At 37.5% G+C, this 288,358-nt stretch overlaps 1 protein-coding gene across 2 annotated transcripts; it reads right to left on the bottom strand.

Moving 5' to 3' along the window:
• Positions 1 to 45,341: 45,341 nt before the first annotated feature.
• Positions 45,342 to 276,990, bottom strand: GLRA2 (glycine receptor alpha 2). Of its 2 annotated transcripts, XM_053579984.1 has the most exons (10): positions 276,763 to 276,990; positions 276,151 to 276,328; positions 273,873 to 274,006; positions 222,128 to 222,195; positions 213,697 to 213,920; positions 194,880 to 194,962; positions 191,023 to 191,160; positions 188,892 to 189,106; positions 87,529 to 87,678; positions 45,342 to 46,909 (listed from the first exon to the last, which is right to left on the bottom strand). In XM_053579984.1, exons 2-10 carry the CDS (start codon positions 276,216 to 276,218, stop codon positions 46,628 to 46,630), a joined length of 1,362 nt encoding a protein of 453 aa, XP_053435959.1. In that variant the 5' UTR covers positions 276,219 to 276,328; positions 276,763 to 276,990; the 3' UTR covers positions 45,342 to 46,627. The 2 variants fall into 2 exon arrangements, with proteins under 2 accessions (XP_053435959.1, XP_053435958.1); XM_053579983.1 differs by having other exon boundaries at positions 276,151 to 276,767.
• Between the last annotated feature and the right edge of the window lie 11,368 nt (positions 276,991 to 288,358).

Raw genomic sequence — 288,358 nt, 5'->3', positions numbered from 1 at the left:
TTTTTTTTTTGTCAAAGCCTAGTACATTAACACACAATTTTCTGTCATTCAGTTGTTTGTTTTCTTTGGATTGTGGCATCAGAAAATGAACATTAATTTTTTTTTTTAATTTGACCCCTTTTGATCAATGAAGAATAGCAGTGTAACAAATCTTTACTGGTCAGCTTATGTTATAAGCCTTTTTCTCTGACTGGTGGGATGTGTTTTTTTTTTTTTTTCTTTAATTTTTTTTTTGAGACAGAGTCTCACTCTGTCACCCTGGGTAGAGTGCTATGTTTTCATCATAGCTCACAGCAACCTCAAACTCTTGGGCTGAAGTCATCCTCCTCTTACCCTTCTGAGTAGCTGGTAGTATAGGTGCCTGCCACTATGCATGGCTAATTTTTCTATATTTAGTAGAGACAGGGTCTCACTGTTACTCAGGTTGGTCTCAAACTCATGCGCTCAAGCAGTCTACCTGCCTCTACTTCTCAGAGTACCAGGATTACAGGCGTAAGCCACTATGCCTGGTCTACTGGTGTGATATTTTGTTTTCAGATTCTTTCAGAGAAAGTTAAGTGTTCATACTCCACTTTTTGAGAGGCTTTTGTTCTTTTTCCTCATTTCTTTCATTAATAGTATATTCTTTCTTTCTTGATAAAAGATGTTATCCCTGGTTTTTAGCTGCTGTGGTGGTAGATTGGACGAATGGCCACAAATCATTCTACTCCTTCTGTGATCTATGGCAGTGCTCTCCCATACTGACTCTGGGCTGGCCTTGTTATTTCCTTTGGCCAACAGGACATTAACAACCATGATGTAAGCAAAGGCTTGGAAAATGTCTGTTCATTAGTACTTTCTCTCTTGGTATACTTTGGAACTTTGTGATCACCACTATGTGAATGAGCCCAGGTTAGCCCGCTGGATAAGGAGAGATACATGGCTAAGTCATCCTTATCATCTCAGTTGACATGTGGATGAGGTCATTCTAGACCATCCAGTCCCATCCAATTTAGCTTGACCAGAAGAATCATATATAGCTGACTCACTGGATAGTGAGAAATGAGAAATTTTTGTTGTAATACATTTTTGTTTCAAGCCACTAACTTTCAGGATGCTTTACAAGTATGACATAACAAAAGGTAACAGATACAATCTAAATAAATAAAATTCTATTACAATAAATGGCTTTTATTTTTCCAACATATCTATGTCATGAAAGAAAAGAAGAACCAAGGAACTGGTCTGTATTGGAGGAGAGTAAAGAGAAATGAAAACCAAATGTTAAGTGTCATACTGGATTGGATCCTGGACTGGGTTGGGAAAATGCTCTAAAAGACATTGTTGGAATAATTGACAAAATTGGAACATGGACTATACATATAATAGATAAATTATTATTACTAAGTTCTGTCATAATATTAATTTTCTTAAATTTGATAATTTATATGGTTATATAAGAAAATATCTTGTTCTTAGGAGATACATGCTAAAGTATTATGAAGTAAAAATGCATAATTTGTGTAACCTATCTTAAATAATTGATAAAAACTAATAATGTATATGTGTATGTGTATGTGAGAAAGATAGGCAGGCAGAGAGAAAGAGAGGTACAGTAGAAGGAAGGAGTGAGGGAGAGAAAATTATAAAGCAACTGGAAAAATGTTTAAAATTGATCAGTCTGAGTAAAGTTATACTGGGGTTCTTTTTACTATTTTTTTTATGTTTAAAAACATTTTTAAAAAAGTAAAAAGAAAAAAACATGACAACTGAAGAAATAAATCAATTGATACAACTTCCTCCAGAAATCACCTAACAATACTATCTCAAAACATTTGTTTTAGGCAAAAGCCAAGATACTGATTTATATTGGCACCATACCTGGGGGATTATGATTGAAATGTGACATGGAAAATGCTGGATTCACATTCATTTCATGCCAACTATACGCAAAGAGAAACAGAAGCTCTCTAACGGTATAAAGGTAGGAAAAGGATGCTGGGTAGGAAAAAGAAAATCTGGATTTTTCTCTTGTTTTGGTCACAACTATCTTTATGTCTTAAAGCAAGTTATTCAACTGTCTTTGCCTTAAGTTTCTTCCTAGATTAAATAAGAAGGTAATCTCTTAACATTCCTACTGATACTAACATTTATAAAACCACTTGTAAAATTAAGCCAAATTTGTTGATCAGTGACCACTGGTGCTGTAATGATACTGACTTTTTGTTACGTCATAACTCCACATGATATTTATTTATGGATACCTCATTCAGTATGTAGAAATAGTGAAAAGGCTTGAGTTATATTATGTAATTGTCCATGTAGAAACCAGGCTATCTGGGGATGATATTAGTCGGGAATGGTTTTTGCATTATCGTGATACTAAAATATTGAAAGTCTCCTTGGTGTTCAGAGTAAGTGATATAAATTGCAAGGATTGGGGTTGGTAAGGATCCCCACCCAAGACACACACACACGCGCACACGCACACACACACACACATTCCACCAGTATACCAAAATGGCAAAGGAAGGAAGAATCACAACGACAGAAATGACAGAGTGACATATGGAACAGAAAGACACATTAGAATCTAAAAGACATATAATGGATTGCCCATAGGGAATACTTGTATTTTTAGCAGCACTAAAACTTATTCCAAATAAATATGCCAGAGTCACTGTGAAGAAGTATCCTGGACCTTTTTGTAATTACCAGGGATTTGGGGCATATAACAAATGCCATGATTTAGAAAAGCGGTAGATATCTCTGGTTTTGGTCCCCTTCATCCTTATTCTGCCTCCTCACCATGGCTTACATTTCTCTTCATGGCTTACTTTCATGGTTTTACCCTCCTGTTCCTGTACCCTTTTCCCTTCTCCAAAGCCTGGTAGCACTTGCAAGTAATATTTAGGCCCTTTGGGGTGACTCAGGGGGAAGGATACTATTTTTAAAAAACTTTTTACTGATGTAAATGTGTAGCATAATGAATTTCCACAAACTGAATGTGTCCTGTAACTAGCATACCATTTAATAGCTTCCAGGGGTAATGATCATTCTGACTTCTAACAGCACAGGTTAATCTTGTGTGTTTGGAACTTTGTATAAATGGAATCACATAGTAGGTATTCTGTTGTATCTTTTGCTCAATATGTGTTTGTAAGATCTATCTACATTGGTTTATGTAGCTGCAGTTTGTTCATTTTCATTGCTGTATCGTATTAGGTATAAGATATACCATAATCTATTTATCCATTCTGCTCTTGGTGGGCATGGGTAAAGTTTCTGCTTTTTAGCTATTATGAACAGTGCTGCTCCAGACATTCTGGTAGGTAACTTTTGGCAAATATATGCATCTGTTGGCTGTAGACCTGGGAGTGGAGTTACTGGGCCATAGGAGATAAATGTGCTCAACTTCAGTAGATGCTGTGAGGGCATTATTTTGCGAATGCATTTTATGAGACAAGCACTTGCTATTTCTAATCAGTGATCTTATTATTGAGCTTATGCTGCTGATGAAGACACTTTGGCTTAGAAGGGTTAAATAAATTACGTAGAACCTTACATAATTTTTTGGGTTGGAGCAGGGATTAAAACCTACCCTGGCTAGACTTCAAAGTTTTTTGTTTTTTTTAATGATGTCCTCCCATTAGCTTCTAATCTCTGATTTAGAGCCATGAAGGACTGTTTTCCTCTGATTTAAGGATAAATGTCAGTGGCTTTCCAAGAAATGCTGTCTGTTTTATTGATAACATTTGTAGCTATACAAATCTTTGATGTGTATATTGCCTGGAAATGTTGGCAGAAGGAAAGGATACAAAACGGAAGAGATTTCTGTTCTCTCTTTTCCCAGGTAAGGCAGAGATGGCTGCCTCTGTTCCCCAGAGAGGCGGGCTTCCCTTTCTTAGTGTTGAACTGTTGCTGGCAAACCACGAAAAACATGTTCTATCCCCTTGTCTGTAGTGGTATATGTAACAAGTCCTCACTTCATGAATGTGAGTAGAAGTGATATGTGTCATTTCTAGGCATAAGTAGTTGAAAGCGGGTGTTCTTTCTTCTCTTCCTCTTTTCCTGTACACCAGATAGATTTAGGAGTAGCCTTTGAGCCCTTGGTGATGATGGAACATTGAGGGAGTCTGGATCTCAAATCACCTCTTAGGAGAGAGAAAAGATATACAACACAGTGTTTTGAGTGAATGGCAAACTTCTATTGTGTTAAGCCTTTGAGTTTGGGGACTTAATCTGTTATAGCAGGTAGAGTTACCTTAGCTAATACACTGGTGAAATCTCCATGTTCATCCTACCATTTCTCCCTGCCTTCATCATTTGGATTCTGGAATTTCCTCCGTGCCTAAAACTTTGAATACTTAACATCCTTGCCCCTCTTCACTGGCCAGGATCATAGAAATTAAATGCTCGGCTTCACAGGGCCTTAATCTGATTATCATTGTGAATCATCTTCAGTGGCATTATTTATTGCGTGTGCTGTGACTATGTGAGGCAATTTTATGTAATTTGGCCTTTGCACCTCTTTGTTTGTTATAAAGGAAGCTATTATAGAGTGAAAAAAGGGGGCCTTTTCATGACTGTAATGGAAAACTTCTCTTTTTTCTATGTAGCCAAGCATTTGTATAGGCCTTTTACTTTTTTCAAATTTCAACTTTCATGGAAACTTTGTAACATGGGACAGGCAGCCGTTATTATGTCCTTTGGACAGTTGAAAAAAATGAAGTGTAGAGAGGTTGTGTCACACTGGACTGGAATTCAGACTTGTGGCTCTAGTCCACTGTCCTTTTGGCTCTTCACTGATAAACCAGTGTCTGTGTCAGGAGTCAAATAATTACCACAGACTCTATTAGATAATTATGACAGGCTGGGATTCTCCAATCTGGGTTTACAGAATCAGTAATTTAAAAAAAACAATAATTTATCAATAGTTTCTTTAAAATTGGCTTTTTGTGGGCTAATTTTACATAAAATTTTCCAAAGCCTTTATCAGCTTATTGCAGGACTGCAATGTACAATTGTGTAGATTAAATACTACATAACCATACATAGGAGCCAATATGGTCATATAATGAAGGATCCAGTTGCCATAAAATCCAGGTGAGGGTTTTAGCACATTCTAAGCACAGATTTGAGCCCTACATATACAAGTATGAGCCTTCTTTACTTTTTCTCCAAGCCTATAAGACTGTGAAACTAGAAAGTTTCCCAAATTCTGATGCCCACCCTTTTTTCCTGCCCACTCATTTATCTTGTGTTCAGATTCACTAGGGATGCCTTCCATAAAGTCTCATAAAAAAATGTTTCTTTCTTAGTTTTTTTTTTTTTTAATCTATCAAGATTTGTCCTCCTTCCTCTGCTGACTTTTCTTCCTTGTAGGTACCATTTCTTTCCAAGTCCTCCCCATTTTTGCCTTTCATACGAGCTTCAAGATAACTGACCAAATCATGGAGATTTTGATTTTCATTACCCCTCACATGAGACATAGTCCTATCACTGTACTTTCTTTTATGTAGAGCCCTTATATGGAATGCCTTCCTAATCCTACCCACAATTCCAAGCCATGCTTAACCATTACTTTCTACATTCAGGTTCCTTCCATTATTCTGATCTTCCTGTCCTCTAAACATTGCTATGGAATGTTGTTGAAGAGCCTAGAGTAGGAATCAGGAACTCTGGGTTCTAAAATGACACTGCCATGGACCCCATGGCCCAGGGAAAATCACTTAGCTCTTCTGAGCCTCAGTTTCCGTTTCTATAATATGGCCATTTGGGTTAATGATTTCAAAATTTATTTCCAGATAGTGATTCTATAAATTTAGTCTTGACTTAAACTGATGGGATATGAACAAGTTCTTGGCAAGTTCCATATTTAGTTTTCCACAATACCAGAACACATTTAGAAATTCCTGATTTATTTCTTAGAAGTAAATACCTAAGGGTGCAAATCTTATGAGCTCTTTGGAAAAATATTTAAGCTATGCACTTATTTTTTTATCAGCACACATTTATTGAGTATATTAATTATCTACTACTGCATAAAAATTGCCTCAGAACTTAGCAGCTTAATGCAACAAACATTTCTGTGGGTCAGGAATGTGTGTATGGCTTGGTTAGGTCCCATGGCTCAAAGTCTTTCACAAGGCTGCAATCAAAGTGTTGGCCAGGACTGTAGTCAACTCAAGGATCACTGGTGGAGAATATGGTTGTTGGCAGGATTCAGTTTTTTTACAAGCTATTGGACTGAGGGCCTCACTTGCTTGATGTATGTAGGCCAGAGTCCTCCCTCAGTCCATGCCGTGTAGGTCTCTCCATAGGGCAGTTTGCTACATAGCAGCTTGCTTCTTCACAATAAGCAAGCAGTAAGGGCTAGGGATAGAGAACAAAACAGATGTCATAGTCTTTTTTTTTTTTTTTGAGACAAAGTCTCAAGCTGTTGCCCTGGGTAGAGTGCTGTGGCATCACAGCTCACAGCAACCTCCAACTCTTGGGCTTAAGCGATTCTCTTGTCTCAGTCTTCCAAGTAGCTGGGACTACAGGTGCTCACCACAACACCTGGCTATTTTTTTTGGCTGCAGTTGTCATTGTTGTTTGGCAGGCCCAGGCTAGATTCAAACCCACCAAGTCTGGTGTATGTGGCTGGCACCCTAACCACTTGCCCTATAGGCACTGAGCCCAGATGTCATAGTCTTTTGTAACCCGATCTTGGAAGTGACATCTTGTCACTCTTGCCATATTTTATTTATTAGTGGTTGCCAAACAGCCATTTGCTTTTCCATTGAGTTGTGAACCAATTGAAAAATTGGGCAAACAGGTAAGGCAGATATCTCTTGCTTATCATTGGTTTTGTGTTAATGAAATCCATTGTTCTATGTGAAAATGTTAAAGGAGCCAGTTTCAATTATTTTAAATGAAGAAAAATATGCTTTACAAATCAATCCAAAACCCTCAAGTGACTAAAACACTTTAAAATGACCACATGTAAGGACAAAACTGTCATATCATAAGTGCTTAAACCATTATTTCCTTGACACCAAGCAAGTAATATGGTTTTAAAAAGCACTTGCTTTATCTGAAGTGATATCTTTCTTAGCACTAGCGATATCCTAGCAAAATATCCCCCTTTTATTGACACTGGAGCACTTTAAAATATCTATGTGTTTTTCTGATCCCTCTGAACTTAATTCATTCTTAATGTCAATTGTATTTGGAGTAAAACTTCAGATGTTTTCCACATACTCTTTTGTTCAATATTGTGCTATTTTTAAAAAAGTTAAATGTCATTAGATACAACCCTCATTCCACTGAAAAGTACTTAGGTGAAGTTTAGATATTAAAAACTAAGAAGAAACATTCTCCTGAGGAAGACATTTACTGAGGACAAATTCTGTGTAGTATACCTATGTCACTTTTATTGTAAATAGTGGTGATATTAGAAAATATGATTTATATCTGTGGGCAAGTATGTTCTAAAATTCTGTGCTTAAAAATTAGCCAGGCTTACTTTTGAGTCATAGATCATGCTGGATAATTGTAAGCTTTCCCTGAAAAGAAATGTTGAAAACATTTTCTCCATAGAAAAACATTCCCATTATGTTAAAAACATAAGCAATACCAGAGCATAACATACAACTTTGTAGGGTAGGCATCTCCCAATAAAGAGAAAGGAGGAAGTTAGAAAACACCTGAAAACTCCCTAGTCTGATTCAGTCACTCTTTCTTTATATCTATATATATATATCTATACACACACACACACGCACATACATATACATATATATGTATTTTTATTAAGTCATTTGTACATAGATCATAAATACATTTATGCCATTATGGGATTCGATGTGTTGATTATTTGTACAAATTGGAGTGCTTACATCCTACTAATCAACATAGCTTTCACCTCATTTACTCAATTACAGCATTAAGACATTTGTGTTTTACACCTGATAGATCTAACTTGTACTTGCAATGTGCTCCATAGGTGTGGTCCCCCTACGAACTCTCCCTCTATCAACCCACCTCCTCCCTTCCCCTCTCCCTCCCCTACTCTCTTTCATCCTAGGCTATAGTTGTGTTTCATTTTTCATATGCAAGTGTGAGTGATTATAAATTGGTTTCACAGTAGTACTGAGTACATTGGATTTTTTTTTCCATTCCTGAGATACTTTACTCAGAAGAATATTTTCCAGCTCCATCCATATAAACATAAAAGAGGTAAAGTCTCTATTTTTTACTGCTGCATAGTATTGCATGGTATACATATACCACAATTTATTCATCCATTCATGGGTCGATGGGCACTTGGGCTTCTTCCATGACTTGGCAATTATGAATTGAGCTGCAATGAACAATCTGGTACAAATATCTTTGTTGCCAAATGATTTTTGGTCTTTTGGATATACACCTAGAAGAGGAATTTCAGGATCAAACAACCAGTCTACATTTAGATCCCTGAGTATTCTCCAAACTTCCTTCCAAAAGGAACGTACTAGCTTGCATTCCCACAAGCAGTGCAGAAGTGTTTCCCTTTCTCCACATCCACGCCAACATCTGTAGTTTTGGGATTTTGTGATGTGGGGTACTCTTACTGGAGTTAGGTGGTATCTCAGAGTAGTTTTGGTTTGCATTTCTCTGATGATTAAAGATGATGAGCATTTTTTCTTGTGTCTGTAGGCCATGTGCCTGTCTTCTTCAGAGAAGCTTCTGCTCATTCTCTTGCCCACAATGAAATGGGATCACTTTCTGCAGAGGGGCTGAGAGAGGTCCAGAAGAATGCCCTAGTAAGCTCCCTTCACATGTAAAGAAGCCACCTAATTGGGGAATTATGATCCCCACCACAAACCCTGCAATGTTCCAACACTTTAAACACATGAATCTCACAGTGGCTTTGCAAACTGAGTACTACTATCATCGTTACCATTACAGATGGGAGAATTTGAGAGATTAGGCTACACATTAAAGGAACAGGAATAGGAAGGAATAGAAAATGACATATTTGAGACTGGAACAGATCTAAGTCTGTCTGGTGTTCTTAACCATGGAGCTACACTACCTTATCTCTTAACTGTAAATGGAAGTGGAGTGGTGCTGAATTTTTAACTGGTAACATGTTGGATTTGGCAGATTTTAACTGCTAAAAATGTTTGTCCAAGTTTCTAGAGTCTGTTTTGTTTCTTGCTTTGTCCAAGTTGGAATTTCTTCTCCTTTGCTAAAATGATGTTCATTAGTAGATGGATTTTTGTCAGGTTTCAACAAGAATATTTAATTTCAAAACTTTAAGGTTGATCATGGTGGTTCACACCTGTAATCCTAGCACTCTGGAAGGCTGAATGGGGAGGATCCCTTGAGCTCAAGAATTAGAGACCAGCCTGAGCAAGAGAGTGACCCCCCTTCTCTACTAAAAATAGAAAAAAATAGCCAGGGGTGCCTGTAGACTCACCTATTTGGGAGGCTGAGGCAGGAAGGTTGCTTGAGCCCAGGAGTTTGGGGTTGCTAAGGGATAGCCATGGCATGTCAGCCTGGGGCAGCAGAATGAGACTCTGTCTCAAAGAAAATTTCAAAACTTTAGAGATCAACCCTCTTTCATCTTTTAATCCCACTCTGTTCTCCTCTATACTCTTTAACCAAAATTATGTGCTAAAGTATAAAATCAATATTAAAATCATGTAATGGCATTCCATTGCTTACAAGATAAATCCCAAGATCCTTAACCAGGCATGCAACTTTATATTTTCATTCTCTTTTTTCTCTCTAGCCTTATTTCTTAGTCTCCCTTCAGAATGACAGGATCCTATTGCTTGAAACACATCTTCATCTTGTTCCCCCATGCACCTGGAATAGGTTCTAATATATTCTTGATGAGTCATTAAGGGTGTTTCTTAAAAATGGAGAGACCCCAGTTATGAGCCATAACACCTTCTTAGTAAAATATTGGGTTGTACATTTGCCCAACCAAGTGGGAAAGATGCCAGTTGCAGGATTATGAACTGATTGGAAGGGAAAGAAGCTGAGGATTGTTACAGTAATTAATTGAGAGGCCATTACATTGAGGTGGCCTTAGAACCTGGGCAAACCAAAACCAAACTCAGTAAATGGTCACATCCTAGGAAATAAAACTTAAGCTTAACCACTAAGAAACCCCCAACTAACATCTAACTAGGGACTCTAAGACTACTGTTCCACTTTAACCAGTCAAATGTTTTCTTTGTCTTACTTCCAGAAACACTTTATAAAAGTTTTATCCTTGTGCCCCTTTGGTGAAGCCCATACCACTTGTAGTTCTATGCTGCTTGATTCATGAATTGCTATCTGCTCCAATAACTCTTTAATGTGTGAATAAGTTTATCTTTTTTTCTTTTTGAGATAGAGTCCCACTATGTCGCCCTTGGTAAGGTGCTGTGGCATCACAGCTCACAGCAACCTCCAACTCTTGGGCTTAAGTGATTCTCTTGCCTCAGCCTCCCGAGTAGCTGGGACTATAGGTTCCCGCCACAATGCCCAGCCATTTTTCTTGTTGTGGTTGTCATTATTGTTTAGTTGGCCCGGGCTGGGTTCAAACCCGCCAGCTTCTGTGTATGTGGCTGGCGCTGTAACCACTGTGCTATGGACACTGAGTCGGATAAATTTATCTTTGAACAGGAAGAATAGCTTGTATTTAAAAAAGTCATCTCCTGATATAATGTCAGCTCTAATTAATTTTAATTCTGAGTTTTGAGGTCCTGTCCATGTAGCTACTTCACAGCATAGATAGAACTAGGACACAGTATTTTTGGCTGATTTTCAACCTAGAGTTGCCTTACCACTTCACTAACAGCTTGTTGAATAAGTTACCAAAACCATTGAGAAATTTGCCTTATATGAGAGAACCATGATGGCACACATTAAATGTTACCTTGAGAGATTCTTCCCAGAACCCATGGATGGGCCCGTTTTGCCTGCCTTGATATACTTTGCAGTCTGCAGACCTGACATGTGAGCCCATTTTAATGACACCAGAAACCACAAAAGAAAAATAAAAGTTACATCCATCCAAAGCTTTCCTAAGATAAATACCATAATTACATTTTAGACCCTCCAGGTATTAATCTTCTACTTTCAGAAAAGCAATTCCATTTCCCTGGCATGGTCTTTTAGGAATAATACTGCTTCTTCATGGCACTTTTTTTATTTTCTCCCCCAAGGGGGAAGGGAAGGCAAGCCTTTTCCTTTTCACCTCCTTTGCTTCTAATAGCTTTTCTCTCTTTTAAATTGCAGTAACTTGATGCTCTAAAAAAACTGCACAGAGAAAGGGCTGATGTGGAATTATTTTATAATATTAACAGATTGAATATAGGCTGTTTTTAGTGCTTTCTGGTACTCCTCGCTTTCATTATGTTATTTAACAAATATTGTGTTTATTGTCTAATAATAATGCTAACAATCTTTGCTGAACACTTGTTATGGGCTAGTTACTGTTCTAAGCACTTGCCTTGAATTGACTAATTTAAATCTCATTATAACCCTGTGAAATAGGTACTATTTTATACATTAAGACTCTGAGACACAGAGCACTTGAGACTATTCCCCAAAGGCTCACAGCTGGTAAAGGCAGAGTGAATATTTGATCACAGGCAAATGTACTCCAGCGCTTGCATGCTCAAGCACTAAGCTATATCTGTATGCATCTTACTCTGGACTAGGTGCCAGAGTAATACAAAATTATATACAATTGGTGTCTATACTGGGTTAAATAGCATTCCCCTAAAATCCACGTTCACCCAGAACCTCAGAATGTGACTTAATTTGAAAATAGGACATTTGCAGATATAATTAGTTAAGGTAAAATGAGGTCATATGGTATTAAGGTCACCCTTTAAGGTGTTTTTATAAAGAGAGGTAAATTTGGAGACAGACACCCAGAGAGAAGGTGGCCATGTAAAGACAGAGGCAGAAGTTGGAGTGACACAAGTACAAGCCAAGGAATGCAAAATACTACCAGAATCACCAGAAGCTTCTAGCTTCCAGAACTGTGAGGAAATGAATTTCTGTTGTTTTAATCCACCTAGTTTGTGGTGATTTATTACAGCAACCATAGGAAACTGATATAGTGCCCTTGAAATCTCCATAGGCTGGTAGGGAAAATAGATAAGGCAATGAATAATTATGATAAGATCTACAAAGAAGAAATATACAAAATGTTACAAGGTCTTAAATGAGAGTATAACTGTTGGAGAAGAGATGGTAATAGCATTTTATTTCATTGTGATAATTTCTTACATTAAGGAAGCGATATAATGTGGTAACTAAGAGTATGGATTCTGCATGAAAGACTGCCTGAGTTTGAATATTGGCTGGGACATTTATGAGGTGTGTGCCTTTGGCAAGTTTCCTTACCTTCCTGTGCCCCAATTTCCTCCTCCACGGAATAGTTTTCAGATACCTTCGACATTCATGTTGCCATTTAATTCTCACAGTGGCCTTGAAAGGTGGGGCAAATATCATCATTTCTATTTTGCAAACATTGCCTAGAGTCACACATCTAGTACTTGATGGCGGAACTCACCACTATAACAGTGGACCCATCCCTTAACTTTGCTTTTTCAGTTTCCTTATCCGTAAGACAATCGTGATGGTGGTGGTAGTGGTTGTGGTTGTGGTGGTGGTGATACTCCTGATGGTGATGATGATGATGATTATCAAGTACTGAAGGCCTACTCCATCCTAAACTCTGATGGGAAACCATTATACTTCTCCATTTTACCCAGAACAAGAGAATAAACAGAGGCTTTGAGAAAAATTGTTCTAAGGCCAACATCCCCATGCTCACAGGATGCTTTGGTAGAATTTATGTGAAAACAATTTGTAAACTGTATTGGTGTTACATCAATATTCATTATGTATAGCAAAAGTCCTCCTAACAATTTCCCCCTGCTGGCTCTGCTTATGCCAATTAAAGCTTTTTAAAAATTTCAATTATGAAATTTTTTTACTTTCTATATTATATCAAAGTGAAACAATAAAATACTTGTCACCTCTTGCCAAAGGAGTTTGTTCAGATTGTCTTAAGATATTATCTTTTTGTTTCAACCAGACTTTTTGGTGTTTACACAATGATTTAAAATTATAGTACTTATAGTAGACCACACAAGAACAGACTCCACTTATATTTTTTTGAGTATTTTTAAATTTTTTTTTCAAATTCATATGAGGGTATAATTTTTAGGTTACATTGTTCTCACTTTCAGGGTAAAGTTACATTTATAGAAGAGCCCCTCACCAGGCAGTGTGTTATACACCCTCACAATGTGCACAGTAGGTGAGATCCTGCCTCATGCTCTTCCTCCTTCTGCCAAACATCCTCCCCTCTCTCCCTCCTGCTTTCTTCTACCCTCAACCTGGACTATATTAGTGTTTTATTGTTCTTATGTGCATGTAATTATTTATATATTGATTTCATGGATATTTATGGAGGACATTGGAGGACATTGGATATTTATTTTTCCATTCTTGTGATACTTTACTAAGAAGAATGTATTTCAACTCCATCCAGGTAAATGTAAAAGATGTAAAGTCTCCATCTTTTTAAATGGCTGAATAATATTCCATGGTATACATATACCACAGTCTGTTGATCCATTCATGGGTTCATGGGCACTTAGGTTGCTTCCACAACTTGGCAATTATGAATTGAGCAACAATAAACATTCTAGTCCACAAGTCTTTGTGGTAAAATGATTTTTTTTTCTTCTGGGTAGATATCTAGTAATGGGATAGCAGGATCAAAGAAAGGTCTACTTTTAAATCTTTGAGGATTCTCCATACTTATCTCCTAAAAGGCTATATCAGTTTGCAATCTCACCAGCAGTGTAGAAGGGTTCCTTTCTCTCCACATTCACACCAGCATCTGGTGTTTTGTAACTTTGTGATGTGAACTAATCTTGTTGGAGTTAGGTCATATCTTAGAGTGGTTTTGATTTGCATTTCTCTGATGATTAAAGACAATGAGCATTTTTTCATCAGACTCCACTTATAGGTGATAGTTTCTGAATGGCATCATTATTGAAGTAACATATTAATTAAAGGTGGATGGGAAGGGAAAGGGGAGAACTTATATTTATTCAGTATCCATTAAGTGCAGGTAGTAATCAATTTTATCCTCACCTACAGTTATATAAGATAGATATTATTATCTTTTACATTATTTTCAGTTTCAGGGCACTAAAGCTTTGCCAGGGATATTCTTTAAAAAAAAAGACACAGGGGAGGGGAGAGACAAGATGGCGGCCTGAAGCCAGCTTTCCACAGAGGCTCCCGTCCAGAAGAGAGTTAAGGGACAAAAATTTAGTAAGTATCCTGGTGGATTTGAGCTACACCAAGAGAGAAGGTTGAAGAACGCACACCAACACTGCTGAGGCAAGCTGTGATCACAAGGACACAAACAAAAGCAAAACGGCTCACTTCTGGATATTCTGAAGCCACACCCCCTGTCTCCCTGGGCAACCAGAGGAGGCCACCAGTGAGCAAAGGATTTGCCTGAGGCTGCTCACAAACCCGGGAAGCTTCCAGGGCAGGGCCAACTCAGAGAGGTAATCGGACACAAACCTCCAGCAGCAAAGTCATTTGAACTCAGAACAGCCTATCTTCTGCAGGCGATTTTAGCAGAAACAGAGACAGAATCCCGCAAAGTTGTCTGTTCTGTTCTGTTCTGTTAGCAACATCAATCAGGGACGGGGCTAAGCCTGAGTGAACACCTCCCCCCCCACCTGCATCAAGCACTCAAAGATGTCAGGCCCCACCTCCTCCTGCTAGATAGCAGCAGACTGCAAGGGCCTGGCAGATTTCCTTGCAATTCAGGCAGGTGCAAACCCCTGGAGTAGCTGTTCACATAGGCAACTGGGTTAGCCATCTGCAGAGATACCAGTGACTGGGTCCGATGGAGGGGCAAAGTGGGGAAGGAGACATCAACCTTCCCAGACTGATCTATTTGCTAGGTGGCTCTTCCTGACTCCATGCAGCACTGGAGTAAGCCATATCAGAGTAGTCACCAGACCCCTGTGATCCAGTTCCCAGAGACCTCTTGAACTCTCCCACCCGAGACACGTGCTGATTGAGAATCGATTTGGACCTTTTGAACTGAACTAATAGACTGAGGACTTTTCAGGCGGTGCCCTGGGTATGCAGTTGTAGGAAGGTTGATTTTCCTTTCCCAAACTGGTGCCAGATGTGGGTGGTCGGGGTGACTTAATTGCTGGTTTTTCCACACAGCTGAGACTTCAAGCCAGAGTAAATGTTACAATAGGATCGAATAGAAACCAGCTAAAAACAAGGCAGAACCACTTTGTCCCACCACACAAGACAGGGCCCCAGTTTCTCAGGCCACAACACTGTACTATGGGCCCTCGATAAAGCCCCAGGGGAAAAATCAAAGGGAGTAAAATAACCATGGGGCGGAATCAGTGGAAAAACTCTGGTAACATGAATAACCAGAATAGATCAACCCCCCAAGAAAAGATACAGCAGATGTAATTGAAGATTCCATTCATAAACAACTGTCTCAGATGTCAGAAATCGAATTCAGAATTTGGATTGCAGACAAGATTAATAAAATGGAATTAGGAATTCAAGGAGAAATTCAAAAGTTGTCTCAAGAATTTAATGAATTTAAAGACAAAACAACCAAAGACTTAGACACACTGAAGCAAGAATTTACAGCCCTCAAAGATATGAAAAATACAGTAGAATCCCTCAGCAACAGAATGGAGTAAGCAGGAGAGAGGATTGCTGACATTGAAGATAAAGTCTTCGAACGCTCCCAATCTCTCAAAGAGGAAGAGAAATGGAGAGCAAAAACGGATTATTCACTCAGAGAACTCTGGGATAATTCAAAGAAAAGCAATATATGAATAATTGGGATTTCTGAGAATGATGAAGTGGCCTCGATGGGCACAGAGGCCCTTCTGCATGAAATTATGAAAGAAAATTTTCCAGACATGCCTAGAGAATCTGAAATTCAGATAGCAGACAGCTTCAGAACCCCAGCACGATTCAACCTCAATAAGTCATCCCCCAGGCATATCATAATTAGCTTCACTAAAGTTAATATGAAAGAGAAGATTCTCAAAGCAGCCCGGCAAAAGAAAACCATTATGTACAAAGGAAAGAATATTAGAATCACTGCAGATCTCTCTGCTGAAACTTTTCAAGCCAGAAGAGGGTGGTCATCGAATTTTAACCTCCTAAAGCAAAATAACTTTCAACCCAGGATCTTGTATCCAGCTAAACTGAGTTTCATTTATGATGGAGAAATTAAATACTTCAATAACATTCATATGTTGAAAAAAATTGCCATAAGTAAACCAGCTCTTCAGGATATTCTCAGACCTATCCTCCACAATGACCAATCCAATCCCATACCACAAAAGTAAACTCACTCAGAAACTTCGGATCAAACTCCAATTTCCACACTGTCAAAAGGATTAAAAATGTCCACTGGACCTTTGAAAAACTCGATACCCAAAATTCCACCAGACTTATCAATACTCTCCATTAATGTGAACGGCTTAAACTGCCCTCTAAAGAGGCATAGGTTAGCTGACTGGATACAAAAACTCAAGCCAGATATTTGTTGCATACAAGAGTCACATCTTAACTTAAAAGACAAATACAGACTCAGGGTGAAAGGATGGTCATCCATATTTCAGGCAAATGGTAATCAGAAAAAAGCAGGTGTTGCAATTTTATTTGTAGATACAGTAGGCTTTAAACCAACAAAAGTAAGGAAGGACAAGAATGGTCACTTCATATTTGTTAAGGGTAATACTCAATATGATGAGATCTCAATTATTAATATCTATGCACCCAACCACAATGCACCTCAATTTATAAGAGAAACTCTAACAGACATGAGCAACTTGATTTCCTCCAGCTCCATAATCATCGGAGATTTCAACACTCTTTTGGCAGTGTTGGATGGATCCTCCAGCAAGAAGCTGAGAAAAGAAATCTTAGATTTAAACCTAACCATCCAATATTTAGATTTAGCAGACATCTACAGAACATTTCATCCCAACTAAACTGAATTCACATACTTCTCATCAGCCCATGGAACTTACTCCAAAATTGACCACATTTTTACAAGTCTAACCTCAGTAAATTTAAAGGAATAGAAATTATTCCTTGCATCTTCTCAGACCATCATGGAATAAAACTTGAACTGAGTAACAACAGGAATCTGCATACTCATACAAAAACATGGAAGTTAAATAACCTTATGCTGAATGATAGCTGGGTCAGAGATCAGATTAAGACAGAAATCGCCAATTTTTTGGAACATAACGACAATGAAGACACAAACTATCAGAACCTCTGGGACACCGCAAAGGCAGTTCTAAGAGGGAAATTTATAGCACTGCAAGCCTTCCTCTAGAGAACGGAAAGAGAGGAAGTTAACAACTTAATGGGACATCGCAAGCAACTGGAAAAGGAAGAACATTCCAACCCCAAACCCAGTAGAAGAAAAGAAATAACCAAAATTAGAGCAGAATTAAATGAAATTGAAAACAAAAGAATAATACAATAGATCAATAAATCAAAAAGCTGGTTTTTTCAAAAGGTCAATAAAATAGATAAACCTCTGGCCAACCTAATCAGAAAAAAAAAGAGTAAAATCTCTACTATCATCAATCAGAAACAACAAAGATGAAATAACAACAGACTCGTCAGAAATCCAAAAAATCCTTAGTAAATATTACAAGAAACTTTATTCTCAGAAATATGAAAATCTGAAGGAAATTGACCGATACTTGGAAGCACGCCACCTTCCAAGACTTAGCCAGAATCAAGTGGAAATACTGAACAGGCCCATATCAAGTTCAGAAATAGCATCAACTATACAAAACCTCCCTAAAAAGAAAAGCCCGGGACCAGATGGTTTCACGTCAGAATTCTACCAAACCTTTAAAGAGGAATTAGTACCTGTATTACTCAACCTGTTCCAAAATGTAGAAAAAGAAGGAAGACTACCCAACACGTTCTATGAAGCAAACATCACCCTGATCCCCAAACAAGGAAAACACCCAACAAGAAAAGAAAATTATACACCGATATCACTAATGAATATACATGCAAAAATATTCAACAAGATCCTAACAAACAGAATCCAGCAACACATCAAACAAATTATACACCATGACCAAGTCGGTTTTATAACAGGGTCTCAAGGCTGGTTCAATATATGTAAATCTATAAATGTAATTCAGCACATAAACAAATTAAAAAACAAAGACCATGTGATTCTCTCAATCGATGCAGAAAAAGCCTTCGATAATATCCAGCATCCCTTCATGATCAGAAGACTCAAGAAAATTGGTCTAGAAGGGACTTTTCTTAAACTGATAGAGGCCATCTACAGCAAACCCACAGCCAATATCATATTGAATGTAGTTAAATTGGAATCATTTCCACTCAGATCAGGAAGCAGACAAGGCTGCCCATTGTCTCCATTGCTTTTTAACATTGTAATGGAAGTTTTAGCCACCGCAATTAGGGAAGAAAAGGCGATCAAGGGTATCCATATAGGGTCAGAAGAGATCAAACTTTCACTCTTCGCAGATGATGTGATTGTGTATCTGGAAAACACTAGGGACTCTACTAAAAAACTCCTAGAAGTGATCAAGGAATACAGCAGCGTCTCAGGTTACAAAATCAACATCCATAAATTGGTAGCCTTTATATACACCCACAATAGTCAAGTTGAAAAAGCAGTTAAGGACTCTATCCAATTCACAGTAGTGCCAAAGAAGATGAAATATTTGGGAATTTACCTAACAAAAGACGTGAAAGATCTCTATAAAGAGAACTATGAAACTCTAAGAAAAGAAATAGCTGAAAATGTTAACAAATGGAAAAACATACCATGCTCATGGCTGGGAAGAATCAACATTATTAAAATGTCCATACTACCCAAAGCAATATATAATTTCAATGCACTCCCTATTAAAGCTCCGCTGTCATACTTTAAAGATCTTGAAAAAACAATACTTCGTTTTATATGGAATCAGAAAAAACCTTCAATAGCTAAGACATTACTCAGAAATAAAAACAAAGCAGGAGGAATTACACTACCAGACCTCAGACTTTACTACAAATCGATAGTGATCAAACAAGCATGGTATTGGCACAAAAACAGAGAAGTAGATATCTGGAACAGAATAGAGAACCAAGAGATGAATCCAACTACTTACCGTTATTTGATCTTTGACAAGCCAAATAAAAACATTAAGTGGGGGAAAGATTCCCTATTTAACAAATGGTGCTGGGTGAACTGGCTGGCAACCTGTAGAAGACTGGGATTGGACCCACACCTTTCACCATTAACTAAGATAGACTCTCATTGGATTAAAGATTTAAACTTAAGAAATGAAACTATAAAAATACTAGAGGACAGTGCAGGGAAAACCCTTGAAGAAATTGGTCTGGGTGAGTATTTTATGAGGAGGACCCCCCGGGCAATTGAAGCAGCTTCAAAAATACACTACTGGGACCTGATCAAACTAAAAAGCTTCTGCACAGCCAAGAACACAGTAAGTCAAGCAAGCAAACAGCCCTCAGAATGGGAGAAGATATTTGCAGGTTATATCTCTGACAAAGGTTTAATAACCAGAATCCACAGAGAACTCAAATGCATCAGCAAGAAAAAAGCAAGGGATCCCATCGCAGGCTGGGCAAGGGATTTGAAGAGAAACTTCTCTGAAGAAGACAGGTGCATGGCCTTCAGACATATAAAAAAATACTCATCATCGTTAATCATCAGAGAAATGCAAATCAAAACTACTTTGAAATATCATCTAACTCCACTGAGACTAGCCTATATCACAAAATCTCAAGACCAGAGATGTTGGCGTGGATGTGGAGAAAAGGGAACACTTCTGCACTGCTGGTGGGAATGCAAATTAATACATTCCTTTTGGAAAGATATATGGAGAACACTCAGAGATCTAAAAATAGATCTGCCATTCAATCCTGTAATCCCTCTGCTGGGCATATACCCAGAAGACCAAAAATCACAACATAACAAAGATATTTGTACCAGAATGTTTATTGCAGCCCAATTCATAATTGCTAAGTCATGGAAAAAGCCCAAGTGCCCATCGATCCACGAATGGATTAATAAATTGTGGTATATGTACACCATGGAATATTATGCAGCCTTAAAGAAAGATGGAGACTTTACCTCTTTCATGTTTACATGGATGGGGCTGGAGCATATTCTTCCAGTAAAGTATCTCAAGAATGGAAGAAAAAGTACCCAATGTACTCAGCCCTACAATAAAACTAATTTGGGGCTTTCACATGAAAGCTATAACCCAGCTACAACCTAACCATAGGGGGAAAGTGGGAAAGGGAGGGAAGGGAGGGGGGTGGTGGGTAGAGGGAGGAGGATTGGTGGAATTATACCTGTGGTGCATCTTACAGGGGTATTTGTGAAACTTGTTAAATGTAGAATGTAAATGTCTTAGCACAGTAACTGAGATAATGCCAGGAAGGCTATGTTAACCATTGTGATGAAAATGTGTCAAATGGTCTATGAATCAAGTGTATGATGCCCCATGATCATATCAATGTACACAGCTATGATTTAATAAAAAAGAAAAAAAAGAGATTTGCAAACGTCCAAAACACCACCACTCTGTTCACTGGTTTCTTTTGGTTTTTTAAAAAAAATGTAGCTGTTTTTCATAAAAACACATTATGTGAAAAAAAAAAAAAAGAGGGGGCGACACCTGCAGCTTAAAGGGATAGGGCGCCGGCCCCAAATGCTGGAGGTGGTGGGTTCAAACCCAGCCCTGGCCAAAAACTTCAAAAAAAAAAAAAAAAAGAAAGAAAAGACAGAGGAATAAATTGAATATGGAAGTGACTTCACAAACTATGCCTTTATAGCTATGATACCTATCTTCCAGAAGAATGGTAAAAGAAAAAAAAAATCATGTGGATATAGAATAATTTACAAATTGCCCTTTCTAATTCTTTCTACCTGGGATATATGAGAAAACCTTGTGGGAGTAATTAGAAAGGTACTAGGATAGAATTCAGGGGACTTGTTTCTGAGCTCAGAGGTACATTAACATGCTATGTAATATAAGGCATGTCGTTTTAACTCTCTGGGTTTTGGTCCTGTTAATGTATGATATTGATAGTCAGATGATAGTTAAGCATTACATTTGAATTGTACTTGTCTATCAGAAAAATGATGTGAAATTTGGAATTAGGCAAAAATGTTTACAGGTGCTCTTTCAGTATAATGCTTGGCTTAACATTGTATTGTCTGTGGTATTTTACTGCTCTATAGAGACATAAGTGAAATTGTAGAATTTTGCTCAGTAGAAACACAAATAATGTCTGCCCAAAGAACAGATAATTACAAGGTTACTATTTATGACTCTGCTGGACATAAGCCAGTTTTGTATCCAACCCAGGAAATTTATCCTGACATTGCTTATAAATACCTAGCTTCTCAAATGGTCTTTGGTTTTAACACTTTACTGTTTTTTTCATCTATTAATAAGCTAAATACAGTTTTTGCATGAGAGTCATGGTTGTATGCTTTTGAAAACTGTGCTTTAAGATTATTTAGATAGAAAACCTTAAGCCTATAACCTTTTCTGGAATCTCTCCTTCTTCCTTCGGGTGATATGACAGTGATTTCATTGAGGAATTGAGACTGCTCCTCCTGCTTAGAGTGCCAATTGGGTTACTATACTATCTGGGGTGATTGATCTTGATTATTTAGGGGAATTTGAGTTGCTACTATATAGCAGGGGTATGGAGAAATATGTCCAAAATTCAGGAGATCCCTAGCGTACTTCTTAGAGTTCCCACATCTTAGAAATGCTTATTATATCTTTGGATAAATGTCAATGAAACTACAGTAACTCAATTCAGGCAGGGCCAAAACTGCTAATGTCTCAGACACTTAAGATTCTATAGAAGTAGTGTTTTCCAGAAGACACTTTGGAAAATGTTACCTAATACAATTCGTTCGCTGTTAGAGTCTCAAAGCCTACTGTATTTTGCCATGTAAAGTGTGCTCCTGTGTGTGTACCTATGTTTTTGGCCCAAACTTTCAGGAAAAGGCCCTTCAAGAAAGTAGCTGGATCTCAGCTGGAAGAGACTTATCTGGGAAGGGCTAACACTGCCTCTCTCCCGAGAGTCCTTCCCTCCCTGCTACATCAGGAGCCACAGCTTAAATGGCAACTTTCATGGCTGGTGGGGCAGGAACTTCTGAGGCCAGTTGACCTGTGGGTAGCCAGGTGGGTCCCTAGAGCCTGTGTGGGGCTCCTTTTCCCCTCTGCACAACTGAGCCTTGGGCCTTGACCTTTATCCTATATGGCTAAAGCCCACCTTGCCAGCCCCATGCTTACCCCCTTCCCTAATCATGGTGTTTGGCAGAGGCCAGTTGGGCCCACTTCCACTGGATCCCAGATCCTCCTGTATTGGAAGCCCATGTGCCTGGCGGGCCCAGGTGGAAGGGTGCAGTAGCCCCAGGAGGCCTGCTGGGCTCCCCAGCTCCCAAGGCATACCACCCGTATATAATGAACATCCTTGTTTTTCCCTCAAAAATTTGGGCAAAAAAGTTTACATTATACATGGAAAGATGTGGTAATTAAGTTTTGACAGTGATTTTTTATCTAATATTAGGCTCCTTAGTTCTATTTCTAAGCTTCTCATTCAAACATTCGATTAACTCTCCAATAAATAATAACTATTGAGTTACTCATTGAAGAAATACTATATTGATTAAATACCTACAAAGTACCAGGTGCAGATCTAGACCCTGAGAATATAACAATGAACCAGTTCCTACTTTCTCATCTGGAGCTCTGTTTGTGTGTGTGTGTGTGTGTGTGAGAGAGAGAGACAGAGACAGAGGGAGAGACAGAGATTGCAAGTGTGTGAGCATCAGTTGTCAGAAAGTGACAAATGCTATGAAAAATAAGGCAGAGAGCAAGGAGACAAGATGGCTAACTGAAGCCAGCTTTCCACAGAAGCTCCCATCCAGAAGGAGAGTTAAAGGACAGAAATTTAGCAAGTAACCTGGTGGATTAGAGCTGCATCAAGAGAGAAGGTTGAAGAATGCACATCAACCCCGCTAAGGCAAGCTATGACCCCAAGGATACAAACAAAAGGTACAAAATCCATCACCAAGTGGACGGGAGTACCCTCCACCATGAGAACAGCTCGGAGTGCCCCACAAACAAACGAGCAGAGTTCAAAGGTCCTTCCACTACACTCCACGGGAGAGACCCTCTAAAAACTGGACGTACCTCCCCTACTAGGGTGCCATGGCGTTCTCCTGCCAGGCATAAAACTGCATAAAACTGTATATATTCTCTACCAGCAATTCTGAGCTCCTAGCACTCCCCTCCACTCTCACTCTGAGGTCTGGAGGCCTGTCCCCCAGGAGTTCAATTCTTGGGTGATTTCCAAGGAGTGTGGACAGGGCCTAGACTGCAGCTGGTCAGTGCTGATTCTGTGGCACGGGAGTGAGGAGAGGATGGTTGGCTGAGAGGGAACCACACCAGAGTGGTGGTGCCTCGAGGAGCAGAGCAGCAGCCGTTTTTGGCAACAATAGGGCTCACTCCTGGATAATATTCTGAAGCCACACCCCCTGTCTCCCTGGGCAACTAGAGGAGGCCAGGCATCTTCTCAGGTGGCAACCACCACAAAACAGCATAAAAATTTTAGATTTGGATTTAGCAGACATCTACAGAACATTTAATCCCAACAAAACTGAATACACATACTTCTCATCAGCCCACGGAACATACTCCAAAATCCATCACATCTTAGGTCACAAGTCTAACCTCAGTAAATTTAAAGGAATAGAAATTATTCCTTTCATCTTCTCAGACCACCATGGAATAAAAGTTGAACTCAGTAACAACAGGAATCTGAATACTCATACAAAAACATGGAAGTTAAATAACCTTATGCTGAATGATAGCTGGGTCAGAGATGAGATTAAGAAGGAAATTGCCAAATTTTTGGAACAAAATGACAATGAAGCCACAAATTATCAGAACCTCTGGGATACCGCAAAGGCAGTCCTAAGAGGGAAGTTTATAGCACTGCAAGCCTTTCTCAAGAGAACAGAAAGAGAAGAAGTTAACAACTTAATGGGACATATCAAGCAACTGGAAAAGGAAGAACATTCCAACCCCAAACCCAGTAGAAGAAAAGAAATAACCAAAATTAGAGCAGAATTAAATGAAATTGAAAACAAAAGAATTATACAACAGATCAATAAATCAAAAAGTTGGTTTTTTGAAAAGGTCAATAAAATAGGTAAACCATGGCTAACCTAACCTGGAAAAAAAGAGTAAAATCTCTAATCTCATCAATGAGAAATGACAAAGACGAAATAACAACAGACTCAAAAAATCCTTAATGAATATTACAGAAATTTTATTCTCAGAAATATGAAAATCTGAAGGAAATTGACCAATACTTGGAAGCACGTCAACGTCCAAGACTTACCCAGAATAAAGTAGAAATATTGAATAGGCCAATATCATGTTTTGAAATAGCATCAACCATACGAAATCTCCCTAAAAAGAAAAGCCCGGGACCAGATGGCTTCACGTCAGAACTCTACCAAACCTTTAAAGAGGAACTAGTACCTATATTACTCAACCTATTCCAAAATGTAGAAAAAGAAGGAAGACTACCCAACACGTTCTATGAAGCAAACATCACCCTGATCCCCAAACCAGGAAAAGACCCAACGAGAGAAGAAAATTATAGACCAATATCACTATTGAATATAGCTGCAAAAATATTCAACAAGATCCTAACAGACAAAATCGAGCAACACATCAAATTCTACATCATGACCAAGTCGGTTTTATCCCATGGTCTCAAGGCTGGTTCAATATACGTAAATCTATAAGTATAACTCAGCACATAAACAAATTAAAAACCAAAGACCATGTGATTCTCTCAATTGATGCAGAAAAAGCTTTTGATAATATCCAGCATCCCCTCATGATCAGAACACTTAAGAAAATTGGTATAGAAGGGACATTCCTTTTTTTTTTTTTTTTTTTGTAGAGACAGAGTCTCACTTTACTGCCCTTGGTAGAGTGCCGTGGCGTCACAAGGCTCACAGCAACCTCCAGCTCCTGGGCTCATGTGATTCTCCTGCCTTAGCCTCCCAAGCAGCTGGGACTACAGGCGCCTGCCACAATGCCCGGCTATTTTTTGGTTGCAGTTTGGCCGGGGGTGGGTCTGAACCCACCACCCTCAGCATATGGGGCCGGCGCCCCACTCACTGAGCCACAGGTGCTGCCCAGAAGGGACATTTCTTAAACTGATAGAGGCCATCTACAGCAAACCCACAGCCAATATCATATTGAATGGAGTTAAATTGAAATCATTTCCACTCAGATCAGGAAACAGACAAGGCTGCCCATTGTCTCTACTATTCTTTTACAGTGTAAAGGAAGTTTAGCCATCGCAATTAAGGAAGAAAAGGCGATCAAGGGTATCCATATAGGGTCAGAAGAGATCAAACTTTCACTCTTCGTAGATGGTATGATTGTATATCTGGAAAACACCAGGGATTCTACTACAAAACTCTTAGAAGTGATCAAGGAATACAGCAGCGTCTCAGGTTACAAAATCAACATTCATAAATCGGTAGCTTTTATATATACCAACAACAGTCAAGCTGAAAAAACAGTTAAGGACTCTATTCCATTCACAGTAGTGCCAAAGAAGATGAAATATTTGGGAGTTTATCTAACAAAGGACATGAAAGATCTCTATAAAGAGAACTATGAAACTCTAAGAAAAGTAATAGCTGAAAATGTTAACAAATGGAAAAACATACCATGTTCATAGCTGTGAAAAATCAACATTGTTAAAAAGTCCATACTACCCAAAGCAATATACAATTTTAATGCAATCCCTATTAAAGCTCCACTGTCATACTTTAAAGATCTTGAAAAAATAATACTTCCTTTTGTATGGAATCAGAAAAAACCTCGAATAGCCAAGACATTACTCAGAAATAAAAGCAAAGCATGAGGAATCACACTACCAGACCTGAGACTGTACTACAAATCGATAGTGATCAAAACAGCATGGTATTGGCACAAAAACAGAGAAGTAGATATCTGGAACAGAATAGAGAACCAAGAGATGAATCCAGCTACTTACCGTTATTTGATCTTTGACAAGCCAATTAAAAACATTAAGTGGGAAAAGATTCCCTATTTAACAAATGGTGCTGGGTGAACTGGCTAGCAACCTGTAGAAGACTGAAACTGGACCCACATCTTTCACCATTAACTAAGATAGACTCTCACTGTATTAAAGATTTAAACTGAACACATGAAAGTATAAAAATGCTAGAAGTGAGTGCAGAGAAAACCCTTGAAGAAATCCGTTTGGGCGAGTATTTTATGAGGAGGACCCCCCGTGCAATTGAAGCAGCTTCAAAAATACACTACTGGGACCTGATCAAACTAAAAAGCTTCTGCAGAGTCGAGAACACAGTAAGTAAAGCAAGCAAACAGTCCTCAGAATGGGAGAAGATATTTGCAGGTTATGTCTCCGACAAAGGTTTAATAACCAGAATCCACAGAGAACTCAAACGTATAAGCAAGAAAAGAACAAGTGATCCCCTCACAGGCTGGGCAAGGGATTTGAAGAGAAACTTCTCTGAAGACGACAGGTGCACGGCCTACAGACCTGAAAAAATGCTCATCATCAGAGAAATGCAAATCAAAACTACACTGAGGTATCATCTAACTCCAGTAAGATTAGCCTATATCACAAAATCCCAAGACCAGACATGTTGGCCTGGATGTAGAGAAAAGGGAACACTTCTACACTGCTGGTAGGAATGCAAATTAATACATTCCTTTTGGAAAGATGTTTGGAGAACACTTAGAGATCTAAAAATAGATCTTCCATTCAATCTTATAATTCCTCTACTAGGTATATACCCAGAAGATTAAAAATCACATTATAACAAAGATATTTATACCAGAATGTTTATTGCAGCCCAATTCATAATTGCTAAGTCATGGAGAAAGTCCAAGTCCCATCAATCCACGAATGGATTAATAAATTGTGGTATATGTACACCATGGAATATTATGCAGCCTTAAAGAAAGATGGAGACTTTACCTCTTTCATGTTTACAGGGATGGGGCTGGAACATATTCTTCTTAGTAAAGTATCGCAAGAATGGAAGAAAAAGTATCCAATGTACTCAGCCCTACTATGAAACTAATTTTTGGCTTTCACATGAAAGCTATAACCCAGTTATAACCTAAGAATAGGGGGAAGGAGGAGAGGGAGGTGAGGGAGGGGGGAGGTAGGCGGAGGGAGGGTGATTGGTGGGATTACCCCTGCGGTGCATCTTACAGGGGTATATGTGAAACTTAGTAAATGTAGAATGTAAATATCTTAACATAATAACTAAGAAAATGCCAGGAAGGCTATGTTAAGCCGTGTGATGAAAATGTGTCAAACTGTCTATAAAACCAGTGTATGGTGCCCCATGATTGCATTAATGTACACTGCTATGATTTAATAATAATAAAAAAAGAAAGATGGAGACTTTACCTCTTTCATGTTTACATGGATGAACTGGAACTTATTCTTCTTAGTAAAGTATCCCAAGAATGGAAGAAAAAGTATCCAATGTACTCAGCCCTACTGTGAAACTAATTTATGGCTTTCACATGAAAGCTATAACCCCAGTTATAACGTAACAATAGGGGGAATGGGTAAAGAGAGGGAAGGGAGGGGAGAGGTGGGCGGAGGGAGGGTAATTGCTGGGATTTCACCTGCGGTGCATCTTACAAGGGTATATGTGAAACTTAGTAAATGTAGAATGTAAGTGTCTTAACACAATAACTAAGAAAATGCCAGGAAGGCTATGTTAACCAGTGTGATGAAAATGTGTCAAACTGTCTATAAAACCAGTGTATTGTGCTCCATGATGGCATTAATGTACACAGCTATGATTTAATAATAAAAAAAAGAAAAATAAGGCAGAAATAAGAGCACAATAATTCAGAGGTACTAGTTTATATAAGGTGATCAGGTACTAGTTTATACAAGCTGATCAGAGAAGACTTCTCTGATAAGAAGGCATTTGAGCAGAGGCTTTGAATTAAGTAACTGAATAAGCCCTGTATGTATCTAGAGCAAGGATTGTCAACATATTGCCTGTAGGCCAAATCTGGTCTGCCACCTGCTTTTCTAGATAAAGTTTTATTTGAGCACAGACATACCTATTTGTTTATATATTGTCTGTGACTGCTTTTGTAATGTAGTAGTAGAGTAGGTGCAGCAGAAACCATTATGACCTACAAAACCTAAACCATTTACTACTTATAGAAAAAGTTTGCCAGCCCCTGGTTTAGGGAAAGAGGGTGTCAGGCAGAGGAAACAGCAAGTGCAAAGGACCTGTGGAAGAACTGTGCTTGGCATGTTTAAGGCACGATAAGGTGGCTACTATGCCTGGAGGGAGAAGATATGGGAGAACATGGTGGAAGGGCAGATTAGATCATACAGCCCTGGTGAAGACTCTGGCTTGCTCTCTGAGTAAGATGGGATCCATTGGAGGTTAAAACAGAGTGACATGATCTGATTTATGTCTTAAAACTAACTTTCTGGCTGTTGTCTTCTCTTTATCTCTTCTCCCTTCCTCACTATCCTACTCTCTTTAAGAGGCAGGGGTAATTTAAGGAATGATTATTCTTTAGAGTTGATGAACTCTTGGTTAGTCCTGATGCTTTCACATGAAGGTTCTCCTCATCCTTGCTTCCAGAATTTTTGAGGACTTAGGGCCTCTGGTGTGGTTCATTGTGCATGTGGACTGACCAAGCTGTTCATTCCATGAGTAGCCCTGGGTTCTGTTCTTAGAAGGCCAGTGTGACACGTACTTCACAAAAGAACACTCGAGAGTTTTGCTTGCCTCTTTGAAGACACATACACCTGTTTATGAATAATTATGCTGAAGTGATAATGTCCTTTATAAGTGCTGGATCATGGTCTAATAACATTTATTTTATTTTATTAAATCATAGCTGTGTACATTGATATGATCATGGGGCATCATTCACTAGCTTCACAGACCGTTTACCAAGTTTCAAATATACCCTTGTAAGATGCACCACTGGTGCAATCCCACCAATCCCCTTCTCTATACCCCCCTCCCCCCCACCCCTCCCTTTCCCCCTTCCCCCTATTCTTAGGTTGTAACTGGGTTATAGCTTTCATGTGAAAATCCTAAATTAGTTTCATAGTAGGGCTGAGTACATTGGGTACTTTTTCTTCCATTCTTGAGATACTTTACTAAGAAGAATATGTTCCAGCTCCATCCATGTAAACATGAAAGAGGTAAAGTCTCCATCTTTCTTTAAGGCTGCATAATATTCTATGGTGTACATATACCACAATTTATTGATCCATTCGTGGATTGATGGGCACTTGGGCTTCTTCCATGACTTAGCAATTATGAATTGGGTTGCAATAAACATTCTGGTACAAATATCTTCGTTATGATGTGATTTTTGGTCTTCTAGGTATATGCCCAGCAGAGGGATTACAGGATTGAATGGGAGATCTATTTTTAGATCTCTAAGTGTTCTCCATATCTCTTTCCAAAAGGAATGTATTAATTTGCATTCCCACCAGCAGTGCAGAAGTGTTCCCTTTTCTCCACATCCACGCCAACATCTCTGGTCTTGAGATTTTGTGATATTGGCTAGTCTCACTGAAGTTAGATGGTATTTCAAAGTAGTTTTGATTTGCATTTCTCTGATGATTAAAGATGATGAGCATTTTTCCATATATCTGAAGGCCACGTGCCTGTCTTCTTCAGAGAAGTTTCTCTTCAAATCCCTTGCCCAGAATGTGATGGGATCTCTTGTTCTATTCTTGCTAATGCGTTTGAGTTCTCTGTGGATTCTGGTTATTAAACCTTTGTCGGAGACATAACCTGCAAATATCTTCTCCCATTCTGAGGGCTGTTTGCTTGCTTGACTTACTGTGTTCTTGGCTGTGCAGAAGCTTTTTAGTTTGATCAGGTCCCAGTAGTGTATTTTTGAAGCTGCTTCAATTGCCCGGGGGGTCCTCCTCATAAAATACTTGCCCAGACCAATTTCTTCAAGGGTTTTCCCTGCACTCTCCTCTAGTATTTTTATAGTTTCATGTCTTAAGTTTAAATCTTTGATCCAGTGAGAGTCTATCTTAGTTAATGGTGAAAGATGTGGGTCCAGTTTCAGTCTTCTACAGGTTGCTAGCCAGTTCACCCAGCACCATTTGTTAAATAGGGAATCTTTTCACCACTGAATGTTTTTAATTGGCTTGTCAAAGATTAAATAACGGTAAGTAGCTGGATTCATCTCTTGGTTCTCTATTCTGTTCCAGACATCTACTTCTCTGTTTTTGTGCCAGTACCATGCTGTTTTGATCACTATCGATTTGTAGTATAGTCTGAGGTCTGGTAGTGTAATTCCTCCTGCTTTGTTTTTATTTCTGAGTAATGTCTTGGCTATTCTAGGTTTTTTCTGATTCCATATAAAATGAAGTATTGTTTTTTCAAGATCTTTAAAGTATGACAGCGGAGCTTTAATAGGGATTGAATTAAAATTATATATTGCTTTGGGTAGTATAGACATTTTAACAATGTTGATTCTTCCCAGCCATGAGCATGGTATGTTTTTTCATTTGTTAATATTTTCAGCTATTTCCTTTCTTAGAGTTTCATAGTTCTCTTTAAAGAGATCTTTCAGGTCCTTTGTTAGATAAATTCCCAAATATTTCATCTTCTTTGTCACTACTGTGAATGGGATAGAGTCCTTAACTGTTTTTTCAACTTGACTGTTGTTGGTATACATAAAGGCTTCCGATTTATGAATGTTGATTTTGTAACCTGAGACGCTGCTGTATTCCTTGATCACTTCTAAGAGTTTTGTAGTAGAGTCTCTAGTGTTTTCCATATATACTATCATATCATCTGCGAAGAGCAAAAGTTTGATCTCTTCTGACCCTATATGGATACCCTTGATCGCCTTTTCTTCCCTAATTGCGGTGGCTAAAACTTCCATTACAATGTTAAAAAGCAATGGAGACAATGGGCAGCCTTGTGTGATTCCTGATCTGAGTGGAAATGATTCCAATTTAACTCCATTCAATATGATATTGGCTGTGGGTTTGCTGTAGATGGTCTCTATCAGTTTAAGAAATGTCCCTTCTATACTGATTTTCTTAAGTGTTCTGATCATGAAGGGATGCTGGATATTATCGAAGGCTTTTTCTGCATCGATTGAGAGAATCACATGGTCTTTGTTTTTTAATTTGTTTATGTGCTGAATTACATTTATAGATTTACGTATATTGAACCAGCCTTGAGACCCTGTTATAAAACCGACTTGGTCATGGTGTATAATTTGTTTGATGTGTTGCTGGATTCTGTTTGTTAGGATCTTGTTGAATATTTTTGCATGTATATTCATTAGTGATATCGGTGTATAATTTTCTTTTCTTGTTGGGTGTTTTCCTTGTTTGGGGATCAGGGTGATGTTTGCTTCATAGAACGTGTTGGGTAGTCTTCCTTCTTTTTCTACATTTTGCAACAGGTTGAGTAATGTAGGTACTAGTTCCTCTTTAAAGGTTTGGTAGAATTCTGACATGAAACCATCTGGTCCCGAACTTTTCTTTTTAGGGAGGTTTTGTATGGTTGATGCTATTTCCGAACTTGATATGGTCCTGTTCAACATTTTCACTTGATCCTGGCTAAGTCTTGGAAGGTGACATGCTTCCAAGTATCAGTCAATTTCCTTCAGATTTTCATATTTCTGAGAATACTATTTCTTGTAATATTCATTAAGGATTTTTTGGATTTCTGAGGAGTGTGTTGTTATTTCGTTTTTGTTGTTTCTGATTGATGAGATTAGAGATTTTACTCTTTTTTTCCTGATTAGCTTAGCCAAAGGTTTATCTATTTTATTGACCTTTTCGAAAAACCAGCTTTTTGATTTATTGATCTGTTGTATTATTCTTTTGTTTTCAATTTCATTTAATTCTGCTCTAATTTTGGTTATTTCTTTTCTTCTACTGGGTTTGGGGTTGGAATGTTCTTCCTTTTCCAGTTGCTTGAGATGTCCTATTAAGTTGTTAACTTCCTCTCTTTCCGTTCTCTTGAGGAAGGCTTGCAGTGGTATAAATTTCCCTCTTAGAACTGCCTTTGCGGTGTCCCAGAGGTTCTGATAGTTCATGTCTTTGTTGTTGTTTTGTTCCAAAAAACTGGTGATTTCTTTCTGAATCTGATCTCTGACCCAGCTATCATTCAGCATAAGGTTATGTAACTTCCATGTTTTGTTTATGAGTATGCAGATTCCTGTTGTTACTCAGCTCAAATTTTATTCCATGGTGGTCCGAGAAGATGCATGGAATAATTTCTATTCCTTTAAATTTACTGAGGTTAGACCTGTGACCTAAGATGTGATCGATTTTGGAGTATGTTCCGTGGGCTGATGAGAAGAATGTGTATTCAGTTATGTTGGGATGAAATGTTCTGTAGATGTCTGCTAAATCCAAATGTTGGATGGTTAGGTTTACATCTAAGATTTCTTTGCTCAGCTTCTTGCTGGAGGATCGATCCAACACTGCCAAAGGAGTGTTGAAATCTCTGACTATTATGGAGCTAGAGGAAATCAAGTTGCTCATGTCTGTTAGAGTTTCTCTTATAAATTGAGGTGCATTCTAGTTGGGTGCATAGATATTAATAATTGAGATCTCATCATATTGAGTATTACCCTTAAGAAATATGAAGTGACCATCCTTTTTTTTTTTTTTATTGTTGGGGATTCATTGAGGGTACAATAAGCCAGGTTACACTGATTGCAATTGTTAGGTAAAGTCCCTCTTGCAATCATGTCTTCCTTCCTTACTTTTGTTGATTTAAAGCCTACTGTATCTGCAAATAAAATTGCAACACCTGCTTTTTTCTGATTACCATTTGCCTGAAATATGGATGACCATCCTTTCACCCTGAGCCTATGTTTGTCTTTTAAGTTAAGATGTGACTCTTGTATGCAACAAATATCTGGCCTGAGTTTTTGTATCCAGTCAGCTAACTTATGCGTCTTTAGAGACGGTTTAAGCCATTCACATTAATGGAGAATATTGATAAGTCTGGTGAAGTTTTGGGTATCAAGTTTTTCAAAAGTTCAGTGGGCATTTTTAATCCTTTCACCAGTGTGGAAATTGGAGTTTGATCTGAAGTTTCTGAGTGAGTTTACTTTTGTGGTATAGGATTGGGTTGGTCATTATGGAGGATAGGTCTGAGAATATCCTGAAGAGCTGGTTTGGTTATGGTAAATTTCTTCAACATATGAATGTCATTAAAGCTTTTAATTTCTCCATCATAAATGAAACTCAGTTTAGCTGGATACAAGATGCGGGGTTGAAAGTTATGTGGCTTTAGGAGATTAAAAGTCGGTAACCACCCTCTTCTGGCTTGAAAAGTTTCAGCAGAGAGATCTGCAGTGATTCTAATATTCTTCTCTTTGAAGGTAATGGTTTTCTTTCTCCTGGCAGCTTTGAGAATTTTCTCTTTCATATTAACTTTAGTAAAGTTAATTATGATATGCCTGGGGGATGTCTTATTGGGGTTGAGTCGTGCTGGTGTTCTGAAGATGTCTGATATCTGAATTTCAGAATCTCTAGGCATGTCTGGAAAATTTTCTTTCATAATTTCATGCAGAAGTGCCTCTGTGCCCAGCAAGGCCACTTCTTCTGTTTCTGGAACTCCAGTGATTCGGATATTCACCTTTTTCGAATTATCCCAGAGCTCTCGGAGAGGATGATCTGTTTTTGCTCTCCATTTCTCTTCCTCTTTGAGAGTTTGGGAGTGTTCAAAGGCTTTATCTTCGATGTCAGAAATCCTTTCTGACATCCATTCTGTTGCTGAGGGATTCTACTGTATTTTTTTTATATCTTTGAGGGCTGTAAATTCTTGCTTCAGTGTGTCTAAGTCTTTGGTGATTTTGTCTTTAAATTCGTTAAATTCATGAGACAACTTTTTAATTTCTCCTCGAATTCCTAATTCCACTTTGTTAATCTTGTCTGCAATCCAAATTCTGAATTCGATTTCTGACATCTCAGCCAGTTGTTTATGAATGGGATCTTCAATTACATCTGCCGTATCTTTCCTTGGGAGGGGGGTTTGATCTATTGTGGTTACTCATGTTACCAGAGTTTTTCCACTGATTCTGTCCCATGGTTGTTTTACTCCCTTTGATTTTTTCCCCTGGGGCTTTGTCGAGCGCCTGTACAGTGTTGTGGCCTGAGAAACTGGGGCCCTGTCTGGTGTGGTGGGGCTAAGTGGTTCTGCCTTGTTTTCAGCTGGTTTCTGTTCCACTCTAGTGAAACAGATACTCTGGATTGAAGTCTCAGCTGTGGAGAAATATCAGCAATTAAGTCACCCCGCCCCCCACTGGCAAACAATTGGAAAAGAAAAATCAAACCTTCCAACCCCCGTGCACCCAGGGCACCACCTGATTTCTCCTCAGGCAATTGGTTCAGTTCAAAATGTCCAAATCAATTGTCTCAGTCTGCACCTGTCTTGTGTGAGAGAGTTTAAGAGGTCTCTGGGAACTGGATTACAGGGGTCTGGTGACTACTCTGGTGTGGATTGCTCCAGTGCTGCATAGAGTCCGGAGGAGCCATCCAGCCAATAGATCAGTCTGGGAAGTTTGCTGCCTCCTTCCCCACCTTGCACCACTGTCATACCTGGTCACTGATAGCCCTGCAGTTGGCTGACCCAGTTGCGTGTAGTGAATCTGTACTCCAGGAGCTTGCACCTGCCTGAATCACAAGGAAGTCTGCCAGGCCGCTGCGCTCTGCCTCTCTCTAGCAGGAGGAGGTGAGGCCTGATAATCTCGGGTGCTTGATAAAGGTTGGGGGGTTTTCACTCAGGTCCAGTCTTGCCCCTGATTAATGTTACTGACAGAACAGAACAGAACAACTTTGCGGTTCCCCTGCAGAAGAGAAGCTGAATTGAGTTCCAAATAAGCTTGTCTTTGCTCTTGCATTGTCTATAGGTTGACGATCCCCTGAGGGCCAGGTGCGTCTTAGGTTCAGTAAAGCGGACCTCTGGGTCAGCCCGGCCCTGGGAGTTTCCCCGGTTTGCAAGTTGGAGTTGCCTCAGGCAAATCCTATACTCAGAGTCTCTGGTTGCCCATGGAGACGGGGGTGTGGCTTCAGAATATTTGGTAGTGAGCCGTATTGCTAGCAAAAGAGGGCTGCTGTTTTATGCCTCAGGCAACCGCTGCTCTGGTGCAGCTCCCTTCTGGCCAACCATCCTCTCTCTGCTCCCGTACCCCACAGTCTGCACCGACCGGCTGCAGCCCAGCACTTTCTACACTCCTTGAGCAATCGCCCAAGAGTCTGGACTCCTGGGGGACAGGCCTCCAGACCTTGGAGCAAGAGCAGAGGGGAGCATGGGAAGTGCTGGGAGCCTGGGGTTGCTGGCAGAGAACACACACAGTTTTACACAGTTTTATGCCTGGCTATATTGTCACCAAAAGACGGCTGTCACAGTGTGCCTCAGGGAACTGCCACTCCAGTGCGGTCCCCTGTCCGCCGACCGTCCTCTCGTCACTCCCGTGACCCAGAGCTTGCACCGACCAGCTTCAGTCGAGGCCCCGTCCACACCCCTCTAGAAATCACCCAAGACTCTGAACTCCTGGGGGACTGGCCTCCAGACCTCAGTGTGAGTGAAGGGGAGCACTGGGAGCTCAGAATTCCAGGTAGAGACTATATACAGTTTATACAGTTTTATGCCTGACAGGAGGACGCCGTGGCACCCTAGTAGGGGAGGTAGGTCCAGTTTTTAGAGGGTCTCTCTCGTGGAGTGTGGTGGGAGGACCTTTGAACTCTGCCCGATTGTTTGTGGGGCACTCTGAGCTGTTCTCATGGGGGAGGGGACTCCCGGCACTTGGTGATGGATTTTGTACCTTTTGTTTGTATCCTTGTGGTCGCAGCTCACCTCAGCAGGGTTGACGTGCGTTCTTCAACCTTCTCTCTTGGTGCAGCTCAAATCCACCAGGTTACTTGCTGGATTTTTGTCCTTTAAGTCTCCTTCTGGACGGGAGCCTCTGTGGAAAGATGGCTTCAGTCAGCCATCTTGTCTCCTCCCCCAGGCCAGATTTAATGAAAGGAACTGGACCTGCCTGGGCAAAGACGGCAGCTGCTCTAATAACATTTAATATGCACTGTCCTAAGCTGTGGGAGCCTATATTCCTTGTTATTTAAAAACTGCTTTTAGACCAGAGTAGGAATACTGCCTTGTTTCTTACCTGTGAGCATGTGTAACAAAGTGAAGGTCATTTTCACTCCTTCAAAAAATAGAAATAAACATCTTTGAAATTAAAATTCATTGGTCTTTTTCTTCAGGATCAATTATCTTTTGAACCATTCAATTACATGAGGTAACAACTCTCTGAAGATTTTCTCAATTCTGTAAGTATAATTTGGAGCTATTTCTCTTAGGCATTTTCAGTATTCTTTTTTATTTATTTATTTATTTATTTTTTTTATTGTTGGGGATTCATTGAGGGTACAATAAGCCAGTTACACTGATTACAATTGTTAGGTAAAGTCCCTCTTGCAATCATGTCTTGCCCCCATAAAGTGTAACACACACTAAGGCCCCAACCCCCTCCCTCCATCCCTCTTTCTGCTTCCCCCCCATATCCTTAATTGTCATTAATTGTCCTCATATTAAAATTGAGTACATAGGATTCATGCTTCTCCATTCTTGTGATGCTTTACTAAGAATAATGTCTTCCACTTCCATCCAGGTTAATACGAAGGATGTAAAGTCTCCATTTTTTTAATGGCTAGTATTCCATGGTATACATATACCACAGCTTGTTAATCCATTCCTGGGTTGGTGGGCATTTAGGCTCTTTCCACATTTTGGCGATTGTAAATTCAGCTGCAATAAACAGTCTAGTACAAGTGTCCTTATGATAAAAGGATTTTTTTCCTTCTGGGTAGATGCCCAGTAATGGGATTGCAGGATCGAATGGGAGGTCTAGGTTGAGTACTTTGAGGTTTCTCCATACTTCCTTCCAGAAAGGTTGTACTAGTTTGCAGTCCCACCAGCAGTGTAAAAGTGTTCCCTTCTCTCCACATCCACGCCAGCATCTGCAGTTTTGAGATTTTGTGATGTGGGCCATTCTCACTGGGGTTAGATGATATCTCAGGGATGTTTTGATTTGCATTTCTCTAATATATAGAGATGATGAACATTTTTTCATGTGTTTGTTAGCCATTCGTCTGTCGTCTTTAGAGAAAGTTCTATTCATGTCTCTTGCCCATTGATATAAGGGATTGTTGGCTTTTTTCATGTGGATTAATTTGAGTTCTCTATAGATCCTGGTTATCAAGCTTTTGTCTGATTGAAAATATGCAAATATCCTTTCCCATTGTGTAGGTTGTCTCTTTGCTTTGGTTATTGTCTCCTTAGCTGTACAGAAGCTTTTCAGTTTAATGAAGTCCCATTTGTTTATTTTTGTTGTTGTTGCAATTGCCATGGCAGTCTTCTTCATGAAGTCTTCCCCCAGGCCAATATCTTCCAGTGTTTTTCCTATGCTTTCTTTGAGCATTTTTATTGTTTCGTGCCTTAAATTTAAGTCCTTTATCCATTTTGAGTCAATTTTTGTGAGTGGGGAAAGGTGTGGGTCCAGTTTCAGTCTTTTACATGTAGACAACCAGTTCTCCCAACACCATTTATTGAATAGGGAGTCTTTCCCCCAAGGTAAGTTCTTGTTTGGTTTATCGAAGATTAGGTGGTTGTAAGATGTTAGTTTCATTTCTTGGTGTTCAATTCAATTCCAAGTGTCTATGTCTCTGTTTTTGTGCCAGTACCATGCTGTCTTGAGCACTATGGCTTTGTAGTACAGTCTAAAATCTGGTATGCTGATGCCCCCAGCTTTATTTTTGTTACTCAGAACTGCCTTAGCTATATGGGGTTTTTTCCGGTTCCATACAAAACGCAGGATCATTTTTTCCAAATCTTGAAAGTATGATGTAGGTACTTTGATAGGAATGGCATTGAATAGGTAGATTGCTTTGGGAAATATAGACATTTTAACAATGTTGATTCTTCCCATCCATGAGCATGGTATGTTCTTCCATTTGTTAATATCCTCTGCTATTTCCATTCTGAGGAGTTCATAGTTTTCTTTATAGAGGTCCTTCACCTCCTTCGTTAGGTATATTCCTAGGTATTTCATTTTCTTTGAAACTATGGTGAAGGGAGTTGTGTCCTTAATTAGCTTCTCATCTTGACTGTTATTGGTGTATACAAAGGCTACTGACTTGTGGACATTGATTTTATATCCTGAAACATTACTGTATTTTTTGATGACTTCTAGGAGTCTTGTGGTTGAGTCTTTGGGGTTCTCTAAGTATAAGATCATGTCATCAGCAAAGAGGGAGAGTTTGACCTCCTCTGCTGCCATTTGGATTCCCTTTATTTCCTTGTCTTGCCTAATTGTATTGGCTAGAACTTCCAGCACTATGTTGAATGGTAAAGGTGACAGAGGACAACCTTGTCTGGTTCCAGTTCTAAGAGGAAAAGCTTTGAGTTTTACTCCATTCAGTAAAATATTGGCTGTGGGTTTGTCATAGATAGCTTCAATCAGTTTTAGAAATGTGTCACCTATGCCTATACTCTTCAGTGTTCTAATTAGAAAAGGATGCTGGATTTTATCAAATGCTTTTTCTGCATCTATTGAGAGGATCATGTGATCTTTATTTTTGCCTCTGTTAATATGGTGGATAACGTTTATGGACTTGCGTATGTTAAACCAGCCTTGCATCCCTGGGATGAAGCCTACTTGATCATGATGAATGACTTTTTTGATGATAAGCTGTAATCTGTTGGCTAGGATTTTGTTGAGAATTTTTCCATCTATATTCATGAGTGAGATTGGTCTGAAATTCTCCTTTTTGTTTGGGTCTTTTCCTGGTTTTGGTATCAGGGTGATGTTTGCTTCATAGAATGTGTTGGTGAAGATTCCTTCTTCCTCAGTTTTTTGGAATAATTTCTGCAGTACAGGAATAAGCTCTTCCTTGAAGGTTTGATAGAATTCTGGAGTGAAGCCATCTGGACCAGGGCATTTTTTAGTTGGAAGCTTTTTTATTGTTTCTTTGATCTCAGTGCTTGAAATTGGTCTGTTCAGGAGCTCTATTTCTTCCTGGCTAAGTTTAGGGAGAGGGTGTGATTCCAAATATTGATCCATTTCCTTCACATTGTCAAATTTCTGGGCATAGAGTTTCTGGTAGTATTCAGAGATGATCTCTTGTATCTCTGTGGGATCAGTTGTTATTTCCCCTTTATCGTTTCTGATTGAGGTTACTAGAGATTTTACTTTTCTAATTCTAGTTAGTCTGGCCAATGGTTTATCTATTTTATTTATTTTTTCAAAAAACCAACTCCTCGTTTCATTAATTTTCTGAATGATTCTTTTGTTTTCAATTTCATTGATCTCTGATTTGATTTTGGATATTTCTTTTCTTCTACTGAGTTTAGGCTTAGATTGTTCTTCTTTTTCCAATTCCATAAGATCTCTTGTGAGATTGTTGATGTGCTCTCTTTCTGTTTTTCGAATGTAGGCATCTAAAGCGATGAATTTTCCTCTCAAAACTGCTTTTGCAGTATCCCACAGGTTTTGGTAGCTTGTGTCTTCATTGTTGTTATGCTCAAGGAAGTTAATGATTTCCTGTTTTATTTCTTCCTGCACCCGTCTGTTATTCAACAGAAGATTGTTTAATTTCCATGCCTTTGGGTGGGGTCGAGCATTTTTGTTAGAGTTGAGTTCCACCTTTAGTGCCTTATGGTCTGAAAAGATACAAGGTAAAATTTCAATTCTTTTGATTCTGTTGATATTTGTTTTGTGTCCCAGGATATGATCAATTTTGGAGAATGTTCCATGGGGTGATGAGAAGAATGTATATTCTTTGTCTTTGGGGTGGAGTGTTCTATATGCGTCTATCAAGCATAGTTGGTCTAAGGTCTCATTTCAATCTCTTCTATCTTTGTTTAATTTCTGTTTAGAGGATCTGTCCAGCTCTGTAAGAGGTGTGTTAAAGTCCCCTGTTATGATGGTATTATCAGATATCATATTGCTCAGACTGAGTAAGGTTTGCTTCAAGAATCTGGGAGCATTTAAATTGGGTGCATAGATATCTAGAATTGAAATGTCTTCTTGTTGTATTTTTCCCTTGACCAATATAAAGTGACCATCTTTGTCTTTTTTGACTTTAGTTGCTTTAAATCCACATGTATCTGAAAGTAAGATTGCAACTCCTCTTTTCTTCTGAATTCCATTTGCCTGAAAACTTGTCTTCCAACCCTTGACTCGGAGCTTTAATTTGTCTTTTGAAGCCAGGTGTGTTTCTTGCAGACAGCAAATGGATGGCTTGTGTTTTTTAATCCAGTCAGCCAATCTATGTCTCTTCAGTGGGGAATTCAAGCCATTAACATTTATTGAGATAATTGATAAGTGTGGTAGTATTCTATTCGTCTTATTAGGTGAGAGTCCATTGCTTAATTTTATCTTTTGCATCAGTGTGGAGGTTAGGTTCTGTCCTTTGATTTCTGAGTTCTTACTTTGCTGCTGATCCATTGTGGTGGTCAGTGTGCAGAACAGGTTGAAGTATTTCCTGTAGAGCTGGTTTTGTTGTGGCGAATTTCCTCAATGTTTGTATATCCATAAATGATTTGATTTCTGCGTCAATTTTGAAGCTTAGCTTAGCAGGGTACAGAATTCTGGGCTGAAAATTGTTCTGTTTAAGTAGATTAAAGGTAGATGACCATTGTCTTCTTTCTTGGAAAGTTTCATTAGAGAAGTCTGCGGTCACTCTGATGGATTTGCCCCTGAAGGTCAACTGGCGCTTACCCCTGGCAGCTTGCAGAATCTTTTCTTTTGTCTTGACTTTGGACAGGTTCATCACAATGTGTCTTGGAGAAGCTCGGTTAGAGTTGAGGCGACCTGGGGTCTGATAGCCCTCTGAAAGCAGTGTGTCAGAATCTTTGGTGATGTTTGGGAAATTTTCTTTTATAATATTCTCTAGTATGGCTTCCATTCCTCTGGGGCATTCTTCTTCCCCTTCTGGAATTCCTATAACTCGTATGTTGGAACGCTTCATAAAGTCCCATAATTCTGACAGTGAACGTTCTGCTTTCTCTCTCTTCTTTTCTGCCTCTTTTACTATCTGAGTTATCTCAAAAACTTTGTCTTCTACCTCTGAAATTCTTTCTTCTGCATGGTCTAACCTGTTGCTGATACTTTCCATTGCATCTTTAAGTTCCCTGATTGACTGTTTCATTTCCTTCAGCTCTGCTATATCCTTTTTATATTCTTCATATCGTTCATCTCTGATTTGATTCTGTTTTTGGATTTCCTTTTGGTTATTTTCCACTTTATTAGCAGTTTCCTTCATTGTTTCCATCATTTCTTTCATTGTTTTCAACATGTGTATTCTAAATTCCCTTTCTGTCATTCCTAACATTTCTGTATAGGTGGAATCCTCTGCAGTAGCTACCTCATGGTCCCTTGGCGGGGTTGTTCTGGACTGGTTCTTCATGTTGCCTGGAGTTTTCTGCTGATTCTTCCTCATGAGTGATTTCTTTTATCTGTTTCCTTGCCCTAATTTTCCTTTCACTTCCTCTTGCTCTTTAAGTTCTTGTGCCTGTGGAAGTTGTGGGCGGGTTTAGACGGATTGAAGACACGCGACCACTTGCCGGTTTTCCACTGTTTTAGTCCTCCTCTTGGGGTCCAGAAGTCTCTCGCTAACTCCCTGTATCCTCATAGGAGTGGTGATAGGCAGTTCCCACCAGCCAGATATGCCTGGAATCCTATCTCCCCAGACTCACGGTGCCCAGATGCAAGGAAGCTGTTACTCGGCTGCCATCTTGCTCCGCCTCCCCATTTTCAGTATTCTATGGTATACCTTCTTTTGCCAATTTATTTTGTCATACATGAGCATGGATTCTTGGTACCATGATAGGCGCTGCTGATTTTCCAGGATTTTCTTTTCTTAGACAGTGTGGACTTAGTGAAATGATAGAGGAGTTAAGAAATGAATTATGGGCTTGGCGCCCATAGATCAGTGAGTAGGCTGCTGGCTACGTACACCAAGGTTGGCAGGTTTGAGCCAGGCCCCAGTCTGCTAAACAGCAATGACAACTGCAACCAAAAATAGCTGGGTGTTGAGACAGGCACTGGTAGTCCTAGCTACTTGGGAGGCTGAGGCAAGAGAATCGCTTAAGCCCAAGCGTTGGAGGTTGTGTCAGCTGTGACACCATGGCACTCTCCCGAGGGTGACATAGTGAGACCCTGTGTCAAAAAATAAATAAAATAAATAAATAAATAAATAAATAAAAAGAAATGAATTATGGAGAATATTCAACTTCTAATATGATAGATGATTTGGAGTGAGACATTCATGTGTCTTCTATTTATCTATTGATCAAAGGGTAGGTATTGACCCTTTATGATCTGGCCACCTTAGACCATTGTTAGAATGAAATGCTGTTATGGACATTAAACATGTTGATATTTTGAAAGCTGTATATCAATATAAGATTGTGGTGTCATCTTTAGTTTTTCTACTTTGTGACCTGTGAAGAATATGTATTGCTTGAGTCATTCAAATTATACTTTAAGAAAAACTCAAATTGCTGAAAATAAGAAAAAGTCTGAAGCAGAGGTTGAAAGATTAAAAAAGGCTTAGCACCTGTAGCACAGTAATTACAGATGCACCGAGGCTGGTGGGTTTGAGCCCAACCCAGGCCAGCTAAACAACAATGACAACTGCAACAAGAAAATAGCCAGACATTATGGTGGGCACCTATAGTCCCAGCTACTTGGGAGGCTGAGGCAAGAGAATCTGTTAAGCCCAAGGGTTTGAGGTTACTGTGAGCTGTGATGCCATTTCACTCTCCTGAGGGTGACATAGTGAGACTCTGTCTCAAAAAAAGAAAAAAGAGAAAGATTTAAAAAGAACTTCTGGAAGATATATGCCTTAGATTTATCCTACAAATTGCCTTGAGGTTTAAAGTAGGAAATGTATAAATCCTACAAAAATTCTGAATAATTTTTTTTCTTTTTCAAAACTGTGGATCATGTGATATGGAATTTTGTGCTATGTTTTGGTTAGAACCTTCTTATTTGGTATTAATGCAGTAAGTGAAATGTAGAATGATACTCATTTAATCTTCATTGGAAATTTTACTTTCAGAATTTGGCAGTTCTCTTCAGTGGCATAGATGAGGAGCTTAATGCTAATACTACTTGGAAGGATTGTAAAAAATCTACAGTATGCTTTGTAACATCTATTTAAGTACAAGTCCTCAAACTGCGGCCTGTGGGCCACATGAGGCGGTGTGATTGTATTTGTTCTCATTTTGTTTTTTTACTTCAAAATAAGATATGTGCAGTGTGCATAGGAATTTGTTTATAGTTTTTTTTTTTTAAACTATAGTCCAGCCCTCCAATGGTCTGAGGGACAGTGAATTTGCCCCCTGTTTAAAAAGTTTGAGGACACCTGGTTTAGAGAGCCAAGGTATTAGATACTGCCATAAAGAGTCTCAAGCCTTAAGTCATCCTAATGTGTTCTTAAAACAAAATGGTAGAAATTGAAAAATGTTTGAAGGACAAATCCTGCAATAATTCATTATCTGAAAAAATGGTAGCTGTGGTTGGTTACCTTGTGTGATTTCTGAATTGGGGAAAACTTTTATAACTTTGTCAATAGGTATAGCCCCAACATTTTTCTACTGATGTAATGATATCCACTGGGCATTCCAGCTTTGGCAGGCATTGTGGAGAATCCATGAAAACACAGACATTTTCTTCTAGAAGTTTCCAATCTAATGAAAACTGGTAGTAAGGTCTGTTCTTCAGAGTCATAATTTTACTCTTGAACTATTTCCCTTCAAATATTATTGCAAAAGAAATATGTTCTAAATAAAATCTCTAACACCATTATAGGGAGAATATCTGTTTCACTAGAGTATGTGGCATCCAAAATATTGTCTCTGAGATTTTATCTTATATATATAACCCAAATTAGTACATTTAATAGTTCTTTCCAATGGATGTGGACTAGCACCAGAGAAAATCCAAGAAGCTCTCTGGTCAGCCAAGATGCCTACTTGAGTGCTGGCAGATATGTTTAGAAATGAATATCTTTTGGATTTTCTAATGGAGTGATTGTTCCTCCAACAAAATTGTATGGTACATGCATTTATTAAATATAACCAGTTAACTTAGGACTTTTTTCCCTAAATTGCCTGCCCACCCTGCCATATATAGCATCCAGGGTTTTGCCTAGAACACTTGTAGGGTCAGGCCCATCTTTAAGAGGCATCTTAGCTTCAATTTTACTATTTTTCAGAGGAGGAGAAAGAATTGAGAATAAACACTTCTCTTTCTTTGTTTGGAAAGGAATGAGCAGTAAAAATAATGGTTTAGGAAAGCATGGCACTGAACTTGTCAAGGCTAGACATTATGAAGTTTCTTGTCCATAAAATAATTGATAATTATTTTATTATCAATTAATTATTCAGAATTTGCTACATTCTAGACACCATGCCAATGGATTTATCTGTATTTTTTCAGTCAGTTCTCTTGATACTCTTTGAAATAGGAGCTATTCAGAAAGTTTAGGTAACTTATTTATGATTACACTTTGATAGGTAGCTGAAATAGTCTCATTATCTCCAAAATTCACACTTTTAGCCAGTATGCAATAATCTTCTTTTACAGAAGTGAGTAAATTTAAAAGGCCATAGACATCGACTTACAAATCCATGTCTTCCTATCATGATAAGTATCTTTGGTTAAGGAAAGCCTACAAGGGTCAAGATGAGTTTTCTCTACTTCACCAGGGCTCTCAGAATTTTTCTTCCATATTGAAACTTCATTCCTGACAAAATCAGGATAGGTAGCTGGATGGATTTGTCTCTTAGGTTTTTTTTTAGCCTTAAGATTTTATGATTCCTCAGTGCTCTTAGAACTTTTCCATGTCTCATATGAAGTACTCAGTATTGTATTTTGCTCACAATGGTACTAATACTCCTATTTCCCTATTTCTACAATGAGAATAATGCATTTTTTTTCTTTCTTCATGGAGATACTGTAAGCATCAGTAATATACTAGGTGCATTAATATGTCAAGCTTATAAGGAAGACCAGATACAAAATCTAAGTTATTATTGTCATCTAAATCATTTTAATTCAAAAATGAAAGCTTCTAGAGAAGTTTGTGGCACACTTAGCTTTATTGAAATTAAACAAATGCTTTTTATAATAACCCCTTTTACAGCACATGTAAAATTTAAGTATTTCCTTATATTTTTACAGGTTGTCTTTTATCTGAGTAAGCAAAAATACGTCTTTTTTTTTTTTTCTTACTTAAAACATGTAGCCAGGATTCAAACCACGTAGCTCTGGTACCAAAAAGGCAACGGGTTATGAAAATCACAGTACAATTTCAAAATTCTTTAAGTTAATCAAGGATATTGAAAACGATATTCACTTGGTTTGACAGTAGAAATCATGGGTCAGTAGACATTAGGACTAGTACACTATGACACTACAATGAGAGCAGAAATGGAAAGTTTAAGCTAATCTGAGCTACACTGGTCAGGACACACCATCTCCGTAAATACTGTGGCTGAGTGGTTGCAATGGCTAAGTCACACTTGGGCACTTAAACTTGCTCATAGTATAGCCAAAGCAGAAAAAAAAAATGTGTGTGTGTGTGTATATATATATATATATATATATAGTGCACTAACTTGGATCTAAAATAAAATGAGCACTTAGAGGTTATACTATCAAATCAATTACACAATACATGATACATAATTTAAACTCCAAAATTACATCCAGGAAAGAAAAATAATATTAAAATGAACACCTATACAGACAGTAAAGTAGAAATTTGTTCTTTGTCATTGATGTTTATTTGTTACTGTTTTCTGGATAAGTAGAAATAATTTACAACCCACAAAAGGATTTTTCAGGTGAAACACTAATTACAGACATTGTAAAGAATGTAGCTTAGGAGGCTTATTTTAAAAATGAGGCAGCATTTTCCTGAAAAAGTTTGGTCCTCAACTCACTATAGGCTAGTCACTATGGTCAGATGGTATAAGCATTTTCAAAGTGTGTGTGTATGTGTGTTTTAAGCTAACTTGTCAATACCAGACAGAATTGGTCAAAGCCAAACCAAACCAAAAAGTAAATAGTGTTCTAGAACTTGACCCTGCATATCACGTCTGATGGATATGTCATTTGAAAGAACAATGCTAAATACTATGGAAGGGAATTATGCTATTGTGATTCTGAAACACCTTAATTTTGTGCAGTTTTCTTCATTGCCTGCATGAGTTTTCTTTTTTCATATAGGTGCCAGGTAACCCACCCGCATGACTCTCCCTCCCTCCTCCCTTAATCTCCTCCTCTGTCAAAGTGATATAAAGACAATTTCACTGTGTATTTACAAGCACAACACTGAGGCAAGAAAGTCCCAGGTCTATAGGGCACATCTATTTCTTGTGGACATCTTCATGCCGAATGATCTTGTATGTGATCCAGTAAAAGATGTTGAAAATGAGGAAGGCTAGTGGGAAGGCAGCTCGAGATATCGTGTCAATCCTTTTTGCCCGGTCCACAAACTTCTTCTTGATGGCATCTGCATCTTTTGGGGGTTGTGGGAGTGGGTTGACTGCAGGTGTGGCCTTGACAGCTGTTCCGTCTTTCACTTGGAGGCAGTGACCCATCCCATAACCACTGAAATTAAACCGACTTTCACGAGTAGCATCTTCTTCCTAGGAGGATAAAGACAGAGGAAGCACAGACTGGTTGTCATTCAAGTTAGATGGAAGATGCTTAAGATTCTTCATAAGTAAAAGGATAAATCACAGTTAACTATTAGTGTGGGAGGCTTTTGGAATAGGGAGTTCTCTTTCAAGTTCAACTCATTTATTCATGGAACAGATACAGTTCATTAACTTTTCAGGCTGAGAAATTAAGGGTAAGAATAATGACTTTGTGGTCATTTTAATTAACAAACAAAACTACCTACATTATATTCAATACTGACTTTCCCAAAATCTAGTTTATTAATCCATAAATTCAGACTATTTTAAAGCCAGTTCTTTAAATTCCAGTGTTACACTGCAAATATATGAAGAGGACTCTTTGTTCATTCATTCATTCATTCAGAAAACATTTACTGAGCTCCTGCTGTGTGCCTGGTCCTGAGTTAGGAAATTCTAGTATTGCCTGTTCACAGCTCAGTTCCCACATTAACACTAACTTTAATGTTAATGTTAGATCTAAGATGAAACCCTTAAATGTACACCTGTTTTCCCCCAAGCCCTCTAATTTACCTCAGTTATATAGCAGAGATTAAATATTCATTATTTGGTATGAATATTTCCACTATGGCTAATTTTTTTCCTGTTTCTATTTTTAATATTGATATTTGGCTAGTGAATCATCTCTGCCATATTTAAATGTGTGTCATTTTAGCTGATGTTTTGTGTTGATTACTTGTAACATGAGTAAGATAAAAGAATGAAAAATTATATTTATTCCTCAGCATAAAAGGCAGATAGCTTTAGAGACAAATGTATGGGATATGGATGTGTGGTTAGGTCAAAGAGGGAGCCCAATGGTGGGGTTGTAAAGGTGGGATTGAAATGCCCTGCTTCATAGCAATTTAGCTGTAAGTAACCATCAATTGAGTCATCTTCTGTAACTAGATTATTACCTTCCACAATACTGTGCACTTTGAGTCACCATATGCACTAAACTCTTTATCTTTCCAGATAATAACAATGGTTATATTTCCCAAAAGATAAGAAAACTTGGTATTAATTTTATTTAATCATTGTTTACTGCATGTCAGTAGTGCCTTACTAAATGAAGGACTTACATACAATATGAATGACAACTCAACTGTAACTCAAATGGTATGTCAAGGACAAATTTTATTTCGTGTACTGGGATGAGTTTTGTAAGTTCAGTAGCAGATCCCTAGAGAGGTGAAAAAGGTGAGAACAGCTATTTAAGTTAATTGCACTTCATCATGCCCAAAATAGGGAGTAAGAGAGGATGCAGTTTAAATAGAAGTACAAAGACTTCAGAATGGGTAGACTGGATAAGGTATATGTAATCGGATGAGCGACTGCAGAATCTGGAAGGGAGGACAGATTGGCTTCCATGTGGCTCACGTAGCTAGATTAGTACTCAGGTGCCACTTCCCACATGGAGCCTGAAAATGAAGAGCAGAATTTATCAGAGTCCTTAGAGCCTTTGGTTTCTGGAGATTGCCTATTGTGGGACAGTACCTCTAGTGATGCCAGCCCTAACCATGGCTGAATATTGTACTGTAACCTGGTAATGACCTGGAATTTGAGCTGGAGAGATAGCAAGTATGAATAGTGAATAATTGCCAAACACTTGTGTTATGCTTCACCATGTAGATCTGATTTCTAGAACAATGAGGCTAGAAAACAGAAGGCTAATTTACTTGATACATTGATAAATCTTATTAATAAATGTACCTAGTATTATCAATAAAAACATTAATTGTAACCTTTAATCAGCATGTACATTACAAAAATCAGGCCAAAGCTCTTGTAAAAAGTAACTGTAAAACTACTATTTTATAAAGCCATCTCTTTAATACTTTTCTTTATATGGGATTGTCCTACACAAATTGGTTCAAGGAACTCTGTTTAATTTCTTAAGAAAATGTAATAAAGGATTATTTTGTTCAGCCATTAATTGTTGACTCTATTGTGCAACAACTATCATCAACTGTCTCCCAGCATTGTACTAGGTGCTGGGAGACAGTTGATGAAGTTGGACAAGGGCTCTACCTACATGGAGCTTTCAGAAGATAGTGGAAGAAGCTGACCTAAAGGTAATATCATCTAAGGAAGCTAACTAAGAAAATTCATCCTGACATCTGAGTATTTCCATATTTTCAGCTATGTAGACTCATTATTGAAGACTTTAATTGGACTCAGATTCAAATATTAAATCTGTTTTCTTTGCCTTAAGATATGAATGATATATTTTATGGGTACAAAAGTTTTAAATAAGTCTTTCATGAAGAGGGCAGGGCGAACCGGAAGAAGTGGCAGCATCTATTGTGTTTATCATCTGGACAACGATGAAGTTCAGAATAGTGACGTGTTAGTTGGACTGGCGGGAGCTGTGGCTGGATGATGCCATTTGATGGCTGTTGTTCTCCATGATCCTGTTTATCATCATAATTCTCTGGCAACCATCTGCAAACAACCAGAGGTTTGCCTTTTCACCATCATCTGAGGAAGAGGAGGATGATGAACAGGAGGAACCTATGTTGAAGGAAATCTTTGAAGGAAGGAAAATGAGAAGTGCCAAACAAGAACCCAATGGAAATAGTAAAGTAAACAAAGCACAGGAAGATGATTTGAAATGGGTAGAAGAGAATGTTCCTTCTTCAGTGACAGATGTAGCACTCCCAGCCCTTCTGGATTCAGATGAGGAACGAATGATCACACACTTTGAAAGGTCCAAGAATGGAGTAAAGAATGGGAAGATTTGCAGTTGAAGATGGCTAGTATCAGGGAAGAAATAAGCTTCTGTGTCAGTCCTCTACACTGCTCCATAGGACTAAAGGAAGCAGTGACATCCTGATCTGTTCTTTGAACTTTGGGCATTGGAACTGGTGAGAGGCGTCAGAATGAGGAGAACATCTTACTGAAAACAAATTCATAGGATGAAAAAAATCTACAAGCTTCGTATTTACAACATTGATGCCCCTTTTCCCTTCCAAACCCTGACATGGATGTTTATGCAACTTATGTGTGTTGTTCCTGAAATTTCTATAATGTTTCAGTTGTTTAATCTGTCAAACTAAAATGTTTAACGTCTTCTAAAGGACTGTGTCATCAACACCATAATACGTAATCTCCAGGAGCAACTGCCTGTAATTCTTATTTATTTAGGGAGTTACATAGGTGATGGGGGAAATTGTAAATTATCTTTCATTTTCCTGGGAAGTTAAGGTTATATCTTGCAGAGGTAGTTTTGAGGAAAAAGGGCTCTTCCGAGTTAAGGAGCCATGGTTCTATTAATAATTAAAAGAAAAAAAGAGAAACTGTTACAGTGTGATGTAAACCATTTAAAAAAGTGAAATCAAGTGCAATTTTGTTTACAAATGGTGTATATTAAAGATTTTTCTATTTCAGATGTACTTTAAAGAGTAATATTAGCTTAACTCTTTTGACATCTGCTATTGTGACACATCCCATTGCTGGCAATGTGGTGCACTTTTAACTACTGTTTTTGTAAGCCTCCAAGGGTGGCATTGGGAGTCCTAGGCAATGTTTTGTTTGCCTGCATGCCATTCACTGAGTGTGGCACTACATGCAGAGATTGCTCTACTGTGATTGAGCACCCTGCTAGAGGGTCTGTAATGCTTCAGAAGAAGGAGTTTCTACAAAGGAAACCAGTGCTGCTGGCTTAATTTAAACAGTTACTCTTAAGTAGTATGGAGGCCCTGGACTGCTGCTCTTTCTTTAGGATTGACTGTTCTAATATCTGGTGTTGGTGTAAAGACTGTTTATAAGGAACATCACAAGGTGATGGGATTCATTTGATATTTCTGTTTTACTGATTTTACTCAATTTTGCCTTCCCTAAGATTTTTGTTGTATAAAAAGTTCATGCCACTTTTTAATATAAAGAAATTTTAACAAAAAAAAAGAAAAAAATAAGTCTTTCATAATAATTGTAGTACCATAGTAACTATCTGAATACTTATTCAGTGCTTAGCAAGAAAAGAAAGCATGTAGGAAGAGGGGACTTGCTTGTCACATGGATTATAGTCAGTCTTGGCCTTTCCAACTACTACTAATTGGTAATTAGATTTTACCCAGTACATGAGTGAAGTAAAAATGGTGCCAATTGGTTTAACAAAAAGAGATCTAGTCTGGGAATTTGGATACTTTGATTCTAGGCCTGGCTCCAAGGCTTATAAGCTGTGTTGACATTAGGTAAGCTACTTATTCTAACAAGGCCTCAGGTACCTCATGCCAAAAATGTCAATCTGTACTAGATCTGGGGGTTTCATCTTTGGCTTCTGGGCAATGTTTACAAATGTTTATATACCTGCCTCCCTTCCCCTCCTTTCTAGACCACTCAATTGTTATCTGCGGAGATGAGAATTTAGCATTTATATTTTAAAAAATCCAGTAAATCTAATGTAAAATATTGGAAACTAGTGGCCTAAATGAGTTCAATTCCCATCTCTAAAATGTACAACCTAACATTATTATGTCTAAAACTACTTTTTGAATGGAAACAACCATTAAAATACATTTCCCCTTATCTGCCTAAATTTACTTTGCCATTTTTTCTTTCCATATCTATAAAATCTTTCCATATCTATAAAAATTGCAGTTCTCACCTCTATAAACATTTAGAAACTCATGATTAAGTGTATAGTTCATTGCCTGAGTGAGATAAGATTCTTTGAATTCCTAAGCCTAAGGAAACAGAAAGGGTAGTTAGGTAGTAAACTGTGTTTAGCACACAAAACAAAAGGGAGCTCAAATATACATGTTCTGTTGCCTTTCAGACTGACTCATTCATTTAATTTCTATAGTCTTTCCCTACAGACTGCGAATGGACAGTTGAAGAGATTAATTAATGTATTCATTCATTCAGTTAACTACCAGAGCTAGAACAGGACACCAGGTTAGAATCTCATTATGTTGTACACTGCCATGCAAACTGTGGGTGCTTAATAAACATTTGTTGAATAATGAACAAAACGGAATTTTGAGAGTGTTTTCCAAAATATTTCCCTCATTCATTCAACAGCATTTCAGATTATGCCTCTGAGCATAGTTACAGCTAATTAAATCAATTCTGTAAAATTCTCTGCCACAAAAATAAATCTGTTGTAGGTAGAAATTATCCATATAATTTTTCACATGCAAGAGGTATGAATACTAGTTTAAGGGTCTTTTTGTTTACCATTATGACTCACTCAATGCCTTTTAAATATAGAACCTTAAATTATAAACATCAAAGGGTATTGTTTTGATTCAGAAAACATAACTGAAACCAACTTGAAATTTTTGTGATATAATAAATGACTTTCTAGCGGGTTCAGAATAAAATGTTATGCTAATATGGTAAAACTCCTACATAAGGGCAAAATGAAGAAGAGCTTGAGTCATGGATAAATTGAAACTAAAATAAAGAACAATCTGTAGGCATTGCTCAGATGAGCATATTCATAGAGAGAGTCAGGTCCTCCAGTAAGGAAAGAATTTTAAGCATATAATCTCCATTTTTTCTAATTAGGCAGGAATCAAATTAGTTAATTATCCATTTTCCACTATCTTCAGTAACTGAGCAGTAAATACTTCTAGCTGACCCTGTTTTTTTTGTTATTCAATGACTAGTCAAATACCCACATAAAACAAATCATCTGGTCAAAGTTATTTTTATTATGTAATTTTATTTAATGTATCCCACATTGATAATATTTCCTTAAAATCCTGTCTGCTGTATGAAGCACTGCCATGGCACTATGCAATTTGTTTCAGATTTATTACCTCATTTTAATTATTATTATTATTATTTTTGATACAGAGTCTCATTATGTCGCCCTTGGTAGAGTGCCGTGGCATCACAGCTCACAGCAACCTCAAACTCTTGGGCTTAAGCAATTTTCTTGCCTCAGCCTTCCACGTAGCTGGGACTACAGGCGCCCACCACAACACCCAGCTATTTTTTTGTTGTCGTTGTCATTGTTTTGTAGCAGGCCCTGGCCGGGTTCGAACCTGCCAGCCCCAGTGTATGTGGCTGGCGCCCTAGCCACTGAGCTACAGGCGCTGAGCCCTAATTTTAATTATTTTATACATCAGTTTTACTTACTATAAAACTTACTCATTCTTGTGTTTGATATATTTCTGGTCTAGTTGTGAAATTGAACCTAAAGCTCACCAGAATTGCATTGTAGTAAATTGTCATAACCAAAATATTTCAATATAATTAAAGAAATGGTACTTATGAAATAAAATAGTTTAGAAGCATCCATACTTCTGATTTTTATTTTATGCCCTAGAGAGGAGAAAATAAGAGGATCCTAAAAACTAGGATAGGGGAAAATTCCTTCCATTGCGTTTCTCACTCAGATTCTTTGATTGGATTCAGTCTCCCTTCTGTTGGAACGGGAAACATCTCAGTTGCAACTGAAGGGCATAATAGACTCTCCAGCCCTCCTTAGAAAACAGTGTGAGTCCAAATATGGTGGGGTTTTGCTGAAAAAGTCCCCAGAACAAATGATGGCTGGATGATGCTTAATCACCAACCTGGCAAACGTCCATTACCTAGATGTAAAAAGAATGGCCGTGAGAAATTCTCTTCAATTCTAGGGCCTCAATTCCCTCCTGTCAAGGGGACTTGGAAATAGATATGGATAATAAATAGATAACATTTATTGATTATGACCATGTATCATGAACTTAAAACTATAGTCCATCCTATCACCAAACTGACTACAAGTGATATGTTTCCTGTGAAAGCTGAAGTCAAGAGAATTTATGTGGCTTCCCACAGTTACATTGCTAATAAATGTTGCAGCTGAGATTCAAATGTAGGTCTGTTTAATTCCCAAATCGTCTGATTCCAAAGACTCCAGAAGTATTTGATTTGTGTGAATTTTTGCCCCTATCAACCCCCAAATGCTTTTCATTCAAGATTATGGATGAAGTGTCTGATTGAGATTTGCAGATCAACAAAGTGAAAATAAAGTAAACCAAATATATCCCCTTGTTGCTTAATGGCATGTGATGAAATGAATAAAACTGTCAAAATGTCATTTTGGGCAGATTGTGAAAAGCAATTCTTCTACTAGAAAAGCATATTAATGTATAATTTATTTTGTAATGCAGTATATTTTTGTCATTGTTTTTTTTTTTTTTTTCAGCTGTGAAAATAGATTTTTCTTTTCTTTTTTTTTTTTTTTTATTGTTGGGGATTCATTGAGGGTACAATAAGCCAGTTACACTGATTGCAATTGTTAGGTAAAGTCCCTCTTGCAATCATGTCTTGCCCCCATAAAGTGTGACACACACCAAGGCCCCACCCCCCTCCCTCCGTCCCTCTTTCTGCTTCCCCCCACCCATAACCTTAATTGTCATTAATTGTCCTCATATCAAGATTGAGTACATAGGATTCATGCTTCTCCATTTTTGTGATGCTTTACTAAGAATAATGTCTTCCACTTCCATCCAGGTTAATACGAAGGATGTAAAGTCTCCATTTTTTTTAATGGCTGAATAGTATTCCATGGTATACATATACCACAGCTTGTTAATCCATTCCTGGGTTGGTGGGCATTTAGGCTGTTTCCACATTTTGGCAATGGTAAATTGAGCTGCAATAAACAGTCTAGTACAAGTGTCCTTATGATAAAAGGATTTTTTTTTTTAAAGAAGGAACTTCTTGGATTTACTTCTCAAGCACTTACCATTCACTTTCATGTTTTTAATAAATATTTACTAGACACCTATTATGGGCCACTTATAGTGGAGATCCAGAAATGAACAAGAAGATGAAAGTCTCTGATTTTTTGGCCTTTACATTCTAGAGGGGAAAGACAGTAGCAAGTGAACAAATTATATATACACAAACATATATATATCCATATGCACATATATACATGCATATATACATATATGGGCTATATACATACAGGAGACACACACAGAGATAATAATGGGTGTTTTAAATAAAAACAACTGAGGTAAGAGACTTAAGAGAGGTAAGTGGCAGAGAAGTGGATATTTTAGATTGAGTGGTCAGAAAAGGCCTGCAGTGGTGCCAGGCGCTGTACCATGTGCTGAGAATCCAGGATAGAGCAAAATAGATTCAGTTCTTACCTTCAAGGAGTTCACAATCTTGAAAGGAAGGCAAATATTAGTAAAATAACCATGGGAAAGCATAATTACCATGTAAGGGCTCTGGAGAAAAATTATAGGATGCTATGAGAGCTTATTAAAGGGGGTCCTGGTCTAATATGACAGATAAGAGAAGATTTTCCCTGAGGAAGTAATATTTCATTAGAGATCTGAAAAATGTGAAGCATTATAGAGGTAAAGACAGGTTTAGAAGATGTCTGAAATAAGAGATTTTACTACAGTTGAAGGATGCAGTTGAGGCCTAGAATACAGGGCGAAAGTGGGGTGAGATCAGTTTTCAGAAATAACTCAGGGACTAAATTCTATAGGGCCTTGTACAGCACTGTATATGGAGCTGTAAGAACGAAGTGGAGACAGTACAGGTTTGTAGTGGAGATTGTGTGAGATAATCAGATTAGTGTATTAAAATAAATTGCTTTGGTTGCAACCTGGATGACTCTGTGGAGGAAGGCAAGGTGAGCCTTCTAACTAAGAAAACTAGTTAGAAAGCTATACAAATAGTCAAGACGAGAGAGGATAAAGATTTTCACTAGGGGTAGTGGTGTAGGTATAAAGCTATGTGCCAGTTTGAGTCATGGAGGGACAATCAATTCTTAGAGATGGACTGGAAGCTGTCAAGGTTAACCTCTAACTTAAAGCATTAGATGGATAATAATGCCATTTATTGTGAAAGAAAATACTAAAAGAGCACCTATTAGGTTGGGGAAAGATAATGTGATTGAGGTACCCTTTAGACATTCAAATGGAGACACGTGCTAGGTGATTACATGGACATTCTGTAAAAGAGGAGATCTCACCTGGAGATATACACTTGGTTATACGATAATGCATGACCAGCAATCTTTTCTATCCAAAACTGTTGCAAGGCATAAAAATACTGAAGGTGACTTATGCTAAAATCAATCATTAGCCAAGACACTTAAAATTCTCTTTTAAATACTCATCTACTTTTTCTCAGATATTGCAACACTTGAAAATAATTTTGTATTCACGATAAATCCTTGTTTTAATGCTGAGGATAGAATGAAATTATAAGTACCATTCTGCAGATCAGCTGAATATCCCAAAGCAAACTTGATGGAGTAGTCATGGTTTGGGACATCTGATGGGATCCCCTATACTCATCCTACTGGGCCCTTCCAAACTGGCCTATGGATGGCATAGTAGCATATTGGCAAGCAAAGAGAATAGAAGCAGTTCCCACTTCTTTCTCCTCTGCATGCTTCCATCTGTCATATAGAAGTCACAGCCTGTATTACATCGTGTTTGCCAAAGATGGCCACAACAATCCCATGTGCTTTTCCTACAATATATAATATCATTGACACTCTTTTCATCAAGACATGGGGTGTTATTTCCCTTCCCCTTGAGACTGAATTGGTTTGTGACTTGTTCCTTATCAATAGAATATGGTAGAATGACACTAAGTAACTTCTGAGTTTAGGTCATAAAAAGTGAAGAGGTTTAATGTGGTTTGTGGCAACTTGTACTTGGAACCATGAGCTACCATGTCAGTTGTCTGGCTGCTCTGAAAACACCATGCTGTAGAAAGCCCAAATTAGCCTGTGTGGAATGATAAAATGAAGAATCCCTGAGACTACATGAAGAGAGAAAGGCCTGGTCATCTCTCAGCTTTTGTAGCTCCAGCTATTGTCTGACTCTACCTAAAGAAGAGACCCAGAGCCAGAACTGCCCAGCTGAGATCTTCCCAAATTCTTGACATACCCAAAGTGTGGAGACAGGAACTGCTTGTTGTTGTTTTAGGCTACTAAGATGTTAGATGATTTATTATGCAGTAATAGATACATGAATAATTGATGCTAAGCCTAAACACTGTGGCAGGTTTTGGGGACCAGGCAGGAGGCAAAAGCTGGAAGGGCCTCAAGAAGATTGTTGGAAAACTGGGAGGAGAGGAAAGCAGTTATTATTGAAAGCTGGAGGATGGTGAGAAGTTTATTAACACTATTTCCTGTAGTAATGTGGAAAATAGAAAACATACATGATAAACCTGATGATCTAGTTAAGGAGATCTCCAGGTACAGAACTGAGGACACTACTTGGCTTTTTGCTGATACCAAACAAGTATGAGAGAAGACAAAGAAGAACTGAAGAATAAGCTACTAAGTGTCCAAGTAGAAGCTGGAAGAAATGTAAAGGATCTGAAACAAGTCTTTTCAGCCTGTAAAGAGTCCTCTAAAGAATGGGCCTTGGGGAAGGAACATATCCAGAATGAGACTGTAAGTTTCTTTGTTAAAACATGAAAAATAAGTAAAGCAATGCCTCATAAGCTCTTTCAGACAGATAATAGCCCTGATAAGGATAAGAACATGGCTTGGAGATTCTCTTCTTTAAACAATAAGCTTCTAAGAACATTAATGGTGTTGAGCCATAACAACCTTCTCAGGACCTTCAAGTAACAAGGGCTTATCTTTTTTCAAATTGACAAATAATAATCATATATATTTATGAAATACAATGTGATATTTTGATATACTTCATTGCAGAATGATTATATCAAGCTAATTAACATATCCATCACTTTACATACTTAACATTTCTTGTGATGAGAACATTTAAAATCTACTCTTTCAGAATTTGAAATATACAGTACATTATTTTTAACTGTAGTCAACTTGCCATTCAATAGATTTCTAAAACTTATTCCTCCTAACTGAAACTGGGCTTATCTTGGAGAGATTTGTGGGTATAGCTTTTGTCTAACAAAAGGAATTATAAATTGACACACAATAAAGCCCCCAAAGATTTTTTGTTATTGTTGTTTCAGACTAATATGAGGGTACAAACCATTAGGTTACAATGTTCGCATTTATTAGGTAAGGTCCCTGTTGTAGTTGTGCCCTTCACCCAGGAAGTGTGCCATATACTCTTACGTTGTGCCCATAGGTGAGAGCACACCAATCCCCCTCCTCTCTCCCCCACTTGAATTAAATTGAGTTATTATTTTGTGTGGGCATGTATTAGTTCATCTACTGGCTTCCTATTAGCATTGAGTACATTGGATAGTTGCTTTTCCATTCTAGTGATATTTTACTAAAGAGAATGTTCTCCAACTCCATCCAGGTAAATACAGAAGATGTAAAATCTCCTCATCTTCTTATGGCTGAATAGTATTTCATGGTATACATCTACTACAGTTTATTAATCTGATCATAACCCCCAAAAGCTTTTAAGGAATTGTATTTGTTTTGGATTGAAAATAACAAAGATGTGGGACTGCAAACTAATACAACCTTTTTGGAAGGAAGTATGGAGAACCCTCAAAGAACTTGAGCTAGACCTCCCATTTGATCCTATAATCCCATTACTGGGCATCTACCCAGAAGGAAAAAAAATCCTTTTACCATAAGGACACTCGCACTAGACTGTTTATTGCAACTCAGTTTACAATTGCCAAATGTGGAAACAGCCTAAATGCCCACCAACCCAGGAATAGATTAACAAGCTGTGATATACGTATACCATGGAATATTATTCAGCCATTAAAAAAGATGGAGATGTTACATCCTTTGTATTAACCTGGATGGAAGTGGAACACATTCTTCTTAGTAAAGTATCACAAGAATGGAGAAGCAAGAATCCTATGTACTCAATTTTGATATGAGGACAATTAATGACCTAGTACATGGTGTGGGTTGGGGGAAGGGAAGAGCAGAGAGAGGGAAGGACGGAGTGGGGTGGAGGTCTTGGTGTGTGACACACCTTTTGGGGGCAGGACACAATTATAAGAGGGACTTTACCTAACAAATGCAATCAGTGTAACCTGGTTTCTTGTACCCTCAATGAATCCCCAACAGTAAAAAAAAAAAAAAAAAAAAAGAAAGAAAGGAAGAAAATAACAAAGACGGTATAAAATGAAAGGACAGCTTTAAACTCCTGATCTTTTATGGACATGAAATAGACTAAAAGGATTATTGTGGCAAACAAGAGCCATTTCTTATGGAAAAAAAAAAAATAGCAGACTAAGAGTCCAGAGAGCAGAGCCAAAAACCAGGAAGGACAACTCCAAGGGACATATCCCTCAATCAAGGATCTGCCAACGTGGACCTTTTCAGATTTCAGACTTCCTATTAAACAGGGGTTGTTATGTATCTATCCTTGCCCTTGGGAGTCTATAGCAGTTATCCTATGCATATTCCTATATTAGCTCCTGAATAAATGTCAAAGATAACCTTGTCTCTTTTGTTCACAGGTTTATTTATTTATTTATTATTATTATTATTATTTTTGCAGTTTTTGGCAGGGGCTGGCTTTGAACCCACCACCTCCGGCATATGGGGCTGGCACCCTACTCCTTGAGCCACAGGCGCCGTCCTATTTATTTTTTTTGAGACAGAGTCTCACTACATCACTCGCGGTGCCCGCCACAACGCCTGGCTATTTTTTGGTTGTAGCTGTAGTTGTTTGGCAGGCCCGGGCCGGGTTCTAACCTGTCAGCCTCTGTGTACGTGGCTGGCACCCTAGCCGCCGAGCGACAGGCGCTGGGCCTATTTTGTTTTATTTTTTATTTATTTTTTATTCTTTTGCTTTAAGAACAGATAACTTTATTTGAAATAATGGTAAAACAGAAAGGAAAAACTTAAATGAATGCTCTGAAAGGGCCCCAGGGAAAGACCCATGGCTGTGGGGACAGTCCCAGTTCAGTTCTCGTTGTTGCTGCCACCCAGGGTGAGCTTGTTGAAGATGTACTCGGCCAGGCTGGCTTCTGGAGCCCCCAGCTTGCGCAGATTGGTGAGGTAGCCACCCAGCTCCTTCAGTATCTTGACCTGATCATGCAGATAGTTGGTCTCCAGGAAGCTGCAGAGCTTTGGGTCGCCCTTGTAGCTGGCCAACTGGTGCAGGTCCAGGAGGCTTTGGTTGACGTTTTTCTGGAGGTGGAGGGCGCACTCCATGGCCTGCAGGCCATTCTCCCAGTCGTCGATGTCTGGCTTCAAGATGTCATGAAGGCGGATGCGGCCTCCACGCTCGTTCTGCAGCTCCATCAGCACCACAGCACGCTCTTTATGCTCACCAGACTGGTGCAGGAAGTAGCCAGCAAAGTGCTTCAGGGCCACGTTGTCCCGGTCGAAATAGGCAGCCATCGAGATGTAAATGTAGGAGGCGTACAGCTCCAGGTTGATGTGGCGGTCGATGCCGGCTTCGCAGTCGGGGTGGTAGTTCTGACGCAGCTGGGAAGGTGCGGCGGCCATGGCGGATGGTGCTGGATTAGGCCGTGGAAGCGGTGAAGGCGACAGGAACCTCGAGGCAAATGGCGCAGGTCTGCTGATAAGCTAGCGGAAGTGAGCCTGAAAGCCGTTGGAGGCCGGAAGTGGTAGTGGGGGCCGGAAGTGGTAGTGGGGGTGGGGCACAGGCATCCAGGGGCTGGAACTCAAGAGTCTGACATGCAAAGAGGGAGACGTGGCACTGTCTGGGCTCTGCTGAATTTTTAATTTTTCAATAACATTTTTAGTGTGCAAAGATTTTCTCTTGTCCTCTTATTCTTCTCTGTAGCAGCCTGTTCTCATTTTGTAAATCTAGTGTCTTCCTTAAAATTCTAAGAAGATGAATTTTTATCTTTTGGTGTTTCCTATGTTTTATCTTCCAGCCACCCCCTGCCCCCTCTGGAGTAATTTCTCTTTGTTCCTCATGACTTCCTCTTCAGTTTCCTCAAATATCTGGTAAACCTTTGTCTATTTGTGGTTTGAAATCAAGGACACCTCTGGTAACTGGGTAATTAGCATGGATCTGATCTATAGTTGTGATGTCCTTTCACTAACAGGCTTCTCCCTTGAATGGGAATGGGGAGTGTGTCAATTAGGGAGTGATCTTCTCCTTTGGGGATAATGGTTTGCGTTTTGCAGGTATGATAGAAACTATCCCAAATGCCAAAAGCATGACATTTCTCTGGCCTTGGAAGCCTTTAGTACAGCTGTGTTGTAGGTAGATGTATGCTTTCATGTTATTTCCCTTCTGCTGTACAGTTCTGTAGTTATCTCAAACCCTTCTCTAATTTGTGTGCTTTCCTGGTCAATTAATTTACTGTATTTCCAGTACAGATTGGGGGGACAGAAGAGAGTCAAATGCTGGTGATGCTTATGCCCATTGTGAGTACGGCGGAAGATGGAGGTGGAGGATGGAGGGCCAGTAAGGACAGAGGCAGGCTGGGCAGATTTGCTCTCAGAGTTGACTGAAGTCCTTCTGCAGTGCTTCAATTTTGTTGACTCTGTTCTTAAAATTTCCTGGATGAACTTTGATTTTCTGTTGTAGTTTTTCCAATTTTTCAGAGTTAAGAAATCTGTTAATACCTGTTTTTCTTATCTTCCAAGAACTCTTCACAGTTTCTGGTTTGGTAATGGTAACCTGTTGTGTGTTTAGCCACTACCATGATTCAATTATCATTTAAAATTATTCCTAAAAGTTCGAAGAATTTTCTCAATAGGTAATATGTTTACATGGTTCTAAAGCTACATAGTTCTCCTCTCTGAAGGCAATCAGTGATTACTTAGATTTTTCATTATTTTCAAAAGCTTCTCTTGCTTCTTCAAATGTGCATATTTCTTTGCACTTATGTTCTATGTTGCCCTGTCTTCAAAAAGTCTGTTAGCTTTTTGATAACATTTCAATATAGAATGGGCTTTTTCTCCTGTGAGAAAAACCCTCCCCATCTTTTCTTGTAGTCTCTTGCAGGTCCCTGGATAATGATTACAGTATATCTGGCTCTGCTACTCTGTACTCTTCCAGTTCAGTTCACAGGTTTTCATATTGAAATTTACCCAAAGTGCTTAACTGGAGGTGCCTCATCTGACTCAGATGATGACAACCTGGATTTTGAGCTGCATTAAATTTTTTTTTTATTTCAGATTGATATGAGGGTACAAATGTTGATGTTATATTGTTTTCATTTCTAAGGTAAAGTTTAAGTTGTAGTTGAGCCCTTCACCCGAGGGATGTGCTGGACACCCTCGCATTGTGCATATTAGGTAAGATCCTACAATCACCCTTCCTCCCCCACTCCTCTCATCCTTCTCTCCTCTCCTCCTCAATAGACTGTACTTGTGTTTTTCTTTCCCGTGGGCATGTAGTTGTTTATATAATAATTGACACATAATTGTATATATTTATGGGTACTGTATGATATTTCAATACATGTATACAATGGGCAATGATCAAATTAGGATAATTAGTATATCCATAATCTCAAACTTTTTCTTTATGTTGATGATATTCAAATTCCTCCCTTCTGGCTATTTGGAAAAAATATAATAAATTATTTTTTACTACAGTGCTATAGAACACTAGAATGTTTTCCTCCTATCTAGCTGTAACTTTTTATCCATTAAACAACATTTCTCTATCTGTCCATCTCCCCTACTCTTCCCAATCTGTGGTAACCACTATTCTACTCTCTACTGTGAGATCAAATTTTTTTTAGCTCCTACAAATGAGTGAGAACATACGGTATTCCTCTTTTGTGCCTGACTTATTTTACTCATCCATGTTGCCACAAATGACAGGATTTTGTTCTGTTTTAAGGCTGAATAGGATTTCATTCTGTATATATACCACATTTTCTTTATTTATTTATCCATTTATGGACATGTAGGTTGATTCTATATCTTGCCTATTATAAATAGTGCTGCTGGGTGACGCCTGTGGCTCAAAGGGGTGGGGCACCAGCCCCATGTGCTGGAGGTGGCGGGTTCAAGCCCAGCACCAGCCAATAACTGCAATAAATAAATAAATAAATGAATAGTGCTGCAAAAATTATGAGAGTGCAGCTATCTTTTCAAAATACTGATTTCTTTTCATTTGGATATATACTCAGTAGTGGGATTGTAGGATCATATGATAGTGAGGAACCTCTATGATGTTTTCTGTAATGGCTGTACTCATTTACATTTACACCAACAGTGTATCTGAGTTCCCTTTTTTCTGCATTCTTACTAGAATTTGTTATTTTCTTTCTAATAACAGCCATTTTAACTGTGGTGAGATGATATCTCATTATAGTTTTGATTTGCATTTTCCTGATGGTTAGTGTTGTTGACCATTTTTTCATATACTTGTTGGCTATTTGTTTATGTCTTATTTTGAGAAATGTATATTCACATCCTTTGGATGTTTTTAAATCGGATTATTTATTTTTCTTCCTGTTGAGTTGTTCAAGTTCCTTGTATATTCTGGATATTGATCCCTTATTGGATGAATAGTTTGCAAATACTTTTCCCCATTCTTCAGGTTGAGCTGGGTTTTAGTTCAATGCCTGCAATCAGTGTTTTAGCCAGGAAAGCCTTTTATAAGTCATTAATTATTTACCCTTATCCAGAAAAGAAAATAAAACACCAGTAACAAAAAAAAAAAAAATAGAAAAAATCCAGCTCTCTATTTTACTATTTTTGTAGGTATGCATTTAATATTGTAGGTCTTAGTAAAGGGGATAAATATGTTTTGCAAGTATTGGAAGGATGTGAATTGTTGTGGAAAGAGGGGAGACTGTGGCAAAATATATTTGTCAAATATGAATAATAACGATATCTCCTATCCATGTGGTTTCTTCAATGTGACTTTGAGGGATCTCGTACTGGAATTTGGCGGTCTGTATGGGTTTATGTCCTCTCCCTTTGAATCTAAGTAGGCTGTGCCTTGTTTGTAACTAATTGACCATAATGAAAGTTACACTGTATGGTTTCCAATGCTAATTCATAAAAGGAGACACAGCTTCTACCCTATTCACTGGCACACTTGTCCTTGGAGTCCTGGGCCACCATACAAAAGGTCCAACCACCCTGAGGCTGCCATGCTGTCAGGAAGTCAAGCCAAATGGAAAGGCCCTGTGTAAGCACTCTGATTAGCAGTCCTAGTTATCCAGCCTAGGTGCCAGACATGTGAGGGAACAAGTATGGCTATTGGCCTTCCCTGCAATGAGCTGCCTTTATCTTCTCTTAGCCTCCTGAGATATATCATCACTGCCTAAGGCTGCAGCATCTACCCTGTCTTAGGAATCATGTCATCAGAGATCTGGCAGCACTGTAGTGTAATAACATGTTGACAGGGTATGCAACTCCTGTTTGAAAAATCAACATCTTAACTTCATCTCAGTAATGATGTAACAGCAGGAGACTAATGTCATACCTGATGACATTCTCAGGGGCATGATTTCAGAGAATCACATTTATTCATCTGCCAGTCTCTTCTCTGTTATAAAACCAAACACACATGTGCTTCCTTTCATAATAAGTATCTGAACAATACAAGAGGGATAAATTAGTGGGTGATCTCTTTGGAACTGGATTCGGAAATGAATACCTAATATATGCTCAATAAATCCTTAATAAATTCTTGTTTATTGCTTAGTGGACTTTTTTCACTTTATAGAAGTATATTCCAGTAGCTAGTAAACCCAAGCTCACTTGAATCATAATTTGGTCAAAATAAAATGATTTATACTTAACTTTTTCTATGATATCTGCATTTCATAGAGTCAGATGAGTTTATAATTATATACAATTTTAGGAAAAATTAATCTAAACTAAAAAAAGAAAAAATGATCTCCACAAATAAATATTATATCAGGTTTATAGAGGGAGGGTAAATGGTGGGACCACACCTATGGAGCATATTGCAAGGGTACATGTCAAATCTAAGTGTAGAATATAAATGTCTTAACACAATAATTAAGTAAATGAGGTGAAACCCTATATTAACTGATTTGATCTAAGTATTCCAAATTGTATATAAAATCAGCACATTGTGCCCCATAAATGCATTAATGTATATATGACTTAATAATAATAAAAATAAAAAAACATTCCTGGTCAGAAAAGAGAATCGCTGTTCTATGAGGTAGTTTAGTTATTTCAATTTAAAATGATCAGTGAGGGGTAAAACCCTATATGGCATTGTCTATAAGAATTAACCCCAGGTAGAGGACTTGACATCTATGTTTTGATTACTTTCTTAAGTGAAGAAATTGGCAGAGGGATAAAGAATGAATGGGAGAAGTATCTCTTAGATATACCTGATCCTGATTCTCTTGCTTTGATGAATTAAAAACTTTTTTTTTTTTGAGACAGACCTCAAGCTGTCTTTCTGGGTAGAGGGCTGTGGCATTGCAGCTCACAAAAACCTCCAATTCCTGGGCATAAGCGATTCTCCTGCCTCCACCTCCCAAGTATCTGGGACTACAGGCACCCGCCACAATGCCTGGCTATTTTTTTTTGTTTTCAGCCATCATTGTTGTTTGGTGGGCCAGGGCTGGATTCGAGCCCACCAGCTCAGATGTATGTGGCTGGTGCCTTAGCCGCTTGAGCCACAGGCGCCGAGCCAAATTAAAAACTTTTTTATAGCCAGGCCCTCCACCTGGAGGTTTATGCCAAATCTATTGATCTATTATTTATCAACCATCAGCAATAATGTTGAATGTAAAAGCTCCTATTATAGGGAAGCACTGGACTTGGCTCTAGAAGCACATTGATGAGTAATATCTAGTCTTAAACTTTGTACACTGTAGGTATTTTTTTTTTGAGGGGGCAGGCATAGAGAACTAGAGTATAATATGAGATATTGTTGAGATATGTACAAAGATTTATGGAGGTTCAGGTGATCCTGAAATCTTCAGAGTTGGTGAGGGTATCTATAATAATATTGCTGAGGCATACAAAGCAATGTGTAAGTCATCTGTGATTCCCCTAATCTGGAAAACACTCTGTAGCTACCCACTTGTTTTCAGTATTTTCTTTCCTTCTTTCTATTATGATTTTATTCAATTTTTATTTCCATTAATATTAGAATAGAATAGGTGGTCAAAGATTCTGGATTTTGATAGCTGATTTCTATTATTTTCACTCAACAGAGAGTAAGGTCCTGGTTGCCTGTTATCTCTGTAGCCCTATTTCCTAGTACATTGCCTGGGCTGTAGTAATTTTGTTTGGAAATGATCCTGCTGATTCTGAGTGAGGGCTCAGAAAAGTAGTGCTTGCTGGGAGATGAGAGGGACAGCTATTGCTTCCTAGCAGATATCCCTATCTTTTTTTTTTTTTTTTTGCATGAGTGTGTGCTATAGTAGGGTTATTTATTTTATTTTATTTATTTATTTTGAGACCAGGTCTCACTTTGTCACCCCAGGTAGAGTACAGTGGTGTCATCATAGCTCACAGCAACTTCAAACTTCTGGGCTTAAGCAACCCTCCTGCCTCAGCCTCCCAAGTAGCTGGGACTATAGGTGCACACCACACCCAGCTAAATTTTTTTTTTATTGTTAAATCATAGCTGTGTACATTAGTGCAATCAAGGGGTACAATGTGCTGGTTTCATATATCCCTATATTTGCTAATGCAGTCCTTTATGCAGTCTCTGGATCAACCTTCCCCCGTAAAAGAACTTCCATCCCATCCCTCTCACTTCAGATTCCATAACCTGGATGTCATGGAGGAACAAAGGAAATTACTGGGCTAGAAAATGGAAGGCTTTAATTGAATTCACATCTTTACCACTTCCAAAATTTATGAGTTTGGGACAGTATCTCAGTATTTTTGCTCTTCTATCTCCTCATCTTTAAAATGAAGAGATGGGACATTTGGCCATTTTCTGAGTTTGTGAATAGAGGACTGTAATACTGGCTGGTATGTTTCCTTGAGACTAATATCTAGGTGGTTAATATGTTTAAGACTTTTCTTCCCAACCAGGGAGTAGATAGTATGCAAATAAAGGTCTTAATGTCTTCCTCCTACACCTGCCCTAATACCTTCTGCCAGGTTCAGCTTTGTGGGTATACATACTATGTAGTCACACAGGGGCCAATGCTTAAAAGGATCCTATGCATGGTTTAATGCTCTATAATAGCCATATTGGAATTCATAATAATTTTTGAACACAGGGCCTACATTTTTTCATTTTGTACGGGCCCCACAAATTATGAGATCATTCTCTGTCTTTTGCTGTAGCAGAATCCGTATCATTAGTCCCCTGTTTCAGTTCCCAGGCTTAATAACTTTTCAACAATTTCTCATCTGCTAATAACTATGCCATCGACCCCCATTTCTTGTCTTATACTTACTTCTCTCATGGGATTTAATGACCTTTGACTGTGTTCAACTGCTTCCTTTTGTTTAGAATACCCATCATCTCTTTTTGCCTGGCAAGCTCTTTCATGTCCTTCAAGATTCCACTCTGCCATTGTCCCATTCAGGATGTCTTTGCTTGACCTCTGAACTTGAGCCATAGGTTTCTCTTAAGCTCCTGTACCAGCTGGTACATGCTCCACAATGGAACCTCTGTATCATATTATACTCAGCTATTTACTTGTCTGCCTCTTTCATGTAACTTTCAAGTGCAGGGACCCAGTCTCACGTATCTTGATATCCCCAGGATCTAGGGCAATACTTGGCTGAATCTTCCTGTATTGAATACTTATACAGTAAATACTTAAATGAATGGTAGAAAAGAGTCTTTTGTAATATGAAAAATCATCTCCTTGCTTATTTTTTATTTGGCTTATTTTTGCATATTGGATTTACATAAAATTAGAACAAAGTTAAAGTCAACAGTGTCACTCAAAAACTGAGGTATTTATGATCTATATTTGAAACTTCCCATTTTTTTTGCCTAGTGTTAAGCTGGTGAGCAGTCAGTGTGAAAATCGGATTCATCCTTTGAAGAAAATGCATACTTCTTTGCAAAGAAAATAAATAGAATAGAAAGACACTCTAAAATACAATATTTTTAATTTATGCATCTTTTGTAATTCAAAATAATACGCTAGGTAAATGAAAAGTCAGGATATATTAGAGATATTCAAATATTTCACCAAGTAAATTAGACCTGATCAGGTATTACCCATAGCAAAAGACTAAGGAATACTTGCATAACATCAGAGTATTTGAACTCATATGCCATTCATTTGGATTTGGCAAAGAAAGTAAAATCCCCATAAATCAATGGTTATCACCAAACATCAATTTTAAGTCTTTAAATTCTAATTAATAGAACATTCTCTTCACAAATCTCTTAAATTAATGCCTGCACTGTGATGCGGTGTGCCAGTTAGCTATCACTACACAAAATCTCCTTCATTGGCTTGCCTCTACATAAAAATAAAATGGCAACAGGACCTCTCATTCATAATAAACTTCACCCCTTGTAACAGGAAAAAAATGAGTGGGCAAGGGAGAACGAACAGAACTCGGTTGTGATATGAGCAGAAATCCTGAACTAATGTTTCCATAGCTATATATGGCTGAGGTGACAGCATAGGGAGTCGATCTGGGCTGTGACTCTTAGTTATCCCTTGAAACCCATATTTTAGTTTTTCTCTCAATGTTGGACCTTCCTTTAGTTCAGAGTTAAGTTAAGCACTGCAGGACATTGACATTGGAGCCAGATAATTATTTGCTTTTGGAAACTGAGCTTTGCATTTGAGGATGTTTAGCAGCATCCCTGGGCTCTACCCACTGATGCCAATAGCAACAGTCCCCTGACTTGTGACACAAAAGTGTCTCCAGACATTGCCAATGTCTCCTTGAGGAAAAAAATTTACCCTTAGTTGAGAATCTCTGTTTTAGCTGGTCACATGTATATACATGGAGACACTGCATTTTCTAGTGTTCCTTGCACCTATGTAGGGTTATACAACATACTATCATCAGGACATTGAATTAGCTCAAGCTTCAAACTAGAATCTATTCATTTATTACCATCTCCAACTCTACATCCTTGTCTGAGCCACCCCTTAGTGGCTCATCAGAATCACATTCTCATCAGAATTATTGCAATAGTCTCCTACATGGTCCCCTGGCTTCTAGACCCTCCCTCCCAGCAATAACAGCATTCTCAACATAGTAACTAGGAGCATCCTGTTAAATTGCAAGTCCAGATATGTCTTCTTTGGCTCAAAACTCTTCAGTGGCTCTCACTTCACAAGTCCTCATAATCCTTTACTTCTTAGATCACAGCTCTTGCTGTTCTCCCTTGAACCTAGGGGTAGGCACACGTATTTTCTAAAGGACCAGGTAGAAAATTTTCTAAACTTCATGGGACATGCAATCTCTGAAGTCTATATCTTTTTAACGTGTTAAATATATATTAATTCTAATTTTCTATACCGAAACATAGACTTCACTCTATTCTGGACTGCATCTCACCTACATTACCATATTTTTAAGGGACTAGAAGTAATTCTTTAAAAATGATCATTTGGTTTTCTACTCAAAATCTATAAAGCAGAAATGTTTTCATTTAATGTCAGCTGTCTTCTTACAGGGCAGTTTAGAAATCAGTAACTTGGTTATGATATTTCAATTCCTCAAGGAGGAAGCAATGCCTTGCATATGGAAATTCTTTCCTAGCAGTTTCTGTCAATTCTGCTCTAGTTAGAGTGCTCAAAAGACACACTAAATTCTAAGAAGCATGAAGGTGAACATCTTCCATCTGGAATATGAGCTGTTCGATTATTAACATCATTTTCCATCTGTTCAAAGTACAAAGTGAATGTTGAGACTAGAGGGGACGGGTGATTGGAGGATGAACTCAGTGCTAAACTCAAGACAATAACAATACCATCAATGACAAAACACACTAAACATTTGCTTGCTTTCTAACTTGGGTAATCCTGACTGCCAAAGTCTCAGGCCATTATCATGCTTCAGTCTCTCTCTGTATACACACTTACACATTGGTGTCGAGGTGGTTATTGTGTGTAGGATTATCTGTTGTTTACCTGACACCACCACTCCTGTAGAAGCCCCGGCCTAAGGCTGGGAAGAACATTTCCCAGCATTCTTTTCTTAATTGGTTCCTGGTTAGGGTTTGCCAGTGAGAGAAACTTAAAAGATCTGGAAGGTGGAAGGGAGGCAGTATGGGGGAATTGGTGGGGGCCAGATGAGGCTGCTTCATGAAACACAGTGTTATTCCAGGTCTTGCTGTGGACTCTCACTTTATGATCTTGCTTTAGTGGCTAGATACTGTGGCTTCTCAGATTTTTTTTGAACACCTGCTTTTCCATCAAGAGCTTCATGTTAAAGTCCCATCTTTTAGCTTTTTAAACCTTCATTCCCCTGGTTACTCCTCCTCCATTCATATAAACCTTAATTTCTAATTTCTGTATTAAACTATTTGGTAATACTTTTAGTGTCTCTGTTTTCCTGATGAAACTCAGATGGATACAGATATACTGGTATTCCAGGTTTTTAGCTACAAAACACCATTTTAATGCAAGTTAATATAGTTTTCTTCAATTAAGAGTGATTATTATAATATCAAGCATTGGGAAGTAACAAGGGTAAAGGAGACAGAGGCCTGCACTTGTACTCAGTGTGGGATTAGGGGAGGGGGTCTAGAACATGTAGAAAGAACAATGGTTCTCAACTGGGGTCAGTTTTGCTCCCCAGGGGACATTTGACAATGTCTGGAGACATTTTTGGTTGTCACAATTAGGGAGAAGGTGTTTTATTGGCATCTAGTGGGTAGAGGCCAGGATACTGCTAAACATCTTGCAATGCACAGGACAGTCCCCACCACAAAGCATGAATTATCTAGCCTCAAATGTCAACATTGCTGAGGTTGAGAAACTCTAATATAGAAAAATGACTTTAATATAATGTGGTATCTGCCATGGTAAAGGAACACACAGGTCACCAGGTATTAGGAAAGAGGTAATGTTATGCTAGTGCAATGAAAGGAAATTTAGATGACATTCTTTCTGTAACAACATCACAAGATGCACTGCCTCTGTCAAGGTGGTATCTTTCAATCATCTTGTATCTAAATCATGGAAAATTTGTTACAAAAGACAGAAACCCACTCATGCAACTTAAACAAATGGAAAATGTCTTTACAAAATTACTATAAGAAAATTATTGTAAGGTAATGTCATGAGTTTTCAAGGAGGCCCACAGACAATGTTTATGGAGGCCTGTTTATTATATCCAGTTTTGATAGTCCTAGGTTCTAGAAGCTCCAAGCAATAATATCAACCTTTCAAATAGCCACTTGTTTCTTTCCTCTCTTACCTCCCACTGCTCAATTTCTGCTGGAAGGAGCTCAGAGGGAGGAGAGTCGATGCTGTTTGCAGTCAAAGTTTTGTGAGTTGTTTGTTTCTGCAGGGGGCTTAATAAGCCTGAGAACTGAGATTAACTTAATCAATAGATCAGCTCTCTGTTTGGTCTGGCCCTTGCTGCCTTCCTACAAAGTTTGAAGAGACAGGTTAGGTTCATGATGAAATCACCCAGGTGTGACTTGGAGAAGTGTTAGGAGGTTTTGAGCAGAAGGTGAGTGAGGCATGTCCTGAGGAAAAAGACCTCTGAGAGCCATCACATCATTGCTTTGCACAGCTGCAGAAGAAAATTATTTCTCCAGATGAAAAAACTATAAACCTGCTTTCTCTGGCCAATGTTTTTTCCTTCTGAATTTGAATGATCTTGGTAAGCTAGCTCTTCTTTAATGAATATGGACTGTAGGTTCTGTTTTAAAATTAGCAGTAACTGAAGCAGGTGAACACTGTAAACCATCAGGAGGCACTTTCCTATTGCTTTTCCCAAGGACATTCAAAGCAGCAGAATGAACAAGAAAAAGAGTTTATACTCCATTTTTCTGGCTGATTATTCAGTTTTATAGATCATCTGTGCCCTAGCTCTCTTCTACTTTCACTGCAACCAGTTGTTTGCTCATTAGCACGTCAGCTACAGCTTCATGTAAGTAACTCTTGCAAAAATAAAAAGTAGAGAAGGAAAATGGAGAATAACAGATGAGACTTTGTTTTTGGTTTTGGTGGAGTTATCTGTCATGCATTTCTAAGAGCTCTCCTTCTCTTTGCTTCATTACTATGGTTACCATATTTAAGATTTCAGACAGAAAATTTGTCAGTAGGCCCGGGGGAAGATTGATTGCAATAAACACCGAAGACAGAGATTGGTCACAATTGGAAAGTAATGCCAGTATCTGTTGATATAATTGGTGACCAACTGAGTTCCTGGTTAAGAAAGTGTGTGTGAAGGTATGTAACACAGTACTTGGCACATAGGAAGGAGTCAGCTCCCATTTCCTTTTGAAACTTATCAATGTAACAGTTGTAATCAGCGGCAAAGAGAACATCTTATGTTGTTCTAAGACAGTGTTTCTCAACCTTCCTAATGCCGCGGCCCTTTAATACAGTCCTGTTCTAAGAGGAAACCACTGTTCTAAGAGGAGATATTTTCACAGAAAATGGACTTAACTTCTGAGTTTGTTTCACTTTCTTTCCCCTCAGCTGTGTGCTTTGTAATAAGACAGATGTTGTGTGCAGCTGAGAATGACACAGGTTCAAGTATGAAAACATACGTCACTGACTGATGAGACCCCTGGCTCATAGGTGTCATAGTCCTCAAGTGGGGTGTGAGTGTGGGTAGGTAAAACAAAGGCGAGGGGCTTAGTGAGTTTAAGGGAGGTGCAATAGTTAAAGATACACCTCCTGTCCCTGTCATCACAGAAATCAAATAAAGACCCCTGCCACCAGATCTGTGACTGCCTCCTTAGAGTATCTGAGAAGGTTTAAGCCTGAAATGCTTCATCCCCAAAGCACTGGCTTCCAAAATATTTTTTCTTTTTTTCTTTTAAGAGACAGAGTCTCACTTTATTGCCTTCGGTAGAGTGCCGTGGCGTCACACAGCTCACAGCAACCTCCAACTCCTGGGCTTAGGTGATTCTCTTGCCTCAGCCTCCTGAGTAGCTGGGACTACAGGTGCCCACCACAATGCCTGGCTATTTTTTGTTCGCAGTTTGACTGGGTGGGTTCAAACCCTCTACCTTCAGTATATGGGGCCGGCGTCCTACCCACTGAGCCACAGGCACCACCCAGCTTTCAAAATATTTTTTTCTGGGAAATATCATATGATCTCACTTATATGTGGAATATAAAATAATCAAAGTCAGAGAAGCAGATAGTAGAATGGTTTCCAGGAGCTGGGGGGGGGAAGGGAAGATGTTGGTCCAGGGGTCAGTCAAGTTGGTATGCAGTTATGCAAGGTGAATAAATTCTATATAGCCAATAATGTCAGCCGTGTGACAATAACTGTGTGGTATACTTGAAATTTTCTAAGAGGGCACATTAAATGTTCTCAGGAAAGAAAGAAAAAGGAAGGAAGAGAATGAAAGAACAAGGAAGGGAGGTAGGGAGGGAGGGGTCCTGGGCTCTAAACCAGATGCTCCATCTCCCTGACATGGGCAGGTCAGGCTGGGAGGGAGGGAGGAAAGAAGAGAGAGAAAGAAAGAAAAACACTCACTGTGTGAGGTGATGGATATATTAATTAGTTTGTGGTGATTATTTCATGATATAATATGATATTATACATATCAAATAATCAAGTTTTACATATTAAATATGTATAATTTCTAATTGTCAATTATATCTCAATAAAACTGAAAAAAGAGAAAGCAATTCAAGGTGCATACATAACACACACATGCACATACACACAAACATTTTTGCTGTGACCTGAAGTAGGAAACATATTTTCCGTTATAACCAGGACAGATACACTCTTATGCACATTAATCTATCTAATGGAAACAAAACCATGACAGAGTAATATTTTTCCAAAGCAGGATGCACTCTGATATTTTCTGTTGTTTGTCCTAATTTTTAGTTTTTTTTCCAAAAATTCTGGTGGCGAGCCACTGAACTGACTGATCCTTGCATCAGTCTCACCCCACAGTTTGAAAAGTATTGCTCAAATGGCCTTGTTTTCTTTGCTGTCACTATTCATTCATCAAATATTTACTGAGCATCTACCAGATGATAGAAATGTGCTAGTCATGGTGAAATCTAAAGGAGGGGCTTCCACTTGCCTGGAAGAGTCCTGGTGAAGAGTGAAGATTCGCATGTTCTGTTTAAACTCACTGCAGGCATAACTATCATGTTTGAGAAAGTGTTGAGATTTCACAAGGAATCTAGAAGATCATATACCATGTGCCATGCAGTGTGCTAGGCCCTGGGATTTTCTATAGAGTCTTAGACTCTACACACAGCTTTCGATTGATTTTAGTAAGAAGCTAGTAGTAAATGCTTCCATGTCCTCAAGGATTTCTCAGGAAACAGAACTCTCTAAGAAATAAAATCCAGTATTCAGGGTTTCTGAATTTACTTTTCTGCTTATCCATTTACTGCCTCTAAGATAGAATTTTGCCCTGTATTGCTTGCCTCCAGGATAAAAATGCAGAGCAAATTACAAGGTCTTTTATAATCAGACCCTAATGGATTGTTCCAGTGTCATTTTCTATCACTTTGCATTACATATCCTATGCATTAGCCACTCTCTGTTCCCTCAATGGCCCAAAACCTTTTCATGTCTTCATGCCTTTCCATGTGCCATTCTTCCTGTTCAGTGATTATTTTTGACTTTTGCCTTCCTGCTGAATTACAATTCACCCTTCCATCCTCAGCTCAAATTATAGCTCCCTTCAGGAGGTTCCTTTTCCTCCAGATTTCTGCCACTTCTATTAAGCTTCAGCCACAACTTTTTTTCTGTTCTTTTAATGCTTGTATTTACTATGTTGGATTTTAATGGTGTTGTTGTGAGGCTCCTATGCACTAAACAGCAAGTAATTAAATTAATCAAACTATTATATAAGATAGTTTAAAGAGTCAGATGACATTTTACATGAAGAGCTCAATGATATGATTTCAAGTAGCGAGCAGTCCATTCCTTTTCCCACAGATTTTTGCATTGGGGTAGAAATCAGATGCCAATGGGCTGGATTTTTAAACAGTCCTAGCTATCCATATTTAAAGTATCCCATATAAGAAATGGCATGGTTTCTGATGACTTAGTTCTGGGTGGTTTTCCACTTTCAGACCCCTGAACTGTGGGCCCTGACAAGAAACCAGAAATTTATGTAGCAGACATTTCTCAAATACCAAGTATGTACCAGACACCGTGACAGGCTTTTCATATTGAAAGATGAATAACAGCGTCTGCTGTTTAGAAAAATTCTGATGATATTTTCCAGAGGGTTTAAAAAAAAAACAGGTTGAAGAAAGAGAAAGAAAATATTTAATGAGTATTGGCTGTGTGCAAGGTGTTATTTTTCGCATGCATAATCTTGTTTGCTCCTAATACCAACCCATGAGAAAGGGCTTTATCAGACCCTTTCTGCAGATGAAGAAACTAAGACTCATAGAGTGGCTCCAAATTGCCCAGCAAAGACAGCACCAGCCTGGACTTGGATTCAGCCAGCTGGACTCTTGGCCTTATGGTGACATAACCTTATGTCACCATGCTATGTTTCTCTTTCATATTCTTATTTACATTTTTTTTTGAAGAGAAAAGGTGTATATTTTTAAGAGGATGAGAATTCAATAGCAGAGTTATTCCGGAAAAGAGTGCTATAATGAAACATGTTCACAGTGTACTTGGCTGGGATGAAGAAGGCTGGCTTTATGACAAAGATTTTTGTAAGTTTTTTTTTTTTTTTAATCAATCTGTCTTAAAAGACAGGAAGTGTGAAAGAGCATTGATGATTCTATGCTGAATTCAAGCATTTGAGGTCTGGCAGCCAGGAACTGGCTATATAACATTCAGCAAACCTTATAAATTCCCTGTGGAGATATCACTGCCAAACTACTGTATTTGAAAGCATTTTGTGCTTTCCAGAATAAAGTTGTATGGCTATTTAGAATGATTGTTTTACTAAAACACATGCATGCACAGTTCATTCCTGTTAACTAAGGTGAAGCTCCTTATTCTAGCATGGAGTCTGTTGCATGACATTTCAGATTGTTTTCTTCTTGTGTGTGTGAACACAGTGCTAAAAGGGAACCTTCTTAGAGTTACAGGAAAACATGTTTCATCTGGTTCCCATTTGGTTCCCAGCAACAGCATGCTAATCTTAGACTACTGAACTAGAGGTACAGCTTACTCTTCTTAAGAGAAACCAAACAATCAGCAAAATAGAATTATATGATTGAAATCTTTCACAAATGAAAAATAAGTCAAATTTAGTGAAAAACATAAGCAGCCATACTAATAAACTTAATATTTCTTGCTGAATAAAAAAAATTTTTATTTAAGATCTTGGGCTGGGTGTGGTGGCTCACACCTGTAATTCTAGCATTCTGGGAGACTGAAGTAGGTGGATTGCTAGAGCAAAGAGTTCAAGGCTAGCCTGAGCAAGAGAGAAAGAGAGAGAGACTGACCCCCTTCTCTATTAAAAATAGACAAACTAGCCAGGCATTGTGGCAGGTGCCTGTAGTCCCAGCTACTTGGGAGGCTGAGGCAAGAGGATTGCTTGAGCCCAAGAGTTTAAGGTTGCTGTGAGCTGTGGTAACACTACAGTACTCTACCCAGAATAACAGGGTAAGACTTTGTTTCAAAAAATAAAAATAAAAAATAAAACCTTGGAGCATTTTTCCATACTCCTCAAGCTTTAATGTGCTGTGAACCTCCTGGAAAACCTGTTATAATGCACATTCTGATTCTGCAGGGTGGAGGTGGGGCCTGAGAAGCTGCATTTCTAACAATTTCCAGGTGATGCTGATGACAAGCTTGGCTGCACTTTGGAATCACCTGGGAAACTTTAACAACCCAAGGTGTTTGGGCTCTGCATCCAAAGATTCTCATTTTATGGTCTGTGGTGAGGTCTGGGCATTTGAATTTTAAAATGTTCCCAAGTGTCTCTAATGTGTAGTCAGGACTGAGAGCTCTGCTCCTAGTGGATTACTTTGTTTCTAGAAAATACCAGAGCTCATTTCTGGTGTGACTCCTGTTGGTCTTGGACAAACCCAGAAGCAGCAGACATGGTGAAATGAAGTGAGAACATTCAATACTTTAACCTCCTAATATTTATACCCATGTCAACTTTTTGAAAAGCAATTAAATCATACACCCAACAAAACTCATGTCTCTGTTCATTACCAGTGCAAATAATCATATTTTGGATCCCTTATTTGCTATCTGGTATAAATAAAAGATCTTTATATAGTATAAAAGAGCTCACTTACACAAAAGGAAATTCGTAATTGAAAGTCTTTTCTGGCTATATTGTCTTTTGAGTTGTGCGAGCTCTAATTAATTACTCCTGACAGGAGTAGTATCTTTGTTAATAAGCACGTTTTTTTCAAAAACCTCACCCCTCTTCATGCATAGCATTTCTCTGTCCCATAGCATTTTTCAGACTTGGCACTATTGACTTTGGGTCAGATGATTCTCTGTTGCAGGCACCGCCCTGTGGCCTGCAGGATATTTAGTAGCATCCCTGGCCTCTACCCACTAGAGGCCCACAGCACAGTCTCCGACCCCAAGTTGTGAGAACTAAAAGCCCCTTCAAACATTGCCAAATGTCCCCTGGGACAGGGAAAAAATAGACCCTGGTTGAAAATTACTGCCTTAGATCAAAGGAAGCTTCCATTTCACAGACTTTCACTTTCATCTTGAATGTCTCCCTGTGGGAGGCTCTGTGGTTCTCACCTTTCCTAATGCCTTGGCCCTTTAATACAGTTCCTGTGGCTTGTCAGCCACAGGTTGAGAACCGCTGCTCTACAGGTTCATCTGATGTAAATCAGCAAGGTAGGATGAGGCTATTTTCATGGGCATAGAATGCTACCTTAGAGTGTAGTTTTTATTACCTATTATTTAAGCTCTATTTTATTTACTCATAATAACAAGAGTTTAGAATAATTTATAGTTAACATTCCAAGACAAAACAGACTTTACAAATGCTGCTTCCTTCTGGAGACTCTCCCCTCTAGGAGAGTTGGAAGTGCTCTGATTCTAATTCTCTTATGATTATGAACATTTTCTACTCCATGTTAGAACATTTTTGTACTTTTTTCTCCTATTGACCTGTAAAATTGCATGAAAACAAGTTACAAGCAGTTTTTCACTACCCCTTATCTAATGCAAAGTTCTGTACAAAGCACACATTCCAAAAATATTTGTTGAAGAAATGAATTGTAGGGTTGTACAATGTGAAAGCTAGGAAGACAGAGGCCATTTCCTTATACCTACTCCTGTACAGAGCTGGGATCATTTATTTTCTAAACGGTTACACTTGATGCTACTTCATAAGTCAGGTGGGAAATAATTTCAGCTTCACTTAAGCGTTTTGTCCCCAAATGAGTTTGTTACAAACAAGTATCACATTGATAGAAGACAAATTAGTAATGTGATTAGACAAACCCATATGTCTCTGATGTAAGGTCAAAGAAGCATTAGACTTCTCTGTCATTCACTTTCATCTTTTTTGAGTCCAGTTATGTTGAAGTAACTACAGCTTGAATCATTATTCAGGGGTGGGGAGCCTGCAGCTTTAAGGAAACTTGGGGCCTTCCTGGTCCTTGAGTGGGGCCTATTGACTGAATCCAAATTTTACATCACAAATCCTTTCTTTAAAAGGGGTGCAGCAGAGAAAGATGAAGCTTTTTCTGCCTCCTTTGGTGCTTAAAAAAATGATCTTGAAATGAAAAGGCCACAGATCCCTCATCCCTGTGGGATGGGAGCTGAAAGCAAAGGCTTGATTTTAGGAACATAAAGCAATAGAATTGTATTAGGAAACCTGTTGTTTGGGAAACCCAATAGCACAGAAATATTTTATCAATTTCCAACTGTAAAGTACAATACATAGAATGTACTTGCTTATTTGTCATTTGGAGAAACCATTGTTCTTCCCTCAAGAATGCCACTTATTGTTCCTAGATTCTTAGCTCTGTTTCCACACTTTGGGCACAAAAGGTACTCCAGGATCTGTTTGATATTTGGTAAGGATGACGATGATGATGGGGTTCAATGGACTGTGATTGTCATTAGGCTCCTGGCCCAAGAGGCAGTTCACATTGGTTTGCTTTTGATCTCCCCAAAGCAATCCTGAGACAAGGAATTACATGCAAGAAGTTTATTTTGGAGGCAATATGGGAAGTGTGGTGAGGATGTAGAGAAGTGGGATAGGAAAGGAGAAACACCAATAAAGGGTGTGTAAATGATCAATGATGACCACTCTTGGCAAATGGGGCTCAAACCTCTGAAAGAGTCAGATTTGGGTAGGTGAGAAAGCTGGGTATTTGGCACTAACCTCTAGCTCTCATTGGTTGAAGGTGACTCCTAGAACATTCACCTCCTGGCACTTCTGGCCTGCCCCAAATGTGCATGGAAAAATGAAGAAATCAGATTCTCCCCTAGAGCGTTGTTATATAAATGAGCTAAAGATGGCCTCTGTGGATCGGCCCCTAGGTTGTTTATATCTTTACTACAGGTTGAGACCTGTTAACTCAAAAGCCTGCCAGCACCAAACTCAAATTTTTACACAATTGATCATTTTAAAAATAGCCTAAACAAGCAGAATTTTAGATATCTAGAGCCTGACTGCTTTGCATATCCCATGAAAGTATACTTAGCATCTGCTGACCATCAGTAAGTGAGAGCCTTCTGGGTATAGGACTCCAGGCCAATGCTGCCTTTTGGCACCCTCTCTTAGGATAGTGGCTCCCAAGCCTCTGGATCATCTCATACTGTAAGGGGCCTCCCCCTCATGAGGCTCAGTCTAAAAACTAACCTATAAAGTCTGTTGTGCGTTACTGCCCCCATGGTCATACCTTTTCCTTTGATGAGCCCCTTAATCCCTTGAACCCCATAACAACCCTTCAGAACCAATGCAGCCCTGTGAACACCTTGATTTTAGCTTAGTATGATCTGTGTTGGACTTCTGACCTCAAAAATTATAGAAAATAAGTTTGTTTTATTCTTAGTCATTAACGGTGATTTGTTCTAGCAACAATAAGAAAGCATTTGTTACTGCAAATAATTCAAACCACAAAGCCATTTTTGTATTTACACTTGTTTAAGATAAGCTTGACTAAGGTCATAATATGTGTCCCAGACTTGGAAAGCTAATTCCAGCACAATTACAAAAAGGCAAATTAACATATATTTATAATAATTTATGTCTCTAGGGAAGGGCTTTTGGGTAAGTATAGACAAATTACACAATTAAGAGTGTTTAAGGAAAATTCTGAAGCAACTATTTCCTCAGTTTTGTGCCTTATCCAACCTGACCCTTTCTATACAGAATGATATTTTTACAATTACAATCTGATTGTAGCATCACATCATCTTGAGAACCTTTTGGAAGCTCCTACTTCATCAGTAATTGAAATCTTCCTTCTTCTCAGGCCCTGTGTTCCCAGCACTTTGTGAGACCCAACTTTTTATGATGTAGTAAAAGCCCTGTGTTGTTTCTTGCAACTGAGCCTTTGCATAACTGTTCCCTCAGCCTGAATATCCTCCTCACTCCCTTTTCACCTCACAAATTCCTACTCCTGTGTCAAAATCTAGATGAAGGGTCAACTTCTTGGCACTACTAAGTGGAGAAGATGCTCTGTCCTTGAATATGCACTGAAACCTTTTGCATAGCACATAACATTCCAATATTGAAATCATTTGTCTTGGAGCCTGCCTGCCCAAGCAGAGGAAACACAAGCAAACAATACAAAAAGGAGACAAGTTGATAGAAATTTTCCTTCTCATTTAAAACTTGAACTCCCTTCAAAAATGTTGCATAGCAAAATTCCCTTAAGAAGTTCTATGTGCAAAACTAGAACTTCAACTCAATTTGGTAAGTGTAAAAATATAAAGAATCATTGAAAAGCCTTAGGTAAATGTTTTATTGCAAATAAATGTGGTAACTGCTGTATTTTATTGCTCACATTTATTTCACTTATGTGTATAATGTTCTTTCGTTCTCATCTTTACATTATTTCCATTTCTTTATACCTCCCTCCCACCCCACTTGGAATAGCACATGAGCCAAACTTTTGTCTTGTCTATTCATCCATCCTGTCTGGCAAAACCTTCACCTTGGATTGAGGGTTGGCTTCACGGGCATGCAATTTGTGCAGATATACAAAGTCTCATGCTCAGAGGGATCCCAGGATTCATTTAATGCTCTGCTCTTGCCATATTGAAATTCTTGATAATGTTTGAACCAGAGATCCCACATTTTCATTTCAGTTGCTCTTGCCTGGATTAATTCTAGAACCCACCTCCATTTCTCCACTGAACCTCTTGTTGAGGTTACCAGTGTCCTCTGAGTTTATAAAATCCATGGCTGCTTCTGATCTTTTGCCTTATTTGAACTCTGCATCTTTAGACTCTATGGACTTTCTTCCTGAATAACTTTCTTTTTCTGGCCTCTGAGTGATTATACCCTCCTGGTTTTCTTCTGACCTCTTTGCTTTTCTCTGCCACGCTGGTACTCACAGGAATTTACCTCAGCCCTCTTCTCTTCCCCTCCCTTCCCTACCCCTTCCTGTCTCTTCGTAACCCTTTCCTTCTTCTATTCTCTGTATACTCCTCCTGGGTAATCTCACCCACCTCCATAGCTTTAACCTCCATTTATGTCCTAATGACTCCCAACCTGTCTGTCCAACCTACTCATCTCTCCTGATTGGTAGACTGTCTCATGCACATCTCCACCTTCATGTTGCAAATTTTAGTTTATCCCAGACTGAACTTAATACTTTCCTCTCCCCCTGCCACCAAACCAATCTTCATCCTATAACACTACGATCCCCTTCTTGAAAAAGCCATACTCCTGGAAGTCATCTTAGACTTCTGCCTTTTTGCATTTCATATATTTAATTAGTACATGCCATATTGATTTTTATTTTTTATTTTTCTAAAAATCAGTTAATTTCTTGCTACTTTTCAAGTCCTCATTATCTATGGTTTTGATTACGAGAACTTTCCTTTATTCTCCTGCCTCCAGTTCTGCTCTATCTGAAACATTCTCCAGAATACTTCTCCATAGTGCTAGATTGATCTTTCTGTAGTGCAAATCTGACCATGCCATTCCCATATTTAAAGTCTTCCATCACTTTCAGGAGAATGTCCAACCTTTTTAGCACAGTGTAGGGTCTTTCCTTGCCTGGCCCTGCTCAGCTCTTCAGCCTCCTGTTTTGTTACTCATATCTTGAAGCATGTCTTAGTTGGCTTTTTCTAGAAGACCCTGAGACAGGGATATGAATGCAAGTAGTTTATTTGGGAGGTGATCTCAAGAATCACCAGTAGTGGAAATGAAAAGTGAGGCAAGGAAAACAAAGATGTCAGTTCAGTGTGATTTGATAAGCAGGTTCACTGTGAGAAACTGGAGCACAATCCCACTGGGAATCACTGGGAACTAGTACAAAACATGCCTCAGAGGGGCAAGGAAACTAGGATATTTATCTCCAGGTCACTGCTATTATCGGTAGAGGTGTTCCTGGAATGTTAAATCCTCAGTGTTTCTAGCTTGCTTCACAAAATCTGACCATGTTTCTGGGACCTTCAAGAAGACACTCTCCCTCTCCCCGCGTCAAGGCAGAGTGGAGCTTTATTAATAGTAGGAAGCCCATCAGAGTATGTGGAAACATTGAGTGCCATGGGGATATGGGTGGGACATTGACAGTGTCCACCACATGGCCCCTCCAGTGTGGTTCCATAGCCTTCCTGCAGCCTCTATCATGTACACATGTACACATGTCATGTGTACACAGAAAATGTGTCTTCTTATTCTTCTGTCTTTTCATGGACTACGAGCATCTCAAGGGTGGAGTCCATTGGACTTTGTGGGTGGCTCATAGTAGATTTGCAATACATTTATCTTGAATATATGAATGAATGGATGAATGAATAAAGTGAGATAGTCTGAAGAGATGCAATTGAAGGTAAGGAAAAGAGAAAATTATGAAGAGTATAAAATCAGAGAGGAAGAAAGTTATGATCCATTAGGAAAAGAAAGTAGTAAATAAAATGAAGATAATGGGAAATGGCCTGAGATGAAAGTAAGAATTAGGGAGACATTAAAAAGGGATTTCATTGGTAAGGTTACTTCTGCAAATTGCTTTGCATTTTGCCAAAGAGAATTCCATATTGCAAGCCCTACGATAACAGTTTGTCCTAGTAAAATGGAACAAGCTTAGAAGAAAATACTTTAAAAATACTTTAGGCCTCCATGTCCCTGAGAAGTACTAGCTCTATACCCTGGTGATATGAGGAATTACAAAGTACCATGACCTTTATTTATTCTTGATGGCTTTCACAATTAAATTTAAATTCCTAATTCATGAAGGTCTGTTAAAGGCTCATCTAAACTCCTCAACTTTAAATTAAAAAACAAACATGCTTTCTGCCTCCCTGGGGAAGCAGTTATAACCTCTTCAACATTATGCTTGCTAAGGAAGCAGTTGTTGCCTTAATTAATGATCTATGAAATCTTCCTTAAACACCTTGTGCAAACATGTGGTAGAATATGGGGAAACAGCAAATGATAAAAGAGAACACATTTTCACTATATTCTTCTTGAAAGGAAAAGAAAATAAGAGCTATGATTATGAAGTTTCCTTTTCAAGGACAAGGAAAAAGGAGATTTGCATGGATTTTAAATCTAAACGTTTTTTTTTTTTTTTTTAAATAAAGTACTTTATTCTCTGTGAATCTAATTTCCTGGCATGGAATCAATCACTGAGGTTAATGTCTTTAATATGACTGTGGACACATCAGTAGCAAAGGTAGGAAGTATGAATATAGTGTTGCTATTACTGAAAGATATTTTAGTTCACTGGATCATCACCTGTCACCTGGCACTTGTTAGAAAAGTAAAAGCATGAGCTCTGTCTTGACCTACTGAATCAGAATCTCTCTAGGCCTCCAGGTGATTTTCATGTGTACCATAGTTTAAGAGGCACTGGCTTCAAGCAGGATGGTCGAAGTATGATCTATACAGCAGTGCCAGTCTGTGAATTGTTTGTTGTGGTCTGCAACTGTACAAGTGTGCTTATTATGAGTTATTTTCAATTCCTGTGCTTATTATTGTTTTGAGTAGTGAGGTTTCTTATATGCATTCTCCTGGATTTAGTAACAAACCAGTTTAAAAGGTCCCACTGGATTTCTTCTAGAATGGATGGAGCCTCTATTCGTGTTTAATGCTGTCTCATTGCCTTCCTTTTCTCTTTTACACTAAATATCATTGTGTATACCTGTTGAAATTTGTTCTATCCTACCTGTCTTCTCTTGAAAGCTAAATTCTCCAGTAATCTATACTCGCTTTCACCACAACCTTACCTACTATTTAATCCTTAAACTACTATATTCTGGTTTCTTCCCAAACCCTGAACTGAAAATATTTGTGACAAGGTAATCAGTAAACACAATTGACTATTCTTCCATTTTATTAATTTTTGCTTTTTGACTATTTTATAATTTTCCCCCTTCTACACTCATTGGGTTCAATTTATTATTCTTCATTCCATCTTCATGAGACATATGCTTAGATAATTGATTATCAGCCTTATATCTTTCTAAGATATGCATTTGAAGTATGCATTTTTTACTAACCATGCTTTAGCTTACTTCATATATTTAGATATGCATAATTTATCTTTCAATTCAAATGTTTTGTAACTTCCATTGTAAATTCTTTTTTGACTCCTGAATTATTTTAGAAGTGTGTTATTTTCTAAATTATGGAGGTTTTTCTAGTTACTTTTTTTAATGTTGATTTTGAGCCTAATTCAATTTAATCAGGTAACATACTCTATGATTTCAGTTATTTGATACTTGTTGTGACTTTCTTTATGCTCCAACTCATGGTAAACTTATCGAAATGTTTATTCTCCATCTGAAAATGTGTGTTTACTACACTTGTGGGTGCAATGAGTTTGTTAATTATGTTGTTAAATGTTATATATCCTGATTATTGTCCATTTTTTTTATCAGTTACTAAGAGAGGTGTGTTAAAATATCTCACTATGACTATGGATTCATCTCTTCTTTATATTCTCAATTTAAACTTTTTGTATTCTGAGGCCATGTTATTAGTTGCATACATATCCATATCTAGAATTACGATATTCCCCTATTGGAGCAATCCTTTTCATTATGAAATAGCTCTATTTATAGTAATAGTTTTTGTCTTAAAGTCTACTTTCTTTAATATTAATAGAGATAAACTGGTTTTATTTGCATCGTATATAATTATCCACAATTAATTTCAATCTTTCTGTATCCTTATAGGTATGTCTATTGCAGTCAGGGTGTGTTGAGTGTCATTTGATTTTTTAATTTCATTTGACAATATTTTTTAATAGAAATATTTGGTCTAATTTCCTTTATTGTATTTACTGATATGTTTGGGTTTAATCTACTGCTTTTCAATTTACTTTTTCTTTATCTATCTTGTTCCATATGCCCCCTTTATTAGATTGATTTTTTTTATATTTCATGTTTCCTTTCTCTGTTCACTGATTAGTTATACTTTTTTTACACTAATCTTTAATATATATTATTCTGTAATGCCAGAACTTGATAATCAGTCACAAAATTCATTCCCACATAGCCCAGATAATAGCCTAAGAATCCTTCACACAGCATTCCAAAAAGTCTTACCAATTATTTAAGATTGGAAAGCAAAATGAAACTCATTTCCTTCTCTGATCTAAGAGAGTATGCAATCAGTAAGCCAGAATAGTGTTTCTTAAGTGTATCTCATCATTAAAAAATCATCCAGAGTACTTATTAAGAGTACAGATTCTTGTGCTCCACCCCAAACCTTATGAATCAGTGTCTGCATGGGAGTCCTCTGAGAATGAGTATGTTGTGTAAGAGTCCAGGTGAGTCTTATGATACAGTAAGTTTGGGGAAGCCTGGGGCAGAATTACAGCATCTGAAATGGGTTGTTGAGTGACTTCAACCACTGACTAATTAGTTGCAGTATCAACTCTGTATATCATCACAATCTAATATTTCCTAGGTGGCGCAAGTGACCCTGAAGTTGTGCCACTGTGTGCTGAACTTCCGTGGATGAGGTTTGAAAGAAATGGTTAGAACCCAGCAGGGAGGCAGGAAGGACAAAATTGAGAAAGACTGAATATTAAAAGGTAATGTATAGCAAAGAAGATATTTGTTTTCCTTAGGCTGTGGCAGAACAAAATGTTCCTGAGAGGTAGCAAAGAATAAGAGACAGGGCAGCTTGCAGGTTATTTCTCTTTCACAACTCAGAGTGTATGCAGGAACCTTCTGATAGATGCATCAGGATACAGTGACCTCAGACATATACAAACTCCTCAAAGTAAGCAATGTCTAACTCAGTAAACATTTAGCTTTATATCTAGATATTTGGAAGCATGAATATTGACAGTAAGCATTTTTATTTTCATTCCAACATAGTAGCATATAACTATGACTTCACCAGCACATTTAATTTCTCAATTTTTGGCGGACCATAATTTGAAAAATTTCTCTACTGTAGATAAATTTTAACTTCATTTCTGTAGCAATATTATTACAGGTGGTAACATTCTCTACATCAAAAAGCGTATTTCTCTTCCAGAGTTTGAAAAGGAAAACAGGTGCAAGCCGTCTGGTATTTTATAAGAGATTGAATTATAAATTAGAGCAGTGCTTTCCAAACACGTCTACACATTGGAATTGCCTGGGCACAGCAGAAATAGCCATGCCTGTGCTTCATCCCAAGATTGAGATTTAATTGGTGTGGGGTATGGCCAAGACCTAGGAGTTTTGAAAAATTCCCAGATGATTTTAATGTGTAGGCAAGTTTGGGAACCACAGAACTTGAGTTCTTGAGCTATGTATTTCAAATCTCAAGTCTCTGGAAAATGTAAAACTTAGGTTTATGCATTAAAGTTTAAGCCAAGAAAATGAGATCAGTCCAATTAGATTAATCAAGTTGCAGTCTATTTTGGTAGGGCATTATTTACATAAAGCCAGAGCAATAAATGGAAAAAACAGTTAAATCAGTTATGTGCACACTCAGAGTCACACACACACAAATTATCAACATTCAAAACAACCAAGATTTTCAAGTAACTTTGTCAAATTGAGTATATATTTCCAATTAGGATTGCCAGGTAAAGTACAGGAAATACAATTAAATTTGAATTTCGGATAAATGCAAATAATTTTTACTATAAATATGTCCTAATATTTGTAGTAAAATTAAAATTCTACTAAGGGAAAATTTAAATTTAAAATTTTAGTAAACTTACTAAATGCAGAATACAAATGCCTACATACAGTAACTAAGAAAATGTCATGAAGGCTACGTGGAACAGTTTGGTGAGAATATTTCAGATTGTATATGAAACCAGCACATTGTACCCCTTGATTGCACTAATGTACACAGCTATGATTTAACAATAAAAATAAATAAATTAATAAAAAAAATTTAGTATAAATATGTCCCAATACATGCTTACACCAACAATTATTTGTTGTTTATCTGAAATTCAAATTTAACTACATGTCCTGTCCTTTTATTTGCTAAATCTGACAAGTCTGTGTCAATTTTAAAGGACTATCCTACCCGCTAACTCAGCATACTTGGACAAAAATTCATCTTAGCTTCTTGCTCATGGTGTGTTCTCCAGTTTTCTGACGTACATTGCCTGGGTAACCACCTCAAGCCCCATGAGACTTTTTCTGCACTGAAGGCCAACTGTACCTTATTCTGCCTCTTCTGTCTTCTCCGGAGGCGCAGGAACTCCTTGTGTTGCCTGGAGACAAAGTTCACTGCTGCATATTCCAGCAAGGCAGCAAACACGAACAGAAGGCACACCGCCATCCAGATGTCAATCGCTTTTACATAGGAGACCTGAGAGAGACAGAGAGAGAGGGAGAGAGAGAGAGAGAGAGACCATGAAATCTTGCTGGGACACCAGATTCTTAATGGTGTGAGCAGCAAAATATCCTCATTTCCTTGCTCAAGGATTTTCTAGCCCTTGCTTAAGGATTTTCTAACCCTTGCTTAAAAAGAGTGCTTAAGCAATGCATGGATTTTACTTTGAGGATTTGGGGCAGAGTAGTGAAAGTCACACATCCTGCCCCCTGCACTGGGCCCTCATTCCATCTCAGTATAGCCCACTTGCTCAAGCAGCTTTATCCCTGAGACCTGCTCCAAAGATGACTTCAACAATTCCCTTAGTAAGAGTAAATTTTAAGTATTCTTACCACACACAAAAGGAAGTGTGTGAGATAATACATATGTTAAATAGCTTGATTTAGCTATTCTGCAATGTATACACATATCAAGACACGTTGGGCATCATAAATATATGCAATTTTTACTTAATTTAAAAAAGTCTAAAATATCCCTTAATGAATAAAACAAAACTTTCAGGTAAAATAGATTGGATACTATTATTAAAACTGCTCACTCCGTTCTTTTCTTTCCTATCATTTAAAAATCTATGATTAAGATAATTTCAAAACTTGAATGAGAAATAACCTACGTATAATAGCCTTAGGCCCTTCAAAAGCCAATTTATAATTTCCTCCAGCTTACTGATATAAACTGACATGTAAGCACAGTTCTAAATAGTTTTACAACCAGGGGTGTCCAACCTTTTTTTTTTCCTCTGCCACATGTTAGAAGAACAAGAGTTGTATTGGGCCACACGGTAAATACACAAACACTAACAGACACTTTTTAACAACAACAAAAAAAAGTTCTGTGCATACTTTTCATGATATCCAACACCACAGAGAAGTAAAAAAGTCCTTACAAAATCAGGCCACAGGCTGGACACTGCTGTTTACACCCTCACAATTTAAGAGCATTGAACTGAAGTAAAATATTAGGACACTAGTCTTGAGAAGGTATCTGGTTAAAAAGGATACTTCTTTAACACTTCAGTGTTTGGTTGAGTGTTTAATAAAGCTTATAATTTGACAAAGCAGATTGTGAAAGCAAATATTTTTTACTTACAATGGAAAATGCTCTTTATTTCTGCTTATTAAATAATTATTTTTTTAAAGAATAAAGGGAAAAAATAACTGGACAAAGTTGGAAAACTAGATCCCATGCTACAGAGGACACTTATCAAACTGCTATCTGAATGTATACTATCCAGGTCTCACTTTTAAATAGAATTTCCTACATTTTTTTTATTAAATCATAGCTGTGTACATTGATATAATCATGGGGTACATTTTTGATAGCTGTTACTAAGTGCATGCCAGCCAGTATTTTAAGCATTTAATATGTATTATTTTTAATCTGTATAACAATTATATTGTACCCATTTTTCTAATGAGAAAACTGGGTACAGAGGGGTTAAATAAGGTCACAAAAGTTACAAGTGACAGTCCAGGCACAGTGGCTCATGCCTGTAATCCTAGCATTTTGGGAGGTTGAGGCGGGAAGATTGCTTAAGGCCAAGAGTTCAAGACCAGCCTTTGCAATGACAAGACCTCATCTCTACCAACAGAAAAAGAAAAGTAGTAAGTGACAGAGTCAAGACTGGAATTAGAATGCAGTCTGAATAGTAAATTATTTTTTGAACACACAAATACACTACTAGAATCATACAGTTTATATCTTGCATTTCCTTTTGAATTTTATTTAACTTGCTTGTAGAGTGTAATTTCCAATGCTTCCATGTTATTTAACTTGCTTCTAGATCATAATTTCCAATGCTTGCATAATGGTCTGTACCATGATTTATCATTTCACATTACAAGAACATTTAGGTTGGGTGAGATTAAAGATGGTGGCCGAGTAACAGCTTCCCTGCAACTGGGAACAGCGACTCTGGGTTGACAAGACTCCAGGCATCTCTGGCCGATGGGATCTGCCTATAATCATCCCTTTGAGGATACAGGGAGCCAGCAAGGGACTTCTGGACCCCAAGAGGAGGACAAAAACAGTGGAAAACTGGCAAGTGGTTGCGTGTGTTCGATCGACCTAATCACGCCGGCAACCATAAGTACAAGCAGCAGTCAGACTGCAAACCGGAAAGGCCTTACCTGTGAACTGTTTCGGTGTTCTTGGACTTGGCACTCAGTTGAATTGCCTTGGGGAGAGCTTGAGCAGGAGTGTGGAGAACTTTGGGCATTGTCTGGGGCCCCAGACTGAGCCACTGAGCTGGGCGCAGGAAGCCATTGTGAAAGAACTGCCCCGGCAAGCTCTGCCCTCAGGGTCTCAGAGCAAGGATTGGGCGGGTCAAAGTAACCTACTGACTGAACAGACTAAAGGCGGGCACTGAGCTGCCTTACAGCCTTAATCCTCCAGAGTAAGACGGTTTTGGCACACTGGAGCCTTGGGCTGTTGCCCTGGGTAGAGTGCCATGATGTCACAGCTCATAGGAACCTCAAACTCCTGGGCTTGGCGCCGCCCAGACCTCCATAAGAGCTGTGCAGCAACCCCCAACCGGTGACCCGCACCCACCGGGCCTCCACATTCCCTGACCAGAAACTGCGGGAGCCACCCAACCCTGTGTCCTCCCTCCTGTGTCCTCCCAGTTCCACACTAGCCCATTCATCTGGACAGGGACTCTGGTAGCTGCGTGTCCTTTGGAGCTCTCCCTGCCTCTGAGCAGAGCTCCTCTCCTGGCCAGAGACTGCTGGAGCCTTGGGCTCACTGTGCCAAAGTCACTGGGCGCCTGGAACTCCCAGAACCGTGCGCACCACCCCCATCCCTGTTGCTGGATCTGGGTGTGTCACAAACTGGAGCTGCTTCCACAACCAGAACTCCCTAGCTAGAGCAGCCCCAGAGGAACTACACAGGGTCACTCCCTACAAAGATCCAGCAACAGTAGAGTGATCCCCCTGGGGTCTAATCTTGGAGAGACACCTCCCCAACTCTGAGGACAGCCAGAGGCAATGGTGAAAAACAATCATGAGGCGAAATCAACAGAAAAACTCTGGCAATATGAATAATCAGAGTAGATCAACTCCCCCAAGGATCAATGGGGCAGAAACAGCACAAGACCCCATGCACAAACAAATAGCTGAGATGTCAGAAATTGAATTCAGGATCTGGATAGCAAATAAGATCAAATTAGAATTCCAAAAGTTATCTCAAGAATTCAGTGGATTCAAAGACCAAATGACCAAAGATTTTGACACATTGAGACAAGAAGGTGGATCCCTCAAATATCTGAGGAACACAGTAGAATCCCTCAGTAACAGAATGGAGCAAGCAGAAGAAAGGATTTCTGACATTGAAGACAAAGCTTTTGAATGCTCCCAAACCCTCAAAGAAGAAGTGAAATGGAGAGCAAAAACAGACCACTGTCTCAGAGAGCTCTCGGATAATTTGAAGAAAACCAATATTCGTCTTATAGGGATCCCCGAAAATGACGAAGTGTCTTCACAAGGCACGGAGTCTCTTCTCCATGAGATTATGAAGGAGAACTTTCCAGACATGCCAAGAGATTCCGAAATTCAGATAGCAGACAGTTTCAGAACTCCAGTACGACTCAACCCAAATAAGACATCCCCCAGACACATCATAATCAATTTCACTAAAGTTAATATGAAGGAGAAAATTCTGAAAGCTGACAGACGAAAGAAAACCATTACCTACAAGGGGAAGAATATCAGAATAACTGCAGATCTCTCTGCTGAAACCTTTCAAGCTACAAGAGGATGGTCATTGACTTTTAATCTCCTAAAACAAAATAACTTTCAACCCAGGATCCTGTACCCAGCTAAACTGAGCTTCATTTATGACGGAGAAATTAAATACTTCAACGACATTCACATGTTGAAGAAATTTGCCACAACTAAACCAGCTCTCCAGGACATTCTTAGACCTATCTTCCATAAAGACCAGCGTAATTCTCCACCACAAAAGTAAACCCACACAAAAAATTTTTGATCAAATTCCAACTTCCACAGTCACGAAAGGATTAAAAATGTCCACGGGTCTCTCGAAAGGCTTATCAATACTCTCAATTAAATGGTTTTAATTGTGAATGGTTTAAATTGTTCTCTAAAGAGGCATAGGTTGGCAGACTGGATACAAAAACTCAAGCCAGATATCTGCTGCATCCAAGAATCGCATCTTACATTAAAAGACAGATATAGACTCAAGGTAGAGGGAAGGTCATCTATATTCCAGGAAAATGGAAAGCAGAAAAAGCAGGCATTGCAATCCTGTTCGCAGATGCAATAGGCTTTAAACCAACCAAAATAATTAACGATAAGGATGGACACTTCATATTTGTTAAAGGTAATAATACGATGAGATCTCAATTATTAATATTTATGCACCCAACCACAACGCACCTCAATTTATAAGAGAAACTCTAACAGACATGAGCAACTCGATCTCCTCCACTTCCATAGTAGTTGGAGATTTTAACACCCCTTTAGCAGTCCTGGATAGATCCTCCAAAAAGAAGCTAAGCAAAGAAATTTTAGATTTAAACTCAACCATTCAACATCTGGACTTAACAGACATCTGCAGAGCATTTCATCCAAAAAAACTGAATACACATTCTTCTCATCAGCCCACGGAACACACTCCAAAATTGACCACATCCTAGGCCACAAATCTAACCTCAGCAAATTAAAAAAAATAGAAATTATTCCTTGCATCTTCTCAGACCATCATGGAATAAAAGTTGAACTAAATAACAACAGGAACCTGCATACCCATACAAAAACATGGAAGCTGAACAACCTTATGCTGAAGAATACATGGGTTATAGGCGAGATTAAGAAGGAAATCGCCATATTTTTGGAACAAAACAACAATCAAGACACGAATTACCAGAACCTCTGGGATACTACAAAGGCAGTCCTAAGAGGGAAATTTGTAGCACTGCAAGCCTTCCTCAAGAAAACGGAAAGAGAGGAAGTCAATAACTTAATGGAACATCTCAAGCAACTGGAGAAAGAAGAACACTTCAACCCCAAACGCAGCAGAAGAAAAGAAATAACCAAAATCAGAGCAGAATTAAATAAAATTGAAAACAAAAGAATTATACAACAGATCAATAAATCCAAAAGCTGGTTTTTTGAAAAGATCAATAAAATAGATAAAACCTTTGGCCAACCTAACCAGGAAAAAAAGAGTAAAATCTCTAATTTCATCAATCAGAAATGGTAATGATGAAATAACAGACCCCTCAGAAATTCAAAAAATCCTTAACGAATACTACAAGAAACTCTACTCCCACAAATATGAAAATCTGAAAGAAATCGACCAATACCTGGAAGTACGCCACCTACCAAGACTTAGCCAGAACGAAGTGGAAATGTTGAACAGGCCTATATCAAGTTCTGAAATAGCATCAACTATACAAAATCTCCCTAAAAAGAAAAGCCCAGGACCAGATGGCTTTATGTCAGAATTCTACCAAACATTTAAAGAAGAACTTGTACCTATACTACTAAACCTCTTCCAAAATATAGAAAAAGAAGGAATATTACCCAGCACATTCTACGAAGTAAACATCACCTTGATCCTCAAACCAGGGAAAGACCCAACAAGAAAAGAAAATTATAGACCAATATCACTAATGAATATACATGCTAAAGTACTCCATAAGATCCTAACAAACAGAATCCAACACCACATCAAAAAAATTATACACCATGACCAAGTCGGATTTATCCCAGGGTCTCAAGGCTGGTTCAATATACGTAAATTTATAAATGTAATTCAACACATAAACAAACTTAAAAATAAAGACCATATGATTCTTTCAATTGATGCAGAAAAAGCTTTTGATAATATCCAGCATCCCTTCATGATCAGAGCACTTAAGAAAATTGGTATAGAAGGGTCATTTCTTAAACTAATAGAAGCCATCTACAGCAAACCCACAGCCAATATCGTATTGAATGGAGTTAAATTGAAATCATTTCCACTCAGATCAGGAACCAGGCAAGGTTGCCCATTGTCTCCATTGCTTTTTAACATTGTAATGGAAGTTTTAGCCATTGCAATTAGGGAAGAAAAGGTGATCAAGGGTATCCACATAGGGTCAGAAGAGATCAAACTTTCACTCTTCGCAGATGATATGATCATATATCTGGAAAACACTAGGGATTCTACTAAAAAACTTTTAGAAGTGATCAAGGAATATAGCAATATCTCAGGCTACAAAATCAACACCCATAAATCTGTAGCCTTTATATATACCAACAATAACCAAGCCAAACAAACAGTCAAGGACTCTATTCCTTTCACAGTAGTGCCAAAGAAGATGAAATATTTGGGAGTATACCTAACAAAGGACGTGAAGGATCTCTACAAAGAGAACTATGAAACTCTAAGAAAAGAAATAGCCAAAGATGTTAACAGATGGAAAAACATACCATGCTCATGGCTGGGAAGAATCAACATTGTTAAAATGTCCATACTGCCCAAAGCAATATATAATTTTACTGCAATTCCTATTAAAGCTCCATTGTCATACTTTAAAGATCTTGAAAAAATAATGCTTCGTTTTATATGGAATCAGAAAAAAACCTCGAATAGCCAAAACATTACTGAGCAATAAAAACAAAGCAGGAGGAATCACGCTACCAGACCTGAGACTGTACTATAAATCCATAGTGATCAAAACAGCATGGTACTGGCACAAAAGCAGAGAAGTAGATGTCTGGAACAGAATAGAGAACCAAGAGATGGATCCAGCTACTTACCGTTATTTGATCTTTGACAAGCCAATTAAAAACATTCAGTGGGGAAAAGATTCCCTATTTATCAAGTGGTGCTGGGTAAACTGGCTGACAACCTGTAGAAGATTGAAACTGGACCCACACCTTTCACCATTAACTAAGATAGACTCTCACTGGATAAAAGATTTAAACTTAAGACATGAAACTATAAAAATACTTGAAGAAGGTGCAGGGAAAACTCTTGAAGGAATCGGCCTGGGTGAATATTTTATGAGGAGGACTCCCCAGGCAATTGAAGCAGTATCAAAAATACACTACTGGGACCTGATCAAACTAAAAAGCTTCTGCACAGCCAAGAACATAGTGAGTAAAGCAAGCAGACAGCCCTCAGAATGGGAGAAAATATTTGCAGGTTATACCTCCGATAAAGGTCTAATAACCAGAATCCACAGAGAGCTCAAATGTATTAACAAGAAAAGAACATGTGACCCCATCTCAGGGTGGGCAAGGGACTTGAAGAGAAACTTCTCTAAAGAAGACCGACGCAAGATCTACAAACACATGAATAAAAGCTCATCATCCTTAATCATCAGAGAAATGCAAATCAAAACTACTCTGAGATATCACCTACCCCAGTAAGAGTAGCCCACATAACAAAATCCCAAAACCAGAAATGTTGGCGTGGATGTGGAGGAAAGGGCACACTTCTACACTGCTGGTGGGAATGCCCACTAATACGTTCCTTCTGGAAGGATGTTTGGAGAACACTTAGAGACCTAAAAATAGACCTGCCATTCGATCCTATAATTCCTTTACTAGGTTTATACCCAGAAGACCAAAAGTCACAATATAACAAAGACATCTGTAACAGAATGTTTATTGCAGCCCAATTCATAATTGCTAAGTCATGGAAGAAGCCCAAGTGCCCATTGACCCACGAATGGCTAGCAAATTGTGGTACATGTATGCCATGGAATACTATGCAGCCTTAAAGAAAGATGGAGATTTTACCTCTTTCATGTTTACATGGATGAAGCTGGAACATATTCTTCTTAGCAAAGTATCTCAGGAATGCAAGAAAAAGTATCCAATGTACTCAGCCCTACTATGAAGCTAAATTATAGCTTTCACATGAAGACTGTAACCCAACTATAGCACAAGACTATGGGGAAAGGGCCAAGGAAGGGGAAGGGAAGGGGGAGGTTTTGGTGGAGGGAGGGTAATGGGTGGGGCCACATCTATGGTACATCTTAGAATGGGTACAGGCGATTGCACTAATGTACACAGCTATGATTTAACAATAAAAAAAGGAAAAAAAAACAAGAACATTTAGGTTATTTTGTATCTTATTTTTTGTGACAATAAATTTTGTTATAAACATTCTATTTCCCAACATTTGACTATATTACTGTTTATTTATTAGATCAATTTTTGGATGAGTAAATGATATGAAAATAGGCTCTTCACTTAGAAAACTGGCAGCAGCACAGAGGACATTCAAGCAGACTCTGAAACGAGATGCCCAAGTAAGAAATGCTGCTCTACTACTGACTAACTCTACAACTTTATTAAGTTCTTTAACCTGTCTATGCCTCCATTCCTTATCTGTAAAATAGAATAATAATAGCACCTGATTCATGGAATCATTATGTGGATAAAATCACTCAATATGTGTCAGGAACTTAGAATAGTGTCAAACACAGAATAAGCACTATATAAATGTTTATAATTATTTGGCCATTTAAGGGTGTGATTTTGTTAATGTTGAAATTTTGGAAGAGACAAAAATTAACAAGGAAAATAAAAACCATCCACAATCCTTGTATATTCCAGTTATTATTTTTAAGATCACTACCTGCTTTATAGTATTTGTCTAAGACAGTGGTTCTCAACCTTCCTAATGCCGCAGTGTATTTTCCTTGTTAAAAAAGAGGTCGCCACCCACAGGTTGAGAACCGCTGGTCTAAGACAATCTGCACTATTTGTGTTAGTTCCACATAGGTTGTGGCAAAATGGTCCAGCACTTTGTAATCTCCAGTCCATCGAATATATCACTCTTCCTACTTAGGATGCTCATTCCCATTCTTTCTGATTAAGGAATTCCTCAGAATCCTTCAGGATTTGGCTCAGATATCAATTTTCCTGGGAAGTCTCCCATTTGTCCTGGGAAATCTCTTCTACCTTTCTCCCATCTGGGTTAGGGGCCACTTTTCTTTGTTCCCTTACCATCCTCTTTTGAACCTGTCTCTTCCTTTCTAGCCCACCAACTCCTCTTACCCTACCCTTAGACTGTAAGCTTGGGTTTTTGTTGGACTTTTGTTTTTTGTTTGTTTGTTTTGAAGATAGGCCCTGTGCAGTATTGCTTTTTGTTACACCAGTACAGGACCTGGAAAATTGTGGCTAGGTACTAGTTATGTGGGATAGATAGATGGTGGATGGATAAATGGATGATGGATAGATGAATAATGGATAGATGGGTCAATGGTTGAATTAATTAAAATTGAAGGAAGAAAGGGAGGCGGGAGGAAGGAAATATATAGCTATCTTTGCATTTTTGTGCTTTGATTTTAACAATTCTAAACTAGATACTATTACCCCCAATTGCATATATTTGATACTTCTAAGAGAAGACAATTAGTGAGATTTTATTTTTTTAGCATATTTAACATTCCTGGAATGTCTCTTTCTTTAATAAACAATGATCTGAATTGCATTTGTTCTTCTGGAGCAATACTGTTCTCCTGTAATACCAATCACAGCATTTCCAGTTATATATTATTCAGATGGCCTATAAATGTTTTAAGACCCAGTGGTACGTAGTGAGAGGAATTGGTCAATGCCTGACATATGTCCATACCAAGAGTTAAGTCCAATAGGGCTGACCATCATTCATCTTCTTTATGGTGTTCACAGTGTCCAGGAATAATATACTCCAATTATTATTTGTAAGATTACTACCTGCCTTATCCTATTTGTCTAAGACAATCTGAACTGCTTGTGTTAGTTCCACATATGTTGTGGCAAAATGGTCCAGTAACTTGTATACCTTTTTCCATTTCCTTCTGGCCATCAGCAGGCCAATAATGTATTTGACTTCTTTTACAGCTGCTCATAAGTGAATCCTTTTGGTCACTTAATCATTTTGGTTGGTCTCTGAGTTTCCTCCAAATCATGAACATCTTTCCAGCATTGAAGTGCTAGCATTAAATGCATTAGTCACTCGGATTTACAGGGTGTTGTGAGATGTCTATTACATGTGATGTGAAGTCCCTTGGTGTTGGTCTCTTAGGATTAAGATTTTTGTTGCTTTTACCCAACTCTGATGTCAGATTCTCTCCCTTTGGCTGCTAATCCTTAGATGTGTTTAGCTCACATCTTTCCCTGTCACATTCTTTTTATGATTCTTGGGCTTATGTGATCCCTTCCTGAACTACTTTACTACAAACTTAGAAGATAGTTTTCAGAGGTAATTGAGCTCTCAAAATACTGTTATGATTCACTGAGTTGGTATCTTTTCAGTCATACTTAATTAAGAAAAACAAAAACAAACACATTTGCTAGAAAAGTAGAGCCAGTCAAGTGGTTCAGGTTTTCATTGTGCTAGATAAGCACCTATCTGATGTTTAAACAGTTTAGATGGTGGAATTTGGTTAATTGCTCAATTGTTTTGGCATCATGTTGACATCCTTTAGAGCTATTTCCCATTAATGTCTTCACAATATTGCCTTGGCATTTTTTAAAAAACTTTGGCAAGTTTTCTTGAGTTGATTTTTTTATTAATTATATCCTCAGTTTAGTTTTGAAATGGAAAATTAATTAATTTGTTTAGCCCCACAACTTTTTTTGGTCTGTGTTCAAATTCTATACTGTTTCCTGTGTCATGAAGCCAGTTGTTCATGAGTTGGGCAATTTTCTACCTGATATTTATCCCCAGGACAGAAGAATGAGTCATTGTAGAAGCATTACCTGAATATTCTTAAAGCTTGGATGCCTTCTCCAATCCTCATGGGCAAAGAACTATCATATGACAATGTGCCAACTAAAGTATATTCACATTTCCAGTCCCTAGGTTGACCCCAGAGAGCTATGACATTACTCCAGAAGATTGCTAATGAAAATATACATAGAGAAATTCACTATAGTGGAGAAAAATCACAAATGACTATTATCAAGTATTGTTTTCTAATGAAAAAGAGACAAAATGGAATCCACAGAGCAATCTCAAATATTTATATATTTTTCTTTCTTTCAGTGGAATGATCTCTCGTACTTACCTGCTTGAGTCAGTGTTTAATTATCCTCAAACTATGCCTGTAAACCATCACTAATGCAGAAGAGCAGCTTTTCTCCTCTGTACGGTACAATTTCATCTTATCTAACTGAGAAGTGGAAAATTTTTAATTAACCTTGATTAATGCAGTTGCTGAAATGATGGATACCTGTTGGACACAGTAGCCTTAGACGTGTTTCCATTATATGAAATAGAGGGCTTTGGTAGCTCCAATCAACTTATCTTTCAATGAGTCTTATGAAGAATACCACCACTCTCCCCAGCTCCATTTTTTTTTGGGGAAAATAAGTTTATTAAATATGCATCTAAATCTTACAGAGCTAGTAGTCAAAAAAGGTGCAAACAAGAATTCTGTCTTTGCTTTTTTATTTTTTCTCTTACCTACACTTATTCACTATATCATGAGAAAAAATATAGTCAAATTAATCCTAGTGCCAAAGATTCATGGTGTTGTGTAATTTCACATTTATAGTTTCACTGCCAAGTTGCCATTTTTATTGCCTAATTAAAGAGCTCACACCTGCTGTTTAATGATGGGAAAATCAGATTTCCTTTGGCAGAGATGGATGGTGGCAGCACTGACTACTTGGCTCATCCCAGTGTCACCACCCCCACCCCGTTTTTTCTCCATGTCTGATATTCTTGTTGGGTTCTGGACAGAGTAGTTGAGTGACTACAACTCTTGTCAAGTTGCTGTTTGCAGAAATAGCCATTGGGTGGCAGTGCCTCCAAGCCTGGTATCTGCAGGAACCAATGAGTTATAAATGAACCTGATCAACCTTTGAAGAGCAATTAGTTTGCTAGGTGTTCAGTGGTACACAGGCCTAGATAACTGGTATTGTTTATAAAAATGAATAGGCTTATTTCCACTGTGATGGTCAGAAAACTACTCAAAGTAGCTTGCCAAAGCTCACTATCTATGTGAGTTTTATGGGTGGAGTGGTAGGAGCAGAATAGAGGTGCCAGCCCCAGTATACACAAAGAACACTAGGTGATATCCATTGTTAGAGGCACCATAGGGACATGTGCAGAAAGGAATCCCAAGTGTCAGCCTCTTGCAAATGCAGGCATCTGAGGGAGTTGAGGTGGGAGGTGGTGGCATCTGGAAGAAGGGGGAGAATCAAGACAAGAGGGCATATTCTTCCCTGTGCTTGTGTCTACGACATTTCATTACATTTCAGTGGATGGATAGGAATACCAGTTCCTGCCATGGTTTAATTCCTGTAACTGGGCCTTCAATAACAAAACAAGTGATATACATTTTTTTTCTCTAATGAGGACAGGGATGAGGAAGGAGTAGGGGTCAGGAGCAAATTGCCCACTAATGGAAAAACTACCACAATGAAGAAAAAAAAGACAATTATAATATTTGAAAGGCAACCATGGGTTTGGGGGAGGTAATGAGATATGTTCTACTTAATGTTTGTGTAGTCAGTGTATGGGAGGGAGGGAGGGAGGAAGGGAAAAGGTGGGGGGAAGAGAGAGAGAGAAGGAAGGAGGGAGGGAGGGAAAGAGGAAGAGGAGGGGAGAGGGAGAGACTGGAGATATTATTAAGATGGGGAATAAAGGAAGAAAATGAACAAACAAACACCTTTGAAGCCAGGCCAACTTGGATTTGGATCTTAGTAATCTTATTTTCTTCATATCAGGTAGGATTCTAAGGATTAGTCTTGAGGGGTCATCGAAAGATTGAATAAGACACTTTATGTAAATCTTAACACTCATTTGGCAGATTGTAGATTCTTAGTCACATTGGTTTGCAGGGGATGAGCTGCTGAAGACATTGCATAATTCAAAACTTGCATAATTTAAGGCAATTTTCCCCAGGGGAATAAATGGAAAGTAGAATCTGTTGTATTTCATGTTCTGTGCATGCATTAAGACTATTAGTATTGGGCGGCACCTGTAGCTCAGTGAGTAGGGCGCCGGCCCCATGTGCTGAGGGTGGCGGGTTCAAACCCAGCCCCGGCCAAACTGCAACAACAACCAAAAAAATAGCTGGGCGTTGTGGCGGGCGCCTGTAGTCCCAGCTGCTCGGGAGGCTGAGGCAAGAGAATCGCGTAAGCCCAAGAGTTAGAGGTTGCTGTGAGTCGTGTGACGCCACGGCACTCTACCCAAGGGCGGTACAGTGAGACTCTGTCGATTTAAAAAAAGACTATTAGTATTTTTATATTGCCCTATTTTAAATTCACATAATCTAAGTTCACATAGCCTCATTGTAGTGAGCAGTCCCATATGTCACAGGGGCTGAGATATGCTGTTACAAAAACAAAACAGAACAAAACCAACAGCAAAAACAAAAAGCTTGCTTGTAACAAAACAGCTCTATGAGTTGTCTCTACTATAAGGGTAAGAAAACTGAGTTTCCTCCTTAGCTTTACCAAGATCACACAGCAAAAAAAAAAAAAATGGTTGAAGTGTAATTCACATTTGATCTGGCTTGTCTCCAAACTCTGCTTGTGGAGCTCACTGACCCCTGTGGGAACCTACCTCTCTGGGGTTGTGAATCAGAATTACTCATAGACTGTGGTTTCACCAAATGACAACATTATATGTGGAAGAGAGGTGAGAAAGTGCATGCAATAGGATAGACAAGTAAGAAACAGCAGCATTTCACACCTGCAGGCATGGAGATACTATGAAAATAAATGTTCAAAGATGGCAGATAACCACAATCTTCTTCAGTTTCTTTCCCAGGCATCAGTTAGTGATTCACCTCCTTCTATGCTCTTTCCATTTCTTTACTTACTCCCAACCTCAACCCCAGGTTCAAATTTCTTACTTGTGAGCAAGGCAGAAGAGAGAAGTTTAATGAAAATAGTCCAGTTTTGTTCTTTGGATTAGGCTGAGTCAAAGATCTTGGAATGGTGGATAGGGTTTATAGTCATAGGTGGAGGAGCATAGAAGAGCTGAGGTGGGCTTGTTGGCTTATGATTTCCAAGTTGGCTATGCCCCCTAGAGTGAAATGAATAAGCCATATTAGGAAGGTGGCATTGGCCAAACATTTAATCTTTGATTGTTTTTGAATTCAGAACCTTATCAGAGTGAGTGGGCGGGCCCATCTTAAGTGAGTGTGTATAGATTCTTTGTCATCCAACAGCAATCATAGATGGTAGACTCCTGATGCAAGCCAACTTATGACTAGTAGGTAAGGTATTTAGGGAGTGGGTGAACCTGGGCTAAGAAATAGAGGTAGTTTTAGAAGCCTTGTTCAACCTGCTGTGATGGAAAAGCCATTTCCCTATAACACATAGAAACTTGGGATAGTTCCAGAGTATAAAGAAGCTTCTTTTTCTGGTGCTGAGCTTTCCCACAATGTATCTGAATTCTTTGACCACTGGGATACTACATCATGGGATTCTTTTGATGGAGAGCTGAAGAATATTTCACAGATGAGAGTATGGCATAAAATATTTATTTTAATTGAATGGCAGAGTCAGTGATAGAGTGATAGCTGAGAAGCTTTCCTATCCATCCTCTGCCCTGTGGCCTGGTTTTGCGTTAGATCTGTACTTTAATATGAGCTCCCAGTGGAGAATACAGCCCCATGAGGATATCTCCATGGGAATCTACCTGATAGAAACTTTACTTTCTTGGCATTAGATTCTGTACACTCAAGCCTAGAGTGTTCTAACCTGAAGTTTTTTTAAGCTAATTGTCTACCAACTGTTTTATATCATCCAAATTGAAACTGAAATAGGAAAATCCCAGGTGCCTACCATGCTCCAGGTTCCATGTGGGGAGGAGAAAACAAAAAAAGGAGTTACAGGTCAGTCAGGGGTTGGGAATTAATGTGGTACAAAAGACTCTGGTGGGGCTATTGATCTCACTTTCTGAAGTATAAATTATCAAAGATCATGTCTCTACTGTGTCAATTTCCCGTAGCTGAGCAGCATTTTGATATAATTCACTTCCCATTCTTTTCTCCTTACCACAAAGACCAGAAGCAGAAATCACCCACTAATAATTAGATACTTATTTGCAATAGATACTAGTTTGCAGGAATCTGTTAGTAATTAAAAAGAAATCCTATAGCTTCTTGAATAAAATGACTTAAATAGATGTGTAAGCTCTTTGTAGAAATAAAGAAAAGCCATGTCATCAGGCAGCATTATTATTTTCCAATATGGGAGTATACCAAATGCTTAAAAAATAAATTGTGAGTGAGAAAAGATTTTGGTTGAGCTCACTGAGCATATTAGTTGCTGATATACCAGTTGCCTATATCTACTTTAGAGAGTTTAGATCAATCTCAATCTCTTAGTGGAAATCAATCCTATAGTACTGTATCAACTAAAAGGAGGTAGAAGGGATGTGAAGGAGATAGCCGTGAGAAGATGCCAGGGATGTGGGTCTTGGCTTTGCCACTGGCTGACTTTGTAAACTTGGCCACATCATTTCACCTTTCTGGGCCTCAGGTTTCTCTTTGGGAATATAAAAAGGTTGGAATGATCATTCCAACAGATAAAGTTCCTGGTTCTTCTATTTAAAGATTCTGTGACTTAAGGAAAAGAAAAAGTGATGAGAGAGGAAACCAAATAAATAGAAGTATAGGGTCCCAGTTTCGGGGAGAGCTGTAAGTCCCAGAAGCTACCTTCACACCCTCTACTCTACCTTTTTACCACTTTCAATGTCATCTGATAGTGTATATTCATTGAGTGAATATGCACTAGGATAGTGTATATTCATTGAGTGCCCATCACTTAGCTTCCAATTATTAGTGAGAACATGAGGTATTTGTTTTTCCATTCCTGAGATAATTCACTTAGGGTAATTGTCTCCATTTCTATCTAAATTACTGCAAAAAACATTGAATGCCAGGCAAGACTGGTCTAAAATATTGAATTTCTTGATTAAGAACAGAGAGTACTGGTGAAAAAAAAAACAAAACAATAATGTGTAATACCACGTATGCAGCAGCTACACTGAGTTTACCTGCACATTCAATGGGCACTTCTCACATAAACTGTCAAGAACTCATCTCAAACCCCTGAGCCTCTGTTGTTCTGCCTAAGAGATTTCTCCGACACTTAAGTAACTTTCTCAATATGCATGCAAGGAAGCCTAGAACAATCCCAAATGGCAGCCTTTAGCCACAGAGGACTAGCAGTTCATGGATAAATACCCCTGACTTCCCGTTACTTGGTGGGGGTAAGTCTGAAGAGAATTATACACAGTTTTTACAGGATGCTCATCAGGATTGAATACTAGTTGTCCTTCACAGCAGCCATCTCAACAATACGCTTATGTTTGGCATTTCTCTCACCCTCGTTTACACTCCACATTCTCGTCCTTCCTGTGACCATCTCTCAAATAAACTACCTGCACCGAAATACTTGTAATAAGGTCTGCTGTTTCCTGAAATATATAATTCAAACCTCAGGTTAGATCAGGAAAGCCTGACACAGAAATGATGGCTGCCACATTATGTGCCATTTAGAACCAGGATAGCAAAGAAACCACACATCCTGTTGAAAATTCTTTTCTTATTGACAAAAGCCCTACATCTGGCAGGTTTGCATATCACCAATAAAAATGGAGTATTGTCTTGGTTCAAAAACCAGTTAAAGAAGGAACTACCCAAACAATTTGAGATCTATATAACTTAATGCTCATCTCTTCCCTTTTTGCTCTGCACAGCTAGTTTTGAATTTATGAAATTAGAATTGTGCATCTGTAACAGAAACTATTATTTCCTATCTAATGGTATGTAAGAATTATTCGGTGTATACCAACTCTCCTGAGGTCAGGGAACTAATGAGAGGAACTTATTTGCAGAAATATTATATAAGTAACCTGTCCCATGCTCCTTAGGATATATTTTGAATCTATAAGGCTGTATATCTTATGAAAGCATCAATTATTCCTGTTGATAAGCCATCAATTAAAGATTTTAACAGCATTACACTAAAAAACCAATACAGAATTAGTTTCAATAGTGTGTGGAAGGCAGCTTTCTAAATGGGACCCAAAGATCTCTGCCTCCTAGTATTCATGTCCATGGATAATCCACTCCCCTTCACCAAGTGCTGGGCCTAGTGACTTGCTTCCAGCAAAAACAATATTGTAAAATTGACAACCTGTCACTTCATGATTAGTTTATAAAAGACTTTCATCTTGGTTGCACTTTCTTTCTTGTTGGCATTCTCTTGCTGGTTCTTCTTATGAGTTTGCCTTAGTGGAGAGGGCTACCTGGCAAGCAATAAGAGTGGCGTTCAGTCAAAAGCAAATGAGGAATTTGGAGCTTAGTCCACAGCTCAGGAAAAACTAAATTCTGCCAACAACCACATGAGTAAGCTTTGAACATGGATCCTTCTCTAGTTGAGCCTTCATGTGAGACTGTGGTCCCAGCTAATACCTTGATTTCAGCCTTGTGAGAGAGATCCTGAAACAGAGTTCCCAGATGAATTGTGCCTGGACTCACAGGAACTGTGAAATAAAAATGTTGTTTTAATGACTAAATTTGGCTGATAATTTGTTATGCTGCAATAGATAATGGATATATGGTATCTTTAACTATTTGTGGGAGAGGCGAAAGACACAGAAAGAGAAAGAAAGAGGAGAGGGAGAGGGGTAACTTGTTTACATTAGACTTTATGAATCCAAAATTTGATAAGATTTGATGTTTTATTTTTGTAGTTTTTTTATTTAAAAATATTAAGGGAGTACAAATGTTTTTGTTACATGAATATCTTATATAAGACTTAAGTCAGGGTTTAACTTACCTATAACCAGAATAGTGTTCATTATACCCAATAGGTAAGTTTTTACCCCTCACCCTCTTCTGCCTTATTTTCAATGTCCTGTGTATCTCTTTGTTTCCATGTGTACCCATTACTTAGCTCTCAATTATTACCAAGAACATGTAGTGTTTGCTTTTTCCATTCCCCAGATACTTCACTTAGGATAAGGGTTTCCATTTCTACCTAAGTTGCTGCAAAAGACATTATTTCATTCCTTTTTATAGCTGAGTAGTACTCCATGGTGTGTGTATATATGTGTATGTATGTGCATGCTCAGGCAGAGCAGAACGTCTCACTTCTTTTTCCTTCACTTTGGGTGCTTCCTGTCACCTCCCTTTTGATTCACTATTCTCTCCCTTAGGTGATCAATCTGAAGGTGGATATCCATTCACCACCTTCAATTCTCTCCCTGAGACAAGCATGTACAGGCTGCTTCCAGTCTGCCTTCTTGGCCCCTAACCTCTATTTTTGCATTTTTAAAAAGGAAAGTTTAGTTAAAAGTAGTAACAATCTCATGCCTATAATCCTAGCTCTCTGGGAGACCAAGGCAGGAGGATCACTTGAGGTAGGAGTTCGAGACAAGCCTGAGCAAGAGCAAGACCCTGTCTCTACTAAATTACAAAAATTGTATCTGGGTGTGGTGGCCCACACCTGTAGTCCCAGCTACTTGGGAGGCCAACGCAGGAGGATCCCTTGAGTCAAGGAGGTTGAGATTGCAGTGAGCTATAATGACACCACTGCACTTTAGTTCTGGTGACAGAGTGAGAGTGTCTCAAAAAAAAAAAAAGTGACAAAAGTATCTGGGAGGATAACTAATTATTATAACAGAATAAGAAGCATACAATATTCATTTTTAATTTATTCATTCAAGTAGGCTCCCTACTTGAACATCTCTTACATAGCTACTTAAAATCAATTTACCTATGCTCAAGTCCAGATGTTGGCAAACTATTTCCCCTTGGTTAAATTTGTCCTGCCCCTCTTTCATAAATAAAGTTTAATTAGAACACAGCCATACCCATTCATTTATATATTCTCTATAGCTTTTTTGGTCTCTATTTACAATGGTAGAGTTGAATAGTTGCAACAGAGAACTTAAAGCCCAGAAAGACTAAAATATTTATTATTTATCTTTTATAGAAAAAAAGTTAATGAACTCCTGCTATATTCATATATTATAATTTAAACTAACCCCTACCTAATATAGTCTGAATAAATAAATTTTCTCTATATTTTGAACCACATAAAAAGTAAAACTGGATAATTCATACTTAAAATATGCCATTGTACTGGTTTATCATGGAATCACTTAAATAAATATATTCTCATCTGAATTTCTTGTTGCTATTTTATACACAGACATAGGGCCCCAAAAAGAATTGCATATTTTCAGTAGTCAACAAATCTTTATAGACTGTTTCAAGTGTGTGAGATTCTGAGGGGTACACAAAAGTACTTAATAATTGGTTCCTGCCCTTCAGTAACCAATTTCACAGAGGTGAAGACGGACAAAAGTGATAGCCATGTGCTCTATGAGTACTGGGCTGGAGTGGTGGTAAAAGCTATAAGTACCAGTGTTGGACTATGGTGGTCTAAATCCTGCCTTGTCTGTTCTTAGCTATAGAGTTTGGACCTTATGAGTCTGTGCTTTAGATTTATCAGCTGAACAATGGTAATAAATATGGAGCTCACCTCATAGGTTTGCTGTAAGTACAAATGAAATGAGATACACATGAAATAAAAAGAAGGTAGTGCTCAAATATGTTAATTCTTATCATCATGGTGGATTTGACTTTTTATAGTTCTCTTAGAGTTTATGCCTCGAGTACTGCAGATTAGTTAATTAATAGTTTCTCCCAATTTAGGATTTTCATTAAAATTAAATGTGGGAGTCAGTATTGTGTGACTTTTTCTTGGACAAAAACACTTAAGAAGAGAGCTGAGCTGTCCTTAGACACAGCTGGAAACCAGAAGGGAACCTAGTAGAAGAAAGACAGGGTCATGGCTGAATACTTTAAAGAAGCAAGTATATTTTCTATCTGTCTGGACTATGTTGATAATCTCTAGCACTCAAAATATGAATACCTCCCCTTCCTCTGATTCATGTACTCACTGCAGAAGGAGCGCCATAGGGAGAGTTGGCTGTGTCCCCTCTGCCCTGAGGTCTCTCAGAAGAGTAACATAAGGCCCACTGCCCAGCTGTGGGAGCTGGAGTCCAAGGTCAAGGTCCTAGAAAACCAGCTGAGAGATGTGCTACAGATTAACCCCAGAATGAAGTCCCAAGTGGATATGACCTTGGATGTGGACACAATTCAACAATCATCTCATTTCTGACAACCTAAGGAAGGTTCACTGTGGGAGTTCCCAGCAGAGTAGATGTAGCAGATGTTATTTAAGGCTCCTTGAGTAACACTCCTCCTTGTGAGGAATCCAGGAATCACTTATCCTCCAGATCCTCTTGGGCAAGGGCATAACCTGTGAGTTCAGGGTCATATCTACAGGAATCCCCTTGTGCTCATGATCAGAGACAAGGACTGTTCTGCTTAGTGTGAAGATATAGTAAAGCAACTGATCACTTAGTAATTATATTGTTTAGGGAAAATGACATTTCAGTTATGCTGTATTGTTATTCTTTTCATTGGACTTTTTATATTTTTTCAATAATTTTTTTTATTGTTTGGGATTCATTGAGGGCACAAAGGATTAGGTTACACTGATTGTGGTTGTTAGGTAAAGTCCCTCTTGTAATTGTGTCCCATCCCCAAGAGTCCCATACACCATGACCTCCCATCGCCTCCCTCCTCCCCTCTCCCCACTTGCTCATTCCCCTACCCTCCCTTGTATTAGCTCATCTGCTGCCTTCATGTTAGAATTGACTACATTGGATTCTTGCTTCTCCATTCTTGTGATGCTTTACTAAGAAGAATGTGTTCCACCTCCATCCAGGTTAATGTAAAAGATGTAAAGTCTCCATCTGTTTTAATGCCTGAATAGCATTCCATGGTATACATATGCCACAGCTTGTTAATCCATTCCTAGGTTGGTGGGCATTTAGGTTGTTTCCATATTTTGTCAATTGTAAATTGCACTGTGATAAACAGTCTAGTGCAAATGTCCTTATGATAAAAGGATTTTTTTTTTCTTCTGGGGAGATGCCTAGTAATGGGATTGCAGGATCAAATGGGATGTCTAATTTGAGTTCTTTGAGGGTTCTCCATACTTCCTTCCAAAAAGGTTGTATTATTTTGTAGTCGCACCAGCAGTGTAAAAGTGTTCCCTTTTCTCCATGTCCATACCAACATCTGCAGCTTTGAGATGCTGGGAAGTGGGCTATTCTCACTGGGGTTAGGTGATACCTCAGGGTAGTTTTGATTTGCATTTCTCTGATGATCAAGGATGATGAATATTTTTTCAAATGTTTGTTAGCCATTTGTCTGTCTTCGTCAGAGAAATTTCTGTTTATATCTCTTGCCCAATTTATTAATCCATTCATGGGTCGATGGGCACTTGGGCTTCTTCCATGACTTAGCAATTAGGAATTGGTCTGCAATAAACATTCTGGTACAAATATCTTTGTTATAATGTGACTTTTGGTCTTCTGGATATATACCTAGTAGAGGAATTGTAGGATCGAATGGCTGGTCTATTTTTAGATCCTATATCTCTTGCCCAGAGGTAGATGGGATTGTTTACTATTTTTTTGTTGATTAATTTGAGTTATCTGTATATTCTAGTTATCAACCATTTGTCAGATTGATATCTTGCAAATATCTTTCCCCATTCTGAAGGTTGTCTTTTTGCTTCATTTGTTGTGTCCTTAGGTTTGAAGAAGCTTTTCAGCTTAATTAAGTCCCATTTGTTCATTTTTGTTGTGGTGGTGACCAGTACTTCATTTGTATGGAACCAGAAAAAATTCTGTATAGCTAAGGCTATTCTTAGTAATAAGAACAAAGTCAGAGGCATCACCCTACCAGACTTCAGGCTATATTACAAGTCCATAGTAATCAAAACAGCATGGTATTGACACAAAAATAGAGACATAGACATATGGAACAGAATAGAATACCAGTTTCTACTTGCCTTCTGATCTTTGATAAACCAAACAAAAGCATGCAGTGGGGGAAAGCATCCCTATTCAACAAATGGTGCTGGGAGAACTGGATAACCACATGTAAAAGACTGAAACTCAACCGACACCTATCACCCCTTACAAAAATTGACTCAAGATGGATAAGAGACTCAAATTTAAGACACAAACTGATAAAATTCTTAGAAGGAAGTGTGGGGGAAACTCTTGATGATGTTGGACTGGGGAAAGATTTTATGACAAAGACTTTAGAGGCCATCCAATAAATATTTTCAACTTAAAAAAACACTTAAGAAATTTGGGCAAACTGCTATATTTTGAAATCAATGATATCAGAGAAGGGCTGACTTTCCTCCAGTGATTCATGTTTTAAAATTTACCCTTTGGTTGGAAACAGCTCAGTTTTACTTGCAAATTATCAAAAAAACTAAGCAAAATTATTCCTATGGAATTTTGGACAAACTGGATATCAGCTATATATTCTCTCACATGCCATTTAGAGATTCATTTATGCTTTAATCATTGATAATTGTATTGTCTTAGCCATAAATTCTGTTGTACTTTATCCAATATTGTGACTCATAGTGGTAATTTTTTTTTTTTTTATTGTTGGGGATTCATTGAGGGTACAATAAGCCAGGTTACACTGATTGCAATTGTTAGGTAAAGTCCCTCTTGCAATCATGTCTTGCCCCCATAAAGTGTGACACACACCAAGGCCCCACCCACCTCCCTCCTTCCCTCTTTCTGTTTCCCCCCCATAACCATAATTGTCATTAATTGTCCTCATATCAAAATTGAATACATAGGATTCATGCTTCTCCGTTCTTGTGATGCTTTACAAAGAATAATGTCTTCCACGTCCATCCAGGTTAATACGAAGGATGTAAAGTCTCCATTTTTTTTAATGGCCGAATAGTATTCCATGGTATACATATACCACAGCTTGTTAATCCATTCCTGGGTCGGTGGGCATTTAGGCTGTTTCCACATTTTGGCGATTGTAAATTGAGCTGCAATAAACAGTCTAGTACAAGTGTCCTTATGATAAAAGGATTTCTTTCCTTCTGGGTAGATGCCCAGTAATGGGATTGCAGGATCAAATGGGGGGTCTAGCTTGAGTGCTTTGAGGTTTCTCCACACTTCCTTCCAGAAAGGTTGTACTAGTTTGCAGTCCCACCAGCAGTGTAAAAGTGTTCCCTTCTCCCCACATCCACCCCAGCATCTGCAGTTGTGAGATTTTGTGATGTGGGCCATTCTCACTGGGGTTAGATGATATCTCAGGGTTGTTTTGATTTGCATTTCTCTAATATATAGAGATGATGAACATTTTTTCATGTGTTTGTTAGCCATTCGTCTGTCGTCTTTAGAGAAGGTTCTACTCATGTCTCTTGCCCATTGATATATGGGATTGTTGGCTTTTTTCATGTGGATTAATTTGAGTTCTCTATAGATCCTCGTTATCAAGCTTTTGTCTGATTGAAAATATGCAAAAATCCTTTCCCATTGTGTAGGTTGTCTCTTTGCTTTGGTTATTGTCTCCTTAGCTGTACAGAAGCTTTTGAGTTTAATGAAGTCCCATTTGTTTATTTTTGTTGTTGTTGCAATTGCCATGGCAGTCTTCTTCATGAAGTCTTTCCCCAGGCCAATATCTTCCAGTGTTTTTCCTATGCTTTCTTTGAGGATTTTTATTGTTTCATGCCTTAAATTTAAGTCCTTTATCCATCTTGAATCAATTTTTGTGAGTGGGGAAAGGTGTGGGTCCAGTTTCAGTCTTTTACATGTAGACATCCAGTTCTCCCAACACCATTTATGAATAGGGAGTCTTTCCCCCAAGGTAAGTTCTTGTTTGGTTTATCGAAGATTACGTGGTTGTAAGATGTTAGTTTCATTTCTTGGTGTTCAATTCGATTCCAAGTGTCTATGTCTCTGTTTTTGTGCCAGTACCATGCTGTCTTGAGCACTATGGCTTTGTAGTACAGACTAAAATCTGGTATGCTGATGCCCCCAGCTTTATTTTTGTTACTAAGAACTGCGTTAGCTATACGGGGTTTTTTCCGGTTCCATACAAAACGCAGAATCATTTTTTCCAAATCTTGAAAGTACAATGTAGGTACTTTGATAGGAATGGCGTTGAATAGGTAGATTGCTTTGGGAAGTATAGACATTTTAACAATGTTGATTCTTCCCATCCATGAGCATGGTATGTTCTTCCATTTGTTAATATCCTCTGCTATTTCCTTTCTGAGGATTTCATAGTTTTCTTTATAGAGGTCCTTCACCTCCTTCGTTAGGTATATTCCTAGGTATTTCATTTTCTTTGAAACTATGGTGAAGGGAGTTGTGTCCTTAATTAGCTTCTCATCTTGACTGTTATTGGTGTACACAAAGGCTACTGACTTGTGGACATTGATTTTATATCCTGAAACATTACTGTATTTTTTGATGACTTCTAGGAGTCTTGTGGTTGAGTCTTTGGGGTTCTCTAAGTATAAGATCATGTCATCAGCAAAGAGGGAGAGTTTGACCTCTTCTACTCCCATTTGGATTCCCTTTATTTCCTTGTCTTGCCTAATTGTATTGGCTAGAACGTCCAGCACTATGTTGAATAGTAGAGGTGACAGAGGACAACCTTGTCTGGTTCCAGTTCTAAGAGGAAAAGCTTTGAGTTTTACTCCATTCAGTAAAATATTGGCTGTGGGTTTGTCATAGATAGCTTCAATCAGTTTTAGAAATGTGCCACCTATGCCTATACTCTTCAGTGTTCTAATTAGAAAAGGATGCTGGATTTTATCAAATGCTTTTTCTGCATCTATTGAGAGGATCATGTGATCTTTATTTTTGCCTCTGTTAATATGGTGGATAACATTTATGGACTTGCGTATGTTAAACCAGCCTTGCATCCCTGGGATGAAGCCTACTTGATCATGATGAATGACTTTTTTGATGATAAGCTGTAATCTATTGGCTAGGATTTTGTTGAGAATTTTTCCATCTATATTCATGAGTGAGATTGGTCTGAAATTCTCCTTTTTGTTTTGGTCTTTTTCTGGTTTTGGTATCAGGGTGATGTTTGCTTCATAGAATGTGTTGGGGAAGATTTCTTCTTCCTCAATTTTTTGGAATAATTTCTGCAGTACAGGAATAAGCTCTTCCTTGAAGGTTTGATAGAATTCTGGTGTGAAGCCATCTGGACCAGGGCATTTTTTAGTTGGAAGCTTTTTTATTGTTTCTTTGATCTCAGTGCTTGAAATTGGTCTGTTCAGGAGCTCTATTTCTTCCTGGCTAAGTCTAGGGAGAGGGTGTGATTCCAAATATTGATCCATTTCCTTCACATTGTCAAATTTCTGGGCATAGAGTTTCTGGTAGTATTCAGAGATGATCTCTTGTATCTCTGTGGGATCAGTTGTTATTTCCCCTTTATCGTTTCTGATTGAGGTTACTAGAGATTTTACTTTTCTATTTCTAGTTAGTCTGGCGAATGGTTTATCTATTTTATTTATTTTTTCAAAAAACCAACTCCTTGTTTCATTAATTTTCTGAATGATTCTTTTGTTTTCAATTTCATTGATCTCTTATTTGATTTTGGGTATTTCTTTTCTTCTACTGAGTTTAGGCTTAGATTGTTCTTCTTTTTCCAATTCCATAAGATCTCTTGTGAGATTGTTGATATGCTCTCTTTCTGTTTTTCGAATGTAGGCATCTAAAGCGATGAATTTTCCTCTCAAAACTGCTTTTGCAGTATCCCACAGGTTTTGGTAGCTTGTGTCTTCATTGTTGTTATGCTCAAGGAAGTTAATGATTTCCTGTTTTATTTCTTCCTGCACCCATCTGTTATTCAACAGAAGATTCTTTAATTTCCATGCCTTTGGGTGGGGTCGAGCATTTTTGTTGGAGTTGAGTTCCACCTTTAGTGCCTTATGGTCTGAAAAGATACAAAGTAAAATTTCAATTCTTTTGATTCTGTTGATATTTGTTTTGTGTCCCAGGATATGATCAATTTTAGAGAATGTTCCATGGGGTGATGAGAAGAATGTATATTCTTTATCTTTGGGATGGAGTGTTCTATATGCGTCTATCAAGCATAGTTGTTCTAGGGTCTCATTTAAATCTCTTACATCTTTGTTTAATTTCTGTTTAGAGGATCTGTCCAGCTCTGTAAGAGGAGTGTTAAAGTCCCCTGTTATTATGGTATTATCAGATATCATATTGCTCAGACTGAGTAAGGTCTGCTTCAAGAATCTGGGAGCATTTCAATTGGGTGCATAAATATTTGGAATTGAAATGTCTTCTTGTTGTATTTTTCCCTTGACCAATATAAAGTGACCAACTTTGTCTTTTTTGACTTTAGTTGCTTTAAATCCACATGTATCTGAAAATAAGATTGCAACTCCTCTTTTCTTCTGAATTCTATTTGCCTGAAAAATTGTTTTCCAACCCTTGACTCGGAGCTTTAATTTGTCTTTTGAAGCCAGGTGTGTTTCTTGCAGACAGCAAATGGATGGCTTGTGTTTTTTAATCCAGTCAACCAATCTATGTCTCTTCAGTGGGGAATTCAAGCCATTAACATTCATTGAGATAATTGATAAGTGTGTTAGTATTCTATTCATCTTATTTGGTGAGAGTCTTTTGCTTAGTTTTATCTTTTGCATCAGTGTGGAGGTTAGGTTCTGTCCTTTGATTTCTGAGTTCTTACTTTGCTGCTGATCCATTGTGGTGGTCAGTGTGCAGAACAGGTTGAAGTATTTCCTGTAGAGCTGGTCTTGTTGTGGCGAATTTCCTCAATGTTTGTATATCCGTAAATGATTTGATTTCTCCGTCAATTTTTAAGCTTAGCCTAGCAGGGTACAGAATTCTGGGCTGAAAATTGTTCTGTTTAAGTAGATTAAAGGTAGATGACCATTGTCTTCTTGCTTGGAAAGTTTCATTAGAGAAGTCTGCGGTCACTCTGATGGATTTGCCCCTGTAGGTCAACTGGCGCTTACTCCTGGCAGCTTGCAGAATCTTTTCTTTTGTCTTGACTTTGGACAGGTTCATCACAATGTGTCTTGGAGAAGCTCGGTTAGAGTTGAGGCGACCTGGGGTCCGATATCCCTCTGAAAGCAGTGTGTCAGAATCTTTGGTGATGTGTGGGAAATTTTCTTTTATAATATTCTCTAGTATGGCTTCCATTCCTCTGGGGCATTCTTCTTCCCCTTCTGGAATTCCTATAACTCGTATGTTGGAATGCTTCATAAAGTCCCATAATTCTGACAGTGAACATTCTGCTTTCTCTCTCTTCTTTTCTGCCTCTTTTACTGTGTGCGTTATCTCAAGAACTTTGTCTTCTACCTCTGAAATTCTTTCTTCTGCATGGTCTAACCTGTTGCTGATACTTTCCATTGCATCCTTAAGTTCCCTAATTGACTGTTTCAGTTCCTTCAGCTCTGCTATATCCTTTTTATATTCTTCATATCGTTCATCTCTTATTTGATTCTGTTTTTGGATTTCCTTTTGGTTATTTTCCACTTTATTAGCAGTTTCCTTCATTGTTTCCATCATTTCTTTCATTGTTTTCAACATGTGTATTCTAAATTCCCTTTCTGTCATTCCTAACATTTCTTTACAGGTGGAATCCTCTGCAGTAGCTACCTCATGGTCCCTTGGTGGGGTTGTTCTAGACTGGTTCTTCATGTTGCCTGGAGTTTTCTGCTGGTTCTTCCTCATGAGTGACTTCTTTTATCTGTTTCCTTGCCCTAATTTTCCTTTCACTTCCTCTTGCTCTTTAAGTTCTTGTGCCTGTGGACTAAGGGTTACAGGACCAGAAGGGTGAGAAGGTTGAAGAGCAAAAAAGGGATGAAAGAAAGGAGGACCGAGTGATAAGAAAAAAAGAGAAAGATAGAGAAAGGAGAGGTGGTGGGTATAAGGAATATTGACAAAAAGAAGAGAGGCACAGAAAGAGGGAGATAGGGCAATATAGGTGTACAGTAGGGTACTTTGACACAACCTTAAAAAACCCCACCTTCTGGGGGTGCCCAGTTGGGTGGTTCCGTTGAGGTCAGCAGCTCTTTGCTAACCTGATCAGACACAGTACCCCACCTCCACCAAGTAGAGAGGAAAGACAAAAATGCTATAAATCAAACCAAAACAAGCAAACAGAAAACTTTACAGGGATAAAATGGGGTGAAAAACCAAATGATAGCGGTAGAAACACTAGCAAAAATGAAGTTCTAGTTATTAAAAAAGGCAGCAATGGGAAATTATAATTAAACTAGAAAAATTGAGAAAGAAAAAGGGATCTGTATGGAAAAGATTGAAATTAAAAAGAAAAGAACATCAACAACGTCAAAATAAACAAAAAAAAAGTACCAAACAAAGAAAAAGAAAAAAATACACAACCAAAAACAAAGCAGTTTGTATATGTTATTGAATATTGTCTGGGCAACACGTGGTCTTCTGGGGTATGAGATTTTAATCACAGTTCTGATACGACTGGAGGCTGCTGATTTCTCAAACCCCAGCAGGTAGACACCCTAAATCTCTCTTCAGCCCACTTAAAAGGCACTTTGAACTTGTAAACTTGCTGAGCAGAAGCTTTCCCAACTTTCTTGCTGGAATCACTGCTGAAGTGGCTATCCACTTACCCAGTGTGCCAAAACCGGTCTCACTCTGCCCCTGAGGGTTAGGGCTGCAAGGCGGCTCAGACCCCACCCTTAGGCTACTTGGTTGCTGGGTTAACAGCTCCCACCCGTTTCTAGCTCTGTGACCCTGAGGGCAGAGCTTGCCGTGGCAGATCACTGACAATGGTTCCGTGTGACCTACCGCCAAACACTATTAGCTCCGTCTGGCTCAGCGGCTCAGACTGGGGCCCTAGACAGTGGCCAAAGTTCTCCGCACTCCTGCTCAGGCCTTCCCCAAGGTGGTTCAACTAGTGCCAAGTCCAAGGACATCAAACAGTTCACAGGTAAGGCCTTTCTGGTTTGCAGTCTCGCTGCTACTGAACTTACAGTTGTGGGCGGGTTTAGACGGATTGAACACATGCGACCACTTGCCGGTTTTGCACTGTTTTAGTCCTCCTCTTGGGGTCCAGAAGTCTCTCGCTGACTCCCTGTGTCCTCATAGGAGTGATGATAGGCAGATCCCACCAGCCAGAGATGCCTGGAGTCCTATCTCCCCAGACTCACGGTGCCCAGATGCAAGGAATCTGTTACTCGGCCACCATCTTGCTCCGCCTCCCCATAGTGGTAATTTTTAAGGTATTTTGTTAATGAGTAACATTATGAAAATACTAAGTTTGTATAATTTCATCAAATTCTCTCCAACATTATAAAGCACATTGTCACCACAAACAATTAGTATTATGCATGTTGTGTAGGATACATTAAACTTTCAAAAATTTTAATGTTAATATATAACTATTCTATTTGTATGTATTATTGTGCAGATACTGAGGTCAGAGAGCTTCAGCTCTAGGTCAAAGAACTAGAGCAAAGCAAGTACTGAAACTAGATTCTTGGTCTAGCCTTATTTCCACTGTGACATTATGTATTCATTCTAGTTTTACCTCTTGGGATAGTTTTTACTGTACTCTAATTCTTTTAGCACTAGTTTTTGAAGTGTCCTGGATCTAACAAGTAATTGGAATATTTGATTAACTGGAATGTTTCTTACAATATTTCTCTCTAGAGGATTCATGCCTATGGAAAGAATTTGGACCAAATGATCTCTTAAGCCCTTCCTCATTTTTGTCATCGATCTTTGATAACATTTTTTGTGTTATTCAGTATGAAAATTATTTGTGCTTGATCAAGATAAAAAGCTTTTGCACAGCTAAGGGTACCACAAACAAAGCAAGCAGACAGCCTTCATCAGAATGGGAGAAGATTTTTGCATGTTATGAATCTGACAAAGGCCTGATAACTAGAATCTATAGAGAACTCAAATTAAACAATAAGAAAAGTGCAAACAAATCCCTCTATAAGTGGGCAAGAGATTTTAACAGAAATGTCTCTGAGGATGACAGACAAATGGCCAAAAAACACATGAAAAAATGCTCATTGTCTTTAATCATCAGAGAAATGGAAATCAAAACCACTCTAAGATATCACCTAACCCCAGCAAAATTAGCTCACATCACAAAGTCACAACACACCAAATCCTGGTGTGGATGTGGAGACTGCTGGTGAGATTGCAAACTAATACAGCCTTTTTGGAGAGAAGTATGAAGAATCCTCAAAGATCTAAAAGTAGATCTTCTGTTTGATCCTGCAGTCTACCCAGAAGATCAAAAATCATTTTACCACAAAGACATGTGAATATTTATTACAGCTCAATTCATAGTTGCCAAATTGTGGAAGCAACCTAAATGCCCATCAACCCATTTACCTGGATGGAATTGAAATATATTCTTCTTAGTAAAGTATCACAAGAATGGAAGAATAAATATCCGATATACTCCATACTAATATGAAACCAATATTTAAATAATTACATGCTCATATGAACAATAAAACACAAATATAGTTTAGTATGGGAGTAGAGGGAGGTGGGAGGGACAGGATGATTGGTAGAAGAAGGGAGGGCATGAGGCGGGATCTCACCTAATGTGCACATTGTGAGGGTGTGTAACTCGCCCCCTGGGTGAGGGGCTCTTTTACAAATGGAACTTTATCCTGCTAGTGAGAACAATGTAACCTAAAAATTTGTACCCTCATATTAATTTGAATAAAAAAAAATTAGCATTGCTGTCATAATTAATTACTTATAAACTTTTGTCAGTTTCTTATTATGCATATTCAAGTAAAGATTTCCTAATCTCCAAAAATAAAATAAAATAAAATAATTTGTGTTGTGCCACAGTCTATGGATGGCCAAAGTCTGACTATATGTTCCCCCTCCTGATCTCTTGCCATTTGAGGATTTATTATGCATTCAATATTTGCCTTGTTTGTCTTCATTACTAATGAATGGTGATTAGAGTTAAGATAGTGATCATAGACCTTCAGAACTGAGGTAATTCTATATCAGCTAATGAAATTCCATAATTTTCAGGTGAGGAAAGGAAAGGGCAAGGACAAGATTATACAATAAAACTTTCATAGTTGACCACATCCCTACAACCATTTCCTTCACTTGACCTAATTTTCAGAGACTGGAAATGTACCACATGTATGTATCAGTATAATAGCCCTAGTTCCTTATGTTGACTACCTCTGTATGTTGACCTGTTTGTTACAGTCTCTTGAGGGGTCAATTTACTGAGGTTCTACTATATATGACTGTTTGCTATAAATTACACTGATTCCATGCACTTCCAAACCATCATTAGGCATGAAGGTGGAGTAGCTATTCAGAAGGTTTATTTAGATTAGCAGACTGCCATTTGGGAATGAACGTATGTCCTGATAAAGTCAGTCACAACTCATTGCAAATTACGTTGACAAAACCAATACTCAATTGAGACTGGCCTAATTGACAGGAATTGTCATTGCAAAAGGGAAAAAAAGGACTGAGGAAATTTCTTAACATTGAAGCTAGAGTAGGTAATAACAGATTAGTGGTACTTTCAGAGGCGGAATATAGAATTAGGGAAATAGGAAATGCTGGTGATAGATACTGACCACTTTGCCATTTTTCCTGTTGCATTTGATTTGACAGTGTGCTACTGACCCACATCTGAGTACCACCATGGTAGGCTGCCAGTGTCTGGCTGAGAATTATAGGACTTGTTTGGAAGATTGCTCACTTGCTAGACCCTGCATTCTTTTTTTTTTTTATTAAATCATAACTGTATAAATTGATATGATCATGGGGCATCATACACTTGCTTCATAGACCATTTGACACATTTTTATCACAATGGTTAACATAGCCTTTCTGGCGTTATCTCAGTTACTGTGCCAAAACATTTACATTCTACATTTACCAAGTTTCGCAAATACCCCTGTAAGATGCACCACAGGTGTGATCCCACCGATCCCCCTCCCTCTACCCACCACCCCCCCTCCCTTTCCCACTTCCCCCTATTGTTAGGTTGTAACTGGGTTATAGCTTTCATGTGAGAGCCCCAAATTAGTTTCATAGTAGGGCTGAGTACATTGGGTACTTTTTCTTCCATTCTTGAGATACTTTACTAAGAAGAATATGTTCCAGCTCCATCCATGTAAACATGAAAGAGGTAAAGTCTCCATCTTTCTTTAAGGCTGCATAGTATTCCATGGTGTACATATATCACAATTTATTAATCCATTCGTGGATCGATGGGCACTTGGGCTTTTTCCATGACTTAGCTATTATGAATTGGGCTGCAATAAACATTCTGGTACAAATATCTTTGTTATGTTGTGATTTTTGGTCTTCTGGGTATATGCCCAGCAGAGGAATTACAGGATTGAATGGCAGATCTATTTTTAGATCTCTGAGTGTTCTCCATATATCTTTCCAAAAGGAATGTATTAATTTGCATTCCCACCAGCAGTGCAGAAGTGTTCCCTTTTCTCCACATCCACGCCAACATCTCTGGTCTTGAGATTTTGTGATATAGGCTAGTCTCAGTGGAGTTAGATGATATCTCAAAGTAGTTTTGATTTGCATTTCTCTGATGATTAAAGATGATGAGCATTTTTCATATGTCTGAAGGCCGTGCGCCTGTCTTCTTCAGAGAAGTTTCTCTTCAAATCCCTTGCCCAGCCTGCGATGGGATCCCTTGCTTTTTTCTTGCTGATGCGTTTGAGTTCTCTGTGGATTCTGGTTATTAAACCTTTGTCAGAGATATACCCTGCAAATATCTTCTCCCATTCTGAGGGCTGTTTGTTTGCTTTACTTACAGTGTAGACCCTGCATTCTATCGTTAATTTTTTCTTCAGTCTCTCTCTCTCTCCTTTCTCCTAAGAGGAATTCAACATATGAGTCCAAGGTCCTTTTTTCCGGCTCAGTTTTAAGGACTTTGAATCAGCAATTATAATATAATGTAAGAATTGTTAAAGTAGCAGAAAGTATAGGTGCTAGAGAAGCAGATCAAAGGAGCACATCTGGCCTTAAAATGTGCACGATTTGAGAAGATGTCTGAGGAAATGCCCAGTAAGCTAAGACTTGAAATGAGAGCAAAGGGAAGATCTAAATAACATAATTGAGGAGCATCCGACTGGCATTTATTTTTTGAACTCTATTAATAAAGAATGTGCCCTTTTTAAAAATACCCAGGCAATATTCACAAAAATCAACCATTTATTAGACTGTAAAGATAACCTCAATACATTTCAAACATTAAAAATGATGGAGAAGACATTTTCTCAAGATAATATAATAAAACTAAAACTAAACAAGAACAAAAACCCTAAGTAAATAGAAAGTTTTTGCTTTCTGGGAAAAGCATGAATTTCCCTTAATCCTTGAATCAAAGAGAAAATATAAAGTGAAATTACAGTGTCTAAAATTATTAATAAAGTACTTTTATGAGAATTTATCATACCTATGTAGAGCAGTACTCAGAATGAGATTTATATTTAATATTATTATCAATAAACAGTGAAATGGACTATAGGAAAGCAGAACGAGGAATTAGGAAAGATAAAATCAGGAATTAATGAGTTAGAAAAAAGAATATCAGTTGGAAAATACAATGAAATAAGCTGCTAACTAGACTAATCAAGAAAGAAAGAAAATACAACTATATAAAATAAGAAACGATAATGGGAAAGTGCCTAGAAGAAGACAATTGAAAGACTCATAAAAGACTTTTGTTTAATCTATACATATACATTTGATCCTGAATGAAATGGACAATTTTGTAGAAAAATATAATTTACTGAAACTGAGCACAGAAGAGATTTTTAAAAATCTTAAATAGATCATTTCCCTTGAAGAAATAGACATTTCTTTAAAGACTACCTTGTTCAGCATATACCATATGATTTTGAAATTATTTCCAGTCAGATCAGAAACCAGGCAAGGGTACCCATTGTCTCCACTGCTTTTTAACATTGTAATGGAAGTCTTAGCCATCACAATTAGGCAAGAAAAGGCCATCAAGGGTATTCACATAGGGTGAGAAGAGATCAACCTTTCACTCTTTGCAGATGATATGTTTGTATATCTAAAAAACACCAGGGATTCTTCTACAAAACTCTTAGAAGTGATCAAGGAATACAGCAGCATCTCAGGTTACAAAATCAACACTCATAAATCTGTAGCCTTAATATATACCGACAATAGTCAAGCTAAAAAAACAGTCAAGGACTCTATTCCATTCACAGTAGTGCCAAAGAAGATGAAATATTTGGGAGTTTACCTAATGAAGGAAGTGAAAGATCTCTATAAAGACAACTATGAAACTCTAAGAAAAGAAATAGCTGAAGATGTTAACCACACCTACGGTGCATCTTACAAGGGTACATGTGAAACTTACTAAATGTAGAATATAAATGTCTTAATACAATAACTAAGAAAATGCCATGAAGGCTGTTTTAACCAGTTGATGAAAATATTTCAAATTGTATATAAAACCAGCACATTGTACCCCATGACTGCATTAATGTACACAACTATAATTTAATAAAAAAAAATATAAAAACATACCATGCTCGGCTGGGAAGAATCAACATTGTTAAAAAGTCCATACTACCCAAAGCCATATACAATTTTAATGCAATCCCTATTAAAGCTCCACTGTCATACTTTAAAGATCTCGAAAAAATAATACTTTGTTTTATATGGAATCAGAAAAAAACTCAAATAGCCAAGACATTACTCAGAAATAAAAACAAAGCGGGAATAATCATACTACCAGACTCAGACTATACTATAAATCGATAGTGATCAAAACAGCATGGTACTGGCACAAAAACAGAGAGGTAGATGTATGGAACAGAATAGAGAACAAAGATATGAACCCACCTACTTACCATTATTTGATATTTGACAAGCCAATTAAAAACATTCAATGGGTAAAAGATTCCCTATTTAACAAATGGTGCTGAGTGAACTGGCTGACGACCTGTAGAAGACTGAAACTGGACCCACACCGCTCACCATTAACTAAGATAGACTCTCACTGGATTAAAGATTTAAACTTAAGACATGAAACTATAAAAATACTAGAAGAAAGTGCAGGGAAAACACTTGAAGAAATCAGCCTGGGAGAATATTTTATGAGGAGGATGCGCTGGGCAATTGAAGCAGCACCAAAAATACGTTACTAGGACCTCACCAAACTAAAAACCTTATGTAAAGCAAGCAAATAGCCCTCAGAATGGGAGAAGATATTTGCACATTATGTGTCTGAGAAAGGTTTAATAACCAGAATCCAATTTATAGCTATATATATGTATATATATATATATTATTAAATCATAGCTGTGTACATTAATGTGATCATGGGGCACCATACTCTGGTTTTATAGACTGTTTGACACATTTTCATCACACTGGTTAACATAGCCTTCCTGGCATTTTCTTAGTTATTGTGTTAAGACATTTATATTCTGCATTTACTAAGTTTCACATGTACCCTTGTAAAATGCACCGCAGGTGTAATCCCACCAATCACCCTCCCTCGGCCCATCCTCCCCCCTCCCTCCACTTCCTCTCCCACTTTCCCATATTCTTAGGTTGTAACTGGGTTATAGCTTTCATGTGAAAGCCATACATTAGTTTCATAGTAGGGCTGAGTACATTGGGTACTTTTTCTTCCATTCTTGAGATACTTTACTAAGAAGAATATGTTCCAGCTCCATCCATGTAAACATGAAAGAGGTAAAGTCTCCATTTTTCTTTAAGGCTGCATATATTCCATGGTGTACATATACCACAATTTATTAATCCATTCGTGGATTGATGGGCACTTGGGCTTTCTCCATGACTTAACAATTATGAATTGGGCTGCAATAAACATTCTGGTACAAATATCTTTGTTATGATGTGATTTTTGGTCTTCTGGGTATATACCTAGTAGAGGAATTATAGGATTGAATGGCAGATCTATTTTTAGATCTCTAAGTGTTCTCCAAACGTCTTTCCAAAAGGAATGTATTAATTTGCATTCCCACCAGCAGTGTACAAGTGTTCCCTTTTCTCCACATCCACGCCAATATCTATGGTCTTGGGATTTTGTGATATGGGCTAATCTTACTGGAGTTAGATGATATCTCAAAGTAGTTTTGATTTGCATTTCTGTGATGATTAAAGATGCTGAGCATTTTTTCATATGTCTGTAGGCCGTGCACCTGTCTTCTTCAGAGAAGTTTCTCTTCAAGTCCCTTGCCCAGGCTGCGATGGGATCACTTGTTCTTTTCTTGCTTATACGTTTGAGTTCTCTGTGGATTCTGGTTATTAAACCTTTGTCAGAGACATAACCTGCAAATATCTTCTCCCATTCTGAGAGCTGTTTGCTTGCTTGACTTACTGTGTTCTTGGCTATGCAGAATCTTTTTAGTTTGATCAGGTCCCAGTAGTGTATTTCTGAAGCTGCTTTGATTGCCAGGGGGGTCCACCTCATAAAATACTCACCCAGCCCGATTTCTTCGAGGGTTTTCCCTGCACTCTCTTCTAGTATTTTTATAGTTTCATGTCTTACCTTCAATTTTTTAATCCAGTGAGAGTCTATCTTAGTTAATGGTGAAAGGTGTGGGTACAGTTTCAGTCTTCTACAGGTTGCCAGCCAGTTTACCCAGCACCATTTGTTAAATAGGGAATCTTTTTACCACTGAATGTGTTTAATTGGCTTGTCAAAGATCAAATAACAGTAAGTAGCTGGATTCATCTCTTGGTTCTCTATTTTGTTCCAGACATCTACTTCTCTGTTTTTGTGCCAGTACCATGCTGTTTTGATCACTATCGATTTATAGTATTGTCTGAGGTCTGGTAGTGTGATTCCTCCTGCTTTGTTTTTATTTCTGAGTAATGTCTTGGCTATTTGAGTTTTTTTCTGGTTCCATATAAAATGAAGTATTATTTTTCCAAGTTCCTTAAAGTATGACAGTGGAGCTTTAATAGGGATTGCATTAAAATTGTATATTGCTTTGGGTAGTATGGACATTTTAACAATGTTGATTCTTCCCAGCCATGAACATGTTATGTTTTTCCATTTGTTAACATTTTCAGCTATTTCTTTTCTTAGAGTTTCATAGTTCTCTTTATAGAGATCTTTCACGTCCTTTGTTAGATAAACTCCCAAATATTTCATCTTCTTTGGCACTACTGTGAATGGAATAGAGTCCTGAACTGTTTTTTCAGCTTGACTATTGTTGGTATATATAAAGGCTACCGATTTATGATGTTGATTTTGTAACCTGAGATGCTGCTGTATTCCTTGATCACTTCTAAGAGTTTTTTAGTAGAATCCCTGTTGTTTTCCATATATACAATTATATCTTCTGCGAAGAGCAAAAGTTTGATCTCTTCTGACCCTACATGGATACCCTTGATCGCCTTTTCTTCCCTAATTGCGATGGCTAAAACGTCCATTATAATGTTAAAGAGCAGTGGAGAGCGATGGGCAGCCTTTTCTGGTTCCTGATCTGAGTGGAAATGATTTCAATTTAACTCCATTCAATATGATATTGGCTGTGGGTTTGCTGTAGATGGCCTCTATCAGTTTAAGATATGTCCTTTCTATACCAATTTTTTAAGTGTTCTGATCATGAAGGGATGCTGGATACTATCAAAAGCTTTTTCTGCATCAATTGAGAGAATCATATGGTCTTTGTTTTTTAATTTGTTTATGTACTGAATTATACTTATAGATTTACTTATATTGAACCAGCCTTGAGACCCTGGGATAAAACTGACTTGGTCATGATGTATGATCTGTTTGATGTGTTCCTGTATTCTGTTTGTTAGGATCTTGTTGAATATTTTTGCATCTATATTCATTAGTGATATTGGTCTATAATTTTCTTTTCTTGTTGGGTCTTTTCCTGGTTTGGGGATCAGGGTGATGTTTGCTTCATAGAACATGTTAGGTAGTCTTCCTTCTTTTTCTACATTTTGGAACAGGTTGAGTAATATAAGTACTAGTTCCTCTTTAAAGGTTTGGTAGAATTCTGACGTGAAGCCATCCGGTCCCGGGCTTTTATTTTCATGGAGATTTTGTATGGTTGATGCTATTTCAGAACTTGATATTGGCCTGTTTAACATTTCCACATGATTCTGGCTAAGTCTTGGAAGGTGACATGCTTCCAAGTATTGGTCTATTTTCTTCAGATTTTCATATTTCTGAGAATAGAGTTTCTTGTAATATTCTTTAAGGATTTTTTTAATTTCTGAGGAGTCTGTTGTTATTTTATGTTTGTCATTTTTGATTGATGAGATTAGACATTTTATTCTTTTTTTCCTGGTTAGGTTAGCCAGAGGTTTATCTATTTTATTGACCTTTTCAAAGAACCAACTTTTTGATTTATTCGTCTGTGTATAATTCTATTATTTTCAATTTCATTTAATTCTGCTCTAATTTTGATTATTTCTTTTCTTCTTCTGGGTTTGTGGTTGGAATGTTCTTCCTTTTTTAGTTGCTTGAGATGTCCCATTAAGTGGCTAACTTCCTCTCTTTCCATTCTCTTGAGGAAGTCTTGCAGTGCTATAAATTTCCATCTTAGGACTCTCTTTGTGGTATCCCAGAGGTTCTGATCATTCATGTCTTCATTGTCATTTTGTTCCAGAAAGTTGGCAATTTCCTTCTTTATCTCATCTCTGACCCAGCTATCATTCAGCATCAGGTTATTTAACTTCCATGTTTTTGTATGAGTATGCAGATTCCTGTTGTTACTAAGTTCAACTTTTATTTCATGGTGGTCCGAGAAGATGTAAGGAATAATTTCTATTCCTTTAAATTTACTGAGTTTAGACTTGTGACCTAAGATGTTATTGATTTGGAGTATGTTCCGTGGGCTGATGAGAAGTATGTGTATTCAGTTTTATTTGGATGAAATGTTCTGTAGATGTCTGCTAATCCAAATGTTGGATGGTTAGGTTTAAATCTAAAATTTCTTTGCTCAGCTTCTTATTGGAGGATCTATCCAACACTGCCAAAGGTGTGTTGAAATTTCCAACTATTATGGAGCTAGAGGAAATCAAGTTGCTCATGTCTGTTAGAGTTTCTCTTATAAATTGAGGTGCATTTTGGTTGGTTGCATAGATATTAATAATTGAAATCTCATTATATTACCCTTAACAAATATGAAGTGACCATTCTTATCTTTTCTTACTTTTGTTGGTTTAAAGCCTATTGTGTCTACAAATAGAATTGCAACACCTGCTTTTTTCTGATTACCCTTTGCCTGAAATATGGATGACCATCCTTTCACCCTGAGTCTATATTTATCTTTTAAGGTAAGATGTGACTCTTGTATGCAGCAAATATGTGGCCTGAGTTTTTGTATCCAGTCAGCTAACCTGTGTCTCTTTAGAGGACAGTTTAAGCTGTTCATATTAATGGAGAATATTGATAAGTTTGGTAAAATTTTGGGTATCGCGTTTTTCGAAACTCCAGTGGACATTTTTAATCCTTTCACCACTGTGGAAGTCGGAGTGAGATGAAAAGTTTCTGAGTGAGTTTACTTTTGTGGTAGAGGATTGGGCTGGTCATTATGGAGAATAGGTCTGAGAATATCCTGAAGAGCTGGTTTGGTTATGGCAAATTTCTTCAACTTATGAATGTCATTAAAGTATTTAATTTCTCCATCATAAATGAAACTCAGTTTAGCTGGATACAGGATCTGGGATTGAAAGTCATTTTGCTTTAGGAGATTAAAAGTTGATGACCACCCTCTTCTGGCTTGAAAAGTTTCAGCAGAGATATCTGCAGTCATTCTAATATTCTTCCCTTTGTAGGTAATGGATTTCTTACGTCTGGCTGCTTTCAGAATTTTCTCCTTCATATTAACTTTAGTGAAGTTAATTATGATATGCCTGGGGGATGTCTTATTTGGATTGAGTTGTGCTGGGGTTGTGAAATTGCTATCTGAATTTCAGAATCTCTTGGCATGTCTGGAAAATTCTCTTTCATAATTTCATGGAGAAGGGCCTCTGTGCCTTGCAAGACCACTTCATCACTTTCACGGATTCCAATGCGGCGGATTTTAGCCTTCTTCAAATTATTCCAGAGCTCTCTGAGAGAATGATCCATTTTTGCTCTCCATTTCTCTTCCTCTTTGTGAGTTTGGGAGCATTCAAAGGCTCTGTCTTCAATGTCAAAAGTCCTTTCTTCTGCTTGCTCCACTCTCTTACTGAGGGATTCTACTGTATTTTTCAGGTCTTTGAGGGCTGCAAATTCTTGCTTCAGTGTGTCAAAATCTTTGCTGGTTTTCTTTTTGAATTTGTTAAATTCTTGAGACTACTTTTGAGTTTCTCCTCGAATTCCTAATTCTGAGTTTTGAGTTGCTCCTCGAATTTCTAATTCCAAATTTTCCTTCATTCTATTAATCTTGTTTGCAATCCAATTTCTGAATTCGATTTCTGACATCTCGGCCAGCTGTTTATGAATGGGATCTTCAGTTACATCTGCTATATCTTTTCTTGGGTGGGTTGACCTATTCTGGTTATTTATGTTGCCAGAGTTTTTCTGCTTATTCTGCCCCATGATTATTTTACACTGTTTGACTTTTCCTCTGGAGCTTTGTTGAGGACCTGTAAAGTGCTACGTTCTGAGAAACTGGGGACCTGTTTGGTGTGGTGGGGCTATGTGGTTCTGTCTTGTTTTCAGCTGGTCTCTGACTGACCCTAGTGAAACAGTTACTCTGGGTTGAAGTCTTAGCTGTGGAGAAATACCAGCAATTAAGTCTCCCCGCCCCCAACAGGCAACAATTGGAAAAGGAAAATCAAACCTTCCTACAACCACACACCTGGGGCACCACTTGAATAGTCCTTGGGTGATTGGCTGAGTTCAAACGGTCCAAATCAATTGTCTCAGTCATCACCTGTCTCAGTTCGGAGAGTTTAAAAGGTCTCTGGCAACTGGATCGCAGTGTCTGGTGATAACTCAGATATGACTTGCTCCTGTGCTCCGTGAAGTCAGGAGGACCCACCCAGAAAATAGATTTGTCTGGAAAGGTTGATGCCTCCTTCCCCACCTTGCTTCTCTGTCAAACCCAGTCACCGATAGCCCCTCAGGGCTGTGACCCAGTTATGTCCAGTGACCAGATACTCCAGGGGTTTGTACTTGCCTGAATCACACGGAAGTCTATATCTGCTCAGCCAGACCGCTGCTCTCTGCCTCTATCCAGCAGGGGGAGGTGAGGCCTGACAACCTCGGGCACTTGATGGAGGCTGGTGGTTTTTCACTCAGTTCCAGCACTGCCCCTGATTGATGTTACTGACAGAACAGAACAACTTTGCAGGAATTTGTTTCTGTCCCTGCTAAATTCCCCTGCTGAAGAGAAGCTGTTTTGAGTTCACAGAACCTGTGCCTCAGGCCCTGTCTTTGCTGCTGCAAAGATTTGTATTCGCAGCTCCATTAGCTGTCAGTTCTATCCTCCTGCACTCCTTTGTCTATAGGCTGATGATCCCCTGAGGGCCGGTTGTATCTTAGGCTAAGTAAAGCAGTCCTCTGGGTCATCCCCACCCTGGGAGTCAGCTGGCACTTTGCATGCATTTTCTAGTCCCTGTGCTCCACCTAGGCCGGTACCACCTCAGGCAAACCTTTACTCACAGGGCCTGCCTTTCCGTCCCTGATCTGTTCCGCAGTGGTTGCCATCTGAGAAAATGCCCGGCCTCCTCTGGTTGCCCAGAGAGACAGGGCGTGTCTTTGGAATATCTGGGGGTGAGCCCTATTGTTGCCAAAAATGGCTGCTCCTCTGTGCCTCAGGGCACCGCCACTCCGGCGTGGTTCCCTTTCAGCCGACCATCCTCTCCTCACTCTCGTGCCGCAGTATCAGCACTAAACCAGCTGCAGTCCAGGCCCTGTCCACACCCCTCAAGAAATCACCCTGGACTCCTGGAGGACAGGCTTCCAGACCTCAGAGTGAGAGTGAAGGGGAGTGGTGGGAGCTCAGAATTGCAGGTAGAGAATATATACAGTTTTATGCCTGGCAGGAGAATGCTGTGGCACCCTAGTAGGGGAGCTAAGCCCAGTTTTTATAGGGTCTCTCCCATGGAGTGTGGTGGGAGAACCTTTGAACTCTGCTCATTTGTTTGTGCGGCACTCCGAGCCGTTCTAATGGGGGAGGGGACTCCTGTCTGGTTGGTGATGGATTTTGTACCTTTTTTTTTGTATCCTTGAGGTCGCAGCTCACCTCAGCGGGGTTCATGTGCGTTCTTCAACCTTCTCTCTTGGTGCACCTCTAATCCACCAGGTTACTTGATAAATTTCTGTCCTTTAACTCTCCTTCTGAATGGGAGCCTCTGTGGAAAGCTGGATTCAGTCAGCCATCTTGTCTCCCAATTTATAGCTTTCTTATGAAAGCTATAACCCAATTATAGCTCAAGAATATGGGGAAAGGGGATACGGAGGGGAGGAGAGGGTAATTTCTGGGACCACACCTAGGGTGCATCTTACAAGGATACATGTGAAATTTAGTAGGTGTATAATATAAATGTCTGAACATAATAGCTAAAAAATACCGTGAAGGCTGTGTTTACCAGTTAGATGTATTTCAGATTGTATATAAACCAGCACATTGTACCCTATGACTGCATTAATATACACAGCTATGATTTAATTAAAAAAAAGAGAAGATTATTTCAGTCAGGTAGTCAAATACAAAAGGGAGGGGGGTGGGGCCTTGGTGTGTGTCACACTTTATGGGGGCAAGACATGATTGCAAGAGGGACTTTACCTAACAATTGCAATCAGTGTAACCTGACTTATTGTACCCTCAATGAATCCCCAACAATAAAAAAAAAAAGAAAATATGTCAAATGGTCTATAAAACCCGTGTATGGTGCCCCATGATCGCATTAATGTACAGAGCTATGATTTAATATTAATAAAAAATAAAATAAAATAAAATAAAAATAAATAAATAAATAAATTAATATGTAGATGTCAATAACTTTTATCATGGAAAATGTAATAAAAAATAACTTGTTTATAATACAACAGAAAAAGAATAAAATATTTGTGAATAAACTTAACAGGAAATTTAGAAGAACAGAAAAGATGTGAACAAATGAAAAGGCATTTCATGTTCTGGCATAGGAAATTTTAATATTATGTAAGTTTTAATCCTTTTATAAGTTAACTTTGCAACTGTAATGTGTTCCTAATAGATATATAAAAGGTTTACCTGTTGAGAGAGATATATACTCAAGAACTGGGCCTATAGATAGTCAGGAAAAACTTTCCAAAATACCTTATAATGGCATTGATGTAAATATGTTACCTATTTAGGAGATGAAATGAAAAGTTTTATAAATCATGTGTATCTAAACCTCTAAAGCTCAAACATGCATCCAAATTTTGTTTGGGGCCTGTAATTCTTACCATGATTATTTCTTTGCTTCCTATCATCATATCTGAAATATAGTTTTAAAAATAAGTTAGCTTAAGTAAACTGTATTGTGTATTTTTTTGTAATAGTATATAACTTGAAGTTCATCTGAGAAAATATGAGCCAAGCTTTTGGGAAGTCAGAAATCAAGTTATAGCTTCCCTTTTAAATAAAATTGGGTATTGATCATGAATTTGCATTAATAGGTCTTTGTATATGATTGTGTACATGAGTATGTATGTTTTGTCCTGCTTAATGACTTCTAGAGACCTTAGAATATATAATTCATCCTCATTTATCACAAGTCAACAGAAGGAATTATATAACAGTGACAAACTGGGCAGTATTCAGGAAAATAATAAATCTCAGGTATTCTAACACTTCAGTTCTGTCCACCTATTTTACTCCCTTTATTAAATATGATATAGAAAATAAAAGTGATAAATATTTTATTTGTATTACATTTATTTGGATAGAGTTGCTAGTTTTCATAAACCATAGGCTTAAGATGATAACCTAAAAATTATTAGTAACCTGTGAAATTATACTTCTTAGGCTGTGGATGATATTGACAAATCTTTCCTACTTTTAAATTAAGTTTTAAAAAAGTTATCTACTTTTTAGAATTTATTATTTTTCTCTTGGTTTAGTTTGTCAACTATTGATCTTTTTCTCAGATGGATGAATATTTCTGTCCTTTTTGTTCAGAATTCAGTTTCTCTGATCATGCACCTTGTCTAGAAATTGACAACTTTTCTTTGATCAATATTAGTCATTCTCTTAAAGCAAGAATAAAAGGAATAACTAGGACGGTCAATGTATTCATACAACTAAAATAATGGAAAAGACAGCTCACTGCCAAGTTCAAAGGTCACATTTGATCCTTTAGCACGATAGCTGCTTGAACATGTAAGCTTCCTAAATACCATTAAAGGTAAATAGAAAAATTTGAAGCTTTTTCCCTTCTGCAGAAGGAAAATATTCCTTTCTCAAAGTACAAACATTGGTCTCATGAAACTATGTGTCTGTTCATTCATTCATGTAGCATCTTTGAACATCAATAAAATACTGTAGTATCATTGTGCTCTTGGCACCATTTTAAGGGCTAGACATAAAAGGATGAATGAGACAGGATCTTGTTATCAAAGAATTTACAGTACAGTAAAAGGAACAAAGGAATGCCAGGAGCTGTATTTCAATCAGTGACATCTATATCTCTAGCCAAAATTATCAATTCCACACACATATATCTAATGCCTACTTAGTGACTCTACTTTGTTGTCTCATAGACATCGCTACAAACTTGTTTTACTTAAATGTAAGGCATGAAACCATAAAGCATGTTTAGAAGAAAAATAGGGAAAACTTTCCTAGATAACAGCCGAGGCAAAGACTTTATGACTAAGACCTCAAAGACAAATACAGCAACAACAATAATAAATAAATTGAACTTAATTAAATTAAAAAGTTTTTCTTTTCACAGCAAAGCAAATAATCGACAGAGTTAATAGGCAACCTACAGAATGGGAATAATATTTGCAAACTATATATCCAATAAAGGTTTAATATCAGGAATCTAAAAATAACTCAAACAAATCAGCAAGGAAAAAACAAACGACTCCATTAAAAAGTTGGCAAAAGACATGAACAGAAGGTTTTCAAAAGAAGATAGACAAATGGCCAATAAATATATTTAAAAATTCTCAGTATCACTAATCACCAGGGAAATGCAAATTAAAAGCACAATAAGATACCACCTTTAATAATGACTATTATTAAAAAGTCAATAAACAATAGATTCTGCCATGGATACGGAAAGATAGTAACGGTTATACACTGTTGGTGGCACAGCTAATAGAACAACCTCTATGCAAAACAGCATGTAGAGTCCTTAAAGAAATAAATGTAGACTTACCATTCAATCCAGCAATCCCACTACTGGGTATCTACCCAAAGAGAAAGAAGTCATTTTATCAAAAATACACCTGCACCCAAATGTTTATCGCAATGCAATTCACAATCACTAAAATTTGTAATCAAACTAAGTGCATATTGATTCATGAGTGGGTAAAGAAAATGGGGTATATATAGAGGGTCCCCCAAAATGTGTTCACATTTTTTAATAAAGGAAAAAACTGTATAAAATTTGTAATACTCAACTCACTTTTGACTTAAAGAGGTGTTCAATATGACTTGTACTCATCTTTTGTTATCAGTATATACTGAGTGTTATAATTTTAATACAGTTTTTCCTTTCTTAAAATGTGAATACATTTTTTGATGCCCTCTGTACATTCTATGGAGTACTACTCTGCTGTAAAAAGGAATAAAATAACATCTTTTGAAGTAACTGAGATGGAACTGGAGACCATTACCCTAAGGGAAGTATCTCAGGAATGGAAAACAAATACCACAGATACTCTTAAATATTTTGGAGCAAAGTGATAGGCACACACGAGCACAGAGAGATGTAAAGGACATTGGAAACCAAGAAGTAGGGGAGGGTGAGAGGGAGTGATGGGTAAAAGCTTACCTTTGGGGTATAATGAACACTACTTTGGTGAAAGGCACACTAAACCCCTGAATTAAGCCTTATGCAAGGTATAAATTTAAGAAAACATTTGTACACCCTTAATATTTTGAAATAAAAAAGTAATATTTTTATTTTGGATATATACCAATAGTACCTAACACATAGTAGATTTTCCATAAACATTTCTTGGTGAATTGATTGACTAGAAAGATTTGCTAGAATCCAATTATCAACAAATTCATTGAGCAATCAATATATCATATTTTAAAAGTTTATCAAGTTACCTAATTTTTAAAAAATTATTTTAGGTTGGCAGAAATTAGTATTGGATTGGATGGTTGAACTAGGTAAGGGCACAATGAGCTAGGAATCCAGAATTCTATGTTGTCATACCCTCCCCCAGCCTCGGGGTCTCTTATCTCCCTGTCATTGGTTTCTCCCCATCTTTCTTTTTTCTGTCTTTTCTTTCTTTCTTTCTTTCTTTTTTTTTTTTTTTTTTTTTGAGACAGAGTCTCACTCTGATACCCTAGGTAGAGAGAGTGCTTTAGCATCATCATAGCTCACAGCAACATCAAACCCCTGGGTTCAAGCAATCCTCTTGCCTCAGCCTCCTGAATAGCTGGGACTACAGGCACCCACCACAATGCTTGGCTAATTTTTCTATTTTTAGTAGAGATGGAGGTCTCACTCTTGCTCAGGCTAGTCACCAACTCCTGAGCTCAAGCAATTCATCAGCCTTAGCCTCCCAGAATGCTAGGATTACAGGTGTGCCTGTAGGATTTAATCTTTCTCCCAGGCTCACTTCTCTTGATGGCGGTCCATGCTGTGCTCTAAGTGGGCTCTCTTCTGTGCTTTCCCCCAGAATCAGGGTTTCCCTTTTCTATCCTAGAATCTTCCATCTAATTCAGCAAGAAGCAAGGGCAATTTATAACTGAAAATGATCGACATAATAACTAGGAAAACAATATAAAAAGCAACAAAACCTTTGTAGAAATATTCAAAAGCTATTAAACTTTCTCATTCAATATGAATTACTTCAAATTGTGTAAATGGCTAAAGAAAATACATTTTTCTTAGTTATTGTGCTAAGACATTTACATTCCACATTTACTAAGTTTCACATATACCCTTGTAAGATGCACCGCAGGTGTAATCCCACCGAAAACGCCAGGAAGGCTATGTTAACCAGTGTGATGAAAATGTGTCAAACGGTCTATGAAACCAGGGTATGGTGCCCCATGATCACATTAATGTACACAGCTATGATATAATAAAAAAAATACATTTTTGATAAATTGGTAAATATGGTATGGTAAATACTGTAAATAATCTGAAAATTGATTTCTGATGAATTGCCCTGTTTCTGATTAACTGTTAGAGTTGCTCTGAAGATCTTGTAAAGCCAGAGTCAGCAAATTTTCTGTAAAGGGCCACACAGTCAAGGTTTTGCAGGCCTTATTGTCTTTGCCTTAACTACTCAACTCTGCTTTTGTAAAAGCAGCCACTGATGTATGTAAATGAATGAGCTTGACTATATTCTAAAAAAACTTTATTTGTGAAAATAGATAGTGGGCTGGATTCAGCCTATGTGCCATAGCTTGCTACCTAGTGCTTCAGAAGACACTGGAGACCTTTAAGAGAGAGAAGCTAAAGGGTTTAGGCAACACACTCAATGACTGGTTGGGCTAATTTCAATGGTTTTTATTTACACAGAGTGCATTCACATTCTGCATCTATATTCATTTACCCTAGCCCATGAGATAAGGGTTAACCCTGTCTGATCCTCAATTTTAAACCCAGCTCATTGTGGTGTCAATAAATTGAGAAAATGTATGTGACGAGGGAAAAATACAAACATATAGATGGCCACTGTTTTCTCCTTTTCTTCAAAGAAGATTTCTTTGTTGCTAGGACTGCCTCTGTAATGAGGCAGTTGATTCAGCTTTTGTCCTATTAGGTATGTAGAACTGACAATGTGAAAGAAGCTTTAAACATGGTAGATTGGTTTACTCAGGAAAGGATACAAAACTATTGTTGAGAGAAAAGACTGGATTTGGAAAGAAGAAGAAGGGAGGGAAGGAAAGAGGGAGAGACAGAGGAGAAAATTGAGTCTAGAATGAGTTTTTTTTTTTTTTTTTTTTTTGTAGAGACAGAGTCTCACTTTATGGCCCTTGGTAGAGTGCTGTGGCCTCACACAGCTCACAGCAACCTCCAACTTCCTGGGCTTAAGCGATTCTCTTGCCTCAGCCTCCCGAGTAGCTGGGACTACAGGCGCCCGCCACAACGCCCGGCTATTTTTTGGTTGCAGTTTGGCCGGGGCCGGGTTTGAACCCGCCACCCTCAGTATATGGGGCCGGTGCCTTACCGACTGAGCCATAGGCGCCGCCCTAGAATGAGTTTTGAGGACAGATTTTTAGAATTTTGGCAGAAGTAGGATTAGATACAGCTCTCATGCATTGCTTTGTAGGTTTCCGGGATGTGGGAAGATGCAAGATGCATGGAGGAATAAAGAAGGAGGAAGAGAAGGATTCTAACAAGTGTTGCTCTGTGTTATGAATGCAATTATTTTTCTAGAGTTTTTAGAGAGAATTCAATAGGACTAAAACAATTTAATTTTACTTTGAATAAAACCAATTTATTGCCTGGCTCAGGAGGCAGCCTAACTTTATAAGGGTTACCTAAATACAGCACTAAGCACCGGGCTGGACACATAATAAGACCTGAAAATGGTAATAAGCTATTCTTATTATAGCATTTGTACCCAATGAAAGAAAGATACAAGAATGCTTCATAGAGAGTTGATTCTTGAGTTGAATTTTGTAAGACAAGTAGGTGTATGTTAGACAGGAAGGAACAAAGCTGAGGCTTTGGAACTAGAGATACTGGGTTTTTAGGCATGGTTCAATTGCTTCTTGTCTGACTTTGGGCAAGTTGCCCAATCTCTGTGTGACTCAGTTTCCTGGTAATGAAGATGACAGTAACTAATCTGTAAGAGGGATCAAATTTGATAACACATATAAGGCACTTAAGAGAGAGATGAAATAGAATTAAGTTTATTTTGTATTACTCAATGTTGTTATAGTATGGATATTTAATCTGCACTGCTGGAGCCAACTACCATATGAAAAAGAGGAGACTCATAATGGATACATTCCTCTTCCTTCTCCTTTTCCTCATCATCACCACCAGTGGTCATCATCAAGCATTGTTCCTTTGGGGGTGATACTCTAACTTTAATATTTTACAATTAAGACTTCTATAATTGGGACACAAATCTATGAACCCTAGGTGGACTTTGGCAACTGAATTGAAAAATAAAACCATGATGTCTATAAAAAGCACAGCAACAACAAAATTAATTCCATGTAGCTTCTTGGCTAGACCCAGAGACACAGTTTAATATCAGAACCATGCCTCAACACCCAAGACACCAGGCACAGAGGGATGGATTTTTCTCTCGATTCTGGTTTTCTAAGCAGGTCATAGATCTTTCTTGAGCTAGAGATAAATCAAAGGGGAAGAGACAAAAGCAGGAGAGTGCTTAAATGGATCTTTTTTATCATACAAGATAGTAAGCACAAATCGGCTGAATTCAATGCATCACCTGAAGCAGTAAATATTATCACCAAATGTGTTTGGAATCACAATCCTGCAGATCCCAAAGTAAAAATATTACTCTATTGAGAAATGGAGAAGTTGAGCCAATAATGACAGTACTCTAGGTTTCTGTTGCTTTTCTGCTGCTCCAAATGATGGATATTTTTGCCTACAACCATTTGTTTCTCATAAATGCTCTAAAGCTTTGACAATTTCTGTGCTTAAATAACTCTACCAGATCCTTTAAGTCATAGACTAGAGGTATCTACAAAGAATGCTCCTATACCCATCCTTGCCCTCTGCCTAGCCCTTGACCATATCTACCTTGTTTCTGCCTCGGGGCTTTTATTCTTTTAGGCTTTCTGCTTAGAAAGAACCTCTTCACCCCCGGATCTTTGCCTGGCTTGCTTCTTACATCATTCATGTCTCTGCTCAATTTTCCCCTCCTCAAAGAGGTCTTTTAGATCATCTAGCTAAATAAACTCCCATTCCCACCTATCACTCTCCAAAACTTTATTTTTTTCTTAGCACTTATTATTATCTATGCCTCTTTTCTTATTTATATTATTATTTATGTGCTTATTTGTTATTCATATCTCCCATTATAAGTTCTGTGAGGACAGGGGCCTTTTCAATCTCTTGGTTATTTATTGCTATCTCCTCAGTGCCTGAAATAGTACCTGGAACAGATTAGATGCCCATACATATTTGTTGTGTGAATGAGTGACTGAATACCTATTAGAACAGGAAGTTGCTCATATTTGGCTGACCAAAACATGGAGTTCCTAAGAAGTTCAGTGATCTTCCCAATATCAAAGGTCATGGCTTACAGAAGCAGGACATGAATGCTAATCACCTCTATCCTGCTTTAGTATGCCATCAACTATGAACATTTCATGGAACAACACCTATACACTAAATACTGTACCAAGAACAATTTGGAGGATGAACAAAAATAGAAGATGTAGAATTGGACCTTAGGATTTTCTAGTCTAACATAGAATATAGGCAGTCCCTGGATTACGAACATGTTAGGTTCTATAGATATGTTCTTAAGTTTAATTTGTATGTAAGTTGGAATGGGTACATCTATCTATTACCTGTAACAGCCTCTGTTTTCAAGTGGGAGTCATACATCAGTTGGATGTTTGTAACTCAGGACTTATTGTAATGGCCTCTATTCATAAGCATGAGTTGTACTTAAGTCAGATGTTTGTAACTAAGGGACTGTCTATATACAACATAAGCAGCTAGAAGGATATAATTTTCACTTAATATTGTTTATTCTATAGAAGTGTATCTCAGATGCGAAATGAAATAAATACAAAACTTAAAAATGTAGAACTTAAAAATAACACCTATGTTAGGGCCCTGCCTCAAATCATTAAATTAGAATCTCTAGGAGTGGGATCTATCTTTGGTACTTTTAAAAAAGTTGTCCATGTGACTAATAATACAAGCAGATTAAAAACCCCTGCTCTAAGCTAGTATATCTCAAATTGTAAATGCATACAAATTGCTGGGTTCTTGTTAAATTGCAGATTATGATGTAGTAGGTCTAGGGGGCAAGGCCTGAGACCTTGCATTTCTATTAACCTCCCGGGTGAGGTCAACGCTTTTAGTCTGTGTATCACACTTTGAGTGGGGAGGTTCCAAAGTTTAAGTGATCTAGGTTAGAAGAAAAAGCCTTTATATATAGTTTTTCAATAAGTATGCAGAGAACCACATTACAACATGGATGGATTCATGGTATAGGCACCATATTTAATAGTGAGGGTCCATTATACTTGAGAAAAAAAATTAAAACAACAATGTGCAAATTCAAGCAACTGAGCCTAATGTAAGCAAAGCTTGTAAGTACTTGGAGGATGTGGACAGAAGCAATTAAGAAAATATAGTAAGAGCTGAGGATAAGTACCAAGCTATAGAAACCCCCTTCTGGACCAATTTTGAGAATGGAATAAATCCAAAATTGCAGCTACAGAAGCCAACTTCAAATTCCTCTAGTGTACAATGGTCATTGAAGAAGGAGGTGGAGAGTTTAAGCAGGAACCCTTAGTTTGGATTATTTTCACCAAGAATAACAGAGATTTCATGGGTGGAATCTGATCTGGCCATCGCCTTTCCAAATCTACATTGGAAAGTAGATCAGGAGTAGCTGAACAAAAATGAAATAAGGTGTGTTTCAAGTGTTCTTTCCCAGAGTACAGGAAGGAGAGCAGGGACCCACCCCTGCAAGGGTAATAGAGAAACAGTGTGTCTCAGACTGCATGGCAGTGTGGCAGACATTGAGCTCTGTGCTAGGTTGGCTCCATCTTGCCTAAATTGTTTTTATCCAGCTTCTTATTTGTAGAATGCAAATACAAGATTTTAGAATTTATACATATAAGTACTTATTTCTATCCTTAGAGAATTCCTCATATATGGGTAGTCCCTGCTCAGTGTAGATATCACACCTGGATTATTTCTTTCTGTAAAACAGCTCTCAACTTTCCTGCATTTTGGAAATTAGTACTCTGAAAGTCCAGGATACTATGTCCCTCAATTCAAAATATTTCAATATCCATCATGCTTATGGCACTAAGTCTAAATGTAAGTTCACCAGAGATGGATTCTAATTTCAGGAATAAGAATACATTAAAGAAAGAAAACATACCCACATACTAAATACAGGCAAACCTAGGAGATATTATGGGTTTGGTTTAGACCAATGAAATAAAGCAATATAGCAGATATTTTAATAAAGTAGGTTACAAGTTTTTTGGCTTCCCAGTGCATATAAAATTTATGTTTATACTATACTAAAGTTTCTTAAGTATGCAACAGTAATATGCAATAGCATTATATCTAAACATTTTAGACATAACAGTATGTCAAAAAATAGCATAATGCAATAATATGTCTAAAAAGCAATGCACATACTTTAATTTTAAAATACTTTATTACTAAAAAATTTTAATGACCATCTGACCTTCAGCAAGTCATAATCTTTTTTTTTTCTGTAGAGGTTCTTGTCTTGATGTTAATGGTTGCTAATGAACAGAGTAGTAGTTGATGAAGGTTGGGGTATGTATTGGTGACAATTTCTTAAAATAAGAGAAGTGAAGTTTGCCACAGTGATTGACTAAGCCTTTCACAAAAGATTTCTCCGTAGCATATGATGCTGTTTGACAGCATTTTATTCACAGTAGAACTTCTTTCAAAATCAGGCAATCTTCTCAAACCCTACCACTGCCTTATCAACGAAGTATATGCAATATTCTAAATCTCTTTTCACAGCATCTTTGCTAGGAGTAGACTCCATCTCAAGAAACCACTTTGCCCTTACTTCACCAAAACGCAATAATATATCAATGTAGCAGAATTGCACATGTAACTCATAAATATATACAAATAAAAGTAGATAGGGGAAAATAAAGAGAAAAGGGACTAAAATAAAAAATAAAACTTTTTTTTCCCATCCATAGGAAGTAACTCCCCATCCTTTCAAGTTTTATCATGAGATTGCAGCAATTCAGTCACATCTTCAAGCTCTACTTCTAATTCTATTTCTCTTGCTATTTCTACCACATCTGCATTTACTTTTTCCATGGAAGTTTTGAACCTTTCAAAGTCATCCATAAGGCTGGAATCAATTTCTTTCTAAAATCCGGTTAATATTTATAATTTGGCTTCCCCCCAGGAATCACAAATATTTGTATTGGAATCTAGAATGGGTGAATACTTTCCAGAAAATTTTCAATTTACTTTGTCCAGATCCCTCAGAGGAATCATTATCTATGGCAGTTGTGGCCTTATAAAAATGTATTTTTTAAGTAAAAAGACTTGAAAATCAAAATTATCCCCTGTTGCATGAGTTACAGAATAGATATTGTATAATCAAGCATGAAAATAAAATTAACCTTCTTGTACATATTCATATGAGCTTTTGGATGACCAGGCTCCTTATCAATAAGCAGTGATATTTGAAAAGAAATCTTTTCTTCTGAGTAGTAAGTCTCAACAGTGGGCTTAAAATATTAAGTAAACCAGCTGTAAATAGATGAACTATCACCCCAAATTTGTTCCACTTCTAGAGCACAAGCAGAGTAGATTTAGCAAATTCTTAAGGGCCCTAAGATTTTTGGAATGGTAAACGAGCATTGGCTTCAACTTAAAGTAACCAGCTGCATTTGCCCCTAACAAGAGAGTCAGTATATGCTTGGAAGCTTTGAAGCCAGGCATTGACTTCTCTCTAGCTGTGAATGTCCTAGATAGATAGCATCTTCTTCCCATATAAGGCTATTGTTTAGTGTAGCCACCTTTATTAATGATCTTAGCTAGATCTTTTGGGTAACTTGCTGCTGTTTCGACATTATCACTTCCTTCTTCACCTTGTACTTTTATGTTATGAAGACAGCTTATTTCCTTAAACCTCATGAACTAAACTCTTCTAGCTTCCAACTTTTCCTCTGTAGCTTCCTCACCTCTCTCAGCCTTGTAGAGTAGAATAGAATAGAAGACAGGTATGGCCTTGCTTTAGTTTAAGAGAATGCTGTGGCTGGTTTGGTCTTCTATCTTTACTGCTCAAACTTTCTTCACTCAAGACCTTTTCACTTTATCATTCATGTGTTATTTACTAGAGTAGCACCTTTAATTTCCTTCAAGAACTTGTCCTTTACATTTACAGCTTGGCTGTTTGGTGCAAGAAGCCTAGTTTTTAGCTTATCTTGGCATTCGAGATGTCTTTTTCATTAAGCTTAATCATTTCTAGCTTGTGATTTTAAGTGAGAGACATATAACTCTTCCTTTCATTTGAACACATAGAGGCCATTGTAGAGGTATTAATTGTCCTAATTTCAATATTTTTATGTCTCTAGGAATAGAGAAGCCCAAGGAAAGGGAGAGAGATGAGAATAGCTGGCTGGTAGAACAATGGGAACACATGCAACAGTGATTGATTAAATTCACTATCTTATATGGGCACTGCTTGTGATGCCCAACAATAATTATAATAGTAAAATCAAAGATTACTGACCAAAAAATCACCATAATACATATAATAATAACAAAAAAGTTTGAAATATTTTAAGAATTACCAAAATGTGATACAGATACATGAAGCGAGCATATGCTGTTGGAAATGGTGCCAACAGACTTGTTGGACTTAGTGTTGCTATAAATCTTTAATTTGCAGAAAATGAAATATGTGCAAAATGTAATAAAGTGAAGCATAATAAAATTAGATATGCCTGTATGTGTGGAAAGAAGCACATAAGAAGTACAGTGTTCTTTTTGTACTTCAAGGACACCAGGATGACTCTATGTCATTACTTATATTTAGTAATCCCTTGATTCAGTTTCTGTTTTTGCAAGCAGAGCAGTGGCTAGATGACAGCCTTGGGAAAGCATGGTGAGCAAATTACATAGTTGAATATGTTCAAAGTTAGTGTCTTCGTCAGCTTAGGCTGCCATAACAAAATACCATAGATTGTGTTACTTAAATAAAAGAAAATTATTTTTCCACAGTTCTGGAAGCTGAAAGTGTGAGATCAGGGTGCCAGCATGTTTGGGGTCTGGTTAGGGCCCTCTTCCTGGCTTGCAGATGGCTGCTTTCTCATTGTGTGCTCACGTGGAAGAGGGAGAGAAGGAAAGCAAGCAGGCCCTCTGGAGTCTTTTCTCATAAGGGCACTAATCTCATTGTGAGGGCTTCCCTTCATGGCTTTAGCTCAACCTAATTCTCTCCCAAAGGCACTATCATGTCCAAATACCATCATATAGGGAGTTAGGGCTTCAACATAGAAATTTTGGTGGGACACAAACAGTACATAGCAGTCCATAACAAATCAGATCTTAACATGGGTTTTCTGAATATAAACACATAGAATTAGGTTGCATACAATAATGTGTCACTTAATGATGGGGATACATTTTGAGAAATACATTGTTAGGCAATTTCATTATGCAAACATCATAGAATGTACTTACACAAACCTAATAGCATAGTCTCCTACACACCTAGTCTATATGGTAAAGCATATTGCTCCTAGGCTACAAACTAGAACAGAATATCACTGTACTGAATACTGTAGGCAATTGGAACACAAAGGTAAGTATTTGTGTAAAAATATGGTATGATGATTTTATAGGACCACTGTCATATATATAATCCCCCATTGACTGAAACATAGTTATATGACTATATATTTCAATATATAGCAATGTAATATCTGGTACACTTTTACTTAGAAATCTCTCACAACTCAGATCTTTACATCTAAAAAAATATTGCTCCTTATCCACAGGTTTATAGTTATAAAGTATAAGAAAAATAGTTTTCTGGAATTACTTCAAAGCTCCTGCTTGAACTTTATTTATTAGCAGATTCTTCCCTCATGAAACAGTGATACTGCTTTCACAAATGATAAAGGTCTTGGTGTTATTCAGATTCAACAACAGAGGAGTAAAGAATACACTCGTGTTAGTACAAAATTATCTCAGCAATGATACGCTCTGCAGGGAATGCTACACTATGCTAGTTGAACTGTTGACACACATCTTCTGGAATATAGAGAGCTTTAGTAATGTCATAATAAGCAAAAGGACATAGGAAAATTCCCTTTTCTGCTTCTCACCCAAGAATACACTTCTCAGCATCAAAATTCACAAAGGGATATTCTTTTGATTTTTAGTTAAGCATCATAGCAAAGAGCTCTCCGTTCACTTACTACAGATTATAGGAGGACTTAGAGGTAGTCCTTAAAACAATAACATCATATCTCAAACAGCTCAAGCTTGGGCAAATGTGGGTCTTTCTGATTTTTCTTTTGGGGCGCAAATGAAAATAAGACACTTGTGTACCTGGAGTAGGGGTGGAGATCTGTTATTGTGATGAAAGGCAAGGCAAGGGAATAGACTCTTATACTAAAAGAACAGCAATTCACACGGTCCATGGTAAGTAGAATTTCTTACCAATAGTATTAGAATTTCTCAGTAGGTGTTTTTCCTATGCTTTCTTTGAGGATTTTTATTGTTTCGTGCCTTAAATTTAAGTCCTTTATCCATCTTGAATCAATTTTTGTGAGTGGGGAAAGGTGTGGGTCCAGTTTCACTCTTTTACATGTAGACATCCAGTTCTCCCAACACCATTTATTGAATAGAGAATCTTTCCCCCAAGGTATGTTCTTGTTTGGTTTATCAAAGATTAGGTGGTTGTAAGATGTTAGTTTCATTTCTTGGTTTTCAATTCTATTCCAAGTGTCTATGTCTCTGTTTTTGTGCCAGTACCATGCTGTCTTGACCACTATGGCTTTATTGCAGCTCAATTTACAATCGCCAAAATGTGGAAACAGCCTAAATGCCCACCAACCCAGGAATGGATTAACAAACTGTGGTATATGTATACCATGGAATACTATTGAGCTATTAAAAAAAATGGAGACTTTACATCCTTCATATTAACCTGGGTGGAAGTGGAAGACATTATTCTTAGTAAAGCATCTCAAGAATGGAGAAGCATGAATCCTATGTACTCAATTTTGATATGAGGACAATTAATGACAATTAAGGTTATGGGGGGGGGAGGAAAAGCAGAAAGAGGGACGGAGGGAGGTGGGTGGGGCCTTGGTGTGTGTCACACTTTATGGGGGCAAGACATGATTGCAAGAGGGACTTTACCTAACAATTGCAATCAGTGTAACCTGGCTTATTGTACCCTCAATGAATCCCCAACAATAAAAAAAAAAAAAAAGAATTTCTCAGTAGGTAGAAAGGAGCTAGGATCCACTCATTAGGTCTCAATGCCCAGGCTTTATTAGGGAGGAGGCTGAAGGAGTGGTTGGAAGCTTTCTCTAATGAGACAGGAGACTTCCTGAACGTGAAAGGTACAAGGAATATTCAGATGTATTTTCCCTTCCTGCCATATTTACTTGATTAACATGTCACTAAAGAAAAAAAGAAGAGAAAGGAACAAGGGAACAGGGATTTTGTTAATTTTTTTTTGAACGGAGCTTAAATTGCACATCATGAAGAAAAATCCATCCTTTTCTTATGTCTGCTACTCTGTTGAGAGAGTCCTATGTAGAAAATCAATTTCCTTGTCTCTAGTTGGTTTGCCTATTTAATTAACTTAGTGGCTTAATGGAGACAAACATGATTAAAAACCAATTTGAGAAAGCTTTCAAAATTGTCATTTATTATATATAATAATATTCCATCAAAGATTTCCCTGTAGTAATTATGGTGTGTTTAGGTTTTGTTTTCCTTGCATCTATGTTTTATTAGTTCTTGAAGATGATTAGTTCCATAGTCCTGTAGAAATCAGAAACTAATATATTATTATTATGCTTTAATATATGCAACACAATATTATCTGGGATTGAATATTATGTCTCATATGAATCTTTAACTTGGTAGTTTTGGGCTTATCTAGAATTCTTGCATTGAATAATCATTCCATAGTTGTCCAGTAACTAAGTCAAAACAATGAAGAATTTTAAAGATTAACTTTGTGGAAATAACTTTTGATATCTGCATAACATTTTTTAGTTCTACCTTTTTTAGATGAAGGAATAAAAATCCATCTATTCCTGATGAGAGGTAGGGAGAAGACTTAGGAATATGTGTTTGGAATCAGATTAGGTGGGTTTGAGAAAACATAAATATTACAGAGAAAGATGACATATCTTGGACTTCATTTACTTTAAAAGTTATTTTAGTCTTTTAGCATTAAAAATAAAATTTATTTAAAATAGCTTAAATTTTTTATATAAGAGAGTGAGCTTATTTTTCTCATTCTACTCTAATTTTTGCTAGGTGGGCCATATCTGCATTGTCAGAGCATAAAGTCATTGCATACTATGTTTTTTCCTTTATAGCTGTTATTGAGTTTTTAGTTCTATAGTTAAACATATATTTAGTGATCATCACCAGTCTTTATACTCTTAAAGTTTATAGTATAGATATACTACAGTGTACTTATTCAATTAACTATTCATGGCTATTTAGGTTGTGTTGAATTGTTTTCAAATGGATTTTGATATTTTGCATTCCCTCCAGAAATACAGGAGGATTCCATTTGCTTCACATTCTCAGCAACATTAGGTATTATCAATCTTTTTAACTTTAACTGTGCTTGTAGCTATATAATGGCATCTCATGATTTTATTTTGCATTACTCTAACTCCTAATAATGTAAAGTATCTATTCTCGTGCTTATTGGCCATTTGTACATCTTCTTTTGTAGGGTCTGTTGAAATCCTTTGGCCCATCATTTTATTGTTTACTTTGTTATTACTGACTTCTAAGAGCTCTTTTAATATTTTGGATATATGCTTTCTGTTCATTTATATGTCTTGTAAATATGTATTCCAGTTCTATGGCTTTCTTTTTCATTTGCTTAGATGTCAGTTTAATTTTAATAAAGTCCATTTCAACACTTTTTTCTTTTATGATGTATACTTTTTGTGATCTGAGAAGACTTTGTCCAGCACAATGTCTCAAAGATTTTTTCTAATGTTTTATTCTAGAAGCTTAATGATTTTACTCCCTTATTTATTTATTTATTTTTTTTTAATTATTATTATTATTTATTTATTTATTTTTTGTAGAGACAGAGTCTCACTGTACCGCCCTCGGTAGAGTGCGGTGGCCTCACACAGCTCACAGCAACCTCCAACTCTTGGGCTTACGCGATTCTCCTGCCTCAGCCTCCCCAGCAGCTGGGACTACAGGCGCCCGCCACAACGCCCGGCTATTTTTTTGTTGCAGTTTGGCCGGGGCTGGGTTTGAACCCGCCACCCTCAGCATGTGGGGCCGGCGCCCTACTCACTGAGCCACAGGCGCCGCCTTATTTATATCTGTGATTATTCAAGAGTTCATCAAACCGTCCCTCTGTACTTTCATAATACCATGTGTACATTTACCTCAGAATACTTAGTTCTAATTATTTATTTAAATGTTCATTTTTTCCTCACTAGACTGTGAGCTTCAATGCATAGTAATGTCTTATTCATTTATTAATGTCAAGTGTCTATACCATGCCTAATATATAATAGGTTTCAATAAATATTTGTTAAATTAATAACTAAACAAATAAATGCAATTATAATATTAATTTCCTAAATAATTTTTATGAAGTACTTTTGTGCCATTTGATTAAAATCTCACAAGAGACCCATGAGGCAGACATTGCATTAATTCCATGTTTATAAACTATCACTTGCTTTCAAAAATCTAATAGATTTAGTTTGGTGCTGAAAGGTGTCTATGATATTACCCTCCACCCTTTCCAGTTTCATTTTCTGTTTTTCCCCTTCACATATCCAGTGCAATAATTAAACGGGGAAATTCATTGATGCCCTTAATTTCTGCCTGTTCACATTCATTCAGATTGTTTCTTTCACCTTTTCTCCACTCCATTGCTGCCTAGGAATATGCCTGCCATCTCAAAAACCACTACATTTATGTACCTTCCCATGATCTGATCAGATAAATGATCAAGTAAATGTGAATATCTCTTTATCTCCATAACCACAAACCTCCATCCATCCTCACCTTAAATAAAATAGTGTTTGTCCTTAGCTCCCCATCATTTTTCTCTTAACACCTAACTCCTGACTTATGGTATATTCTCCTGTATTAGCTGGTTCTCATTGCTATCCTGTTGCCCCTTCTTCCAAACTGCCCTTTCAGACTTATCCTAAGGCAAGAAGGAAAAATAACTATATTCTAACTTTGGCTTTGTCAGTTTATTGGCAGTAGAGCTTGGGCCCTTAATTACCTTCTTTACAAAAGAGATCTAGTACTGCCTGCCTTTGAAGCCTGCTCTGCAAATTAAATAATACAATGCATGGAAAAGTCATTTATAAATTTAACATGTTATGCAAATATAAACCATTATATTCATTATTGAAATAAACCTTTGGCTTAAATGCATGCCTCTCTTGATTCCACAGTTGAAGACAAATGTATTTGAGACATGTGTTTTAGGGCATATGCATTTTGACATTCACTCAAAATGGTCCTTGACTCCTCAGTCTCTCTGTGACCAAGGTGAACCCTGAACTCGTTCCTCTTTTGGCTTCTTCTGCATTTGGCTTCATGTTTAATTAGACACTTTTGGAGACCACTGGATCCTTTTAACATCTGTCCATGCTTCCCCATATCAGGTTCTGTACAGCTAATGTGAAAGGGGAATGTTGACCTATTTTGCCTGATTTACTCGTGTTTTGCAGTTGTGAAAACTTGGCCCTAATGTGGCTGTCACTGTCTTTTACAAAGTCCATTCCTGGAGCACACATGACAGGAAAGGAAAGTGGAAGCCCAGAGTAAACAGTCACTTCTTATTTTCAATACCATTAAAGGATTGTGCCTCTCTAGGCAAAGCTGTGATGTTATTGCAACTGGAATGGCCACACTTTTCTGCTAATGGGCCCTCCCCACCTTTGCTAAACTCTCCCTTCCAGATCATATCACCCTTAGTCTTCTTGGTTACATATGCATCTGTACATCCCAATTATCCTTTTTCAAGCTCTTTAGACTGGTGTGAGACTGAGTTTGGCTCCCCAAATTAAATTTATTTTCCCAACTTTCTGTCACAGGGAAGGTTCAACTTAGTTATTTAGTGATACAAAGTGAGGCTGCCTTTGGTGCAAGATTTTCTAAATTCAAATTCCAGCTCTGCCATGTTCCTTTTCTGAAGATTGCAAGCTGTTAAACTTCTCTTGCCTCAGTTTATAAAACTATAAAATGGGCAAGTGACAATCCCTGCCTCACTCATTGTTTGATTAAATTAATTAAATTAAAGGATTAAATTAATCACATAGGGTATTCAGAACAGTGCCCATTACCAAGTCAGCAATCAATATAAGTAGGATAGTATTTTTATGCCAGTTCAAGGAATTAAAAGAATCTTCAACAGAGCCGTAAAGCACATGGATTTGGCATCTTAAATGTCTATGTTTGAGCTGGGCACAGTGGCTCATGCTTATAATCCTAGCACTTTGGAAGGCCCAGGTGGGAAGATTGCTTGAGGCCAGTAGTTCAGATCAGCCTGAGCAAAATTGAGACATCCATCTCAACAAAAAATAGAAAAATTAGCCAGGTGTGGTGGTACATACCTGTAGTCTTAGCTACTTTGGAGGCTGAGACAGGAGGATCACTTGAGCATAGGAGTTTGAGGTTGCTGTGAGCTATGATGAGGCCACTGCAGTCTAGCCTGGGTAATAGAGGGAGATCCTGTCTCCAAAAGAAAAGTCTATGTTCTCGTCTTATCCCTGCTACTAACTGGCCATGCAATATAAGTCTAGAGCAGTGGTTCTCAACCTTCCTAATGCCGTGACCCTTTAATACAGTTCCTCATGTTGTGGTGACCCTCAACCATGAAGTAGCAATGAAAATAATTTTATGGTTGGGGGACACCACAACATGAGGAACTGTATTAAAGGGTCACGGCATTTAGAAGGTTGAGAACCACTGGTCTAGATAATTAATCTCTGCAGGCTTGAATTTCTTCATCTATAATAATAGTACTTTCACTTTAAGCATTAAATAACATAATGTGTATAAGTCATTTTTAGCACATGGCTTGGTACTTAATAAGCATGCAATTGAATTGGCTATTTTTATTTTTTTAGGTTACTGCAGTTCCCCCCACCCAACTATTTAATAGTGGTTTTCTGGAGCACTGTCCAACCATCTCCACTTCTTCCAGATGGATAGTTTTAATGGTGTATACTTATAGCCAGGTTGAAAGGCAGCGGAACTATTTTTGCATAGACTAGATTTGTGATACGGAGGATCAATGGGGGTATTGTACAAGGAAGACAGCATAGAATGAGAACAGGCAAACAAATGAGCAGTTTTAACCCAATGGATAAAGCCCTTTAATTATTTTTATAAAGCACATCTATCTCATTCTGTGGGAAAACCAGTCATCTAATAATGTACCAAGTCCAGCAAACCCCAGGTGGACTATTCCAAAAGCTGTGGTGTGTTCTTGTTCTAGTTTTTCCCTTAGGTTAATTACAAAGAGGCAGGATAATGAATTGGGAGTTGTGTTTTGTTTGTATCTATATTCAAAGTATTTTTCTTTAAAAAATGGCTCTGCATTTGCACACATATTTGCACTGTATCTAATTATGGGCCCAAATAGTAAAAGACAAAAAATAGAGTTTACTGTCACTTTTCCATATTTTTTCTCATCTTTCTACTGTTAAATAAATAATTAACTCTGATCCCAGAGGAAAAGTCTGTGAAATAGAACCCAATAAGGATATGAAGCTTGTGCACCCATCAGGAATGGAGAAGAAAGAAACAAAACCATAAACTTAATGCTCACTTTTACTAGTACAAGAAAAGGAAGAATATTTTTCAGACACCTTGTAGGTAAAAGTGTACGTCTCAACTCAGGGAAATATATACCTCCTACCCTGCAGTCATCTTTTGTCTATCCAAGTTGATTAATCAAACCATGGACAGAACAAACATGGAGTTTGGTGTTCACCTTTACCTGTCCATGCTATTACTATGGATCAAGGAAACACATCAATTTGTTTAAAATCAGTATTTCTCATTAATGCCCATATAATAAAGTTGTGCAGGCCACAATTTCATTCTATCATCCAAATTCTTCTTCATGTTAAGATGAAGGCTTAAGTATTATGTTTTCAGAGAGCAAACAATGAACATTTACATTTTCCTCTGAAGTGCTATGATTAGTGCTAGAGGTTAGCACTAGAAAGCTAGAAGATAAGCAAGAATGAATATGCTTTTAATCAAACCATACAGCCAAAAGACAATACTTAACTATTTTCTCCTGCTCATTCCTTTCCCTAAAATCAGCATTTAATTTAAGTAACTAATTTGACTAGTAAGACTATTTAAGGATGGAGCAATACTTGGGACAAATCAGAACCACTCACTTCAGTAGGAAATAAGATTAATTGCTTATTAGAAAAAGAAGCATTCTAGTTTTTAAAACCATGCCAATTAAAAAGATCAACAAAATTTATCCTCTAATCTTATGTCAGCAAAAGCAGTACTGTAAGTTAGGATAATAAAATAAATCATGCTGGTTTGATGCCCTGAGCTTTTTCTTTGGAGATTTTGGCTGGGAGGAATGCCATACATTTTTACCTCACTTACACTAGCAGGTTATGAAAACTGTATTTTCTTCCATGAAGAATTCTCTATTATTTAGAAAGCTTGGGATGGTCTTTGAGATAGGGATTTTTTTAAATATCTAGATTGATCCATTAGTTTATGAAAATCCATAACTATCAATTTCCATATTCCTAAAAAATCCACTCTTTTTTATTTGAATATCCCACTAGTCTATCTAAACTCCAGATTTCCATCAAACACTTTAAGGGATGTCAGCTCTGGTGAGGAAGGGGCTTTGGAAAATAGAGCACTGTTTGGAAACTATTATGGGGTTATCCTTCTGAATAAATCTTGTTCTAAGAACTGGAAGGGCTGTGCTACTGGCCACAGAAGAAGGACGAAGGAGATCAGGAGTGTAGAGAAAATCCAGCAATATTGGTGACACATCTGGGGAAACAGAGCTCTATGGGGGTTGTCAACATCAGAGTAGAGAACCTGTAGGTCTGTTCCTAGGAACTGCAGGGATGGGGAAGTGTATTTCTCTCATAACAGCTTCTTATTTTAGTCCTTTGTTAAGTACACCTAGGACCCATCCTTTTCCAAGATTCCTGGATCCACATATTAGAATTTCCTGTAATTCTGTAAGTTATTCAATATTTTTACTGACCACTTTTCACATCCCACTTTTCTAACACCTTGTGCCAACTAGGCTGTTTATGCTTTAATAATGGATTCTGTGACAAAGACATGTAATGTCAACATGTTCCAATTTTACTAATGGAGTTGTCATGTCACTCTGGACCTTGGCTTTATATTATTACCAGAATAGAAAAGAGCACCATAAACCTAGGGGGGAAAGGATGCACAAAAAGCAAAATAAAATTCCTGGTATAAGTCAAATTTGAGGGAAAATAATTGTCAAACGTAGCACCTGGATAACTCATGCTCCTACTGGCAGACTTGATATTATTTCACCCAATTCTATTGCCATAATTACTAGCAAAATTGTGGCAATTGGAGCCTCCTTCTAGTGAGATAACCTCATGATCTCTAATAATCTGAGCCTTGAGTGTTTCTCAGGCCATTTAATTTTCTCTACCCAATCCTTATTCATTGTTCAGCCTTATAAAAAAATGCATTGAGAAGAAACCAGGTATATTAATTTTCTATCTCTATGTAACATATTACCATGAATTTTGTGGCTTAAAGCAACATCTATTTATTCGGTCACTTTGTCTGTTGGAAGTCTCGCATAACATAGCTGGGTATTCTATTTAGGGTCTCACAATGCTGAATTTAAGGAATCAGCCAGCCATGTTTTCATCTGGAGCTTCGAAGATTATTCTTATTATTGGAAGAATTCAGTTCTTTACAGTTATAGGACCAAGGAACCTTCTTCCTTTATCATTGTCAGCCAGAGGCTTCTCTCAGTTCATGAAGGCTGCCCACACTCCTTTTGTGGCCCTCTCCGTTATCCAGCTAGAGCTGAGTCTCCATTCTTCTTCCAATACCTCTGACTTCCTTTTATGCTATTTGTTTTTAGGGGATCATGTGTTTAGATCTGGCTCACCTGTATAATATCCCTGTTTTAAAGTCAACTGTACCACATAACATGAGATAATTATGGAAGTTATATCTCATAGACTCATGAGTTCTAGGAGAAGAGTGAGTGGGGTCTTGATGGGAAAGGGCATTTTAGAATTCTATTATGCCAGTTCAATAAAAATGTGAATGAGGATCCCGGATCTATCTTTTCTTTAAACCAATAATTCATAAATGTCATTTTCTTAAAATCCATACAGTAGAAAGTTTTTTCAAAACCTAAGCAAAGTAAATGTAATTACTTTGTGGATATATAATAGCAAGAAATCCATGTAGCTATAACCTGATGAATTATGAAAAAAATAGTATGACTTAATATAAATTATTGCACATTTTTACACGTGCATCTATTGAAAGCTAATATCTTAATGGCATCAATGGCTAAAGGATGTGATTCCTTTCTGAATCTAGGTAAGTCAGCAGAGGAAGGACAGGCAATCAGCACTGTTCTCTGTCCTTTGCATCCAATGGCCAAGGAGCTGGGTAAATAAATGATCATACCTGGTTGTGCCTTAAAATGCCTCTTTGCTGAAAAATTGTTTCTGACATGCCACTGGCACATGCAAAGGGGTAGAGAAGAAGACTTATTTCTTCCAGTATTGGGAAGAGCAGATTCTCATTAGAAGAACTGCCAGGCACCTAGCCCAGGCAGATGGACTTAATGAGAGAAAAACCCCATGGTCCCCTGTAAGTTACTGGCAGAGAAGTGGTGCTCTTACTTAGGCAATTTCTTCCCCTGCCACATTTGACTTGTTTTCTCTGACCACTTGGATGCCCTTGAATATATAACATTTTTAGGAGTATACTGCAGATTTTATACCCAACTTCCAATTTTATTAAAGTGGTATTGTGTCTTGGGCTGCCTGGAAGGGAAGCTGCTCTTTTTCTTCTAAATCCTTTAGTTCCTACCCAGAGCCACATGGAACAATTTACTGGTCATGAATATGTATAATTTGGCCTGGATCCTCCTAACTCATACACCACTGGAGCCATTAGGCATATGCTGGGTCCTCGAGGCCAAATAGACCAGAAAGAACATTTACAACAGGCTTCAGCCGTCATTTCACGCAGCCAGTCCTGGAGATTCAGACCCAATCTCCCAGTTTATGTTTGAGTGGTCCGGATCGACATGTGAACATTTCTCCAATTTGTTGGATAATGTTCTAACATTTTCTTGATTGAACAAACCCAAGAGCTTACAGCATCCCAAGAATGTCATCAATAGCCCATAAATATCAAGCGCTTTCCCTGTAGTAGGCATCACTCTAAGAGCTTTACATCAACTCCAATGATCTTCACAACACTATGAGACAAGTCCTGTGACAATGCCTATTTTATGGATGAGGCATCAGAGATATGTAAATAAGACTAACCTCGTATGGGTTGAACCCAGATATCTTTTTTTTATTTTTTATTAAATCATAGCTGTGTACATTAGTATGATCATGGGGCACCATACACTATCTTGTCTGAACCACTAAACTGTGTAGGATTTCATCTCACTTCTGAAAATAAATGCAGGACAGAAATTCTACTCTTGGAAAAATGGTCCTTTTAAAATCACTGCTTTTGAAAAGCTTCTGTACAGCTAAGGAGACAATAACCAAAGCAAAGAGACAACCTACACAATGGGAAAGGATATTTGCATATTTTCAATCAGACAAAAGCTTGATAACTAGGATCTATAGAGAACTCAAATTAATCCACATGAAAAAAGCCAACAATCCCATATATCAATGGGCCAGAGACATGAATAGAACCTTCTCTAAAGACGACAGATGAATGGCTAACAAACACATGAAAAAATGTTCATCATCTCTATATATTAGAGAAATGCAAATCAAAACAACCCTGAGATATCATCTAACCCCAGTGAGAATGGCCCACATCACAAAATCGCAAAACTGCAGATGCTGGCGTGGATGTGGAGAGAAGGGAACACTTTTAGACTGCTGGTGGGACTGCAAACTAGTACAACCTTTCTGGAAGGAAGTATGGAGAAACCTCAAAGCACTCAAGCTAGACCTCCCATTTGATCCTGCAATCTCATTACTGGGCATCTACCCAGAAGGAAAAAAATCCTTTTATTATAAGGACACTTGTACTAGACTGTTTATTGCAGCTCAATTTACAATCGCCAAAATGTGGAAACAGCCTAAATGCCCACCAACCCAGGAATGGATTAACAAGCTGTGGTATATGTACACCATGGAATACTATTCAGCTATTAAAAAAAATGGAGACTTCACATCCTTCGTATTAACCTGGATGGACGTGGAAGACATTATTCTTAGTAAAGCATCACAAGAATGGAGAAGCATGAATCCTATGTACTCAATTTTGATATGAGGACAATTAATGACAATTAAGGTTATGGGGGGGAGGAAAAGCAGAAAGAGGGATGGTTTACTTAAAATCATGTAGAACTCAGAATATTCAGATAATAGAGATCAAATTCAGAGCTGTGCTCGGATAATAAGATACTGGAGAAAAACTCGAAACAGACACTTCACAAAAGAAGATAACTAAATGGCTACCAAGTATATGAAAAGGTGATTTCTTGGTATCATTGGTCATCTGGGACATACAAGTTAAAACCACAGTGAGCTATCACTGAACACCATCTGATTGGCTAAAATGAAAAAAATTACCTGTCAAGAAAGCCAGTTATAAAAGAATACATACTGTAAAATCCCCTTTAATCTGAGGCAAAACTAATCAATTGTTAAATAATTCAGAACAGTAGTTATTCTGGATAGTAGAAATATTCTGTATCTTGATCTGAAATGTACACATATGTAAAAATTCATGGATTGTACACTTAACATTAGGACGTTTTATGCATTTTAATGTACATATTTTTTACTCTGATAAGGAGGCATAGAAGACATGTCTGGGAAATGTTTTACTTGTAACAGGACGGGACACTTTAATTCTTTTTCATTTTCTTCTCATTTGCATGATATTCCTTTCTTCATGGTGCAAGCAATATATTTGTTGAGTAATTACTTGTGATGAGTTTACCACATAATTTTAGGCATCTTCCAACAAACATGGCGAGGCATTGCACAGTTCTTTCCTTAAAAATGCCTGTTATATATTGTCTATCTCTTGGCAAAGTGCTGGTAAGTTTAACACTTGTGTTTTTTTTTTTTTTTAACCACAAACATAAATCTTTAAAAACTATATCTATTTAAAATGTGTATATATATGCTGCGTTTGGGGTTCGGTGTTACTATATTGTGGTGACATGAAGAGGAAGGAACTATGCAGTGACATAAAGAGTTGCAAAACATCCTTCCAATTAGGAATACTGATTGGATTACCAAATGTATGAAACTTACATATGAAATATACTTGTTCTATGTACATCATTTAAAAACTATTTTTTACTATGAATATTTTGACATCTGTTGTAGCCATTCTTTTTAATCATTACAAGTATTCTGCCAAGTAATAGAAGTTTTTTTAATTTATTTTTTTTATTAAATCATAGCTGTGTACATTAATGCGATCATGGGGCACCATACACTGGTTTTATAGACCATTTGACACATTTCCATCACACTGGTTAACATAGTCTTCCTGGCATTTTCTTAGTTATTGTGTTAAGACATTTATATTCTACATTTACTAAGTTTCACATGTACCCTTGTAAGATGCACCGCAGGTGTAATCCCACCAATCACCCTCCCTCCGTCCATCCTCCCCCCTCCCTCCCCTCCGTCACCCCCTTCCCCATATCCTTAGGTTATAATTGGGTTATAGCTTTCATATGAAAGCCATAAATTAGTTTCATAGTAGGGCTGAGTACATTGGATACTTTTTCTTCCATTCTTGAGATACTTTACTAAGAAGAATATGTTCCAGCTCCATCCATGTAAACATGAAAGAGGTAAAGTCTCCATCTTTCCTTAAGGCTGCATAATATATATAGTAATAGAAGTTTTTAAAAAGCTGTATGAAAACATTCACAGTAAAGATAAAAAGAGCAAATAAAGCAAGTAAACAAACAGGGATTTATTTAAATAGGATTAAACTTTGCTCAGTTTTAAACCAATTTCAGTCCTTTTTGGTCAGCCTGCAGGCATTATAAGAATTTGGAATCTTGCAAAGGCAAAATAAGTCTTAGAATTGTGGCCAACATTTGAGGTACAGAAAGCAGAGGGACACGGGGGCCCAGAGCTGAAGAGCTGGCTTTGACACTTCTCCCTGGAATTTCCACACTGACACTGAAATGGAGACCCATTGTCACTGAATAAAGAAAAATGTAAATAATTATAGTACAGAGAGGAATTTGTTTCTAAGAATTTTAAGTTGCCTAATTTAACTATTTAAATGTTGAGGATTTTCTTGCCTCTGATGTGGGATTGCCTCCAAAGGAAAATTCTCCATCTTCCTCTAGTTATTCATTTGACAAGTACGTATTAAGCACCTGCTTCATACCAAACTCTGTGCTGTTCTGGGTATGCATGGGTCTCTACCCTCATGAAATGTATGTTCTACAGTGTTATATTTTTCAGCATTGAGATGTAGTTCTGGTTAAGAGTCCCCTGGAAAGGAAAGTTTGGGTGACTTCCTGCGGACAATTAGCAGGAATTGGAAGAAAAAGAGAGAGAGGGAATTGTCATTTATGGAATATACCATGCAAGGATTTAGTTATAGAAAATATCATGCAAGACCTCATAGCAGCCTTAAGAGGTAGCTGTTATAACTGGCTTGACCAAGGGCATTTATAGCTAACAAAGTATTCAAGGAAGTATGAACTCTAGATGTTTTATCCACTCCAAAGAGTTTTAGCATCTATTTATTCAGTCTACAAATGTTTATCAAGTTTGAGGACTTTTCTTTTAAGAGCAAAATGTGCCATGTCTTGCAGATGAAAGTCATTTTATATTTAGAATCAACTTATTTGGTGAAAGGCATTATTCTGTGTGCATTAAGGTATTCTAATCATATGTGGAATATATATTAGATTCCATTCCATTTATTGTTAGATGTTTGAATATTAATATTAGTAATATTTTTCAAATTAATTGAAACAGAAATGGACACAGGGGCTTGGACATTTCTCAGAATCCATATTTTTACCAAACATTGAATGAATCAATATTATACTTCCCACTTGTATACTGCTAATTATAAAATGCATACAGTGTTAGAGCAAATATATCTGAATTCATAATAGCTTTTTGTGTTTGCAATTATATTTTCAATAATTTGATACTAAACAAAATTACTTTCATCTGCAAGACATGGCACATTTTGCTATTGAAAGAAAAGTCCTCAATGTCAAAGGGAATAGAAATTTCTGGTTTATGGCAGAATAACCAGAATAACAATAATCCATCATTATTACTAATAGACATAAAAAGACATAAAAAGAATAAAAGAAAATTCCTTATCAGTAAATAGCTACTTGTTTATTTGAATGAGATATATTTTGAAATTTGGCTTTCATATAAATAATAAAGGAAGGTCAAAATTTGTTTCATGAAAGCTATTAGTTACAGAAGCCAATAAAAATCCCATGAAAATAGGTCTCTTGAACAAATGGCAAAAGTTAGAGTTTTTTTTGTTTGTTGTTTTCAGTTTTTGGCTGGGGCTGGGTTTGAATCCACCACCTCTGGCATATGGGGCCAGTGCCCTACTCCTTTGAGCCACAGGCACCGCCCCTAGAGTTATAGTTTTTGATGCTATATTGTCCACTTTTCTCTATAGCCTACTCTATTCCATCCTTCCACTACCACCCTCCCCAAGGATCCTTGACAAAACCTTTCTTTTCTTTGTCTTACAAACATTAAAGAAGCCACATATTAAGTTGTCTTGTTAACCTTTTATCTGCATGCTTAAAATGCCAATTCAATAAACTCCTTTCATCTGAGATGCTGGGTGCAGAATTCAAGGACATTGGAGTAGTTAGTGGTTAGGAGACCTGGTACTGAACCCCTACCCTGTCTCTAGTAAAACTTTCCCTAGGTATCCCTCTCTTATTCATAAAAGGTGATGATAGTATTCCCATGTTTTTATCTAAGACTTGTTTTGATGGTTAAAAATAAAGAACATAAAAGAGATTTGAAGCCTGAAAACATTATATAAAAATAAGGTATTATTATTAGTAGAGTTAGCCCATCAACCCCCAAATTAGCACAGATATTTATATATTTTTCTTCCAATGTTTTAAAGTTTCTTCCTTGGTTTTATTGTATTGGTATGGTTTTTATTTTTGTGGTTCTTGTTTTCAGAGATACATAGAAATTGAAGTTTATATACTTCAAAATGTATACTATTACAAATATACCCCTTATGTGAAACTGGTGGGAGCAATTATGCACTGTAATTCGGAGTTCTTTAGATTTCATTAAGGTAATACTGTAAATTATACAATTTATTACATACCGCTTACTCCTTGTGGGGGTTGGGGAAGACCCTATAATCAAACATATTAATATTTCTTTGGAAAACAGCATGAATATTCACATAATATGGGATATGTAGAGCCTATAATTAGCCTCCTATCAGTTCAGAACAGGTTTTGCTGCCAAATGAGCTATGGGAAACCTCTTGGTGTTCAGAGCTTTGGAGGTTTCAGAAGTGTGGATAAGGGATTTTGGACCTGTGCATTTTCAGAAGTGCTAAATATTTATGTTTCATACTAAGTCTGCTTTTTCCTTCTCAACCTTAGGTACTTTACCAATGGTCCTATACCTTTATTTAGGAGGGGCGCTACCCTGGCCTCCCCACTGCTTTCTATCCTGGGACAAGCTCCTTCTCTTTCTCACTCTATCTCTCCCATAGAACCTCACCATTCATAGGGTGGAACTCTTGACAGCCAGGCCACATACATGTGACTTTCTCCTTTTGGTGGCAATTGATTTGTCCAGGGTGTACAGGGAACCTAAGCTAGGCTAATCAGAGTGTCTTCCCTGACCCTGCTTCCATCACAGATCAGGGAAACAGAAGTTGACTCCCGTCCTAAAATGGATGATCATTTCTGCTGAGAATTTGGAATTGGGGCAAAAAGGGAAAGACATTCCTCTTTAGTTGCCTGAAATTGTACAATATGAACATCCCGGCACTATACACAGCCAGGCTTTCTACTTTGTGTGGATAAGGGACAAGGAAGAGTGAGCAAGAGAATAGAACAAATCAGGTCTCTTATTCAGAGACAGAGAAGTCCCTTCCAGCCTTCTACTCTATGTTGGTGCACATCCATTCATCTATTCTTAGACTCTATTAGACATTTTAGTTGCTTTAAAGTATTTATCACTTAAATAAATTTTACAAACTTTAGAACAGTTTTGCTCTCACATGAAAGCTATAACCCAGTTACAACTTAACAATAGGGGGAAGTGGGAAGGGGGGTGGGTAGAGGGAGGGGGATCGGTGGGATCACACCTGTGGTGCCTCTTACAGGGGTATTTGCGAAACTTGGTAGATGTAGAACGTAAAGGTTTTGGCACAGTAACTGAGATAACGCTGGAAAGGCTATGTTAACCACTGTGATAAAAATGTGTCAAATGGTCTATGAAGCGAGTGTATGATGCCCCATGATCATATCAATGTATACAGTTATGATTTAATAAAAAAATAAAAAAAGAAAATTTCAAAGATAATTATAGTTTCCATATTGCACATTCCCCACATCTAATTTCACCTAGTGTCAATATCTTACTACATTCATCACACCTAATGAACTGATATTGATACTTTACTTTTTACCTAAAATTTTTTATTGCTATTCTTCAAGGCTCCTATGTAGTATAACCACATTATATTTAGTCATCATCTCTCCTTAGACTCCCTTTGGCTATGACAGTTTATGAATCTTTCCTTAATTTTGATCAAGTTGGTATTTTAAGGAGTGTTGTTCAGGTACTTTGTGCAATGCCCCTTAATTGGGAACTGTCTGCTATTTTTCTCATGGTTAGACTGGGGTTATAGGGTTTTGGAAGGAAGATCACAGGGATAAAGTACCCTTCTCATCATATTATATTGAGGATATATACTACTAAGTTACGTACTGTGGGTACTTGAGTTGCTTCCACATCTTGGCAATTGTGAATTGAGCTGAACTGAACATTCTAGTGCAAATTTACTTGTGATAAAATGATTTTTTCTAATTATGAATGGATTAATAAACTATGGTATATGTATACCATGGAATACCATTCAGCCATAAAAAAGATGGAGACTTTATATCTTTTGCATTTACCTGGATGGAACTGAAGCACATTCTTTTTAGTAAAGTATCACAAGAATAGAAAAGCAAGTATCCAATGTACTCAGTACCAATAGAAAAATAGCTACATGCCCACACAAGAGAAAACACAAGTATATTCAAGTGAGGCGGGGAAAGGAGAAAGGGAAGGTGCACAATATAAAGGTATACAGCACACTCCTTGGATGAAGGTCTCAACTACAACTTGAACTTTACCTTAGAAATGCAAGCAATGTAACCTAGTTATTTGTACCCTCATATTTAATCTGAAATAAAAAATGAAAAAAAAAAACTTATGTACTATGACATGACTTATTATTGATGTTGACCTTGAATATGGCTGAGGTAGTGTTTGTCAGATTTCTTTACTGTAAAATTACTCTTTCTTTCACTTTCCATACTATACTCTTTGGAAGGAAGTCATTATGTGCAGCCCACATTTAAGTAGTGGGGAGTTAGGTTCTACTTTGGTGAGGTCAGAATATCTACAGGAATTATTTGAAATTCTTCTGCATGGGAGATTTGTTTATTCTACCTAAATTATTTTTATGCAATCGTTTATTTATATCAGTATGGGCTTTATGCATATTTATTTTATAATACAAGTTATAATCTAATACTACTTTATTTTGTGGCTTATATAGTTCCAGCTTTGGTCACTGGGAACTCATTCAATTGGCTCCTGTGTCTCTTTTATATACCTCTGTCATGTTTGGGTTTTTCTGACCCAGTCTCAATTGGGCTAGGAAAGATCAGGAGCAGCAATTTTCTTTGGGCACAAGGGAAAGCATCTCTTTGCTCAGATTCAAACTGTAATGTTTGGTCCTCATGATTTGGGGATGTGAGACATGTATGGTATACAAAACTCCTCCCTAGGAGTTGTTTCCAACAGAGATAACATAAAACACACATCTCACATGTTTTAATTAAATTCACATAAAGAACAAATTCATACTAGAAAGATCATGACAGAAATTGCCTTAATTTTTTATATTTTGAAGCCTATATTATATCTTTATTAAGTAGTCCGTCTTCTTGTGAATAGTGACACAGTCTTTGGGCCTCATCTTTCCCTTAATTTATTTGCTTATGTGGTGACATTTACTAACGAAAGAATATTCCCACTCATAAGCTACCACCTACGTAGTCTCACAGACACACAAGTGTTATATAAACAGATCCTTGGTGATGGACGGTGTCACTGTTTGCTCCTAGAAAATCTTTTTTTTTTTTTTTTTTATTTTTTTGCAGTTTTGGCTAGGGCTGGGTTTGAACCCACCACCTCTGGCATATGGGGCCAGCGCCCTACCCCTTTGAACCACAGGTGCCGCCCAGTGATTTCCTTTTTTTTTTTTTTTGGCCGGGGCTGGGTTTGAACCCGCCACCTCCGGCATATGGGACCGGCCCCCTACTCCTTGAGCCACAGGCGCCGCCCAGAAAATCTTCATTAAATGATTCTGGGCATCTTCATCTCTCAGCCACACGTGTATAGTCAGATTCCATTTTTGCTGTCTATCTTCATTTTCTCAGGGGACATGACAAAGCTGATGTATAATCCTGGAGTTATTTACTCTCATTGCAATTCAGAAGGTTCATCTAAATGCTAACCACTTGGTGTTTTCCTTTAGAGAACTGCTCAGAAACTGTCTTTGTGAAACACCATACATTTTACAAAATTATTTCTATGGAGTTACTAGGGATTCCAGGAGGATTTGAAAATCCTTATTAGCTTTCCTGTCTTCTCAGGTTAAACTTGCCATAGACAGTTTTGTCTGCTGCTACATAATTAATAGAATGCCTGAGCTTCTGACTGATTTCCCAAGCTTTAGTATTCATTTTAATATTATACTGATTTGATTTTAACCCATTTAAATTATTTATTCCAAATTCCTTGTAAAAATGTATTTAAACATAAAGATTAATTCATTCAATTAACCTTTTGATTAAAAAATAAAACCCCAGTACTTATCTATATGGATTTTCTCCTTGAAATAGACTGTGGAGAATTTCAACTTAAAAGCTGTATTTCAAGTGGCTACTAATTGTGGTAAATCTAAATGATGATGGAATTAAAGGAATTAACTCATGTGTAACTGCACAATCTCTCACCAAAACCCATGTTGAGAAATAAAAGAACTAATGTTGTAGGGAGTGAATTTTTTCATACCTTGTTAGTGGGCTAGTCCTTAAACCATTTCTTCTGGACTTCAGTGACCATTTGGCAAGCACAATGACTATTTGGCTTGAGCTTGAAGTAGATGGTTTCATTTATTAACCCTGTAAATATTATTTCTTACTCTACTGAGGAGTTCCATCTCTGTGCTAGAAAGAAGCAGGGATTCAAAGGTAAATAGTATATAATCACTGCCCTAAAGATGAGGATTGTATAGTCTAGGAACAAAGAAAAGTACAAAAAGAACCATAATATAAGACAGAATAGGATAAAGGACCAAAGAGAGGAGCTTAACAGGTCTACAGAAGAAATGCATTATTTATGTTTGGGTTGATCCAAAGGCCATACACTTCCCTATATTTCCACTTCACTTCCAAATATAAACCTTTCAGCTAAATAGAACTATTTACTTCTTCCTCAAATATTTAGTGCTTATTCGACTCTCTTATTTACTTCAGGTTTTCTTTTGCCATTCCTGCTTATTGTAATTCTACTTAATCTTAATACATCAATTCAAATATTGCTTCCCCCATTAAATCATCTATTGTTTTTACAAACCAGTTTATTAAGATATGAATCTCCTTTCTTTGACAAGCCATAACATTTGTTTCTGGTCAACTTTGTGGCACATATATTGTTTTATTATTTGTATTTCTCTGCTTCTTTTTATTAGATTAGAAGTTTTATTGGAACACAGTCATGTTCATTGTTTTACAGTTATCTATGGCTGCCTTTGTGTAACAACTACAGGGTTGAGTAGTTGTGAAAGAGACCTTATGGCTTGTAAGCCTAAAATATTTATTATCTGGCCCTTTGCATATGCTATTTGCTGACTCTAGTACTGGACTCTTGTACTAAATTCCTCATGGGGAAGAAACTATCTTACTATCTTCTTCACCTACTTAATGCCTAACATAGTAGTAGGTGCACCTTGAATATTTATTGAATTGAATTAAACCTAATGAAAGTGAGTATTTATATTTGTTAGTGGCAGCATCCATGAGGGCTAGTGTGAACCAATGAGAAAAATTATCATTTGAAGAGGAGTTGCTGGATGGGAGATCAGATCCCCTTCTGCCAAAACAGTCCCCAGTGTGTTATACAAAAAAGTTAAGAATAATAAGCAGTTATAAGCTTAAATATGTTGGAATATATTACTTCGAAGCAAATCTTTTGATAAAACATTTTGCAGAGCAAAGCTGAATTCTTCATTAGGTTATTAATATTCATGCCCATACATACCAACTCTTAATTACTTTGTAAAAAATTGTTCAATTGTCTTAGAGTTCAAAGACTATGTATTTAATAAATGCAGTCTACATTGATTAGAACAACTGTACTCTTGGCATTTGAAAGCTAATGCCAGTTGTGATAATTATTTCAATTATCTAAATTGTCACATTCAAATTATTTTGACAGTCCATGAAAAATTTTAAAAATAAATAATTTAAAACCATGGTAGTGACTGCTACTTAAGGTCAAGATGGAGTACTGGGCCAGATTTACCCTCCATCCTGAATCAACTGAAGAATCTGGATGAAATTTTAAAAATGGTTTTTAAGGCATTACACAGCATTCACAAGTATATCCATTTCACTTCGTACCCACAGCTAATATCTTACTAGTTGTATATCCATGAGACTCAATTTACTTATTTAGAAAATGGGACGAATAATATCTGTCTCTTAGGGTCAAGAATATTAAATTATATATGGATATCAAGCACTAAGAAGTAGTTCTGGTCCTTAGAGCCAACAAATATCAGCTTTTATTGTTTTTATTCTGAAAAATTAAGAAGAGGAAACTACCTAAAGTGCATAAGTGTTCTCCACTTTTATTTACTATTGGTGCAATCACTTTTTTTAACTTCTTTATTGAAATATTGAAAATTACCTAGATCACAACTGTATAGTTCAGTGAACTACCACCCATATATCCACCACACAGGTTAATAAAGAGAATATTACATGCTCCCCTCAACCAAAGCCTCTTATGAGCCCTCCAATCACTACCTTCTTTACTTCCCAAATCCAACAATAATTCTGATTTGAGTACCATAGATGAATTTTAACTGCATTTTTTAAACTTTATGAGCATAAAATTATATAGTGCATATTCTTTTGTTCTTGGTGACTTTTCCTCAGCATTAGGTTTGAGAGATATATTTCTGCTATGTGTGACTGTAGTCTCTCTATTTTTATTTCCATCTAGTCTTTCATTGTATGAGTAGGCCATGATCTACTTAACCATTTTAATATTCATGATCATTCAATCTGTTTCCCTCTAGCCTTTTAATTGCTGCAAAATGACCATTCATGTCTTATACCTGGTTGGACTCTTAGCACAATCACACATGCTTTGAATTGATGAAAATGATAGTTAAAATGGCTACAGCTGATAGAGACAATGAACAGCAACTGGGTTAAGTTAGTCTCCCAAGGAGGAATGTGTTTGTCAAAAAATTGAGAGTGCATGGTGGAAGCCTCAGGAGCCATTACAAAGTACTCTTAATATGAAAGAAAAGGCATTCAAGAAGGAGGCGGAGCAAGATGGCAGCCGAGTAACAGCTTCCTTGCATCTGGGCACTGTGAGTCTGGGGATATAGGACTCCAGGCTTCTCTGGCTGGTGGGATCTGCCTATCATCACCCCTGAGAGGATACAGGGAGTCAGCGAGAGACTTCTGGACCCCAAGAGGAGGACTAAAACAGTGGAAAACTGGCAAGTGGTCGCGTGTGTTCAATCCGTCTAAACCCGCCCGCAACTGTAAGTTCAGTAGCAGCAAGACTGCAAACCAGAAAGGCCTTACCTGTGAACTGTTTCGGTGTCTTTGGACTTGGCACTCAGCTGAACTGCCTTGGGGAGAGCCTGAGCGGGAGTGCGGAGAACTTTGGCCTTTGTCTAGGGCCCCAGTCTGAGCTGCTGAGACAGACAGAGCTAATAGTGTTTGGCTCTGGGTCACAGGCAGACATTGTGAGCGATCTGCCCCGGCAAGCTCCGCCCTCAGGGTCGCAGAACTGGAATTGGGTGGGAGCTGGTAACCCAGCGACCAAGTAGCCTAAGGGCGGGGTCTGAGCCGCCTTGCAGCCCTAACCCTTGGGGGCAGAAGGAGACCAGTTTTGACACACAGGGTAAGTGGATAGCCACGTCAGCAGTGATTCCAGCAACAAGCACTTCCCTGAGAAAGCTTCTGCTCAGTAAGTGAACAAGTTCAAAGTGCCTTTTAAGTGGGCTGAAGAGAGATTTAGGGTGTCTACCTGCTGGGGTTTGAGAAACTAGCAGCCTCCAGTTGTATCAGAACTGTGATTAACATCTCATACCCCAGAAGACCACGTGTTGCGGAGACAATATTCAATAACATACATACTGCTTTGTTTTTGGTTGTGTTTTTTTTTTTTTTTTTTTGGTTTGGTTGTTTTTTTTTTGTTTATTTTGATGTTGTGGATTGTTGTTTTGTTTTTTAAGTTCAACCTTTTCCATACAGATCCTTTTTCTTTCTCAATTTTTCTAGTTTAATTATAATTTCCCATTGCTGCCTATTTCAATAATTAGAACTTCATTTTTGTTAGTGTTTCTACCGCTATTAACTGGTTTTTCGCCCAATTTCATCCCGTAAAGTTTTCTGTTTGCTTGTTTTGGTTTGATTTATAGCATTTTTGTCTATCCTCTCTACTTGGTGGAGGTGGGGTACTGTGTCTGATCAGGTTAGCAAAGAGCTGCTGACCTCAAGGGAACCACCCCACTGGGCACCCCCAGAAGGTGTTTTTTTTTTTTTTAAGGTTGTATCAAAGTACCCTACTATACACCTATATTGCTCTGTCTCCCTCTTTCTGTGCCTCTATTCTTTTTGTCAATATTCCTTTTACCCACCCCCTCTCCTTTATCTATTTTTCATTTTTTTTCTTATCACTCGGTCCTCCTTTCTTTCATCCCTTTTTTGCTCTTAAACCTTCTCACCCTTCTGGTCCTGTAACCCTTAGTCCACAGGCACGAGAACTTAAAGAGCAAGAGGAAGTGAAAGGAAAATTAGGGCAAGGAAACAGATAAAAGAAATCACCCATGAGGAAGAATCAGCAGAAAACTCCAGGCAACATGAAGAACCAGTCCAGAACAACCCCGCCAAGGGACCATGAGGTAGCTACTGCAGAGGATTCCACCTATACAGAAATGTTAGGAATGACAGAAAGGGAATTTAGAATACACATGTTGAAAACAATGAAAGAAATGATGGAAACAATGAAGGAAACTGCTAATAAAGTGGAAAATAACCAAAAGGAAATCCAAAAACAGAATCAAATAAGAGATGAACGATATGAAGAATATAAAAAGGATATAGCAGAGCTGAAGGAACTGAAACAGTCAATTAGGGAACTTAAGGATGCAATGGAAAGTATCAGCAACAGGTTAGACCATGCAGAAGAAAGAATTTCAGAGGTAGAAGACAAAGTTCTTGAGATAACTCAGATAGTAAAAGAGGCAGAAAAGAAGAGAGAGAAAGCAGAACGTTCACTGTCAGAATTATGGGACTTTATGAAGCGTTCCAACATACGAGTTATACGAATTCCAGAAGGGGAAGAAGAATGCCCCAGAGGAATGGAAGCCATACTAGAGAATGTTATAAAATAAAATTTCCCAAATATCACCAAAGATTCTGACACACTGCTTTCAGAGGGATATCGGACCCCAGGTCGCCTCAACTCTAACCGAGCTTCTCCAAGACACATTGTGATGAACCTGTCCAAAGTCAAGACAAAAGAAAATATTCTGCAAGCTGCCAGGAATAAGCGCCAGTTGACCTACAGGGGCAAATCCATCAGAGTGACCGCAGACTTCTCTAATGAAACTTTCCAAGAAAGAAGACAATGGTCATCTACCTTGAATCTACTTAAACAGAACAATTTCCAGCCCAGAATTCTGTACCCTGCTAAGCTAAGCTTCAAAATTGACGGAGAAATCAAATCCTTTACAGATATACAAACATTGAGGAAATTCGACAACAAGACCAGCTCTACAGGAAATACTTCAACCTGTTCTGCACACTGACCACCACAATGGATCAGCAGCAAAGTAAGAACTCAGAAATTAAAGGACAAAACCAAACCTCCACACTGATGCAAAAGATAAAACTAAGCAATGGACTCTCACAAAATAAGACGAATAGAATACTACCACACTTATCAATTATCTCAATAAATGTTAATGGCTTGAATTCCCCACTGAAGAGACATAGATTGGTTGACTGGATTAAAAAACACAAGCCATCCATTTGCTGTCTGCAAGAAACACACCTGGCTTCAAAAGACAAATTAAAGCTCCGAGTCAAGGGTTGGAAGACAATTTTTCAGGCAAATGGAATTCAGAAGAAAAGAGGAGTTGCAATCTTATTTTCAGATACATGTGGATTTAAAGCAACTAAAGTCAAAAAAGACAAAGATGGTCACTTTATATTGGTCAAGGGAAAAATACAACAAGAAGACATTTCAATTCTAAATATCTATGCACCCAATTTAAATGCTCCCAGATTCTTGAAACAGACCTTACTCAGTCTGAGCAATATGATATCTGATAACATAATAATAACAGGGTACCTTAACACTCCTCTTACAGAGCTGGACAGATCCTCTAAACAGAAATTAAACAAGGATATAAGAGACTTAAATGAGACCCTAGAACAACTGTGCTTGATAGATGCATATAGAACACTCCATCCCAAAGATAAAGAATATACATTCTTCTCATCACCCCATGGAACATTCTCCAAAATTGATCATATCCTGGGACACAAAACAAACATCAACAGAATCAAAAGAATTGAAATTTTACCTTGTATCTTCTCAGACCATAAGGCACTAAAGGTGGAACTCAACTCTAACAAAAATGCTCGACCCCACCCAAAGGCATGGAAACTAAACAATCTTCTGTTGAATAACAGATGGGTGCAGGAAGAAATAAAACAGGAAATCCTTAACTTCCTTGAGCATAACAACAATGAAGACACAAGCTACCAAAACCTGTGGGATACTGCAAAAGCAGTTTTGAGAGGAAAATTCATCGCTTTAGATGCCTACATTCGAAAAACAGAAAGAGAGCACATCAACAATCTCACAAGAGATCTTATGGAATTGGAAAAAGAAGAACAATCTAAGCCTAAACTCAGTAGAAGAAAAGAAATCTCCAAAATCAAATCAGAGATCAATGAAATTGAAAACAAAAGAATCATTCAGAAAATTAATGAAACAAGGAGTTGGTTTTTTGAAAAAATAAATAAAATAGATAAACCATTGGCCAGACTAACGAGGAATAGAAAAGTAAAATCTCTGGTAACCTCAACCAGAAATGATAAAGGGGAAATAACAACTGATCCCACAGAGATTCAAGAGATCATCTCTGAATACTACCAGAAACTCTATGCCCAGAAATTTGACAATGTGAAAGAAATGGATCAATATTTGGAATCACACCCTCTCCCTAGACTCAGCCAGGAAGAAATAGAGCTCCTGAACAGGCCAATTTCAAGCACTGAGATCAAAGAAATAATAAAAAATCTTCCAAGCAAAAATGCCCTGGTCCAGATGGCTTCACTCCAGAATTCTATCAAACCTTCAAGGAAGAGCTTATTCCTGTACTGCAGAAATTATTCCAAAAAATTGAGGAAGAAGGAATCTTCCCCAACACATTCTATGAAGCAAACATCACCCTGATACCAAAACCAGGAAAAGACCCAAACAAAAAGGAGAATTTCAGACCAATCTCACTCATGAACATAGACGCAAAAATTCTCAACAAAATCCTAGCCAATAGATTACAGCTTATCATCAAAAAAGTCATACATCATGATCAAGTAGGCTTTATCCCAGGGATGCAAGGCTGGTTTAACATACGCAAGTCCATAAACGTTATCCACCATATTAACAGAGGCAAAAATAAAGATCACATGATCCTCTCAATAGATGCAGAAAAAGCATTTGATAAAATCCAGCATCCTTTTCTAATTAGAACACTGAAGACTATAGGCATAGGTGGCACATTTCTAAAACTGATTGAAGCTATCTATGACAAACCCACAGCCAATATTTTACTGAATGGAGTAAAACTCAAAGCTTTTCCTCTTAGAACTGGAACCAGACAAGGTTGTCCTCTGTCACCTTTACTATTCAACGTAGTGCTGGAAGTTCTAGCCAATACAATTAGGCAAGACAAGGAAATAAAGGGAATCCAAATAGGAGCAGAGGAGGTCAAACTCTCCCTCTTTGCTGATGACATGATCTTATACTTAGAGAACCCCAAAGACTCAACCAGAAGACTCCTAGAAGTCATCAAAAAATAGAGTAATGTTTCAGGATATAAAATCAATGTCCACAAGTCAGTAGCCTTTGTGTACACCAATAACAGTCAAGATGAGAAGCTAATTAAGGACACAACTCCCTTCACCATAGTCTCAAAGAAAATGAAATACCCAGGAATATACCTAACGAAGGAGGTGAAGGACCTCTATAAAGAAAACTATGAAATCCTCAGAAAGGAAATAGCAGAGGATATTAACAAATGGAAGAACATACCATGCTCATGGATGGGAAGAATCAACATTGTTAAAATGTCTATACTTCCCAAAGCAATCTACCTATTCAATGCCAATCCTATCAAAATACCAACATCGTACTTTCAAGATTTGGAAAAAATGATTCTGCGTTTTGTATGGAACTGGAAAAAAACCCGTATAGCTAAGGCAGTTCTCTGTAACAAAAATAAAGCTGGGGGCATCAGCATACCAGATTTTAGCCTGTACTACAAAGCCATAGTGGTCAAGACAGCATGGTACTGGCAGAAAAACAGAGACATAGACACTTGGAATCGAATTGAAAACCAAGAAATGAAACTAACATCTTACAACCACCTAATCTTTGATAAACCAAACAAGAGCTTACCTTGGGGGAAAGACTCCCTATTCAATAAATGGTGTTGGGAGAACTGGATGTCTACATGTAAAAGACTGAAACTGGACCCACACCTTTCCCCACTCACAAAAATTGATTCAAGATGGATAAAGGACTTAAACTTAAGGCATGAAACAATAAAAATCCTCCAAGAAAGCATAGGAAAAACACTGGAAGATATTGGCCTGGGGAAAGACTTCATGAAGAAGACTGCCATGGCAATTGCAACAACAACAAAAATAAACAAATGGGACTTCATTAAACTGAAAAGCTTCTGTACAGCTAAGGAGACAATAACCAAAGCAAAGAGACAACCTACACAATGGGAAAGGATATTTGCATATTTTCAATCAGACAAAAGCTTGATAACTAGGATCTATAGAGAACTCAAATTAATCCACATGAAAAAAGCCAACAATCCCTTATATCAATGGGCCAGAGACATGAATAGAACTTTCTCTAAAGACGACAGAGGAATGGCTAACAAACACATGAAAAAATGTTCATCATCTCTATATATTAGAGAAATGCAAATCAAAACAACCCTGAGATATCATCTAACCCCAGTGAGAATGGCCCACATCACAAAATCTCAAAACCGCAGATGCTGGCGTGGATGTGGAGAGAAGGGAACAGTTTTACACTGCTGGTGGGACTGCAAACTAGTACAACCTTTCTGGAAGGAAGTATGGAGAATCCTCAAAGCACTCAAGCTAGACCTCCCATTTGATCCTGCAATCCCATTACTGGGCATCTACCCAGAAGGAAAAAAATCCTTTTATCATAAGGACACTTGTACTAGACTGTTTATTGCAGCTCAATTTACAATCGCCAAAATGTGGAAACAGCCTAAATGCCCACTAACCCAGGAATGGATTAACAGGCGGTGGTATATGTATACCATGGAATACTATTCAGCCATTAAAAAAAATGGAGACTTTACATCCTTTGTATTAACCTGGATGGACGTGGAAGACATTATTCTTAGTAAAGCATCACAAGAATGGAGAAGCATGAATCCTATGTACTCAATTTTGATATGAGAACAATTAATGACAATTATGGTTATGGGGGGGGAACAGAAAGAGGGAAGGAGGGAGGTGGGTGGGGCCTTGGTGTGTGTCACACTTTATGGGGGCAAGACATGATTGCAAGAGGGACTTTACCTAACAATTGCAATCAGTGTAACCTGGCTTATTGTACCCTCAATGAATCCCCAACAATAAAAAAAAAAAAAAATGAGGCCCAAAAAAAAAAAAAAAAAAAGCATTCAAGTACACATTGTCTTTTCATCAAAATGATGAACCAAGATGTGAACTGGATAAAATGTACAGTAAATGTAATATGCACAGCTAAAAGGCTTAGGGATTTCAGAGCCTAGAAAGTAACCTATTTCATGATCAAGAGCTTCCACCTGTAATTAGCATGTTATAGACAATGTGATGGAATTTAAAATTCTCAGTTCTTCCTTTGAGAAGATTTGAATCGACTATTGGTTTGAATTTTGGTTCTTCACTTGATAGAAACATAACTGTGGGCAAATTACTTAATCTCTTTAAGTTTCAGTTTCCCTATCTATAAATTGGTGAGAGAAATAGCACTTAACCTCTTATGTTTGCAATGAGACATTTTATTAAAGGGTTTAGCACAGCAAACGGCATGTAGAAGGAGCTCAGTAATTAACTGTGAAAGTTGGTGTGGCATAGTGATTAATCACACCAAATTAGAGCCAGACTGCCTAGGTTTAGGATATAACTCTAGTTCCAGACCTAACTCTGTATGACTTCAAGCAAGTTACTTCACCCCTTTGTTCCCTTGTATCCTTATCTATAAACTGGGGATAATAATAGTACCTACTTGATAGTGTTTATGTGAAATTTAAATGACTACATATCCTGGCACATGGCAAACACAGGAAAAACATGTCCCAGACAACAACAAAATTTAGAGTATCAGTTCTTATACCTGGCCACACATTAGAATCACCTGGGAAGCTTTAAAAAAAAAATGCTGATGCCTACACTATTCTTCCAAATAAGTTAATTTAATTTGTCCATGGTATGGTCTAGGCAAGCTTTAAAATCTCCTCAGCTGATTCTAATGTGCAGCAAAGGTTGCGATACCTGCTTTAGAGACCCTTCCTTATCAAGCCAATTAAACTCCAGCACTCATTCTTATTCTGATCACAGAGAATCAAGAGCCATCAAACACTGTCCCCTTATAGCATTTCGACTACTGAGGGCCTCTTCTGTATAAATTACATGAGTCATGCAGAATTGAACAAAACAGGGCTTTCTCCCTAAGGTAATTACAGTGCAATGTATTAGAGCAAGTACATGGGGCCCTGATCACTAAGCCACATGTCAGAATGCAATGATGGAGATAAGACACAAAGTGCCATGGAGGCAACAAAGAGAAAGGTTATTTACACTTGGTGGTGATCCATGAAGACTTCACATACAGAAGAATTAGCGTACACTTTAAGTAAATCTTGAAAAATGGAAAGTGAATTAACCTTCATCATTATCAGTTTTCTCATCTATTAACAGGATCACCGAGGCCCCATCTTTTACTAACAGTACAAACATCTAAGATTTTACAAGAGCAATTCATGTGTAATTTGGAAAATATTTTGATAGTCCAGTTTTTTTAAGGTATAGTCACTTTTGGAAAGCAAACTGGAGTTCCTCTCCCCTTTTTTGATTAGGGATGAATGCTTTAGGCATATCGTGTGTAGTAGCCTTGTGTCACATTGACACTCATGGCTTCTCAAGTCCTAGACACCATCAGGGGTGTCCAACCTGTGACCTGCAGGCTGTATAATGATTATTTGAGGACTGTTTTGCTTATCAGTAGTGTTGGATATCATGTAAAGTATGTACAGACCTTTTTTTGCTCGTCAGTTTTTGTTAGTGTTTGTGTATTTAATGTGTGGCCCAAATGCAACTCCTATTCTTCCAGTGTGCAGCAGAAAAGAAAAAAGGTTTGACACCCCTGTATGAAGTCCAAAGCAATCCTTAGGTTCAAATGCATGGATAGGCATTAATGATACCTTAAGATCCAAGGAAAACAAAAACCCATTTAGTTTTCTCTAGGTAAAGAAAAGGGTGCTAATTTTCTGGTGTTTGGTCTCTGGTGGAAGGGTATGGGGCTGCTTTTTCAGCCCAGAGCTACTGCATGGAGTCCAGATGAGAAGGCCTCTGGACGCCACCATCAGAATTCCAAAAATAAGCTTGCACCCAAACAAACAGGAGACCTGAGAAGGGACCATGGACACTTGCATCAGCACACTGAGAAACCTCCAAATCAGTTGTGACAGTGCTGAGGAAGCAAAGCTGAGATTAAACATAGCCTTTCTTGAGGCCTTTTTATCTAAACCACTATTTTGTTTTATTATTATTTATTTGCTTAGATTGCACTATACAAAATATATCTCAAAGAAAAATAAATATAACACTACTTGATACTATCAATCAGAGAAGTGAAACTTTATAAAAATGTTACTATATTAGAATAACATACTGTACTACACTGTCAGGATTCTCTGTGGTAAAGAATAGTGAGTTAAGGGAAGATGGGCCCCTGGCTAGGTGGATTTTCTTTTAGTTCTATTTCCTAAGGAAGGATTAGACGACTATTTCTCAATGACTAGACTCTAGAGATGTATATATTCATTCATTCATTCATTCATTCAATCAATCAACAAACATTGAACATATACATTGTTGTAGATGCTATTATAAGGACCAAGCCAGATAAGGATTTTTAGCTTCATGGAGCTTATAGTCAAGCTAAGGGAATTAGACAATATATAAACATAATCCATGATAGAGTTTGATATATAAGGGATGTCCAGAAAGTATCCAGCCATGTCTAGCTCTATTTTTCACATAACATAGCTGGATACTTTCTGGACAACTGTAATATATCCTAGTGTTGTTATAAGACAGTAAAATGCTATGAGGAAACAAAAATGTTGGAAAGTTGAGTTGGGTCAGGGTGTTGATGTGGGCCTGGGTAGGAGTGGTAATGGCCAAAATAGGCTTTATTGAGAACATAAGATTTGAATAAAGATTTGGAGAAGGTGGTGAAGTTAGTCATGTGACTATTTGGGGGCAGGGCAGTCCAGTCACAGAGAACAGCCATTGAATGGCACAGAGCATGTCCTGGCAAGGAGGCCAGTGTGCCTGAAGTGTTGAGCTTGGGGCGTAGGTTAGTGGGAGATGAAGTCAAGAGAAAATGGGGGATAAATTATGGATGACATTGTTCACTATGGTGAGGGCACTAGCTTTTTCCCTGAGTGGAATGGTGACTTTCAACAGGAAGACTTTCAACAGAGGTGCTGAACAGGATTTTTCTGGCTATTGTGTTGAACATGCTACATACAATGTAGAGGGCAAAATAGAATTAGGAAGACCTTAGAAAGAGTGCTGCAATAACCAGGTGTGGTAGGAAGAATTCTGAATCCAGCCCTCCCCCAAGATTTCCAGTCCCAGATTACATAGTCTTCTTAGTTATTCCATCAAACAATAAGCTAGGGACTGTTAGGAAGGGGTTTTACAGATATAACAATGGTCCCAAATCAGTTGGCTTTAAAATTTGGAAGTTATTAGGTGAACTTGATCTAATTAATAAACACTTTAAATCTGGGTCTAGAGAAAGTCAGCGATTTAAAATATAAGAAGGAATTCATGCACTTCCGCTGGCTTGAAGGTGGAAGGGACCACATGTAAAGAAATGTGAACAGCCTTCAGGAACTAATAGCAGCTCCTGGCTAACAGTCAGCAGCAAGGAAATGGGGACTTCAGTTCTACTGTTGCAAGGAGCTGAATTCTGCCAATAAGAACGATCTTGGAAGCAGGTTTTCTTCAGACCCTCCAGAAAAACTCAGCTCAGCGGACACCTTGATTTAAGTTTTTTAAGACCCTGAGCAGAAAACCCAGTCACATACTAAGCCAGACTTTTGATTTATGGAACTGTGAACTAAGAAATGAGTATTGTTTATTATGCAGCAATAGAAAACTACTACACCAGCTGAGAGCTTACTAATATTTCTTGCTACACCATAAGATGTCTATATTTTAATTCATAAACATAATGCCCTTTGGATAAATGAATGCATTACAATGCATATACACAAACACATAATTTCTCTGAAGAAATAAGCATATTTTGTGTAAGGATATGTACAGAAAAAGAAGTCTGCCCAATTGTTAGTGAGTGCTCAAATTGGTATGTTTATCACCAGCACCCTGCTGCTTCCTGGGCTATGACAGATGTTTGATAAAGAGAGGCAGGCACTCAACAATTGCCTAATTGGAGCTTCTTATGGAAAGCCATGAGAAATTTTTCTAAAGTATTTGAGAAAGCCACCTGGAAAAGATGAGTTTTTAACAGTGGTTTGAAAATTAGAAAAATATATCACCAGACTAAATGTGTAGAGTATTGTAGACTTGTTCCCTAGAAACTAAAGTTAACATCAGTCATTTCCTTACAAACAGAGTGGTGCTGGGAACTGGTGTGCAAAGAAAACCTTCATCCGTTTTCAAGAAAATGTAGTTCAGGGGCTGCTTCCTCATGGCCTTTCTTCCAGGAAGTTTCAGACTGAGTTAAGGATCCCCCATGAAGCTCTGCACCCCACTTCATCACTACTTGTATCAGTTAATTTTTGCTGTGTAACAAACCACCTCAAGATTTAGTGGCTTGAAATAATAGCCATTTATTCACAATTCTATGAGTTAACAATTTGTGCTGGGTTCAGCTGGGATGGACCATCTCTGTTCCACATTGGTGGTAGCTGGGCACCCTCATGTGTTTGCCATCCATTGGCAGTTAATGGTCTCAGCAGTCTAACCAGGCTATGTGTCTTTTATCATTCCACAGGCTAGCCTGGCTTTTTTTATATAGAGGTGGTCATAGGCTCCCATGAGCAACAGGAGAGAGTTAGCTCCAATATGCAAGCATTTTTAAGTCTTTTCTTTTTTAACTTTTTTTTTTTTGCAGTTTTTGGCCGGTGCTGGGGCTGGGTTTAAACCCACCACCTCCGGCATATGGGGCCGGCACCCTACCCCTTTGAGCCACAGGTGCTGCACCCATTTTTTTTTTTAGAGACAGAGTCTCACTTTGTCACCCTCAGTAGAGTGCTGTGATGTCACAGCTCACAGCAACCTCCAGCTCTTGGGCTTAGGCAATTCTCTTGGCTTAGCCTTCCAAGTAACTGGGACTATAGGCTCCTTCCACAATGCCTGGCTAGTTTTTAAAATTTTTTTTTAATTGAAAAGTAAATTTATTTCAGGTTGACATGCGGGTACAACCAGGTTAAAATATTTGATTTTGTTAGGTAGACTCCCCCTTGTGGTTATGTCCCACACTCAAAAGATGTGCCAAACACCCCACACCTTGTCCATTTTAAGTCTTTTCTTATTTGACATTTGCCATTGTCCCAGTGGTTAAGGCAAGTCACATGGTTAAGTTTACAGTCAGTGTAGGAGGAGGCTATTACCCAAGAATGTAGATAGAGGGAGAGGAATTATCACACCCATTTTTTTTTTTTATTTTTGGGGATTCATTGATGGTACAATAAGCCAGGTTACACTGATTGCAATTATTAGGTAAAGTCCCTCTTGCAATCATGTCTTGCCCCCATAAAGTGTGACACACACCAAGGCCCCACCCCCTCCCTCTGTCCCTCTTTCTGTTTCCCCCCCATAACCTTAATTGTCATTAATTGTCCTCATATCAAAATTGAGTACATAGGATTCATGCTTCTCCATTCTTGTATCACACCCATTTTTTGTTGTCCTTGGGGATTCATTGTGGGTACAAAGAACCAGGTTACATTGATTGCATTTGTTAGGTAGAGTCCCTTTTATAATTGTGTTCCACCCCCAAAAGGTGTGCCACACACCATGACCCCCCACCTCCCTCCCTCCTTCCTCTCTCTGCTCTTTCCTTCCCTTACCCCCCTCCCTACTTCCCTCTCTCTGCTCTCCCCTTCCCCCACCTCCCTCACTCCTTCCCTCTGCTCTCCCCTTCCCCTGCCCCCCACCGTGTACTAGGTCATTAATTGTCCTCATATCGGAATGGAGTACATAGGGTTCTTGCTTCTCCATTCTTGTGATGCTTTACTAAGAATAATGTATCACAGCCATTTTTATAAAAAATCTACCCCATTGCTCTCTTACTGCACTGAGTTGTAATCTATTTTACATATATGTTGGTCTTCTTAAGGACAGAAGTTCTGTTTCTTTTTGTCTGTGTTATAAGCATGTAACACAGTTCCTGACACTGTTACATCTCCACAATACTGGGGGTGCCAAAACAATGTATACACATTTTAAGCACTGTTATCTATATATTATTTTTCGAAGTTGAGTTGAATTGCAGTAGCAATGTGTACTATGACATTTGCTCAAAAGATGACATTAATCAAATGAATGCTAACATCTCCATGCAACAAGCATTAGTAGAATAGCTTTTTCTCTTAAAATGTGTATACATTTTTTGGCACCATTTGTAGTTGATTTTTTTTTTTTATTAAATCATAGCTGTGTACATTAATGCAACCATGGGGTACAATGTGCTGGTTTTATATACAATTTGAAATGTTTTCATCAAACTGGTTAACATAGTCTTCACGGCATTTTCTTGTTGCAGTATGGCCAGGGCTGGATTCAAACCCGCCACCCTTGGAATATGGGGCCAGCGCCCTACCCACTGAGCCAGAGGCACCAATCACGGCATTTTCTTAGTTATTGTGTTAAGACATTTATATTCTACACCTACTAAATTTCACATGTACCCTTGTATGTACATGTGAGATGCATCCTAGGTATGGTACCACCAATTACTCTCCCTCTACCCATCTTCCCTCCTCCCTTCCCTCTCCTCTTTCCCCTTCTTCTTGAGCTATAATTGGGTTATAGCTTTCATAAGAAAGATATGAATTGGTTTCATAGTAGGGCTGAGTACATTGGATACTTTTTCTTCCATTCTTGAGATACTTTGCTAAGAAGAATATGTTCCAGCTCCATCCATGTAAACATGTAAGAGGTAAAGTCTCCATCTTTCTTTAAGGCTGCATACTATTCCATGGTGTACATATACCACAATTTATTGATCCATTCATGGGTTAATGGGCACTTCGGCTTCTTCCATGACTTAGCAATTATGAATTGGGCTGCAATAAACATTCTGGTACATATATCTTTGTTGTAATGTGATTTTTGGTCTTCTGGATATATACCTAGTAGAGGAATTGTAGGATTGAATGGCAGGTCTATTTTAGATCCCTAAGTGTTCTCCAAACATCTTTCCAAAAGGAACATATTAGTTTGCATTTCCACCAGCAATGTAGAAGTGTTCCCTTTTCTCCACATCCATGCCAACATCTCTGGTTTTGGGACTTTGTGATATGGGCTAATCTTACTGGAGTTAGGTGATATCTCAAAGTAGTTTTGATTTGCATTTCTCTGATGATTAAGGATGATGAGCATTTTTTCATGTGTCTGTAGGCCGTGCGCCTGTCTTCTTCAGAGAAGTTTCTCTTCAAGTCCCTTTCCCACCCTGAGATGGGATCACTTGTTCTTTTCTTGCTAATACGTTTGAGTTCTCTGTGGATTTTGTTGGAGACATAACCTGCAAATATCTTCTCCCATTCTGAGGGCTGTCTGCTTGCTTTACTTACTGTGTTCTTGGCTGTGCAGAGGCTTTTCAGTTGATTAGGTCCCAGTAGTGTATTTTGGATGCTGCTTCAATTGCCCGGGGGATCCTCCTCATAAAATATTCGCCCAGGCTGATTCCTTCAAGTGTTTTCCCTGCACTTTCTTCTAGTATTTTTATAGTTTCTAAATCTTTAATCCAGTGAGAGTCTATCTTAGTTAATGGTGAGAGGTGTGTGTCCAGTTTCAGTCTTCTACAGGTCAACAGCCAGTTCACCCAGCAGCATTTGTTAAATAGGGAATCTTTCCCCATTGAATGTTTTTAATTGGCTTGTCAAAGATCAAATAACGGTAAGTAGCTGGGTTCATCTCTTGGTTCTCTATTCTGTTCCAGACATCTACCTCTCTGTTTTCGTGTCAGTACCATGCTGTTGTGATCACTATTGATTTATAGTATAGTCTGAGGTCTGGTAGTGTGATTCCTCCTGCTTTGTTTTTATTTCTGAGTAATGTCTTAGCTATTTGACATTTTTTCTGATTCCATATAAAATGAAGTATCATTTTTTTTGAGATCTTTAAAGTATGACAGTGGAGCTTTAATAGGGATTGCATTAAAATTGTACATTGCTTTGGGTAGTATGGATATACAATCATATCATCTGTGAAGAGTGAAAGTTTGATCTCCTCCGACCCTATATGGATACCTTTGATTGCCTTTTCTTGCCTAATTGTGATAGCTAAAACTTCCATTACAATGTTAAAGAGCAGTGGAGACAATGGGCAACCTTGCCTGGTTCCTGATCTGAATGGAAATGATTTCAATTTAACTCCTTGTAGTTGATTTTTTCCTCACTGTGTAGTGTTTATAACGTTACACCTGCAGTACATCTTACAAGGGTACATGTGAAACTTAGTAAATGTAGAATATAATTGTCTTAACACAATAACTAAGAAAATGCCAGGAAGGCTTTGTCAACCAGTGTGATGAAAATGTGTCAAACTGTGTATAAAACCAGTGTATGGTGCCCCATGATTGCATTAATGTACATAGCCATGATTTAATAAAAAAAGAACTATATCTCCATGTATAAAATATACATGTTCAAAAAAGAAAAACACAAGGAAGACAACAAAAAACACATGAGATATCATATCCAAGGAATACCACTGATAACATTAAAGCATTAAAACATTATTCTATGCATATTTAGGAGAGTTGTTTTAACAAAACTATAATCATATAATAAAAAAAAAGCCTTCTGGGCTACGTGATCCAGAGTTACTCATTTTAATGAAATAAAAAAAAAAAAACAAAGTTCAAAATAATCCTGGACCTCAAAATACCATTTGTAAAAGACTTATGAGCCTCACTGTGACTCAGGCAGAAGCACAGCCTGGGTAGCTTCTCTTATTGTCAGCTTTCCTACACAGGCTTCCAACAACATTCTTAAACTAAAGTGTGCCCGTGGTGCTCCCGCTCTGTCCCCAGAGAATTCTCACATGTCATCTCTTTGCATATTTTTATCCCGCACTCACCACATCAATGACTCTTCAATTTCTTGTGGTTTGGAAAATGTCAGAAGAGAACATTTATGAAGTCTCCCACATGTAGATAGCTGACAAAAGCAAGAAGCCTTGGAGATCAGTTTCTCAAAGCTTGGTTTTTATACTTTTCAATCTTTTGTCCAAGAACTTCATAAAATCCTGATTATGTGAAAATTGTTCTCAACCTTTTTCAGAAATACTAGTCTGACCTAGGAAAGTCATTCAAATTATCTGGGGATATATCTGATTCAAGGAGCAATAATTTTTATTTTTTTACAGCTAAGGCAGACATCCAACAAATCCTTATTTTGAGACTTCCAATAGGTATGAGTCTTACTGCTTTCATAGTTTCTCTTAATGCAGTCTCCAGTCAGAAGCATTCTGGTGGGGAGTAAAGCAAGACAAAGTATGGCAGAACTATGGCCTCTTTTGTTTTAAATTCCAAGTGTGTCCTGAGTTTGGCAGCTGCTTGACATAGTCCAGCTGGTCTTTGTTGACCAGATGGCTGAAAAGTAAGGGGAACTTTCCTTATTTAGGAAATAGGGCATCCCGGTTGATAATGGCTAAAGACAATGCCTCTAGATCCTTACTCCGAAGAGACAGTTATGGGTCTGTCAGAGTCATACCTGTGTCATCCTAGCTGTTCCCTACCTGTGCTTGCTTTCACTTCTACAGTCTCTGGGTGCAGGCACAAATAAGGACTCAAGACACATAGGAATGGCTACAAATCATTTAGCTATAATAACAACCATGCAGTACAGGAAGATAATTGTTTAACCTCCATTTGGCCATATGCAAAGCCTGCCTGATGTCTCAGCATTCCATTCAATTCCTCCTGATATTTTTCTAAGGGTTGGAAAGACAACAGTACACCAGCCTTCGGTCTGCCACTAGGGTTTTATGCTCTACATGGTAAAAACAAAACAAAGTAAAACAAAATGAAAAAACACTGCCAAGCGAATAGTTTCTTAGAGGTTGCAGAGAGAAATATTTAAAAACCAATATTATACCTTCAAAGGAGAAAGTACCTATGGAACAGATTTTATTTTCCTGTATTTTGAGAAGGGATTGAAGTTCTGAAAAACAAAAAAGAAAAAGAAAATCAAAAACACACAAAAAGCTTTGGGTGGGCAGGAAGGTAGGAAATTAACTTGGAATCAATAAACACAAGTTTCTTACTTGAAATATGTTTAAAATTTGTGAAGCTTATTGGAAACCCACCCAGATTGTCTTCTAGGAAATCTTATTTTATAAGTGTAGCGCAAATATTATGAGTAGAAGGTCCTCATTGCCTGGAGTGCCCTTTACCTCCTACTTTACCTACTTAATATGCTTCATAGATTCAGTTCAGGCTCCCTCTCCCAGACCATTTCCCTAATTCTGCTGTTTCTCTTTCTCCTTCCCTTTCTCTCTCCTCTCCCCTCCCATCCTCCCTCTTCCACTTAATAGGCACCCTCACTGATATGGTTTTATATTCCACAATGCTTAATAATCACCAGTCCAAATGTCTGTCTCAGGTGGGCTAGATTGCAAGCCTCTGATGGGTAGGGATTGTGTTTTATTCATTTTTGACCCCCAGCACAATGCATGGCACAGAGAAAACATTCAATAAATAAATGTTAGTTGAATAAATGAATGGATAAGTGAATTATCAGTAAAGTATTTCAAGAATGGAGGAAAAAGTATCCAATGTACTATTATGAAACCAATTTACAATCACTCACACTTTCATATGAAAGAATAGACCACAACTATGGCCCAGGATGAAGAGGTGGATGGGAGGGGAGGGGGGAGGTCAGATGGAGGGAGGGTGAATGGTAGGATCACACCTATGGTGCATATTGCAAGGGTACATGTTGGATCTATTAAGCATAGAGTATAAATGTCTTAATACAATAATTAAGTAAATGACGTGAGGGATATATCAACCAGTACAATGTAAGCATTCCAAATTGTATATGAAATCAGCACATTGTACCTCCTAAATGCCTTAATGTATACATGATCTACCTCTTTTTTGATTTAATAAAAAAAAGAATTACACTTGACTACAAATATTTTGAACAATGTCCATTAATTCACTAACTGACTCTTTACTGAACACCTACTGTAAACCAGGTGTTGTGCTAAATGGCGGGTATATAAACATTTACAAAATCCATGAAGTCCTTGCCCTCATATGGACAACAATCTAAAATTAAAAATACTTATTTCTTAGTGTAATCATATGGGAACAGGATAATCTTGTTGCTTTAGAATTTCTACTAAAGTCCTACACATATGGATGTAGGATACAGGACTTTCTAGAAGAGAGTAAATGTCTGAAGACCATTGTCTTCAAAATCCTATGTTATTACAGAAAACAAGACATTTGAAAGGAATTAATTGAAGTAATAGAATTTGGGGATGTTGACAATGCTGTGGCATCCTCTCTCCTATCCTAAAGATGAGAGAAGACGTTGCATTCCCACTGCCATAAGAGAAGAAACTGGCATCTCCTCTGCATAACAAATATTTGCTATGTTGCTGAAATTCCAAGTTGTCCCTGGATTAAAGAATAAAGGAGTTCTCAGGAGAGCCTCTTGTGTGTTCTCAGTAGTTTGGAGATTGTATGAAAATATGAACACCAATGCCTGTTTCTTGCCTGGATAAATTCTGACGGCAATAGGTTGGGTGGAATGCCCACAATGGTGGGGTGAAAGCAGAAGGGTTAGCAGTTAGTTAAGTTGCATTTCTACCATTTAGCAAGGCAATAAATGCACAAGTTCTTAGTGGCCCAAATAAATGGTGTGGAAGATAGCCAGATGTGAATCATTTGCAAGACGTGTCAACCAGCAGGGCTGTCTGGTTGAGTGAGGGGACCTTAGGAGTCAGAAGTGATATGGGATATGCTGCTAGGAGGCAATAACTAAAAAAAGATTTTAAGACATCAACTAGAGAGTGCATTGTTCATCCAGAAATGGTATAGTATGTAGGATCCCTGGGAACCCCAAAGAACTCATGTTCAGCTCACAAGAAATCCAGCACTTCCTGGAGGCTTGCCATTCGAGAAAGCACCAACAGATAGGATACAACTGTGTCAGTCACATGAACTTTTATCCATTCTCCCCTTCACCTCATCTCTTAAAATGATGATGCAGCAACAGAAGTGGGAAGGGGGAATTGGAAACACAAGGAGGCACTGTGAAGGAACAGAACATTTGCTCCACCTCACTGCATATTTTTAAGACAAAAGTCAGGCCTGAGCTGGAGGCAAGGGAAGAAAAGAGCATTGAATCGTGTGAGACCAAAGTCTTGTTTCAGACTAGATGATTTATTTTACAAAAAGTCTTTTTTATAAAAGTTTTATAATGGACTGTCACCAAGTATTTGTCACCAATACTTTAGCCTTCTATTAAATTGTAAAATAAACATGTGTGCATTCTGAGTCTAATAGCATGGTATGTGGTGACTAAGAACCTATGGAATCTTCCTGAAATGTCCTCCGGGGGGCAAGGAGAACAGAACACAATAGGATGTTTAATGGCAGTGATTGGAGAAAAATAGAGACATTGCTTTAGACCCTCTGGAACTTAACCCATCTAATAAACTGTCTACCTATGGAAAACACACATATATGTGCATACGTGTGTGTATATATATAGCTGTCCCTCAGATCTGAGGGGAATTGGTTCCGGAATACTTGTAGATACTAAAAGCTGTGGATACTTAAGTCCCTTATATAAAACGGTAGTTATATAAAACCTAAGCACATTCTCCTATATACTTAACTCCTCTCTAGATTACTTATAATACCTAATAAAAAGTAAGTACTATATAAATAGTTGTTACATTGTACTGGATTTTTGTATCTATATTATTTTTATTTTATTGTTATTTTATTGATTTTTAAAATATTTTTTACCCATGGTTGGTTGAATCTGGGGAGGCAGAACCCATGGATATGGATGGCCAATTGTATTGTGTACACACATGCATATGATAAACTTTGGCTTAGCTCATTAACAGAACAACTGTAACTAAATAATGGGCCATCCAAAGAACATGAAATATTCTATTCATAAGGCCCTTTATGAGTCTCTAATATTATTTAACCTCCCATTCTACTGAGCAGTCTTTTTTACTATGTTATGGACAAGGAACAATATCAACAAAAATAATCAAAATGAGTTGAGTGCTTACTACATACAAAAACTTGGCTAAACCATGTATTTGATAGTGCCTCATCTCATCTTCATTTGATTTTGAAAGAGGTATTAATGTTCCCACTTTAGCAATGAGAAAACAAACTTAGAGAGGTTGAGCAACATGAAATCTTCAAGATTTATATTCAAGCCTGCCTATATTATTAAAAATATCTTTATTCGTGTGTTCTTAACTTTCCTAAATCTGGTTGAGAACTTCTGGAATAGGGGACATACTCCTTTAGAAAAATTCTATCCCTTTATAGTATATGTTATACTATTATAAAATTCTTATGCATATTAACACTCTAATATTTTTCCATAAAACTTTTATCCATAGAGTCTGCTTCAAGTCTATTTTATCTTCCACATCTGTGGTTCCCAAACCCTGCACAGTGTCATTGCCTGAGCTCTGCGTCCTATATCCCACACCCCACCATCCATGGAAAAATGTCTTCTATGAAACTGGTCCCTGGTGCCAAAATGGTTATGGTCTGTGGCCTGTTAAGAACTGGGCCCCATAGCAGTAGGTGAGCAGTGGACAAACAGGCAAGCAGAGCTTCATCTGCATTTATAGTCACTATCACTTGCATCACACCTGAGCTCTGCCTCCTGTGCTATCATCCCACCCCCAATCTATGGAAAAATTGTCTTCCATGAAACTTGTCTCTGGTGCCAGAAAGGTTGGGGACTACTGTCTTACACAGTCTCACATGGGGAAACATGGCTGTTCATTAATTTATTCATATATTCAATAAGGATTTATTGATCATCTAGCCTAAGCCATATACTGTTCTAGATGTTGTAGTTAACACAATGAACAAGATAAAATTCCTGCCTTCATGGAACATGTATCCCATCAAACATCTTCCTATAGATCTTCCTCCACTCTAGTCATCCTCAGTTATTTCTTTTTTCTCATTGCAAATTAAAAAAATGTATAGATATATTTTTTAGAACACAGTGAGATATAAACACTCATATACAAATGTATATATAATGATCAAACATATAAAAGCAAAAAAGCAAACCCTGCATATCCAAGATGGCAAAATAATTGATGACCAATATAGCCCATAGACCATTATTAAGTCATTATGCTCAAAAGAGATTCTTAATGCCATGGGAAATGGCACATAGTTTAGAACTTTATAAAAGTTTGGTCCCAATTTTCTATGTGTGCATATAATTGAGTTTGCCCACAGATGCACATAGCAAACAGAGTAGAAAGAAATACATCAATGTCTTAACAATAGTTACTTCCTGGATGTAAACAATGATTTCTGTGTTTTCTATCTTTTCTATAACAAGCATGTCTTACTATTAAAGTTCAATGTGCATGTATACTCTATACAGCACATTGCAGTAGGCCTATAGCAACCATACAATCAGCCAAGTGGAGCATCTGGTGGTCAGAGATTGCAGTGTTTATAAATTGATTATTTATATGTATGTATTTGTACAAATTAGTGTATGGTCAGTTCTTCATTTTCCAAGACTCACTTTTCATCCCATTTTGGTTTCTTACCATCATTCATATGAGTCACATCTCCTCACAGCCAAGGACCAACCATGTTTAATAATAGCTTAAGAAAAGTACATGTGGAAGATCAACCTGCTAGTGGCAAAACGATAACCACTATGAGTTCAGAGCCAAGTACAAAATGATGTTTGATTATACCCTCTTTTGGTTTATCTGAATTCCTGATTGCTTCTACATACGAAGATTACTGATCAGTTCCCATTTATTTAGCAATAGTTTTGACCATTGATGCAGAATCTTAACAGCTTCACAGAATGAATAACAAATTTATAAAAACTCAAGCTCCCATTTTGAAAATATATGAGTGTTCTTTTCATAGCAATGAGTATTTGGAGGCTAAATGTCTTATATTTTCAAATTATCTGCTCACAATTGGCATTAGTACTTTGGCTGTCTATGAAATAGTAAAATATAAGTTTGTGCATCCTGAGGTCTTATGGTACTACATGTGGTGATGGCAATAACTAATGAGAAATTAGCAAATGAACCTGTTTGGGAAGGGTACAAAGTGGATTAGAATTACTATTGGGTATAATTGATCTGTGATTAAGTAGCTGAAAAAAGCTGTTAGTACTGGTGACATCTGTATTCCGATGGAAATATACCATAGGTACATGTACTATTTGTTCTTCTAGATAAAAAAAGTATCAGAGATATCTCTATTCCTTTCTCTAAGAACATACAAAACCTAATATTTATCTTTGGAGGAATGGGACTTAATAAGTTGTATAACTATTTCCACAATATCCAGTCTACTTCCATTATAGCCATAGACCTCCTGCATATGCCATAGGAGATAATGTGGAACATGATCTAATATTTCTCATCATGTCAAATGCAGAACAACCAAACAAAACCTTAAGCCAGCAAAAATATAGGATTACATCTCAATTGTTTTCTGAAACTGGGTTTTGGAGAGGTGGCTCAACCAGTATGAGGTGGTGTATGCTGAATGCTAGATTGAAGTCATATTGAAGCCAATGGCTCAATGTACTTGGTGACAGGAGAAAGCACACACAAGCATACTTCTGGGGTGCTTGGGTATTTCACAAGTGGGGAATTTATAATTACTTGCTTAAGCAATATTTACAAGTACAGAGGGCCTACCTTACATAAAAATAGATTACATAGCCACTTATGGACTTTCATTTGAGGTGCTACAAAATGTATATGTGTCCTTGATTTCCATCCTACACTCCTTAGTCCCTCAGTCACAATTCCTGGAATTTTCACCATCTTAGGTGACTCCCCTGTTCCTTCACTAGGTATGTTACTAGAAGACAGTAGCACATCAGTCATTAAAGAAAACTAAAGCATATCAAAGATTCATGTATCTGATTTGCCCCACCCTAATGTTGTACATTAATCTCTTACATCTACTCAATAATATGGCTTTTCTGTATAAATTTTCAGGAGCCTAATTCAAATTTTTATTACTATAAATGACTTCACTGAGCATATGAATTTCAATAGCCTCACTAACAAATACTTAACAATACAGCACAAATTGCACCAATCTTACTCTAATTCCTGCAACCTTCATGGCTCATAAACAACTGAGGTCAAAGCACTAAAGAGCTTCTTAGAATTTCTGATCCATGTTTCTAACTCTATTCATTCCTCTTCTCTCTCAATCCTGATTCCCCTTTCCCTTCAATTCTATGATTTTGAGGATTCCCCACGTCCAAAGAGCCCTGGTTCTCTCAAATTCAGCTTTTTCTTCTATTATTACACTTGCATCTACAACAGTGCCTTAGGATGGCAAATATTTCTGTATTCACAGAAATCTCCAACCCGCAAGATCTTTGGTGAACCTCTCAGGTCATTTGTTGTCAAGCAAGGAGATGTTTCTTACCTTTGGCAGAGATGCCCTGGAACCAGAACTCTGAGTGGTCATCGTTAAGACTGTAGTGATGCCCAATGCAACCCTGGCAGGGGCTGCATCCATGTTTATCCAAAAGGAGACCCAGGACAAAATGACTATCAGCAGGCTGGGAATGTACATCTGGATCAAATAATACCCCATTTGACGTTCCAGGTGAAACTTGACCTCGATGCAAGTAAACTTTCCTAGAAGCAGGAAATAATCATTTAAAGTACAATTTGAATTTGTCTTCCCAAATCCTGCATCCCATTTATTTTTTAAAGACTATTACAGATGGATTTGAGAGATTATACAAAATTCTTCCTCTACATAACCAATTCAACTCTTCTCCAGCTCAAGCAGTAATGGAAGTAATTACTGTGAGATAATAGTGATAATGATAGTGTGAGAATGTGTTATCTGAAGGGTTACTGGACCAAAACTTTGTGGCATATTTAATTTTAAATTTGTGCTTGCTGCAGCTTGATTATTTTAGACAGACAGAGCTTCAAAATTTGTGAGACTGACACAACGTACCAGGGGAAATAACATATTCAAATTTTGTGGGCTTGTAATATGTAATATATAGCACATATGTAATATATAGCATACACATGTAACATATATATAACATATGATATATGCTAAAAAATACTTGAAACCATTCCATCTGAAGTAGTAAAGTTCAAAAAAGTATTTGGAGTTATTTGTGTTATTAATGGAGAGAGAAAAATAAACATTTGTATAAGCCATGTGTATAATCCAGTCATTGTAAAAATTTCCTAGACTTCTGGGTAATTGCTTGAGGACATTAAGAATAGTTATAGAGACTAGTTACAGTGTTTCTTTGTCAATAAAAAAGAATGCATTGGCTCTCAGCACCTATGCTCAGTGGTTAGTGTGCCAGCCATATACCCCCAGGTCTGGTGGGTTTGAACCTGGCCTGGGCCTTCTCAACAACAATGACAACAACAGCAAAAAAGTAGGTGGGCATTGTGGTGGATTCCTGGAGTCCCAGCTACTTGGGATACTGAGGCAAGCGAATTGCTGAAGCCCAAGAGTTTGAATTTGCTGTGAGCTGTGATGGCCCAGCACTCTATTGAAGGCAACATAGTGAGACTCTGTCTCAAAAAAAAAAAAAAAAGAATGCATGTAAAGATATTAAAACTGTTCACTTACTATTAAAAGATAGATATTCCTGTCTCTTCCCACTTTTTTCTTCTTTAATTGACTTGGAAGTAGAACCCCCAAAGGCAATTTTACTTAGTCCATACAAATTACCAGAGATAAGTCTGAATTGTTCTTGATTAGAAACAACACCTTGGAATCAGGTTTATGTTACTTCATAGGAAGTTATTGTTCACTGCTGGAGCAAGTGTTCATGAATCATTCTCCTCAGCAGGAGACTTGGACTAACCATCATGTCTTGATTGTCCATGATCAGCTTGTATGGTGTCAAAGACCAGGATGTTCATAGGTAAAGCTATCAACTTTACTGGGCAGGCATAATCTTGCAGGCAACAACAGATGTCCACCTGTTACCACTTCCTCTCTGCCCCCTCCCCATGTGTCTGTCAGCACTACTGATAACACATGACTTTAGAGCCAAGTGTATTCCTGCCAGCTGATTTTCATCCAAACTCCTGTTGCTGTCCAGGACTGCAGAGCATGACAGCTCTATTCCTGGGTTTATAAAGACCTATTTTGTTATCTCTCTCTTCTACTAAGGCAGAGAACGCAAATTGAGTTGAGGATCCAATGTTAAGAATGGATGTCAGGAAGGGGCCAGAATTCATACTTTGTCTGCACCACTAATGAGGTGTCCCACACCTTTCTTCAGTCTTGTTTGACAACAGATGGTCAGCAAGAGAATAGCAAAAGATTCCCAAACCCTCTTTCCTTCTTTTTGTGTTTTGGAGAATTATCTCTTATGCTTGCCGGCCTATTCCAGAGGGTGTAGGAATCTTATCTACTTGGGGCATGGGGGTGTGTGTGAGCCAAACCAAGTGTATGCCAAGTAGCTCCCTTTGCTTGATAAACATGCAGCAATTAAGGTCATAGGATATATACTCTAAGCTGCAAATGGAGCTCCCTTGGGTTTAGCAAATGAAAGAAATCTTACCAGTGTTGTAGTGCTTTGTGCAGTAGCCAAGTTCTTTCTCTTCTTTTAAAATAAACTGAGGCAGGGTCAATCCTTCAGCAACTTGCACTGGACCATCACTTAACCACTCAAATATCAGGTCATTCATCGTGTACCCAACTGGAGTAAAGAAACATAGTGAAAAACTGAATGTCTTTTCAAGACAGCTTGAAAGTAAAGCCATGAAAAGAAGCAAATGAGGAAATCATCTAAAGCAGACACATAATCAATTCGAGAGTATTCTTAATGAAAGAGCTGCAATCATCATGACAGCTACATGTCATTAGAGCCAAAGAAATTGAAAACAGCAAGCTATTTATGGATGGATGGGGTGTGTGTGTGTGTGTGTGTGTGTGTGTGTGTGTGTAATGAGAGAATGGAATCTATAAAGTCTTTTCTCTGCCTCTTTATTCACTAACTCTTTCTGAAGAACAAACAAGTAAACAGACATAACAATCTTTTGAAGATTGTCTTTACTTGCAAGAGCTGTGTCTTTGGCAATTCAATAAAACAATCCAATTCACAGTTCCAGTCTTAGTACTTCAAATGAAAACCATTCTTTTCTTTAGTGAGAATTTATTCATCACAGGCCTGCCTAAAACATTTCCATTGCAGACTTGGCCCTTCTCCCCGTAAGGTCTGTTAGCTTTACTCTTAGAAGGCTTATGTTAATATTCTTCTACTTTAGTAAGTGGGGAAAGCTATAGGCAGATAACCTAAGATTAAATTGTGGGATATGCAAATTAAGAATATTCATTTGTGCTAGTGTCTTGCTAAATGGGCTCACTCATCACAGAAGCAAAACAGATTACCTGTTATGGAAGATCATTTTGCTACATGACGTGAATTGTCCAAAGTTCCTGCTAACTAGGTCACTGTCAATAGCTTCTGCAACTTTCTCTACCCCAGAAATTAAGGCTACTCTCCTTTCCTGCATCATTTCTCTACCTCTACTCTCCTCCTTTATTTGTAATATTTGAATTTTTAAAATGAGAGTCATGAGGACAAAGGATTTTGTGTAAAGTCTTGGCTGGCCAATAACTTCAGCATGTTTATTAAGTTTACAGATTTTTTTTTTATTTTTTGTAGAGACAGAGTCTCACTTTATCACCCTAGGTAGAGTTCCATGGCGTCACACAGCTCACAGCAACCTCCAACTCCTGGGCTTAGGCAATTCTCTTGCCTCAGCCTCCCAAGCACCTGGGACTACAGGTGCTCACCACAACACCCAGCTATTTTTTGTGGCAGTTTGGTCAGGGCTGGGTTTGAACCTACCACACTCTATATATGGGGCCAGCAACCTACCCACTGAGCCACAGGCACTGCCCAAGTTTACAGATTCTTATTCTTATTAGCTGCAAGATGTTGACTCACCAAAGCTACTGAGAAATCAATGGCAAGTTTAATTGGAATCTATTTTCCTCTCCCTTTGGACCACTTTTTAAATTCAAAACCAAACCCTTAAAAGCATGGAAAGCAAGGAGTTCTAAAGAGGATCCTGTAATAAGCGTTGATGGTCCAGAAAGAGAATGGCAAACGTTTCTCTTCTGCTGTGATTCTGTATGAGTACATCTTGGCTACTTCCCGAAACTACTCAAAGTTCACTAAATACCCTATGTCTTCATCTGGTGAGCTTCTTGGTGGCTACCACAATGCTAGTCCTTATTAACCACCCTGAAGACCCAGCATGGGGCATATAGTAGAGGTAAAAAGGTAGCAAAGAAGAAAGTAACACTGGACTAGAAAAGCAAAAAGTCATTCCCACCCTTCAAATCCAAAGTTAGTGATAAGCTGTAACTTCTTTGATTTCATTATTTCTAGGTCTTGCAAGGAAATAGTGCAACATTATTGAATTATAGAAACATATTTACTAATTCAAAATTTTAAGCCTTGGATGAGCTTCAGTTGACAGCTACAGCTGATAAATTTTTACAGAGAAAATAAAAATGTGGGGTTGAGGCAGGGGATGGTTTAGAATGGTAGAGAAGACACAAAGAAGAAATCATTTTATGCAAGGAAATGTTTTTCTCAACTTTCTTCTCAAGAGAAGAGGTGATAGGGAAAAAACGAATACATAAAGCCTATTGTAAATCAGAAATTCTCATTTTATCTCTGACAACTCCTTAAAACAATGATGTTTCATTATTTTGTTTATTTCCATAGGAAGTTTCAAGGGAAATCTGCAGTGTTTTTAAATGATCAGAAGGAAATCCTGTCATTGCCTCTTTTTAAATAACAGTTGATGTGTCTTTTAAAACATAGTATTTTGCTAAACCAAGATGTGATAATAAAAGTATTTCCTTGCCCCTACCTCATTAAATCTCCTAACATTCCTGTAGGTCAGTAGCACTTATTATTCCCTGAATTTTATAAACAGAGATACTGACAGAGAAAGCTAGAAAAAATTTCATGTCTCTTAACTGAAAATCCCATTACCTTGGAGGCATCAGCAACTTAAGGCACATGTCAAAGATTTCAGTGGCATAAGGGCTAGGGTAAAAAGGGGACAAAGTAGGGGGACATTTTCCTACTTGCTTCACCATGCCTCTGTGTATCTACTGCTTATTTAAGAGAGCTGCCTCTTATCCTATCTTATTCTGTCTCATCTCTTGGCCCTCATTCTTACATCCTCCTGTGGTTAAGAGCCCTGGGTCTTGCTTTCAAAGTAATTATCCTTCCCTGCCAGAATTCCTTTGAGGTGATGGTCTATATGAGCATAAGATGGAAAGAAATATAATTTTATGATTAGAGAGTGGTTCATTATAAAGGTTTAATGAGTTAAAATCTTAGTTTTTGCAGGAAATATTATCATGTCATAGAAACGCTTACCAAATTTGGTTTGTTTGTTTGAAGAAGGGCAAGTTATATGGCATTTTACTTTGAATGATTGTCTATGCTGTCTTGATAAGGAGATTTTTATATGACGCGCGCACGTGCACACACACACTTTTTGCTTGTCCTTCCATTAAGACGTTGAGGTTTGGTAAGTAGAGAATAAGTCTTAAGAATCTTTTCCCCTCTACACTGCTGGTGGGAATGCAAATTAATACCTTCCTTTTGGAAAGATGTTTGGAGAACACTTAGAGATCTAAAAATAGACCTGCCACTGCATCCTACAATACCTCCACTAGGTATCTATCCAGAAGACCAAAAAATCACATTATAACAAAGATATTTGTACCAGAATGTTTATTGCAGCCCAATTCATAATTTCTAAGTCTCGGAAGAAGCCCAAGTGCCCATTGACCCATGAATGGATCAATAAATTGTGTTGTATGTACACCATGGAATATTATGCAGCCTTAAAGGAAGATAGAGACTTTACCTCTTTCATGTTTACATGGATGGAGCTGGAACATATTCTTCTTAGCAAAGTATCTAAAGAATGGAATTTACTCAGCCCTACTATGAAACCAAGCTATAGCTTTCATATGAAAGCTATAACCCAATTATAGCCCAAGAATATGGGGAAAGGTGATGGGGGGGGGAAGGATGTGTGGAGGGAGGGTGATTGGTGGGACTATACCTACGGTGCATCTTACAAGGGTACATGTGAAATTTACTAAATGTAGAATACAAATGTCTTAACACAATAACTAAGAAAATGCCATGAAGGCTATGTTAACCTGTTTGATGAAAATATTTCAAATTGTATATAAAACCAGCACATTGTACCCCATGATTGCATTAATGTACACAGCTGTGATTTAATAAAAAAAAAAAAAGGAGAAAGCTAAAAAGAAAAGAAAAAAAAGAATCTTTTCTCCTTAACGGAATACTAGAAGAATCATGTCATTTGTTAATACAAGCAGGCAGTCATTTCAACAATGGTGACTCACAGCTCTCCAGCTGCATTGTACATGTCTGGACATCCATTGGAAAGTTCTTCAAGTCCATGGGACAGGATAAGGTCAAGGTGAGCCTTTACAAAGAAAGAAAAAAATTTTAAAACCAATCTTAAATCTGGAAGGTCTAATTTGTGAGAAAAAAACAAAAATGCATTTAGCATTAAGCAAGGTGGCATTGATACAGATAATGAAATCTTAGCCCATGGCAGTGCTTTTTGTTTTTCAAATGAAGATTAATCATTGGTAAATTTAAAAAATACTATAGTGTTTCACCATAACCCCTTACTCTCTATTACCCATCTTTCAGCCTCTGACTCCCTCCAACCCCACCACCAATGATGCTTGTCTCAGGTTCATGCTATATTAAATAAGACCACTGAGAAACAGTGTAACAAGAACAATAGGCTCTTTACCACATTTATATCCAAAAGATACAGGGTCTATACTGTTTTAGAATTATACTTTGGATAAACGGACTTTGCATCAAGGACAATAAATGATGTGCGGATAAGCTTATTTGGTTGTGATAAGCATTGGTTCTTCTTCCATCAAACCGGTAGATGCTTAACCCCACAGTGTTTTCATATACTAATATGCATGGATGGATTAACAATATATTGTAGCATTCATTCTAGAATTTTGACAATTCTCGAGCACTAGTTCTTAAGGTAGAAAATCCCCTTTACAGGTTGTGGTTGGTGCATAATCTTCATCTCTCTGCACCCAGTAAGGGATACTCTGCTCTGTTTTCCTTAACTTTTCTGAGCCCCATCCAGCTCCAACTGAGCCTTATATCAAGATATTCCTTGAGCCATCATCTGATTTCCACTGCTTCCTTTTTTAGTTCTTAAGGGGACAGTGCATACCATTTGCTCTTCAGTTTTTCTGTACCTCCAAGATTCAAGGAAGGGAATGAGGATTGGGAATCAGCAGATCTAGGTTTCCTTCCCAGCACTTCCTCAAACTATCTCTTTGCCCTAAACAAGACCTTAAACTTGTTACACTTTTATTTCCCATTAACCAAATGAGGTAGGATAAGATGATTCATATTCACACACAATCCTAATTCTACAGTCCCTGTTAATTCTAGGGTTCACTGCCAGTTCTGTTCATTGTATCATATCTCAAGCACCTTTTCTGTCCAAAGACCCCTCTAACTATCACTTTGCATCATAAACTTTACCCTAGTTTCATACTCATTCTCAGTCTGCTCTCCTGGATCCCTGCTCTTTCCGTTCTCTGCTTCATTTTACATTTTATTCAAATAAAAGCAAAATATAAAATTCTGGCACACTTACTATAAAGAAAGGAAAGGTTTAGGGCTTGAAATGAGATTAGACAAAGAATCCATACTGGTAATCATAAAAATTGTTAAAATACAACAATGACTGGGAAAACAGTGAAGTGTAAAGAATGTTTTCATTCTTGGAAATCAATGCAAATAAAGAGTAGATATTTCTGATTAGTGGGATGGTTTGTATTTTGTTTTTAATCTTTATTTATTATGCATTATTTCTGAACACCCAAATGCTATCTTTCTAAGGGAAGAAATGGCTTTGAATTCTAAACAACTGACTTAAAAATAACATTTTAGACAGGTAAAATAATTTTTGTTACTTGTAGAGCTCATTTCTAGATATAGCTAAAAATATATAGATATTTAATTATTTTTTCCCAGCAAGAAAACTTCATATTTTTAAACACAATTTTATTGATATTAATGCCATAAACTCTTTAAAATAAGGGCAGAATAAAAGAACCAAAATGAAAATGTAGTAAAAAAAAAAAAAACTGGCACCTTAATTAGGATTAAAAAAAAACTCAGATTCATGAACTTACAATTGTTATTACCATGACTCTACCATTATGTTATTACCCTGATGACCATCTATTATTTTATATTTTTTAAAGAGGAAATATTTTCATCATACAAAAATAGTTCATCCATAGCCTGGCTATTGTGAGCAGTGCTGCAAAAGGTTAAAAAGCCTCAATTTGACAAAAGGAATATTTTTTTCTTTCTTTGAGATATATTGCACAGCATGGCAAATATAGTAAATAATAATGTATTGGATATTTCAAAATTGCTATGAGAGTAAATTTCAAACCATCTCACTACAAAAAATGATAAGCATTTGAGGTGATGGAGACAATAATTTGATTGATTTAATTATTCCACATTGTATTCATAAATCATAGCATCACTTTGTACCCCATAAACAAATACAGCTATAATTTGAAAATTTATAATTCCAAAAATAAAAATGAAAAAAATATGTTCATTATACAAAAATAATCTGAGAGCTGGTGGATAATTTGTTTAAGCAAATTAAAACCAAAAAATCTGGAAATTTCATTATGATTTTGCAAAGTTCATTTCTGAGAAATTAGAAAATAATAATTACAGTGGAAATGAATGCAGCTTAGAAGAACATGCAATGTGGAATTCAATTATATATTTTAATATTTCTTGCTGAATTTGATTCTTTTGCAAAATAAATTTTTCCTTTTGATTCAGACAGGCGAGGCCTCACCCACAATTATTCCTGCCTTTGTGGCATATTTAATAATTCAAACAGGACCTAACATTTTAGGAGTCACAGCCATGGAAGACTCCACTGAGAGAAATTCCCAACAGGCAGGCACTATCCCTGAATCTCGTCTCAGCTGAGAACTCAGTGGGTATTTTCTTTCTTCCTTATTTGTTTTTATAATTTCCTTTCTGGATGGGTTTTGTATTGGAACCCAATGGGTACCAATAATAAGGAGTTTGGTAAATCATGTCTTTAGCTGGGCAAATGGGAAGTGCTTGTAAAGATCTAATCAATCCTTTACTGAGCCTCAGAGACCATGATTTATGATATCTAGTTTACCATGCATCAGAAGGTCTAAAATCTAAGTTTTATCTTTAACTATTTATTCCTCTTTTATATTTTCCATTGAATTTACATTAAATTTATTGCATTTACATTAAATGCAGTAAAATTACATACATTTGAAGTTACAGTGTGAAGAATTTTTACATCTATATTCACCCATTTGACAAGTTTTCAGATCCAAATTTTGAATATTTGTATCACCCCTGAACATTCCCTTGTGTTTTCTTCCCAATCAAAACCCCCTCAAAGTAACTACTATCCCATTTGTTTTCTTTTGCTTTTTAGTGGAACTTCAGTGTGGCTGGTCAGTCTAATTTTTACTTTTATTTTTTATTCTCTTGTATTTAATTTTTAAGTAAAATCATAACTGTATACATTTATAGCCCACAATGTGATGATGTGATATACAATGTGGAATGCTTAAATCAAACTGATTAACATAACCCTCACCTCACTTACTTATTTTTTGTGGGAAGATACTTAAAATTTAATCTCAGTTATTTTGAAATATACCCTTGCATTGTCTCCCCCCATTTTTTTTTAAAGACTATTTTGTGATTTAAAAATTGTGAGTTTGGAGGGAACGAACTTGATATTATTTTGTACAGAATTGTAGGAATTGCACTAAATAAGGCTGATGTATACAATGTATGAAAATGTGAACAATTTTTTTTTTTGTCTCCTTTGCTCTGGCTCTCCATTTTTGGTGGGTCTTGAAATTTTTTTTGTATTTTTTAAAAATTTCAGGATATTAGGGGGTACACATGTTTTGTTTACATACTTTGTTTTTGTACAGATTGAGTCAAAGTTGTAAGTGTGCCCTTCACCCACCTAGGGTGCACTGTACCAAATAGGTGTGAACTTACCCATTCCCTCCTCAGCCCAGCTTGATTTTCATTGAGATTTACTTCCATATGCACACTTGTGGATATGGAGAAAAAGGAACACTTATACACTGCTGGTGGGATTGCAAACTAGTACAACCTCTATGGAAAGTTTAGAGATACCTTAAAGATCTTAAGGCAGACCTACCATTGAATCCAGCAATCCCATTGCTGGGTATATACCTGAAGTAAAAAAGGTCATTTTATAAAAAGGACACCTTCACTCAAATGTTTATAGCAGCACAATTCACAATTGCAAAGACATGGAAACAGCTCAACTGCCCACCAATACATGATGGATTAATAAAAGGTGGTATACGCATACCATACAGTACTACTCAGACATAAACAATGGCAATCCAGTTATCTTTGGTGACAACTTGGATGAAACTGGAAACCTTTCTTCCAAGTGAAACATCACAAGAATGGAGAAACAAACACCTGTACTCAGTACCAAATTGGAACTGATCAAAGAATGACTTTAATTGAAAAGTTGATATTATTCCAAACTTGTCTGGAAACTTAGAATTCTCACTGGCAGACACTGCCTATAGCATGTCAGATTTGCTCTCCCCTCTTCCTCATGATCTGAAATATTAAGGCCATTGCACCTGAAGGCAGTGAGCTGAGGCTACTCCTCTTCCTTTTGATTTTTGTTAAAGAACTCATTTCCTGAAGCTTATCCTCTTTCCCCCACTGTGCATTCAGAGCACTCCTGCTTCTGTTTGCACAATGGAAGGAATAAAGTTCTCTTAGAGAAGACCTGATTCTTTACTGAAAATAAGAAGGCTGAGCAAGCATTCCTATTTTAAAGGCAAAGAATAAAACAAAGCACAGAAAGTCAGTCCCCCCAAAATCTCACCTTTCTTGCCCTTTTCTTTTTACTACTCTCTTATTTAGTTCACCTTGCTCGTAAAACCAGATCTTTGGTTTACACCTCACTTAAAGTTTAAAGTCTGATAGATGCAGGTATTATAAGCAGTTTCAGTTACCATTACAGTTTTTTTAATCAAATATTACAATTTGTATATTTTTATTTGCTTATTATCTTTGTTCCCTACTGCAGTACAAGATACATAAAGGCCGAGCTTCTCTCTCTTTTACCATCTAAAACAGTACAGAGTGGGTATTTAATAAATATTTGTTGACCAAATGAATGAATCAGCATCTTAGAACTCTGTGGGAGAATTTCAGACTTTTATTTTGTGGGAATGGTAAAGAACAAAGGATTTTGAAGGGAGGAGGCTGGTAATCAGAACCCACAGAAGGTTGCCAAATTACAAGACTGTCGGAGGAAATTAGCGAAGATTGCCTGGCCTAGCAGATTCTCATTAGAAATAAGGAGAATCAAGCTGATGGAAAGCCAGGAAGCTTGGTCTTCCTATCGTTGAGATTTGGTCAGGTAGCTGGGTCCATGACCAGGGTTGTTCTCACATTGCTAAAAGAATATAAATTAATAATTTAACATTATAACCTTATGGCAGACAGAAAGCTCTTTGACTCATAAAGCAATTACTGGCTCAAAACAAACTCAGTGTTAGAATTGGGAGTCCATTCCCAGTGAGCTTCTTGAAGGAAAAAAATACCATTTGAAGAGAAAATGAATTTTCAGGTAGAAATACAAATTTTATTAGGTGGGTCAAACAGAAGAAATTTAAGAAATACAAATTTTAATAAGTGATCTGCTTTGCCTAAAGCAAAGTTTGCCAACCTGCTATTTTAGGAGAGTTAATTCTTACAGCTACAATAGTTTGCCTTATTCAGAGATGCAGGACAAGAGGATGTTTCTCTGTTTTTCAGGAGAAGCAAGAGAGTCTTGGGGATATTGCTATTGTCTCCCTGCTGGGGACCACATTTAGCACACTCTAAACAGCACGCTACAAGCACTTAGTGCTACATGGATACATCAGAGGGGATAGAACCTATGGTGCTCCTTTAGGATTAAAATACATAGAAAAAAAATAAAACTTACAGTGACGATAGTATTAATAATCATAATTCTCTGAATACTTGCAGTGTTTGTAGCTCTCATTATTTTACAATCAGGGAGTATCATCACATAGGGCACATGGTGTTATCTCCATTTTTGAAATAAGCAAATTGAAGTGCACAGAGGTAAACCCATGTTCCCAAAGTCACAAAACCAATAAGCAGCCAAAGTTAGATTTGAACCCAATTTTAACTGACATTAAATTCCATTTATTTCCCACTCTACCACATTTCCTCCTTAGGAAAATAATCTATTACCAATTTATCATCTTCCTTTGTCTATGAATCCAGCAGAGGTGGTCATACACACCTAGTTGCCTTGTATGTGCTCAGGGATACCCCCTTTCACTTTTCTTCAGGCATCCAGAATTCTCATGGCTTATCCTTTTAAAAACTCCCCCAGCCTTGCCCTAGCAGCTGGGGACTTGGGTGGTAGACACAGATTACTCCTAAAGAGTTATTTGATCTTGAATAAATTTCTGGACCTCCTTGACTGCTACTCTAGCACCTTCATCCTGCTTAATATCTCTGTGATTATAAACTGTAGGCAAAGGGGACCAACTTCAAGGATTTTCTCTTATAGGTAAATTAACCCTCTTAAATATAATGAAATCTGTAAGTCCAAGTAATAAAGCTTCTTAAACTCGGAACTTTCTGGCAATTGGGGCAGATAGGTGAGATATTTATTACCCCCACTGGGCTTTGTCATCTATCATCTTAGAACACAATCCACTCTTTCCCTGGAAACATAAGGAAGCCCTTACTGTACAATGTAAATCTGTTGAAACTTTCCTCCCAGTTGTAACTAAATTTCTAACATGTGACTTGTTAGTGTCAGGGAGATTTGACAGGATGCATCTAATATCAACCAAGAGTGTCATCTTTAGATTATAAGTGAAATTAGCCTGGGGGCAAGTTAGAAGTCAAGTTAAAAGTGCATCATTAATACAACCATGGAGAGAGGGAGGGACAACTTAGGGAATAACTGAATTAAAAACACACTGCTAGGCTGGTTATCTGATCAAAACATCCTTTAGCATAGTGGGTTTAAATTTCTTGTGAGCATTAAGTGTCATCTGAGGGCCTTAGTAGGAATGCAGATTCTCAGGCCCTCTTGATAAGTAGCCCAGGTGATACTGATACTGGTGACGTGAAGCACACCTTAAGAAGTGCTGCTTCAACAAGTCCCAAGGGATGACTTTAATTCCTGATAATGTGATAGGCCAAAAGGAGACGGTTTGAATGGGAATAGAAAAAAGGATGGAGAAAGGCATCTGTAACTTCTCAGTAGCAATAGCACTCTTTGGGAAATACTACTTTCTGCTTGACACCAGGGTAGGACATTAGCCCCAGGTAGGCTGTGAAATGATTGGCCTTGGGGTAATGAGCCAAGGGGGGGTTGTTAATCATAGGCCTCAGTCACAGTGGAGAGGCACGCGGGTAAGTCAGGGCAGTGAAGCTGAAAGTAGACCACTGGCAACCAAGAATATGTCAGGTATGGGTAGAAGACTGGGAAAGCTGCTAATAGGGGTGTTAGGACAGTTTTAAGGTGAGGTAGAGAAAATACCAAAACCAATAGGAGTGTGCCTATTAACATACTCCAAAGTGCAAAGGTTAAAAGTAGGCAGTGGAGCCCCACTCAGCATGGTGGCAATTTATCAGGTTATTGTCTCCGAGCTCTGGAAAATCAGCCACTGAGAGCTTTGAAGTTAGGGAAGCAGCTACAACATGCATTGAACGAACAGAAGAATTTACAAAATCTCATGGTACTGGGCGTGAAAAAGGACAGAATGTAGAGGAGAACTAGTTGGTTCTTAGGAAGGATTGGCATTAATCAGGATCCCACCTGGGTTGTAACTTAGTCTATACCTACGGCAATATTTTGGCAAATATTTATTAGGCATTATGTATCAGACACTTGAAATAAGACAGTTTCTGTCTTGAAGGAGACCACCACTTAACATTAGAATTTATATATCTATATATATATATGTATGTGTATATATATATATATCCTAGCAGCTTGGATTTACTATTCAACTTTTTAAAAGTTGTTTCCACTCTCCCATTTAAAGAATCCTTTTTGGGAATGCGAGCCTGACACACCTGAGTTGAATCTAGCAAAGAGGTTTAAGTACTCCCTGGAAGCTAGATAAACCCTCACAGCGACTAGGTAGAGCAGATAACCTATTATCACAGACCTGGATCCTGTGAAGGCCCTTTGGATCTATCAGGGAAGCATGCCTTGCACTAATTATTTGGTGCTCCTGAGTTAAAACCCAAGGTACTCACACAAGGATCTTCATCCATGGAGAACAAACAGAATTGGTCCAAGTTTGGCTAGGCAGGCAAGGAATGACACTTTCTTTTTTTTATTTTTATTGTTGGGGATTTACTGAGGGTACACAGAACCAGGTTACACTGATTGCTTTTGTTAGATAAGGACCCTCTTATAATTGTGTCCCACCCCCAAAAGGTGTACCACATCCCTTGTCCCCCTACTCCCTCCCTCCTTCTCTTTCTCAGCTCTCCCCATCCCCCATCCCCACCCCCACTGTGTACTAGGAACTTAATTGTCCTCATATCAGAATTGAGTACAGAGGATTCTTATCTCTCCATTCTTGTGATGCTTGACTAAGAATAATGTGTTCCACAGTCAAGTCTCCATCTTTTTTTGTGGCTCAATAGTATTCCATGGTATACATATACTACAGCTTCTTAGTCCATTCCTGGGTTCATAACTTATAATTTCTGAAACCTCTGTGATGAAATGGCTGCTTTGAACTCACTCATTTTATAAAAAGCATAGAGTGAGTCCTGCCCATAGACTGCCCTGAACTGGTCACCTGGTTCATGGACAGCCATATAAAGTTTAAAATTCTTGGTCTATAAATTGTTAGGAATTCCAGAAAGATCCCAATATGTCCTTGTTCAAATACCTTCCAACTCTTGGCTGCTAATAGCTAAGTATAATCAACTAATAGACATTTTAGCTAAAAGCTCCTGTAACTATTAAGATGCAAAGATAGGAAGAGAAGAGCATTTCAAATACTAAGTCATTTCTCCTTTTGTGTAAATGAGTTGATAGATTCCTGGATTCCCTACTGATATCCCCAAGAGCTGACTTGGATGCTGAGAATATCAAAGGGAATGATAAAACTAGATGAAAAACAGGGCTCAGAATAGTGTGGCTGGACACCAGAGACACATCATTTTTTTCAATATTGTCTAAGGCTGGACCTAAATCCCAGGTTGGTCCTAAGCTGTGTGCTAGACTCTTTCCTCTCTACTAATTCTAAATAAGCACTTTTGCTGTTTTTCCTGTTGATCTTGGGATGCGGAAGAGATAAATGGCAACACTGTCTGGCTCATCGCTGTTCTCTTCCTCTTCCCTGACTAAAATACATGGCTGAGTAGGAAGGTCCATGTTTACCAAACATTATAAAGGCATCATAGAAAATACCCATATGCATTGAGCAATATGAGCTGGGAAGGACAAAAATATAATATCTGCTCCCATCTGTGCGTGGTCCCTTCAGAAAATGTGTACACATATGGTTGGCCCATGTTAATTAAGTCCAAATATGGATTGGATTCAACTTGGAGAGCAACTGATAAATCTGCAGCTAAAATTTTTCCAAATGCTTTGATATTTCTTGAATGAAAATGTTTTGAAGGTGTTGAATAGGAGAAAGCTAAATTGAACACCACCAGAGTAAAAAGCTCAAATTAGCAAAGATTTAAATAATCAATACTGCTCATATTTTGGTTATATTTTGAATTGCAAAGTAATTCCACATCTAGTATTTATACATATTTATATATACATTTATATATCATGAAGATAAAATGCTGTTAACCTGCACATTAAAATAGTGAGAACTGACTTGTCCAGTGCCACTGTGTGTCTAACGTTACAGCTATTTAATGGTGGCAATGAGGTAAAGAAAGAGAGAAAACCACTGTACTGAATAGTGATTTTTTTTTAATGTTTTGTTTGGGATTATCTTACTTAACAAAAGGGGAAAGAGGACAAGTGCTAGCATACTTGTGAACTAAAGATATGGTTTTGAGAAAACCAAAGCAACTTCCTGCTGACAGCTGGAAGCAAAATTGTGATACTTGCCTGGTATTTTGCTGCATTAAAACTTCTATTGTGGTAACTGGTAGAGAGTTGCTGACCACTGTTCCTGGTGCAAAGGTTGGAGAGGGAACAGAGTTCTTGACAGATGGGAGAATGGCCCATCCTTGATTGGATAACACTTTGCAACCAAGCATGAGTCCTCAGTTTACTCTTAACAAGCAGCTAAAGGGAAGGCCTATGCCAGCTAAATTACTATCTGAAAGTAGATGCAACTATCACCTCCATTAAAAGCTACATGCCTCCCAAAAGGAGGGAAACCAAGGCAAGTAGAGTAGCCATCTGCTTGGACAAAGTGCAGAAGGTGAGTGGAGCCTGAGTGGTACAAGTGTGTACCATATGTATGGGTTAAGGAGGATGGGGAGAACTGTCATCCTTACTTCCTCCATTTTTATCCTACAACCAGCTCAGGGAAAATTAAGACATTCACTGAACATTTAATATGAATGTGGAACTGAGAAAACTTCGGATCAAACAAAGGTTAAATAACTTCTCAAAAAGTAGTAGTAAAATAAGATTTGAATCCAAGTCTTACTGACCCTCAGAACTGATATATGCTCTATCCCCACAGCATTCTATCTTTAATCTCCAGGTCACTTTTTGTTTTCTATCTTTCATCTGACTGACCAAGTTTACCAAAATATCCCTACTAAAATGAAACATCAAATAAAATCTTTGTTTATTGTCCTTTGAAAGAACTGATTGGTCAGGTATGAGGCTTTGCTCTGAGAGTATGCCACATGCTGAAATTCACATAATTATATATGTATTTAATTATCTTTCAATGAGTGTCCAATAATACATGTTGTATCCTCTCCAGTACAGATGTTGGTATGTAATTTTAAACCAATTTCACCAAGAAGGAGACACTTGGTGGGGAGACTGCTGAGCTTTGCAGATGGACATTTTATTCCATTTTAAAATGGAGTGCCTTTCCTTTGGATTATATGTTCTGAGAATGCATTAAAGTTTCATGTATTTCATAAGAGCCATGGAGATGTTATGCACATTTATTTTGGGGTTAATGCCATCCACAGAGCCTTTCAAAAGCCGCAGAGTAGACATGGCAGAAGCCCACATCAACATAAGTTGAGCAACCTCATCAGGACCTCTGATTTTTCCTTTGGCTTTCTGCCACAAGAAAATTTAGATAATGAGTAATAGCAGACTAGATTGTAAACTCTGCTGGGTCAAATCTGCTGATTCCTTTAGCTAATACATGCAGTCAATTATTGTCCCAGCCAACCATATTTGTATAATTATCTAAAAATATATAAATCCTGAATTCATGAACATATTCTAAAATAATATCGCATAGATATTCCTATTGATTGAACAGGAGGTACAGATGATCAACTTTTGCAATTCGGAAATTTCTCAATAGGGAGTTTAGTTCAGAATATTTGTCATTGTGTAAACTGTAGGTTGAATATTTTAAAGCTGCTTTTAAACATTGGTAGTTCAATCTTTCCTAACCCACTCCAAAATCAGATTCCTCTCCTTAGGAGCTCGATATTTAGTTTGAGTACCCTCTTGCTGAACCCAAGACCTAAGGAATATTAAGAACCCACTTTATCAGGAAAGTTTTGTGGTTTGGAAAGGAGAGGGAAGTTATTTTGAGTTACAGACTTAATGTAGTGCTAGAAGTATCCCTAGACTTTGCCTAATCCTCAGATTCAACATCATATCATAGAGGAAACTGAGACCCAGAGAGATAAACTGGAGAGGCTGTTCTGTGATTCTAGAGGACATAGTAAATGATGGAAGGAAATGTGTAGATCACAATTCCCTGAGCTACCTTCTGGGCAGGTTAGAATTCTACCACTGAACCATCAATGCACTACCTTCTTGGTATTCTGTTCTCCTTACTGTCCCCTGAAGAACAAACTCTGATAAATGTTCATGAAATGAAAAGTTACCTCCAAAGAGAGGAAAACCTACTAGTTGCTATTGCTAGCCCAGTCAGGTAAACAGTCAAAGCAAGTAACCATGCTAGCTGCCATATATTTCATTGAAAAATTCCCTCTTCCTTCAACCAAGGGTAAGATCCTTACTCTGTCATATTCAAACCAGTATTATGCCCCACAATGTGTGTGTATTCCTGAACTCAAGCAGGAGACCAACAAAACTTTCCAACATTTATGAGAGTCTGTCATGCACACAACCCACTTTCTAGACCTTAATATTTTTACTCTCTGCTAAACCTTTTCTAAGGGTTCTCCTCCAAAATTACCCCCATACCACTTAACTCAGCTCCTGTTGAATCTACTAGTGTGTGTGTATGCCAGCACCTCCCACCCTCCCAGCCTTACTAGCCTGGCGGAAGAATGGAATCATTGTGGTTTCCATGGCATTTCCCAGCACTTCTCTGAAGATTTTCTGCTTAATTCTGATGTGGGCGCTTATGTTATAGTCATTAATTAGTTCATTAAGTCATGTCACAAAACTAATGAGGATTTGGACACAGAGTTGGAAAATGAGAATGTAATTTTGTCTGGCCTAGCGAATATAAAGATAAACATGGTCCAAATATTCAGAGAGAATACATCACAGTTTTTCATAACTTCCTTCTAAAAGAAAATAGAGGCTTATGTGTTTTGTTAAAATCAAGAGTAAAATAATCAAAGCATCGCCATTGGTAACATTTAGGCAGGTCTTAGTTCACTGTGGATTTTATTTTTGGCTCTGACATCCAAATAGAGAATGTTCTTTTTTCCTATTCCACAAAAACATTCTATAACTAAAGTTAGAATCTTTTGAAGTTTTTGTATCAGATCATAGGATGAGTCAAGGCTGAGACGCCATGTGAGAAAAATTGGCCTTTTATGTGTGTGGGTAGAGTTGGTCATTAAACAGGATTGTTTGGGGGGCACCACTGGAGGTCTGTCTAGAAATCTACACTCTACCTACTCTCAGTGGTGTCTATAATCTATTATCGGAGGGAGAAGCCTGTCAATCCTCAAGAGTTCTCTATTACAACTCAAGTACAATAGGGAAAGCAGAACACTGAATCATCAGCACCTGGTACTGTGAATTGACTCAGAAGAGATTAACAAGCAAATCACCTCTAATGCCACAAGGAAGAAGTTTTAGGTCAGATGAAGGTCCATGATGAGGCAAGTAAAACACCTTGGTGATACAGGGTGCTGTTGTGGAGGAGCAATACCATGAATATTTAAGATTTAGAGAACTTTTTGCAGCTGGAGGGTAGCATGAGGCCCCTGGGCACTTGGCCAGTCAAATAAGACACTGAAGGGAAACATTATTTCTTTAACAACTTCACCTGAGGCATGCACATTCTGGAGGCATGCAATAAATCTGGAAGCAAAGCTGTGAACAGTTGGAGAGTCACAGCCTCTTTAATAAAGACTAAGACCTTTACTCTAAACAAACACAGAATATCTTAAATACCCTAATACCCAAAATATGCATACAATTTTAGAAAAGTTCAGGGACTCCCTAGAGTTTTCATCTAGTCCTCAGGTTAATTAATACTTTCTGCTCTATAAATACTTTCTGCTCTATAGGGACACACACTCTTGAAGTGTGTCTGTCCAAACCTTTAAGTTTTGAGGTTGTAGGAATCTATATTGGTCAGTTTACTCTTTGTCTTAGAGGAAGAAACAGAAAGCACAATCATTACAATACCAGGAGCTCTATGGCAATGCCACAAGTGCATGTCTTTCTATATAATAGATATTAAAACCTACTAATACTCATTCATAACCAAATTATCTTCTTACCAAAGCTGAGAAATTTGGAGAGATAAGAGATTCTCCTAAATTAACAGGTAGTGGTGCTGGGGCCAGAGAATCAAGCCTAAGTGTGTTTGACCCTAAAGTCTATGTCTACTATCAAAAGTAACCAGGATAACATTCAATATCATAAAGTGCAGAGTAGGGACCCCAAACTGTACAACAAACTGAAAATTGCAAGATGAAGAACATCATGGTGTTCTTCAAATTATTAAAAATTAAACCAGTAGTATGGTGTTAGTGACCAAACATGTCCACTAACTCTTGTAAGGTAAAAATGTTTGAAAGCAAAAACAGTAAATTAATCCCTCCGTCTATCCTTCCCAAAATGGTGATCATTTATTTACGGTGTCAACAGATGGAGGAAAAGTGACTGATTTAAATTTCAGCACAAGTGATTTCAGTTATAATAGAAAGAATTTCTTTATAATGTTAGCATATCATTATTATTATAAGATCTACAGGCAGAATTTTAAAATATCCTTCTCTGAAGGTCTTTAAAAATAGAATGGGTTCTCAGCACATTGCTTGAAGGCAAAGAGTTGACTTACTGACTTTAATGGGTCTCTTCATTTAGTAAAGTATCTCAAGAATGGAGGAAAAAGTATCCAGTGTACTCAGTACTATTATGAAACCAATTTACAATCACTCACACTTTCATATGAAGAATAGATTACAACCATGACCCAGGATGAAGTGGGAGAGGGATGGGAGGGGAGGGGGAGGCCAGATGGAGGGAGGGTGAATGGTGGAATCACACCTATGGTGCTAAGGGTACATGTTGGATCTATTAAGTATAGAGTATAAATGTCTTAACACAATAATTAAGTAAATGAGGTGAGGGATATGTTAAGCAGTACAATGTAAGCATTCCAAATTGTATATGAAATCAGCATATTGTATCCCATAAATTTATTAATGTATACATGATCTACCTCTTTATGATTTAATAAAGAAAAAATGAGAAAAAAATGGAAAAAATGGGTCTCTTCAGCCCTTTAATCCCTGGGATAGTGAATTTTTACAGAAAATCAATATGCTATGTAAGCTACATATGCTAAATAAAATTATCAAATAGATCTTTCTATTTGAAAGTCAATTGTTTTACCTTGAATTTAAACAGTCTTTAAGATATTCATCAAACTGAAGACATGTTAAGTTCTCATTTTTAATCTTACCTTTTCCTCTAATAGCCCTCCCAAAAACGTTGGTTTCAAAATGATCTATCTTGGAATTATGTTTTTACATCTTTGGACTTCATTTGGAATAAATGTGGAATTAATGTAGGGTTGGAGATGACAGCACTGAAAAACTAGCCAAGAGCTTTGAATCTTGTTCTAGCTTTGTTATTTATGGGCTCCATTATTCTGGCTCACCAAACTTCTGAAAGAAGTCACTTCCTAATTAGTAAATTGAGGGTGTCAAATTAGATATTTTACAAGGTAACTTTGAATTTAAATAATTTAAGCTTCTATAAAAGTCAGATTTCTGATAGACCATTCTCAGAAACAATGGGATTTAAAGGAAGAAAAAAAAATCAGCAAAGACATTGTGGACATGTGAGACAAGCTGCTCTTTTCCAAAAATGCTTACCTTCTTTTTTCTTTCCTCTTGCCCACCATACCCCATGATGTCCTGACCTTTACTCTGATTCATTATATGGTATTCAATTAATATTGTTGGAACAATAATTTGTGCAACATTCAGGGCTCACCTCATGTTTCCACTGTGGATTCAAGCCTTTGTAAGTAACTTGAATTTGGACTTTAATGCTCTCTGAAGAGATTATTTAAAGAGATTATCCTTATTTATACTTTGATCAGGGATGATCAACTACTAATGGAATGGGTCAAGAAAAAATTCAGAGAAAACAGAGAGTAGGATACACATATTAGAAAAGAAGAAATTTGAAGAAAAATGGAAAGAAACTGATTTGACACTATTTAATCAAGAAAGACTATCCTGCATCACTGGAGAGAGATTTGTTAACACTGACATAAAATCTTCCCTTCCTATTTAAAAGATGTGTTCAAATTTTACTCAAGTACCCCAAGTATTTAAATTAAGATGACACTTAAGGAATTCTGGCCTACTGCTCCCTCTTTTTTTTTTTTAAGAGCCCCACTCATTTGGAATACAGATATATAAAATATTGGGAAGTATGGTCTTTTTTATATTATATATATATTTTTTATTAAATCATAGCTGTGTACATTGATATAATCATGGGGCATCATTCACTAGCTTCACAGATATGGTCTTGTTTGTTATGACATCGAAGGATTATATAGTTCTCTTTGTGATTTATTTGACTATCGAAGCCTTGGGCTTTAGTGTCCATGGAGAGTTAGTTCTACCTCTATTCCTACAAAGCTAAGAAAAGCATGGAATCTTTCCTGGATAAAATACTATCAGTATTTTTTTTATGTTTCAGGAAAATGCAAATATAAAACATTACTACAGAATACTTCTTTTTAAAATGTGGATTAAATGCTTAAGTATTAAAAATAATTAATTACTGGGTAAGGTGGAGGCAATTTATGATTTTGTCTTGGTACTTCTAGCCCCTTCCTTGTATCTGTCCCAAACATTCTTCATTTTATTCCCTTCTCCACTTAGGGATCCATTATGCTCAGTCTTACTATGCCTCACAGACATCAAACCTACTGTCAGAAATTAACATTAGCTCTTTATAGTTTAGTATGAATTTAGGTCAATGGATGCCCTCTTCCAGGGACATTTGTATTGGAAACTTGAGTGTGCAGGGAAATTCCTTCCTAAAGGAACTTTAGCAGGAACTTGTCAGCATCTTCAAGATATTTATAAATGTAGACTCCTGGGCCTTAAATTTAAGTTAAATCTACAATTGGGCATATATTAGTACTAACTACTCCTAGGTATCTTGTTAAATTGAGACCAGTGATTCAAATAGCAGTGTGGGGGCTGACCCCCATATTTTGACACCATTTGGGTCACACAATTCATTTGCAAAGTTAGAACCACTTTTTTTCTTGTTCCCTATTTATCCTATTAAATTACCATGTGTCCACCTAACTTGTTAGTCTGGAGCCATTCAAGGGCAGGGACCACGTCCTACTCAGCTCTGGATCTCTAGGCCCAGCTCAGTGTCTGGCTCCTTTAAAGAAAGCCCTTCTAGGGAAATAATTGATTTCTATAGTTCAAATCTGCCAAGAGTTGTGTTTCCTTAGAGTGACATCATCTCCAGGGCTCCTTTACCAAGAATTTTTCCTCTTATTTTACTCACAATGAAGGAAAAGTCTAAACCAGCCTGCCATAAGACAAACCCCACCCAATTCAAAACAATGGTTAGGTCATTTTAGAATCTGTAATGTGCTACCCCTGAGATATAAGAATTGCCTCTGGATCTAGATCTGGGAAGCATTATATTTCTTAACATTTCTAGAATGTAAAGACCTTCATAGAACTGCAAGAAAACAACGACAGCAATAACCACCTGGTTTTATTTTAGCAGTGCACAATGCTAGGTATTTTATTAGAGCAACACCACTCCAGGCCCAGAGGATTAGCTGGAGCAGCTGATACCCTGTGCTGCTTTTTATAACTCTCCTTCCCAGCACCATGCTCTACATATGTCCCATTTCATCAGCTCCCATCAACTTAGGTCAGGCCCAACAATGCATTTTACACTACCCAAATGCATCATCGTGGAGAATCTTCTGTGTTTCTTTATAAGTGAAATGGGCATTGGAGGAAATTTACTGGTTCTCTGTGCAAGGAATGACTTTGCCACTTTTTCCAAATGAGCATCTTTTTTCATTCTTCAACACATGGGGCTGTCACCCATCAGCAAGCTGTGAAATTACTGGGTATAAGAGTGGAATATACAATACAAAACCAAATTGTAGGTAGAGTTGTTAAATAAGGTTTTGATGGTGCTGAGTCTGCAAACTTGTAAAATTCATTTGCAAGGATATATCCACTTTTTGGCAATAAAATTGGAGAGAAGGGGGGGATTCTGTAAAGGACCTTTAAAATGCCAATAGTTATTCAATGTACTAAGTATCTGCCATATACAGTACACTGTCCTAGCCTTTTGGTAGATGTTACAAAAGGGAAAAATCCAAACATATTGACTTGAAAGAGCTTACATTTAAAAAGAAGATTGATTTTAAGATTAAGATAGCTATCATTTTATTTATTGAACATGTACTCTGTATCAGGTAATGTGTCAACTTTTTATTATAGTTACAACAGAAGAAATTTGGTCTGCAAAGTTTAAAACACTATCTGACCCTTTACAGAAAATATTTGCCAACCTCTACAATATTCATTCTTACAAGAGTATTCAGAGATAAATATGGAGTTTCCCACTTTACAACTAAGATATCTGAAGGTTATAGGCTATGTAACCTAGTAAGTGGCAAAGCTTGGATTTATTCTAGATTTGCCTGATTCCAGAAATCCATGTTCTTATGCTATAGTCATATGTAGAAATAGTCAAAATATAAGGGAAGAAGAACTAAAATCCTTACAGGGACACAGAGAAACTGCTAGTAGAATTCAGAAAAAAGGAAAATTATTTTGAGCTAGAGTTAAAGATTTGGTTAAAGATTTGGAGAAGAACATATTTGAATATAAAAGCAATAACAGATCTCAGGAATTGTACGTCCCAATGGTAAGTCCAAGAAAAGTTAAGAGATCAAGATCACATGCTTAGTAAGAAGCAGAGCTGAGATTAGAACCAGGACTCCACTCATCCAGCCAAAAATAAGTTGTCAGTGACTATGCTGAGCTATTGAATTTTACATGTGTGTATGGTTAAATGTTACAGAATGGCAAGATTATTGAAATGAGATTTCATACATCATGCTCAAGGACAATTTAATTGAAGGGCCTGTACTTCCTTTAATGAGACAATCAAGAACACATTTGTGTAGGTATTTATGCAATGCCATCACCCATTCACAATCCTAGCAAATACTTTTTGTGTGGAGAATCACACTTACGAGACCACAGGGATCATTGGTACTCTCCACCAACTTTAAGATTCAAATGATAAAAAAGAAAACCACAAAAGCCAAATATTCATATATACCCTGGCCTGCAGAATTGGGCAGTTCTAGACCAGCAATGAATTGAAGAAGTGGAAGTGAACAGGTGCAGCCAATGGAGTCTTACCTGATACTGTAGAGCACTTTGCCATTTTTTGAAATCCGCAGCAATTTGTTGTCAGTGGTGACATCATGGAAGTTGGCACCCTTCTCATTGGCAAAGAACAAATCTGGTTTCCAAATTGAGTCTAGCATAGATGGATCCAAGTCCAGGGAATCATCTGGATACTCGCTATATGCCAGCCGTGAATCATTCCACTGTTGTCTCAGAAAAATGTTCACTCGGTAATCCTACAGAAATGCCACGTACAAGAGTTACTTATTGCCCACCCTGGCATAAAAGGTCCATCTACATTTCCTTCCCACCTTTATTCCTGATTTTGTATAGAGTTTGTGTTTGAGAAAACCAGGCTGTGTATACATTGGTCAACATAAATCATTCAGTTCTACTAGGATTGGGGACAAAGGAGAGGAAGAAAGAAGACTCAATGAAACCAAACATCAGTGGAGCAGGTTGACTTGCTTGAAGTTTTTTTTGTGTTTAAATTATTCATTCTGAGATAAAATAATACTAAATAAAGCCTATTTTCTATAGAAAAAGGTAACAAATACAAAAGTCAGTCTGTGATGGCAGATTGTCAAATAAAACGAATTCTTTTTCCAAATCAGAAATGACATGATTGCTTTTTGCCAGATGCTCTGGGCAGAAGGAAACCCACTCTGCAATTTTGGTAGTGAAAAATCTTATAAAACTATGACATGATGGGACAATATCTTTAAAATTCATAAATATAAACATAAAAATATTTCATGTTCATGAAATATTTCCCTCGAAGCTACTTACTTCCACAATTCTTAAATATTTGATCATTTTCTCTGAATATGTTATATCTACACCAGCCAACTTGATGCTTCATCCAGAGATCTTTTTCACATTTTCCCAGTCTGAACACATTTTTACAAAGGTATTCTTCCTTTTTGGAGCTTTGTGTATACCCCTGGCATTCCCATTTGGTCTGGGATTTCTTTCTAAGCTAATGAATCAACCTGGGGCAGTGACAGCTGTCCTGGGACTTCTACCTAAAAGTCTTTAGGTTTATGGAAAGTGTTGCTTCACTTGATAATCTTGAGCTCAACTGAGGCTTCACTAGTATCCCCTAGTCAAACAAGACTATGGTTTCACAGCAAATAGTTTTCTGCTATTGCCTGCTACATGTGGTCTTTTAGGGAGATATATACTCATTCATTCTTACTCTCCTTCCTTTACATTTTTGCTCTTCATTTGCTCCATCTCCAAATTTTGAGTACCTGGACTTTTTTGGTTATTGTTTAACTTACTCTAATGGTAACTAACTTCTCCTGGTTTGCTCGAGAACTTCCCATTTTTGGCCCCTAAGTCTCACATCCAGGGAACCCCCTCATGCCAGGCAAATAGAAATGATTGGTCACTCTACTAGACACTGTGGAGACTATCTCAGGATGTCCAGTTTTGGTCAATTCCCTCAGTGCCAAAAGAGAAGAAAATAATTAAGCTGTAAAGATCAGTGTATGTGGAAAACAGCTTCAGTACCTTCTACCTATTTAATAAACTATGTAAACTCTGATGACTTTTTCTCAATTGTAGTTGTCGCCCTGATGATGAGGATCACAGAGAATTTTGGGGGTGGCAATTCTTAGAAAGGGTGCCCCATGTAGGCTGGTCCTAAAGTAGGCCAATAGTCAAATACAGTAGTAGTAGAATCTCTGTGAGTTGGCCATCCCAGGGACTATAACAAACTGGTCAACATATGGAGGTGATCAATATAAGGAACTAGGCCTACTGTACTGATATGTGCATGTGGTGCATGTCCGGTCTATGAAAATTAGATCAATGTAAGGAGATGGTCAGTGTAGGGAGGGGTCAACTATGGAGGTTCTACTAAGGTTACTAACTACTAAAAATCAGTTATCAAAACCTATATCATTTGGGGAGACTGTGCTATTAAAAGAGAATAATTGGAGGTTCTCTATTGGATAATAAAAAGACTTTCTGACTTGGAAAATTTTGGCAGCTGACTTTTATTTGGGATTAGACTAGGCCCATATAGTAAATTCTCAGATCCAGAAGGGTGTCTTTGTGGATTCAGCTAGGCTTCCATTCCATCTTATTTGCTCACTGGCTCTCCCACTGAGTGGAAAAAAGGAAGGACAGAACCTCAAAGTTCTCCCCATCACACAGTTCTGGACTTGGGCAAAGGTACCAGAAGGTTGTAGCTGGAAAGAGATTATTGATAGTTCAGGATCTCATTGGGAATAGGAGTTACTGGAAGCTTTGGAGTATTGTGTAAGGAGTAAAAAATGTGTGATTTATGAAGGTCAAAGGGGTTACTGAAAATATAATAATACAATTTACATATAAGCATGCACTAAATGCATTAGTTGTGAGATTTTCTTAAGATTTTCTGAGGAGAAAAATGAAGCTTTCCCAGTGTTTGACACTCACTCCCTTTTATTTCCCTTGAGCTAGAATTAGTTGTCCTTAATGAAATTATTTAGGAGAAGTCTGTATGCTATTTCAATAGGAAGTAGAAAAGAAAAAGATCCCATTCTTTAGTCAATTTTAGAGGTAGAGGAACTCTAAGTATGGGATGTAATGGCAGCAGGAAATAACAGAGGTCAAGTAGTTGTAACAAATATCTTAGAACATCAGCAGGCCAGCGAAGGCCCCCTCCCCTTAGGAAGTAATCCTAGTATAGGAGAGGCCATGAGAAGCCAGATACAGAGCATTGGGCAGCAAAATTACCAACAGAACATAGTTGCAATCCTCTCTTGGGCCTGAGAATGATTTAAAGTTATGTATTGAGAGACTTGAGAGAATATTACATTAGTGACATACAATATGAAAATGACCTTTAAGAAAAATATCTCAATATGAATTTTCACAGCAAATATATATCATTTTATTAAGTCTTTCCCTTGAGGTTCCCTAGTGTTTCCTGGTTTTCTACTTTGAAATTTATGTATAGAAAATGATGAAATAGATTCTCCCAGTATTAGAACTTTAAAAAAAGCACTGAGTCTATCATATCGGAGTAGAATCATTAAATGTCTAAAGATTAATTTGAAATAAATTAATCCCCTTACTTGTAAGCAAGGATAAGTGTAAAACTTCGAGGAGAAATATATTTTATGCCACAATTACAGCACTTATATGAAATAAGACCTTTGTCAGAGCTTTTGGTTATCAGTATTTATTCTTTTTTAATGTATAGTAATTGAAATTTGTTCATAATTTTGTTTTTGATGATATATACTATTCTAAAGTAAACAAGGATCCTTAAAAATCTTTTAAAATTGAAAAGGGCATGTAATGATATGGAAAAATAATTATCTAAAGAAAAGATTATCTGGAGCCGTGCCTGTGTAATTCTTCTAGTTCACTGTCATTTTGAACATGGTGTAAAAATTTGGCATGTGTGATTTGGCTAGACATCATTTCTGTTTATTCATCTATAGCTTTATTTTCTCACTATATTCAAAACCACAAGAGGATAGTTACATTGTTCTGTAGTCCTTCCTTTTCTTTATTTTTGCTTCTAGATTTAAAGAAACATTAAAGGGGAAATAAATACCAAGAAGCATGCTTAAATGCAAACTGAATTTTATTTTACACTGCCTTCTTTCTCTAGGGACAGAATCTACTTCAAACAAATGACATATTTTCTTATACTAAAATTCGTCTCTGTATGGTTGACTATCTGGGTATTGGATTAGGTAATGGAAACTTTTTAATTATGTATATATATCTCATTTTTTCAAAAGCTGTGTGTAAGTCACATGTCTTTATTATATTCTTAATACTGGTAATGCAAGTACTTTATCCTTTCATGTCAAATTTGGAATTTCTCAGATTTCACTTTTTCTGATATAGTATACTGTTATGCCTATTCCATCAAAAATTGTTTTCTTAAATTGAATTGTTTTGGCACTATACTATTTAGTTAAGCTTTTGTAAATAAAGATTTCCACTCTGTCTCATACATACTTCTATTAAACCTCACTATTACCTTCTTATAACATTATTTATTTTACATTGTTCAATCCAATTATGTTATAAAGGTGTCAAAGACAAGGATATGCTTGGTTGATTCTCCCCAGTGCCTGTGTGGCACTTTGGTTTTACCCCTGGCTATGCTGCAGTAAAGTTTCATAATCTCTAGTCTGTTCTAGTTTTAATATGGAAAGTTACCTTTGAGTTTGAAATTACTGGGGAGGGGCAGCTGCTTTACGAAAAATTCAGGCTGTAACATTGCACTATTAACTTAAAGACCAAGGTCACCTAAAAATATCAGTTTAACAAAATGCCAGACTTGCAGTAGATTCTGGAGTCTTCTTTAAGAAGTGAGAAATTAGAAATGTAGCTACCTACTAGCACTTATAAATTAATGTTTCCTTATGACTTGGTTATGTAGCTATACAGTGAAAGGGGACCCATATCGTCATTTCAGTGGTGATAGCACAGCACACATTCTAATAAGGGACTGTCTACCTTCTTATTTGAGTTCTTCATGGACATGATTTCAGACTGGAGGTAATACAGCTCTTTACCCTGCAGCAGTAACCAGCAAAGCATGTGGTATTTACTTTGGGGGGAAGAGTTTGAGTGCCAGAATTATATTCTAGAGATGTTCCAGTATCCTCAGGTCCAAATTATACCCTGTACAGTCACGTCCTTCTGGTCATTTGAAAGCTAGGAAGAGAAAATTTCTTCTCCATTATCTAATGGTCCAGTGTTGGGGAAAGTTGCATACAAATGGTGTGTAGACACCCTTGACCCTTACTGACATTACTAATATTCTCACACTATCACTTTGCACCAGAAAAGAGGGCATTGAAAATATGCTCCCCATCCTGTGAATTCACTTGCTATCAACAGCTAAAGAAAAGGTAGAGGGAAAGAAAAGGAAATGGTAGACCCACATCCCAAAAACAGAATGTAACCAATCTCATCATATACCCCTTATTAGTCTTCTCAGTACTTTAGAACACACAAAATTTGTTTCACTGACTATTCTTAACACTGGGTCAGGTAGCAACAACTCCTAACTGATTTCTCTGTTTTATAATTAATAAAATTGTATATGTTTGAATAATGTATATTATCATTAAGTAAAAATATTCCTTAGAGTAGCACAAATATGTTATCCTGTGAGGATACTAGCATATCAAAGAAGTGAAGCTGTAAGTAAGCCAATACTTTGTGGGCAGGAAGTACCTGTAATATGATAATTTAGTGGGATTTTATTAACCAGAAAAGGGCAGAGTAGACAGCACCCCCCCAAAAAAAATGATGTTGGGTTCCTAAAATAGATAACACTATCTTTTAGAAGCAAACACCCAAAACTAAATCCTTTAATAATGCTATCCAGATCATGAGATGAGAGTGAGGTATGAAGGAAGAGAGGATAATCAACGGGTTTAGAAACTCAAAATTCTGAGACATTATTGGAAAAACTTATTTCATAAAATGTAGAGAAAGCAAACTATTCTCCCGGAAAATAGCAGTAATCAATGTCCTTAGTGATGTCAGCATCGTGCATAAACACTAAGGATTCTGACCCCAACTGAAGACAGTTCAGAAAAGGATTCAGTTCTGTTTAATTTTTTTGACCAATTTTTTGGAGTCAAATTTTGTGAAACTATCAGTAAATTCATGGATGGTAGAATCTTAGAGTTTTGATAAAGAAAGCTGGGGCTGTTGGTTACACTCTGAGTATGCAATGGATTGAATGCTTTTGTCCCTTCAAAATTACTATGTTGAATCCTAACCTCAAATGTGATGGGAGATGGGGCCTTTGGGAGGTCGTTAGGTCATGAGTGTAGAACCCTCATGAAATAGACTACTGCCCTTATAAAAGGGACCCCAGAGAATATTGTTTTATGCACCATATGAAGATACCAGAAGAAGCCAGCAGTCTGTAACCTGAATGGAGCCCCACCAGGATCCAATCATGCTGGCACTCTGATTTCAGACTTTAAGCCTCCAGAACTGTGAGAAATACAGTTCTCTTATTTGTAAGCCACCCCGTGTATGGTACATTCTTTAGCAGACTGAATTGATTAAGATGAGGTGCACCAGGTGGATTCCTAGGCAGGAAAATAAGATGCTTTTCTTGGTGCAGCAATTGTCACGTTATAAATCTGAAAAGATTCATTTAAATATTAATGATTTACATCTAGGATTGGCAAGCTACAACCTGTGGGCCAAATTTGGCTTTGTCTGTTTTTGTAAATAAAGTTTTATTGCAACACAGCTACGCCCATTTGCTTGCTATTGTTTATGGCTGCTTTCATGCCAAAAAAGTTAAACTGAGTAGTTGTGACAGAGATTGTCTGGCTCTGAAAGTCCTAAATATTTACTGCCTGGCCTTTTACCGAAAAAGTTTGCCAATCCCTCTCCTAGGTGGCATGAGGACTTCTTTGACTTATTAAGCATAATAGGATTTAAAATATATATATTTTGTAGTTTAACACCAAAGCCATAATTAAAGAAAATAAAACATGTTTTTTCAAAGCTGAATGAAGTTTGTCATTACATTGAAGCTAAGAAGCACATCACTCCATGCAATTCAATTATTGTATACAGCAGAATAGACAGACTGTTTGTTACCTTCAAGCAACGGTTTCTATATTTTCTGATAGGAAACGTAACAAAGGACACTTAATAAGTGGCCAGGAAGCACCTAAGCAGCCCGTTTATTAAACACCTTCAGTAGCTGTTAAAGATAGAGGAAAGCAAGAATATCCATAGTTTCCATTTTCATCTTCTTAAATGTTTAGCTTCTTTTGCATTAATGAACATCAGAAGATGCACATTTACATTTTTGATCGAGGATAAGATGCAGTGAGGAGATTTAATCAAAGCAACTTAGGATTCTAATTAATGCAATCAGCATTAGGTCGTGCAAATATTGTCATTGAATGCCATCGTGTAAAGCTGGTGACGGTGATCTGGGCTATTGGAAGCTTTCCCCCTCATTATGAAGATAAAACCAAGAGGTGGAGAGACAGAAACTGAGTGCCAAACCCAGAGTTGGTTTATCCTTTCCATGTTAAGCTTTTCTTATGAGTAGTTTAATAACCCTATCAAAACTATCTTATTTAGGAAAATTTCTTAATGCACTACATCCTGTCAAAGCCTCAGAAGTCTCATTTCTGGATAATGATGTTTCAAAGTAATATTAAAATGGGTAGTACAGTTGAATTATGTCTAATTTTGCCAATGAAAAAAGTGGTAAAAAGTAAATTAATTCTCTCTAACATAAAGGACACCACCAAGTGCAATGATTTATTAAACACGATTTTAATAACCTAAAAGATAAAAGTCAAAAACAGGAGAACTTCATTTTTTACATCTCAATGGCATGATGCTCATTATTTTACTTTGTAAGTGTTTCTAGGACATCAGCCACCAAAATACTTAGTCAAGCTCAACCATATTTTATTTTAGTTTCATCCAATTATATGGCTGTACTTTACATAGTTGTGCAAATTATATATAGCCAATTGATTTAGGACTTAAGATAAATCATATGGGAACAAGAAAATATTTTACCCAAAGTACAATCTTCATACTATAGCCTAGTACTGGATAAGGTGAGGCTAATGATCAAATAGGCTATGTCATAGGCAACACAACTATGACATTTATAGAGCCTTAATGAATTTTATAGTATCTGAAATCTTGTTTACATACATGAAACATGATTGCACATACTATATGATGAGCTTCGAATTAGTGTTAAGTTTTTGGCTTTTTAAAAAAGACATACATATAATGTAATTGCCTTGGACTTGGGATTACTTTCTATGGCCAAATCCTGTGTGTGTGTGTGTGTGTGTGTGTGTGTGTGTGTGTGTGATTGTAAGTTCAGTCCCTTGGCATGTATCTTAAATGTAGCAACAAAGAGAGGCCTGTCTATGTTAAAAATCCCATTATATTTTTTAAAAAGTCTATAAAACATCTCTCAAACTTAGAAATTTATACTTCTGAAACATTGGAGTTACACATATTTAAGTATCCTCAACTATGCCCGGTTGCTGATAATTCTACTAAAAAGTAACCAAACATCAAATATTGCTAAAATTTCTCTGGCATGATGGATAAAATTTTATTGAATTTTAAGTAATGAATACCTGACTACTGACTGTCCATAATGAAAGTGTATAAATTTTTGTTTTTTAGAGGTGAGCAAAGTTGGAAATTGGCACTCAGGAAATGTCGCACAAATATATATCAGTGCTCTTCAATCCCGCACCCCATTCCTTCACACGATAGCTTCAATGCTCAGTCCCACTCACCATTGTAGTTTCTGCTATTGACCCAAAGCTGTTGATAAATATGTTGCAGGTAACATTTACAGGAGGCCCTGCAAGTTGAACAATAGAAAATTTGACAGTTTGTGTTCATGGAATAATTGAGTCACGTTTTTTCTTGCCAGTGGCATTGTAGCACTTACCATGGTGGTTTCTGTGACTGATCCAAAACTGTTGATAAAAATATTGCAAGTAACGTTTACTGGAGGACCTGTAGAATGCAATAAGAATATTGCAATAGAAATTGAAGCAAAAATACAGCTCCATCAACATCTGTGCAAATGGCGAGAGATGCAAATAAAATTAAAATGATGGTGAGATTCTGAAAAAAAAGTTTTGTCCAGAGATGCATAATGGTAACATTCTCACTTGTATTTTGGATGACAGTTAAGCAATGGCAACTTAGCCTGAAGAGTTTTGAGTTTGGAAAATATAAGCTGAAGACTAATTAACTGAATTCTATCAAAATGGCCTTTGGGTGGTAGCTTTCTTTGACCTTAGGATTGTCAACTTTGTAGACATCATCCGTCGGTGCCTCATGGTGATGAAATAGCCTGGGTCATGAGGTCAAAATGGAGCTGCATTTTGGATTATGAAGGGGTCAGAAACAGCCACCTTCTTTTGTGTGACATTCTTTAAATCAGTGGGTTAGATTCTTTTGACACCTCTGAATTACCCTACTCATTCTTTATATCCCTTGTCTCCCAAAGAAAAACAATGTACAGAAATATGAAAACAAACATAACTTATTTTAAGACATAAACAGAAAAAGAAATGTCACTTAATGTCCATATTGTTGCCTTAGTAAATATAGTGGAAAGCAAGGGTTATCACAGCTTAGATGTGCTTTGAACAAAGAGGCCGTTTCTCTGTCCAGAGACTCAGGGAAGAGTCAGACTCCAGCCCTCTTTTCCTCTAGCCTTTTGTCAATAGCTAAATTGCCAAAAATAATTTCCTGCTTTGTGTTTTGCTGGAGAGTATGTTTATTGCCTCTGTGGAGTTTTCCTTTAATTCTTTCTGAGATAATAAAATACTGCCATGAATTATTTACTTGCTACTTTACTCCATAAAAATTTATCTCTCTTGACTCAAAAAAGGCTTAATAGTCCAATGCAAAGAACACCCTAGTTCTACACCCAGCAAACCAGTAGGATCTGAATGAAGAGGAGTTTGGCTTGAGGCCTCCCTCAAATGTTGTTAGTAAAAACACAAGTTATGGCCTCACCTGATGACGTTTTTACACTCTGCAAGTCCACATAGAGTTCTCAAAATGAGCAAAGGAAATTTGGGGTAACATAGCCAATTTAAGTTCCCAAGCAAGATCTTTTGGTAAAAGAAGGAGCAAGGAGTTTCGGTGAAATTAATGTGGTAAGTTTTTCTTTGAATTGTAACTTTTTTTGTTTTTAATGAAAAATTAATTATTTTTGTTTTTAAAGAATGTTTACAGACTCAGAATCACAGGTACCACCAAATTACTGAAACAATTTCCAGCCATCCCCACCCCTTTTATATCAGTATCTATAAAGATGAATTCTTCTCCACAGTCAATTCATACTATGCTTTATTTTAGTTGTCCTTTTTTTGATTACTCAAAACAAAACAAAAATAAGCCTTTCTCTTTCTTGGCCATACAATTCTGTTTTATAACAAAGAAATCTTTTTGCTAACAAAAAACAAATTAAATAAGATAGAAGCAAGTCACAAAAACAATGTGTATGTTTGCTGCTTTTGTTTTTCTTTCTCCATAAATAAATGTTTCAATTCAGGGTAGAAAATTACATGAATTCTTTTCTGCTGGTAGAAAACGAATAATGGAGGAGAGAAAAAAAACAAAAAAAGAATTGTCATTTTGACAGGAGGAATTTGAAAATGTACACATTGGTTTTCTTGGATTGTACGTTACTTGTTTATCTGGGCTACATGACCAGCTTGGAATTATTAGATGGCTGGGTTATACCATTATATATTTGTTTGTTTTTATCTTTCCTGGTAAACGTCAGTATAGTATACTACTATAATTCAAACTATTTTTTTTTTATTGTTGGGGATTCATTGAGGGTACAATAAGCCAGGTTACACTGATTGCAATTGTTAGGTAAAGTCCCTCTTGCAATCATGTCTTGCCCCTATAAAGTGTGACACACACCAAGACCCCACCCCCCTCCCTCCGTCCCTCTTTCTGCTTCCCCCCCTCATAACCTTAATTGTCATTAATTGTCCTCATATCAAAATTGAGTACATAGGATTCATGCTTCTCCATTCTTGTGATGCTTTACTAAGAATAATGTCTTCCACTTCCATCCAGGTTAATACGACGGATGTAAAGTCTCCATTTTTTTCAATGGCTGAATAGTATTCCATGGTATACATATACCACAGCTTGTTAATCCATTCCTGGGTTGGTGGGCATTTAGGCTGTTTCCACATTTTGGCGATTGTAAATTGAGCTGCAATAAACAGTCTAGTACAAGTGTCCTTATGATAAAAGGATTTCTTTCCTTCTGGGTAGATGCCCAGTAATGGGATTGCAGGATCAAATGGGAGGTCTAGGTTGAGTGCTTTGAGGTTTCTCCGTACTTCCTTCCAGAAAGGTTGTACTAGTTTGCAGTCCCACCAGCAGTGTAAAAGTGTTCCCTTCTCTCCACATCCACGCCAGCATCTGCAGTTTTGAGGTTTTGTGATGTGGGCCATTCTCACTGGGGTTAGATGATATCTCAGGGTTGTTTTGATTTGCATTTCTCTAATATATAGAGATGATGAACATTTTTTCATGTGTTTGTTAGCCATTCGTCTGTCATCTTTAGAGAAAGCTCTATTCATGTCTCTTGCCCATTGATATATGGGATTGTTGGCTTTTTTCATGTGGATTAATTTGAGTTCTCTATAGATCCTAGTTATCAAGCTTTTGTCTGATTGAAAATATGCAGATATCCTTTCCCATTGTGTAGGTTGTCTCTTTGCTTTGCTTATTGTCTCCTTAGCTGTACAGAAGCTTTTCAGTTTAATGAAGTCCCATTTGTTTATTTTTGTTGTTGTTGCAATTGCCATGGCAGGCTTCTTCATGAAGTCTTTCCCCAGGCCAATATCTTCCAGTGTTTTTCCTATGCTTTCTTGGAGGATTTTTATTGTTTCATGCCTTAAATTTAAGTCCTTTATCCATCTTGAATCAATTTTTGTGAGTGGGGAAAGGTGTGGGTCCAGTTTCAGTCTTTTACATGTAGACATCCAGTTCTCCCAACACCATTTACTGAATAGGGAGTCTTTCCCCCAAGGTATGTTCTTGTTTGGTTTATCGAAGATTAGGTGGTTGTTAGATGTTAGTTTCATTTCTTGGTTTTCAATTCTATTCCAAGTGTCTATGTCTCTGTTTTTGTGCCAGTACCATGCTGTCTTGACCACTATGGCTTTGTAGTACAGACTAAAATCTGGTATGCTGATGCCCCCAGCTTTATTTTTATTACTGAGAACTGCTTAGCTATATGGGGGTTTTTCCGGTTCCATACAAAACGCAGAATCATTTTTTCCAAATCTTGAAAGTATGATGTTGGTATTTTGATAGGAATGGCATTGAATAGGTACATTGCTTTGGGAAGTATAGACATTTTAACAATGTTGATTCTTCCCGTCCATGAGCATGGTATGTTCTTCCATTTGTTAATATCCTCTGCTATTTCCTTTCTGAGGATTTCATAGTTTTCTTTATAGAGGTCCTTTACCTCCTTCGTTAGGTATATTCCTCTCTGAAACTATGGTAAAGGGAGTTGTGTCCTTAATTAGCTTCTCATCTTGACTGTTATTGGTGTATACAAAGGCTACTGACTTGTGGACATTGATTTTATATCCTGAAACATTACTGTATTTTTTGATGACTTCTAGGAGTCTTGTGGTTGAGTCTTTGGGGTTCTCTAAGTATAAGATCATGTCGTCAGCAAAGAGGGAGAGTTTGACCTCCTCTGCTCCCATTTGGATTCCCTTTATTTCCTTGTCTTGCCTAATTGTATTGGCTAGAACTTCCAGCACTATGTTGAATAGTAAAGGTGACAGAGGACAACCTTGTCTGGTTCCAGTTCTAAGAGGAAAAGCTTTCAGTTTTACCCCATTCAATAAAATATTGGCTGTGGGTTTGTCATAGATAGCTTCAATCAGTTTTAGAAATGTGCCACCTATGCCTATACTCTTCAGTGTTCTAATTAGAAAAGAATGCTGGATTTTATCAAATGCTTTTTCTGCATCTATTGAGAGGATCATGTGATCTTTATTTTTGCCTCTGTTAATATGGTGGATAACGTTTATGGACTTGTGTATGTTAAACCAGCCTTGCATCCCTGGGATGAAGCCTACTTGATCATGATGAATGACTTTTTTGATGATAAGCTGTAATCTATTGGCTAGGATTTTGTTGAGAATTTTTGCATCTATATTCATAAGTGAGATTGGTCTGAAATTCTCCTTTTTGTTTGGGTCTTTTCCTGGTTTTGGTATCAGGTTGATGTTTGCTTCATACAATGTGTTGGGGAAGATTCCTTCTTCCTCAATTTCTTGGAATAATTTCTGCAGTACAGGAATAAGCTCTTCCTTGAAGGTTTGATAGAATTCTGGAGTGAAGCCATCTGGACCAGGGCATTTTTTGGTTGGAAGCTTTTTTATTGTGTCTTTGATCTCAGTGCTTGAAATTGGTCTGTTCAGGAGCTCTATTTCTTCCTGGCTGAGTCTAGGGAGAGGGTGTGATTCCAAATATTTCTGCATTTCCTTCACATTGTCAAATTTCTGGGCATAGAGTTTCTGGTAGTATTCAGAGATGATGTCTTGTATCTCTGTGGGATCAGTTGTTATTTCCCCTTTATCATTTCTGATTGAGGTTACTAGAGATTTTACTTTTCTATTCCTCGTTAGTCTGGCCAATGGTTTATCTATTTTATTTATTTTTTCAAAAAACCAACTCCTTGTTTCATTAATTTTCTGAATGATTCTTTTGTTTTCAATTTCATTGATCTCTTATTTGATTTTGGATATTTCTTTTCTTCTACTGAGTTTAGGCTTAGATTGTTCTTCTTTTTCCAATTCCATAAGATCTCTTGTGAGATTGTTGATGTGCTCTCTTTCTGTTTTTCGAATGTAGGCATCTAAAGCAATGAATTTTCCTCTCAAAACTGCTTTTGCAGTATCCCACAGGTTTTGGTAGCTTGTGTCTTCATTGTTGTTATGCTCAAGGAAGTTAATGATTTCCTGTTTTATTTCTTCCTGCACCCATCTGTTATTCAACAGAAGGTTGGTTAATTTCCATGCCTTTGGGTGGGGTCGAGCATTTTTGTTAGAGTTGAGTTCCACTTTTAGTGCCTTATGGTTGAGAAGATACAAGGTAAAATTTCAATTCTTTTGATTCTGTTGATATTTGTTTTGTGTCCCAAGATATGATCAATTTTGGAGAATGTTCCATGGGGTGATGAGAAGAATGTATATTCTTTATCTTTGGGGTGGAGTGTTCTATATGCGTCTACCAAGCACAGTTGTTCTAGGGTCTCATTTAAATCTCTTATATCTTTGTTTAATTTCTGTTTAGAGGATCTGTCCAGCTCTGTAAGAGGAGTGTTAAAGTCCCCTGTTATGATGGTATTATCAGATATCATATTGCTCAGACTGAGTAAGGTCTGTTTCAAGAATCTGGGAGCATTTGAATTGGGTGCATAAATATTTAGAATTAAAATGTCTTCTTGTTGTATTTTTTCCTTGACCAATATAAAGTGACCCTCTTTGTCTTTTTTGACTTTAGTTGCTTTAAATCCACATGTATCTGAAAATAAGATTGCAACTCCTCTTTTCTTCTGAATTCCATTTGCCTGAAAAATTGTCTTCCAACCCTTGACTCGGAGCTTGAATTTTTCTTTTGAAGCCAGGTGTGTTTCTTGCAGACAGCAAATGGATGGCTTGTGTTTTTTATTAAATCATAGCTGTGTACATTGATATGATCATGAGGCATCATTCACTAGCTTCACAGACCGTTTACCAAGTTTCTCATGTACCCTTGTAAGATGCACCGCTGGTGTAATCCCACCAATCCCCTTCCCTCTACCCCTCCCTCCTCCCTCCCCTCCCTTTCCCCCTTCCCCCTATTCTTAGGTTGTAACTGGGTTATAGCTTTCGGCTTGTGTTTTTTAATCCAGTCAGCCAATCTATGTCTCTTCAGTGGGGAATTCAAGCCATTAACATTTCTTGAGATAATTGGTAAGTGTGGTAGTATTCTATTCGTCTTATTTTGTGAGAGTCCATTGCTTAGTTTTATCTTTTGCATCAGTGTGGAGGTTAGGTTCTGTCCTTTAATTTCTGAGTTCTTACTTTGCTGCTGATCCATTGTGGTGGTCAGTGTGCAGAACAGGTTGAAGTATTTCCTGTAGAGCTGGTCTTGTTGTGGCGAATTTCCTCAATGTTTGTATATCCGTAAATGATTTGATTTCTCCATCAATTTTGAAGCTTAGCTTAGCAGGGTACAGAATTCTGGGCTGGAAATTGTTCTGTTTAGGTAGATTAAAGGTAGATGACCACTGTCATCTTGCTTGGAAAGTTTCATTAGAGAAGTCTGCGGTCACTCTGATGGATTTGCCTCTGTAGGTCAACTGGCGCTTACTCCTGGCAGCTTGCAGAATCTTTTATTTTGTCTTGACTTTGGACAGGTTCATCACAATGTGTCTTGGAGAAGCTCGGTTAGAGTTGAGGCGACCTGGGGTCCGATAGCCGTCTGAAAGCAGTGTGTCAGAATGTTTGGTGATATTTGGGAAATTTTCTTTTATAATATTCTCTAGTATGGCTTCCCTTCCTCTGGGGCATTCTTCTTCCCCTTCTGGAATTCCTATAACTCGTATGTTGGAACGCTTCATAAAGTCCCATAATTCTGACAGTGAATGTTCTGCTTTCTCTCTCTTCTTTTCTGCCTCTTTTACTATCTGAGTTATCTCAAGAACTTTGTCTTCTACCTCTGAAATTCTTTCTTCTGCGTGGTCTAACCTGTTGCTGATACTTTCCATTGCATCTTGAAGTTCCCTAATTGACTGTTTCAGTTCCTTCAGCTCTGCTTTTTATATTCTTCATATTGCTCATCTCTTATTTGATTCTGTTTTTGGATTTCCTTTTGGTTATTTTCCTCTTTATTAGCAGTTTCCTTCATTGTTTCCATCATTTCTTTCATTGTTTTGAACATGTGTATTCTAAATTCCCTTTCTGTCATTCCTAACATTTCTTTATAGGTAGAATGATCTGCATTAGCTACCTCATGGTCCCTTGGCGGGGTTGTTCTGGACTGGTTCTTCATGTTTCCTGGAGTTTTCTGCTGATTCTTCCTCATGGGTGATTTCTTTTATCTGTTTCCTTGCCCTAATTTTCCTTTCACTTCCTCTTGCTCTTTAAGTTCTCGTGCCTGTGGACCAGTGTGCCAAAACCGGTCTCACTCTGCCGAGGGTTAGGGCTGCAAGGTGAATTCAAACCATTTTTTAAGCCACTAGATATTGATGCGCTGTACTAAACATAAAAATAAAATGTTGGTGGGGGCGGAGACAAGATGGCTGAGTGAAGCCAGCTTTCCGCAGAGGGTCCCGTCCAGAAGGAGAATTAAAGGACAGAAATTTAGCAAGTAACTGGGTGGATTTGAGCTGCACCAAGAGAGAAGGTTGAAGAACGCACATCAACCACACTGAGGTGAGCTGCGACCCCAAGGATACAAACAAAAGGTACAAAATCCATCACCAAGTGGACAGGAGTCCCCTCCCCCATGAGAATGGCTCAGTGTGCTTCACAAACAAATGAGCAGAGTTCAAAGGTCCTCCTAATACACTCCACAGGAGAGACCCTCTAAAAACTGGACCTACCTCCCCTACTAGGGTGCCACGGTGTTCTCCTGCCAGGGATAAAACTGTATAAAACTGTATATATTCTCTACCTGCAACTCTTGAGCTCCCAACACTCCCCTCCACTCTCACTCTGAGGTCTGGAGGCCTGTCCCCCTGGTGTCTATATTCTTTGGTGATTTCTCGAGGGGTGTGGACAGGGCCTAGACTGCAACTGGTCAGTGCCGACTCTGGGGCACGGGAGTGAGGAGAGGACAGTCGGCTGAGAGGGAACCACACCGGAGTGGTGGTGCCCCGAGGCACAAAGCAACACCTGTCTTTTAGCAACAAAAGGGCTCACTCCCGGATATTCTGAAGCCACACCCCCTGTCTCCCTGGGCAACCAGAGGAGGCCAGACATCTACTCAGGTGGCAACCACAACGGAACAGATCTGGGATGAAATTCAGGCCCCGTGAGTAAAGGGTTTGCCTGAGGCGGTACCGGCCTGGGTGGAACATGGGGAGTAGAAACACAGGCACAGAATCCAGGGAGGGGCTGACCCAGAGGACTGCTTTACTGAGCCTAAGATGCACCCAGCCCTCAGGGGATCGTCAGCCTATAGACAACGGAAGACAGGAGGCTAGAACTGACAGGAAAACGAATTCAAACCTGCAGGAGCAAAGACAGGGCCTGAAGTGCAGGCTCTGAGAACTCAAAACAGCCTTGCTTCTGTAGGGGAATAAAGCAGGGAAAGAAACAAATTCCCGCAAATTTGTTCTGTTCTGTCAGTAACATCAATCAGGGGCGGGGCTGGAACTGAGTGAACACCCCCCAGCCTCCATCAAGTGCCCGAGGTTGTCAGGCCTCACCTCCCCCTGCTAGATAGAGGCAAAGCGCAACAGCCTGGCTGAGCAGAAATAGATTTCCTTGTGATTCAGGCAGGTGTAAACCCCTGGAATATCTATTCACTACAGGCAACTGGGTCAAACCACTGCGGGACTATCAGTGACTGGGTATGACAGAGGTGCAAGGTGGGGAAGGAGGCATAAACCTTCCCAGACTGATCTATTTGCTGGGTGGGTTCTCCTGACTCCACGGAGCACTGGAGGAAGCCATACAGAGTAGACACCAGACCCCTGTGATCCTGTTGCCAGAGACCTTTCAAACTCTCCCACCTGAGACAGGTGCTCACTGAGACAATTGATTTGGACCTTTTCAACTGAGCCAATAGCCTGAGCACTATTCAGGTGGTGCCCTGGATGTGTGGTTGTTGTAGGAAGGTTTGATTTTCCTTTTCCAATTATTGCCTGTGGGGGCGGGGTGACTTAATTGGTGGTATTGCTCCAGAGCTGAGACTTCAACCCAGAGTAACTGTTTCACTAGGGTCAAACAGAGATCAGCTGAAAACAAGACAGAACCACTTAGCCCCACCACACCAAACAGGTCCCATGTTTCTCAGGCCATAGTACTGTATGGGTCCTCGACAAAGCTCCAGGGGAAAAATCAAATGGTGTAAAACCATCATGGGGCGGAATCAGTAAAAAAAACTCTGGTAACATGAATAACCAGAATAGTTCAAACCCCCCCCCCCAAGGAAAGACAGGAAAGATATGGAAGATGTAATTGAAGATCCCATTCATAAACAGCTGGCTGAGATATCAGAAATCGAATTCAGAATTTGGATTGCAAACAAGATTAATAAAATGGAGGAAAATTTGGAATTAGAAATTCGAGCAGCAATTCAAAAGTTGAAATTAGAAATTCGAGGAGAAATTCAAAAGTTGTCTCAAGAATTTAACAAATTTAAAGACAAAACCACTAAAGATTTTGATGCATGGAAGCAAGAATTTGCAGCCCTCAAAGATCTAGAAATACAGTAGAATCCCTCAGTAAGAGAGTGAAGCAAGCAGAAGAAAGGATTTCTGACAATGAAGACAAAGCCTTTGAATGCTCCCAAACTCTCAAAGAGGAAGAGAAATGGAGAACAAAAACGGATCATTCTCTCAGACAGCTCTGGGATAATTCAAAGAAGGGTAATATCCGCCTCATTGGAATCCCTGAAAACTGATGAAGTGCCCTCGCTAGGCACAGAGGTCCTTATCCATGAAATTATGAAACAGAATTTTCCAGACATGCCAAAAGATTCTGAAATTCAGATAGCAGACAGTTTCAGAACCCCAGCACGACTCAATCCCCAAAAGACATCCCCCAGGCATATCATAATTAACTTCACTAAAGTTAATATGAAGGATAAAATTCTGAAAGCTGCCAGACGTAAGAAATCCATTAACTACAAAGGGAAGAATATTAGAATGACTGCAGATATCTCTGCTGAAACTTTTCAAGCCAGAAGAAGGTGGTCATCGACTTTTAATCTCCTAAAGCAAAATAACTTTCAACCCCGGATCCTGTATCCAGCTAAACTGAGTTTCATTTATGATGGATAAATTAAATATTTCAATGACATTCATCTGTTGAAGAAATTTGTCATAACCAAACCAGCTCATCAAGATATTCTCAGACCTATCCTCCATAATGACCAGCCCAATCCTCTACCAAAAAATGAAAACTCACTCAGAAACTTTTGATCAAACTCCAACATCCACAGTGGTGAAAGGATTAAAAATGTCTACTGGACTTTTAAAAAACTTGATACCCAAAATTTTACCAGACTTATCAATATTATCCATTAATGTGAACAGCTTAAACTGTCCTCTAAAGAGGCACAGGTTAGCTGACTGGATACAAAAACTCAGGCCAGATAGTTGCTGCATAAAAGAGTCACATCTTACCTTAAAAGACAAATACAGACTCAGGGTGAAAGGATGGTCATCCATATTTCAGGCAAATGGTAATCAGAAAAAAGCATGTGTTGCAATTCTATTTGCAGATACAACAGGCTTTAAACCAACAAAAGTAAGGAAGGGTAAGAATGGTCACTTCATATTTGTTAAGGGTAATACTCAATATGATGAGATTTCAATTATTAATATTTATGCGCCCAAACAGAATGTACCTCAATTTATAAGAGAAACTCTAACATACATGAGCAACTTGATTTCCTCCAGCTCCATAATATTTGGAGATTTCGACACTCTTTTGGCAGTGTTGGATCCATCCTCCAACAAGAAGCTGAGCAAAGAAATATCAGATTTAAACCTAACCATCCAACATTTGGATTTCATCCCAACAAAACTGAATACACATACTTCTCATCAGCCCACAGAACATACTCCAAAATCGATCACATCTTAGGTCACAAGTCTAACCTCAGTAAATTTAAAGGAATGGAAATTATTCTTTGCATCTTCTCAGACCACCATGGAATAAAAGTTGAGCTGAGTAACAACAGGAATCTGCATACTCATACAAAAACATGGAAGTTAAATAACCTTATGCTGAATGATAGCTGAGTGAGAGATGACATTAAGAAGGAAATTGCCAAATTTTTGGAACAAAACAACAGTGAAGACACGAATTACCAGAACCAGTGGGATACCGCAAAGGTAGTCCTAAGAGGGAAATTTATAGCACTGCAAGCCTTCTTCAAGAGAACAGAAATAGACATCTCAAGCAACTGGAAAAGGAAGAACATTCCAACCCCAAACCCAATAGAAGAAAATAAACAACCAAAATTAGAGCAGAATTAAATGAAATTGAAAACAAAAGAATTATAGAACAGATCAATAAATCAAAAAGTTGGTTTTTTGAAAATGTCAATAGAATAGATAAACCTTTGGCTAACCTAACCAGGAAAAAAAGAGTAAAATCTCTAATTTCAATCAATCAGAAACAACAAAGACGAAATAACAACAGACTCCTCAGAAATTGAAAAAATCCTTAATGAATATTACAAGAAACTTTATTCTCAGAAATATGAAAATCTGAAGGAAATTGACCAATACTTAGAAGCACGTCACCTTCCAAGACTTAGCCAGAATCAAGTGGAAATGTTGAACAGGCCCATATCAAGTTCTGAAATAGCGTCAACCATACTAAACCTCCCTAAAAAGAAAAGCTCGGGACCAGATGGCTTCACGTCAGAATTCTATCAAACCTTTAAAGAGGAATTAGTACCTATATTACTCAACCTGTTCCAAAATGTAGAAAAAGAAGGAAGACTACCCAACACGTTCTAAGAAGCAAACATTACCCTGATCCCCAAACCAGGAAAAGACCCAACAAGAAAAGAAAATTATAGACCAATATCACTAATGAATATAGATGCAAAAATATTCAACAAGATCCTAACAAACAGAATCCAGCAACACATCAAATAAATTCTACATCATGACCAAGTCGGTTTTATCCCAGGGTCTCAAGGCTGGTTCAATATATGTAAATCTATAAGAATAATTCAGCACATAAACCAATTAAAAAACAAAGACCATATGATTCTCTCAATTGATGCAGAAAAAGCTTTTGATAATATCCAGCATCCCTTCATGATCAGAACACGTAAGAAAATTGGTATAGAAGGGACATTTCTTAAACTGATAGAGGCCATCTACAAGAAACCCACAGCCAGTATCGTATTGAATGCAATTAAATTGAAAACATTTCCACTCAGATCAGGAACCAGACAAGGCTGCCCATTGTCTCCACTGCTCCTTAACATTGTAATGGAAGTTTTAGCCATCACAATTAGGGAAGAAAAGGTGATCAAGGGTATCCATGTAGGGTCAGAATAGATCAAACTTTTGCTCTTCGCAGATGATATGATTGTATATCTGGAAAACACCAGGGATTCTACTACAAAACTCTTAGAAGTGATCAAGGAATACAGCAGTGTCTCAGGTTATAAAATCAACACTCATAAATCAGTAGCCTTTATATATACCAACAATAATCAAGCTGAAAAAACAGTTAAGGACTGTATTCTGTACACAGTAGTGCCAAAGAAGTGATCAAGGAATACAGCAGCATCTCAGGTTACAAAATCAACATTCATAAATCGGTAGCCTTTATATATACCAACAATAGTCAAACAGAAAAAAACAGTTAAGGACTCTATTCCATTCACAGTTGTGCCAAAGAAGATGAAATATTTGGGAGTTTATCTAACAGACGACGTGAAAGATCTCTATAAAGAGAACTATGGAACTCTACGAAAAGAAATAGCTGAAAATGTTAACAAATGGAAAAACATACCATGCTCATGGCTGGGAAGAATCCACATTGTTAAAATGTCCATATTACTGGGCGGCACCTGTGGCTCAGTTGGTAAGGCGCCGGCCCCATATACCGAGGGTGGCGGGTTCAAACCCGGCCCCGGCCAAAACTGCAACCAAAAAATAGCCGGACGTTGTGGCGGGCGCCTGCAGTCCCAGCTGCTCGGGAGGCTGAGGCAAGAGAATCGCTTAAGCCCAGGAGTTGGAGGTTGCTGTGAGCTGTGTGATGCCACAGCACTCCACCAAGGGCAATAAAGTGAGACTCTGTCTCTACCAAAAAAAAAAAAAAAAAAAAAGTCCATATTACCCAAAGCAATATACAATTTTAATGCAATCCCTATTAAAGCTCCACTGTCATACTTTAAAGATTTTGAAAAATTAATACTTCGTTTTATATGGAATCAGAAAAAAAACCTCGTATAGCCAAGACATTACTCAGAAATAAAAACAAAGGAGGAATCACACTACCAGACTCAGAGTATACTATAAATTGATAGTGATCAAAACAGCATGGTACTGGCACAAAAACAGAGAAGTAGATGTCTGGAACAGAATAGAGAACCAAGAGATGAATCCAGCTACTTACCATTATTTGATCTTTGACAAGCCAGTTAAAAACATTCAGTGGGGAAAAGATTCCCTATTTAACAAATGGTGCTGGGTAAACTGGCTGGCAACCTGTAGAAGACTAAACTGGACCCACACCTTTCACCACTAACTAAGATAGACTCTCACTGGATTAAAGATTTAAACTTAAGACATGACACTATAACAATGCTAGAAGAGAGTGCAGGGAAAACCCTTGAAGAAATCGGTCTGGGCGAGTATTTTATGAGGAGGACCTCCCCCCACCGGGAATCGAAGCAGCTTCAAAAATACACTACTGGGACATGATCAAACTAAAAAGCTTCTTCACAGCCAAGAACACAGTTAGTCAAGCAAGCAAACCGCCCTCAGAATGGGAGAAGATATTTGTAGGTTATGTTTCCTACATAGGTTTAATAACTAGAATCCAGAGAGAACTCAAACGTATAAGCAAGTAAAGAACAAGTGATCCCATCACAGACTGGGCAAGGGACTTGAAGAGAAACTTCTCTGAAGAAGACAGGTGCATGGCCTACGGACATATGAAAAAATACTCATCATCTTTAATCATCAGAGAAATGCAAATCAAAACTACTTTGAGATATCATCTAACTCCAGTAAGATTAGCCCATATCATAAAATCCCAAGAGCAGAGATGTTGGCGTGGATGTGGAGAAAAGTGAACACTTCTACACTGCTGGTGGGAATGCATTAATACATTCCTTTTGGAAAGATGTTTGGGGAACACTTAGATATCTAAAAATAGATCTGCCATTCAATGCTATAATTCCTCTATTAGGCATATACCCAGAAGACCAAAAATCACATTATAACAAAGATATTTGTAGCAGAATGTTTATTGCAGCCCAATTCATAATTGCTAAGTCATGGAAAAAGCCCAAGTGCCCATTGATCCACAAATGGATTAATAAATTTTGGTATATGTACACCCGGAATATTATGCAGCCTTAAAGAAAGATGGAGACTTTACCTCTTTCATGTTTACATGGATGGAGCTGGAACATATTCTTCTTAGTAAAGTATCTCAAGAATGGAAGAAAAAGTATCCAATGCACTCAGCCCTACTATAAAACTAATGTGTGGCTTTCACATGAAGGCTATAACCCAGTTATAACCTAAGTATAGGGGGAAGGGGGAAAGGGAGGGGAGGGAGGGAGGAGTTAGGCAGAGGGAGAGTGATTGATGGGATTACACCTGTGGTGCATCTTACAAGTGTATATGTGTAACTTAGTAAATGTAGAATGTAAATGTCTTAACACAATAACTAAGAAAGTGCCAGGAAGGCTATGTTAACCAGTGTGATGGAAATGTGACAAATGGTCTCTAAAACTAGTGTATGGTGCCCCATGATCGCATTAATGTACACAGCTATGATTTAATAAAATAAATATTGTCTAGTTTAATACTCACATAAACACTGCTCTGGCAAATGTTTATAGATGAGGAAACAGAGGACTAGAGAGTTTGGATAACTTGCTTAAAGTCACATCACAGTCATTAAAAAAAACTGAGCCTCAATGTCTCATCATTCTAATTCCAAAATCCTAAACTTTCAACCACTTTACTGCACTGCCTTCATTACACAATATCCTGTCTCCCTCCTGACCTGCTAGACATGGTGTGTCACATTGGTTTGTACCTTTTTGATCCTTTACATCTGATCTCTTCTCTTCAATTTTGGGCATTTTGTTTCAAGGTTAATTTGTATTTCTACATAAAACCTTAGAAAGAAAAAATGTAAGTTTTCATAATGAGGAATTATCATGTACATATGCTAAAAACTGACACATTAAAATCTTGCTGTGTGTCTTATTTCATTCTTCAATAATTAGGTGTTATTGCAACCCCCATTATTATTTAGGTGAGAAAAATGAGGCCCAATGATGGTTAATAAATTTCCCCCAAGGTCACAGAGTTTATCAGAGGCACAAATTGCCTAACTTAAAGGGCCCTTTTCTTAAATACAGGGATAAAATGCTCGAGGCCAATAGAATTATCCCAATGATAGAAGCTACCTAAATGTGGGATTCAACCTCCAAATTCTTTGGACTGAATGTTAAAACTGGGTCTTTTTCTTTTTTTCATTTTTAAAAGTTATCCTGATATGTGTTAGCACAACCTTTCATCTGTGTTTTAGCCCAGTAATCCACTCAGGTGTTCTCACTGACAAAAACACATTCTTAGATGTGATCACCAGGGAGTAAATGTATTCTGTAAACTGTGAAAAGAAACAGTTTGTACTCATTAACCTCATTTAGTTGATCTGTAGTAAAGTGTGACATTTCAAAGTGAGTTGGATAAGAATCTGAGTGGGGAAAGGAATTATATAGACATCAAGTCTCTCATATCCACTACCCTTCCCTTCCTTCTTCCTTCCCCATCTCTTCTCTCCCTTATTCCCTCCTCCCTCCCTCTTTCCCTTTGTCTCTCATTTTCCTTAATTTTTTTTCCTTATTTGTATAAGAAAGAGTGATTTTTGTCACAACCCTAACTAAGTATGCTGTCCAAATATAAATGGAAGTGAAATATATATATATAGGTCTGGAATACTTTAAATTTATTTGGAAGAATGGCTCTCCTCCCCTTCACAAAGTATTATCATCCCCTTTGATGTTAATCCTCTCTGTTGCTATACATCACTTTCTCAGATATCTTTTTTTTTTTTTAAGACAGAGTCTCACTATGTTGCCCTCAGTAGAGTGCCATGGCATCATAGCTCACAGCAACCTCAAACTCTTGGGCTTAAGAGATTCTCTTGCCTCACCCTCCCAAGTAGCTGGGACTACAGGCACCTGCCACAATGCCCAGCTATATTTTGGGTGCAGTTGTCATTGTTGTTTAGCAGGCCTGGGCTGGGCTCGAACCCACCAGCTTCACTGTATGTGGCTGGCACCCTACTCACTGAGTACAGGTGCCAAGCCATCTCAGATATCCTTTTTTGGAGTAAGTCATTTATTTTAGAAACCCATGTAAAATTATTATTATGCTATTTGGGAGGGACAATAAGTTATTGATTTCCATTAACATCTTTGCTTTCTAATCTGTTGATCAACTTGCCTATAGTAGAAAACAAGATTGAAGATTAGTGCATCCAACTCTTATATTCTCTACTGCTTAAAATGTGGTCAGAGGACCAGCAGCATCAATACCACCTGGGACCTTGTTGGAAATGCTATATCTCAGGCCTCCTCTAAGACCTGCTAAGGTAGAGTCTGCACATAAACAAGGGATATTTGTTGCTGCAGACCATTTTTTTTTCCCTTTTGAGATAAAGATAATTTTCACTTTATTTCAGCTTTTCATTAGTGTCCCTTGAAATGTTAACCTGTGCTCTTAAGGTCAAACTAGTTTGGAAAGCACTTCTGGATAAAGGTAGGCAAATTTCTTTAATGTAGATTTCCCCAAAGTTTCTTTTTTAACTTTTTTAAAAATTATGGTTATTTCCCAGTCTGAACGTTGTATTTTTGCCTTACTTGTTGTGTCTTTAGCTGTGCAAAAGCTTTTCAGCTTAATAAAGTCCCATTTCTTAATTTTGGTTGTTGTTGCGATGGTCATTGAAGTCTTTATTATAAAATTGTTCCCCAGTCCAACATCATCAAGAGTTTTCCCCATACTTTTTTATGATATTTTTATTTTTTGTGTCTTATATTTAAGTCTCTTATCCATCTTGAGTCAATTTTTGTACGGAGTGAAAGGTGTGGGTCAAGTTTCAGTTTTTTACATGTGGTTATCCAATTCTCCCAGCACCATTTGTTGAATAGGGATTCTTTTCCACACTGTATGCTTTAATTTGGTTTGTCAAACATCAGATGGCAAGTAGAGAATGGTATCATCTTCTGGTTTTCTATTCTGTTCTGTATGTCTATGTCTCTAGTTTTGTGCCAATATCATGCTGTTTTGATTACTGTGGACTTGTAATATAGCTTGAAGTCTGGTAGGGTGATGCCTCTGCCTTTGTTTTTATTACTAAGAATAGCCTTAGCTATATAGCCTTTTTTTTCTGGGTCCATACAAAATGAAGTCCTATTTTTTCCAGTTCTTCAAAATATGATGTTGGTAATTTAGTGGAGATGGCATTGAATCTGTAGATTGCTTTGGGTAGAATAGATATTTTGACAATGTTGATTCTTCCCAGCCAACAGCATGGAATATTCTTCCATTTGTTAGTGTCTTCTGCAATTTCTTTTCTTAGGGTTTCATAATTCTCTTTGAAAAGATCTTTCACCTCTTTTGTTAGGTATATTCCTAAGTATTTCATTTTCTTTGAAGCTACTGTGAAGGGAATTGTGTCTTTGATTTGCTTCTCAACTTGGCTGTTCTCAGTATATGCAAAGGGTACTGATTTGTTGACATTGATTTTATACCCTGAGACATTACTGTATTTCCTGATGACTTCCAGGAGTTTTGTGGTTGAGTCTCTGGGGTTTTCTGAGTATAAGATCATATTGTCAGCAAAGAGGGAGAGTTTGACCTTCTTTGCCCCCATCTGGGTGCCCTTTATATCCTTCTCTTGCCTGATTGCATTGGCTAGGACTGCAGGGTAGCAATCTGACAAAGCGTTGATAAGTAGAATCTACAGAGAACTCAAATTAACCAACAGAAAAAGAGTAAACAACCCCACCTACCTCTGGGCAAGAGATATGAACAGAACCTTCTTAAAGAAGATAGACAAATGGCTAACAAACATTTGAAAAAATGTTCATCGTCCCTTATCATCAGAGAAATGCAAACCAAAACCATCCTGAGATTATCACCTAACCCCAGTGAGAATAGCCCACATCACAGTCTCCAAGCTGCAGATGCTGGCATGGATGTGGATTAAAGGGAATACTTCTATACCACTGGTGGAATGGTAAACTAATGCAACCTTTTTGGAAGGAAGTATGGAGAATCCTCAAAGGACTCACATGAGACATCCAATTTGATCCTGTAATCTCATTACTAGGCATGTACCCAGAAGAAAAAGAAAATCCTTTTATGATAATGATATTTGCACTAGACTATCTCAGCTCAATTTACAATCACCAAAATGTGGAAACAACCTAAATGCCTACCAACCCAGGAATGGATTAACAAGTTGTGGTATATTTATGCCATGGAGTACTATTCAGCTACTAAAAAGATGGAGACTTTACTTCTTTTGTATTAACCTAGAGGGAGGTGGAACACATTATTCTTAGTAAAACATCACAAGAATGGAGAAGCAAGAATCCAATGTACACAATTCTAATATAAAGGCAGTAGATAATCTAATAAAAGGGGTGGTAGGGGAATGAAGGAGTGAGGAGACGGGAGGAGGGAGGGGTATGGAGGATCTTGGTGTATGGCACACCTCTTGGTGGTGGGACAATAATAAAATAAAAATAAAAATTGTGGTTATATATACATGTATGTATGTGTATATATTTACCTTTAACAATATTCAGTGGGATTAATTGCATTCACTGTATTGTGCAACCATCACCACTATGTTTCCAGACCTTTTTCTTCAGGCCAAAATAAAAATTCTGCAACCATTAAGCAATTACTTTCCATTCTCCTCTGCCTCTAGCCCCTGGTACCTACTCTACCTTCTGTACTTAGGAAATTGTCTATTCTAGATATTTAATATAAGTAAAATCATATAATCTTTGTCCTTTGTGTCTGAATTCTTTCACTTAGTGTAATGTTTTCAAAGTTCATCTGTGCTGTAGCATGTATCAGAACTTCATTCCTTTTAAGACTGAAAAAAATTTTCATTATATGTGTATACCATCTTTTGTTTCTCTATTCATCTGTTGATAAATATTTAGATCATGTCCATGTTTTGGCTACTGTGAACAATACTGCAGTGAGCACTGACATACAAGTTTATGTTTGAATCCCCTTTTGTTTATCTGGTAATGTCTCAATTTCACCCTAATTTTAAAGGCCATTTCTCTGTATATAAACTCACACTTAACATTTTTTTTCTTTCAGCACTTTAAATATATTATCCCATTGTCTTTTGGCCCCCAAGATACCTGCTGAAACACCAGCTGATAATCTTATTGGGGATCCCATGTATGCAATGAGTTAGAGGTTTTTTTTTTTTCTGGCTGATTTTAAAATTTTCTTATTGTCTTTGACTTTCAACAGTTTGATTATGTGTCTCTGTGTGAATCTCTCTGAGTTTATCATACTTGGAATTCATTGAGTTTCTTGGATTTGTAGATTTATGTATTTCATTAAATTCAGGAAACTATTATTTTGTCAAATATTCTTCTATTCAAATACTCTTTCCACCTTGCCTTTCTCTATTCTTTTGGAACTTGTACAATATGCACACTGATACATTTTATGGTATCTCATTTGTACCTTAGGTTCTTTTCACATTTCTTTATTCTTTTTTCTTTCTGCTACTCAGGCCATAATTTTAGTTGTCCCATCTTCATTCACTGATTCTTTTTTCTACCTTCTCAATTCTACTGTTAAATTCCTCTAGCAAATTTTTCATTTCTGTTTTACCTTTTAGCTCCAAAATTTCTGTTTTTTAAATCATTTCTATTTCTTTGTTGATATTGTCATTGTATTCATATGAATTTTTCCTGATTTCCTTTCATTCTTTGTCCATACTTTCCTGTTTCTTTGTATGCTTTGTGATTTTTATTAAAAACTGGACACTTGAATATTACAGTGTGGTAACCCTGAAAATTATATGATCCCTCTTCGCCAGTTTGCTAAATTTTTTGATAGTTGAAGACTATAGTAGGCCATTTTTTAGTGACTTTACAAAACTTATTTTTGAAAGACTGTAATATTCCTTTTTATATGAGGTCAAAGTAGTCTCCGTTTCTCAGATTGTGTTCATCTATGGTTTAAAAAGAGATTTTGTTGAGCCAAAAAACTAACCAAACAACCAATCAAACAAACAAATAAAACATATCTTTCCCAGGCTTTACAAATTAGCTCCAGTCTAGAGCACTCCTTCAACAATTAGCCAGGCTTGACTTGTGTCTAGAAATCAGCCCAATGCAAAGGTTTAGGGTTTGCACAGGTCTTTTGTGAACATGTATCTTGCTCTGAAATTGCGATGGCTTTCTAAATTTGCCATATACGTGGCTGATTTTGACTGCCCTAATTTCCCTAAGAAACTCATTCCCCCTTTTATTCTCAGGCTCTTGATGGTTTATTGTATATTTCAATTGTAATATTTTACCTTCAGTGTCTTAAGGTTTTTAGTTTGGCTTGCTTTTGATCAATACCCATTGCTTTTCTATCCTAAACTCCAAGTTAAGTGAAAACGGAGATGAACACTATCATAGGCTGAAATGTATTCCTCCCAAATTCATATGTCTTAACCTTCAGTACCTTAGAATGTAACCATATTTGGAGATAAGGTCTATTAAGAATTAATTAATGTTAAATGAAGTGACAAGGGTTGGCCCTAATCTGATATGACTGATGTCATTATAAGAAGAAGAGAAAAGAGATACCAGGGATGTGTGTGCAGAGAGGAAAGACCATGTGAGGGCACAGTAAGAAGGTGGACATTTGCAAGGCAGGGAGAGATGACTTAAGAAAAACCAAACTTTCCAATACCTAGATTTTGACTTCTGGCCTCCAGAACTGTGAGAAACTAAATTTCTATTATTTAAACCACTCATTTCATGGTATTTTGATATGGCAGACTTGGAAAACTAATACAAATGCCTTGCACTTGTCCTTCTGGTAGTTTACAGACAGGTTAGAGCATACATAAAAAATAATTTGTGAATAAAGTTTAGTTTACTCCTTGTAGAGGCAAGGACCAGGATCTTGTCCCGAGAATTTAGGTTGCTACCAACTCAAAACCAAAAATCACTGCTGTACCAGGGAGGGGATAAAACAAGGGCAAATAAATATACCACAAAACGTTCCTACCATTTTGAAATTGTCTTTTTTAAAATTCAATAGTCACTTGGTTGCTATAAACTTTTGACTGTTTTTCAGAATTCTGACAACATTGGTTTTGACAGCAGCCATTTTATTGACATCACCCTCCCCTTCTCCAAAACTCCAATACATGCATGTAAATTATGATGTTCCTGAAGGAAAACAGTGTATGTGTCATTATTTCCTAATCTTATTTGACCATACATTTTAAAAAAAATTTTCTAGATAGATCATTCTTTTCATTAGCACATTTCAAAAATATCAAGCATCATGCAAAACATAGTTTTGAAAATGCTGATCCATATTATTTATTCATTAATCCAATTAACACATTCTTGCTGAATAGAAATATTTTAGGACACAAGTACAGAGGGTCCTCATCTAACAAAAGCAATGAACGTAACCTGGTTATATGTACCCTCAATGAATCCCCAACAATAAAAAAAATAGAACTACTGAGAAGACTAAAGGCAATCGTAGGGCCCTGTTATTCTGCCGAGGAAAGAATATTCTACTGGAGGCTGCAGAGAAGGCACCTAGAATGGAGAGGCAATGGAAAGGAACAAAGAATAAGGATAGATCAGCTTAACCTTTCTCATTTATTTGTTTAAGACTAAATCTATGTGATGATCCTCTAGTCTGGACATATAACTCAGGTTCACTAGTGAAAAACTACATGTTATCAGATTTGACAAATATATTAATTCCTGCATGAGTTCTCTTAAAAACTCAGTGCTTTAGACCCTTGTCATTTTCTAACAGGACAGATAGTAAACAGATTAGGTCTCACTACAACTATTCAATTCTGCTTTTGTAGTGAAAGTAGCTGTAGACAACATGTTAACTAATGAATGCAGCTGTGTTCTAGTAAAACTTTATTTACAAAACAGGTGGTAGGCCAGATGTGCAGCCAAGGAGCCAAGTTTGTTGGGCCCTGCTCTGGAATCAAGAATAGGAAGTTGGAGAAAAGAGATTGTTATGGAATTCCATGGTTTTTCCATAGCTGTAAGTGAGGGTTGGCCATGGATGTGAATGAAAAAAGGGACTGCCTATGGGACTATGTATAATGAGTTTCATACTCTGCTCTGAGGCATGAACAAAGTTTACTTTAGTAGATGTACTGGATGGGAAATGATGTCCTTGAGGCCAGCTGCACTGGAGTGGGCCCAGGTGAAAAATATCAAGCCTGAATTAAAGCACTATGTTAGTCAAGAGTTAGGGGTTTATATGGAGTGAAACAGAGCTAGTCCAGATAATGTGGACAATAAATCCATAATATATTTGACTTAGTCATTATTCTTAATATATTGTACTTACCATAATGACTTGTAGTGCTCTTAAAAATGTATCAATGGTAAGAGCATTCCGTATTTTGCATATTCAAAACCTAGAACCAATTTTTTTTTTCTTTTTTTTTTTTATTGTTGGGGATTCATTGAGGGTACAATAAGCCAGGTTACACTGATTGCAATTGTTAGGTAAAGTCCCTCTTGCAATCATGTCTTGTCCCCACTGGAACCAATTTTTATAACTTCTATAACCACGATAATGAAAAATTTATCTATTATTTATGACTCTATTAAAGAAAACTTGTTAATGTATACATTTATTCACATATATGTGTGTGTGCATATGTGTATATATATACACACAATATATATATAATTGACCAAAGCTTTCTGTTAATAATAAATATTGTTTTTATATATAATAAAAGCTTTGTGATGGATTCTATTTTAAAATAAGCAGAGGGAAAGAATAGGGAGTCCTGTATATCACCAAAATAAATAAAGAGTATTGCTTAGTTTTTGATAGTTATTTCCCAACATCATTTTCAGGTATAAGACTACTCAAGAGCAGAGGACAATCTTATAGTTTTAAGATGAAATTTTATTTTTTCTCTTGTGTGTCACAAATAGAAAAGTATAGCATTTTCATTTTGCATTTTAATTCTTATAAATAATTTGACATGTCTTCAAGTACCACAGTTGCTTTAGTGTGGGGTTTTGGATGGGAATGGAATATTAAACACGAGCTTAAGATTTATATAGAAATTAAATTTCCTTTGGAATAAGAAAATTTTTTCTAGCAGAAAGATCATTGCTATTACCTCAAGGAATAAAGGGGAAAAGTAAAGGACACAGAGGAAGCAAGAAATTATCGTGTTAAGGATCAGAGCCTTGATATCTGAACATGAGTAAGCACTGCTTCTTATGATGGCATCCTGTGCTGCATGGTGCTTTGATGCCTGTGAAAGAGAACTCTGAAGGATGAGAGGATCACAAAGAGGAGGGAATGGCTTTTCACAGTGGCACTCGATTTATGAGGGGGAATTTGAGGCATTTAATCTGAAACAATAGAGAATGTTTTTAATAATATGACTATAATTAGAAATGGTCACATAATCTAACCCATTGTATTATTTCAATCTCCTTGAAAATTCACCATGAATCAATTATATTCCATTGATTCATCTGCTCAACACATGGTCAAAATGGTTTTACCAGTCGTATTTGCATTCAGTTCATTTGCTGACGTCTAAGACTCTGCAAAGGGCAAAACATTCAGAGAAATAAACAAGCTGGGAATTTACTGATTCTCACAGCCTAATGAGATAGTCCAGCAAACCATTTGCTTTGGACCAGGCACATTGATAGTAATGAGGAAATATGCCAGACAAAGCAATTGATTAACACCTAAAGCAGATTAAATATCAAGAATTAAATACCAGTTTCTGTGAGCCCTTCCTATTAATGGCTGCCAGTAGTCAACTGCTGCCACACAAGGATAGATGAATGGACTAATGGACACATGGCTTAGATACATATCAGAGAGCCTTAAGAATGCTGGCAAGTTTCTATCTTTGTGTGCTGTGAATTTCTCCATGGTTAAAAAGGAAGGCATTAGAAAGGGTCTGTCATTTCTTATGAGGTGATCACTTTGAAGGAAGAAAGTAGGTGCTATTAATAATTACACTGGAACATCAGACATAAACCAAGAATATCCTGGAAAAAAACCTAGACTTGGAGTCTTACTGCTCAATGATATATATGAAGTATGGTAGCTAACTGTCTTGTCTTATCTTTAAAGCTAGCTCTGATCATTAGTGCCTGCAGGCTTTAAACAGATTACAGAATCTCTCTGAGCCTATTAATTCTTGTATAGAATAGAAATAATTATGCTTATCTTAATGGTAATTGTGATAATTAGTAGTAATGTATGGAAAGCATGCAATACACATAGTTGATTAATAAATTGTAGTTGCTATTATGTATAGTAATTGTGCATTACTATCATCATTACAAGTTCATTGGATTATTAAAATATGCCTATGCAGGAAATAAATCTTCAAATTCACTATAGTACAAACTGAAACTTTGAGACTACAACTTAGATTTTCCAGTATCTTCTGTGATAATATTTACTGAAATGATGCTATCCAATTTTCTTTCTCTTCTCTCTGTAAACTCTGTTTTTTGTTTTTCTCAGCTCTACAGGATTTCTTGGCAGAACGCAACTACCTTTTACAACTTTCCTGCTTCTAAGAATTGGGTGTAAATTTTTGTTTATGTCTGGAGAACCCACATAGCCACCATAGGTTTGAGATAATTGCTGCTAGCTTCTTTATTTAAAACAAGGTTTCTCAATTTCAGAATTACTGGCATTGTTTTTTTGTTGGGGGCTGTCTTGTGCAATGAAGTTGTTTAGCAGTATCCCTGGTCTCTACCTACTTGGTGCCAGTAGTATCCCCATCCACATGGTCCCCGTTATGACAATTAAAAATGTGTATAGGCATTTGCCAAATGTCCCCTAAGGGGGAAAAATTGCCCCCCATTGAGAACAATTAAATTATAAAAAGAAAATAAAAATGGCAAGATGAGTAAGAAGGTTATTTAACAAAGATCACATTTTTATGTGATAAGCTTCAGATTATTCTTCTGCTTTGCCAAACAAGTGCTAGTGTCATATTAAGATATTTCTTGACCATATGGCTGTCTAATCGGAAAGTCTAACATGTTTCAACAAAGAGTGTGAATTTTTAAAAATATTTAAACATGCTCTGGGTGAAAACATGGCAGTATTAGGGAACTCATACTCCTTTGTTGGATTTGTTTACCAGGACGTTAAATTTGCAGACATTTGCTGAATTCTGTGCATTTCCATGTTACAAATATTCAGTCCCTCATTGGATCAACAAATATTTATTGAGTACCCAATTATGTGCCTGATATATAATTGGTCCTCTACTAATTATTATTTACAATTAGATGGTAGATTGTGGGGCTAAACAAAAGAAAATCAGGCATTAAGGACAAGTCAGGAACAATTTGCTGAAAAGCTCTTGAGTCATTCTGTAAGAAATGTCAGATGAAACAAAGTGTGCCTAACCAAGCATCACAGTGAGGGCATTTTTCTAAGCCTCTTTCTAATACAAGTGAGCTGCTGCTTTTTTTGTTCATTGCAGGATGCTAGTGACCTTAAAGTGAACGGTTTATTTTGTGGGAAATTCAGGACACTTTACTTGTGGTAACAAGGTTCACTTCCTATTTTAAAGATCTCAAAGACTAAACAGAACATTCAGGTTGTGAATAATTTGTAAGGGTAGTCTACATATATTTCTATTTATGTTATAATAAAATCTTATCAGATGAAGAATTGCTGGAAAACATGGGGTTCTTGCTGTCAGGACTGGGGCAAATAATAAATAAGATTCATTTATCCTTAGAAGAATACAATTTCAAATGCCATTTGGAATTAGTTTTCAAATGAAGAGACCTGAAATTTTCTCATGAACCTAAATGACACATTCGTTCGTTTTAGAAAGTAACAAAAATAGAATTAAAGATGACTTTCTCTCATGTTAATTGAATTCTCTACTACCTTGCAAAATGAATAGCGAGTTCATCAACTTGTTAGATCCTGAGAAATTGAAAATGGATTATTTTGCATTAATTAAGAAGGAACTATGCTATGTTTAGGGTTATGATAACAGTGTTGGTGTATGGCACCCATGCACATATACATACTTGTTTCCATGTTCAAATCTTCTCATCCTTCAAAGAAAGACGATAACCTACTCAATGAATTTCTTCATGATCTTCCCCACCTGACTATTATCTTATGTAGTATTTCTGTAGCCCCATAATCCTTCCTATGTTATTTTGTGGTCAATTTTTATATGTCTTATCTTTTCCAATATGCTTTAGACAGGGTGTGGTTTTCATCTGATTTACTGGTAAGTTCCCCTTGGCACTTAACATAATACTGAGCACATAACAGGCATTCAATACATTCTCAAGGAATGCTATTGATCAGAATATAAGCCTTTTTGTATAAAGAAATGTCAGTGGTATCCAAATAAATCTGATTCAGAACAACCTTCAATACAAGGCATTTTAACTCTATCATTCAGCCTTCGTCCCATCAGTGTCAAAAAGTAATTCATTTAAATCAGTACTCTCACCTAAGCCTATGAGATCAGAAGTGAATTCTGTTTATCCCGAGCCCTCAACAGGATGAGAAAATTGTAAGAAAAACAAACAGTCACCAGTGAGAGGCATTGCAGCGTGCCCCTTTGAAACCACTACTGAGCTGCCCTATTTGAGGTGTAGGTGAAGAAACTTCTTAACTGTTGGCCTCCTTCCTGACATCATCACTCACCAGTGCAGCATAGCTCAATGAAAAACAATCATAAAGTCAGGGGCAAAAGAACTGAGCTTAAATTCTGGATCTTTTATGTACTATTTGTAGGCTACTTAATTACTCTGGGCTCCAGTGTTCTCACCTAGATAAGAAGAAATACCTTAATTCTCAGATCCACTGGGAGAAATGAATGAGGTAGTAAATGTGAAATGCAACTACTTTTCTCTTGTTATCTGCTTCTCCTATCAAGGAAGGATCTTCCTCATGAACCTTGAGATTTTCCCTTTATTTAACAGTCAAATGTATTTTCTCAAGTACCTTATCATTGCCCTGCATTTTATTACTCTCATCTCTGTTCATAATTTTAAGAGAAGGCCTGGGTTTTAAAAGTGTCTAGCTCTGGAAAAAATATCAGATCCCTCTTTATTGGAGAAGAATTACATCATTAAATATAACAATCATGAGTATGGGGGGAAATGTGCTTCAATGAAAAATTATGTATTGTCTATACTTTTAGCGTCATCTGACTCTGATCCCAGCTCTGAAAATTATATGACTGATAGTAACGCAAAACGTCTCTTGCTTACAGGCATACAAGTTCTGTCTTATTTTGTCCTATAGTGGTCCAAATGACTTATTTACCTTGAATGTAAGAGGTTAGTTTTGCCTCCATTTGCACATTCATTTTAATATTCTTCATCTACAAGTGTGTGTTCATTGGGTTTTGGGGAGGGCTGGTTATACCATCTGTCTGGTTCCCTCACTGATTAATGAGTTAAATAAAATCTTTAACATGTATTAATTTTATATCTGTATGAGTCATGATTTTACATTATTTTAGAAAATTATCTTTTTATGTGAAGTTTTCAAAAAGAAATAAAGAGATTATTATCCTTTGGAAGTCTTAGGCTCAGAGCCAAGCTTTGGAAGCTTGGCGACCTAAATCCTGTTCAAGGCCATCACACTGCCTGGCAACCCAGCACTTCTATTTAGCTGTCAAAAGAGATCTTAAAGTACTATATCTGCCAAGAAATAGTACCTAAGCTCTCATTTCTCTCCTCTGTTCCTCTGTTTGGATTCCACAAACGGGAACTTGTTTCCTCCTTAGGCATTCTGCACCATTTCTCTGAGGGTGGGAAGGTCACCACTGTACTGTTAGGAAACAGGTTTTCTATGTCAGCAAGAGATCTAAAAATAGAAGCCAGAGCTCCTGATATGTATTCTTCTCTACCAACGACTAGGACAGCCGCTTTTCTACTGCAAAGGGAAACCCTGAAATTGTGGTGCTTGTTGTGTTTACAAGTGCTCAAATTTGACTGATAGGCCCTCAGCACTTATGTAGCATAGCACTTCCCTGTCTTATCTCATGCTACACTATGTATTTTTGTAATTCAGTGTAAGTAACAGGACATTTATTGGACTGCCTCTACCTAATAGGTGTTTACTTAGTTTGGATTTCCCTCAAGTCAAGGATTCCAGTGAAATTAGCTTCTTAGGGATTTGAATGATATGCTAGATGAAGAGTAGGTAGGTGGAAAAGGCTAGGGAAGGCAGACAGGAAAATGTTCATTAATAAGCCCATTATTTTCTAATGGCAAATGAAGCTTTATCCCATGAGCAACTCTGGAAGCCAGGATAGAGATACTTCTCTGAGCTATCCTGCTCAAGGGGAGAAGGAGCTGGAGTATTTTACATTAATTCCCATTACTTATTGGATGAGAATGCTCTCAGGGGGCATTAATTTATATTCACTTCTGGTCTGCCACAAGGTAGGCCAAAATGGCTTGGGTCAAAAAGCCCTCAAGCAAAGAAATGCAGCTGCTGCCACTTGGAAGTCAGGTTGTGCACTGACATGCTAAGGGATTGGGGATATGGGAAAGACACTGACATTGATGTCCTGGCAATACTCAAATGTACTTGATTTTGGTATGTGGTGAACTCATAATCTGTTATGGCATAAAAACATGGATTAGACTAGTTACAGTGTATAATATGATAATAAGAGTAACGTTTTACAGGAACATTGCAGAGAAGGCTACAAAATGCATGTGGGAAAAGGGGCAAGGAAAAGGGGACGAGAGATTCTGTGCAGGAGGTTGGATGTATCTCTTCATATGGAGAAGGGGAAGATATGGCTGTATTTTATAGTGCTAGTGTATACTGCTAGCCAAGTGTAATCAGCAGTTGAAGTCTGAACCTGCACTGTTGCTCTTTATTGCATATCCTCCCTCAAATTTGGATGCCCCCAAATTTTGCACTGTTAGAGGTTTTTAAAGTGATAGAGAAACTATCCTATGTCTGCATTTTGACATTATATATTTCTTCCTCCATTTCAGTGTGACGGGTTCTTTAGTGCTGAGCTGAATAGCGCTGTCCCTCTAAGAGTGAAGAAGCCATGTGGCCTCCTCTCGATCATCATAGTCAAGTTCACACTTGAAGTGGAAGAGGTCATTTTCCCACTTGTTACCATCATTCCCTATGGACTCATGATAACAGGCAGTGACATAAGCTAGGGACCTCAAAAGGGTTATAATTTGAAGATATGACTGTTTGAATAGTTTGCTGAAGAAATAGAATGGAGTTTGTACCCATGATTCTTTCATGCTAAAAGCAAGATTTGTTGAGGTTTTAAAAATGCTCTAATTTTTTGTGTCATACGAGACACAATAAAGCAATATAGTAGAAAAGAACATCCCTTGATGAGAAATGGCCTCATTTCTAAACAGTCAGATAATGGAGGTAGAAAGTCCACCAAGTCAAAGGTAAGAACCTTCCTAAGAGAGTCTTTCTGGGAGATAGCTTGGGTTGACACACACCTCTCCAAACATTCATCTCCAATCATATATGAGCTGTGCATTTGCAAACACAGACACTAGTAGTCTGTCTAGGCCACCATAAGGAACAGTACAGTTTCTGAGTATGGGGGCTCTAGCACCAGATTGCCTGGATTTGACCAGCAAAGCTATCCCAGCTGTAAAAATAATTCTGAATATTCGTTTCAGAATCTGGATAAATGAAATTGGTAACTGGAAACTTATCAGTTTTGCAGGGAGCACATGAGAGTCCTCATGTAGCACACCTAACATGTTGCCTGGCACATCATGAAGCCTGTGCAAACCAAACCCTCACTCATTTACTGTCTTTTCCTTATACTTCAACCTTTATCAACTCCCCATACTCAGACCTTCTAGTTCCCATAACATACTTCTATACAGAGCTGCAGGATTATATATTTGGCTGATGTTGCTCAGACTTAGTTTATGTTTATTATTTTATTTGCTCGGGAAGATGAGGCATTGCTAGAGGACAAGGGTTGTCAGTCACTGCTTCTGTAAGTTCTTAAAGTTGCTATAAATTAGGCACATCATAAGTATCTCTCCAAAATACTTTGTGATTAATTTGTCCCTTGCTACTAAGTTTACTTGACTTTGTACATAAGGAGCAAGCGCATTCTCTACTTAAGAAAATATCAAGTAGCCAGGCGCGGTGGCTCACGCCTGTAATCCCAGCACTGTGGGAGGCTGAGGAGGGAGAATCGCTTGAGCTCAGGAGTTCGAGACTCGCCTGAGTGACAGTGAGACCCCAATTCATGAAAAAAATGGAAGAAAATATCAAGTAAATTGTTTCGGAGAGTAGACTCTTTAGTTCTGAAAGAATATTGTCCCAGAAAACAGCCCTTAAAACTTTCCCACCTCTGTTCCCTTAGCGAGCTTGGGCTCCTCACATATGTTAGAAAATACTAATAAAGAGAATAAAATTGTAGAGTTCAGGTCTTAGCCTTAGAGTTTTCGTTCACTATGCCAAATGATTGAGATTGTTTAATGAAAACATTCTCAGGGCCCAGAGACTAAACTCTCTTGGAAAGTGGACTAGAGGACTAGACCAAATGCCAGATGGAAGGGCATGCTTTTGGTATATCATAGTCAGTATTTTCTTGGAATATGTTTAAGAACGTCCCAAATTTGTACTGAAAGAAGATGTTTAAAATGATTTCAAAATGCCATTAGTCAGAGACAAAATCACACACTGTAACCCATGAAGGCAGTAGTCCTTGTTTCCCTTTTCCTTTCCTCTGCCACTAACCACTCTCCACCACCTCCATCTATAAAGTTAGTTACAGTACATCTCAAGCAAAAACCTTCTGGGTGAATGGAGAGAAATCAGCTTTGCTCATTCATTTAATTATTCATCAAATATTTATGGAGGATTAATAATGTGCTTGAATCTGAGGATGTAAAGTTGAATAATAAACAGATCCTGAGGCAAAACACTCCAAAATCCCTTATAGGCTGCCAGACTCACAATCTCCTAGCATGGCTATAATTAAAAAATGAATACAAGTCTAAGTCATGACCTTGGCATACAACAACATAAATCTTTGGTAACGAGGGCAGACTCATGTCAGATTGCTGAAATCAGCCAGTCTTGCACACCTTACTAGCTATATGATCATGAGCAACCATGTAAGCTCTCTGTTCTACTTCCTTATCTGCAAGATAAGGATAATAATAGTATGTATGTACTTCTCTATAAGGTTATTGGGAGGATTAAATAAGGTAATATACAACATGCTTAAAAGGCTTGACTCAATTAATATAAACTAACAATGTCATTCTTAATTATTTCTGGGACCCTAAAAAGAAAATGGTGTGAAATGTATGGATGAGTACGGTGAGAAATAAAGGGCTAGCTAAGAAGGCAGCTGATGGATAACTTGGACACTGAGTCCCTTTTGTCTGAGAATCATGCATAATAGTCTCAGGCTTGATCTTCTGGGTATTGTGTTTAAAATACACAAAATATCTTTGTACTTAATAAGCCAATGAGAAGTATATTTTAATAGAGAACTCTTTATATGATATATTTACATTTTAAAATGCTTTTAAAAGTCTTGGTGGTCTGTTGTGATAGCACAAAAGGGGTAGGTATCAAAACATCAGGGCTTGGTGTCCCTTTTCAAGCTTCGTGGTGACTGCATCCAGGAACAGTCAATGCTAGTGCTAAGTAGTCCCCCTGTGGCAGATGACAGAGTGCTACTTCTCTAAGACAATAGATTCTATTGGATGTGAACTCACCCTGACTACCCTCTCCTCCACCTGTACAACTTATTATCAGGGAAAGGAAACAGTATTTCTCCTATAGGGCAAGGTTAATCTCTGCATCTACCTTATGTGATTGATTTCTTCCTTAGCCTTCCAGAACCTCACTTCATCAATTATCCTGTATCTCCTTTGTACTTTCAATCTCCCTTTCCTTTATTGTACAAAGACACTCTTCAGGTCTTAATTAAAAAAAAAAAAAAAAAAAACTCTCTTCTCTGTGATTTAATATCCAATCTTCCTCTTTCTTCTTGGCACCAGTCTTCTAAATGTGAAATCTGCAAACTTACTTCCATCACTTTCTCAAATCTTATTCACTCTACCAGCTCAGCCTGAACTTGTTGGCTTACTACTCTAGCCTTACTTGCTTCTCTAGCCTTACTTACTACTACTTAGCTTTTGCTAAGGTCAGAAATATCCCACTGGCCAAATCCAACAGACTCTTTCTTTGTTTTGTGCTACCCCACATTCCTGCTGCACTCTGTATGCTTCATTTCCTCATCCTCAAAACTCTCTTCTCTTAGCATCAATGAACACTTCTTTTTCTGGTTCTCTTCCAGATTATCCAAACACTCCTTCTTTATCCCTTATTGAGTCCTTCTATTCCTCCTATTCCTGCACTGTTCAAGTTCATGGAAATCCTGTCCATATTTGTCTTCTCTACTCTTTCTATGCATTCTTACTGGGCACTCTTAGTTAATACTATTATTATTCGATGACTCCCATTTCTATCCCTGTCATACTTTCTTGGCTTCAGATTAAGATCTTCAACTGCAGATTAGATATCCTGTTACAAAAAAAAAAAAACAAAACTCTCTCTGCAGTTTCTCAATTTTGGGTCCAATATTATTATTTTACTGTGCCCTCCACACCTTTTCTGATATAATTTGGCCTCAAATGTATCTTGTGAATCTGGCCCCTATTTTCTAATCCCATAGCCACTGCCTAAGTCTAAACCTTCATTATCTTTTTATTTCTGAGTAATATCTTGGCTATTCAAAGTTTTTTTCTGGTTCCATATAAAATGATGTACTATTTTTTCCAGATCTTTAAAGTATGATGGTGGTGCTTTGATAGGGATTGCATTAAATTATTACAGGGGTATTTGCGAAACTTGGTAAATGTAGAATGTAAATGTTTTGGCACAGTAACTGAGATAACGCCGGAAAGGCTATGTTAACCACTGTGATAAAAATGTGTCAAATGGTTTATGAAGTGAATGTATGATGCCCCATAATCATATCATTGTATACAGTTATGATTTAATAAAAAAAAAATTTGTAAATTGCTTTGGGTAATATGGACATTTTGACAGAAGCTTCTCTGAAAAAGATAGGCACATAGCCTACAGACAAATAAAAAAATGCTCATCATCTTTAATCATCAGAGAAATGCAAATCAAAACAACTTTGAGATATCATCTAACTCTCATAAGAGTGGCTCACATAACAAAATCCCCAAACTACAGATGTTGGTGTGGGTGTGGAGAAAAGGGAACACATCTGCACTGCTGTTTGGAGTGCAAGCTAATACGTTCCTTTTGGAAAGAAGTATGGAGAATACTCAGGGATCTAAAAATAGACCTGCCATTCGATCCTGCAATTCCTCTACTAGGTGTATATCCAAAAGACCAAAAATCACTTTGTAACAAAGATATTTGCACCAGATTGTTCATTGCAGCTCAATTCATAATAGCCAAGTTATGGAAGAAGCCCAAGTACCCATCGACCCATGAATGGATTAATACATTGTGGTATATGTATACCATGGACTATTATGCAGCCTTAAAAAAGACGGAGATTTTACCTCTTTTATGTTTACATGGATGGAGCTGGAACATATCCTACTTAGTAAAGTATCTCGAGAATGGAAGAAAAAATATTCAATGCACTCAGTACTATTATGAAACCAATTTACAATCACTCATGCTTTCACATGAAGAATAGATCACAACTATGTCCCAGGATGAAGGATAGAGAAGTGGGGGAATGGGAGGGGTCAGATCGAGGGAGGGCGAATGGTGGGGTCACACCTATGGTGCATAATGCAAGGGTACATGTTGGATCTATTAGTATAGAGTATAAATATTTTAATATAATAAGTAAACAAGATGAGGTATATATTAACCAGTGTGATGTAAGCGTTCCTAATTCTATATGAAATCAGCACAATGTACCACATAAATGAATTAATTTATATATGATCTATGTGTTTATGATTTAATAAAAAATAATAAACCTTTATTATCTCTGTCTTATGGGTGATTGTCATGGCACCCTGGTCCCTCACCTTTCTAGTATAATTTTTAAAAACTATCCTGAGTTATTATCTTAGAAACAACATCTAATCATGCCCCCTTTCTGCTTAAAAATCTTGGTTTCCTTCCTGTTAGCTATGGTTAAATTCATTCCCTAATAGTTTTCTTTACCCTCTGGCCTTAACTAATTTTCTATGAGTTCTCCCTTTTACTTCTTCTAGGTATACTCATCTTTCGTTATCCCCTCTACTAGCCTTGTTTTTTCTAGGTGTGCACAGTTCCCTGACTGAAATTACCTTTTTCATTTATCAAACACCTACTTTTCTCTCAAGACAAAATTCAAGCACCCCTCTTTTTTGAAGGCTGTGGCTATTTCTTTTTCTTCTCTGTGCACGGAGAGGTCACATATCAAGGGCTCTCCAGAAAAAAAACAAAAACAAAACATACAGCTCGTCACTATTAGTGAATACCTTAGTTGGCCCTCCTAGTATTTTATAACAATTTTTGGTTCATTAATTCATAATGTGGGAGAATCCTGCAGCTTGAAAACAAACTACTCTTTAATTTCTTTATAACACTAGAATATGAGGCTAAAGAGGAGAACTTTAGGGAAAACTTAACCACAGGCTCATTGGTTAGAAGGAGGTAAGGTGTATAACTATGAGGTGAACCTGATATTACTTTAGCAGTCATAACATTTTAGCAATTCAGGTATATTCAGTTGTAACAATGAGTATTATTTGCACCTTTGGTTTTATTTAACACTATAGACACTGAGTAGGAGAGTGACCTTAGGCCAATAAGTTCTACTTAGGTAACTTACATGCCACCATTCATCCCCACTCAGTATTGTGTATGGAAAATAAAATGTTTTATAAATGGGACCTTGAATAATGGTAAAGAGAAAGAGGTAGGATAGTAAGGTTGTACATTATAATGCTGGAAAGTTAACAAATCTCCTTTTAATTGTCATCTGCTTGACACCCAGCACAGTGCCACATATGTAACAATTGCATGATATATGAAGGCTGTCTGGAAAGTATCCAGCCATGTATGTCTCTATTTTTCATAGTACATGGTTGAATACTTTCTGGACAACCTTTGTATGTCTACATGTGAATAAATGTATCTATTCAATGTTAAATATTTATTAATCTCCTACATAGACAGGAAGCACACAAAAGCCTGGGGATTCACAGATAAATTTGATTTAGCCTATAATAGAAAGGGGGAGAAGATGTTAAAAATACATTTAATAAAGTAGCAAAGATGGAGAATGTGTCCTTGTACTCATTTTTTTTATTATTAAATCATAGCTGTGTACATTAATGTGATCATGGGGCTCCATACACTGATTTTAGAGACCGTTTGACACATTTTCATCACACTGGTTAACATAGCCTTCATGGCATTTTCTTAGTTATTGTGTTAAGACATTTACATTCTACATTTACTAAGTTTCACATATACCCTTGTAAGATGCACTGCAGGTGAAACCACCAGTCACTCTCCCTCCACCCACCTCCCGCCTCCCTCCTCTCCCTTTCCCCCTATTCTTGGGTTATAACTGGGTTATAGCTTTCATGTGAAAGCCATACATTAGTTTCATAGTAGGGCTGAGTACATTGGATACTTTTTCTTCCATTCTTGAGATACTTTACTAAGAAGAATATGTTCTAGCTCCATCCATGTAAACATGAAAGAGGGAAAGTTTCCATCTTTCTTTAAGGGTGCATCATATTCCATGGTGTACATATACCACAATTTATTAATCCATTCGTGGATCGATGGGCACTTGGGCTTTTTCCATGACTTAGCAATTATGAATTGGGCTGCAATAAACATTCTGGTATAAATCTTTGTTATAATGTGATTTTTGATCTTCTGGGTATATACCTAGTAGAGGAATTATAGGATTGAATGGCAGATCTAATTTTAGATCTCTAAGTGTTCTCCAAACATCTTTCCAAAAGGAATGTATTAATTTGCCTTCCCACCAGCAGTGTAGAAGTGTTCCCTTTTCTCCACATCCATGCCAACATCTCTTGTCTTGGGATTTTGTGATATGGGCTAATCTTACTGGAGTTAGATGATATCTCAAAGTAGTTTTGATTTGCATTTCTCTGATGATTAAAGATGATGAGCATTTTTTCATATGTCTGTAGGCCATGTGCCTGTCTTCTTCAGAGAAGTTTCTCTTCAAGTCCCTTGTCCAGCCTGTGATGGGATCACTTGTTCTTTTCTTGCTTATACGTTTGAGTTCTCTGTGGATTCTGGTTATTAAACCTTTGTCGGAGACATAACCTGCAAATATCTTCTCCCATTCTGAGGGCTGTTTGCTTGCTTGACTTACTGTGTTCTTGGCTGTGCAGAAGCTTTTTAGTTTGATCAGGTCCCAGTAGTGTATTTTTGAAGCTGCTTCAATTGCACAGGGGGTCATCCTCATAAAATACTCACCCACACCGATTTCTTCAAGGGTTTTCCCTGCACTCTCTTCTAGTATTTTTTATAGTTTCATGTCTTAAGTTTAAATCTTTAATCCAGTGAGAGTCTATCTTAGTTGATGGTGACAGATGTGGGTCTAGTTTCAGTCTTCTACAGGTTGCCAGCCAGTTCACCCAGCACCATTTGTTAAATAGGGAATCTTTTCCCCACTGAATGTTTTTAATTGGCTTGTCAAAGATCAAATAATGGTAAGTGGCTGGATTCATCTCTCGGTTCTCTATTCTGTTCCAGACATCTACTTCTCTGTTTTTGTGCCAGTACCATGCTGTTTTGATCACTATCTATTTATCCTATAGTCTGAGCTCTGGTAGCATAATTCCTCCTGCTTTGTTTTTAATTCTGAGTAATGTCTTGGCTATTCGAGGTTTTTTCTGATTCCATATAAAATGAAGTGTTGTTTTTTCAAGATCTTTAAAGTATTACAGTGGAGCTTTAATAGGGATTGCATTAAAATTGTATATTGCTTTGGGTAGTATGGACATTTTAACAATGTTGATTCTTCCCAGCCATGAACATGGTATGTTTTTTCCATTTGTTAACATTTTCAGCTATTTCTTTTCTTAGAGTTTCATAGTTCTCTTTATAGAGATCTTTCACGTCCTTTGTTAAACTCCCAAATATTTCATCTTCTTTGGCACAACTGTGAATGAAATAGAGTCCTTAACTGTTTTTTTCAATTGTTGGTATATATAAAGGCTACTGATTTATGAATGTTGATTTTGTAACCTGAGACTCTGCTGTATTCCTTGATCACTTCTAAGAGTTTTGTAGTAGAATCCCTGGTGTTTTCCCTATATATGATCATATCATCTGCAAAGAGCAAAAGTTTGATCTCTTCTCACCCTATATGGATACCCTCGATTGCCTTTTCTTCCCTAATTGGGATGGCTAAAACTTCCATTATAATGTTAAAGAGCAGTGGAGACAATGGGCAGCCTTGTCTGGTTCCTGATCTGAGTGGAAATGATTTCAATTTAACTCCATTCAATACGATATTGGCTATGGGTTTGCTATAGATGGCCTCTATCAGTTTAAGAAATGACCCTTCTATACCAATTTTTTAAGTGTTCTGGTCATGAAGGGATGATGGATATTATCAAAAGCTTTTTCTGCATCAATCGAGAGAATCATATGTTCTTTGGTTTTAATTTGTTTTTGTGCTGAATTTTCTTCTCTTGTTGGGTCTTTTCCTGGTTTGGGGATCAGGGTGATGTTTGCTTCATAGAACGTGTTGGGTGGTCTTCCTTCTTTTTCTACATTTTGGAACAGGTTGAGTAATATAGGTACTAGTTCCTGTTTAAAGGTTTGGTAGAATTCTGACGTGCAGCCATCTGGTCCGCGCTTTTCTTTTTAGGGAGATTTTGTATGGCTGATGCTATTTCAGTACTTGATATTGGCCTGTTCAACATTTCCACTTGATTCTGGCTAAGTCTTGGAAGGTGACATGCTTCCAAGTATTGGTCAATTTCCTTCAGATTTTTATATTTCTGAGAATAAAGTTTCTTGTAATATTCATTAAGGATTTTTTGGATTTCTGAGTCTTGTTATTTCGTCTTTGCAGGTATGGTAAAGGGAAACGATAAATACATAAATAAAAGATTTGATAAACAGGAAATATGGCACTGAGACTGGAACATAGAGCAGAAGGGCATGGCTAGAGATGTGGAATGAAGACATTGAAATGGATAGTACTGACGTTCCACCCAGGTTCCTTGGATTCCATGTACCATTGTCTGCTTCCCATCTTACCTGCCACCTTACATGCCAACATTCATTCCAATGATGAATGGGAAAACTTCATCACAGACTCACTGGTTAGAAGGAGTGCTTTTGCTCCCAATATTTAGCACCTATGTTCTTTCACAGAGGACTGTCCTGGGGCTAACAGAGCTTACCTTGGCCTGCACAAGAAGAACTAGAAATATCTTGGATACTCCCACACACACCATACACACCCTGAGGGCAGTCTTTAAACAATAACTGACACTGATGGGAATATGAAAATCCAGCTCTCACTTCTAGTAAAGACAACTCTGAGATATAGCTTATACTCTAGAATTCTCCCAAGGGATCAGGCATAACATACCTATTCTCTGTTGGACTCTGTCTAAGATACATACTTACTTGGCTTTCCTCCTTCCTTTTCTGATTTTCTCACCCTTTTATATATCTCCCCTAGTAGCTTATCCTTAATACATCACTTGAACACAGGGTCTGATTCTTGGGAGCTCAACCTCAGACAGATGTAGTAAACAACCTAACCATGAAGACCCTTGTAAGCCATGTGCAAGTATAATGGACTTTATCCAAAAGAGATGAGAAGGGCCAGGAGAGTTTTGAGAATCATGAGAGGCCTAGACCATCGAGAGTACCAGTATTTTGAGTTCTGCACTTCCTTGGGTGACAGCTCAGCTTGCTTTTTCTGTGCATTCAGATAAAGATATAGCCAATCAGACACCCCAGAGCAGCTGCACTATGGATTTTCTAAAAAAAGTACAAGCGTTTATTTCTGATCTTAGCTTTCCTTTAGGATCTATTTTTTATCCACTCTATATTTCTTTGCTTTCTTTGCACCTGCTACATCAGCCCTCAGAAGTCAATAACTTTTTTCAAAGGTGTCATTCTCCAATATATATGTCATATTACATGATATCACTGATGGACTCTTTTTGTTAATACTTTCAAGTGCTTTACTCTGCTGGTGAAGCAGATAATTTATTCTGGTATTTATATGAAAACTTTGACACTGAGAGAGTACCTGTTCACTTGTGTATGCACAGTTTATTATGGTACCTATTGTCAGGAGAGACAAATTCTTATGTAATAATTCTTATGTAATAATTGTATTATTTTCAATCTGTGGGGGAATGACAGAGGCCCCACAGTAAAGGCACAACTCGATCATGAAAGCTTCACATGTCAATCCACTTCCATTGAGCTACACAAAGCTTCCTTCACCGAAGCTGCAATGCTGTTAATTATACATTGGCTCCTCTTAAAAGAACTCAATTGGGGGCTGGGGTGATGTGGAAGAGTCTATACCTGGGAGCCCTTAGCAAAGCTAGTTTCAAAAATAGGCAGGAAATAAAACATGTATGTAATTATCCTATTTGCAAAGTCTGGTTGACAAGTAGAATTGTAGAATTTTTCTCTTTGGAGATAAGTGTTTTGTCTTGCTGAGGAAATCCTTTTCTTAATGGATTTCAGAATATTTGCCCCAAGTCACAAATTCATACACCTTGCTGAAAGCCTTGCATGTTATAAACTTGGTTGGCATTCATGAGATCTATGGAATAGGAAGCCACCTGCTGGGTTTTTAAGTGTGTGAATATTTGCTCAGAATATTTGATTAAAGGATGCACTTAAATGAGGCTTATGTGCATTATAAACAAACGTGAGTCTCAGAAACTTGGGGGAAATAAAAGAAATGTGTATCCTGGACTATGCATAATTCTCTTATTTTTAAAGAGCTAGAGAAAATATGTCTGATAATATAGGATTAGTTTGATCAAGATCAGGTCAAGAATACTATTGGTGGTGAGGTGCGAGGCTCACACCTGTAATCCTAGCACTCTGGCAGCCTAAAGTGGGTGGATTGCTTGAGCTCAGGAGTTCTACACCAGCCTCAGCAAGAATGAGACCTCAACTCTACTAAAAAAGAAAGAAAAATAGAAAAACTAGCTGTGTGTGGGGGCACAATCCTGTAGTCTTAGCTACTTGGGAGGTTGAGGCAAGAGGATTGCTTGAGTCCAGGAGTTTGAGGTTGCTGTGAGCTACAATGACACCAGGGCACTCTACCTAGGGCAACAGAGGGAGACTCTGTTTCAAAAGAAAAAAAAAATACCACTGGTCACAGAGTGGCCACTAATTAAAGGAAATGAAATGTGAATTTCTAGAGAAAATAAATACTTCATAGTATAATAACCCTGTTGCTAACAAACTGTGGCTTCAATTTGGGAAGAACAGGTAGAGTAGCATTTATCTATTTTTAAAATCCTCCAGGGGAAAAGGTGAGACTTCCAGTGCCAAGGCTTCCTGTTCACAAAGTATGGCACTGGATATATGTGACTTTTCCTATCAAATGGGAATGGTATTTAAAATTTTTATATTTTAGGAAGACACTGTATACTTCATTCAGAAAGCAGATCTCAGACTCCTGGAGAAAATACTATCCCTCTTGCTTGTATTCCATTACTTCCACAACTAAGAATTCAACAAAGCCACCTTCCCATTCTTCAATATCTAATGCCACCATCTGCCCTTTAGAAGTGGAGAAGCAGCCATGATGCTGGAAGCAAATGATAGCAAGGAATCTGAGTCCAGCACCCAGCCTATACAAAACAAAATTTGAAGATAAAGTAAGCAAACCATGTGCATGCCCAAATAACTTCTTTATAGTTAATATTAACTCAGTTTCTCTTCAAGAACCAGTGTATCTAAGACTGTCAATGCTCAATCAAAATGAAAACTTAATCAGTGCTATAGTTTGAAAGTGCCACTCAAAAAGCATGTGCTGGAAATTTAATCCCCACTGTATTAAAATGTTACTCAGTATAAGGTATCTATGATCGAATGAGTATAGGGCAAATCTCTGTGTAAAAAAAGTTTCAAAAATATTTATTGTGCATTTTTACTGCATGCTTTCTTAAAACTTTTAATCTGCTAATGGATATTAGGTCTCTCTCAGAAGATGTTTTGCAGAATTTCCCATACTTATTTTACATTTAAAAACATGGACGGCATCTGTGGCTCAAAGGAGTAGGGTGCCAGCCCCATATGCTGGAGGTGGCAGGTTCAAGCCCAGCCCCAGCCAAGAACTGTAAAACAAAAAACAAACAAACAAAAAAAAAAAACTTATAGTGGAGAACATGTCATAGGACTAGTATTTTGAGAAACATCTTTGGCCAGATGCTGGGCTAAAGAAAAATGGTAGCTACTTTTCCCAGAAGCAGCCTCTGTACATGAATTTGCTACCTCCAAGCCAAATGCAAGGCAAAAATTATAAATAGCTTATTTCTCATTACCCCACTCATAAGTTTCCAGAGTCTTCTGTCTTCCTAGGGAAGAATGACCACTCTTAAAATCTTGCAAGTTAAAATAAGATAGGGACAACTGCAAAAACTTCTGGATAGAATTTATAATTGCCCAGAGAAGAGACTTATTCTCTAGGAAGATTGGATGGATCCAAGCTCTTTTGTGGGTTAATCAATAATCTACAAAAAGATATACCCAAAGATATTAATTTAAACTATTAGGACCAGGGACTATTAAAGTTGGAATGGACATAGAAAGACATCTTTGCCTAAGTCCTTTATTTGGGGGATGACAAGAGTGAATCAGCCTCAAGATTGGTTAGACAGAATGATCCAGGTAACAGCTTTTAAAAGGAGAGTTAAAACCAGGCCTCATGAGTCTCAGTTTAGATTTTTTTTCTCTGTGGGATTTCCCCCACCTTCATTTGGTAAGGCAATATGGGCACACAGTATCTTGGGAAAAGATATTACAGAGAAGTATTCAGATACAGGGCAAAAATTCTCATTCTAATCTTGTAGTTCTTAACCTGTGGAGAATAATGTATTTGTTAAATTAATACTCCAAGATCTCATCATTCAAAGATTCTTCAGTAGTACCACTGGAGAGGTGTGGGGCCCAGGATGTGCCCTTTTAACAAGACTCTCAGATGGCTCTGAATGAAGCGAGTGCTCTGGAAAACGTGGTTTAAGAAATACATCTGGGGGCAGCACCTGTGGCTCAGTGGGTGGGGCGCGGGCCCCATATGCCAAGGGTGGTGGGTTTGAACCCGGCCTTGGCCAAACTGCATAAAAAAAAAGAAAGAGAGAGAGAGAGAATAATATATCCAGATGGTGTCCCTTTCTCACTTCCTTCTTTCTTCAGACTGATAAAGGAAGACTCACTAAACTTGTCATTAGTGTTGGAAATGTCTACTTGACCACCTGAAGGTTGAGAGGTGAGTTTGTTCATAAGTTGACATTTCTGCTGTTTATCATCCATGCCTCCCCCCAGAGACAGTCTCTTCTTTTTTCTGCTCTTCTCTGTATCCAGGGGAGCTGACCTTCAGGGTATGCATTACAGTGCTCCTGTGTTCTTTGACTTCTAGTTGGACTTGGCCAACAAAAGGCCCATAGAAGAATGGAAAGCAGGATGGGATGGAGGTCAGGCTATTTCTTCCCAGGCTCGCTCCCTGCTAGGAAAGCACAGATTGACTACACTGATCTACAGGTTCCATTAGGTGGCCTCTCTATATAGCTGCCCTCACTAGATTCTGGTAACCACCCCCTCCCTTGCTTCTTCAGGTCTAATGCTGATAGTCCCAGAGTACTACACTCTCCCTTTACAGGTTGGTTTTTCTCTCACACCCAGTTAGAGTGTACCATCACTTATCTGTAAAGTTAATTTGTAATTCAACTTAAAAATGATATTCCAGTTTTGACTGAAGCAAGATAGTAGTGAGAACTGACATTTAAAAGGTTACATTTCTTTTTTTTTATTGTTAAATCATAGCTTTGTACCTTAATGCAATCAAGGGGTACAATGTGCTGGTTTCATATACAATCTGAAATATTCTCATCAAACTGCACATAACATGGTTCATAGCACATAGTAACTACTCATTAATTATTTATTAAAGGAATGAAGAGTGTAACTGTGTGTTTAGATTCAAATATAAGATGTAAAACTTTTACATGTAATTTTTCTGCCTAGGGAATACATATGCTCCCTTGCCATAAATGTATTCTATTGCTTTGACAATGCATAGGCAAGTATGATTTTCCCCCCGCCCCCTCAAGAAAATATTTCCCACTCTATCAGTAAAAAAGAAAAAAATAGAAAACAAGACTTATACAGTCCCATACATAAGTACTTAGGGGATTTTCATATTTTTTTTCTTTTGCCTTCTTGGATGAGTATACAGAGTCACCATTTGGTGTATTCATGTTCAAGCCAGGGCATGAGACAGAGAGAGGATCCAGCTTCCCTGTTGTATTTGCTTCATGACCACCTTGGTTGGCTAGCCGGACTAGACTCCAAAGGGTTACAGAGTGACTTTGTTCTTAAATGTCCTACACACTTCAGAATTCTATTTAGAGACTTATGCCTTTTTCTTATATCCTTCCTTTAGTGGCTTTCACATGGCTAAAAGTATCTGTAATCAGTCAAAAGTGTTCAGCATAGCCCACTCAGGAAAGAAGTCAATGAGCAAATGTTGCATGCCACAGTCAGGATGGCCTTTTAGACATTAGCTCCAAGGGCATCCCAGAATCCTGCCAAAGACCTTGTTACAAGGCTTGATCAGATAGATTACCATTTTTAAGACCCTATTCCAAAAGTATCTGATCCAACACACCAAGAAAAAGATCCACTACCATCAAGAATAAGTTAATGACTTTTTTTCTTACTCTGAACTTAACTGCTCTGACTGAACACATTATACTGTATGTTTATTAAGTACCAAGATACCTGGATAGTGATGCCATTATGTTTTTAAAAAGTGAACTCTTGGATTATCAGCAAAATGGACCAAATTGTCCTAGGATTGGAAGGGCCAGCAAGGTCTATAAAAGTCTATTAAGGACATAGTGTTACCCAAAATCAACCAAGGAGCAATGCAATACTTTTTCAAAGACTAAATCATGGCCTTCCATTTCTGGTCCTCTTACCCTGCCATGTTACAAAGACCAAACACTCTCTTTTAAATACTTATTCTAAAATAAGGAATCAATTTAGTACTTTTGTGCAATGAACCTTGCAACTACAGTAACTGGAAAAGGAAATACATCAGAAATGACAGCCATATTATCTTCAGTTATATTTTTAGGGTCCTCCTTTCTAGGAGGAAATTTATTCTGTATTTTTTACTTGGTTTATTTTAAAATAACCAGGGATAGGATCTGAATGGTTGAAGGTAATTTCTTTCCATGAATAGCTACCCTCTTTATTTCCTTTTCCTTTTTTTTTTTTTTTTTTTTGAATTTTAGAGACAGAGTCTCACTTTGTCACCCTCGGTAGAATGCCGTGGTGTCACAGCTCACAGCAACCTCCAGCTCTTGGGCTTAGGTGATTCTCCTGCCTCAGCCTCCTGAGTAGCTGGGACTACAGGCACCTGCCACAATGCCCAGCTATTTTTTTGTTGTTGTTGCAGTTTGGCTGGCGCCAGGTTTGAATCCGCCACCCTTGGTATATGGGGCCGGCGCCCTACCCACTGAGCCACAGGCACTGCCCAGCCCCCTCTTTATTTCTTATTTAAGAATATGAAATAGCCCTTTCAGTATGGAAATCTTTCCATTGAACTAAGAGAAGGAAAACCAGCTGAGACATATGACATCTTCATTATGATTATTCTAGTAAGAATCTAAGATTCCAGAATTCTATGGCTTGTGTCTTTCCATTTAGAAAGTCAATCATAAGGACCCAAATACCTGGAAGGGTAAACTTTGACAATACATAGTAAGTGTTGGCTGTAAAAGAGAAATGGGAGGGGTATAGTAATTTGAATTGTTAATAATTATCTTAATAGTTGAAAATAAATCATTCACACACATGATCTCATTTGATCCTCAGAAAAAAACAAATGAGGTCGGTAAAGGCAGAAGAAAACCTGATACTTGGATAGGTAAATACACCTTTTCTCAAAAATGTCTGAACAAGGACATGAACCTACGCCTTCTGGATCCAAGTTCAGGGCTCTTTCCACTATAATACCCTGTCACCATGTAATGACTGATGAACTTGATATGCTTTGCCAGAATGCATGACAGTGCTGGGAATGCCCTTTTGATGCCACTTCAGATCCCTGAAAAACACCTGTGATCCCATAATAGGACTCTAGTATGTACAAATGTATTAGTTGATGTTCGTATAGCACACAAAAGCTAAAATAAACTTGGACGCAACCAATGGATTGTGGATGTTCAAAAATCTTCATCAACATCATCCCTGAACATAACTGTATAAGTTTGCCTTTATAACTCCCAGCCTTTTTCCCCCCATAACCTTTTCTTCCCATTTTTATCTCCTATTGTCTTATCCTAAAATGCCTAGGAGCCTCACATTCTCACCTAACATCAGACTAGAGCCAAAAGCTCTCAGTTTATGGAGTGACTGATTAGGCTTGCTGTCATTTCCGTCCCATGGTTTTAATATGAGTTAAAATCTTTAACCCAAGGACAGAAGCAACAATGCTTTAATTTTAGTCATTATTATAGTAGCAAGCTAGGTTGAAGGAGTATATTGGGCAGGGGCTTTTTGAGTTCTATTGAAATCAGGCCACGTGTGTGTTAGTGTACTTACAGTAAGAGTAACACTGACTCTAACTGCAACCATGGGCCATGCTACCCAAGAAAAGAGCTCCCTTGGACTTTACCTCTCTACAAGTATTAACAATTAATTCCCCCAATTGAACTGGACATGCATTTGATGATCATCGTTCAAGAAGCATGCAGAAAAAGTAAATTTTCCTCTTACCTCTGTCACCCTGGCATCTAGTTCTCTTTCTCAGAGGCAACTGATGTTTCCACTTTCTTGTGTATCTTTCAGAGATACTTTATTGCATATATGAACACAGTATATGTATCTACATAGACATACTATGTACACATAGTCCTCATACTACATATAGTTTGAAAGATGGGTATATAAGCATAGTATATGTACTTTGCAAAGTAATTTTATAATAATTTTTATAAAATAAATCCATACTTCCTTTCATTCATAGATTTCAATTTCCTTCTTTCTGTTATTTGTCTTCTAGTTTCTTTAATGAATGGTCCCCACTGATAGCCATAGCCCATGTTTTCAGCCAAGAACAACTTTTATATAATAGGAGTGCCAACTATTTTGCAAGTTGGGCCAGTTAAAATGGTTGCTGTTTTTATAACTAAAACATAGTTTCTCAAACAATCATATGCTGTATTTATATCCTTTAAAAATTTTTACAGTTGACAACTCTGACTCATGCTTGATATTTGCAGAAACCCCAAAACCTGTTTTTCTGTGTACTTCCTAACAATGTCTCTCCTATGTTTCAACACAGGCTTGGTTCCATTAGAGTTTTTTCTTCTTTTTTATTTTTATTTTTTTGCAGTTTTTGGCCCAGGACAGGGTTTGAACCCACCATCTCCGGTGTATGGGGCCGGCACCCTACTCCTTTGAGCCACAGGTGCCACCCTAGAGCTTTTTCTTCACCTGAACAGTTTAGGAGTGATTTACCTCAAGGCGGTTGATTAATTAAGAGAGACCTAAAATTAAAAGAGAATAGGAATCCTTCCATGAAGAAGGTAACTATCTAATGGATAATCCAGATAATTCCATAATCACTACCAAGGTGATTTGTAATTCAGCCAATTACTTTCTGCAGTTCCTAATAAAACCACAATCTCATCATATTTCAGGTGCCAGAAGGCTTCTGCTACTTTCTGCACTCAAGTCTAATGCTTCTAGTACTTCTGAGCGTTGTTTCTCTTTCTCAGGATCCGTAGTAATGTCCGATGCCTACATCAACCAGGGTGATTAAAGAAATGTTCATGCCAGGCTCATGTCTGTAATTCTAGAACTCTGGGAGGCTGAGGCAAGAGAATCACTTGAGCTCAGGAGTTTGAAGCCAGCCTGAGTGAGAGTGAGACCCCATCTCTACTAAAAGTAGAAATATTAGTGGGTGTTGTGGCGGCACCTGTAGTCTCAGCTACTTGGGAGGCTGAGGCATGAGGATTGCTTGAACCCAGAAGTTTGAGTTGACTGTGAGTCAGGCTGATGCCATGGCACTCTGGCCTAGGGTAACAGAGTGAGACTCTGTCAAAAATAAATAAATAAATAAATAATCATACTGGGGTTGCATTATCACTAACTGAGAGAAGCACCCTTTCAAAGTGACCCTGCTGGACACTTGTGCTCAAGGGACCCCCCTTACAGGGGTTGATATTCACAACATTTGAACTTGAGCAGAGAAAAGTAATCTTGCTACAGACAGAATCATCTCCAAGGAGCAAAACCTGAAGACCTCTAGTTTCATGGAAGTAGATCTGGTCCTACTGATACTGAAACGCCTCTCCAGCTGCTAATTCCTTGTAAATTGCAGGAAACCAAATTTCATGCAAACATAGGTTTCAATGTCACATGTCACTTTCAAACTTGGGTCTCCAGACGTGGAGTAAAAATTAACATGCATGGTGTGCACAAAGATGTGGAGTGAATGATTATCTCCTGGCATTATCTATTCTAGATCCTATCCCAGAAAGAATGCTATGGTGAAATGTGTTTATTCACATTGGGATGAAAATCAGGATATAACTCCAAGTTAATTTTATTTTCAAAGAAAATTTCATTAAAATAGATAAAGGCTTCATTTCAAAAAGAGAGAAACAGAACTAATTCATTTTGCTCAGGTTTGAGCATTCCACCAAAAGCTTAATGTTTAAAGTGGCATTTTCAAAATACAATAATACTGCAAAAGGAATATCTGATAGGATGATAAAATAACACCATGAAAAATCAACAGAAAATGAGACAAATCACCCAAGTGGGGAAAGAGGCTCCTCCGTTGATACAGAATCAACATTTACCATGGTTTCAGAACCAGGTAATTGTGAATGGACATAGCTTGTGTTTTCTTCTGAACTGAAGATTTTGAAAATTTATGTTTTAACAAGATCTGACCCAGGTCTTTATGTATCTTATAGATGGAATTCAATTGGCAACTCTGACTCACGACTTTGTTTATACACTTGTGCTTCAGCACATCAGAAAATCTATTTTTTTCCTGTAGTTTCTAAGAATGTCTTTCAATTACAGACACTAAGTCTGAATCATTTCTGGTTCCCTTTTCTAGCTTACATCCATCTTCCTTCTTGTATATAATGCCCATTATGACATCTTTCAGAGCCCATTAGGGATATGGAATAGACATGCAATATTTTCCTGACTTGAAAGTATATAGGAAAACTTCATTCCAATAAGAAAAATAATGCATATGCATTTCTTTTTCCCATACCATTGCATGGCAGCAAGGAAAACAAAGAAATATGCTAACACTTAATAAGACTTCTGGAATAGCCATTCCCTATACCTCAAGGTCCCATATTTGGCTCTTGATTTTATTTGTGGTCAAATTTTGACCTTACGTTTTCTTATTAATCACTGTTATTATAATTATCATCATCATCATGATCATTTTGTTTGTTGTTATCATAGTCAATTTGCCTTTTGGCATTTACAGGGAGTCTGTCACTATTCTAGATACAATCACATTTCCTAATCACCCTTCATTTCTATGTATTATATAAAATTTCTTACTGATGTATTGCTAATCAACTATAGTAAGTACTGTAGTGTTTTATTTAATCTCCACAGTGTTACAAGTTCTTTATTATTTCTGTATTTTCAGTTCATCTAAACTCATCTTTACTTGCCACTGTGACTGCTAGTTGGTCCCTCAAAAGTTCCCACCCTCGTCTTCTACAACAACTAATTGGAAGCACTAATCAATGTAACTGATCTGCATTTCCTTCTCTGTCTTTGTTTCCTCATCCTGGAGAAAAGGATGACTTCTTTTGCCTCATGTATATATTTTACTCATGTATATATAAAATAGGGTATTTCCCTGCCCTCTCAGATGCAGTGTAGGGGTGGATTGATAAAACATAAATATGCAAAGGATTGTATTAGACATACAAAATTCCATTAGAAGACCAAGGAGGGGGAAATTATTGTAGTCTGGAAAAATAGGTAATGCTTTATGTCCAGGAAAACCAAGCTCCCCAGAATGAAGAGAACTTTGCGAGATGTCATGTAATTGATCTGACATAAATTGCCTATGTAAATAAAGTTTATGGAAGGATAGCAGTGTTCATTGAAGTGCAGAGTTAGAGGCAGAAAGAAACAAAACTCAGTGAAGTCCAGTAATATTAGAGTCTTAAGTGATATCCACTACATTTCTTTTTTATAAGTCATTAAAATATCCTGTTACTTATACTTTAAATTGCAGATAAATCACAAATTCCTTAGAAACATGATAAATGTCATTTCCAAAGGGTGACATCCCAGAAGAACTAGGGGGAAATAAAATTGTGTGGAAACGGTAGTTCATTCTATGTGGTCACTTAAAGTAGCAATAGCAACAAGGGTGTTTATTTTGTTAGCCTTTGCACTTTTCTGCACTTTTGAAAACCATTTCTACAAAGGAATGAGTAATAAGTGCTCATAAGTGCTTTGCTCATTCAATAAAACAAGATGCTCATAAACTCAAAACAATTTCCCATCTCTTAACCTGCCTGATTTTTTTTTTTAGGCTTACTATGAATAGCTTAATAGAAAATTATCTCTCCATTTGTTAGAATCCTGCAGCAATTTATCTATACTTCTTGATGGCACTTACCTATTTCTGTCTAATACTGTACACATTTATGTAATATCGTTCTCTGTCCTAAAATTTTTGGTGGGAGCACCCAAACATGTTTTATCTCTCAACTTTCCAAAGCACCCAACAGTTCATATTTTGCATATAGTCCAGACTCAAAAGTTGTTCAATGGCTAAGTGAATAAATGTACTGAAAGCTTGCTTATGGACTGTTACTCATAGGATTTTATTTCAAAAATTGACTTTCGAAGCAATGAACACAAAATTAATAAGAAATGGGATGATCATGAAGATTTTTTCTCAAAAAAATGAACTCAGAACTTAATTCAGTTGTCTCTTTTAGAAATGTTCTATAAACCAAAAACACTTGTTTTGCCAAAATTCTGACTTTTTAAAATAAAATGTGCCCATAACTGGGTATATTCAGAGGTGTAGCATTTAACAAATAAATGAATTTAGAATTTAGTTTTCATGCTTATATTTACCAGTAATAGAAGTTAAAACTGAAAAAAAGTAATGCAATTACATTGCTAACAAGAAAAAACAAAGCAATGCATGGACTACTACATAATAATATAAAACATAAGTTTATCATTTTATAAAATAGTATAAACACTTTAAAATGCATTATGTTAAATTCAATTACAAAATGGAAGTCAATTGTCATTTAAAATATGTATTTAAAAACTAAAGCATCAAAATTATTTAATTATTAATTGTTCTCTCTTATTACTATTTTTCCATATTCAAAATAAGAAAACACCAAATAGATTAAAAATATATTTTTACATACTATTAACTACATTTTTGTAATGTTAAATAAATAAACCTACAAAACTCTTTGGTTTGCTTCTAATTGAACAAAGAATGTATCTACCATCTTTGACTTGTGCACTTTACAGTTCTATGATCTTCTTTGGTAATTTCAGATAAATAATTTCAAATAAACAATTAGAAAGCTTAAACAAGGGGAAACTAAAAATTTCTGTTGTATTAAATGAAAGCCTCTTCTCACAAAGTCTAAAAATTAGAGGCCTTGAAAGTGTATAAAATGCTATGTTTTATATTGAGAATTAAATTCCACCTTTATGTAGATATTAAAGTATATGTGCTGCTGAAGTGAGCACATATGTAGACTTTTAAAACCAAAACCAATGATTTTTGTGTAATCTTTGAATCTTTCATGCATCCTGGTGGATGTTCATGCGAGTCAAGTCCATCACTTGATCTGGTAATCACTTTCAGCCACACTCCTACTTAAGAGAAATATAACGACTATGGCAATAATCTCTGACATTACTTTTGTTTTGTGGAATAAAACACAAACAAGGAAAGTTTTCAAATGTGACAAGTGAAAGGTAAAATTTAAGATATTTAAATTGCCAACTAATTCAAGAGAATGCCAAAATAAAATATTATTCCTATCATTTCTTTTTATAATAGAAAGCCATGAAAATGTTTCTCAGAGTAAACTATTTAAATATCTAGATTATTTCTCAAAAGCTTAATGTAAGTTTGAGTGGAACTTACCCTTAAAATTTGGCCTGATTCTTGCATCATATCCTGATGTCCTTCCCATTAATTTGTCCAAGAAATCTGAAGGAGATAGGGTCTGCGAAGGTTGTTTTCCAGACCTGGAGTCATGGTCTTTGCAGTAAGCCGTCCTAAACATATCATCAACTCTTTTAACAATAATTTTATTCTCATCCCTCAAGAACTAATGCTCACGGAATGTTTAACATTACATTTTAGTAAAGATATTTGAAATGTTAATAAGAAGAAAAATAGAAACTCTTTGGTCAACTTCTGATCTTGTATATAGTCTAAAGTTAACTTTAAATGATGAGAAGTATAAATCCTGAGTCATATCTCCTAAGTTTCCAAACTTTAACCATAAAATGTTTGAGATGAGACAATGTACATAGCTTTAGGTTGTAGATTTTATGGGTAGATAGTTAAAACTATTTCTTTCTAGAGTTATTGAGAAGTGAGATAATAATTTTTTAAATTCATGTAATTGCCTTAAAATCCACTCCCCCTGAATTTAAAAATATTATTACAGCATTTCATCCCTAAATATAATTCCTGTATCTTTTATAAGAAATATGTGATAGATGAGCAGAACAAAGTAAACAGTGCAACTAACTATCCCATTGCTTATTTTCTCACCTGCTAGATTCTATTCCAGCTATTAACTATTAATATTCTTCAACATGATTTCTAAAAGAGAACCTTCACTTGGAAGTTAACTTCATTTAAAATAGGTCAACAATGAGTATGTCTGGTATTTGTATTATTTCAATTGTTACTTATATGTGAGCATTCAAATTGTTGACTCCAACAAAGTATTAATGAAAAACCACTTCTAAATCATTTTGTCTTTTCCATTATCAAAAACACTAAAAGTTGATTGGAAAAATTTTCAAAATTTCATTTTCCTGTTAAAAGGAATAAAGAGCTTATAAAAAGAACGTATTTGGTTTGTAGCAAAATAAATTCTTTCACAATGCATAGTGGTTGATTGAATGTTAATTTCTTCCCTAAAGTATATATTTTACAAGCTTTATCTTCAATAGTTTAACTAATAACCTTGTTAATTCTATCACTAAGAAAAAACCACATTCTTGTCAGTTTTTCAGAGAAGGGTCATTAAAATAAGTGCAAAGATGATATAAACATTTGGTAGGAGTTAAAAATTGACACAATCATTCAGAAATACTCACATTCCCATACGTAGATTCATCTGATTAATCAAGTATTATTTGATTATGATGGTTGTGATGGTGATGAGGATGATGATGATGGTAAGGATGATGATTCTAATAAAACACAGCCTATATTTTTTCTTAATCATAGTAGGAGGTGTAAACCTGAAAGGAACATAGTGGGTTTTCCCAGTATTCATAGCATGACTGCTATGTGTTCCATTTCTCTTGGTTCTGTAAAAAAATACCACAAAATTTGGTGAAAATTAAATGAAGCATTCTACACTTTGTTGTATGAGAATCTCCTATCTCTATTCTGTCTGAGACCCTCTGTCATTATATGGCTATTTCACTTATTGGTGATAATTTGATGTATTGGGATATCAATTGAATTGACAATTAGTAAATCGTATAGAAAATGCAAGCATGAAAATAATGATTTTTCATTTATTTCAATTGTGCAGACTTCATTTCTCATACATACATAAATATGAAGGTGTCATGTAAGTTAAATTTTGGTAGGCAATCAATTTCTAAATAGATTGAACAGTAGAATATAGTAGTAAAAAAAGATTTTTGATGGTTCAAGAGAATTCCTGAATTGTAGCCCTCATAGTATGCTTCTAGTTGTTGAAATATAATAGAAGTACCAAGTTGGCTGAGAATAAGGGTTCTTTTATATTTTACATAAAGTGAGCATGCTCCTTGCAAATTAATCCTATCAGTCCATCATATGAAAAACATTGCACACAATAATCTCTTTCAATGACTTCCAGAATAATTTCAAAGAAAAATATCACCCTTATGTAGAAATGTAAGGAGCATGCAACTCATCAGGCTACCGTAACAGCACATTGGCTGTGAAAATGCATGTTGAAATGCACAGAGTGGAGCTATATATCATAAAACTTGCTTTTGTGAAAATTTACTACCCTCCCACTATAATTAAGCTTTTTAAACGAACAAAAGAAATCAAATTCTCTTCTATAAAATTAAAATAATATGGTCTAGGGCACAGAAAAATAGATAACAATCGCATGATATGTTCTTTTAAAAACAGTTTTTATGTGGGAAATGTCAGCATAGAAAGTCATTTTACCTACCTGAAGTGGTCTGTCTCTATGAAAAATGCAAACAAGGCTGTCAAAATGTTCACTAGCTGCCGGTTCATTCCTGTTTCCGTGATGCTTGTGGAAAATATCCCGAAATGATTCCAGAAAGACGCTAGGACAAAGTATCTATTTATCGTCCAGACTCAAAATCTGGCAGGAATCTAGTTTCCTTGAAAATCAAAAAGAGATTTGGGTTTGTACAGTTTGCTGAGAAAAAGCAAAAAGTGCCAGTCCTGGGAATCATGGTCAGGTCAAACCGAGGCTCAGGACCATGAGTTAACCCAGGAAAGACAAAGCCTCAGAACTGATGAATCCCCCAGCTGCTTTTCCTGAATAATGGAAATGCTGCTACCTTAATCTCATCACCATGCAAAGGGGGCTGGTGACAATGCCATGCTGTGGCTTTTGTTTTATATCCTTTTTGTTTAGCAAAGCCCCTTTCCCTAGAAAATGTTCTCTCTTTAAGAAAAAGTTGTAAATGAGAGAGAAGAAAGGACTCTGAGCGCTGGAGTGGGTTGGGGCGGGGGGTTAGGAAGAGGGGGAAATTGCCGAGATCCTGTGCTGGAATGAGGGCTATGGAAAGAGACGGAGACGTGATCTTACCCAGCCTATAAATTTCAGCACTCGGACAGCTCCTAGCTCTGAAGTGCGCATGTTTCCTTTTTCAGTCGCTTGGGGCGGGGGTCGTGGAGAAGCATTCAAGAGGGGACGTGCCTGCTGGTCAAAGGCAAAGAGTGACCGGCCAACTGGCCGGTCAGCAAGGGGGTGCTGAAAGGGGCGTGATGACGATAAGGGGAGAACAGAAGTCAGGGAGACGGAGAGGTCGAGGGAGCCTGGGGTCTGAGCTCCTGGAAAGCTAGTCTGTCGGTGGGCGGGACGGGAGTTTGAAGCAGAAAAAGAGAAGGCAATAAGGTTTAGGCGTGAGATAAGGACAGTGGGGAAAGTCAGAGAACAAGATACAGAGTACTGAAATTGTAATGGGAGTGTGGATAGTCCACTCCTTGTCAGTGGAAGCTGGAGGCAAAAAGGGAAGTCCCGTGCTGAAAAGAAGGGGATATCTCCTTGGCGTAGAGAAGCCCGTGTACAGAAAAAGGTTCATGAGGATTGAGAATTTAGAACTTTAGAAGCACTTTAAACCTTCCTCGCCTCTTGAATGTTTTTAGCCACATGTTCCAAAGGATATTTCTCTTCTTCTCTACTGGGAGAGCCCCTTCTACTGAGCTTTCTTCAGCGGCTGAACATCCTTGAACATTCTCAAGTCACGGATTTGTAGAGCAGGCAAAAAGACAACGGGCCAGCAGGGGGCAGTAGCAACCTTTCACTGCCCTGGTTAAAGGTTAGAACAGGGCTCCATGTTAGAAATGAAGCAAGAAAAAGCGAGACTGGGAGTTTACTTCATCTGCCCATTCCAGATGTTAATCACCAGAAAGGGTCATGTAATAAATTGTAGATGTTTTTCTCCTAAATTGGCTAAAGAGACTGTAAATAGTGGAAGTTTATAAGTCCTACTATAAAAGCATGACAGGTAACTCTGCTGTCTCAGATTAAATTTACAAATATTATTACTAATATAAAAGAAGAAGGGTAGAAAGTTCAATGCAGATAATTACCATTTTCTGGCAAGGGGGAATTAAAAATGCATGTCCTGCCATAAGCTGGGTGAGTAACCTACTTTTGTTTGTGAAATATACCTTGTTAGTCACCTTGACACTCAACTGCAAAATAAGATTAATTTTTACTTCATAATTGACTAACCTGTCCTTCAATCAATGTAAATTTAATAGCAGAATAACAACAAATTCTGCATTTTTATAAGAAGTGGATTCTGAGAAAATATTTTTTCAAGTTTTTTACCTTTTAATGTTAATGTAAATCACCTGAGGATCTTGTTGACATTCAGGTTCTCCCCTTCAGTAGGTCTGAGGTGGTGCCTGAGATTCTGCGTTTCTAACAAGCTTCTAGCTGAAGTCAATGCTGCTGGTCCACAGATCACACTTTGTGTAGCAAGGGTCTCTATGCCCTTTTATCAGATTTCTATTCCACCATGACAGAAAATATAGGAACCTCTTTTTAGAGGAAATGCAACAGTGACCAAGCATTCTGCTTGCATACAAAATCAATTCTTTGGATGTGTTTTCTTAACTCTCAAAGCCTAGGGAAAAATGATTCAATTTAAAATAAAAACAGTATGGTGTAGTGTGAGACATCCCTGAACTGCAGCTTCAAATCTGTTCACTTCCAAATTCATCCACATGGAAACACTAGACCTGATTTTAGCCCTGCAGTCTTGATCCAAACAAATAAAATCAATTCCTGGAAATATTTCTTCAGTTGGTTGTATACGGCAAAATCATACAAGGTTTTTTGTGCTCAAGATTCTTTCCAAAAGAAAATACAGACTTAAACCTAGAAGAGAATGATTTGTCTCTAATTTGTTTAAGGTTATAAGCGTGTTTAAAGTAATACAGTGTTTGAAAATCATTTCTTTTAATAAAAGAGTAATTTTATTAACCAGGAATAGAGTAAATAGGTTAATGCGTGACAAAGGGAGACTCTGGCCAGCAGCAAGAAATCACAGCATTATGTTACTTTAGAACTGTAAAGGACTTTAGATAGGATCTAGTCTAGTCTCCTTATTTTACTTCTCAGATGTCCTGAGTTTGGTTTTTAGCCTGGTCAATCCACAGAAACAGCTCTCACTAAGTCTGCCAATGAATTCCTTTTAACTAAGGCCAAAGGACATTTTTTTTCTGTTGTCATCTTACTTGACATTTCCATGGTACCTAACGTTATTGGCCTTTTCTTTCTTCCTCAAGCACTTTCCTCTTTTAACCAGGTGACACAGCACTCTCTACCTGGTTTGTCTCCTATTTTTCCTCTCTGGCAGGTATATCCTTATCTACCTGGTCTACAAAAGTTGTATTTCCTAAAGGCTTTATTCCATGCCCTCTCTTCTTCTCACACTGTACTCTCTTAGACAATATTATGATAATATAACTTCTGTTATCCTTTTATGCAAATCATACACAAATATATGTTTCTATCCAGACATATACATCCAACTGTTTCTGAAACAATTCCTATTGTATGTCTCAAAAGCTCCTCAAACTCCTCATGTCAAAATCTAGCTTTTGACAACTCCTTCAGATCCTGCTCTTTTTCTGTTGCACGTGCTTAACCAACTAAAGACCAAGACATCATCTCTAACACTCCCTCTCCATCACTTATTATATCCAGTTCTTCACCAAACCCTATTGATTTTTTTCTCCCCAATACTTCCCAAGCCTTTCCACTTCTCTCCATCTCAATCTTCACGACCTCAGTTGAGATATCCTTATCTTGAGCTTGTACTGCTGCAATAGTCACCTTGCTAGTCTACCTGTCAGCAGCTGACACTCTCCCACCTCATTCTGTATACTGCAACCAGAATGATTGCTCAAAATCAGAATTTGGTTATCTAACAGCCCCTAGTTAACACTTTGGCTCTTTATTGCTCTTTTGGGAAAATAAGGAAACCAACTTAACATGACCTAAAAGTTCCATATGGTCTTTTACCCAGCTGTACATTGCACTTCATCTTATCTCCCACTTATCTCATTTCTTCTCCTCTAGCTATACTAGTTTTTTTGTTTTAAGCCTTCATGCTTGCTGTGTTGCTTAATTCTGTGGAATAACAATCTTTGGTTAACGCCAGCCTATTTTTCAATAATACTCTGCTCAAGTATTATTTCCTCAGGAAGGGCTTTTTCCTGACCTGCATGACTCTATCAACTGTCCCTATATGCCCTCGTAGTACTCTGCGACTCTGATTCAAGGAGCTCATGATCAGTACATGTATACATGTATATGATTATTTGCTTAGAAAATAATATTTGCAAGATATAGGAACAGAAGATATTTTGGTCTGCCATTTATCCCCATGTATTTAGTGATAATGACAATAATCATAATGGTATTGATAGGAACTAGGATGTAATTTTAAATATGCACCCAGAAGTGCTGCTTAAACCAAACAATATATGTTAATATGTAAAGTTCACAAATAGTTCTGTCAAAAAATTCTTTTTTTTAATTAATTTTAAATCATAGCTGTGTACATTAATGTGATCATGGGGCATTATACATTGGTTTTATAAACAGTTTGACACATTTTCATCACACTGGTTAACATAGCCTTCCTGGCATTTTCTTAGTTATTGTGTAAAGACATTTAGATTCTACATTTATTAAGTTTCACATGTACTCTTGTAAGATGCACCGCAGGTGTAATCCCACCTATCACCCTCCCTCTGCCCATCCTCCCGCCTCCCTCCCCTCCCTCACCCCATTCCCCAAATTCTTAGGTTATAACTGGGTTATAGCTTTCATATGAAAGCCAAAAATTAGTTTCATAGTAGGGCTGAGTACATCGGATACTTTTTCTTCCATTCTTGAGATACTTTACTAAGAAGAATATGTTCCAGCTCCATCCATGTAAACATGAACGAGGTAAAGTCTCCATCTTTCTTTAAGGCTGCATAATATTCCATGGTGTACATATACCACAATTTATTAATCCATTCGTGGATCAATGGGCACTTGGGCTTTTTCCATGACTTAGCAATTGTGAATTGGGCTGCAATAAACTTTCTGGTACAAATATCTTTGTTATGATGTGACTTTTGGTCTTCTGGGTATATGCCTAGTAGAGGAATTATAGGATTGAATGGCAGATCTATTTTTAGATCTCTAAGTGTTCTCCAAACATCTTTCCAAAAGGAATGTATTAATTTGCATTCCCACCAGCAGTGCAGAAGTGTTCCCTTTTCTCCACATCCACGCCAACATTTCTGGTCTTGGGATTTTGTGATATGGGCTAATTTTACTGGAGTTAGATGGTATCTCAAGGTAGTTTTGATTTGCATTTCTCTGATGATTAAAGATGATGAGCATTTTTTTATATGTCTGTAGGCCGTGTGCCTGTCTTTTTCAGAGAAGTTTCTCTTCAAGTCCCTTGCCCAGCCTGCGATGTCAAAAAATTCTTAACACAAAGAAATGATAAATTCTTGAGGTAATGGATATCCTAATTACCCTTATTTGATTAATACATTTTTATACCAGTATCAAAACATCACATGTACTCTATAAATATATACAACTATTATGCACCTATGTACTTTGTAAATATGTACAACTAGTATGTACTCATAACAATTAAAAATTAAGAAAATATTTAAAAATCATTTCATAGAGATTTAAGACATTAAGAGCTGTGATTGAGAGGAAACCGAGTTCAGTGGTTCAATTGTCTACAGCATAAAATGAAAATCAAAGTAAGAGAATTTGATGTCCTTGATTCAAGTTCTGCCTCTAAAACTCATCAGTTATATGGCCTTGGAAAAGTCATTTAATCCCTCAGAGCCTAATTTTCATATGTAAAATATGTGTAACATAAAATATTACATAATTATGTAAACTTACATTTTACATGTTTCATATCTTATATAAAATATTCCTATGTGGAATACTCTTAAAAGTCACATGACATCATACCTGAGAATATGTTTTTAAGCTCCAAATCCTATTTCTTAGTATCTACTGACTTTTAAAATTTATGTTTTGTCTTTGTTCCTTGGCTACTTTCTTGCAAGGGCAATAAGTCCCAGGAGCTTTGAAAAAGTCTTATTTGTAATGCAATGGTACGTGAAGTCTAATCCTCTGTGCTTCTAACTCACCAAACTACAACTGGTTGAGGCATGTGACATTCTCAATTTTTGCTTTTTATCAGAAAAATGAGAAGATTTTGACCCATCCTAAACCCTCTGGCATCCTATGATGTCAATAAGAATCAATGCACAATTTTTCTCTATATGATGCTAAATATTAAACATTTTGAAATAGTTATAAACAAATAGAACATCAGCATCATTTACTGACACTGATAAGTCTTAAGAACCTCTAACATATACACAATGTTTTATAGTTTTCAAAATATCCACACTATGTGGAAGAACAATAATTGATACATCGTAAGTTTTCCCAAGTCTACATGATTAAGTACCATCATGCTTTTTATATTTACTATCCAAGTAAACAGAATTATTTCTCATTATGTGTGATTGATGTTATTTTTGAAGTCACTGAAAGCCTACTTTATACCACAACTATTTTTAATAAGTATGCTTCTGATTCCATTGCATTAAATGCCCTTGCTTGATGACATTTTTGGTCACAATTATATTAAGATACACCCACAAAAATATGATGAATGGAAGGCCTATAGTAAGAATTTCAAAGTTAGTTTCCTCAAGAAAAGAGTCAAAATATGTCTAAAATACCAATATCCTTCATCAGGACTTCTAGGGGACTCTTATAGGTCTTCCTCCAGAAAAATGGTCCTCCTCAAATATAGACATTCTTTCCTCCACCTGAAAAGATGAAGTAGAAGTGAAGAAAGGACCTACTAATTTACAGTTGACACCCACCAACTAGAAATTTGAGGCAAATCAGAGAGGACAAGAACTTGTTTACCAAATCTTTAGTTGTTAGGATGTTTCTTCACAGAGAACAATAAAGATAATTTCAACTTAAAAAATGCACATCCTGAATTTTAGAATGTGCCTCAAGCAGATCCTTTTCTCACTATAAGGCCATAGGTTAGAACAGATTTCCAGGTGGGAAAACCCTCTGGCATGAGGATACATGGTCATTATATTTACTAAGCCATGTGGCTTGTGAGATCAATATTAGTGATCACCATTTCTTTATTTTATTTTGTATTATTAAATCATAGCTGTGTACATTAATGCAATCACAGGGCACCATACTCTGGTTTTATAGACCATTTGACACATCTTCACCACACTGGTTAACATAGCCTTCCTGGCATTTTCTTAGTGATTGTGTTAAGACATTTATATTCTACATTTACTAAGTTTCGCATGTACCCTTGTAAGATGCATTTCTTAACTATATATGTTAGGGTTGTCCACAGAGACCGAATCAATAGGAGATGCATATGCATATACAAGAATACCTAGTTTTATTTTACTTTGCTTTATTACGCTTCACAGTTACTGCGGTTTTTTTTTTTCAAATGGAAAATTTGTGGCAACCCTGCACTGGGCAAGCCTATTTGGTGCCATTTTTCTTTTCTTTTTTTTTTTTTTTATTGTTGGGGATTCATTGAGGGTACAAAGAACCAGGTTACACTGATTGCATTTGTTAGGTAAAATCCCTCATATAATTGTGACCCGTCCCCAAGAGGTGTGTCACACCCTGTGATCCCTCACCCTCCTCCTTCCTTCCCTCTCCCTGCATTCCCCTTCCTCCACCCCCACTGTGTTCTTGGTCATCAATTGTCTTCATATCAGAATTTAGTATATAGGATTCTTGCTTCTCCATTCTTGTGATGCTTTGCTAAGAATAATGTGTTCTACTTCCATCCAGTTTAATCCAAATGATGTAAAGTCTCTATCTTTTTTAAAGGCTGAATAGTATTCCATGGTATACATATACCACAACTTGTTAATCCATTCTTGGGTTGATGGGCATTTAGGCCATTATCCACATTTTGGTGATTATAAATTGAGCTTGGTGCCATTTTTCTTTTTTTTTTTTTTTTTTTTGTAGAGACAGAGTCTCACTTTATGGCCCTCAGTAGAGTGCCGTGGCCTCACACAGCTCACAGCAACCTCCAACTCCGCGGCTTAGGCGATTCTCCTGCCTCAGCCTCCCGAGTAGCTGGGACTACAGGCGCCCGACACAACGCCCGGCTATCCGGCTATTTTTTGGTTGCAGTTTGGCCGGGGCCGGGTTTGAACCCGCCACCCTCGGTATATGGGGCTGGCGCCTTACCGACTGAGCCACAGGCACCGTCCCCAAGTATTTCCATTTTTCTAATAGCATGTGCTCACTTCATGTCTCTGTGTCACATTTTGGCAATTCTAATAATATTTCAAACTTTTTCATTATTGTTATATCTGTTATAGTGATCTGTGATCAGTGATTGCTGATATTACTATTACAATTACTTTGGAGTACCACAAACCATATCCATATTGGATGGTGAACTTAATTTATCAACATTGTGTGTGTGTTGACTGCTTCACTGATCAGCTGTTTCCCTCTCTTTCCCTTTCCTTGGCCCTCTGTACTCTTTGAGAAACAACATTACTGAAATTCGGCCAATTACTAATCCTTAAATGTCCTCTAAGTAGTCAAGCGGAAGAGTAACATGTCTCTCACTTAAAATAAAAAGCTAGAAATGATTAAGCTTGGTGAAGAATGCAAGTCAAAAGTCAACATAAGCTGAAAACAAGTAGTTGTACTAGTTAGCAAGTTGTGAATGTAAATGAAAAATTCTTGAAGGACATTAAAGGTGCTACACCAGTGAACACACAAATGATAAGAAAGTGAAACAGGGGTGGCACCTGTGGCTCAAAGGAGTAGGGCACTGGTCCCATATACCAGAGGTGGCAGGTTCAAACCCAGCCCTGGCCAAAAACTGCAAAAAAAAAAAAAAAAGTGAAACAGCATTATTGCATATATGAAAAAAGTTTTAGTGGTCTGGATAGAAGATGAAACCAACCATAATATTCTCTAAAGCTGAAGCCTAATCCAGAGCAAGTCCATAACTGTTTTTAATTCTATGAAGGCAGAGAGATGTGAGGAAGCTGTAGAAAAAAAGTTGGAAGCTAGCAGGGGTTGGTTCATGAAGTTAAGTAAAAAGGCCATCTCTATAACATAAAAGAACAAGGTAAGATAGCAATTGTTGATGTAGATGCTGAAGCAAGATATCCAGAAGATAGAGCTAAGATCATCGATGAAGGTGGCTATACTAAAAACATATTTTCAATGTAGGAAAAAACTAGCCTTATATGGGAAGGAGATGCTATTAGGACTTTCATGGCTAGAGAGGAGAATTCAATGCCTGGCTTCAAAGCTTCAAAGGCCAGGTTGACTCTTTTGTTGTGAGCTAATGCAGCTGGTGACTTTAAGTTGAAGCCAATGTTCATTTGCCATTCCCCAAACCCTAGAGTCCTTAAGAATTACAATAAATTTACTCTACCTCTGCTTTGTAAGTAGAACAACAAAGTCTAGATGATAGCACATCCTTTTGTGGCATGGTTTACCAAATATTTAAGCCCAGTGTCGAGACCTGTTGCTCAGAAAAATAAGATTCCTTTGAAAATGTTACTGCTCATTGACAGTGCACCTGGTCGCCCAAGAGCCCATTCCTGCTAACACAATATCTATTCTGTAGCACATGAATCAAGGAATAATTTTACCCTTCATAGATAGTGATTCCTTTGATGGATCCCAGAAAAATAAATTAAAAACCTTTTGTAAAAGATTTATTATTCTAGATACTGTTAAAAACATTCATGATCCCTGAGAGGAGGTTGAAATAGCAACATTGACAAGAGTTTGGAAGAAGTTGATTCCAACCTTCATGGATGACTTTGAGGAGTTCAAGAATAATTCACAGCACATGTGATGAAAATATCAAGAGAACTAGAATTAAAAGTACAACCTGAAGATATGACTGAATTGCTGCAATCTCTTGATAAAATTGAATGGATGAGGAGTTCCTTCTTATGGATGAGCAAAGAAAGTGGTTTCTTAAGATGGAATATATTCTTGGGGCACATTCTATGAACATTGTTGAAATGACAACAAAGAATTTATAATATTTTATAAACTTAGTTGGTAAAACAGTGGCAGGGTTGGAAAGAATTGACTGCAATTTTGAAAGAAGTTCTTTGTGGGTAAAATGCTATCAAACAGCATTGCATGCTACAGAGAAATCATGCATGAAAGACAAACTTCATGATAAGACAAACTTCATTGTAGTCTTATTTTAAGAAATTGCCACAGTTTCACCCTTAGTCTTTAGCTGACAAGTCAGCAGCCATCCACATCAAGGCAAGATTCTCTCTTATGGCTAAACTGATCATTTTAATTAAGGTATGTACAATTTTTTAGACATAATTCTATTGCATGCTTAATAGGCTCCAGTATAGTATATACATAACTTTTATATGCACTGAGAAACCAAAACATTTGTGTGACTTTCTTTATTATAATATTCACTTTATTGCAATATTTGCTTTGTTTTAGTGGGCTTGAACCAAATCTGCAATATCTCTGAGGTATCCCTGTATAGATAATGTGAGCAGGAATTGATTAGGGGATTGGCTCATGCAATTATGGGGGCTAAGAAGTTGCTCAATAGGCCATCTGCAAGCTAGAGACCGTGGGATGCTAGTGGCATGGCTCAGTGCAAGTTCAAAAGCCTCAGAACCAAGGAAGTAGATGGTGTAACTCTCAACCTGAAATCAAGGGTCTGAGAACACAGTGCTACTGATGCAAGTCCTAGAGTATAAAGGCCCTATAGTCTGGAGTTTCAATGTTCAGTGGCAGGAGAAGAAGAGTGTCCTACTTCCAGAAGAGAGAGAAAAACAGATTCACCTTTCCTTTGCCTTTTTGTTCTGTCTAGGCCTCCAGCAGATTGGATGGTGCCTGCCCACACTGAGAGCAGATTTTCTCCACTCAGTTTACTGACTCACATGCCAATCTCTGTCCACCGTCATGGACACTCAGAAACAATGCTTTATCAGTTCTCTAGGTATTCTTTAATTCGGCCAAGGTGACACATAGAATTAACCATCACAAATATCTCAAGAATGAGATAGATAGTCTCTCTCAAATTGAAACCTCTGAGCTACCACTGAATTAGACCACTGAACCTCTGAATTACCATGATGGCTCTTGACTTTCATGATCACTCAATGGCCTATATTTCCTTTTTTTCTTTGCAATGGTTGTATTGGAAATGGAAGGCATACTACATTTATAGGGTCCACTTTGTTTGATTAGATAAATTACTAGGAGGATAAGAGTGACAAAAGGAAAGTGAAAAACAAAGCATAGTTTCTGCATGTTGATTTATACAGGTTTCCATAGCATTAGGGCTGATGAATTTAAAGCTGTTTTCAATGGCCAGCATTGTGCACAGAAGAATGCCTAAAGAGCTAATGTCACTCTGAATTTATTCTCTCTTATTTTCAAAAATCCAGTTTGCTTCTCTCCCCTTTATTTTGCAGAATGCATAAAGATGCCCAGCATGCAGAAAATAAGCTTCAAGGCCACGAAGCCTAAATGTGAAATCGCTGCTCTTCCAGGCTCCATGTAGACAATTGGATGTCTATCCAGAGCATTTCTGTATTAGATTACTTGGAAATCAGAAAAATCATTTTAGGACTGGAACGCTTCTGCTTATTAGTTTTCAATGTTTACAGACCACAAATGTGTCCAACACTTAAAACAATTTCTATTTCTAGTGATGATTCATTGCAAGTGATTGCTTCTCTCTCAGCTAATGTGAGAAACAGCATTTCTTTTCATAAAAATTAAGAGGGCAAACAATAATTTGGAGGATGAATCAAATGTAATCCCACTTGAATGTATTAGAAAGATTTCTTCTTTTCTATAATTCTGAAGATGAACATAATGGATAACAATAAGATTGATTGTTGCAGTATTGTCTTAAACTCTCATTTGGTCCTGCCACTGACATGAAAGCTGCCTTGAATTGACATCACCTTCGTTATCATGATACCCTTGCTATAAATTTCTTTTGGGAGCTTTTGCTACTCACTTCATTTATGTGTACTCCTCCCCCATAAACTGCCTCTTCTGGATTGCCTTGGATTCACAGAATGCTGAAAAGAAGCTGATTTTGGAAATAGTGAATTATTTGAACTTAAACAATAACAACAGCTTTATAGCTGCAGTTAAGCTAGCACTTGGTAGTTGAAGTGGAGTCACATTCGTTATAGAGAATCATGGCATATTTTTTGTCATTGTGAAGCATCATATAGATGTTAACAGGTTAGTGCATGTGTACCAAACAGTCCTACCAACCAGTCACCAAGTATTAATTAAGCATTTACTATAAGTAAAGTATTGTGCTTTTCTTTGAAGATGAGGCAAAGTAACCTAAGGCATTGTTTCTGCCCTGTAGGGACTTAATTTCTATCTACATGTGAAGATAAGAAAAATAAATACAGGGCAGCCATAAAATTCATTTTAAATTGCACATGAACTTTATAGCCAACCTGTATTATAAATGTGGGGCTCTAGGTCTGGGAAGGTTAGCTTACTGATACCCAAGAATGTTCCAAATGTGGCATTCACCAATATATCCCTCACAGTT

The sequence above is a fragment of the Nycticebus coucang genome, chromosome X (assembly GCF_027406575.1).
Source record: "Nycticebus coucang isolate mNycCou1 chromosome X, mNycCou1.pri, whole genome shotgun sequence".
Taxonomy (NCBI): Eukaryota; Metazoa; Chordata; class Mammalia; order Primates; family Lorisidae; genus Nycticebus; species Nycticebus coucang.
This window is presented reverse-complemented; position numbering and strand designations above follow the sequence as displayed.

Bases quoted from the DNA above. Each gene is read 5' to 3' on its own strand.
- GLRA2 (XM_053579984.1), bottom strand. From the start codon at position 276,218: ATGAACCGGCAGCTAGTGAACATTTTGACAGCCTTGTTTGCATTTTTC. The intron at 222,196-273,872 runs GTAAGTTCCACT...TGCATTCTACAG, and splicing joins AATCAGGCCAAATTTTAAGG to GTCCTCCAGTAAACGTTACT. The intron at 189,107-191,022 runs GTAAGATTTCTT...TCCTGCTTCTAG, and splicing joins CACAAAGCACTACAACACTG to GAAAGTTTACTTGCATCGAG.